Source organism: Suncus etruscus, chromosome 9 (assembly GCF_024139225.1).
Source record: "Suncus etruscus isolate mSunEtr1 chromosome 9, mSunEtr1.pri.cur, whole genome shotgun sequence".
NCBI lineage: Eukaryota > Metazoa > Chordata > Mammalia > Eulipotyphla > Soricidae > Suncus > Suncus etruscus.
Window position 1 is genome coordinate 35,479,333 of NC_064856.1, and position 243,073 is coordinate 35,722,405.

General features: G+C 34.3%; 1 protein-coding gene and 1 non-coding gene across 3 annotated transcripts; one reads left to right on the forward strand and one right to left on the reverse strand.

Moving 5' to 3' along the window:
- Positions 1-929: 929 nt before the first annotated feature.
- On the reverse strand, positions 930-1,062 carry LOC126019323 (small nucleolar RNA SNORA51). The gene has a single exon (XR_007499050.1). It is a non-coding gene; the product is annotated as a small nucleolar RNA SNORA51 (small nucleolar RNA).
- Positions 1,063-51,362: 50,300 nt separating this feature from the next.
- NOX4 (NADPH oxidase 4) lies at positions 51,363-213,108 on the forward strand. 2 transcript variants are annotated; one of them, XM_049781331.1, is made up of 19 exons: positions 51,363-51,419; positions 52,056-52,151; positions 74,521-74,631; positions 76,993-77,077; positions 82,352-82,449; positions 86,819-86,846; positions 97,246-97,318; positions 97,758-97,838; positions 107,430-107,646; positions 109,850-110,014; positions 110,143-110,205; positions 146,415-146,475; positions 163,231-163,312; positions 180,659-180,778; positions 182,813-182,921; positions 201,055-201,123; positions 201,171-201,173; positions 202,764-202,861; positions 212,988-213,108. In XM_049781331.1, the coding sequence occupies exons 1-19, from the start codon at positions 51,363-51,365 to the stop codon at positions 213,106-213,108; spliced, it is 1,737 nt and encodes a 578-aa protein (XP_049637288.1). The 2 variants fall into 2 exon arrangements, with proteins under 2 accessions (XP_049637288.1, XP_049637289.1); XM_049781332.1 differs by lacking the exon at positions 180,659-180,778.
- The last annotated feature ends 29,965 nt before the right edge of the window (positions 213,109-243,073 follow it).

Here is a 243,073-nt window from a genome sequence, read left to right on the forward strand (position 1 = left end):
AGTAATATTTAAGGTACATAGTGTCAATGAATCAGAGCCATTCCCACCACCAGGGTTGTCCTTTCTCAACCCCTTTTCCCAGCATGTGTCCTATATATTCCTCCTTTGCCCTCGAAGTGCTAGTGTAACTGTGCCATCTGTGTATAGCTTGTTGTAGATAGGGTATTGATTTTGTTGTTGACTTTGGGTTTGGTGTTTAAGTCTGATCATTTTTTATTTCCACTCAATGTTCACATGGCTGTTTGGTTCTAGTATTGTTCATTTTTATTTTCCCTCTCAATTCATAAAGCAGAACAAGATGTTTCAAGTTGTGTGGTTCTGCTGGAAGAAGACAAAAAAGAAGAAGAAAAACATAACAAAAGATCCAACAGTTAAAAAAAGACAGTAACTACCAAAAGAAATAAAAAGCATCCAGCAACAAAAAAAAAATCACCAAATAATAACCACAAGAGTGTAAAAGAAAGAAAAAAAAGAAAAAAAGAAGAAAAAAACAGAAAAAGAAAAAAAGAAAAGAACAAAAGAAGGAATGCTGGTGTGGCAAATTTTGTGCCCCCTCCCCTCTTTTTTGCATAGGCATAGTAAGTATTGGGGAAGTAAGAAAGGGAATTCCTTTGGCCTAAGAGATTCAGGGGTTTTCCGCCCCTGAAGCATACTGCCATGGGAACAACTACTGGCTCCGTACACGCTCATTACAACACCCCAAATTTTTTTTTATGGTGCCAGAAAACATTCCTCTCAGTTGTGCATGAAAGTAAGCCTGTGTAGCTAGAGATCAGAGAACAAAGTCTAGGATAGAATCTTTCTTTACAGTTCTAGAAGTTTTGTTCCATCATTGTTGTTGCCTATGATAGAGTCTTCATTATGGTTCCAGAAGTTCTTTTTTTTTATTAAATATATAAATGTAAAAATATTTCCCCCATTTTTATTTTTTTTGTCCCCCAATTCACAATACAGACCAGGCAAAGGGCCTGGGTTGAGGTGTGTATGGGGTGCATTTACTGTACCTCCTCTTTTTGTACAGTTAGTGTAAAGAACACAGCCTGTGATAAGAATTGGGAGGCCTTATTTCTTTTCTTTTTTTTTATTTTTAACATACATTCATATATATCTCTTTCACCAGTGCAACATTTTCATGACCAATATTCCAAGTGTCCTTCCTTCCCACCCCACACTGGTCTGTACTCTAGACAGGCTTTCTATTACTCTCATTCAGTCACATTTTGTTAGGATAGTTCTCAGTGAAATTATTTCTGTGACTGCACTAAATGATCTATTTTATCTCTGAGAATCATTGCACAAATGTTTTTCATTTTTCTCAAAACCCATAGATGAGTGAGACCATTTTGTGTTTATCTCTCTCCCTCTGACTTATTTTACTCAGCATAATAGATTCCACATAACATCCATGTATAAGAAAATTTCATGACTTCATCTCTTCTGATGGCTGCATAATATTCCATTGTGTATATGTACTATAGTTTCTTTAACCAGAATCAGAAGTTCTGCTCAGTCTCAGTTGTCAAAGTCTGACCTCTGTAGTTAGAGACCTTGATTTTTGTACAAGTCCTAGGCTAAAGCCTAGGGTAGGGTTTTTCTTATTGGCCCCAGTATAAATTCTGCCCAGTCATAATTGTCAAAGTCAGTTTTTTGTAATTAGCGCTCTTGGTTTTTGCACAGATCAAAGGACGACATATCTTCTGATTTTATCTTACTGTTAGCTGATGAGATAGGACAACCTGCTCTTAGATCAAGTTGTTGCTGTTTCCTCATTGTCAGGATGTCATATCAAAACTGGCAAAGTTGGTGCCAGAGCAGTATTAGGAATTTCCCAGGGGAGTTTGGTTCCTGGTGTTTTTGCAGAGAACTATATCAGTTCTACGTCTGAAATCTGGGGTTCGGGGTTGGATGATCACTGTCCAATTACATGGAGTCTAAGTTGGGTCCACATGACACTTGATCAGAGTGGGAGGCATCCCTGTATCATAATATGTATGAGTTCTTATCCCTAGAAGATAAGATCTTGTCAGAAATCACTTTTGGTGGTGCTGCAGGGACCATATTAGAAGCCAGAGATTGAACCCTGGTCAGCCTCATGCATGACTGCTTTCCTACTGTCTTTTGGCTCCAGCCCCATAACTAACATCCAAGGTTTTCATAATTAAATGCAAATTTGGTTTAGCACACCAAATAGGATGACTATAAAAAACCCAATTGATACATTACAAAGAAAATCATTTTACAAAACACAATTAAACTAAATATCACAAAGTGACAATAAACAATTTAAATTAATCTTATTTTAATCAGGAAATTAAATGAATAAAGGAAAATTTCTTAAATGGACCTTATTTAATAAACCACTACTAACAGCAAATGAAAGATTGAATACTCTCCAAGTTCAGAATAACTGCAAGATTATCTCTTCTTGCCAATTTTACTTATTTATTTTATACTTGTTTCAGTCCACATCTGGCTATGTTTAGAGTTTATTTCTGTCTCTGTGATTAGGGATCAATTCTGACCAGCTTGGGGGATCAAGGAAAGCACCTTACTTGCTATACTATCTTTCTGGCTCTGTTCTTTCCAATTTTAATAAACATAGAACAGAAGTTTTTTTTTTTAGCTTATAAAGATGCAAGGAAATAAAATAGAAAATAAACCATCAGGAATAAAGCTTATAAAGAAAAATATTTTTATAATAAATTTATTTTTAATTATGAGAACAAAGATGCAAAGAAAGATGGCAAGGTAAAGTTACAGAGGAAGGACAATCACCCTTAAACAGAATTCTCAGAAATCCCCTTGCTGATATCTGAACTTTGAACTTTCAGCCAAAGAACGTTAAGAAAAATAAAACAGAACCCTTGTACAATTACTTTGTCCCACAAGTCCCCAGATTGTAATAAATAATAATTCTTAGCAGTACACAAAGTAATCTAAAGCCATAAAACTTATGTAACTCCTTAAACATTGAAGGCAAAGTACTTTTTTACATTTCCATGCACATGCATATTAGTTTAAGTTAACCTCAAAAGTTTAAGTGGGTTGTTTTTCTTAGGGATTAGAGTCAAAGGAGCACAGTAAGAATGGTGTTAGAGTGGCAATTATTGTTTGCATAGGCCCACTAAAATATAAGGGACATGGAAAGGAAAAGCCTTGGCCTAAACACAAGGAGACCCTATCCCTGAAGTTTCCTGGCATAAGACCAGCTCTAGGCTCCAGGCAAACTAGTTTGTCCAATCCAAGTCATTGGCTGTAGTGCCATTACACTTTTATTTTTCACACAGCCTCTGTTGTTAGTATCATGTTTCTGTATTAAAGATCCTTGAATCTGCATATCCTAAATTGAAGTCAGGATGGTGTAGCATCCTCTAGTTTCACCTCACAATAAAAGGGCAATGCAGAGAGTTCTGTCCTGTAAGCAGGTCGTTATTGTCAAGTCTTCTTAGTGTTGAGGGAAGTCTCTTTTGAGCAGGTCAATGTCAGAGCAGTGGTAGGGTCTTCCCTGGTATAGGATTGCCTCCAGATGGTGTTATAAATGACTTTGGATGTTTTGTAGTTACCTTCCCTGGTTCAGGGGTGAATGGAGAATGCCCATTCTTCTGAGGCCTGTGCCAGGTCATTATGTCAATGTTCAGGGTGTAAGGACCCATTGCTCTACAAGATTTCTGTGTTCCTACCTCTATTAGATAAAAACTTATTTGTATGTATAGTATTTTCCCATTTTAATGTGCCTATGCAAACAAGGAACAATGCCACATGGCATTATAGACCCATATGGGGGCTGCAAAAACAAGTCCAAAAATCCCCATGACATGGTTAAAACATAAGCATTAAACTGAGGGATTCCTACACCGAATATTCCTTATTGAACAGCTCACAGAGAGAAGAAAAGAATAAAATTGGGGAAAATCTTCACTGTATAAGGGAATATTTAGTAAGAGTTATAGCTGTCAAAGAAAATAGACATAAAATAGTCAAAAGCCATACGTGTCCATTTTAAGTCTTTTAAAATAGTTGGGGGTTGTTAAATCCAGTGCAACACTTTGGTGTGTGATTAGGACAGTGCAGTACTGAAGTTAAAAAGGGCAAATGGGGTGTACTGATGGTTGGGGGTGATAGAGTTAAGGAGTTAAAATGAGCTTTACAGCGGTGTGCGAAAGGGCAGAATACCAGATGGATATTCTACATACACAAAACATAATTTAAGGATAGGATATACTATAAATATATACTGTGCATGCGGATTGCCCCAGCGTGGTTTTGAACATGTGGACTGGTAATTGCAAGAGACTGCCTGAGTAAAAATGAGCAGCTCTAAGCACCCTCAATTTGGATCCACCTTTAAAAGGCTGCCTGGGCTGCCACCCCAGGAAGGCCTGGAGGCCAGGGGGCAGGAGAGGGGACGGCTGGGGGCCTACCAAGGCTCCCAGCACGCCCAAGCTAGGGAGAAAGGGGGACCCATGCCAGCTAGATCTAGCCTCCAGATCAGAGAAAGAATTTGGTAGAGAACCAGAAGCCAGGATCTACCCCCCTCCTCCCTTGGCCCTCCCCCCTTCACTGGGGGAAGGGCAGGGAAAGCTTGGGACCCCATCCAGGAGGGACCACCCGACACCCACCTTGTCTGGCCACCTGGGCTGCCACCCTAGGAAGGCCTGGAGGCCAGTGGGCAGGAGAGGGGATGGCTGGGGGCCTACCAAGGCTCCCAGCACGCCCAAGCTAGGGAGAAAGCATTCGATCTAGGGTTTCCCCAGACCCTATGCCCAAAAAAGATTTTTTTAAAGAATGACGTGTATTTATTTAGTGAAATCTAAGGAATCTATATACAAACTATTAGAATTAATACATGAGTGCATACAAAACGTAGTATTAAATATCACTGTATAAAGATATTAATTTGATTCTATAAGCCAGTAATAAAGTCCCTGGAAATAAAATGTGGGAAAAATGACTTCAAAATACATAATAAATATAAAATACTTATATTTTATGAAAAATGTAATATTTGTTCACTGGAAATTTAAGACCTTTCTGAAAGAAATTAAATAAAATCTAAATAAACAGACATTTTAAAGTATATCTTTATTGTCAACACCTTATATTTTCCAGTTTGATTTTCTAATTAATGTGATCTTAATAGAAACATTAGATTGTTATTTTTGCAAAAGTCTATTCCAAAAGTCTCTGTATGATATTAATATCTACAGATAAAATATTCAAATTATGCCAAAGCAAGAAAACGAGTGTGTTTTTCCGGGTCTGGAGGAAGAAAGTCTTGAGGAGTCACTGCAAATAATGTTAATAAAGATGTTTCTTTTTGAATAATTAAAAAGTTCTAAAATTTTAAAAAGTGATTAAGCCTAATTCTACGAATATACTAAAATATTAAATTGTACATTTTAATGTTTGATTTTTTGTTTGTTTGTTTGTTTTTGGGTCACACCCAGCAGTGCTGAAGGATTACTCCTGGCTTTGCATTCAGAAGTTACTTCTGGCAAGGGAAGTCAAGGGACCAAAGAGGATGCTTGGGATTGATCTCATGTCAGCTTCAAGCAAGGCAAAAACTCTGCCCACTTTACTATCATTCTGGTCCAAATGTTTAAATTTTCTAAGACAACTTAATTTTATAATTTTTTGGAGCTAGGGGGAAATAGAGGATTAACTATAATGAACATGAAATAACCTATGAAATGCTATAATATCCATGTTATTATTCTGGATATATTTTGGTTACACTAAGGTTCTATGGATATTTATATAAAATCAAAGCTAGCTTAACTGTACTACTGCCTAAACTATAACAATTTTAATTAAAATATGCATTTTATTTGTAATTTATTTGACTCAGCTGACTTCATTGCAAAAACTGCTTGCTTATGTTTGAAATATTATAAATGAATTCTTTATTGCTGTAGTATGCCATCATTAAATTTTAGTGGTTAAGAAGTATTCATTGTTTTGAATTTTTGTTTTGTTTTTCTTTTCAATCATATTTAAAGCCAACGTTGCCAAGGAGCTCAGTAAATTAAGGAAAAACTCCATTGGAATTCATTCCACGAGTATGCCAATATTATAACTGAGTTTCAAAGAGTTTTACAAATATTCATCCAAGTATTTCAATTAGATGACACATTTATTCAACAGACTTTCAGAGATGAGCGTGTTCTAAATATTCTACAATTATGTTACAATTTTGTCCTAGTTAGGATAGAAACTGACTTGTGTACTTGTATCTTTGGAGCTCATAGGGCAACTGTGGTGAGTGGGAAGAAATCATAGAACAACTGAGAAGCTTACATTTTATGGTCTGTGTGTGCTGTTGCTATTCAACTGTGTTCCTTGTAGTTAGAAGAAAGTTAACTCCAATTTTCTAATCCTTCTTGCTACCCTGTCTCTTAATTGGTATATTTAGACCATTTACCATTGACTGATTATTTTTTTCTTTTTAACTTAAACACTGTGGTTATAAAATTGTTCATGGTTGAGTTTCAGTCAAACAATGTATACTGCCTTTCACCAGTACATGTTTCCTATCATCAGTGTTCCAAATATTCCTCCAACTGCTCCCTTGACTGCCTTGGAGCAGACATTTCATTTCTCTCACTCTTTGTCTCCTATCTTCCTTTTTTCATCCATTTGATACTGTAATTTGCATTATTGTTAATAAAGAGCTATCATGTATATGACTTTATTCATTTTCAACATCCTGTTTTTGTGCAGTGATCAGTCCCAACTATCATTGTCATAGTGAACTGCTCTTTGTCACAACCTTCTTGCCATGGACTGATCCTCCTGGCCATTATCTACATTGAATCTGGATACGATTACCATACTGTCGTTTATGTTTCTTATATCCCACAAATGAATGAGATTATCCTGTTTCTCCCTCTTCCTCTGACTCATTTCACTCATCATAATACTTTCAATATCTATCTATATATAAGCAAACTTTATGACTTCATTTTTACTACCTGCTTCATATTATTCCACATTTCTTTAAAACTTCCTTGGTTCTCAGATCATGGCTTGTTTGCAGATTCTGGCTATTGTAAATAGTGCTATGAGGAAAATAGGAATGTAGAAGGTTTTACTGAATGATGTTTTTGCATTCCTAGGATAGATCACTAAAATGGAATTGCTTAATCAATGGAATCTCAATTTCTTGTTTTTTTTTTGTTTTTTTTTTTTTTTTGTGAGAAATATCCTTATTGCTTTCTAAAATGGATGAATGAGTCTACATTCCCACCAACAATGAATGAGAGTTCATTTCTTGCTGCATCCACGCCAGCACATGTTTTGTTCACGCCAGCACTTGTTGTTTGTGTTCTTTATGATATGTGCCAATCTTTGAGTTGGTATCTCATTGTTGTTGGGTTTTTGTTTTGTTTTGTTTTAGGTTTTTTTTGTTTGTTTTTTTTTTTTGGTTTTGGGGTCACACCCAGCAGTGCTCAGGGGTTACTTCTGGCTCTATGCTCAGAAATCACTCCTGGCAGGCACGGGGGACCACATGGGATGCCAGGACTCAAACCACCGTCTTTCTACATACAAGGCAAATGCCTTACGACTGTGCTATCTCTCTGGCCTCCTCATTGTTGTTTTTATTTGCATTTTCCCAATGGTTAGTGATGTGAAGTATTTCTTCATGTGCCTTTTGGCCAGTTGTATTTATTCTTTGAGAAAATGTTTGTTAAATTCTTCTTCCCATTTTTGGATGGGGTTAGATTCTTTTTTCTTACTAAATTCTATCAATGTCTTAGATATTGATCTTAGATATTGTATCTTAGATATTGACTCCTTACAAGATGAATATCGGGTGAATAGTTTCTTCCACTTTTTGGTATATATATCCTAGTCACTATTTTCTTTGAGATGCAGATTATTCATTTAAAGTTGTCCCATTTGTTTATCTCTGTTTACACTTGCTTGCCAGTGGTGTTTTATCCTTAAAGATGCCTTTAGCTTCAATGTTATGTTTTCCTCAGGCCTGATATTAAGGTTTTTAATCCATTTTCATTTGACTTTTGTGCATGATGTTAATGAGAGGTGTGTGTTCACCATTTTAGATGTAGTTGACCAATTTCCCAACACCTTGCTCCTCTTTATATATTTTCTCCTTTAACAAAGATTAATTTATCATATAATTGGGGTTTAGTTTCAGAATATTTAAGTCTATTCTACTGATTGAAGGTCAGTCTTTATTTCAATACCATACTGTCTTAATGACTACTGCTTTATTTCACAGTTTAAAGTTGGGGAAAGTGATGCCTCCCATCTTCTTTTTCTGAAGACTGCTTTGGCTATTTATGAATGCTTATTGTTCCAAATAGATTTCACTAGTCTATGATCTACTTTTTTGATTAATGTCAATGGCATTCTTACAGGAATTGCATTAAATCTATACAATGCTTTGGGAAGTATTGCCATTTTAATGATGTTGATCTTTCCAATGTCTGAGCAGGGTACATATCTCCATTTTCTTTGTGCCTTCTTTAATTTGTTAAAGTAGTTTTTTGTAGTTTTCTTTATCTAAGACTTTCACCTCTTTAGTTAAGTTGACTTGAAGATATTTGATTTTTGAGGCATAATTGTTAATAGAATTGTTTTGTTAATGTTTTATTTGTATTTCATTATTTGTATATAGAAAAGCCATTGGTTTTTACATATTAATTTTGTAAGCTTGCCACTTTACTATAAAAATCTATTGTTTCTAGGGGCTGGAGAGATAGCATGGAGGTAGGCATTTGCCTTGCATACAGAAGGATGGTAGTTCGAATTCTGGCATCCCATATGGTCCCCCGAGCTTGCCAGTAACAATTTCTGAGTGTAGAGCCAGGAGTAATCCCTGAGCACTGCCAGGTGTGACCCTCCCAAATCTATTTTATAGAGTTTTTAGGATTTTAATGTAGTATCATATCATCTACAAATAATGAGAGCTTGACTTCTTCCATTCCTAAGTGGATGCCCTTGATAACTTTTTCTTGCCTAATTGTTATGGCAAGTGCTTCTAGTACTATACTGAATACTGGGGAGAGGGATAAAACCTGCCTATTGCAAGGTATTAGAGGGAAGGCTTTTAGTTTTCCCCCATTGAGTATAATATTTGCCATAGGCTTGTAGTAAATTACCTTGACTGTATTAGAAATTCCTTTAATTCTAATCTTGTTGAGAATTTATATCATGAACAGTTGCTGGGCCTTGTTAAATGCTTTCTTAGCACTTAGTGATATGAACATATGATATTTTTATTTGGTGTATTACATTGATTGATTTGTATATGTTAAACCATCCTTACATCTCTGGGATGAATCCTTTTTGGTCAATTTGCATAACCGTCTTGATGACTTTCATTTGTTAGTCTTTTGTAGAGGATCTTTCCATCTGTGTTCATGAGGGATATTGCTATGTAGTTCCCTTTATTCATGGTGTCTCTCTCTGCTTTTTTTGTATCAAGGTGATGTTAGCTTCATAGAAGCTATTAGGGAGTGTTTTTATTGCTTCATTTTCCTTGAAGAGCTCTAAAGGACTGATAGTAGATCCTTTTTAAAGATTTGAAGGAATTTAATACTGAACCCATCTGGGCCTGGGCTTTTTTGTTTTTGGGAACTCTATCAATTGACTGTTGTTTCTTCATTGGGCTTTTTTCCCCTGCCTCTCTAGGACATCAATGATTGTTGTTCCTGTTGAATTTATCCCAAAGGTCTATTATTTTCTGTTCACTTATTTTTTCCATCTTCTCTTAGAGCTTTTTATCTAGTTTCTTCTGCAATTGGAGACGTTATACAGCTCATTTTCCAGCTCACTGAAGCTGTGAAGATTCTGTCCTGTGAAGCTGTTACTCAGCTGTTGAGGCTCTCCAGTGAGTTTTGCATTTCGCCTACCAAGTTTTTAATCCTCTTATTGTTGTTTGAAGTTTTCTTATTTCTACTTTCATAACATCTTGAGTCTTTGGGGCTGTGGTTCTGTGCATTCCATGGTTTCTTTGAGTTCTTTGAGTAACCTCCACTTGACCTCTTTAAAAGTCTTTGTCAAAAAGGCTATATAGGTGGCTGGCCTTACAAACTACCATTTTTAATCACTAGACATGATGGTGTTCTATGTTGTTTCCCCATTGTGACCTTCGCAGTTTGGTGGTATTTTCTATGTATTTTGCTGGGCTCATTGATTAAAAAAAGATGCAGCCAACAAGCAGAGCTGTCGAACTCTTCTAATGACATATTGGGCCTGCTTGTTCAGTGGAGTGGTGGCAGAAGGGGATGACTTCCTTGGGGCACTAGCAATGGCTGCAGATGGGCCCAGGCACATCTCCTCACTTGTGGGTGGGTCCATCTGGAGGCAGGTTCCTCTGTAGCAAGAAGTCATGTTTGTTCTGCAGTCTTGTCAGTGACTTCAGGATATTGGCAGCTTCTGTAGCTGGTGGCAGCTTTGGGGCACAATTGGTGGCTGCAGAGGGGCAGTGGACTAGAGGTACTTTTTCACCTATAGGAGAGTTCCATTGAGGGAAGGTCCCTTTGTTATGCTGAAAGTTGCATATTCTTGCCAATGGTAACCAGCAGTGGGCAGCAGTCATTATTATAATAATGTACAGAGCATGTATGGTACGTATACAGAGCATTTTACTTAGACTTATGAAAGATAGTTTTGTAATATACTGCTACATCAATGAATCTGAAGAGTACCATGCTGTGTGAAATCAGTAAGAGGTAGAGGAATAGACACAGAATTATCTCTCTCTTCTTTGGGATATAAAGAAGTTTTGTAGGGAAATATCAAATGCCCAAAGGCAACACAAATGAAGATCCATAGGAAGTTTGTCACTGAGGTCACGTTGAAGATAAGTTAGGGAGAAGAACAGTAGGATCACAATGGAGGGGGAAATACCTGTAAAGTCAGCAGGTAAGCAGAGTGGTAGGAGGAAAACTGGGAACATTGTGGAGTGTGTGATACTGTTAAAAGAAATGATGCTGGAGGGCACTCCAACAGACCCACACACCAACCCAGGCACAGGTAAGGAAGCAACCACCCCTGCCCAGGTGTCCCCTGCCCGCGATCCACCCGCTGCACCAGACAAGTGCAGACAAAGGTGAAGAAGCGATTGCCACCTAGGCACCCCTGCCTGGCTCCCCAGCTGCCCAGCTAGGCCAAGACAGGCTGGGATCTGTGGAACAGAGGGGAGTGTGGGACCACTCCCCTGACCTTTGGGTGGGCTACAGCAGCCTGACCCCCTGAGCCCGGGAGTGGACCTCAAACTCCAGGGGCCGAGGGAAGCTGCCCGGGTTCTGATTGAGGGAATTTCTTTGGCTGAGACCCGGAGGGGGCAGAGATCCGCTGTCTCCCAGCAGGGGAGAAAGTGCAGGGACCTAGGCTCAACAGCACCCTTCACCATTGTGGACAGGAGCGGAACTGCACTGGCTGGCAGGAATAAGCAGAGGGAATTGACTAGGCCCACTGAAGGAAATGGCAGTGCCAACTCTAAGGTAGTGGAGGGGAGGCGAAGGAGCTAGGCTCAACAGCGCCCCCAACAACTGTGGCCAGGAGCGGAACTGCAATAGCTGACATCAAAAGGGAAGAACAACTGATCAGCCCCCACCAGACAACACACGAGGAGCCAAACCTCAGTGACCTCACCCAACAGACCCCTCTAGAACCACGCTCAGGGAGAGGGCCCATCCCCAAGCCACAAGAGGCCAAAACAGGCTGAATTTGGAGGGCACTGCAATCCAAGACAGACCAATAAATGCAAAGAAATATGGGTAAATCAAGGAGAACCCTAACATCTGGAGATACGGAGACAAACCCTGGCAAGTTTTCAAGTCCACCAAAATGCACAGATTCATGGGAAGGAGACCTAAAAACAGCCATGAGGAAGGAAATACAAGAATTGATAAACGAAATGAAAGAAACGCTAGCCACCGAGTCTAAAAAAAATCTATGGATGAATAAATCAGCCAAATTAAAGAAGAAATGTTAAAGAACATGAGAGATTCCATACAAAAGGAATTGAAGGAATTAAAAGACAACGTAACAAGCCTTACGAGCAGAAACACACAGTAGAGAAGTACATTGAAGAACTCGAAGGAAAACTGCAAACAAAAAACGACCAAGAAACCAACAAAGAAATAAAAGGCAAAACACTGGAAGGAAAAGGCCAGTATCTAATGAACAAGGACAAAAGAAATAACCTAAGGATTGTGGGTATACCAGAAGGGGAGGAAATAGGGAAAGGGGAAGAACAAATAATCAGAGAAATAAGAGCAGAGAACTTTCCCACCGTCTGGAAACTTCAGTGCAAATCCAGGAAGTGAAGAGAGTCCCTAATAAAATAGAACCAAATAAACCAACACCAAGACATATAGTAATCCAAATGGCCAAAAAAAAAAAAAAAAAGAAAGAAAGAAAAAACAAGAAAAAAAAAGAAAAAGAAAAGAAAAGAAAAAGAAAAACAAACAAACAAAAAAAGAGAAAGATGATATCCTTAAAGCAATAAGGGAGAAAAAAACACCTCAAGTACAAAGGAAGGGACATAAGAATCAAACCAGAACTCCCATTTGAAATAAGTCAAGAAAGAAGACAGTGGAACAACATATTTAAATGCCTGAATGATAGAAACTTCCAACCTAGGATCCAATATCCAGCAAAACTCTCATTCATATGGGAGGGCAGACTAAAAACATTATCAAACAAAAATGGTCTTGCATTATTTGCACAAACAAAACTGATCCTAAATGACGTACTCAGAGACGAACTACATAATCCAAACCCCTGATTGTAACAACCACCACCCTACACAACACAACTGCACAACAGTCCTCTCTGTCAATAATTTCCCTAAATGTTTAGTTAAAACTCTCCCATTGAGAGGCACACAGTAGAGAACTGGATTAGAAAACATAAACTGGGCTTCGGATGCCTGCAAGAAATACACCAGCAACTACAGGACAAACACAGAGTTAAAATAAAAGGATGGAAATTAATTATTCAGGCTAATAGACAAAAAAGTGCAGGGACAGCCATTTTTATAGCAGACCAAATTCCATTCAACCTCAAAAATGTGATCAGGGACAAAGAGGGACACTACTTACTGATCAGGGGAACACTAGATCAAGTAGTACTAACCCAGGTCAATATTTAGGCACTTAATGTAGAGCCAGCAAACTATGTGAGGCAACTGCTTTCAAACCTGGAGAAACATATGAAGGGAAATGTGATAATTGTAGGAGATCTCAATACTCCTCTTTTTTTGTTTCTTTGTTTCTTTCTTTCTCTTTCTCTCTCTTTCTCTTTCTTTCTCTCTCTCCCTTTCTTTCTTTCTTTCTCTCTCCCCTTTTCTTTCTTTCTTTCTCTCTCTCTCTTTCTCTCTGTCTGTCTTTCTCTCTTTTTCCCTTCCTTCCTTCCTTCCTTCCTTCCTTCCTTCCTTCCTTCCTTTCTTCCTTCCTTCCTTCCTTCCTTCCTTCCTTCCTTCCTTCCTTCCTTCCTTCCTTCCTTCCTTTCTTTCTTTCTTTCTTTCTTTCTTTCTTTCTTTCTTTCTTTCTTTCTTTCTTTCTTTCTTTCTTTCTTTCTTTCTTTCTTTTCTTTCCTTTCTTTCTTTCTTTTTCTTTCTTTCTTTTTCTTTCTTTCTTTCATCTTTCTTTCTGTCTTTCTTCCTTTCTGTCTTTCTCTCTTTTTCCCTTCCTTCCTTCCTTCCTTCCTTCCTTCCTTCCTTTCTTTCTTTCTTTCTTTTCTTTCCTTTCTTTCTTTCTTTTTCTTTCTTTCTTTTTCTTTCTTTCTTTCTTTCTTTCTTTCTTTCTTTCTTTCTTTCTTTCTTTCTTTCTTTCTTTCTTTCTTTCTTTCTTTCTTTCTTCTTTCTTTTTCCTCTCTCTCTCTCTCTCTCTCTCTCTATTTTTTTGGGTCACACCTGGATGCCCTCAGGAGTTACTCCTGGCTCTGTGCTCAGATCGCTCCTGGCATGGGGGAACATATGAGATGTCGGGATTCGAACCATAATCCATCCTATATAGGCTGTGTGCAAGGCAAACACCCTACCACTTTGCTATATCTCTGCCCCCCCTTTTTTATATTTTTGATGTGATCTCATAAATTCCTTTTACATTTTGGAATATTTTGTTTGTTTGTTTTCAGCCACACCTGGTGACGCTCAGGGTTTACTCTTGACTATGTGCTCAGAAATTGCTCCTGGCTTGGGAATATGGGATGCTGGGGGGATTGAACCACGGTCCATCCTAGGCTAGTGCGGGCAGGGCAGATGCCTTACCACTTGCACCACCGCTCCAGCCCTATATTTTGGAATGTTTAATATTAGCCGATCATTATTTGTTTAATGTATAAATTAATTTAGTATTAATTTTTTTCTCACACCTGGCAGTGCTCAGGGGTTATTCCTGTCTCTGCACTCAGAAATTGCTCCTGGCAAGCTCGGCAGACCATATGGGATGCAAGGCATTGAACCTGGGTCTGTCTAGGGTTGTCTGAGTGCTAGGCAAATGCTCTACAACTGTTTTATCACTCCGGCTCCAGATAGCTTTTATTTTGATAGTAGTTTTTTTTGAAGCAAGGTTACTAGTTTAATAAAATTCCATTTGTTTATTTTTGTTTCAATTGCCATTGAAATTAATTTCTAAAAACATCCTTAAGAATAATGACAAGGAATATATTTCTTATGTTTTTTTCTATATATATTTTAGTTCTATTTTTTACATAAAAGTATTCAATCACTTTGGTTATGGTGTTCTACCCATTGTGCTCAGTGCCATGGATTTGGGTATTGCACAGAGAAGGCACACACTCCAGACTTTAGAGCCATTTCCATAGTTCCGAGTTTGAATTAATTCTTGTTTCATATATCAGGCATTGGTCAAGTTTTTCCCTTTGTTGTTCAGTTTTTCCATTATTGAGTAGACTTCATCGATCTATTCTAGTTAGGTTCTTTGTTCTGTTTTGATAAAATAGTTTTTCCTATATGGTGGGCTTTCTATTCTGTTTGAATGATCAATTTGTTTGTTTGTATCATAGTAAGAAGCTGTTTAAATTGTTATCATGTTGTATAATTTAAAGTAATAATTTGTGTTTTATTTTTTTATTATTTTGGTCACACTTAGTGTGCATATGACTTTATCCTGGCATTGTGCTTGAATTCACTTGGGGCTCGACTCAGGATACAGAGGATTTAATCTAGGTTGTTCTCTTGCAAGGAAAGCACTTTCCCTTCTGCACTATGTCTCAGACATTTTCACTGTCGATATTTTCTAAGCTTTGGTTAAATAAGACCCCACCATTTCTGAGGAAGAAAATACCATATTTTTCGGTGTATACAACGACTTTTGAAACAAAAAAAAAAGGTCAATTGAAAATTGGGGGTCATCTTATATGCCGAGTATATCTCGATAAACCTTTCGCTATACCTCTAAACAAAAATTGTCTGGATATTGCCATGAAACAAATTTTCCAACTTGATCCTGCACCAAGCACTGCAAGGCTGCTCAAATTCGCCTCTCTAACTCAGCCAATCCAAGCAGGCTTTTTATGCATGCAAATTATGTGTACCCAAATCTACACTGTAAAAAGCCTACTCAGATTGGCCAGAGTCAGAGAGGAAGTCTATCACAGTATAAACTTTGAACCTTTGCTTTTTGTGATTGGCTCACTGTGGTATGTTCATAAAAAATTTAATTAAAAAAAAAACTGCTGTTGCCTCGGAAGTGGGGGTAGTCTTATACAGTGAATATAGGCCTAAGCCTATGTTTTAACAGTAAAATTATGGGGTCGTTTTATATGTCGGAAAATATGGTAACTTTCTCCACTTCCATTTTGTAGTTTCTAATTCTGTCCATTATAAGGGGTTGTGGATTCTTCCAATACTGACCTACTCAGGTAACCTTTTTGGCTTGTAAAACAGGACAAATCACTGGCATAACAAGTAAAGAAGTAAAGGACTGTCATCATTCATCATGATACAGTGAAATCAAATAAGTTTAGTTGTTTAAAATTGGGAGATATCTACGGTTCATTTCTCCTTCCAACGCCTGAATGACTTTGCCCTCGAGCCAGGAAGCTGATAGCTATAAAAGGCTTCCACTAATTTTTTGTAGCTTTCAAGACTAACTGACATAATCTTACTTCAGATATGTTTAAAATTTAGTTTAAATTTGGTAACAATGTTATAAAAGTCACGAAAGCTCTTTCAAGTGAATTTTTATGAGGTTGCTTTACAATTATTTCTAACTTGCCTATCCCACCTCCTTCTTTTATTGCCAACTAGAGAAAATTAGGTTGTCTCACAAGGTAGAAGCAGTATCATGCAGAAATGATTCTAGACATTTTCTGCTCCTAAAATAACCATTACAAATGGCATTGCTGGCTGAGCAAGACAGGCAGCCAGATGGGCCCCCTGACAATACATGTCTTTGCCCTTTTGTTCCTATGAGTTCAATTTTAATTCTAGAGTGAGACTATTTTCAATTAATTATGCTAGTTAATGTTGAGAGGCAATATATGCTATTTTATTAATCAAGATATATTGTCTTTTAGTACGACCATTATTTTTTGGCTAAATAATTCTATTGGAAATAAAATGCAATTAAGTTTGCTAAGAATGATTTATTTTTACAAATGTATTTTTATTTTGATTATATTATTTCATTTTTAAAGAAACCAAATCTTGGTATTCAAACATGAGTGGGGAATCAAAGGAGATGTCAGGAGGAAGGCAATAAGAGCAAAGGGTAGGAATTTCAGGCAAGTCAGTGGTATTGAGGTGAGATGTATGTATTTATCTAAACCATGGAGCCGTCAACACTGTAAGAAGAAGACCCAAACTACAATAACCAAACATAAAAGTGTTCCTGTGAAGGAGGTGGGGTGGGAGGTAACTTGGGACCTTGATGGAAGAAAATGATACAGTTCGTGGGGAGTTGAACTTTGCATATCTGAAACACTGTTAAGAATTTTCTAAATCACAGAGCCTTACTCAAAAGTACTATTTTTTCATTTAAAAAAATATGCCAGTGTGGATTTGTGGGACTGGAGCATTAGTACAATGGGTAGAGTTGCTTGTCATTCATGCAGTTAACCTGATTCAGTTGATTCCAGGAACCCATCTGGTCTCCTGAGTTACTACCAACAGTGATCCCTGAGTACACAGACAAAGGGATAAGTTCTGAGCACTGCCAGGTATGTCACCCCTGTCCCTAAATTAGAAACAAACTCCAAAAAATACCAGAATAAATATTTCAAGTTATGCTTAAAGTATGCAAAACTTCTTTTCTTCTCTGTTGCCTATATGGAAACTATATTCTAAAATGAATGAAATTTTATGATCTGGGTTTAAATAGCTACTCTTTGTTATGGTGTGAATCTAGAAAAAGTTTTTATAGATCCAGGTTTTCAGTCTGTAAAATGAAGTTTGTAACAGTAATATCAGAAAATGTGAGATTTACATTAAAAAACATTTATAGCTAGTCAGGCACGGGACTTGATTAATTTTTTATAATAATTTTCTTCTTAAGTATCCTCCTTCATTGTCTTTAATCGCAAAATCCTTCTCAAAATAATGTCCCAATTTAGGACTCTGTCCAAGTTTGGAAGCATGGAAATATATGACATATTATTTGTCATATATGTTATTTTAGTGGTTAGAAATTGACCTGCTGAAAGTATGGCATACATTATAATTTTACTTTTTTTGGTTTTGCAAGATGATTAGGGATTATAAGTTTCATTTACTTTTGAATTTTTATATAGTTTTTAAATATAATAGTATTTAGGATATTTTATGTGTGTTTGCCATTCATATAACTGCTTTAACTATTTTCTTGAACAACCTCATTTATCTATAGTTAATAATTGACTTCTTTAATATAACTGTCTTTATAGGTTTTCACTATTTTGAATGAATATTCCTACTAGATATGTTTTTCACATGATTACTCCAAATTTATGGGTGTGAATGGTTATTCCTGGCTAAGCGTTCAAAAATCACTCCTGGCTCTGGGGACTATATGAGATGCTGGTATCAAACCAAGGTCCATCTTGGATCACACACGTACAAGGCAAATGCCCTTTTGCTGTGCTATTGCTCTGGACCCTTTTCAAGAATATTTTTTTAAATAAAAATTGCAATTCAATGATGTCTTATTGATAAGTTCATCCTTTTATACATGTACTTAAGTATCTTTCCCTTCCTTATTTCATTTCTGACATGGATATTCCAATGTCTCAACCTACTTTGTTTAAATAGCATTCTCTATTTAAATGTTTTTAAGTCCTTCTAATAAATCAGTTTCCTATACATATGTGGTTTTATTTTTGTACTGTCTATTCCATTTTATTGCTCTATTATATTACCATACTGCTTCATTAATTAATGATTTATACTAGCTGTAAACAATATATATTTCTTGCTATCTAACATTGTCCTTTATTTGCATACTTGTTTTGATTAATTTATTTGCTTTGGGGCTACACCTAATAGTGTTCAGTATTTACTCCTGTCTCTGTGCTCAGGGATCACTCCTGGCAGCACACTAGTGGTCTTACATAGTACTGGGTATCTTACCTAGGTCATCCTAGTGCAAGGCACACATCTTACTCACTGTATTGTTTTTCAATCCCTGTTGTGATTATTCCTGATCATTTTAAATGTCCATATAAATTTCAAAGCTGTTATTTATGCAAAAGAAAAGGCTTGAGATTGCATTTTGACTACAATTCAACTTGGGAAAAATAAAAAAACTTAAAAACTTTTTTTTCATGCATATGGTTTAGCTATCCATTTATTTATACTATCTATTATTTTATTGTCTTTGGGTATTTTGTTTTGTTTTGTTTTGTTTTGGGTCACACCCAGAAGTGCTCAGAAATCCCTCCTGGTAGGCCTGGGGGACCATATGGAATGTTGGGATTCAAACCACCACCTCTGTCTTGGATCATCTTTGTGCAAGGCAAATGCTCTACTGCTGTGCTATCTCTCCGGGCCCAGATTTGTTTCTTTTAATAACTATTGCGAATTTAAAATTCTTCCATCTTTTAATTGTTTAATTTTTACGTTTTTTTTTTTTTGTCACACTCAGTTATACACTTGGCTCTGTGTTAAGAGTTCACTTCTGGCAGTGCTCAGAGTACCATTAGAATTCCAGCATTGACCCTAGGTAGGCTGCATGCAAAGCAAGTGCCTTACCAGCCTCTTCACTTTTTTAGAGTGAGAGATATTTCATCATCTCTATGTTTCAGTTTGTTGACCCCACTGAAGGATATCCTGGTCGTTTCCATTTTTGGCAATTCTGTATTAGGTTTGTCTATAAATCTTTAATTTGGGGTAACTGTTTAACAGCATAGAAACGAGAGAAGTGGCTATTATATAAGGTCATTATTAATATTATTTTAATAATTATCAATATATCTTCCTCAGTCACCAAACATTTTGTGTACCCACCAGCAATATGTAAGATCCTATAGTTTCAGCTTGTGAACAAACTAGTCAAGAATAGAAAAAGAATGACCATAAAAAATAAGAGGAAACATATTTTGTGCTCTAATCTGACCAGGAAGAGTATCACCATTCAGGCTAGAAATTTTAGAACTATGAGTCCTGGATTATATGTTATTTGGTCTACAAGGCAAAAATTATAATCATTATACAAAAAGGATCACTGTTTTCTATTTAAGTGTAACATATAAAAACTCTAGAATATTTATAAATATATAAACTATTCAACACCGTATAAGGTAAAACAATAATATTTAACATAATATTAAATGAAAAACCTAGTCTGTTCCTGTAAAACTTGTTAACAAAGCTGAAATGAATACTTTTTCAGAAACAAAATCTGAAATAATATATAACTATATTTCAAAAATGATAATGGGGTTTGAACAAAAATATTTATAATAAAACATGGAGTCAACAAAACTTTTGAAAATAAAATGTCTGACAAAAATATAAACAGTTAAGACTAAAAAACTGAATTAATTATTTAAAATCTCTTTTAAAGTATGTTGTATCAGAGTTATTTTAAAATATATGTGTGTAACTGAAGGGACAGGTGGGGGTACTGGTGGACATAAGCATGCTTTCTGGTGGTAGGGTGTGGTTGAAATGACGCTTCCATGAAAAGTTTGAGTATCAGTATTTTAAAGCTCAGTATGTAAATAAAAATGATAAAAATATGCATGTATTTTAATCACTTTAAAATAGGTGCTATTTATTGAAATATCAATATCCCTCCATTGCAGTCCATTAAATCATTCTCCCTTATTGATATCATTGTCAGTGTTTCAGAATCTCTTCTACCAGTGCCCTCCCACTCCCACTTGACTATCCAGCTCAATATTGTGTGTCAATTTTTCTTTCTATTGGGAATTATCCAATCCATTATTTATATTCCCTGTATGAGCAATAATCATCATAGAGGTCTTATTTTCTGTTTCACTATACTTAGATGACACCTTTCAATTTCATCCAAGTCTCAGCGAATTACAAAATTTTATTTTTCTCAAAGTTGAATAGTATTCCATTAGACACATTCAATTTATCTACTCATCTTTTGTCGGGTACATAGGCTGCTTCTAGATCTTAGCTACTGCAAATAGTACTGTGCTTTAGTTCACTTTTCACCACTTCCTGTAAGCACTTACTTTTCCCCATGTTTCTTTTCTTTATTTTTTTTGTTTGTTTTAATGATTTTTCATTGAATCACAAGAGATACACAGTTACAATGTTTTTTCTTTTCCTCTTTGGCACTGTGGTTTTCAGTATTGTTACTACTGCGTATAATTTTATATCTTTTTAGCAACCAAGTTTCACTTTTAAAATTTATATTTAGGCATCATCATGATTTGCAATGCTATTATTAATACATTTTCAAGCATGCTCTGTACAACTCTGTTTCAACTCTTTACAAACCACCATCAGTGTTCCTTCACCAATAACCCAGGGTTCCTTCTCAGCATGTACTCTGATAAAAATAATCAAATTATTTTTTTCAAAATGTTTTGTAGCAATGTTTTAAAGCAATTGTGATGGCTATTAAATCTTTTTGATTCTTTGTATCAATTTGCTGTGGATTCCAATCATATTTTACCCTATTTGTTAGGATTTCTTTTCTTTTTTTTTAAGAGAGTATTATAAGAATTTTCTTTTTGTTTAACCTTATGAAGAAGCATGTTTTAGTTTATCTTTTGTATCATCATTTTGAGTTCTATTTCAAATACATTATTCTAATTTAAATTATTCCTTTCTTATAATGGCTTAGCTCTCTTTTTTCTTCTTTCCCTACCCTTTCTTACCCTTCTTTCTTTCTTTACTTTCCTCCCTCTCCCCTTCCTGCTTTCCTTCCTTTTTTCCTTCTTTTACTTTCCTTTTCTCGCCTTCCTCCCACTTTCCTTCCTTCTTTGTCTCCTTTATTCTTCCTTCTTTTCCTCCCTCTTTTCTTCCTTCTTTGTCTTCTTTCTCCTTTCTCTCCTACCTTCTTTCCCTCCTTTTATCATTTCTTCTTTCTCTTCCTGCTTTTTCTTGCTCTCATTTTCCTTTCTTCTCTACCTTCTTCATTTTTCCTTCCTTTGTTCTCTTTCCTCCTTTCATCTTTTTTTTCCATTCTTCCTTCCTCCATATCTCCTTCCATATTTCCCTCCTTTCTTCCTTCCCTACATTTTCCTCTTCTCTCCTTCCTTATTTTCTTCCCTCTTCCCATCATTTTTGTTTTTTTCTTCCTTCTTTCTCTCCTTTATTCCTTCTATCTCTCACTCCCTTCTTTCTTTCCCTACACCATTCTCTTTTTTCCTCCCTTCTTGTTCCCTCCCATTTCCTTTCTTCTTTCCCTTCTTTTTCTTTTCCTCCCTCCCTGTCTCCCTTTTTCCCTCCTTCCCTCTCTCCCTCCCTTCCTCCCGACCTCTCTCCCTCCCTTCCTTCCTTTATTCCTTCCTTCCTTTCTTATGCCTTTTTATGCTTTCATTCTCTTTTTGCTCTTTTCCTTTATTGTCATTATGTTGGCTCTTTTTCCTGTTTATTTTCCTTGTCCTGACATACACCTTTGTTGCTATGCATTTCTGATATTTCATGTCTTCATTCTCATGTGTTTTAACAAATTACTAGTTATAGCTTTGTCTTTTTTCCACAGATTAGATACCTATTTATTAACATGCCATTTAGTTTCTATATTCTTGAGCTTTATCTGAATTATTGAATATTGATTGATAATATTGTGATATGAATGTCATGTCTTGTGAATATTTGGGATTTGTTTTTTGTTGAGGGTGTGGTGGGAAAGGTACTGTACCTATAAATGCCTATTATGTTTATCTTCTCTAAGACTTTATGTGATATTTTGTTTTCTTGTTGGATTTTCTGTAAGGGGAATATGCCCACTGGTGGTCACAAAATATAAAGTACTCAGTTGGTAATGTTATTGCTTATGTCACTCCTCAACTCTTCTAGTAGTTCCTTTAATTTTATTTTGCTATTTATTACATTTGAGGTGTATGTATATTGATGTTTAAATTGTCTTGATAAATTGATTCCTTAATTGCTAAATAATGGCAAACCTATTTATTGTTTTTATTATTGATTTATTTATTATTTATATTATATTATTTATATATATTATATATTATTATATTTATTTATTATTATTTATTGTTATATTTTTTGTTTGAAGTCTCTTTTGTATGTTGGAGAAATGAATCACTACCTATTACTTTTTTAGGCTTAATTTACACACATGATTATATTTTAATCTTTTACTCTAAGCCTGTTTTTCTTTGTGACTCAAGTATGTCTACTGTGAATAGCAGGAAGTTCAGTTTGTTTTTGATCCATTGCATCACTCAAAGCCTTTGATAATTTTATTTAGGCCACTTACATTTAGTGATATTATTGCCATAAAAGAATTTATTGTATTTTCTTCATTTGTTCTGGATTACTCAAGGAGGCTTCTGTTTTGTACTCTAATTCTTTTCTCTTGTTCTTTGATGGTTGACTTTTTAATGATAATCAGATTCCATTTGTCCTTTCTTTTTTTTAAATATTTTGCCTTGAATTTACAAAGTTTACATATAAAGTCCTAAGCTAATTGCCTAGTTTAAATGGAAAATGAGTAAATATTGAGTTTATTAGAAAAGTCCTTATGACTGTTCTGTTTTTCCAAATATTTGTGTTTGTTTATGTTTATTTTTGTTTGATCTATTTTGCAATTTCTAATTAGTATTTTGTTTCTTTTATAGATGTTGTTTAAGCATTTTTCAAGGATTGGTTTATTGGAGGTGAATTCCTTAAGATACATTTTGTCCTTCAAATCTATGTAATGATGTAGTCTGATAGAATTTTTTTGGAGTTACTTTTTATTCATTACATTATATATACCATTCCATCTTTTCTACCCTGCAGAATTTATCTTGAGAGATCTACTAATTTCTTTACATATGATGTTTTTATTTTTCTTTTGCTGCTTTTAGAATTCTTTATTTATCTTTCTTCATTTTCTCTCTTACTATTTTGCTTGTAGAATATGAACTCTTTATTTTGGTTATGGATATGCATCTTTTTGAGTTTATTTAGTTGGAATTTTTTAAGCTTCTTGGATATGCTGTCAAGATTTTTTTTTTCCAGGTTGAATATTGTCTCTCCTGTTTTTACTTCAAATGTTTATTGTGTCCTATTCCCTCTCTATTTTTTTCTTTTAGGAAAATTTTTGCTAAAAGTAGTTCACTTTAGTGTTTATAGCTTTTATATTACCTTTTTAAAAATATTTTTCATTTATATTTTCTATGGTTTTATATACTTAATACTTACGTTGATTAATTTTATTTTAACTATCTTTCATTTTGAGTCACTAATATATTTTAATCAATTATTCTTCAGTTATATATATTTTATATTTTATATATTTTTATAATTTAGCCTTCTTCATATACCCTCTTATATGTCCTGATAAAATTATTTTCCATTAGTCTATTTCACTAGGTGTCAATACTATTGTAGCTTTGCTATCCTCTTCAGGTTTTTTTTTTTCAGAGATTTGCTTTATTAGAAATTCTTCTTAAGGGGCAGAGCAATAGCACAGTGATAGGGTATTTACCTTGCACATGGCTGACCCAGGATGGACCTGGGTTTGATCCCCGGCGTCCCATTGGTTTCCCAAGCTAGGAGCGATTTCTGAGCACATAGCCAGGAGTAACCCCTGAGCATTACCGGGTGTGGCCAAAAACTGATACAAATTAAAAAAAAAGAATTATTGGGGCTGGAGCAGTGGTACAAGTGATTTGCCTTGCCTGTTCTAGCCTAGGACGGACTGCGGTTGGATTCCCCTGAGTCCCATATGGTCCTCCAAGTCAGGAGTGATTTCTGAACGCATAGCCAGGAGTAACTCCTGAGCGTCACTGGGTGTGGCCCACCCCCTAAAAAGAATCCTTAAGGTGTGAGTTTTTCTGCATCCACATGATATCTGGTGCTCTACCAGATTTATATTCCAGTTAACTTCAGTAATGACATTTTGCCTCTTCTCATGTCTATAGTGATGAGCTCAAGTAGGTCTGAGAGTGACCAGGGATTTCATGGTCCCTAATGTTCAATTCAACAAAAGTGCTTAATGACTAGAAAATTCACATATTATCTGTTGTATTAAATCTAAGTGACATGGGCAGAAACAGAAAATTTCCGTTATAAGTGCCTTATTTTCTGAATTGTGCCATATTTTCTAAATTGAACCATTAATTTCTCTTGGATCTCTTATCTTTGACAACAGGGAGACTATAGCAACTAATGTCTGGCAGCTGCCCCAGTGACACAGGAATAGAATCTGAGCTGAGAGAAGGTTTGGATTTCAACCCTACCTGTTCATCGAGCATGCACTATGAGTGGCAAACAACACAGTCTGGCTATCTGTATAATAGTCACAGAGTGAAGATGATCTGGCAATGCTAATTGAGTTACTGTTGTAAGGTCTGAGGTATTCATGTACCAAATGAGAAAAACAAACAAACAAAACAACAGCAACCAGATGTGAGCACTCACAGGTGCCCCAAACTGCTGTTTACCAACTTCAGAAAGGATTGCGAGATGAGTTTTCTAGGATGTAGTCAATAGACTGCGAAGACATAGCTTCCACTGAATGGAAGCTGGGCAAATTGTGGTGTGTTGTACTTCTGAACAGATTATAATATCATTTTTTTCTGGAAACAAAGTTAATCTATCTATCTATCTATCATCTATGTATCTCTATCTATCATCTGTCTGTCTATCATCATCATCATCTATCTATCATCTATCTATACACTCTGAAAAAGTCTAACTCAGTGTGTCCCTGCAAAGAATTAGAAAGAGATCTGGGTGAAACCTGGGATTTGCTATTTAAGTATCTGGAGCCACTTGTGTGCTTTCTGCACTTTGAGAATTGTCAAGTTGGGTTTTGTCTCTAATGGCGTGACTGGCTAGTTGTTATACTTGGGCTGTCATAGAAGTTTTTCTACTTTTCTTGCCAGGATCAAGAAGTTTTGGTAATTTCTCTGAGTTTCTATGTGCGTACTGTATTTACCAGAAAAATTTACCTGAAGCTAAGGGTGTATTGCTATAAAGATCCAGGGGCCAGATATATCCAGAGATAGCACAGAGAGATAGAGGGTAGGGCGTTTGCCTGCAAGCAGCCAATTTGGATTAGATCCCCAGCATCCCATATGGTCCTCTGAACCTTCCAGGAGTAATTTCTGAGTGCAGAACCAGGAGATACCTTCTGAGCATAGCTGGGTGTGCTCCCACAAAAAAAAAGTGCGATCCAAATTATATCTACCATGACTGGTAGAAGTAACAGTAGTTAGTATGGAGCCTCTTAAGCTTCATTAGTTCTGCAAATAGGTTATTTTCACACCTAGTGTTGTTCAGGATTACTCTGGGCACAGGTTCTGTGTTTCAGGGATCAATACTGAGTAAAGGGGATGGAGCTCAGATCATTTGCAATCAAAGAAAGTGTCTTATTTACTATACTATCCCTTTGGCTCCTATGTTTTGTTGCCTGTGACTTTTTTTTTGTGTGTGGTTTTTGGGTCACACCCGGCAGTGCTCAGGGGTTATTCCTGGCTCTGGGCTCAGAAATTGCTCCTGGCAGGCACGGGGGACCATATGGGATGCCGAGATTCGAACCGATGACCTCCTGCATGAAAGGCAAACGCCTTACCTCCATGTTATCTCTCCGGCCCCAATGCCTGTGACATTTTTATATAAGCATTCTAATTTCTCTTATATCCTAATTATGAGAGAGAGAGCATCCTGTATCTGTCCCTTTCTTTCTAACTGATTTCATTCAGCATGATACCCTCCAGTTACGTACATGAAACAGAATTGTGCATTTTCTTTTATATTCCATTCTGTATACTTAGCCCTGCTTCATGTTCAGCATTTGTTCTTAGGCACAGGTTATTTTCTCATTTTCACTATTGTTAATTGTATCATAATGAACATATGATCACACATATTTAAATAGTATCTTCATAGTTGTTTGTTTTTTGTTTGTTTGTTTGTTTGTTTGTTTGAGTCATACCCTACTGCGCTCAGGATTTACTCCTGGCTCTGTGCCAGGAGTGATTCAGAAATCACTCTGGCAGCCAAGGGGACCATATGATATGCCGGGATTCGAACCACCGTCTATCCTGGATTGGCTGCATTCAAGGCAAACGCCCTACTACTATGTTATCTCTCAAGCCCTCATATCTTCAAAGTTTTGAGATAATATTGAAGCATGGAATTTTGGGGCCTTATGGAAGCTCTATTTTTAATATTTTAAGATATATCTACATTCTTTTGTTGGGGACTGTGACTTGTTTGAGGCCATTTTGCTGTTCTTTCTGCCATAGTCCAACTTTTCACCTAAAAGCTATTTGCAGTGTTGCTGTAAGTTTTTGAGCTATAGAGAAAGGAATGTGCAGCTGCAGGATATAATTAACTCTAGCCCGGAGGAGAGCAAAGCTGCCTGGTACCGTTATCAGAAACTAGGCCTCACTCCTTAAGACCATATTCCGGAGTGAACTAGGCTGTTATCAATAAGTGTATGCTACATTGTCTGTTCAAGATCACTGAGGCAAGCACATCTTGCACCAGCTCCTGATAGTCAAGCAATTAGGAATGCAGCTAGAAGGTCACTAGAAATTTCCATAGAAACAGCACGTTCATCATAACTTGAAGGTCATCCAGCCCCCTAGCCCACTGCCCACTTCCTTATTTAGAGCATGATTTACTTTCTTTGTTCCTTGAAGCCTGAAATATATCCTTGCCTTGTATGGGCCTTCGCGCCAAAAGTATGACTGACATCACCTTTGTACTGCCCCCTTCTCCTTCACTATATAAGAAGGAGCTGTAGTCAAATAAAATTGCCTTTGAGCAGTGAGATATTGCCTTAGGTCTTTATTATTAACCTCTCTCAGATTTTTACAGGTGTGGTTGTTCTTCTACCCAGCAAAATAGGAGTGCGGTTGTCTGAGAAGTCTTCCCAGCTAATTCCTGCTGGCCGGGCCCCCCTGGGGGGCTTCCGGACCCCGCATTTTGGCGCCCAACGTGGGGCTCGAAGACCACCGCCACACCCCGAACGACTACGGGTCGGCGAGTCCGGAGCTGTTTCATAAATCGCAGGAATACCCCATCCGGGTAAGCGTTGAAACGAGTTAGCCTTAATCAAAAATTTAAACTGCAGTTTTTTCAGTCGTTCTGATCACCGCCCCTGATTGGCTCTTGGGGCTTCGCCCGTTGGCTTCACTACCATGGGTGTTTCGTTAAGTACTGAACTTAAATTCATTAAAGATATACAGTCTGAGTTGAAAGCCAGACATATAGAGGTTACCAAAAAGGATATTTGTAATTTTCTTATGTTCATACATGATGTGTGTCCTTGGTTCGTTATAACCTGTCCAGAAATTGTTGCTTCCACTTGGGACAAGATAGGACAAGAAATGAGTGATTACTTTGTTAATAATGAGGATCCACAAAAGGAGAAAATTATGTTCCAATATTGGAGCTTGTTAAGAGATATCATTGTAACTAAAGATGCTAAAACCGCCAAAGACATCATCCATGCCGTTGAGACTCATGTGCAACAAGTCTCCCGTGAGTGTTCCAGGACTCCCTCTCGTTCTAATTCTGTCTCTCATCTCCCTTCTCCCTCTGAGAATCCTTCCCCTTGTCCTCCCTCCACCACTGATTCTTCTACCTTTGTTTCCAAAGTAACTAATGCTCTTAAAGATCTCTCTAATGCTTCTCATTTATATCCCTCCCTTACTTCTGTCCATGCTTCTGCTCCACCTCAAGAACTTGATTCTCTATGCACCCAGACCCCTGCAGAAGAAGCCGCTGCCTGTCACAGCTCATTAGTCACACAGACCACACAAACTCTTCCTCCTCCTTATGACTGTCCTGCTCCTCCGAAATGCACCCTTTCTGATCCTCCTACGCCTACTGCGTTAGATTCTCACCTTATTACTATTACTTCCATGATTTCACAACTCGTAAACGAGTTTCATCAATCTCGTGAACAAAAAACTGCTAACGCTGCTACATTTCCTGTTCTCATTCCTGATGGCGAGGACCTCCCTCCGCCTCCGCCTCAGCGGCCTCTTCCTCCTCATTCTAACCTAACCCTCCCTCCGCCCGCTGATCCCCGCCCCCATGAGAGGGCGCAGCGTGATCGCGAGGCACAAGCCGCTGCGGACACAGCTTCCGTAGCGATCAACTCCAGTCAGCTCGATTCGTATGTGGGAAAAGAAGACACCCAGCCTTACGATGCTAGACCTCCGGAGGGTGAGACTTCTTTACGCTATGTTACTATTAATGAAAGAGATCTTGCTGAGCTGCTTCAAGCAGCAAAACCTTATGGGACACAAGCGTACCCTGCAATCTTACATCCTTCCTCGGGCATCCCTGCCCTGTTGGTCGCTCCACAGCCTCCTCAAGCCTCCCCTGCTTCCTCGTCTGCCTCCTCTCACCCTATGGTCACCCGCTCACAAACTGCAGGGGGCATTCAATCCCTCAGACAACGTTCCTCTCATACCACGGGTGCTGTTCAACGCACTCCCTCCCATCCCTTAGCTCCGGCTTTCTCTGCGAGAGAAGCCGTGGTAGCAGACAACGAAAACATCCCTGCCCTTGAGGCAGCAGATGATGCACCTTTAGCGCCCCCTGCCTCACCTGCACCCTCTCACCACCATGGCCCTGGTTCAGTTTTTCGTGAGGATATAGAAATTCGAGATCTTGATCAGGCCTCCCTTAAGGAGCTTCGCAAAGCTGTTTTGGACTATGGCGTTCAAGCCCCCTATACCCTCTCCTGTTTGGATAGTCTCTCCTATGGTGGTAATCTTTTCCCCATTGAATGGCGAATCACTGTTCGCCGCTGCCTTAAACCTGAACATATTGTCCTATGGGAAGCTGAATTTATTAACAACTGCAGAGAGCTCACTCATGATAACGAGCTTGAATTCCTTCAAGTTTCTGGTTCTAAGCCTTATGACACCATTCAAACGCAGCGCCCTCTCCCTTATCAATTGCTTAATCTCACCTCCCAGGCCGGTCTCAAAGCTTGGAAGGCTATTCCCTCCTCCTCTGCCCCTACTCTTCCTCTCGCTAAGATCCAACAAGCTGACAATGAACCCTATCATGCCTTTCTCGCCTTCTTGAGGCTATTGATCGCACCACTGGCATTACAGACACCTCCAATCCTTTTGTTAAACAACTTGCTTTTGAAAATGCCAATCCCGCCTGCCGTCAAATTTTAAAATCCCCTAAGCCATCACGATCTCTTGAGGAAATGATCTCTCTTTGCAAAAAATGCCCATTCTTTTGCCACCCAAGTGGCCGGCGCCATAGTTGCTTTTCAAGGGCAAAATAAAGGCCGTGTTTGCTTCTCTTGCGGCCAGCCTGGCCATTTTGCCAACAACTGCCCTCAACGCCAAGCCCCTACTATGCAAACAGGCACAACCTCTCCCCGTCCTCCACTTTGCCCGCGCTGTCGTCGCGGCCGCCATTGGATCTTGGAATGCCATGCCACAAAAGACATACATGGCAACACCCTGCCGCCTAACCACCGTTATTCGGCTCAGGGAAACTCCAAACCTTCCAGGAGTAATTTCTGAGTGCAGAACCAGGAGATACCTTCTGAGCATAGCTGGGTGTGCTCCCACAAAAAAAAGTGCGATCCAAATTATATCTACCATGACTGGTAGAAGTAACAGTAGTTAGTATGGAGCCTCTTAAGCTTCATTAGTTCTGCAAATAGGTTATTTTCACACCTAGTGTTGTTCAGGATTACTCTGGGCACAGGTTCTGTGTTTCAGGGATCAATACTGAGTAAAGGGGATGGAGCTCAGATCATTTGCAATCAAAGAAAGTGTCTTATTTACTATACTATCCCTTTGGCTCCTATGTTTTGTTGCCTGTGACTTTTTTTTTGTGTGTGGTTTTTGGGTTACACCCGGCAGTGCTCAGGGGTTATTCCTGGCTCCGGGCTCAGAAATTGCTCCTGGCAGGCACGGGGGACCATATGGGATGCCGAGATTCGAACCGATGACCTCCTGCATGAAAGGCAAACGCCTTACCTCCATGTTATCTCTCCGGCCCCAATGCCTGTGACATTTTTATATAAGCATTCTAATTTCTCTTATATCCTAATTATGAGAGAGAGAGCATCCTGTATCTGTCCCTTTCTTTCTAACTGATTTCATTCAGCATGATACCCTCCAGTTACGTACATGAAACAGAATTGTGCATTTTCTTTTATATTCCATTCTGTATACTTAGCCCTGCTTCATGTTCAGCATTTGTTCTTAGGCACAGGTTATTTTCTCATTTTCACTATTGTTAATTGTATCATAATGAACATATGATCACACACATTTAAATAGTATCTTCATAGTTGTTTGTTTTTTGTTTGTTTGTTTGTTTGTTTGTTTGAGTCATACCCTACTGCGCTCAGGATTTACTCCTGGCTCTGTGCTCAGAAATCACTCTGGCAGCCAAGGGGACCATATGATATGCCGGGATTCGAACCACCGTCTATCCTGGATTGGCTGCATTCAAGGCAAACGCCCTACTACTATGTTATCTCTCAAGCCCTCATATCTTCAAAGTTTTGAGATAATATTGAAGCATGGAATTTTGGGGCCTTATGGAAGCTCTATTTTTAATATTTTAAGATATATCTACATTCTTTTGTTGGGGACTGTGACTTGTTTGAGGCCATTTTGCTGTTCTTTCTGCCATAGTCCAACTTTTCACCTAAAAGCTATTTGCAGTGTTGCTGTAAGTTTTTGAGCTATAGAGAAAGGAATGTGCAGCTGCAGGATATAATTAACTCTAGCCCGGAGGAGAGCAAAGCTGCCTGGTACCGTTATCAGAAACTAGGCCTCACTCCTTAAGACCATATTCCGGAGTGAACTAGGCTGTTATCAATAAGTGTATGCTACATTGTCTGTTCAAGATCACTGAGGCAAGCACATCTTGCACCAGCTCCTGATAGTCAAGCAATTAGGAATGCAGCTAGAAGGTCACTAGAAATTTCCATAGAAACAGCACGTTCATCATAACTTGAAGGTCATCCAGCCCCCTAGCCCACTGCCCACTTCCTTATTTAGAGCATGATTTACTTTCTTTGTTCCTTGAAGCCTGAAATATATCCTTGCCTTGTATGGGCCTTCGCGCCAAAAGTATGACTGACATCACCTTTGTACTGCCCCCTTCTCCTTCACTATATAAGAAGGAGCTGTAGTCAAATAAAATTGCCTTTGAGCAGTGAGATATTGCCTTAGGTCTTTATTATTAACCTCTCTCAGATTTTTACAGGTGTGGTTGTTCTTCTACCCAGCAAAATAGGAGTGCGGTTGTCTGAGAAGTCTTCCCAGCTAATTCCTGCTGGCCGGGCCCCCCTGGGGGGCTTCCGGACCTCGCATTCTTTTACAAAGAGATTGAGGTAGTCAATATTCCAACCATTAATGAGAGGTCTTAACTCTTCTCTTTATTTTTTGATCCAGATATTTGTTTAGTTGTTAAAATTATATGTGGTTTTAGTATATTTTCTATATAACCTTTTATAGTTTAGTGGTGATTAAATATTTTCTTACAAACTGTGGGTATCTCTTTGATTCTAGAAGTAATAATCTTTGTATAGTGGAGATGTTTCTTAATATGTTTCTTAATTTGATATGGTCCCATTTCTTTATTTTTTTTTCTGCTTGATTGTCCAATTGTTGGTTTAATATAAAATATAAAGTCTAAAGTCCACGTGTTGGGTAAGACCTCCCTCGGCACAGAGCCTCTAGCTCCTTCTGTGAGTGGGTCTGAAGAAGGGTAGTAGTAGCGAAATAATTTACAGTCAGTCAAAGTTTCATTGGAGTCAACTTGCTGTGATAGTCTAAGGTCCTACTTGCTTTTATTCCAAGGTCCTATCCGCCATATGCATTTCCTCACATGGCTTCTATGCTGTCTTTTCCAAGCAGTTTCTTTTTGTTGCTTCTTCTCCTGCTCTCTGCCTCTTTCTCTCCACCCTCTCCTCCATCCTCTTCCCCTCACAAACTTCCTTATTCTTTATTCAAAATTACCCTCCATTTCAGGTCTGGGTGGGTCTGACCACGCAGTAGGGATTAACATAAGGCATTGGGGGAAGGGATACCTTATAGTCAATAACATGGCACTTTTTGAATAAATGACTTGCTTAAAAATCCTTGTCAGGGGCCGGAGAGATAGCACAGTGGTGTTTGCCTTGCAAGCAGCTGATCCAGGACCTAAGGTGGTTGGTTCAAATCTGGGCGTCCCATGTGGTCCCCAGTGTCTGCCAGGAGCTATTTCTTTTTGTTGTTGTTGGGTTTTTTTTGTTTGTTTGTTTTTTTAAAAATATGGAACGCTTCACAAAGCCAGGAGTAACCCTTGAGCACCTCCAGGTGTAGCCCAAAAACCAAAAAAAAAAAAAAAAGAAAAAATATCCTTGTCAGAGTCTATTTCTGAGAATTAACCATGAATAAGAGATTTTTCCACAGATCCGTGAATGCTATAATAAAATTACACAAGGAAAGACAGTCTACAGTGGACTACAGTGTTTTGTTTTGTTTTGTTTTTACAAATTCCATTCTCTTAGAACCTGAGGTGGTGGGCCAGAGCAATAGCACAGTGGTAGGACATTTGCCTGGGTTTTATCCCCTGGTGTCCCATATGGTCCCTCAAGCCAGGAGTGATTTTTGAGTGCATAGCCAGGAGTAACCCCTGAGCATCACTGGGTGTGACCCCAAATTAAAAAAAGAAAAGTTTAAATTAAAAAATGTAAAAAATGTAAAAAAAAAAGAAAGAAACTTGGATATTGTCAAAAGCTTATTATGTGTCTATTGATATAAAACTATTATTTTCCTGGTATTAATGTGGTATATTATATTGATTAACTTATGTTTATTAAATCAGTCTTGCATTCCTGAGATAAATCCCATTTGATCACAACTGTCTTCAGGATATTATTGAATTCAGTTTGATTATCTTTGTATTTATGTTCATTATGGATATAGTTATTTTTTTATTTATTTTTTGCTTTGTTTTGCTTTTAGTTTTTGTTTTTCAGCCACATGGGGTGATGCTCAGGGGTTACTTCTGGCTATGTTCTCAGATATCGCTCCTGGCTTGGGGGACCATATGGGATGTGAGGGGATTGAACCACGGTTTGTCCTATGCTAGCATGTGCAAGACAGAGGCCTTATGCCCTGAGCCCCAGATATAGTTATTTTTTAGTGGTATCTCTGCTGATTTGAGTATCAAGATATTGTTTGCATCTTAGAAACATTTTAAGAGAATTACTTTTTCTTTGAATTTCTGGAAGAGCATGAGTGAGGATTGGATATAGGTCTTCTTTTTTATGACCTTGATTTTTTCTATTTGTTCTCTCTTCTCCAAACAATTCGTCTCTCTTCTCCAAAGTGCTAATTTCTCTGATAAAACTCAATTTAGTGTATATTTTCATATCTAGTTACTGCTAAAAGTTGAAACTATTAAATAATTTCTGATATGTCATACTTATTTAACACCAATATCCAATTTAATAGCAATTTTAAAAGTTCCTTACTTCTATATATGTAAAAACAATCAATAAATGCATATTTGTATTATAACAACTTGATTAAAAATAGCCATCTAATCTAGCAGTTCTCCTGCTAACTACAAGAATCTCCAATGAAGCAAAAGTAATTACAACATATCTTTATTTCAACACATTTTATTTCATTACATATGTCATGGTAGTGTTCAAAGTCATCAATATGTGTTGCCAAACTGCTGTGATAGTACAGTTGATAGGGAATTAGGTTATTAATATGTAGCAAACCTGGGTTTAATCTCTTATATGGCCCCTGAACCTCCTTCTAGGATTGATTCCCTGTGCTCAGAGTCAGGAGTAAAACCTGAGTACCAGTGGATGTGGTCATCTCCCTAACCTAAAAACAAAAATATATATTTCCAAGGACAAATATTTGTTTTTAAGATACTAAATGAACTGAGCTTGCATATATCTCCACTCTTGTTTTTTTTTTTTTTTGCCACCCTATCTTTTCCTTTGTGTTCATCAGTACTCACTTGATTTCTTCAGCTTAAATAAGTCAAGAACTCTTTGCAGAGAATTTGTTCCTTTTATTTTCTCTATCTGAGCTTCCCTCTTACACTTATCTGCATGGCTTTTGTCTTTCATTTCTCAATTTATATGTTAATCTTGCCCCTTAGGTATTAGTTTATATGTTAGTATGATTATATCTTAATCAAAGATGATTTTTAGCACTTCAGACAAGTTCTATTTATATTAAAAATTTGAATAGTTTTCATGGTAACATTTTTCACAAAAGCAATGAACCATCTGACATTGTAATTATTAGAATAGTGTCTATCTTTCCACTTAATTAGAAGCTCCAGAAGGATAGGAATTATGTCTATTTTAGTAATTTATCTTCAACATTGATTTATAGAGGTGTATAAGAAATTAAATTAATCTGTTACTAAATGTTGGATTATTTTAAAATATTTTTGATAGTCTGAAATTTATAGACTCAAAAGACTCTAGAACTAGGAAACAGTGGAAACTTATTACATAGACTATTTTATATCATCTTAATAATCTTACAAATTAAAAACATAAATTTAGAAAAATTAAAATAATCACTAGGTTTTTTAAAGTTAAATTTAGTAAAAAATGTTTAAGTAAAATTTAGCAAAACCAGGTTTTATTAGAACCCCAGTCTTTTTACAATAAAATTACTGGGCTCTAATCAGAACACTACCTTTTTAGTAGTATTTTCCATCTCAAGAATGATTTTTTCATTTACTAAGGAAACAATACTAAATCTAGTACTAATGAGTTCAGAGCAGGAAATGTAATTTGATAAACAGGAAAATGAATAGTAGCTTTTCCACCCATTGTATTAGTTGTTACATTCCAGTTTTATTATTTTGGTTTTTCCCCAGACATGTCTAACTCAGATTAGAGACTAACTTAGTGGGTATTTATAGTTATCACAAATAAAACTAGACACTTAAAAAACTGAGTATCCTGGTTTGGAGAGGTTGAGAACTTACCTCTATATGACACTATAATATGGAATTTGCCACTGAAATTTTAACTATTTTCGTAATATATTACTATTGGTATTTGCTTAATCAAGCACTCTGAGATAATCTTTGGTAAAAGAACAGGGGACTTTATTCACCAGTGAACTGAGTCCAGACATCAAAGGGCACAGCCATTTTGTAAGGCATTTCTACAGTCTTCCTTCTGATTCATGCTCACCATTTAGCAGTAGCATTGTGAATGTGCACTTACACCATGATTCCAAGTACAACAATGGACTTGGGGCTATGGTATAGCAAGGATATAAGATTAAGAGTTACAATTATGGTTGCTTAGACGGAAAATGTCAACAAGAATATTGGGGAACATGCACATCATTATATCATAAAAGTGGTTACAGTGTGGTTCATTAATGTCAAAAATTTCTTAGGATGGACAGAACTGGGAAATTTCATCCTAAATTAACAGAGTGGATATCATTTAAAACTTTTCTCCCACACCTACACTGTTTGTTTTTTTTGTTTTTGTTTTTGTTTTGTGCATGTGTGGTGCTTACCATTATTGTTGGAGTCCTCACTGGATAATGGACACTTTTTGTTTTGTTTTGTTTTGTACTGATGGGATGTTTCATTTTCTTTTTTCTCCATCGCCCCCCAAATCGATGATGAGAACCTCTAGAAGGAATCTGCCCACTTCTGGAGTATTAGACTTTTACCCCAGTTTACTACTTTTCTCTTCTTCAGACCAAACCACGCAAACTTAATTATCTAGGCCTACCTCCCAGTTAGAGGGGGAAATTAGGGAGGACACCTAGACCAATCAGATGCAAGACTACTAGGTGGTAGGATAGGTACATAGGGGACCACATATTCTAGCAGCCCTGGGGGTGAAGGAAGTGCATATGGGAGATAGGACAAAAACAGAGGTGAAGGGAAGACAATTTGGTGATGGGAATCCCCCCTGATGTTATGTAAATATTTAACTAAAATATTATTGTCAACATGTAAACCACTATGATCAAAATAAAAAATTATATAAAAAAAAAACTTTTCTCCCACAAGCAAAATCATCTCTACAGAGCACATGCTATAAAACAATTATAAAATTAGAGATACTTATCACAAACTTCTATCATTAACCCATGTAAGTACTCCGTTAACAAGCACATCTCTATAATCACCAAATCTTTTATATATATATATGACTTCTGTTAAGGATTTATTGTTAAGGAACTCCCAGCGGCCATCACAAATGATGCTCAGACAGAAAGGCTGGTGAGAATAGCTCCAATCCCCCAAACCCTGTCCTCGCAGAAGCTAGCTCAGTAGGGGTGGTGGGCAGGGACCCTAAGGTCACCTCGTGAATTCAGGGTGGGCAAATCAGCTCCTCCCTTAGGGCCACGAGAACTCCCAGCCGCCATCACAAAAAGCCCCAAGCTCACACAGAAAATATATAGTTCAAAAACCAGAAGAACAACCCATCAACTAGTGTACAACACTTCTTTTATACTTGGGCAAGCTTGCTTAGCTAGAATAAATAAACCCTCCAACCACCCTTTTTGTTTGTTTGTTTGTTTTGTTTTGTTTTGTTTTGGGGCTACACCCAGCGGCACTCAGGGATTACTCCTGGCTCTGGGCTCAGAAATCACTCCTGGCAGGCTGGAGAACCCTATGGGACATTGGGATCAAACCGGGGTCTGTCCTGTATTGGCCAAGTGCAAGGCAAATCTACTACCGCTGTGCTATCACTCTGGCCCCCTCCAAACACCTTTTACACAATTAAACAAACTACATAAAAAAAAAAAAAAACCGAAACTCCAGCATTCCAACAAACCCAGTGGAAAGAACATTGGGGTAACTAAGGAAGACACCAGCAGTTGGGGATATGGAGAGAAATCCTAGCAAATTTCCAAGTCCTCCAGAGAGGACAAAACCTATAGATGAGAACCCAACAGCAGTATTTAATGTCTTGATAAATTTATTGTTAAAATAAATAACTAGAATTCTTTCAGACAAATACATACAGGCCACTAAGATATTTTTCATTTTAATAGAAGACTATTGATTAAAGAGTTCATTTAAATCTTTTATTTCTAAAGTTATTTTTAAAACAAAACACTTAATTTTATTGATTGACTGATTGATTGGTCTTTGGGCCACACCCAGTGGCACTCAGGGCTTACTCCTGGTTCTGCACTCAGAAATTGCCCCTGGCAGGTTGAGGGACCATATGGATACTGAGAATTGAACCAGGTTCCTCCTGGGTTGGCTGCCTGCAAGGCAAATGCCCTACTGCTGTGCTATGTCTTTGGCTCCTCCATTTTAATATTTTTTAAATTTACAGATCTAGATTAGGGAAACAAGTACAATTAACATATGAAACAGAATTAGTGTTATAAGATTCTTTGGATCATATAACCATTTTTTTACTGTTTCCTTTATGTAAATTATTTGAATAATAAACATATGCATTTATTATTGTCAGGTTGTAGAATAAGTACAAAATTCAAAGATTGAGATTAAGTTCATTAACATAAAATAAAGTAGAAATGTTTAGAGCTTAATATGGTTATGATTATAAAATTCTTCAGGGGTCAGACTTACTACTTCAGGTATGGAGCTTGCCTTACACATGGTCAAACTGAGTTTGATATCTCATATGCAGCACATATGAGAATTGCTAGGAGTCTTGAGTTCAGATGTCGAGAATAAGATGCCAGAGAGATAGTACAGAGGTTAGGACATTTGCCTTGCACATAATTGAGCTGAGTTGGATCTCTGGCATCACTGAATATACCAAGAGTGATTCCTGAATACAGAATCAAGAGGTGGTCCAAACAACAGCAACAACTAGAATAGAGTCACTAATAATCTTTGGGCACCTCCAAATGTGGCCCCAAAACAAAACAAAACAATTCTCCACTATTATACTATTAAATGTGTGCTGCACTTGATAGCTAAAATTCAAATCCAGGATTTCACATATGCAAGGCATGTATACTCTCAAGGAGCTATATCCTTAATCCTTATTCTATATTTTTTTTCAAATTTTTAACACTTTAATCCATCTGCCAACCTGATTCCCCAGCCTGGCCAGCCAGGATCCATCCCCTGAAAGGAGATGTGATCTATATTTTTATTATTAATTTTAATACAGTATATGAATAGGCTACCACAATATTTAAAAAATTCAAAATACTGAAAATTAATCGGTTAGGCATTCCCTCACTCTTTTTTGTTTGTTTGTTTTGTCTTTGGGTCACACTTAGTGATGCTCAGGGGTTACTCCTGGCTATGCACTCCTGACTTTGGGGACCATATGGGACACCTGCAATTGAAACTGTGGTACATATACACAATGGAATACTATGCAGCTGTTAGGAAAAATGAAGTCATGAAATTTGCCTGTTCATGGATGGACATGGAAACTATTATGCTGAGTGAAATGAGTCATAGGGAGAAAGAACGACATAGAATAGCCTCACTGATCTGTGGGAATTAAGAAAAATAAAGGATAGTAAGAATAATAATGATAATAATAATAATAATAATAATAATAATACTCAGAGTCAATAGAGATGAAGATCAGAAGGTCAACCCTATAATATGAAGCTTACACAAAAAGTGGTGAGTTCAGTTAGAGAAATAACTACTCTAAGAACTACCGTAATAATGATGTGTGTGTGTGTGTGTGAGAGAGAGAGAGAGAGAGAGAGAGAGAGAGAGAGAGAGAGAGAGAGAGAGAGAGAGAGAGAGAGAGAGAGAGAGAGAGAGAGAATGCTTATTCTCAAGACAATTTGGAGTAGAAAGGAAGGAAATGGGGGACATTGTTGGCAGGAAAGTTGTACTGGTGAAGTAGGATGTACATTTTATGACTGAAACCTAACTATGAATTTATTTGTAACCACAAAGAAATTATTTTAGAACATTCCAGCCAAATTTTAATTGCCTAATACAAGACTTCTAATAAAAGAAAACTATGCATAATTTAGTCACCTCTCTTTGATATTAAAGTAGGGTGGAAAGCATAGTCTTTTAGTTCTATGCCTAGAATGCTGATGATTTTATTATGAATTGGATTGAAGAAAATGAATATCTATAGATAATTAGCAGTTGTTCATATATTTCTGTTCAAGTTATTTAGGAATCAATGCAACCTCAGTTTGCCCCACAAACAGTCCCAAACCTAATATAAAGGAGCCCATCTAATGACTTATTCATTTAGTTTATATTAATAATATAAAGGTAAAAAATCAAAAGCAGAACTTACTGCATCTTTTTATCAGATGTAAAAGTGCTTTATTATCATCTGATAATTATGTGTTAAATATAAGTGGTTATAATGTGTCTTTCAATGCTACACCAAATGGTAGAATAGAATAGAATAGCTTAAACAGGATATCTGATTAATATATCCTGACGACACAATAAAATACCATTGAATATATAAATAAAATGAAGTGTCCTTCAGACAAAAAGGGCATGCAAATATGTGATGTATATACCATAAATTTATCTTGTTAAGTGGAATAATTCTTGTGGAAAAATCCAATTATTGTATGAATCTACTTATATGAGTATTTGAAATAATCTATGATTAATAGACTAAGAAAATGAAATGGTGTTTAGCAGGAAATTATCATTGATATAGAAACATTTTAATAGTGTGTAATTAAAGTGCAATACCTTAATTTATGAACATTGGTTCTAAGAGCTATGAAAGATCAGAGAAGATGAAGTGATGTTTTCAGTAAAAGTTGTATTCAAAAAAAGATCTCAGATAAAATATTCAATGATATAAAGCAAATCTGGACTCTTAGGATATAAGATAATTGGTTTTATTTAAAAATTTAATCCTTACAAAATATTTTTCTGAGATATTTTTTACTTCTGATGCATCAGTCGATGCAAGTTTTAATATATACTAATGTGTACAGACATGAAATGATTAAAAAATGTTCAGAAATCTAAACTCTTTCATTTAAATACTCAAAATAATCACTGGTCACTAACTGATATTCTTAGTACTTGATGTGACACACACACAAAATCCCCAAATTAGTAAAAACATACTGTTTTATTAATGTACATATTATCACATTTTATTTCATATACAAGATTAATAAATAGGTAAATGTTAATTATCAGGCTATGTAAAGGCCCATTAGTAGAAAGGAGGAAAGGTGAGCTCAAACGGTTGAGAAAGGACTTAACTGTAAATTATCACAATTCATCAAACTTTCCCTGTTCTGATGCTTTCTGACTGTCAAAGTAGTATCAATTCACTTGGAATATTTTGTGACCAAAGCAGCTGTGGTGAGGGTTTATTCCTGGCTTTGTGCTCAGAAAAAACTCTTGGCAGTGCTCAGGGCCCTGAGGATCTAATCAGAACAATGTGGTTTGATCCCAGAAAAAATAATCTTATCCTTTATGTCTTAATAAATCTTAAAATTGTTCAATGTTGAGAAAGTGAAAGTGAGTTCAGGGAAAATGTTCAATATTATTTATTACTTCAGTTTTTCAAGTTTGTTTGAGTTTGTAATCAGAAATATGAACAACATGTTGAAAATATTTTTGATCTCTGTGACATTTCTACTAAAAAGCTTAGGAATAATGAAATGCACAGACATCCAGGAATTTTGCTCATAATGGTTGTATTCAGAAATTGACACACAGTTAAAAGAACAAGTAATATAATCAGTAATGAACAGTCTGTAATAATGTGTACTATCTTGAAAATATGCAGACACTAAACACGTCAGATGATTGGGGAACTGATAGCTACAGCTTGATTTTACAGCTCAGAACACACAGTATCCTAGTTTATCAGCAACAATTAGGTATAAAGAAAGGAGTGTATATATTTTTTAAAATGTATTTAAAGAGCATGTATCACATAATATAGTTGATCATAATACAGTTACTTTTAGATAAATGGGAGCAAAATTATTAAATAAAATTGAAAAGAGAAAAAATAGGAAGAGAAAAAGAAAAAACTCCTGGAAGTGCAGCCACAAGAAAATTTGTGAAAATTATTGTATCTGCAATAAATCGTTAAGTCATTAGCGGAAGGTTTAGTAAGCTCTTGTTATTAGTTGACCATTCTGTTACTTCATTTGTTTCTGAATAGTAGGTGTCTTTAGATACACATTGGCTTTTAAATTGGTGTTTTCCTACAGGGATGACAGTATTAAACAAAAATGCAGTTATTGCTTTGCTACCAATGTGGCTGTACAGTCCAGGAATTCCAAACACTATTGCTGATAGTGTGGCTTTTGTGGGCCATGTTTTTGGCTGTCAGATTTTCCAGAAGTGTGAGAAGGTGGGGAGGAGTTAGTACCTACACCCCATCCATAAAAGTCCTGGAGATATCAGAGTGAATACCAGCATACCTGGAGTTTTGGTCAGATTGGTGTCTTGAAAGAGAGCTAGATAGGAGTGGTAAAATTGAACCATTGGTGAAGCAGTGATGGTGGGTGATGGGTACAGCAGGCATGGCTTATAGCCTTATATCATTGTGATATATGAAGGGGTAAAGAAGAAAGGGGGGGAGGAAGAAAAGCCCACTCTTTCTGTCCCTAGTTGTTAGCTTTCAGCTTCACAGCAGGTGTAATATAATTCTCTCAGCTTGGTTTACATTTCTTTTGAAAACAGAGTGAATCAAAAGACCTTGCCAGGTGCAGACATGAGTTTGTGGGCATGGTTTTGGCTACCAGGGTTCCGGAAGTACAAAGGTATGAAAGGTAGGGGTGAGAGAGGGTGCCCACACACTTCAATTTAGTTTTCTTCTAGAGAGCTATTGTTATTTGAAAAGTGTTGATGTATACTAATTCTAAAAAAAATTAGTATTATTGTTTTGCTAAAAATAAACTTTTAAAGTATTTAGTCTGACATTCTTTTTTTATTTGTTTGTTTTGGTGTTTGGGCCACACCTGCTGACCCTCAGGGGCTACTTCTGGCTATACACTCTGAAACCGCCCCTGGTTTGGGGGACTATATGGGATGCTGGGTATCTAATGAACTCCTCTTGGGTCAGCCACGTGAAAGGCAAACACCCTACTGTGTGCCATCGCTCAGGTCCCTAGTCCGACATCCTTAAATTGAAAGAAGGGTCACATTTTTATTTAAAAGGTAAAGTTTATTTCCTACAAATTATCTGAACTTTAAGGGCATAAGAACCTCTCCAACTTGTTTAGTATTTCTCAAAGAGCTGACTGAGCTGTGTAGATTCATGAAAAACATTCCAAAAGATCTTAATCAGATGATGGCCTTCACTTTTTATTTTTATGGAAATGATAATGAGTCACAGTCTAGAACGGAAACTTAAACATTTTGGTCATTTCTTATGAATTCACACTGGGGCCCACTCTAGCAAATGTTTCCCTATCATTCTGTTCCTTACTCTCTCTTCTTATCCCCACCTTTTCCCCTCCTGCTCTTCATCCTTCCCTTTTTTCTTTCTTTCTTTCTTCTCTTTCTTTCTTTCTTTTCTTTCTTTCTTTTCTTTCTTTCTTTCTTTCTTTCTTTTTCTTTCTTTCTTCTTTCTTTCTTTTCTTTCTTTCTTTCTTTCTTTCTTTCTTCTTTCTTCTTTCTTTCTTTCTTTCTTTCTTTCTTTCTTTTCTTTCTTTCTTTCTTTCTTTCTTTCTTTCTTTCTTTCTTTCTTTTTCTTTCTTCTTTTTCTTTCTTTTTTCTTTCTTTTTTCTTTCTTTTCTTTCTTTCTTCTTTCTTTCTTTCTTTCTTTCTCTTCTTTCTTCTTTCTTTCTTTCTTTCTCTTTCTTTTTCTTTTTCTTTCTTTCTCTTTCTTTCTCTTTCTTTCTTTCTTTCTTTTTCTTCTTCTTTTTCTTTCTTTTTTTTTCTTTCTTTCTTTCTCTTTCTTCTTTCTTTCTTTCTTTCTTTCTCTTTTTCTTCTTTCTTTCTTTCTTTCTTTCTTTCTTTTCTTTTTCTTTCTTTTCTCTTTCTTTTCTTTCTTCCCTTGTTTCTTTCCTTGTTTCTTGTTCTCTTGTTTTTATCTCCCTCTCCCCATTCTTCCCTCCCTCCCTTCATTTTCTTCTTTTCTTCCTTCCATATTTCCTCCATTCCTCCCTTCCATCTTCATTCTTTTCTTTATTCCTCCCTTTCTTCCTTCATCTTCCTCCCTTCCTTTCTTCTTTCCTTTATATTTCCATCACCTTCCTTCCTTCCTTCTATCTATCCTTCCTTCCTTCCTTCTATCCTTCCTTCCTTCTATCCTTCCTTCCTTCTATCCTTCCTTCCTTCCTTCCTTCCTTCCTTCCTTCCTTCCTTCCTTCCTTCCTTCCTTCCTTCCTTCCTTCCTTCCTTCCTTCCTTCCTTCCTTCCTTCCTTCCTTCCATCATTCCTTTCTTCCTTCCTTCCTTTCTTTCTCACACTTTTCTCTTGACTCAATTCTCAAAAATATCTTCTGTGGTGCTAAGGAACCTATGTGGTGTTGAGAATCAAATGCAGGGATTCTGTTTGAGCTATATCTTTGAATACCTGGACCATTTTTTTTCTTAATCATGTAAGAGCTCTTGCATTCAAAAATAAGAAGAAAAATTCTTGGATCTGAAAAGAATGAGAAAAACTCAGTGCTGCTAAGGGGTTACTCTTGTTTCTGCACTCAGAATTGCTCCTGGCAGGACCAGGGGACTATTTGGGATGCCAGGAATTAAATCCAAGTAGGCTGCATGCAAGGCAAATGTCCTACCAGCTGCACTATTGCTCTGGCCCTAACAAAAAATCTTTATCAATTATTTTATGTACTAGAATGAAATTCTCCAACTTTCCATTTTTTGTTTGTTTGATTTTAAGAAAATACAGAAAGGCCCTTTTTATTTGTAGCATAACATTAATAAATCCTTATAATCAGATATAAGATAACAAAAATAATAATCTTAAGTAAAATACAAATTAAAAATTCTTGCTGAATTCAATCAGATATGATCCTTGGTCTATAATTTTTTATTTCTTTGCAAAAATGCCATTAAGTGTATCAATTTTTCCTTAAATTAATTTTACTCAAATTGCTGATATTAGATTGATATATTCAATCAAAGAAAGAATATCAACATTACTTTAAGTTAATTGAGGAAGAACACTTGGCATTTGGTTGAATAATGACCACCAAATTGTTCAGGTTCTAATCTCTGGAATGTGTAAAAGTTTAAAAGAACAAAGAAAGTTTGCTGATACAATACAGTTAGGATTTTGACAAGGAAGATGACCTTAGATTCTTGAGTTCTAAGTCACAGGTTCCCTTATTTAAAAGAGAGGGACTGTGTGTGTGTGTGTGTGTGTGTGTGTGTGTGAGAGAGAGAGAGAGAGAGAGAGAGAGAGAGAGAGAGAGAGAGAGAAAGAGAGAGAGAGGAAGGAAGGAAGGAAGAGTGAGGAAGAGAGAGGAAGAGTGAGGAAGAAAGGAGAGAGGAAGAGAGAGGGAGAGAAGGGGAAAGAAAGAGAAGGAGGGGGAGAAAGAGGAAGAGGGGGAGAAAGGAAAAGAGTGAGAGAAAGGGGGAGAGAGAGGGAGAGGGGGGAAAGAGGGGGAGAGAGAAGGAGAGAGGGGGAGAGATAGGGAGAGGGGGGGATAAAGGGGAGAGAGGGAGAGAGGGGGAGAGAAAGGGAAAGAGAGAGAGAGAGTGTGTGTGTGTGTGTGTGTGAGAGAGAGAGAGAGAGAGAGAGAGAGAGAGAGAGAGAGAGAGAGAGAGAGAGAGAGAGAGAGAGAGAGATCAAGCTGCTGAATAGTCAGAAACTGGTCTCCAGGCTGAGAACTCTGGAAAGTGAGAAGACAGATTCCTTTCCCTGCTGGAAGTGCTAGTAGCCTCCACTAACACAGGACATCCTCTGGCATAGAAAAGGCCCAGTGCCACAACTAAACCTCATTAGTCTGTCAAGCCACCAAATTGTCCCAAATGCATTGCTCCTGAAGTCTGCAGCTTCATTGCCACTGCATCTTCAAATTTCATAGTTTTGACAGCCCAATCAGAGTACTGCCGATTTTATGGGGAAGTTGCCCATAATAATAAACCCATTATGCTCAATGAGCAGAAACAATAATACAGAAGCTTCAGTTAACATCAACCAGCTCAGTATATACTCAGACAATAATTTTAACAGCACTATTGTGAGATATAATAATTATCACAAATTTTCTTTTGTTAATCTGTTAGATGACACCCTGCTTTTACCCAAAACAAAGGCATTTCCCCAATTTCCTCTCTCTTTTCACCTAGCCCATTAACTTATAAAAGTCCACCTGAGTAGGTACTTTGTCTCACTCGACTTTGCCCCTTCTGGTTGAATTTGTACTGGAAAAATAAAGAGGTGTCAGTTTGGCTTGGCAGGCAGAGAGAGACCATGAGGTGAGAAGTCACTGACTCCATGATTCTCTCCTGAATGGATTGGTTTATTAATTCTTCACAGTTACCTGCTTCAGACCCATTCACCCTGGGTTGGAAATATGATCTGGGGAATTGTTTCACATAGATTTATTTTTTTATAATTCTATTTGTCATTTTGTTGTAACAAGCAGTATAAATTAAATGTTTGTGACTGCTAAAGGAACATGCTTAGGGGGTGGGTGGGAAATTGGGGATATTGATGTTGAAGAAGGTTATACTGGTGGTGGGTTTGGTGTGGAACATTTAATTCCCGAAACAACTATTGTATGAACAATGCTGTAAATCATGGTGTTGAAGTAAAAAACAAACAAAATGAAAAAGAGAAGGAATGGACTACTGGAACATGAAAATAGATGTTGGGATGATACAGATACAAGTTATAGTATATCAATAGTCCCAGAACTTGGACTTCTGTTTAGAATCTCAGAAAGAAATAAGTCCCTGGTAACACATTATTTTTAACTCAATAGCCTGATTTCAGGTTTTGTCTTACAGAAATGTGAAATAATACATTTTTGTCAAGTCACTACATTTGCTACAATTCTTTGCCTTCCCAGAACCTTGGGAAATCAATATAGATGTCTATTGTTTTCAAATACATATTTGAAGTGGTCTCTCACCAGTGGTATAGGTGAGATCTATGTTAAAAAGGTATTGCATAATTTTTTCTTTTCCAGTAGTTGCTTAGCAAGCTAAGTATAATTTCTTCTTATATTATTTAAAAGGTACACCTATGAAATAGATTTGAGAAAGGCATGTAAAAAACAATATAGTTAACTATCATTCAATTATTTACTAAACATTCTTCATTTCAGCATTTTGTCAATATTTGTCTTAAATTTTGGAATGAGAGTGCACAAGACGTTATATTTTTCCTGGAAATGTCATTTAAGTGAAGAAATTATAAACACTCACCTTGATATAAATAAATTAATACACATAGAATGCAATAGTTGTCCTGTGCACTGGATAACAACATAATCAGATGTGCCTGTGTTGTGTTGCTGGGGGACTATATTTTGTGATAGAGATGGAGTCAGGTTCAGCTACATTCAAGGCAAGTACCTTAACCCTATACTGTTTCTCAGACCCCAACACTATAAAAGTTATAAGTGTATAGCTGATGATTTGTTACACTTATATATATATACCAATATCTTGAATTTTAGCTAATACTTCATCACCTTACAACTTTTTAAAATTTATTTTACTTAATTTTGTTTGTTTTGTTTTGGAGTCACACTCAACAGTGCTCAGTGATTACTCCTGGCTCTGCACTCTGAAATCACTCCTGAGAGGCTCAGAGGACCATAAGGATGCTGAGATTAAATCCATGTTGGCCTTGTGCAAGGCAAATGTTTTATCATTTTAGCCACATAGCTAGCATTTCTTTATGTGGTAAAACTATTTAAAAGTATTCATAAAATCCTGAGTATCTATGGCATACAGTATTTTATTTCATTATTGCAGGAGGTTAGGTTCCAAAATGTACCCGTTATACAATGGAAAGTTTGACAAACATCAGCTTATTTCTTTACCTTCTCAAAAACTTTTTTTTTTGGGGGGGGATGGGGGTGTAGGGAAGGTACACCCAGTAGTGCTTAGAGCTTAATGTGGGTTTTGTGCTCAGGGCTCATCCCTGGCATGGCCCAGGTGTTGGAATCCAATCAGGGTCAGCCATGTAAAAGACATGCCCCATACCTGCTGTGCTATGTCTCTATCCCCTAAAAAGTTTCTCAATCTCTTCTAGCATTAGTTCCTCATATTAAAAGTGGAGAAAAGTGCATTCTTTTGGAAGCTGATTCTAATAATTAGATGAGATTTTATATTATGTACCAAGAAAAATGACTAATAAAATCTGGATTCATTACTTTTATTTTCAATCACTTCCAGGAATGAGCTAGCATTAAAAACTTGTATTTATTCTACCATTCTTTTTTTTTTTTAATGTTATTAAGTGAGAGAAGTAGAATGCTTGTCTCTCTGATACAGGCAGGGCTTGAGGAAGGCATTGATGGTGGGAATGTTGTACTGGTGAAGGTGTGTGTGTGTTCTTTTTATGACTAAAACCCAATTATAAACATGTTTGTGGGCCCGGAGAGATAGCACAGCAGTGTTTACCTTGCAAGCAGCCGATCCAGGACCAAAGGTGGTTGGTTCAAATCCCTGTGTCCCATATGGTCTCCCGTGCCTGCCAGGAGCTATTTCTGAACAGACAGCCAGGAGTAACCCCTGAGCACCGCCGGGTGTGGCCCAAAAACCAAAAACAAAAACAAAACAAAAAACCAAAAATAAAACATGTTTGTAAGCATGGTGCTTAAATAAAGATATTATTTAAAAATAAAATAAAATACATTTTTATTTTAGTAAAACAATTGTGATCTAGAGAGTCCTTCATAGTTGAATTTCAGATAAAGAGTAAGTCAGGGCCATTCCTCCTACCAGGGTCAACCTCCCTACAACAATGGACCCAGAGTGCATCCTATACCACCACCCTTTGCCCCCTGGCCTGCCAGTATAAAAGACCCATTTAAGTTTGAATTGTTAAAGTTTAGGTCCTCTGATTCTATTGTCATTGACTTTGGCTTGGATACTTAGTATGTCCTTACTCAATGCATTTGAGACCACTTGGCCCATGACCCCCAGCCTTTCTTTATTCCTTTCTTCTTAATTTTATAGAAAAATGCAGGAATATGTGGTAAAACAAAGTAATTCATGTCCCAAGGTCTATGAACTCTATGAAAAAGGCAGGCCCCCTAGATAAAAGATAAGAAATACAAAAAGAAAAGAATAGAAAATAAAGTGTGTGTGTGGCCTTTTTATTTTCCCCTCAAAGGCACACCAAAAGGTAGAGGAAACAACAAAGAAAAACCTTTGGCCTAAAAACAGGGAGACTTTACCCATGAAGCATCTTTGCCAGAAGATCAACTACAGTGCCTGGGCATACTACATTGTCTAACCCTGAAGTCTTTCTCTATGGTCTCAGTAAAGGTTCTTCACAATCACGATGGTCAGGGTCAGGTTTTTGTAGTTAGAGATGCTGATTTTTGTACAGATCCTATGTCAAAGTCAGGGGGACACTTTTAAATGCTTTATTCATTTCAATTCATGACAAGAACAAGTTTTCCAGGCTCTGTTTATCTCCTTTCTATTGAAATAATGGCTCTAGGGGCTGGAGAGATAGCTTGGAGGTAAGGCCTTGGTGGTTCGAATCCCGGCATCCCCTATGATCCCCCTAGCCTGCCAGGAGTGATTTCTCAGCCTGGAGCCAGGGGTGACCCCTGAGCGCTGCCTGGTGTGATCCAAAAGCCAAAACATGGCTCTAGCATAACTTTAATAATTTGAGGAGTACCAAACTCACAGATACCAGCAAAAAACCTATAAATAATATCTTTAATTTCCAAGTGTTGTATTTTGTAAAATTTTCCTTTCTTTACAATCTGCTTTTTATTTCTAATTTTCCAATTATCTCAATTTTCTTCTAATTCACTCCTCTCTGCATTTATTTTCCAATGAATTTTTATCTACACTGTCTCATTTTGTTCATTCCTACCTTATTAAGATTAAACAGAAAACAAAAATCCCACATTTTTCAAAATTAAATTATTTTATGCTCTTATATAGCCACGTGTTTAAATTAATGCATCAACTTTATTCAAGATACTTGGATTATATCAGTGAATAAATCACACAAGTTACCTGACTATGGAAAAATCTGAAATCCATCAAGGTCCATTAAGGTAGTTGGTGGGAATCATTGGTGGAAGCAGATGGGCTAAGGAGTCCAGTTAATCAACCAACCAAAGAAAATAAAATTGGTGTCTGGATATTAAATTTTGAAATTAAGAAAAAAACAGGAATAAAATTGAAATTTGATAGTCAGTAGACATAGTTTACCAGATCATCAAGATTTTTGGAAACAAGTCAGAACAGAATACAGAATCCTGGGAATCTCTTTCGTTGTTGAGTAGGGAGAAAGAAGTTAAGGTTTTAGGACCAGGGATTTAATACAGCAGGTAGAAGCTACTCTTGCGTGCAGCTAACTGAGGTGGCATCACTCATGGTCCCTACTCTCCCACTAGGTGTAATTCTTGAGCTACACTCTTGGAAGTAGTCCAAAAAAAAAAAAATAAGAGACGAGAGAAAGAGAAACAAAAGAATGACGAAAGAAAGCAAACAGATGAAAGAAAAAGAATGGAAGAGAGAAATTTTCAAAAGACCAAGAAGGGAAAAAGAAACACCACCATATACGTGATCGAAGTAATATGAAACACTAGAGGAGGGACAGAGAGCTGTTTAAATAAGTATTGATAACATGAAAAAGATCTAGAAATGTCCTGGGAATGTGAATTGCTCTGATGAAAGTTACTGATTTAGCAGCCCTGTAAATATTTGTTTCGTATCTGACATTTTTCGGTATAAATGAATTCCCCCACTCAAGTATGTTAAGTGTCAGGTAGCCTCCATCAGTCCAGTGTTGAAGTTTGTGATTCTCTTTCTAACCAGCCGCTGGTGAAGCTGGCAGGTCTAAGAAGAATGAATCTGAGCTTCCCTAACCCCCCTGAGAATTACGTCAGTCTGTGTTAACCATTAGCCCCTTGCGCTTTTTGTTTGTTTTGGTTGTTGTTGTTGCTGTTGGTGCTGTTGTTGTTTTGTGTGTTAAACTAAAAAAGTCTTTCATGTTTTTAAATTATTTTTATTGTGACCAACGTGAACCACAAATAATCACACTAATACTTAAGGTACATTGTGACATTGAATCAGAGGTATTCCCACCACCAGTATTGTCCTCCTTCCACCCCTGTTCCCAGCATAAAGTCTTTCAATTTTTATCTCTGCGGCTCGCCTGTAGGTGGGCAGAATACAGGATAGGTAGGTGAGGCCGGATAGGCGGGATGGGGTTGTGACGATGGGCTGGAGACAGGGTTAGACTAAAGGAGATATCTGTCTCCAATTTCCTCCCCAGCTCCTGTAAAAGTTTTTGTTCTTTTTGTTTGTTCATGCGCGGGGGTGGAATCCTTTCTCCAGCCCCATCCCGGGTAGGTGTTTGTGTGTCGGAGCCCCCGTCTCGGATCCATGTGTCTCAGCCGGCTGGCCAGGACATCCGCAGCCGCCACAACAACAGGCTCGTCCCCGGACAAAGGGGCCGCGCGCGGCGCCGCACACTCGCGCGCCCGGGGATGGTGGGGCCTGCACGGCTGGGCGGTGCGCGCTAGGCGCGCGGGGTCGGAGCTGCTGCCTGCCGGGTGGGTGAGTGGGTGGGAAAGCCAGACCCCGCCCGGGCTGGCACGGTGCCCGTTCCCCGGGCGCCGTTTAGGCAGTCTTTGACCCCGAGCTCCCCCTCACTCCGCAGGCTGCTCTGCTGGAACCGCTGGCCGCTGCTGCGGCTCCTTCTCTGGCCGGCGGTGAGCAGCAGCGCGACGGGCCTCGGCATGGCTGTGTCCTGGAGGAGCTGGCTGGCCAACGAGGGGGTTAAGCACCTCTGCCTGGTAGGATGGCGGGCAGGCTCCCTGGCGTCTGTCTCTCTGCAGCGCTTTGATTCATTCTCTGAGCCTGCGCAGGGGGGAACAAACTGGAAGGGACAGTTTCAAGCCTTTAGTTGGAAATCCTCAAGTTTTTAAACAAAAACTTTCCACTGGTCCACGATGAAGACTGCTGCCCCCCACCCACCCACACTCCCCTCTTGGCAAAGACGTGGGCAAGTCGCAACACCTGAATGGGAATGCAGGTGGAAGGCAGAAAGGGCCACTTTTAATGAACTCACTTTTTGTCTTAAGCCTCCAAAGCATCTTACCTTCCCTTTGACTTCCCTTTGCCTTTATCTCCAGATTTGTTTCTGCTGGGTGTTGCTGTTAGATTTTAATAAGACACAAAGTTGGCACACAGGGACTTATGCTACCACTTTCTTAGTCTTTCCTATTGGAAGAATTATCTGCAGATCCTTTATAGGCACTTCAATTTGCTACTTAAATGCTTCATCTCAGGTGCTGGGGCTCAATGAGTAAGCTGAGTATGGGAATGCTATCTGCAACTTTCTATTGAGTCCCATTGACAAAGTTGAGGTTTCCAATCAGCAGGTAATATTTGTTTCGTTAATATTTTTCATTTTCTTTTTTTGTGACTAGTTTATCTGGCTCTCCTTGAATGCCTTCCTTTTCTGGAAAACCTTTTTCCTGTATAAACAAGGACCGGAGTTTTACTACATCTACCAGATGTTGGGGGTAAGTGGGAGTTGGGTGACTTAGTGAATGGTCTTAACATGGAAAGGGGATGCTAAAGGCTTGGGTAGTTCTTCCATTCCTTAAAGAAACAATGATCAATTTAGAAACATATTATCTTCAAAAGTGGTCAAGTTTTCTTGCACTGTCACCTTCAACTTGTTAGATTAAAATAGAAAGTTAAAAACCAAAACCAATAGCTGCTAAAGCAAAAGAATACAATTACTCATGTAGGCAAGTCGTGGGGGAACAGAGTTGCCACATCTTGCTGAGAAGTGTGTTGAAAGATCAGCTTCTTTATGGGGGCCAAGAAATGACAAACTTTTCGTTTTTACTTACTAGTCAAGAAATAAAGAACATTGAGTTTTCTAAGCAACAAGCAAATATAAGACATTGAAAATCCTTAGGGCATCTATAAAACCCTTACTTTCATTTTTTTCATTGAGAAGAAAAAATCATTCTGAATGGAAAATGCTTTGCTTTACTTTTCATGGTTCAATTAGTATTTTAAATGATGACAATTTAACATGCGGTTCGTGAAACTAATCTTCCACTGGCTGTTTTAATTATATTTTAGCTCTTATATATCTTTAAACCTCTTCAGAGTAGTGCTTGACACATGTTACTACTAAATAAATTGAGGTTGAATTATCAGTTGGTGTTATATTTTTGTCAGAGTACTGTTATTTTGATTATACGTGTGTTACAAAGACATCTCATATTTTGAAGATATAATGTTTTTTAAGACTTTAGTTTTTAGTTAAAGATATAGATTCTCCTTGTACCTATTGCCTTACCCTCCTTTCCATCCCAACACATGTATCATGTCTCGATTATCAACACCTCCTACAGGGATGGTATTTTTATTACAATTAACAAAGACTGACACATTATAGTCACTCAAAATCTATTTTTTACTAATTAAATTTCTGATAATGGATGTATGATATTGTAGGATTTCAGGGATTCACCTCATAAGTCTAACAGAATGTCTGTACTCATTGTCATCCAACCACTTGTCTTTTTGCTCAGATACTAAGGCTTATTTCTAAATGTGCCACTTAATAGCAACAACTGCTTATGAATTTTTAAGACACTAAATTGCCTAAATTACTTTGGAATATGTTATTTTCAGCCTCTATTACATTTTTTAATGAAAAGACTTTATAGTCTTACTACTTTCTTTGTAAGGTAATATTTAATTTTCTGGAGCTTAACTTTCCTAACAATTGAATGATTGTAGTACTGTTTTATAGTTTAAGATCTGCAGGCAATGTGAAAAATGTGGAATACTGCTGATTTTATTGTACTGCATGTTTAATAACTATATTATATAATTTATAGTTTGAGCTTTAATTGCCCTTATTTATAGAGAATAGTTCTAGCAAAAAAAGGCTAGAGAAATCCTGAAAACTATATAAGTATTCTTATATTCTATGTTTCTTTTATTTAAATTTTATTGATAAATATCATCATAGTTTTTTGGAGCTGATATGAGTAGGTTCAACCTTGAAGCAAAAAGCACCCAATAACACACAGATAGCAGTATTTTTATTGCCATCCATTTTGATAACAACTTTGTACATGTATTGTGGGAAAGAAGGGTCCACAGGATGGAACTGATTTATAGAACTTACACAAACACTGAGTAGTTAATTCATAGTCATTTAACATTGTTGACATCTATTGAAAATAAATTACTTAACTATGTATAAGCTAATTTAATTCACTTACAGACATTTGATACACAACACTTAACATACAACTTTTTTCACTAGTAAACTATTATTCCCATTTTACAGTTAGAACATATAGTACAAAGAAAGTACAAAAAGAAAACTAATTGACTTTTGTCCTTTGGAAAGCAAATGTCTGAGCCAGTATTTGAATTCAGTCCATTTGGGCTTTTTGCTTTTTGCTTATACTGTGCAAATTTTTTTTTAAACCACAACCTAAAATGGCACATTATATATTATTATTTTTATTATTTTATTTTTGGGTCACACCCATACCTGGCTATGTTCATGACTTACTCCTGGCTCTGAACTCAAGGACACATCCAGGAAAGACTTAGGGACTGTTTGCAGTGCTGAAAATTCAACCCTGTTTGACTGCTTACAAAGCAAAAGTCTACATGTTATATTATCTCTCTGACCCTAGACATTTTATTTTAGGCACATGTGATGTTAATATGCATTTTGTTTAGAAGTATTTCTCAATAAAATATTATATAGGTCTTAAATCATTTTTTTGGTAAGGTTTCTGGAGATAGTTTAGCTGCAAAAATATATGCCTTGTATGCGAGACACTGACCTCTATCCTTGGTACCACATGCAACTCCCAAGTACTGTTGTGTGTAGCCTTGGTAATCCCTAAACAGCCATTGTGGACTTTGAGTCTCACAATGAATGCAGAATCAGACTTTCATAGGCGAAGTCTCCTTCCAGATTTCTTGTAACACCATTGACTACAATAGAAAGTAAGTTTTTTGAGGAAAGCTAAAACAAGGATACAAGCAAATAAACAAAAATAACAAATGAAATGATATCTTTTTTTAACCTCTTTAGTATCCTTTTAACTTTTCTAATGTTATTAACCAAGTAATTTCTTATATAAGTTTTATGCGCAGAGTATCTGCTAAAATTCAAATAAGTTGTGTTTTAATTCAGATTTCCTTTGGACACTTAAATGTGTTCCCTCTAAAATAGAATCTACCAATAGAATTAAAAAATATATCCATAACTGTGTCTGATAAGAGAGTATAGTGGGTAGGGAACTTGCCCTTGCATGCAACAGACCTAGCTTTGATCATTGGCACCCCATATAGTTCCCTAGCCCTCCAGGAGTGATCCCAGGGCACAAAGCCAAAAGTAAGCCCTGAGTATTTTTGGGTATAGCCTCAAACACAACAAACAAAGCTATACTTTATACACAAAGTTACATGTTATTGTAAAATTACATTTCAAGTTAGTTTATGCAGCAGTTCCTCTAATTAAAAGTTTTGTGATAACTATATATTCTATAGCTATAAGAATATCATAAAATATTTTTGAGATGTCATACATTTGGATTTATCAAACTTACGAAGACTAGAGTTCAGAGCAAGCTTTTAAATAATCGAAGTCATTTGTTTCTTAGGTTAAAATTGGTTTTATTAGCACTTTTTAAAGCTTTTTTCTTTTTAGCACTGCAATTTAAACACTGATTAGAAATTGTTCATGATTGAAAATTGGTAACATTTTATTTTAAGAAAAACTACAGTGACTTGCTCTTGAATAGAGGCTTCTAATATAATTAGTTTGAGGCCAGCTTTTAACCATGTGTTTCCTTTTTTTATTCTTTTTAGTGATAAAATATCTCTAGATATTGTCTACGAAATCCTTAGGACCATACTCGTATAATTATTAGTTGTATTTCTGACTTTGAATAATTACTAATATAATTGATTAATGTAAACACTTTAATTTGAGAAGAGAATATGTTTTATAATACCATCACATATAAAAGTACTAAATTTATATCTTCTTGCTACTAAATGGACATTTGTGATAGATTGTTTAATTTCAAACTAGTTATCATGGTTCAATGATTAGAATTTAATTTTTGCTTTGTCTAAAAATTATTTTACTATTTCATGTCTTGAATATTTTTTCCTGTTTTAAGAAAATACTTTAAGATGAATTTGTTAATTGAAACAAAACTGTGAGCCTTTAGAAGTTTTTTTCCTAATATTAAAGTTTTTATTCCTAATATTAAAGTGGTGAATTTTTGGTCAATTTTGATCAGTTAAGTGATTTAGAAACAACTAATTCACTGTGTTAGTTTTCCTGGAAGTTACATCATAAATCATTTTAATCAGAAACCTGAATCATGCAAAATTTTGAGATTAAGATAGTATCTGGAAAATGGAAACAAGATTTAGTATTGATTTTATAGTTGGCTAAAGAATCTTTGCTGAGAAAGATTCTGTGCTTCTTACTAGGTTTAAATAAAGCTTTAATTTTAACTTTTTTCTTTTTGGGTCACAGTCTACTGTAATCAGGGGTTATTCCTGCCTCCACACTCAGTGATCAGTCCTGATGGTGCTCAGGGACCATATAGGAAGCCAGAAATAGAACACTGATAGGTAGCATGCAAAGCAAGCTTTAATATCTTTGTGGTCCTAGCTTATTTTTTTATTGCTCAGAATATTAAAGTTATACATAAAAATGTCTAGGAATGTAGGAATGCACCATGGTTTCAAATTCAGGAAACATTGGTAAGTAAGTGTATTTTTGAAATTTTTTGTAATATTCTTAATTTTCTATTTTCAAACAAATTACTTCTTTCTAATGCTGATTTACATGACCTAGATATAATGACTATATTCTTTTTCATTTTGTTTTGGGACCAATCCTGTGGTTCTCAGGGTTTATTCCTGACTTTGTGTTCAGGGATCATTCCTGGTGGTACTTAGGAGATCATATGTGGTACCAACATTAACACAGTTTGGCTGTATGTAAGGCAAGTGCCTTCCTTGCTCTAAGCTCTCTAGCTCTTCTCATTTCCTATTTCGAGTAAGTGATATTCTACTGTTTGTGTAGATCAATTTAGTAATCCTACTGAAGGAACCTGGTTGCTTCTATTTTGGTCAATTATGTATAAAGTTTCTCTATACAACTATAATGTTTGTGATATGCATGAGGCATGAAGTTCTTTCTTTGGCATCACATACAGCTCCCAAATACTGCTGTGTGTAACTTTGGTCTCCCCAGTCAGTCCTAGTGAAGCACTAAATCATCAGGAATACACTACAGGGCTGAGAATCATAAAGAATGTCTAAATCCCACTTATATGACCTCTAACATGTTACTAAAGAAATAAAATAGATTAAATTTTCTTCTTGCACACTGAAAACTTTAAAAGACCTCAAAATATATATTTGTTTAAAATAACATCAAATTTTAGAATTTTTAACTACTTTAGATGAATACAAAGCAAAGACCCGACTAAATCACATTATAAGACTATACTTAATATTATAAAAATCACCAAGCTATCTTCTTTAGTGGCATAAAAATGTTATATTGTTTTTTGTTCTTGGCATAGGTATTTAGAAATGCAATTGCTAAAAAAAATTGCTGTTCAATTTTAATAAAAATAATATGGAATTGGAAGTTATAATCATATTGAAGAATTCAAATTTGACTTCTTCTATATGATTATTAATAATATTGATAGCAGTTTTAGTAATTGAGGAATTGAAGACTAAGTACTTGATACCAGTTGAGATTTATCATCTCCCATATAACTGAAGATCCTTGTTTCCCATTATTTATTGTTCTTATTTCCTTTCCACCTTGTTTTTATTTCTTCTCTGGCCTTTTCCTCCGTAGGATTCAAGGTCAAGGGTGACCTAGGCATCATCTTTTACTACATTACATTTTCTAATACAATTATTTCATATATCATAGATAAGTGAGATTATCCTATGTTTGTCTTTCTTCTGGCTTTCTTCACTCAACATGATATCTTCTAGCTCCAACCAGGTTGCAGCAAATGGCATGATTTAACTGTTTCTTGAAGCTGCATAGTATTCCACTGTGTATCTGTATCTCTTTTTAATTTTTTTTAAACAAAACAAGACTTTATTCTTGTTTATTCTTATTCATTTACAAGTCCCAAACTGGCTAGTAGGGCAGTCTCCATGAGGAGAAAGCACTGTATCTCATCTTTATAATTTATTCATCTGTCATTAGACACCTAGGTTGATTACATATTAGACTCTGTCCTCATTGTAGGAATGAATTTTTGTGCATATGTCCTTTTGAATGAACGTTTTAAGGCTTAGGGATAGATACCCCAAAATGCAATTGCTGAGTCATATGGCTGTTCTCCATTTTCTGAGGAGTCTACATAACATTTTTCATAAAATTAAACCTACCAGCATTGGATAAGAGTTCTTTGCCAGCACAGATTGTTCCTACTATTTTTTTTTTTAGGTTTTTAGATGTCCTTTATTTGGGCATTTTTTACAGCCCTAATATTTTTTCTTTTGGAATCATTATAATATAAATATAGATTTTAAACATAAATTCATTAATTCCTATTCTTATCTTTAGCCTATTTTCTCTTCACTGTTGATATCAGTGATTTATCATGTTTTCTTCCCAGTTTACTGATTATTTCCCCCATTTTGTTGCTGAGCCTATTCACTGAGTTCTTATTACTTTTATTGTATTTGTGACTTCCCTTTCATAGAACCCACAGTTTAAAAACTTTCTGATGCTTGTCAGCAATTTTGTATGCCCTACATGTGGACACTGGTAGTATATGTGGAGTTGGAAAATTGTCTGCTTGATTCTCTATTATTAACAGTGTTGTAAATCACGATACTTAAATAAAACTCAGAAAAGAATAAAAAAGAGAGGCACCAACTTACTAATCATCATCTCATGCCATAGTCATATTCAAAGAAATTTTTTTATTTCTGAGAGCTTCAAGAGGATATGACCATGTGAACATATAGTAAAATCAAATCATTATATGAAAATTTGATGTCTTCATTTTTATGACAGCTGCATAGTCTTTCCTAGTGTATATGTACCACAGTTTCTTTTTTTATAATAATAATAATTTTTATTTATGAGCAAAGAGTGAATAACAAATCTTTCACAGTAGTATTTAAGGTTCATAGTAACAATGAATCAGGGCCATTCCCAATGTTCCTACTATTTTTGATATGTGCCATTCTCCCTGACTTGAGATTATATCTCATTGTTGTTGTCTTGATATGGATTTCCCTACAGATAAGTGATACTGAGCACTTTTTCACATGTGCATTGGCAATTTGTTTCTTTTCCTCTGAGAAATTCATTTCCTCTTCATTATTACTGATAGGTTTTTTATTTTGTTTTTGTGATCTTTGTTAGTATTTTATTTATCTTGGATATCAAGACCGTATCTAAAGTATTAGATGTGACTATTTTTCCTAGTTCAATTAGCTGCCTTTTAGCATTTGCTGTGGTTAGGATTTGAATGTATGTGTATTTTTTTCTGAAATTTCGCCTATTCTTCATATTGAAAGATTTTCAAATTTACTTTCCTTAAATTGTTCATAGTAGATACTTACACTGCCACTTAGTATTTTTCTTTATTGACACTTTCCTGTACAAATGTAATGTGTCATATGTAGTTAGAAAATTTAGCTTTTAAATAACATTAAAAGTGATAACTCTGAAGTAGAACATATGCGTAGCATATGTCAAACTCTGAGTTAGTATTCCAGCATTGCATGGCCCTCTGGGCTCCACTGGTATATGGCCTTGGTAACATTTGAACAATGCAAGCTGCACAGTTTTACCTGTCAAGCCTACACGAAAAAGAGAATCATTAGGAATGATCCAAGTGCCCCGTGGTTATCCCTCTATAAAAAATAATGAATAAGTATAGATTACAAAATTATTAGGAGTTATTTAGAAAAATATAATGATGTAAGGAACTTGCTGAATATATAGAAAATGGCGTTAAGAGCAGTGGCAATTCTGGATTCTTCACTCAGGCCTAACTCATAGCAGTGCTCAGACCTTATGGGATGCCAGGGATCAAACTTAGGTTTGCTGCATGTAAAGCAAGCACCCTAAACACTACATACCGTATTTGCTGGCATATAAGATGACCCTTCAACCCATGAAAAACTTCCTAAAAGTTGGGAGTCATATTATATGCTGGTATACAGCATGCTGAAACTTGTTCCAGCTTCAGGGACAAGTGATCCGTACCCCTCTTACTTTTAAGAAGTAACTTACTTTTAAGACTTTTAGGAAGTTTTTCATGGATTGAAGGGTCGTCTTACACCAGCAAATACGGTAATTTCTTTGCTCCCTCTTTTGGTTAATTTCTGACGCCTTCTGATCCTTCTGGACCAAGGAAGTCTGTCTGCCATATGCAATTGGAATAAAATTTGTGTTAACTTTATGACTATTGAATGCAATTTTAGCTTGATGGAGAAAGCATTTCATTAAGAAAGCATTTATTGATCTTCATTGAACCTCAAGGTCTTCAAGAGATAAAATAAATGCCTATAAATAAAATTATATGACATTTATGAATAGAAAGTTAGAATAAATATTTATAATAAGAGCCAGAAACAATATTAATTCAAATGCTCTTTATTGGGCCAACCACTGTGTTAAGTTCTTTATATATTTTATGTCCAAAATTTGACTGTTCTATAACATCATTTCTGCATGTAAGATAAAGCTAAATAATTTAAACCATAAATAACTGGCTTATGATTTAAAAATCTAGCATTGAATCAATTAAATAATAAGAAATCAAGAATTCCACCAATCATCTTTTCTTTTCTCCTTATATTCTGAGTCATAAAGCATCCAATAAATATTGCCAGAACTCATCATTCCTTGAAATATTGTATGCCTTAACTACACTATCAATAACTTTGTAAATCATGCTTCTTTAATTCAATAAAATTTTTTAAAAACTTGCCAGAACTATCTTATTTCAGGGTATTATATTGAGAATTAGAGGAATTAGTAGATAAGGTAGTACTTTGAATAATTGTAAGAACTACTTAGGTGAAAAATACTCTATATCATATACTATTGTATCTTCTGTCATTTCTCCCAGCTTTAAAGTCCAGAGCCATGATACTATAGCAACTACTTTCACATTCCTAAAGGGTAGATTGGAGAAAGATGTAAAAGATTTTGTCTTCGGGGCCGGGAACGTGGCGCTAGAGGTAAGGTGTCTGCCTTGCAAGTGCTAGCGTAGGACAGACAGCGGCTCGATCCCTTGGCGTCCCATATGATTCCCCCAAGCCAGGGGCGATTTCTGAGAGCATAGCCAGGAGTAACCCCTGAGTGTCAAACGGGTGTGGCCCAAAAACCAAAAAAAAAAAAAAAGATTTTGTCTTCATGACAAGAGCGTCAGATAATTACTATTGAAGTGAGATTATGATCACCTATTGCCATTAAAAGTGTATTAAAATATTCTTTTCCTATGGGGCCAGAGTGATAGCACAGCAGTAGGGCTCGCCTTGCATGTGGCCAACCCTGGATGGACCTGGGTTTGATCCCCAACATTTCATATGGTCCCCTGAGCCTGCCAGGAGCAATTTCTGAGTGCTGAGCCAAGAGTAATCCCTGAAAAACCAAAAAAAAAATTATTTTAATAACTTAGCTAAGAACAAATCCTTTGTAATAACAGGTAAAACTGACCCTATTTCTTTCTTAGTGTCCATATCCTTCTTTATTTATAATTTTTATTTTGTTACCATACATGGTGGTGCTTAGAGGCTTTGGCTCTGTGCTCAGGTATCATTCCTCTCCATGCTTAGGGGACCATGCACAGTTTGGGCATTGAATAGGGGTTGGCACATTGTAAGGGTTGGCACAAATAAGTGATTTAACCCATATACTATCTCTCTGCCCATGATTGTAACTTATTTTGCAGAGGTGTGTCATGCTCTGCAATGAACCATGAGTGAGCCCACAAGTGTCCATATATTAGTTCATCATTTTTTAACTTGGAGAAAATTCAACAATATATAAAGAGTTAGTAAATAGTGGTAATTAGTTTCTTTTGAGTTCTTTCAATGGAGCAAAAGAACATGATTAAGTAAAAGATGATTTTTTCACAATCAACAGAATTTTTATTTATTTATTTATTTATTTTAAAATAATAATAAATATTTCTTTATTTAAACACCATGATTACAAACATGTTTGTAATTTGGTTTCAGCCATAAAATGCATACCCCTCTTCATCAGTGCAACTTTCCTGCCACCAATGATTCTCATTTCCCTCTTCCTCTACCCCTGCCTATCTTTGAGATAGACATTGCAGTTGTTAGTGTAATTATTTCTCTAACTGCACTCATCACTTTTTGTGGTAAGCTTCACATCATGGGCTGATCCTTTTGGCCATCATCTCTATTGTTTCTGGGTATTATTACTAAACTGTCTTTTATTTTTCTTAAATTCCAAAAATGAGTAAGAGTATTCTGTGTTTATCTCTCTCCCTCTGACTTATTTCACTCAATACAATAATCTCCATATCCATCCACATATAGGAAAAATTTGTGACTTCATTTTTCTAACAGCTGCATAGTATTCTATTGCATACATGTACTGTAGTTTATTTAGCCACTTATCTGTTGTAGGGCATCTGGGGTGTTTCCAGATTTTGGCTATTGTAAAAAGTGCTGCTATGAACATAGGAGTGTAGAAGGCATTATTGCATTGTGCTTTTGTGTTTTTAGGGTTTATCCCTAGGAGTGATATTGCTGGATTATATGGGAGCTCAATGTCCAGTTTTTCAAGGCATAACCATAGTTTTCTCGAAAGACTGGACTAGACAGCCTTCCAGTGAATGAGTTCCTTTCTCATCACATTCATGCCAGCAGTGGTTGTTCTTGTTTTTTTTTTTTTTTTTTTTTTTTTTTTTTGTGATGTGTGCCAGTTTCTGTCGCTTGAGATGACATGCCATTGTTTTGATTTGCATCTCCCTGAGTATTAATGACGGAGCATTTTATCACGTGCATGTTGGTTGTATGTATTTATTCTTTGAGGAAACATCTGTTCATTTCTTCTCCCCATTTTTTGATGGGGTTAGATGATTTTTTTCTTGTTAAGTTCTGCCAGTACCTTGTATATTTTAGATATTAGCCCCTTATCTGATGGGTATTGAGCGAATAGTTTCTCCCATTTCATTGGTGATCTTTTTACCCTAGTAGCTGTTTTTGAAGTGCAGAAGATTCTCAGTTTGATGTAATCCCATTTGTTTATCTCTCCTTCCACTTGCTTGCACAGTAGTGTTTCCTCCTTGAAGGTGCCTTTATTCCCAATGTCCTGGAGAGTTTTGCCTATGTTTTCTTTGATATACCTTATAGTTTCAGATCTGATATCAAAATCTTTAATTCATTTTGATTTGATCTTTGTGTGTAGTGTTAGATAGAGGTCTGAGTTTGCTTTTTTTTTTTTTTTTTTTGCATCTGGCTGGCCACTTGCCCCAGAAACACTTGTTGAAGAGGCTTTTCTTGCTCCATTTTGTGTTTCTTTACCCTTTGCCAAAGATTAACTGACCGTATGTCTGGAAGTCATTCCTGTATACTTGTCTATTACATTGATCTGATGGTTTGTCACTATTCCAGTATAATGTTGTTGTTGTTGTTTTTAACGATTATGCTTTGTAGTACAACTTAAAGTTCAGGAAAGTGTTGCCGCCCATCATTTTATTTCATAAGAGTTGCTCTAGCTATTTATGGGTGTTTATTGTTCCTAATGAATTTCAGGAGTGTGTGGTTCACTTCTTTGAAGAATGTTGTGGCTATTCTTAGAGGGATTGCCTTAAATATGTACAGTGCTTTGGGGAGTTTTGCAATTTTAATTATGTCAGTCTTCCCAATCCATGAACAGGGTATAGATCTCCATTTCCTTGTGTTCTTTGATTTCGGTGATGGGAACCCCCCTGATTTTATGTAAATATGTACCTATAATATTATTGTCAACAATATGTAAACCACTACAATCAAAATAAAAATTATATTATTAAAAAATGATTTCTTAAAGAAGTGCTTTGTAGTTTTCTTTGTATAGATCCTTCACCTCTTTTTTTTTTTTTTTTTTTTTTGTGGTTTTTGGGTCACACCCGGCAGTGCTCAGGGGTTACTCCTGGCTCCATGCTCAGAAATTGCTCCTGGCAGGCACAGGGGACCATATGGGATGCTGGGATTCGAACCGATGACCTCTTGCATGAAAGGCAAACGCTTTACCTCCATGCTATCTCTCCAGCCCCCGATCCTTCACCTCTTTTAGTTAAGTTGACTCCAAACTATTTTAATTTTTGCATTGTTAATAGGATTATTTTTAATGTTTATTTCTTCTCTATCATTATTTTATATAAGGTCATTGATTTTTGTGCATTAATTTGTAGCCTGCCACTTTGCTTTACGGATATATTGTTTCTAGGAGATTTTTGGTAGAGTGTTTAGGTTTTTATAAGTATAGTATCATGACCTATGCAAACATTGAGAACTTGACTTCTTCCTTTTCTATATGGATGTTCTTGACATCTTTTTATAGCCTAATTTCTTTGGCAAGTTCTTCCAGTAGTATGTTGAGTAGAAGTGGCAAGAGGTGTCAGCCTTATGTTGTACCAGATCTTAGGGGAAAGGCTTACAGTTTTTCTCCATGAAGCATAATATTTGCCTTAGGCTTGTGGTAAATGACCTTAACTATATTGAGAAAAGTTACTTTCATTCCCATCTTGTTGAGAGTTTTTTCATGAATGGCTGTGTGTTGGACCTTATCAAATAAAATAGAACTTTTAGATATACTAAGTTGAATTGGACAATAAACTTTTTATATGAATGAGTAAACTTGTGACATGCTTGACATGGTGAAAGTGCAGGTTATAATGGAATTTTTTGTATTTAAAAATTGTTAAAATTTTCCAAAAATATATCAAGAGATTCATTATCTCTAATAATGTGTAAGAGACAAAATGACATATGTATATATTGGTACTTTAAGGCAAAGATAAATTGGAGAAATGTTGTAGAGCAAATTTCTCTCTTCCTGTATTCCATTTGTCTATGAAACAATTATAAAGATTTTTGCAAATTATAAGTAATTTCATTTAATGTCATCTTAGAAAGTTTAGTTTAATAGAAGATAAATAGTGATAAATAGATAAATAGTTCACTGATTTCCTTTGCTATTTTAATTTGTAATTGTTTGCTTTTAAAATTTAAGCAGCATTGCATTATATCATGTACATTTTAGGTTTTCAGATTGCATTATTGAAAATGTCTTCTATAATCATCATTGTCAAGTCTAATTCTTTTTTTTTTTTTTTTGGTTTTTGGGTCTCACCCAGCAGTGCTCAGGGGTTACTCCTGGCTCTATGCTCAGAAGTTGCTCCTGGCAAGCACGGGGGACTATATGGGACAACGGGATTCGAACTGATGACCTTTTGCATGAAAGGCAAATGCCTTACCTCCATGCTATCTCTCCGGCCCCTGTCAAGTCTAATTCTAACTTTCTACATATAATTGATCTTTTTTAACCTTTCCTTCCATATTCTTTTGGGCCCAGGAACTTTAGTTCTCTTCAGATGAAAAACGTGGGAACTAAAACCCATGGTAAAGAACATTGAATTTTGTAAACCAAGGTAAAGAGTATGTTTTTCCTTTCTTTTTCTCAATATCTCAGAATATCTGAAGGGAAACCTAAGCAATATCATTGGTACTCTACACTAATGGTTTCCAACTGGAAAATAATGACTCATACTAAACCACAAAAATGTCAATCTTCAGTGTTGAATATTCTCCCACTTGCATAATGACATTTGATATCGGGCATTGTCTGTGTTGCATTACAATTTTTTATGGGATTTTTCTGTTATGTTGGGACTTGGCCTGTTCTATATAGTACCTAATGTAGAACGGTTTTATTTTTTTTGCTCTTACATATCTGTTTTCAAATGCAAATAAATAATTTTTTAAGTAAATGATTTGAGTAGTTTTGTTTACTGAAGCATAATTGAATTTCAAGGCTTACTTAGTTTTGGTTTGTTTAAAAATACTTGTCCTGATTTTATTTATTAAAAAGTTGAATTAATTTATTACTTTTGGCTTATAGTCCTACTAATAATGATTTTTCATGAACATATTTCCAAAATCACACACATCCATGTTCCTATCTCCCACCTCTCTCCCTCTAATACCCCCTCTTCCATCTCAACTCAATTTTTGTAGATCAGTTTTCCCATTATGCTATGGGATATGCTAATGGATATTCTATGTTATATGTTAAATATGCTATGTATCAATTGATATGATTACATGATTTTTTTCTTTTTTGATATGGCATATTATGTTGATTGACTTCCATATGTTAAAACAACCTCAAACCCCAGGATGAACCCTACATGGTCCTGATGTCTGATCTTTTTTGATGCATTGTTTGATTCTATTTTGCTAGTATTTTGTTGAAGATGTCTGTATCTGTGTTCATCACACATACCAACTTGTAATTTTCTTTCCTGTGTGGTGTCCTTATCTACTTTTGGTATCAGGGTGATGTTAGCTCATAAAAACTGTTTCAAGTGTTTCTGTTTCTGCAGATTCCTGGAAGAGACTGGACATTTTTGGCAGTAGGTCTTTTTAAAGGTCTGAAAGAATAAACTAGCAAACTCATCTGGATCTGGGCTTTTGTTTTTAGGAAGCATTTTCATTACCATTCAATTTTCTCAATAGTGCTAGGTCTGTTGAATATTCTACATCATCTTGGTTCAACTTTGGGAGGTTACAGAAATTCAAGGTTTTATCTATTTCTTCTAGGTTTTGTTGTTTTGTGGCATAAAACAAAACATAAAACATTCTTAAAGTAATCTCTGATTATCCATTGTATTACTGTAGTGTCTCTTGTGTAATCCCTATTTTCATTTCTGATGTGTATTATTCTTTTCGTTTTGAGTTTTCTAAATGTTTATCACTCTTTTGTTTTTTCCAAGAACCAAGTTTTGCTTTTATTGATACTTCCAATTGTTTGTGTTGGGCTTCCATTTTATTAATTTCTGCTCTAAGTTTGATTGTTTTCTTACTCCTGCCTGGTTTTGGCTCCTTTTGTTGGTCATTTTCCAGTTTTTAAGCTGTTCAGTCAAGCTATTTACGTGTGCCCCTTCTTCATTCTGATGAGTGCTTTGGAGCTTTCCTCTTAACATTCTTTTTACTGTGGCCCACAAATTCTGATAACTCCTTTCTTCATTCTCATTTGTTTCTAGGAATGTTTGATTTCTTCTCTGGTTCACTGGTTTTTCATTAGTGAGATTTTTAATTTAAAGGTGTTAGACTTATTTCTCTGTTTCTAATTCACTTCTATTTTTAGTACATCTTGGTCTGAGTATATAGTTGATACAAATTCTATCTTATTGATTTTATGAATGCAATGCTTTGTGGCCCAACTTGAACCCCAAAACTTCTTGATTTATTTAGCTGTAATTGTGCATTTCAATTGTTTCCGTATCTTATCTATTGTACTAAGTGAAACAAGGAGACATTCCCTGTTTGTGTATTGAAAGAATCATTGTTTCTGTTTTTGTTTTTGGGTCACACTGGGCAGTGCCTAGGGGATACTCCTGGTTCTGTGCTCAGAAATCCTTCCTGGCAAGTACAGGGGACCATATGGAATTCCTAAATTTGAACCACCGCCTGTCCTGGATCGGCTGCTTGCAAGGCAAATGCCCTACTGCTGTGCTATCTCTCCGGCCCCTGAAAGAGTCATTGTTTTATTAATATAACTGATCTACACAATGGATTATATAGTTTCAATGTAATACACATTTTAAAATTCTAATGATTTTTTTTCAAAGATATGGGCCAAACTACTCAGTGCTTAGGACTTATTTCTGGCTCTGCATTCAGGTATCATTCCTGGCTAAGTTCAGGAGACCATTTGGGATATCCTATATTGTACCTGGTTCTGCCACATATAAGGCAAGTTCTCTATCCACTGTCTTTGCCCTGCTTTTAAAACTTTAGAGTTCCACTCATAAAGAATAAAATATATTTTGTTCAATGAATTTTTAGTTTTGTGCAATATAGTTTGTTAAAATATTATACAATTTTCATTCTAATTTACATTAAAACGAGTGTCTGCTTTCTTTTTCCTAGGCAGGTAGCACAAATATAGCTTACATTTTATATATAGTGATAGTTATTAAAATTTATGGGTGTCAATGTCAATAATATTATGAAAAGAACATAAATCTTTGGCAGAAGTTGCCAGAAGTTGAGATCTTGAATTTTCCTCTTTATATATTATTTAAGAAATTGAAATATTAAAAAATAATTTTTCTTAGATTTAAGTTAATATATTGAATGTCATGAAATATACATTAGGTAAATATTGTGTTGAAACATTGTATTTATGAAATACTTGTGTTAACAGTATTGTAAAGCATGGTGCCTCAAATAAACTTAAAATTATTTTTAAAATTAATATTTTTCTTATAGACCCTTGCTTATTTCTTTATTTTTTTATCAAGGAGGGTATTATTAAATAAAATATAGAAGATTATTAAAAGTAATATTTTCTTTCTTTCTGATAGGAACCTGTACTAGACAAATTCATGATAATGCAAGCTTTTGGAATTTAGAATGTTCTACATGTAGATTTTGCTAATGACTGTAAAAGAATCCAGTAACTTTTGTACATCCATAGTTTTTTCTCATGCTCTTAAAATGATCTATTTAAGTAAAAAAAAAGTCAGATACATAGTTATGTTGACAGTAGCAACATAAACAAAGCTCATCAAATTTGGAAATAATAGATATTGTCTATATATAGAGACAAGTAAATGCATAGATGAATAGGTTGAAGTGGATTATAAGGAAGATTGATGTAGAAATATCATATCATAATAATGATCCATGTACTACTTAAAAACTGCTCAGTAATTTAGTTGTAGTCAGTAATTAGCAGTAATTTAATTGTATCATCCTAAGAGACCAGTAAGGTTGGAAGGTTGTGAGATGGAATGAGTGGAACTGTTGTTGGTTTGGATTTTAAATTTCTTACATAGTATATTATGTAGGGTTTTCTTTATCATTTTTTAAATTTTTTGTTAAATGTTTTATTTTGTTTACTTTTGAGATCTTGTCAGCAGTGTCATATGCAGCCATGAGACACTTTTGTGATACTCAGTCTGCCTTGGTTGTTTAGCACATTAGCTTGATTGTGGACATGGACTACTTAGGGTACAGCAGTGCTGAGGGCCCCACCAGGTGATTATTTGTGTTGGGGACATGTAATCCTTATTTTTTCAAGAAGGAACCTTTAAATGCAAAATATGTGCTTCAGTATTTTATCTATTTCCTAGCTTGTACATATTTTGAAAACATTTAAGCTGAATAAGCTGTAAGACATAAGATATTGCATTTATATCAGGGGAGCCATAGGACCACAAGTTCATTGATATTTAGTGTTTGTGCCCAATTTAAGTTATAGCAGTATCAAAGAACCATTAGCTTTGTTTTTATGCACTGCCATTTTTTCCATTAATCTTTCTCACTTCTCTGTTAATGTCCCATTGAGACAGTGAAAGAGAGGATGTTAATTTCTGAAAAAAAGAAACAAGAGCATAGAGTAGAAAAATGGAGAAGAGTCATCAATAAATAGTATTGGAGACATGGACATTCAAATGTGAATGCATTAAATGGGACATTTTCACACTATATGCAAAAATATTTTGATATATCATTTTGTTATAATTCCTAAATCTAAAAGATAGAAGGACAACACACATTAGGAGAAGCTCTACAACATTTGTCTTAGAGCTGTCTTTGGGGATTCAAAACCATTATAAGCAAAACAAAGGCAAAAATAAACAAATAGAACTGCACAAAATTTTCTTCCTGCACAATGAGAGAAATTTGGTTCTAAGTATAAGAGACCCTGCTGAATTGGAGAAATGTTTGTTATGATTTTTTGAATTAAAATTTAATATTAGAACATGTAAGAACTTATACAACTCAATAGCAGAAACTACAACAAAATACCCAAATTTAAAATTATTGTAATGGGAAATGCAAGTCAAAATAATAATGGTATGTTATCTCACAGCAGAAAATAACATATATCAAGGATACTATATTGATAGGTATATGGTGAAAAAGAACCTTAATTCACTATTGATGGGTATGCCATCTGATTCAGCTTTTATGGAAAGCAGTTTGATGATTCTTGAAAAAAAAGAAAAGAAGTTATATGACTCAGTGATTCTAGCCTGGGGGTGCTGGGAGGCTTGGCAGGCCCTCAGCCGTCCCCCTCTTTCTCCCCTGAACTCCAGGCCTTCCCTGGGTGCTGGCCCAGCTGGCCAGAAGTGGGTACCAGGTGGACTATATAGGGGGTCCTCAGGCTTCCCCCTTCTCCCTACTCTAGGGGGGAGGGGCATGGGGAGGAGAGCGAGCAGATATCTGGCTTCTGGTTCCCTCTTTGATTCTGGAGGCCAGCTCTTATTAGGTATGGGGTTTGGGGAGGCCCCACTCTGTAGGTCTTCTCCCTAGCCTGGGAGATGCTGGGAGGCTTGGCAGGCCCCCAGCCATCCCCCTCTTTTTCCCCTGGACTCCAGGCCTTCCCTGGGTGCTGGCCCAGGTGGACTATATAGGGGTCCTTAGGCTTTCCCCCTCCCTCTCCCTACTCTATGGGGGGAGGTGCATGGGGCAGAGGGCGGGCCAATGCAGCATGGTTTATGTTAGGACAGTCACTGACAAATTTTTCTCATTGGTCTCCATTTTAAAAACCCTATACAGAATAATTATTTATTCATTAAATCATTAAATGGAGTTCAAAGGATAAAAATATATACTTAAAATTGTATGCTTAGCAGACAAAAGAGGAAATTCTTAATATTGATTATTCTATAATAAGCATATAGGTGTTTTTATGGATATTATCTTTATCATTCTAATTAGGACAGGTGATAACATTCTTAAAAGTATTACAACATTTAAAGAATTTTTCCATATGCTCACATCACTAGTATTCTATTTTCCTTTCTAAATTTTAGGGAATCTGAGCAATTATAAATGGTTTAAAGATGGAATGGTGTGATGTAATGTTTTGGAATGGTTGTTTTTGATGAAGAGTAGTGAGAGGTGACTCAGTAATTATAATCAGATGTGCTAAACTTATGATGTAGGCAAATCAAGGCCAGTCTCAATTTTTCAACCATCCATACTCTGCAAAATTTATTACACTTCTTGGTACTTTTACTAGTACATGCATCATTTCTGTAGGAGGAGGAAATTTTACCAATAACATAAAATTAAATACCTTATAACACTTGAGGGCCCTGATGCTTGGGCTTAAAAAATGTTGAAAATGGGTATGAATATTTACAGAAATGTTATAGGTTAATTAAATTTAATTAAATAATATTGAAAAATAATTGCATCAGTTCAAAGCTCAAATTATTTTAATTGATATCTTCTTACCTATTAGAATAGTGCTATGAGGAAAAATGGAGTTTTCATTAAATTTTGTTAGATTTATCAGTTCTAGGTTTTGGAGACAAGTGACCACAGATGTTAAATGTGATGACAAATTCAAATCTTTTTAATCTGGTGACTTGCTCATTAGACAGCATTGCCTCTAGCAAATATGTTCACATGCAATTCTGAGTCCATAGCCTAGAATAAGTCTTTCCAGCTCTCTTGGCTTTGGGCAGGGGAAAAACAAAAGGTAGATAAAATTTGCCAGAAATATTATAAAATTGTTAACAATGTTGATTTAGTTCTTTACTGAGTAATAGCTATATTTCTTTTTGACTCAATGGATTCCTAAGATCACATTCTTAATGAAAAGTTGAATAATACTTAAGTTTTAGACAAAGTAGAATGAATGAGATAACAAAAATAGATGAGTTTAAAATAAGAAAGGCTGGATATCAAACCAAAATGACTCAATTATTTTGATGTTTCCTTTAGTTTTTTTTAGAAAAAAAATGTTCCTAGTTTTTTAAAAATTGATAGCTTCCTTTAGAGACTTCTTATATAAGATTGCTTATAAATAGCTCATAAGCAGTTCAGAGGTCAATTTGAGTCAAAAATTGTACCACTGTTAAAAGTATTCAGGACATTAGTTGATAGAAATAAGCTAAGATCATTTGGAATGAATTATAATTTATTATGGCATGAAGGGACATTCCTAAACTTTGAATATTCCAGCACTGAGTTGGTATTTTATTTTGGAAATTTAGAGAAATAAGTACTTCAGTTATTACTAACTGCTTTTGGTTGTTCATTGTGCATATTGTGTGTATGTGTTTTTTTTTTCCATAAAAACCCATATCAGAAAGTGAGCTACGTTACACAATTTGAAGTAGCCCTTCATTGAAAAATACCATTAACTTTTTTCTTTCTTTTAAAAATTATATTGGAGGTATTATGATTTACAATATTGTTAATAATATGTTTTCACACATATAGAGTTCTTATACAAGACCTTGTACCAAAGTGTCTACTTTCCTACACTATTGTCTTAGTGTTCCTCATTTAACTTTTTATCCATTTACCATGGCAAGCACAGTTCAGTAGACAAATTTATTAACTTTGGTCATATGTTTTTCTTTTAAATAAATCTTGCTTCCATAGAACATTTAAATTAAATTAATAGATTCGTTTACAATCATAGGAAAAATAAAATGTTCTAGCTTCCTATAATAAAAGTGATAATATGAATCTCCTGTTATTATAAAAATTTGAGTTTTTCTTTGTTCATGTACCTGTCTCAATTATTTGTCTTTGCTTTTATTGCCAGAAACTTAGTTTTTATAATGAATGTTCTTTTGCACTTTTGAAGTCCCCACAATAAGAATCAATTTGGGCTTTTTCACTTAATGCAGTCACCTGCTAGTTTTGTGTACCACAAAAGAGCTAATATGTAAATCAGATGTGATGATAACAAAAGACAGCATTGAGAAACTTTCATATTTTTCAAAATATTTGAATATAGAAAATTTTAGAGATGAAAATGAAGTTAAGGCAGGGAGAAGGACATTTGCTTACCATAACTAAAAATAATCCTTAAACTGAGGAATTGAAGAATAACTGTTAGCTCCTCAGCACAGAAGCAGGAATAAGCCCTGAGTATCACCATGGGTTTTCCCGTGACTTGTGTCTTTTCTCATTCTTTCTTTTTCACCTAGAATTGTTCTCTAATTCTTGCTTACCCAATGAGATACTTTAAGATCTGCCACTGGATCCTATAAGAGCCGGTACAAGTATAAATGTCTGCCTCCTTTTTTTCCTTAAAAACAATAAAATAAAAATGGGGGAGGGAGAAAAAATGGTTTATCATTTGCATATCACAAATTCACCCATTCAAAGCTTATAAGTCACACATGGCTTGATTAGTACTTGATTTGTTCTTTCTACTTTGTTTCCCTTCAGAGAAATCCATGATCTCTGTAGAACACAAATCTCTCTTCCCCTCACATTTTGTAGTACATTTCCTTAAATAAAATATTTTTATTAAGAATTTAATAAGTAAAAATAAAATATTGGAATACAATGGAATTTTGGGTAATTTCTTTGTAACTATGAAATTTATTGCTACTAATGGAATTATTTAAAATGATTATTCTTAAACATTAAAATTACAGATAAATATATCTAAAATACATTGAGCAAAAGTTTTCTTATTATATGTAGATGCCAAGTTGAAAGAGATAAAAATTATGTTATTACATTGGATATTTGAATAACTAAATTCATCACTTTTAAATGATAACAATTCTGCTGATTGAATATAATTTAATATTTAGTATTTTAGTATTACTATTTGTTGTCTTTTTCTGTTATATTTAGTTAAAAGTATCCCAAAAAGTTATAGCCAGGCTGAAAATATTAACTTTTTATGTCAATAAAAAAGATTACTTCCTCAATATTCTTTAGTATTGTATCTTCCCTTCAGAAACTATATTTTATATGCTGACAGTAAACACTATGTAACAGAATTATTATTTTGCCAAGACTTACATGGAAATTACTTGGACCTGGACAAGTTCAAAATAAAAGGAAAATGACTTACAGATATTTCTTGAGTCAGTATCCTCAAAGTAATAGAATGTTAGTTTTAGGAGAAGCACTGGTTCTTGTTTTCTGATGAGGCTCTATTCATATGGAGACTATGAAAAGAGTACCAGATAATAGCTGTTAGTAATCTAGCAAAAGCTCGATTCTAGCAAAGCTAATTAAAAAAATAAAAAGGGGATAAAAAGGGGACTGCGTTATAAAAGATATTCTGTAAAACGTAATTCTGAATGTTACTATATAAGGCACAGCAGAGCAGGATTCTCAATTTTCAGTCAGAGAAAACCTACAAGGAATAGTACTTAAAATGAAACATGAAGAATGAGTAGAATTAGCAAGAGGTTAGTTAGTAATAGGTTGTAGTAGGAAAAGTAAAATTATTTCATTCGAAATTATTAGTTCTTTATTAGTGAATGAAGTTTTCACCATACAACACTGTAGACATGTGGAATATATTGAGGTTCTCTGGGGCTGCATATGTTCAAAATAGTACAGTAAGGAAGTACATGAAACTGGCTATGTAGAGGAATATAATTGGGCAATTATGACAACATTTAATATAAAAGGAGACTAAATTTTATTTAAGTGTAGAGCCGAGAGGCCAGGTTTGCTTGGGAATTTTGATGAGGAGAAAGTGGAGAATTCGATGCTCTAGAGGGAGTTCATGTTTGCCATGTTTCTTCCTAAAAAGAACAAGTTGAGGTCTACTCTAAGATTTAAAGTTGCATTTGAATGTATTGTAATTATTGCCTTTTTTTTGTTGTTGTTCTTCAGCTAGGGTTGTGTCTAAGCAGAGCCTCTGCAGCCATTCTTAATCTCAACTGCAGCTTTATACTTTTCCCTATGTGCCGAACTCTCCTGTCGTACATCCGAGGGTCTCAGAAGGTAAGAAATAAATTCTGATGAGATTCTATCAAAAAGAAAAGAAGGAACTGGAAAAATAGTACAGCATGTAATGGGCTTATCTTCTATGTCATCAATTTAGATTTGATCCCTGGAACCATATTATATGGTCCTTTGAGCACTGCCAGGAGTGAAGCGTGAGCACAGATTTAGGAGTAACCCCTAAGCATAATTACATGTTGTCACTTTCCTCCCCATAATTAAATGTGACAGTGATATGTTAGACTAACTTAAGCATTAGACCTTTAAAGTTATGACTTGCCTTTATACTAGGATGATTTTTTTCAGAGATTATAGTAAAACCATTCTTCCAGTGAAGGTGTTTGGTAATCTATTCTGCAACACCAGATAAGGAGAGAGAATACAGTAAGAGTTACATTCTTTGCCTGGGACTGTACAAAACACTTTTTTAATGCAACTCTTAAGTTTCACATTGCAGTGTTTTGTACAGTCCCAGGAATTTTAGTCAAAGAAACTGCAGCATAGAATTTAAGTATTTAAGTATTTTCATCATGATCGTGAGGCAAAGTGGATGAGTGAAGATTTATTCCATGTCAGTTGTTACCCATTCTTTACTGAAGTCCTGTTCTTTCACTTCCTTAAATCTAAGAGAGCAAACTAATGATCTGAGGTCTTTGTACAATATGTAAAATGACTATTGGCATTGGTGGAGTTTTTTTCCTTCTTAAAACACATTTTTATTTTGTACTGTATAAAATATATCTTGATTAAATAGCAATGTTACTTTTGTTGCTGAATATTATATAATGAAGAAATTAAAAAGCTATAATGTGTTTTGATAGTTAAACTCAAATGAAATTCTCTTTTTTTACAATTATTCTTGTACTATGTGGCATATATGCATACTTATTTCTTTCTTCAATAAGATGATACTGTAGGATACATACTGCTCTTTTGAAAGCTGTTAAGATAAAGTTACTTTGATGTTCTGTGAAGTTAGTATGAGCAGATTTATTTTAGTAAAACTTCTGAACCTTTTTACATAATTATATTTGGAAAATCTCTAACTTTTAATGCAGTAGTTTATAGAGGTAACTGTCCAGGTTGCCCACCTTTGTTAATAGTTAGGTTTTGATCCTTTGTAGTTTATTAATAGCTTGGTAAAAAAGGAAGCAAAGATAAATATCAGGAAATGCAAAGCACCAACCTAAATATCTCAGCATTGAATAAGTCTATACGGATTTTCCCTAGTCTACAATACAGATATTCAAAGATACTTAACATTTTACTGTTCTATAAGATCAAGGAGCTATTGAAAACAGCAGATGAAATTCTTCATTTAAAAATAATCTTGGGGCCGGGCGGTGGCGCAAGAGGTAAGGTGCCTGCCTTGCCTGCGCTAGCCTTGGACGGACCGCGGTTCGATCCCCTGGCGTCCCATATGGTCCCCCAAGCCAAGAGCAACTTCTGAGCGCATAGCCAGGAGTAACCCCTGAGCGTTACCGGGTGTGGCCCAAAAACCAAAAAAAAAAAAAAATAATCTTAACTTTTTACTACAAAGGCAAATAATATGAATACATAGTAAAAATAAAAAATTATAGAAATATAAATACAAGTCTGAATATTTTACTTAATATTTCTCTGCCAGAATAAATGTTATTAGTTTGATTTAAATGCATTTATGTTGACATATAAGATCATTAACCTAAAAATGGATCCTTATATTTTGTTTTGTGAATTTTACATAAAATATATCCCATATCTTAAATAAAATAATATAGACAATCCCTTCAGAACCAGAAAGTTAGTACAGTGAGGAAGCTGCTATCTTTATACATGAATGACCTGAATTCCAATCCCTGACACAGTATATGATCCCCAGGCACCCTCAGAGAATACTTTTTAGCACAGAGCCAAGAATATCCCTAAGAACTGCTGAAATGGTACCAAACCCAAGTCTACAATATCAATGAATAATAGTAAATCATTTAATTATGACTTAAAAATTCAAACTTATTTAATACTTTAAAATAATTTAATAATCAAAATAACTTAATAGTAAATAATTGTAATTAAACAATAGTATAATCATATAATTATATATAATTTATAACTATAATATTTATATAATTAGTAACTACAACATTTATATGATACTTAATATTATACAAATAATAATAAATAATAGTTAATAAATAATAGTAAATAATAATCCATTTTACATATATTATCTATATATCCTACTTAACCTTATTATATCTTAGTTGCTAAATCCTAGTTATATTTCCAAAATTTTGCCATTATAAGTAATACTATAATGAAAATTCTGTACATATATATTGTTTCTGCAACATTTTTACCATGGCAAATTATTTTACTTAGGTTCCAAGTAGAAGAACCAGAAGACTATTAGATAAAAGCAGGACATTCCACATAACTTGTGGTATTACCATCTGTATTTTCTCAGGTGAGGAAACCAAAATATTTAGAAATTTATGCTAAAATTATATATTTTATAAGTGAGTTATTTTTTATTGTTTTATGTGACTTCAATTCACTTGTGATTTCAAAAATGGCCTTTTCTTCTCTTTCATTCAATACCAGTGTCTAGTTCTAGTGGGAACTACAGAAAATGAGTATGCCTCAAGCATTTTATATGTACATGTATTATATGGTAATACCTAGAGGTTAAAAGTAAATAATTTAATTTAGAGAAATTGAAACATGCTGAAAGTGTTTGTATTGTAACAGTAATTATTTGAGTTTAAAATATATGAACATTAGAAAACAAATGTGTTATTCAACCCAAATTTATTTATGAATTTTATTTTACTAAGTAAACAATATTTATTGAATCTTATAACTTATTTTACTTAATTCTAAATTAAAATATAAAGTGAGTGCTTGGAGAGATAAAACAGGGTATAGCCACTTGCATCACTTTCAGTAAAATAAACCCCATCTAAATTCTTGGCACTATATATGGTCCTTAGAACACCAACAGGATTGATCTCTGGAGATAACCAGCAATGACATGAGCACTGTGAAACAAAATCAAATCAAAGAAACTTAATTTAAAGTCAGAATATATTTTAAAAGATTTATTAAATAAAATAACTATATTTCAATAAATTTTATATCTATATATATTTATGCTTAATTTAAAGTCAGAATATATTTTAAAAGATTTATTAAATAAAATAACTATATTTCAATAAATTTTATATCTATATATATTTATGCTGATTGGAATATCTCATTATTTAAGAATTACTTTAGAAATGAATACTAAGAATGTACTATTTACAGATTCAAAACCAAAATGTTTAGGATGTTAATTTCTTGTTTACAATATAACATATTGAATATTTATGAAAATACATATGTATTTACTTTTTGATTTATATTTTGATCTGGATAGCACAGAATCCTTTTTAAATTTATTTAATTAAAGTATATTGCATAGTTGATGATAATACATTTGTTTTCAGATAAGCAAAGTTATAGAAGAAAATAAAAAGAAAATGCAAAAAAAAAAAGAAAAAAGTTGAGTTTCAAACACATTTGTAAAAATTATTTTATCTCCATGAAGCCATTAAATACAGTGACAGAAGGTCTATTAAGCTCTTTTAAGCTATTTTATTAAGTTGGATATTCTTTTAGGTATGACAGCATCAAACAAATGAGGTTATCCAGAAATTCAAAGCACTATTACTGATACTAGGAATTTTAGGGGCATGTATTCGTCTGCCAGGTTTTCTTGAAGAAGGAATATAGGAAGGATGGGGGTGAGGAGTGGAGGGTGCTTGCACTTGCTTCAAAAAGCCCTGGAGATATCAGCCCCCAAACCTGCTTTACTGAAGTTTGGTCAGAATGGTGTCCCCACAGAGAATCATAGAGGGTCAGTGATAAGACAGGTCACACAGGGAAATGGTGATTCTGGATGACAGAGGCAGAAAGTGTGGCTTGGCAGGCATGGGCTTTGCCTACCCTCTTTCCCCTCAGCTTTCTGCTGCATGAGCCAGTAATGCTTCATGGTACATAATCCATTTTTGCTTTTAGTCCAATGACTCAATGAGGTATAGCCCTGTGATTAAACTGGCACTCTGTTCCTTTATTTTTCTATCTGTTCCCTGATAAGAAACTCAGTATAATCCTTACTTTTCCTGGTTTCAATCTTCTCTGTCCCTCATCCCTAGTTGCTATCTTCGAAGCTCTATTATCTTTATTCTTGACGTGACTGTATTGGACCAGAATTCTTATAGTGACTGTCCAAGAAATGGAGATGACTCTTTATGGAAGGTTCTGATACACTTTTAGAATTATTTTAGAATATGTTCCCATAATAATAATACAGTGGTTAGGGAGTTGGTCTTGCATGTGACCAGCCTGGATTTCATTTCTGGAACCACATATGACTCCTTACGCCTGATAGAAGTGATTCTTGAGTACAGAGCCAGGGGTAAGCCTTGAGCACCAAACTGTGTGGACCAAAATTCAAGGATAAAAATGATTATTTTAAAATAATTTTATCTTGAACATTTTATATAGTTTTTCTATATTGTTTTTGATAGTGAGAGTAATGAACATAGTCTTTAGGTTCATGAAGGGTGGAGACAGATTATGTTGAGTCTATCTCCAACTGCCATTTTTCTCATTATGTCACATACTGCTTATTATGTCCCTACTGATTAATAAGTCTTTAGTTTGTTGTTTTAACTATAACATAAATATTCAGGATTGGAGTGATAGTACAACAGATAGGGTGTTTGCTTTGCTTGCAGGTGAACCAGGTTTAATCTCTTGTATCCAATATAGTCCTCAGAACACTGTTAAGATTAATTCCTGAGTGCAGAGCCTAGAGTAAGCTCCAATTATCACTGGATGTGGTAAAATAACACTCCCCCCCCCCCAATTACAGGAATTTGCCATTTTGACTAAAGTGAGAGAACATACAAGTAATTATTAGAGAATAATTGATTGTAACTTTTAATAACAAGTGTAAATTATTTCAGTGACAAAGATCCTGGCATTTTCCACTGGTTTTATAAGAGATAGCTGTTGGATGCTTGGAATATTGGTTTGGGTCTCTATAACATGACCATTTTGAGAATTTTTATATAAATAATGACAACAAATAATTAAAAAATGTCAACTTGAAGAAAATTTTATATGTTATTAAATTTCATATGTTATATGTTATTTATATGTTATTAAAGCAAGCATCCTCGATATTTTTTTTCCTTAAACTGCTTATATTGACTCTTACCTGTGGAATTGAAAGAACTTATAGAATAAGGACTCTAGTATAACTCATGACTGCATCTGGAGAAAAATTCTAGTTTGATAGGAGATTCAAAGGTATATTAAGAATGAGAGGATTATGGAGAAACATGAAATTGGAGGAGAAACATAAAACTGCATGAAAGCAATGTGAAGTGAAACATATAAATGAAGGAGAAACATGAAACTGCACATTTATAGTGATATTTTCTCTTTTGTAGTTGTGTTCAATTATTTCTTGTTCAAGTGATAACTAACTAGAGACTGACCTGGTAGAAAACAGTCATGAATGAGCATATTATCTAAGTGCTTGCACTTACCAATTGCGAATGTTCTTATATTTTATTTATATTTATTAATCTTTATTATCTCCCCCCCCCCCCCGTTTTTGGGCCACACCAAGTGGCACTTAGGGGTTACTTCTGGCTATGTACTCAGAAATCACTCCTGGCTTGTGGGATCATATAGGAAATGGAGGGGGATCGAACCGCAGTCCATCCTGGGTCAGCTATGTGCAAGGCAAACAATGCCTTACCGCTGTGTCATCCCTCCGGTCCGTCTTTATATTCTTATTTGTAAAATTTAGGGTAATTTTTTATATACTTCAATCTTTTGTTGTGAGGAAATTCATTTAAGATACCCAGTTTGGCTTCCTACCTGCTACTTAAATTTAAAAGCCCTGAATTCTTTTGATGGAATGGGCATTTAAATTAAAAATATAAGGTTGGAACTTGATCTCATTCTGACTGGAGTCAGTCATTCGGGAGGAACAGATAAAGAATAAGGTCTTTTAACTGTGTGATATAATAAAAAAAAAGTAAGGGAATAACAGTGGGCCACAGGCAGCAGAACCTGAGAATTGGTTTACAGAACCAAGCTTACCAGGGTGTGGTGGAGGTAAGGTATGGATTGGAGGGACTTGGGGTATTGGTGGAAGATAGGCTCTGGTGGTAGATATGGTTTTAAATATGCAAAATATGCATGAAATTCTATCATTAAAATAAATATTTTTATATATATTTTATATTTTTTGGGGCCACACCTGGTGACATTCAAGGGTTGCTCCTGGATATGCGCTCAGAAATCTCTCCTGGCTTGGGGGACCATATAGGACTCTGGGGATTGAATCGAGGTTCATCTTGGGTTGGCCGCAAGCAAGGCCAATGCCCTATCACTGTGCTATTGCTCCGGCCCATGGGATTATATATTTTTATATTTTTTAGGCCAGACCTTATTTTGAATTTCTCTATTTTATATATCAGTGTAACTACAATGATGTGCTAAATTATTTTGGTAAGCATCTTACTTAATTTCTTATTCCTATCATCATTGTTCTTCAGAAAAATAAACACTGGAAACAGTGTAGACAGGAAAATGAAGTTTTCAGATAATTATCTGTGTTACCTTTGTCACTATAATATAGTTTAATTAATTAATATAATTAATTTAAAACCTATTTGAACTACAATAATTTTGTAAAAAAGAGGAGAGTATTATATTGTTTGGTTGTTCAAGGTCATTTGATCTTTCCTTCTTTAGCCTTCTCCATATAAATTTCCTTTTTCCTGCTCATGGCAAAGTGCATTTCTCTTAAAGTCTTTAGTAATATTGTAACTCCTTTATCTTGTAATTTATAACTGGGTCTATTGCTTATTTTTTCTGTGTTTCTGAAAGTTTATCATGAAGCAATAATGATTATTTTTCTGAGTTTTTAATGCCAAGATGGTATTACCAATACTTTTGATATTGGACTTAGTACGAGATGGTTAGAATTGGTGGACTGTGGAAGTCTTTTTTTTTTTTTTTTTTTTTTTTTTACTAACACATTAACTGTGTTCCTGTGTCCAGCAAGTTTGAATCTATGGGAAAGGTCAAAATGTAGAATAACTGAATATTGAGGAACTGCTTATATAAATGAATATTGAGGAACTGCTTATATGAACAAATACATGTCTAAAAATTATATATGCATGCATTTAAATGAATGTGCATGTCTATGTTCCTATTTTTTTTGTTGTTGTTGTTGAGTTTTTGAGTCACACCCGGTGGTACTCAGGGGTTACTTCTGACTCTGTACTCAAAAATCAGTTCTGGCAGATTTTGGGCACCATATGAGATACAGGGAATCCAACCCAGATTCATCCTGTATTGGCCACATACAAGGCAAACACCCTACCACTGTACTATCTCTTCAGCCCCATGTCTGTGTTTCTAAACTTGATTTACCTGTTACTTTATTTCAACCTCTGAAAATTCAGTTTCTTTAAATGAATTCTAATACTAAAAATCACTATAATCAGGACTTTATATTGTCTTTAACTTTCATTTTAATTTTTAATTGTTTACTTAGCTATTAAAGTTTGACCTTGCATTTTCTTAGGAAGGGATTAACTAACTGCTCTTCACAGATTGACTTCACAGAAAGTCACACTGATTTAAAGCTATTACTACCCTATAGGTGTGCATGTTGCTGCCCATCTGTTAAATGCCTTGAACTTTTCTGTGAACTACAACAAGGAGTTCCCTGAACTGAATGCAGCAACACACCAAGATGAGGTGGGTGGTCTCCATTTTCTCTTTTCTTTCCCTTGTCATGAAATGTCTAATAAAGGTCTATGATTTTCACAGAAATTCTATACCTTGTTACTTGCTCTTCTGAGTGCTTTTTAAAATGCAGTTGTCAAGATGAATTTTATTCCCTTTTCAGTGAAAATATAGATAATTACTATTTCATCATCTTTCCTGCTGAAAATGGGAGTTGGGAGAATGTCTCTTTTTAATTTTTCTATGTACAGTTGACTGTCAGTCACAATTAGATCTGCCTTCTACCTTGTAACAGCTCTAGCCTAGCTTCTGTCACTCTGTGGAGATGATGTGCAGGGTAAAAATCCTTTAACAGCTCAAGATATTTTCTTTGAGTGGGAAAGAAGATTTGATTGCCTGTCATTTTATTTGTCTCTAAAAGATATGTCTCAATATATATATGTGTGTGTATATACATGTATATATTGGTTTTTGGGTCACACCTGGTTATGCTCAGGGGTTACTCCTGGCTCTGCACTCAGGAATCGTTTCTGGCTTGGGGGACCATATGGGATGCCAAAGATCAAACTCAGATCTGTCATGGGTCAGCTGTGTGCAAGGCAAATGCCCTATCGCTGTGCTATTGCTCCCGCCCCTTTATTCTGTATATTCTTATTTGTAGATCTTTGAAAGAAGAAACCTTGACTCCTGGATGTAGGTTAGATTCTATAGTAGGCAAATCCTACTTATTCTCAATATGAAGTCATGCATTAGATAAACCTGAATGCAGTGTGCCAGGTCAGATCCTGATGAACAACACATGCATGAAGTTGACTAGTTTTGTTTGGCACTCAGGAATCGTTCCTGGCTTGGGGGGCCATATGGGATGCCAAAGATCAAACTCAGATCTGTCCTGGGTCAGCTGTGTGCAAGGCTAATGCCCTATCGCTGTGCTATTGCTCCCGCCCCTTTATTCTGTATATTCTTATTTGTAGATCTTTGAAAGAAGAAACCTTGACTCCTGGATGTAGGTTAGATTCTATAGTAGGCAAATCCTACTTATTCTCAATGTGAAGTCATGCAATAGATAAACCTGAATGCAGTGTGCCAGGTCAGATCCTGATGAACAACACATGCATGAAGTTGATTAGTTTTGTTTGGCTAATTCTTTTATCTTCTTCCTCAAACTTCCTTTGTTTCATCAGTACCTAGAATGTATCACAAGCAAACTGCCTTTGTTCTCTTTGAACAGATATCTTCCCTATTCTGTTGAACAAATAAATAGTAACTAATAAAATTGTTTTCTGTCTTTCCTTACCTAATTTTCTCCTCATGTGACTCATCACTCGTGTGCTCACATGCTTCATCTTTCTGCTATCCCCCTAAAAGGAAAAAAGTGATGACAAATAAAGAAACAAATCACAAGACTTAAATAGTATCTTTGATAAAACTCGTGAGTATGCAACTATTTTTAAAGTAACATTGCTTAATTTAATATGCCTTTCGTCTACTGTAGTATTTTGCAATGCTTAATTTATTTTTAAAATTGATTCAATTTTAAAAGGACTATGCTTCACATAAAATAAAAAAGTCCCCAATTAACTGAAGTTAGAAGTCAAGCTTTTCTGAATTAGCCATGATTGATAATTTTGTTTTATTGTTATTTTAATATTTTGTATGACTCATTTCTGAACAATTATTTTCATGATAATGTTACCTCTTTTATACTTGTGTTACCTTTTTGATTTTTGTTTGTTTGTTTGTTTTGGGCCACACCCGTTGATGCTCAGGGGTTACTCCTGGCTATGCACTCCTGGCTTGAGGGCATATATGGGATGCTGGGGAATTGAACCTCAGTCCATCCTAGGCTAGCACCGGCAAAGCAGACACCTTACTGCTCCACACCACTGCTCCGACCCACCTTGTGTTACCTTTTATATAAAAATATAGACCTATCTTATTTTTCCCCTACAGTAGACCTTTATTTTTTGCCTTTCCCACTCTTCATAGATGGTTAGATTGATTCCCAGTTTTTATTGTGTAATATACTCATTACACTTTTCCCTACAGATTTTCTACACATACTTATAGTAATATAAATCTTCTTTCAAAGATATGCCTATTTTTATATTTTTATGAAGTTATTTTTGATAAAGTCAAACTGATTGACTTGATCAAGTTATCTTCCTGAATAATTTTTACCAGTTTATACAGTTCTATTAATTCTCTGTGGATGCCTCTTTTTATATCCAACTCTTTTTTGATTGATGAATAAAAAAATAACTCATTGTTTTATTTGATCTCACTCTATTTTATTTCTTCTTTTACTCTATCTTATGTTTTTTAATTTTGTGTACGTAATATGTACTTGGAAATTCGCTATATTGAAAAATAATTTATATAAAAATTGAATACTAAGCAAACACATTCTTTGAATTGTTTTTGGAAAAGATGGTTTTGTGTCCTTTGTCTTTTGTTCTTGCTTTGTGCTTTCACTTTGCCTTTTCAGACCTCCAGTGAACTACCTTCTGACTAGTGACTATGTGATTTTCTTCATAGTCTGGCTCACTCAATCTAATATTATCCATGAAATCAACTCTTACTCTATCAATCACTTTTTATTCCTTGTGACTATTAACTGTTACCTGTTACATATTTGACTTTCTATAGTTATTTTATGATTCATGTTCCTAAACTATTATTTGGTATTAATATTTATCATTACCACTTTTGTTCAGTCTCATAGTCTTGTTTCTATAGTGATCCATATCCAATTCAAGTGGTAGAAATAATTTGATTTATACAAGATACAAAGCTTATTTATAGACAAGTGGTTTTTATTCAAAGTTCCTGACATTACATAATTTATGTGGCTTCCTACTTTGAATTTAGGCCTACTCTTTTTTTCTATATTAATATCTTTATTTAAACACCTTGATTACAAATATGGTTATAGTTGGGTTTCAGTCATGTAAAGAACATCCCTTCACCGACGCAACATTCCAACCACCAATGTCCCAAATCTCCCTCCTCCCCACCCCAACTCCACCTGTAATCTAGACAGGCTTTCCACTTCCCTTATTCATTCACATGTTATGGTAGTTCTCAGTGTAGTTATTTCTCTAACTGCACTTACCACTTTTTGTGATGAGCTTCATGTCTTGAGCTGGACCTTCCAGCCCTCCTCTCTTTGTCTCTGAGGATTATTGCAAATATGTCTTTTATTTTTCTTAAAACCCATAGATGAGTGAGACTATTTTGTGTTTATCTCTCTCCCTCTGATTTATTTTACTCAGCATAATAGATTCCATGTACATCCATGTATAAGAGAATTTCATGACTTCACCTCTCCTGATGGCTGCATAATAATCCATTGTGTATATGTATTACAATTTCTTTAACCATTCTTACCACAAATTTAATGGTAGAAAAAGAAAATAAATAAAAATTTTTGTTAAGCATCACTAAGACTAGAAATAAAAATTTACTATAAATTGATGTAAGATTTTTAGCAGAAGGAAAGATGAGTACAGCCCATTATATGATGAGATATTCAAAGAAAATATTTCAATAATTTTTATTGCAAAATGAACTTTATCATTTTTGCATAATTGTTTGTTACTAACTAGCTTTTTTTTCTAACTTTACTTTTGAATATAGAAATATATCATTTTTATGTGCCATAGCTAATTTCAATACTACTTGAAACTTTATGTTGTCAGCATTCTTAGTACCAAATTTACAATGTATAGCCCCACCTACATTTTGTTTCTTTGTTTTGTTGGGGTCACATCTAGCTATTTACAGTGCTTACTCCTGCCTCTGAGTTCATAAATTATTTCTGGTGGGCTAGGGAGACCATATGGAATGCCAGAAATTAAACCCTGGTCAGCCATATGGAAGGCAACAGTCTACTCACTATTCACCTACATTTTTTTTTTTTTTTGGTTTGTTTGATTTTGGGCCACACTCGGTGGCACTCAGGCATTATTTCTGGCTCTGTACTGGCAGGCTCAGGGGACCATATGGGATGCCGGAAATAGAACTGGGATCCATCCTGGATTGACTGTGTGCAAGGCAAACATCCTACTGCTGTGCTATCTCTCTATGGCCCCTCACCTACATTTTTAAAAAAAAAATTTGGTGCTCATTTTTTTGAGAGCTTGTATGTATAGTTTGGCTGTTGTGAAAACAGAATATATATTATATTCATGTTACTAAATACAAATATATTGAGTCTCAAAATGATCAAAGGTTACCCATACTACTAATACCAACTTGTAAAGTGTATAAGTTGTTATTAAGATGAAAGTCAGACCCTTCAGACTTATTCAGTACTCTGTAGAATTTTATGTCATGTATGTTTATTTTAAGCTAAAATAATTTTTTTCCTTTTTTTCAGGATCCTAGAAAATTTCTCTTCACAACTGGTAAGTTATTAGATTTTCAAAGACTCAGAATTTGAATTTTTTCTGAAATTAGAAAGATATTAGAAAATAAACACCATCAAACTTAATAGATATAATGTATTAAAATACTATATTTGAAAATTTTACATGTAATAAAATATTTAAAATATGAGCATGAATTTAAAATTAAGTACAAGCTAAACATATGGGATTTAAATGAATGAGAAATAAAATGAATAGCAGTACAAATATATTTAGATTTTCTGAAGTCTTCTGATGAAAACATAGTACCACATAGCCTGAGCGCTTGCTCTGATTTTAGCACAGAGAGTGAGTGGCTAGAAAAGGAAGAGAAGTTAATGAGAAAGGTTCCTGTCCTCAACTTGCTGAAAAGAAACACCAAGCTCTCTGCATGCCAATACAATTAATATATTTAATATATTTGGTTATTTAGTCAAATATTTTGTTTCAAAAAGCCTATAAAGGGGGTTAGAGAGCACAGTGGATAGGGATATTTGCCTTCCAAATGCCTACCTGCATTTGATCTTTGGTACCTCATTCCTTGTGACTATTAATTGAGTCCTGCTAAGTAAGATTGTTTTTTGAGCATAGAGGTAAGAGTAAATCTTAGCACTGCTGGGTGTGGCCCAAACAACAACAAACTATAAAAATAAGAGTAAGTCATTAAAAATCTGTTCTCTTGAAATTTCTGTTTTCATTTTAGCTAATTTTTCTTTATAAGTATATTATCTATAAAATATCTTGACTATTAACTATTAAAATACATTTAAATATTTAAATTTGATCAGTGCTATTAGTATTTTTTTAATAAACTTCTCTTTTTATAACCTTGTATTTGTTATAATAAAAAGAGAAAAGTGTATTTTGGGTAATAATAGCATATACTTCAGAGACAAACGTGATTAGTTAATTAAGATGGTCTCTCTAAAGACTAGAAACTAATTTTAGAGATTAAAATTACTTATGAGCTCTGTGAAATGCAACCTTTTTCTTTTGAATCAATTTTATGATGGAACAAAACAACAGCTAGGGTGTTTTTCCTTCCTGTTTATAAAGCAATTCACAATTTTCTCTTCAGGAACACAATTTAGCTTTTCTTATGCTCAAGGCATTCATGCGTTTATATAAACCTTAAGAATTAGAGACTATACAAGAGAGAAAAGCAGAAAAACAAAACCTTACATAAGAATCATTGTGCTTTTCTTTTTTTGTTTATATGATTTAACTTAAGAACTTTAGTGCTATGTTCTACAACACAAAGTATAATTGAAGCCATGGAACATTTGCAATGCTTAAAATACTTATGTTTGAAAAGACAGAAAGATTTCTTTTCTGATAAAGATATTGTATTTATAAATTTACTATAATATTTCTATATTTGCAGAAAATCTCTTTTAGAGTGAATTTAAATTATCCTATGTACTTTCTCAAAATGATGCGGCATTACATATAAACAACAGTTAAAAATTCAAATTTATTAGCTATGTTTGATAGTCTCTGGGATGGTACCAGACATTGTATTTTATTAGTCTTCCCATGTCATTTACTGATGATTTCATTATACTTGACCGAACATCTCACCAGAGCCTATCTTTCTTACATCCTCTCAGCTTCCTCGACTTTTTTCCCAACTTGTCAACTTCTTTCTGCCCTTTAGTTTTAACTGACATGCCACACCATTAACAAATTTATTCCATTTTGTATACAAAGAGCTAGTGTCCCCTCACCTCCCCTTACTAATGACTCATGGTAAAGGTATGCTATAAAATAATTAATTCAGGTATACTTCCTTTGCCACTTGAAAGTGAATTGCTGTAGAAGTGCAGAATGCCAGTTGTCTTAAAAAATATTTGTCAGAGTTTTTATTGATACAAATATTTTTAACATAATTTTTATTTTGATCATAGTGGCTTACATATTGTTGACAATAATATTTTAGGTACATATTTACATAAAATCAGGGGGGATTCCCATCACCGGTTTGTCTTCCTTACTCCTCCGTTTTTGTCCTACCTTCCATATCCTCTTCCTTCACCCCCAGGGCTGCTAGAATATGTGGTCCCCTCTGTACCTAACCTATTACTTCGTAGTCTTACACCTGCTTGGTCCTGATGCCTCCTTTATTTCCCCCTCTAATTGGGGGGCAGGACTAGCTAGTTCAAGTTATGTGGTTTTGTTTGAAGAGGAGAAAAATAATAAACTGGGGTAAAAGTCTAATACGCCGAGAATAAGCAGAATTCTTTTAGAGGCTCTCGCCATCGGTTTGAGAGACGAAGGAGAAAAAGAAGGTGAAACAGTCCACCCCTACGAAATGAAGTGTCAAATATCTATTAAGAGTTCCAACAATAACGCTAAGCACCCCAAAAACAGAACAAAACAAACAAACAAACAAACAAAAAATGTCGTGGTCTTGAGAAAGGCATCATGGCAGAGCCCATGAAGGGGAAAAAGAAGGGGCCTGAGAGATCACATGGAGGCAAGGCATCTGCCTTTCATGCAGGAGGTCATCGGCTCGAATCTCCGGGCCCCACATGGTCCCTCGTGCCCGCCAGGGGCAATCTCTGAGCCCGGAGCCAGGCATAATCCCTGAGCACTGCCGGGTGCCACCCAGAAATCTGAAAAGAAGAAAAAAAAAGAGAAAAAAAAAGGAGAAAAAAAGGTAAGTGGGGGGCAATAACTTCAATAACCACACTAAAACAAAGAAATCGACCAAAAATAGATAGGTAAATAAAAATAATAATAGTAATACATGAAGATAAAAAGTAATATATGAAAAATAAACAATGTGTTTTTTGTTTTTTTTTTTCCCTCCTGCCCAGGCACAGTAAATATTGGGGTCATTCAAAAAGGGATTCACATGGCCTAAGAGATATGGGATTTCTCCGCCCTTGGAGTATATTGTCATGGGAACAACTATAGACTCTGTTCATGATCCTTTATTCTCCCAGTGGTGCATTTGTGGAGTTTGGGAGGCTTCTGCTCCATCCTGGGTGTTGTAGTGAGACCTCTGTATCTAGAGATCTCAGTATCTGCACAGTTACAGGGGTGGGACTTATGATGAAGTCAGTCTTTGTGGTTCTGTTCCCTCCGTGTCACTCCAGTCAATCTTCTGTGGTTGGTGGTCTTGGTCTTGGCACTAACTCTGGGATGGCACCTAGGATAACGCCTTTCCTTGCGTTTCCAGAAGCCCCATTCCGTTACAGTTGTCTCTGCCAGACCTTTGGAACTGGGGATCATGGTTGTTGTGCAGGTCGTAGCTCAAACCCTAGGCTAGGGCTTTTTTATTGGACCCAAGATATATACAGTCTGGTCATGGTTCTAGCAGCCAGTCCTCTGTAAATTGCGTTTTTGGCTTCTGGACCTACCAGTGGGTGACAAATCTTCTGAATTTTTTTTTATCGGTGGCTGGTAGGGCAGGATAACCTGCTCTTAAATCAAGTTGTTCCCCTTTTCCTCGGTGTCAGGATATCGTATTAGAACTGGCACTTGTTGGTGTTCCAGCAGTAATAAGGTTGTTCCGGATGGGGTTTGTTACCTGCAGCTGTTGTGAAGGACTGTGCCATTTCTGTGACTGGGATCCAGGGTTCAAGGTTGGATGGATGGGATCTAATCTCCTGAGGTCTAAGTTGATTCCTCATGACATATTTTCAAGGTAGGAGTTATCCCTGTATTGTAAACAACTCTGAGTTTCTATCTCTGGTAGATAAAAGCTCTTTTTTTATGTGAAAGCTTTCCCCTTTTTTTAGTGTGCCTTTGCAGAGAGAAATGGTGCTACGTTATATTGCTGGTGCCTTTGGGGGTGGACAGAGAGGAAAACAAAAACAGGTCACATACCCAAAAAAGATTAGAAAAAAATAGGATTAAAAATGTCTGTGCTCACATATGTATATGTGGACAAGAAAGTTAAAAAATGAATTAACGGAGTATTTAAAGGACCAAAGAGGTGCAAAAGACTACCTTACATTTGGGGAAAGGCAGGTAAAGTGGAGGTGTAATACAGGTCTTATGTTTATGTTGGGAGTATAGGTTTTCCCATTGTCTTTTGGGTTTTTCTTGTAGTGTGTGGGTTTCCAGGCACCTTTCCATCACACCCCCTGACCTCCTTCAGGTTGGTGAAAGATTTGCGGCAGGGAGGTCTTGGGAAGAGTTCTTGTATTGGCTCTACTTTTGGAGCTAAGTCCGGTTTCAAGTAACAGTCCTCCTTGGGGGGAGATGGTAGGGAGGGCCTTGATACAAATATTTTAAAAGACCTGGAAATAGCTGTCAGCATCATTTTGGTAACCTATATTTTAATAGTTCCATGAAAGAAATATTTTGGTCAACAGAAGCTGTCTGTTTCCCACATGGTTAACCTGGAACATGACCATCTAAGTATAGTCATAGAACAACTAGAACATACGATTGACCCTGATGAATAATGACAAATGTGAGAACAAATCAGCCTCTTTGAACAGTAATATGATGAGTGAGACTTTTTATACAAGGAAATAATTCAGTTTTATGTTATTAATATGTCGTTGACTACAACTGTTTAATAGTCTAGATTTATAGTACGGGGTGGGGTACTTACCTTGTACACTGCTCTTTCAAGTTCCATCTCAGGCACCATGTGTAATTTGCCTTAGCACAATCAGGAGTGATCCCTGAGTACAGAGCTTTGCATAATCTCAGCTCTGTAAGGTGTAGCCCCTAAGTAAACAAACAATGAATCCTCCATTGCTATTTCATAGCAATCTTTGTCGTAAGAAATCTAGAAAAATTCAGCTTGATGAAAGAATATATGCATGATTTTAAAAAATTTAGTGACCAAGAATATTTTATTAGTTGATTTTAGTTTGTTTAATGTTACCTAAAATGGTCTGTATTTTAAAAACATTTTTATTGTACCTGGTATTAAAACATTAACATATTTTTATATAAAATAAAACTAGTGACACTAATACAAAATGACAACTATAATACATGTATATTTATTTATTTTGGTTTGGTTTGGTTTTGGGGCCACAACTAGCTGTGCTTAGGGTTTATTACTAGCTCCATGCTTAGGGGCCAATCCTAGCTGTGCTCAAAGGACAAAATGTGTCAAGAATTGAATGCATCTGTATAGGCCTTATGCAAAACAAGCACTTTGCCTGCTGTCCTATCACTCTGGCCCTAATAAGTGCATAATTAAAGAGATGTAACTAACTATAGTTATAGATGTAATTATAGTTATTTATACTTACTAAATAATATTTCAAATAATAAAATCAGTATTTATATAAGTAAATTTAAACTTAGAATTAGTCACATATGTATATAACATACATGTGACATCAGTCAGTTGTCTGAGGATTTTACTTAATTTTCTTTTTTTGGTTTTTGGGTCACACTGGCAGTGCTCAGGGGTTACTCCTGGCTCTATGCTCAGAGATCGCTTCCAGTAGGCTCAGAGGACCATATGGATGCCAGGATTTGAACCACCAACCTTCTGCAGGAGAGGGAAACTCCTTACCTCCATGCTATCTCTCTGGCCCGATTTTACTTAATTTTCAATTGAAGTCAGCTATTCTTTACCACCAAACTGATTCTTATATGTTTTCCATTTCTGCTCCAAATGCTGAAAACTAAAATCTGACTGCTTAACTTTAGTACTTCACAGAGTCTTTAAGACACTAATAATCCATGCTCTTCAATAAGGGGTTAAAACATGCATGAGTAATATAAGTTAATGTTTACATAAATTAGTAGTTAAATAATATGCTTTATAATTTATAGATATTTACTAAATATACTAATTTTTTAAGTTGTCTTTCTGATGAAATTCTTTACAGAAATGTCAACCATAAATTTTACATTCTAAAGTTTTATGGGAAGCTATCTATTTTTATTTTGGTAAAGTAAGTTTAAAATTTTTTTGAAGTTTGAATATGAGTTGTTTCCTTTTTCTTCAGATTAATTGAGGTATAGTTGAAGTACAGCATCTTATACTTTTCAAAAGTATATTTTATAATTTTGATATATGTATACTATATGGTATTATGACTGAACTCAGTATGACAAACATATCTCTTATTTTCCCCATTTTCCTCTATTATAAGATGTCCTGCTTTCTATTCCTATTTTTTAATTTAATTTCTTTCACTAAAAATGGTTTAACTTTTCTAAAATATTTTATAATAGATATTGCCTTTTTAGAGAAATATCAGACTCTTACTCAAACTAGTAATTGGAGATTTTATTTATGTAATTTTATATATATATGTATATATCAACAGCTCTTGGTTTTATTTACTTGTAATTAATTATCCAAGAACAACAATACTATCGTTATTTGACTGTTGATCTATTTATGAAGTTTTTACTGTTTTTGTGCTATAACAGCTTAAAATAAATCTGTCATGAATATTTTAAAACAATCCTTTGTGTGGCAACATATTTGTACTTTTTTGGGGTAATACTTGGATAGAGTGGGATATTCGGTTTTTTTTTTTCTTTTCGGCCACACCCGTTTGATGCTCAGGAGTTACTTCTGGCTAAGTGCTCAGAAATTGCCCTTGGCTTGGGGGGACCATATGGGACTCTGGGGGATCGAACCGTGGTCCTTCCTTGGCTAGCGCTTGCAAGGCTTACCTTACCTCTAGCACCACCTCACGGGCCCCAGAGTGGGACATTCTGTAGGCAAGCAATTCTTTTTTGAGAATGGGCCTATAGAAATGGCTCTATAGGGAGGAAGTAAAGAGGGTTGAGTGAAATGTGGTGTGGTTTCTTTTTGTTGTTTTTTGTTTTGAGCCAGAGGTGCTTAGTATTTTCTCCTGGCTCTGTTCAAGGATCACTTCTGGTGGTGTTCAGGAACCATATGCAGTGCTGTGATTGAATCCATGTCAGCTGCATGCAAGGCACTCACTTAGCCTGCTGTGCTATTGTTTTGCTGCATGTTGCCTGTTTTGCTTTGTGATGCCAGGGATCAAATCCAGTGCCTCACCCTTGCATGTATGTGATCCTCTACTGCTGAGTTATATTTCTGACACTGCTATTATTTTAAAGAATAATTAATCTATATTGTTAGCTTTTTAGTGTGAACTATTGTTAGGAGATTGTTATTTTTATTTAATACTTTTTTGTTTGGGAAGGGGATATCTCACTTCCAGTACTCAAGGCTACTTCTAACTCAGTGCTTCTAGCATTTTCTGGGTACCAGGTGGTGCCAGATGGAACTTGGGCCTCCTATTTGCAAAGTATATGCTACTACTCTTGAGTTATATATCTGGCTCCTTTCAACTTGTATTTATCTCTGGCAATGGGAAAGAAGACAGAAAAAAAGTAGCCCTTGACATCAATGAAGGACATATAATTTGGACCAGGCATTTCAGAAAAGGCATTTGAGTTTTGTTTGTCTTTGGAATCTATGTATTATGGAAAGTGAAAGGTGAGGGTACTAAATAAAAATCATATAAAGACTATTTCTAATTACATCTCTTGTGGTCCTTTGTAAGTACAAAGTTGGTTCTATCATGAATAACATTTTTGACGTTTGCAAAGAATATAATTCTTCAGTATAGATATTATATTGTGTCCAGAGTGTCTAGTTTTACAGTCCATAATGTTCTACTTCATAGATGTTTTTTTTTGCAAGAAGAAAAGTGGGGAATGTCTACTTATAAAGATACTTCCTTATTGTTCTTTGATTTATGATGGAATGCTTCATCTGTCAGAATTCCCTACTATGTTTAAGGGTATACATATACACATAAAACTATAGGTATTTTTTTATTTTAAGAAGTAAAAAATAACTTGTTACTTTACCTTTTAATTTATAGCATTACATTTTATAGTTATTCATAGTAAAGTTTTAGACATAAAATGTTTCAGCATCAATCCCACAACCAGTGTCAATGTCTCTCCACTAATATTCCCAGAGTCTATCCTATCCCAATCTACCATCATACTAGGTACCATTTAGGTCTCATGATTTCAGAGTAGTTGACTCTGTGACTTGGATATTTAGTTTTGTTCTTTCTTAATAACACTAATTCCCTCTGCACCCCCCAATTATTTCACTTCTTAATTTCTTCTCCACTTAATTTCTTTCCTTCTCAAAATACTCTGAACCCAAGAGTATTCTAGATAGCCTACATTTAAACCACTCCATTCCTTCATGCACTTATTCTAATACTATGTATACGTGATATCATCCTGTAAATCCTGTATTTATCCTTCTTAGTTTGGATTACTTTATTTAACATATCTTCCAGTTTGAAATAATATATAAGCTGTTCATTTTAAGCATTAATATAGGATGTCATTAATTTAGAAAACAAATGTTTGCATATTTTATTCATTAAATTAATGTATAATGCCATTAGAAAGACTGATTTCAAGATTATTTTCTATATTAAAAGAAAACATTTCTGCAAGTGTATTATTTTTGCAGTTTTCCTTATTTTTAAAATAATTTTTATTTTGATCACAGTGGATTGCAAATCTTTCACAGTAATATTTTAGGAACATAGTGACATTGAATCAGGGGCATTCCCACCACCAATGTTGTTTTCCCTCCACCCCTGTTCCCAGCATGCATCCTTTGCCCCCAGGGCTGCTAGTATAAGTGGTCCCCTCTGTGTCTAGTTTGTTGCAGTTTTCCTTTTATTTAAACCAGGGGTCTCAAACTCGCGGCCTGCGGGCCGTTTGCGCCCCTCAGTACAACATTTTGTGAAATATCGCAGTATTCGCGATTATTCGCTTACCGAATAATTGCAATAAAAACCGCATTAATAAAAAAAAATCGCATTAAACATTCGCATACCCCGAGCAGTTCCGTTTGGGGTATGCAAATGTTTAATGTGATTTTTTGGCGATTTTTTTCTTACTAATGCGATTTTTTTATTGCGAATATTCGGTAAACGAAATCCCTTATGCGGCCCTGCCTCACCCCGACTTTGCCTCCTGCGGCCCCCAGGTAGAGTTTGAGATCACTGATTTAAACAGAATGGATAAAAATTTCATGAATTACAAAGTTCATGGTTACAAAGTTGTTTATGAATGTCAGTCTTACTATATATATATATACACCACCCATCATCCATGAACATTTACTACCACCACTGCCTCCAGTTTCCACATACTCTTCTTGTCTGCCTGTCTCTGGGGGCAGGCAGTTTACTCCCCCCGCCTTTTTTTTTTTCTTTTAGACACTGTGGTTGGCACAATTAATGAAAATTACCCTGCATATCACTTTATCTCTGTTCAGCATCCAATTCTTGTCCAAAGTTATCAGTTCAACGATCATTGTCATGATGGCCTCTTTTATACACTAAGTGCACTGCTCTATTCTTTGTGGCAAGCTTCCTACCAAGGACTGATCCTCTTAGCTCTCATCTTTATTGTTTCTGGATATTATTATCATACTATCTTCTTTTATATATATCCGGCAAATGAGATTATTATATGTCTATTCTTTTTCCTCTGATTCATTTCATTTAGCACAATTCTTTCCATATTCATCTGCAAGTGTTTTTAAAAATAGACTGTTTTATCCTGTAAATCACTATTTTTGTTCTATACTTGAAAGTTATATTTTTTAGAAAGCTTAAGTTATCTATATTCTGTATTTAAGGTTATTCTATTTAATAAAGTTTAAGTCTCTTGAAATTATTGGCAATTTTACAAGTTTCGTGAAGAAAATAGATGGATAAAGTGTTGAATATTTACTCTATGTTGTAGCGTTATTGACATTTTATATACTATGTAACCATAAAAATATGTTCATATTCACCATTCCTTGTAAATAACTTATAAATAAAAATATATTTACTTTGAATATATATTACACTCTCATTTGTATTTTTAAATTGAAATTAATTATTAGAGTATAGGTAACATGTTTATAATAGTGTTAACACTTATGATTTGGAGATTGGAATGGGTAGGTCTCGCACACACCCAACCCAGGTTTGATCCCTGGTAACTCATAACATCCCTTAAGTATTTCCAGGATTACATATATATAATATTTATATTACTTCATTTTTTAATGTAGAATTAATATTTCACAGTATGAAAGCATTGTTATTCATTTTATAATCCCCATTGTTACTGGAAATGAAGTTTAGAGACAAGTGTAATTCCTGAGCATCACTAGGAATGGCCCCCAAAAATACTGAAACCAAAACAAAAAAGTATTGCTTTTTTCCACCACTATCATGCCTAAGACCTTCCATCAGTATTCTTGTTACTTCCAGGCTTTGCCTTAAGTTCATGAAATTATTTGTATGAGATGGAAAATATGCATGGAAATACACAAAATTTTAATGCTTTTCCTACAGAGTCAAAGCCCAATGGTAAGATTCTAAGGTAATACATTTTGTACATTTTTTTCAGTGCGGTTTAAGTTAAAATATACTTGTGTCTATTTTTATAGTTCCTGGTCTGACAGGAGTCTGTATGGTATTAGTGCTCTTCTTAATGGTTACAGCTTCTACATATGCCATGAGGTAAGTATCAGTCATTATTTTGATGTTTGTGATCAGAATCTTTTTCAGATTATTTGATTTTTTATGTGGAGAGTAGTTCTTGAATAATCAAAAGCTTAGATATTGTAATATCTATGTTAATTCAGTATAACATGAATAATTAAGATGAAGTAGAGACAATTGTAAATATAATTTACCTTGCATGCAGAAGGACGGTGGCTCAAATCCCGGTGTCCCATATGGTCCCCCGAGCCTGCCAGGAGCCATCTGAGCATAGAGCCAGGAGTAACCCCTGAGTGCTGCTGGGTGTGACCCAAAACAAACAAAAAATAAAGCCAAAAACAAACAAACAGAAAAAGAAATATTCAGTTACAAATATGTTTGTAACCATGGTGCTTAAATAAAAAATATATAAAACAATATATAAAGAAAATTAAGTTATTTGGTGTTTTTTTTTCAGAGTTTCTAACTATAACATCTTCTGGTATACTCATAATCTCTTCTTTGTCTTCTACATGCTGCTGATACTGCATGTTTCAGGGTAAGTTAAACATATGAGTTAATAATTAAAATGACATGTTAAGAAATGGAAGATGTGAGTGCCTAGAGTAATGAATAAAAATTATATTAGGGCCGGAGTGATAGCACAGTGGTAGGGCATTTGCCTTGCACATGGCTGACCCAGGACGGACTTCAGTTCAATCCCCCTGTGTCCCATATGGTCCCCTAACCTAGGAGCAATGTCTGAGTGCATAGCCAGAAGTGACCTCTGAGTGTCACCAGTTGTGGCCCCAAAAATAAATAAAATGAATAAAAATTATGTAGAAAATAGTGAAAATTGTAAGTGAATGCAAGAATGGATCACATACTTATAATTTTAGCATATTTTGATGAAAAAAATCTTAAAGCATATGTGGAGACAGTATTTCTCACCAAGTGCTGTAATGTTATTTTACTTTTGGGATGCCACACTGGCAAGGTCAGTCCATACTCCTGTGTTTTTGCTCGTGGGTCACTGCTGGAGGTATTTAGGAGACCATATGTATATATTTCCTCATCTAACAAAATGTTGAAGTTATAGAATCTTTCTTAAGTTATACTCTTATATTCTCAGAGATAGTGAGGTCAGAATTTCCTATGCCTTGCAATTACAGAATTTTTAACAGTTATTATGCTTAAAAATATAGTGACAATAATAGTTTCAGATGAAATCAAAGATGTCCATATAATGACCAAAGAAAAATTGTATGAGAACTATGAGATTCACAAAAGAATAAATGAAACTATTCTAATTATTTATAAAGAATATACCCCAAGTAGCTTGAGAAATATTTGGATCCAAGTAGATTACTTTAAATGTATGGTGAGACTGGTGAAGAGATTAGTGTTGAACCATTATATGCCTGAAACTCAATCATGTTTAACTTTGTAACTTTGTAATTCATAGTAGTATTTCAATTAAAAAAGTATGGTGATTAAAATTATTCATTATAGTAGAAGAAAACTATTTCTGTATGCATATTTCTGTGTAATGTACTTTTGTGGTCTTGTGTTGTCTGGTGACTTAATGTGCCATAACATGCCTAGCATTATGTTCTCTTGGTTTAACAGAAGGATATTTGATAGTAAACATATATTTAACAGATTTAGAGTTATGAGTTTCTTCAGTAGAAGCCTCTTTATTTAGAAATTATTTTTTAAAATATAAGATATTTGAGCACCATGATTACAAACATGATTGTAGTGGGTTTCAGTCATAAACAAAACACTTCCCTTCACCACTTTCCACCACCAGTGCCCACTCAGCCTCCTTCTTAACTCTACCTTTATTTGAGACAGGCATTTTAACTCTCTCATTCATTAAGATTGTCATATTAGTTGTTAGTGTATTTATTTCCCTAACTGTACTCACTACTCTTTGTGGTGAGCTTCATATTGTGTAACTATTTTTGTAGTTTTCTGTTTACCATGAAATTATTAAGTTTTTATTTAAATTATTTTAATGAGATAATATTGGATTACAAGAGTGTAAATTTTATATTCTATGGGTACAATGACTAATTTAGTTTTATAGATTTAAAAAATGTTTTTAAAGCAAATGTATCACATATTGACATAGTTGATCATAATACATTTGATAATTCATTGTCCAGATAATTGAAAGTAAATTTAGTACAAATAAAATGGAAATTATAAAATAAAATGAAAGAGAAGGAAAAAGGGAGGAAAGAAATAAAGAAAAAAGAAAAGGTACAGTAGCAAGTGCAATTGTGAAAATTACTGTATCTCCAGTGAAGTCTTTAATACAATGGCAAGAGATTTAACTTCTTGTTGTTAGCTGTCCATTCTGTTAAATTGGGGTGATCCTTTAAGGATATCAGCATCAAACAAATGAAAGTTTTTAAGAAATTGAAAGTACCATTACTGATGCTATTACTTTAAGATGCATGCACTCAGCTGTCAGGCAGACTGAAGATATGGCGGAAGGGTGTTCACACTTGCTTCAAAAAGCCATGGTGATGATATCAGCACCAAAACCTGTATACCTGTATGGTTAGATCAGTGTCCCTGAAAGAAATCTTAGAAGGTCACAGAGGCAGGGAGATCAGAAGTAAGTGATTCTGGGTGATGGAGGCAGCAAGCATGGCTTTGGAAGGGCAGGAGGTTGGTCCACCCTCTCTTCCTGAGATAGCAAGCTTCCTGCTGCATGGGCCAGTGTAGTCATAATCGTTCATGGCTCAGTTTACATCTAGTTTGAGAAAAGAGTGAGTCTATGGAGATGGCCCAGTTCGAACATGGCGACTGCCTGACTAATTTAGTTTTAAGGTGAAAAGACCATATGGATTGATGTAAATGTATATGCTTTGGGGAATTTCATTTTCCAGACTCTCTGAAAGCACATTTTAAATAGCAAGAATACATGCAACTAGGATATTGAATTCTTTGAATTCTAAAATAAGGTGTTGGTTCATTCACAGTCGTCCTTGCCCAGATGCATTCCAACAATAATAAGCAATGTTGGCTGGTAACTGTTGGCATTCCTCTTTTATCTTAAGCCAAAATGTATATAGAAAAAGAATTTTTGGAGTAATGTTTATGTCTGCTTTTTAAAAAAGTGACTTATACTGCATTATCAGAACAGTAGATCATATGAAGGGAGTATAATTTTATTTTAAGATACATTGCGAAACCCTTTTGTTTAGACTAATTTGCAGTTTTCACTGCTTTCTTTTGCTTATTTCTACCCTTATATCACTGCTATCAGAAAAGATGCTTGATATTATTTTAATTTTCACATATTAAGTTTCTTGGTGATATTAATATATAACCTCTCCTTGAATGTGTTTCATATCAATTTGAGAAAATTATATATTCATTTTTTAGAATGTTCCTATTGTTTGCCTTTATTTGTCTTTAAATTTGTCCTATTATTTGTCTTTCCAAGTACTTCATTTATGCTATTATTTCCTTGTTCATTCTTTTTTATATGTCTAATACTGAAAATGGTATTTTTGAGACCCCATATTATTGTATTGCTATCAATAAATTATTTGAATTCTTTTAATCATTGTTTTACATATTTGGTGCCCCATGCTGGGTGCATATATAATCCTTATAACTTCTAGATGGATTGACCCCTTACAAATATGTAATTTTCATTTTATTCTATTCCTACATTTGTTGGTTTTAAGTGTGTTTTATTAGCTAAGGGAATAGCTGTTCCTCACTTTTTCTCTGCATCATTGACTTGGAACACTTTGTTCCAATGGTACATTTGTCTGAAGTCTGTATATATCTGAGGTGAGACTCATATATGCGTAAGTGTAGGTGAATCCTGCTTATTAGTCATTGTGCAACTCTGTGTCATTTGATTAGTAGAGTTAAGATAGAACATTCATAATGTTTTTTTTCATATTTGCGTCATTAGGGTTAGTGACTTTATTTTTGATTTCTGGTTATTTTTCTTTTTTATTTGTTTCTTTGCTTTGTCTTATCAATGATTTTCCTTTCTTTCTTTTCTTTATTTTTACTTCTAAATGTCTGCACACTATGCTTTTATTTTGTAGCTGTCATGGAATTGCTTTAGAGTTAATATGTTTTAAAAAGTCTTTAGTACTCTGGTATTAGCTTTTCTTCTTTCAATGCTGGTTATAATCTTTCATTTTATTAATTGATGCTCTTTCATTGCTGTTATTTTTGCTTCTTTTACTGTCTTTTTGTTTATCTCCTTGCTTAATAGTCTGTGATGCTCTGTTTCAAACTTTTTTCAAGCCTTTTCTTTATTGTTGTTGGGACTATACCCAGTGATGTTAAGGTCTCATTCTTACACTTAAATCTACAATCACAACTAATGAATTTGGGTAATAATAGGGAATGCTAGTGATTAAACACAGGTTGGCTGAATGCATAGCAATCCTATCCACTGTATTTTCTTTTGAGCCCCAACTTTCCACACGATTGTGGTACAGATCTGTTGGAGGTTAATTCTATTAATTTTTGTTTACCTAAGGAAGTCCTAATTTTTCATTCAGTTTGTATGATAATGTTTCAGGATTAAGTATTCTTTTTTTTCTTTCTTTTTTTTTGCTCTTTGGGCCAAACCTGGTGATGCTCAGGGGTTACTCCTGGCTATGCACTCAGAAATCACTCCTGGCTTGGGGACCATCTGGGACCCTGGGGGATTGAACCGGGGTCCATTCTAGGATAGCACATGCAAGGAAAATGCCTTACCACTTGTGACACTGCTCAGACCCCAGGATTAAGTATTCTTTACTGGAATTTTTAATCTTTTATTTATATGAATATTTCATTCCACTTTTCTTATTTATAGGACTACTCCTGGAGAAACCTGTTCTATTTTTGTGTTACATTTTTTCGCTAGTAGCTATAGATGGATAGAAAGATAGATTAGATAGATAGATAGATAGATAGATAGATAGATAGATAGATAGATAGATAGATAGAAGAGTGGATTAATAGGTGGATGGATGGATGAATGGATAAATGTAACCATTGACTTGGTGTAGGTCTTTTGGTTAATATATACATGTTCCTAATTAGTTATAGTTAATATATTTGTTTAACATATTTTTTATTTAAAATATTTAGTGTTTGGGATGTGTGTGTGTGTGTGTGTGTGTGTGTGTGTGTGTGTGTGTGTGTGTGTGTGTGGTGGAGCATAGCTTGAAGTGTTTAGACTTTGCTACTGGTTATGTGCTCTAGATTACTCCTAGTGATCTTCAGAGGACCATCTGTGATGAACCACAGTGTCAACCACATGAAAGGCAAGAACATTATATCCTATAATATCCTTTCAATTTTTTTAAAATAGCATTGTACTTTGATCTGATCTCTGTTCTCTTTTTTTGGTGTTATCTGGCATTCTAGATATTCTGATTTATTTTTCTAATGAGGTCTGATATTTCCAAAAACTTATTTTTTATTTTTCCTTAATCTTTCACTTGATTCTATGCTGTGATTGTATACTCAATTTTCTGACATTCTTTCTCCTGAAAAAATTGAGGAAACTTGCTATTTTTCTACATTAGACTAAATTTCATTCAGTGTGCTCTTTCTTTTTATATATTTTAAAACCTCGTCACTTTAGTGAATAAATCCTTGTTCTTTGGTATGTCTCTTTCTTTTATATCCTATATTTGATTCTTGTGTTTATTTCACATTTTCTAATTTTTATAAACTTTGTTCAGAAAACTCTTCTACATTCTTTGTCTATTACATATATTCTATGTTTTTTAATTTTCTCTTGGAGGTTTGTCATTTATTTTGAGGATTCAACTGAATTTTATAACAATTAAATAATTTTTTTTTCTGCTTAGGCATGTGTGTTAGTTTCTCTAATTTTCCTGCTGTGTCCTCTGTGGAGTTAGTAGTCAAATATTTTGTTGATATGGCTCGGTTCATAAAGGGTAGAGTTAAAGTGAAGATATTTAAAGCTAGAAGACACACAAGGTTATGACTGAATGAAGTTTTTCTTTCTTTGTTTGATTTCGTGTAGCAGAGAGCTTTGTTAGTCAGTATCTATTTTGCCTTAAATATCTTCAGGGTGCATAAGAGGTTTATATTCCCCCTTGTTAGAAGGAAATGTTAACTTGGTTTGGGTGAAATATACTTTTATCATAGTACTAGAAAACAGACTTGGAAAGCATCAAAAATGTCCCCACACAGAACTGGAGATAGAAGAGCAGATAGGAGATAGGAGAGCAGATAGGAGAAAGGAGAGCAGATAGTAGAGCACTTGCAATCTCATGCAGCACATCAGGTTTGATCCTGGTATTTATACACCAACAGGGATAATTCTTGAGAGCAAAGCCAGCAAAACTGGAGCCTCCTTGGGTGTGCCTCAAAACAAAAAAATGGACCCACAACTACCTTTCAAGTAGTTATTTCAGCCACACAGAGAAGAGTCCGTACAAATTCTAAGTTCCACAATTTTTTTCTTTATTTTAGAACAGCAAATTCCTAGTAGCATAAGATATCAAGAAAACATTCATTAGAGAAAAGTATATGTACATTTTATGATTTAAATGCTTGTTTATTCTCTCAGAGCTACTGTCATGACATTAATTATGATTAGGCAGATGTTTAATTTAATGAAATTTATTTAATGTATTTTAAAAATATAATATATGTTGTTTAAATTAACTCCCAATGTATTACATTAAATTGATATAGATTATTGGATAATTGTGTGACCCCAAAACAAACAAACAACAAAGAAAAGTGTTATAATTTTAAACTTTATATTTTTCAAGTGTAAACATTTCATTTGCAAGAATCCTGGTAGAACAAATATTGGAGGATCAAAATGCTCTGGTCCCCTACATGTATTTTGTATGAATTTTTTAATGTCAAAGCTCATAATTATTATAAACAATTTACTATGACTATATCACTGTTAATATTCATTATACTTTACTAATATATATTAAATTCATATTCAATATTTACATATTAATTAAATATTTCCAGTATCCCTGGTAAATATATTCTTGTTGTAGTTATTATTACTATTAATTAAAATGATATTATGGCACTGAAAGATGAAGTAACTTACTTAAAATCATTTCTAATAAGTAAAAAAATTTGAATTTAAGTAGCAGGTTTTGAATCCCTTTTTTTGGGTATTAAAATTAAATTTTGGGGGTCAAAGCAGTTGCACAGCAATAGGGCGTTTGCCTTTCATGGTGCTGATCCAGGGGGGACCTCAATTTTATCCCTGGCAACCCATATGGTCCCCATATTCTGACACATAGTGAGGAGTAACCCCTGAGCATCACCAGGACTGGCCCAAAAACCAAAAAAAAAATCGTAATTGAACTTTGGAACAGCTTTCTTCATTCATTTAGTCTCAGAAGCTAAGCTAAATATGTTATCTGCCATTCGCAAAGTGGCTGTTTCATCTCGCTTCAAATATTGCAAGAAATAACTTAGACCCCAATTATCTCATTCCCTTATTTTTATGATTTATATTATCTTAAATTTTATTTCTGTTATTTGTTTCTTGATTTTTATGAGGTAATATATTTTATGATTAACTGAACTTATTTCATATCAACAAAACTCAAATATTCATTTTTACTCACTAAATGGATTTTTAAATGAATTAATTTTCCTTTCTAAAAGATCAATATAGCATTACATTGCTAGATAACATAATTCATCTTTTTCTTATCTATAAAATAGGACTAATAAAATAATTTTTATATAAGGTTGTCTTAGTTTAAATAACCATATACAGCAATGTGGACATAATCTACACATAATAAATGTTAAAAGATAAATTTATTCTTTAATCACACTAATAAATGAGGCAGAAACTCCATTTTTAATGGTTGAAGACTTTATTTTGTTGTTGAATTCATGACCATTCTGAAGACCCCATATTTTTCTACTAATAAAGTAATCGCATGGCCCTATAATGATTCTACTTAGCAAATTAAAAAATATTCCTGAAAAAGTCATTAATTTGTAATATTCTTAGGTCTCAAAATATCAATTTATTTTGCCAGCAATGGTCTATCTTGGGGTCTAAACAACAAGCTTAATCCTAGGTATTTTTTTATTTAAATTTTTGTCTCTCAGATTGAATCCAAGATATCATACATGCATGTGCCCTACTACTGAATTATATACCCAACTTTTCTTTTTTAATATATCTTTTTAGTAGGGTTCTTTTGTGTGTTCTATGTAAACAGTTTTTAAATTCATAAAATGTTTGAGGGAAAAAGCCTGCACTGCTTACTTTTGTTAGCCATGTATGTAATAGATGGTTCTTTATATCTTTATTTATGAAATTCATCACACAGAGAAATCACAACAATTTTAAATTCATGGTAAAAGGGACACTGTCAGGTAATGCAATTATGAATGTCACAAAAATCTCAGCATAAAGATACCCTATTCTTTAAGAGACGCAGGAGAGGAAATGCATTCTAAGTGATTGTCTTTCAGTTTTATGATAGTAGGCATTTCCACTGGCTCTAACTGAAGGTTGTTATATGAACAGTGACTTTATACTATTTTTATTTACGCAGAAGAAATTATAATATAATCATAAGAAAAATGAGGGATTCTTCTCAGATAAATGGAAATGAGAAGCAATAGTATAATGATTTCTTGTGTCATACCAACTGGAATTCTCTCCCTATATTTTATTATATGCCTATACAAGTCTTTTAACAGAGACAACTGTCATCTGGAGTTTCTTGATAGCAAGAGTTCATCATAGAGTTTTCTGGGTCTGCAAAGTGGGTAGGGCACTTGACTTGCACACAGCTAACCTTTCATCCCATATAGTCTTCTGAGCCTGCCAGAGTAATTCCTGAACACATATAGGAGTAAGCCCTGAACAAAGCCTGTTGTTGTAGCTCCAAAACAACAACAAAACAAACAAAAAACAAAAAAGGAAAAGTTCTCTCCATCCTTGTTTCTAAAAACATTTATTCTTTAAGCAAGGGGAATACTATAGGCAGTTTTTGTCACCATTATTGAATCAAAGGCATTGCAGGCTGCATAGAAATTTTCCTGAATAAAGTGATCAAGGTCAGAGATTATATACATATGTATAATGCATACTTTAAAGACATATATAGTACACTCAAACTTTTGAAATTTATAAGATTTTATTTGTAGCAATGTTTTTTTTGTTATCTATGTCTGCCATGTAATGCCTTCTCCCACAAGATTTATATCAAACTCTTGTGAAAGACAGAACTCAATTGAATGGTTTATGTTAAAATGTCACAATATATTTATTAATCAAAACAATATTTGAGAATTTTAGGTTTTCCTGTGGCTTGAGAGATAGCACAATGGTAGGGTGTTTGCCTTGCATGCAGCAGATCTAGGACGGACGGTGATTCAAATCCCATATGATCCCCCAAGCCTGCCAGAAATGATTTCTGAGCATAGAACCAGGAGTAACACCTGAGCGCTCTTGGGTGTCATCCCTCCCCCCCCCCCAAAAAAAAAATCAGTGTCTTGTCTTAAGTGAACTTTTAGGAGAATAAATTGAAAGTTAATTGGTTTAGGGCCTTAATTGTATGCGCTGATTGTTTCAGACTATAGGTGATGTGTTTTCAGCTTTCGTTATATTTGTTCTTCATTTCTGTCAACCAGTAAATTTCATTTCCTAGAATTAGCCAAATCAACTATAATTATTGTACTTTTCCATTTGTACTTAAAATTTTGTACTATTACTCATCCTTAAGTGTTAGTTAGTAGTTAGTTGAATGGAAAATGTTTGATTGTTATATAGAACTGAGGTAACAACTATTGAAAACCATTCCTGCATTTTCTACAATTACTCAATCTTACAGTATTAGTTGAATGGAAAGTGTTTGTTATATAGAATTGACGTAACAACTATTGAAAGCAGTTACTACATATGTTCTTCCTTATTATGCATTTTTAACATTTATTTTTGGATGTGGATGCTATTTTGGTTTGGATTTATAGAAAGAAATTGGTTGAAAAGTATATGATGTTGCAATTCTAAATGAACAGCACTGTTTGGGTAAGTGTTATGTAAAATTGAAAAAGTAAAACAAGTTATTGTCTTATACTGTGTCACTGATTTCAATTTATTTTTTTATCTTTAATTTAATTTTAGAGGGCTATTGAAATATCAAACTAATTTAGATACCCACTCACCTGGCTGCATCTATCTCAATGGAACTCTTTACCAGAATATTCACTCACTAGATAATATCTCAAAATACATAAATGAACATTTCCCTCAAGGATATTCAAAATCAGACGACCCAACCAACAAAGCATTTAAGAAGATTTGTATGGAGAAACCTATATTTCGAGCTAACTTTCCACAGGTCAGATTTTTTTTTCTATCTTTCAGGATCTCCCCAAACTCCATATTACTCAAATAATTGATCAGTATTATTTGTAAGCATATTTGAAAGTATGTGAGCAACTATTATCGAACAAACTAGGTTGTTTATGTTAGCAATTACAATATAACAAACTACTTAGTTGTTTGTTTTTGTATCAAGTTATTATCTATTGCTCTATCACATTTTACAATTCAAGGAGAATGTCCTATAATATCACAGAATATAGAAAATTCCCAAGTGACAGTTGATTATATACAGTAGCACTGATTCTGGCCAGATAGAGGTAATAGTTTTTCTCATCCACTGAGAAAGAATAGACTAAATAATAAAAACTGTAGTTAAATAACATATTATTAGCAATAATTATTACAGAATGAGGTTCAATATCATGAATAATATAAATTACAAAATCAATTGAAATATTTGCTTTTAGATATTTTATTAAAATATACAAAGTGCATACTTTCTTTACATATTCATAACATCTCTTTGAAGCAAAATTTAGAGAGTTTTTGGACCTAAAATGTTTGGGTTACATACGTCTCTGTTATTGGGAGTCTCTCTCAGTGATACACAGGTGACCATTAGACTTGAACCTGTTTCCTATATGCAAAACATGCACTGTCTCTTTTGAGTTATTATCTATCCTGGAACAATTATTATTCTAAGTGTTTTGATGAGAAAATTGTGGCTCAAAGCATAAAATACCTTGGTAAAATCTACAATCTAATACTTGGTAGAAGTAAAGTGTAAGTCAGTAATTAAAAATGCTTGATTTTAGAATTTTTTTTCCAAAATAGCTAGGGTGCTGCTTATGTGAGAATTATACCCAAAATTGAGTTTATGTTTGTTTATAAGCAGTGGAGGTACATAATAATGACATTGTGTATATGTTTTATAAAAAGAAATGAACTGAAACAGGATTAAATCTGTAGATGAATTTGGAGTGCATGTGTTAGACTTATAAATGACTTATTTATAATTGCCCACACTTTCATTAGAATATTTTAGAAAATTTTTTTGCTTCACTTCATGCTGTTTGTTAGACAGCAGTATTGTGACTCCTATTTTACTTAAATGCAACCAGATGTTCAAAGAAGTAAATGCCTATCCACAAAGTTGCAAGTTCACTAATTGACCTTGCTTCTATCTATGATGAAAACTATAGTGTCTAGAGAAATATGAATAAGTGATAGTACCTGCCTACATGGAAAGATAAAGATCTTAAATACCTTATGTAGATAAGGTATTAAAACATAATCAGCAAAATGAGTTTAGGTTTGGAGACACCAAGTGATAAGGGCAAAATTGTGTAAATTGTAGATCAAGTTTGGATCTCACTTAAAAGAATATGATGATAGCCTGAGATCAAACAATATACTCATAAAGTACGTGTATGAGACTGTCATTTTTCCAAATTCTAAATAATTTTTCTGTTTTATTATGAGCTGTAGAAAATAATTTATTAAGATTAGGCCTAATATGCCCTCTATTTAAAGATGTGTTACATATACACATTTTATATTTTATAGACATTACATTGTTTATACATTGTGTGTACATTAAGCACATTTAAATGACTTTTTTTATTGACATGGGAACTGCTCTCTTATGTGTTTAGGGCTCATTAGTGCCATACCTGACAACTGTTGCAGAGAACCATGCATGTATCGGATCCAGTTCCCATGCAGGGAACCATGCAGTTCTGGCACATGTGTCATGCGTGTGCTCTGTAATTGACTCACATACTTGATCTGCAGTGTTTTGTTTGTTTTTAAAACAAACATTATATTAGTGGATTTCCCCTCTAAAATTTCATTGTTTTATTTGAGCTTTTAAATTTGCTTTCTTCTCTCTATAGAGAAATATATGTACTGTATATATATTCTATATTTACATAAAGATATTAAAACAAGGGTTTGGAGCAGTAGTGCGAGAGGTAAGGCGGCCACCTTGCAAGAGCTAGCCTCGGATAGACCACTGTTTTATCCCCCCGTCGTCCCATATGGTCCCCCAAGCCAGGGACAATTTCTGAACACTTAGTCAGGAGTAACCCCTGAGCATCAATGGGTGTGCCCTCCAAAAAAGATATTAAAACAATATGTACTTATTAATGGTAAATACAGCATGCAGTGTATTGAGGGAAGAACTTGACATAACCATTATCAAATTTCTCCAGTAGACTTGGATTTGGATATCTGGACCTTTGTGCCTGTATTTTGCTGAAAGACTTTACAGGTGTATTCGTAGCAGTAAGCCAGTTACCATCCTTTCGGTCATAAGTCATCCATCAGATGTCATGGAAGTCCGAATGATCAAAGAAAATTTTAAAGCAAGACCTGGCCAGGTAAGTCAATTTTCAACAATAAGTGGCATTTAAAATTTATTTATAAATTTGTTTATATTTTTAAAACTCATAATTGTAATGTTTGAACTTCTTTCTTTGTCAATTAAACATTGTTCATTACCTTTTAGTATATTATTCTACACTGTCCCAGTGTGTCTGCAGTAGAAAATCATCCGTTCACTCTCACAATGGTAAGCAACTGTTCTATTGTTTTACAGTGAAATGCTTCTTTTTATTTCTTTTGTATGCTTCAACTTATTCGAAAATTATTCAAATTTGTAAAACGATCCTTCATGTTTAATTTAAGACATTTCATAAATAAATACATATATCTGTCTATAAAATTTGTGAATATTAGGCTTTACTTTTGAAATTAACTGTACATTAATGGTAACTGTAAATTAATTGTGAATTTAAAACAGGTGTGTCAGTTAAAAGGTAGAATATTTCCTGGATATTTTCACATTTTTTTTGATTAAATATAAAACACATAAAGAGTATTATCATTATCATAGTGATAATATTCACTATGATTTTACTTTTAGAAATTTAGAAAAACAGAATTAAAATGAAAAAAGTAACTTACGTTGATATGGAATCATAAAATGATTAGGAAAGAAAATGTCCTGTGTAATTTGATCTGAATATAACAGATGGGAAAGAAAAAGAAAACAAAAAAAGGATTTGGTGTAGTACTAAGTATATAATTGCATCACCACTTATTTTTAGCTCAACAGTACACTTTCACATTACTTTTTCATTGTAAAGGGAGTGTTAGTTTATTATATAAGTGTAAATAATTTGTGAATACATAAAAGAGACATTTTTATTCATTATTTTCTTTTTAATTTTTTCTCCAAATTTTGACAATTTTTCCAGTTATTTTTCTGTAAACATTGGTCTCTACAAATGTTGGTATTTGATGAATATTTATTTTATACTTTGGTTGTTCCAACCAATAGTATATCATGGTAAGTTTTTCTTTATATTATATTTCTATTACCTCATTTTTAATGTAGACTTAATATTTCACAGTATGAAAGTATTGTGATTAATTTAATAATTGTTAGTGAAGATTAAGATTTTATTTTCTAATCAAGGAAACCAAACACAGCATCCAGATGAATTAATAAATGCCTAAGATAAAAACATAAAATTGACCAAATTATGTGAGCTGGTGTGTAAAAATAACTCCTGTTAAAGTATTGAGATGCAGCATTGAATTTATATATAACCAGTTTTAGTTTCTATGTATTGACCAAGTTGGAGCTGAAACCTTCGCCAAATTACTTTATCTTTTTGTGTATTTATTTCCCAATATAATGGTGAAATTAAAAGCATATCTATAGGGGCCGGCGAGGTGGCGCTAGAGGTAAGGAGTCTGCCTTGCAAGTGCTAACCAAGGAAGGACAGAAGTTTGATCTCCCAGTGTCCCATATGGTTCCCCCAAGCCAGGGGCAATTTCTGAGCACTTAGCCAGGAGTACCCCTGAGCATCAAATGGGTGTGCCCCCAAAATAGCATATCTATATACATTTATATATATACTTGTTTATAGTTTGAATAGTATAAACTTATCAACTCAATAGTTTATAATAGTTCATAATAGTATGCATATACATTCTTCTGATTACAATATTTGTTATTTTCCATGTAAGTTCATCACTTGAGATCATGTATTTGTGATGACAGTTAGACAAGAAAAATCTTAGTTTGGAGCCGAAGTGATAGCACAGCAATAGGTTGTTTGCCTTGCTTGCAGCTGACCTGGGATGGACCCGGGTTGGATCCCTGGATTCTATATGATCCCCTGAGCCTGCCAGGAGTGATTCCTGAGTGCAGAGCCAGGAGTAACCTCTGAGCGCCACCAGATATGGCCTAAAAACAAAAACAAAAACAAAAAACACCCAGAAATAAATAAATAAAAGGGAAAGAAAGAAAAAAGAAAAATCTGTATTTTAGATAAAAACACAAAAATTAAACATCAAAGACAAAGCTGTGGCGTGGAGTGGTAAGCCTTGCCAGTGCTAGCTTAGGACAGACCTCGGTTCTATCTTCTGGCGACCCATGTGGTTCCTTAAGCCAAGAGCGATTTCTGAGTGCATAACCAGGAGTAATCCCTGAGCATCACTGGGTGTGGGCCAAACACTCCCCTAAAAAATTAAACATCAGATTATTAGGTAAACATTATTAGTTTTGTAATAGTATTTCAAAAATTTTTCTTTCATTTGTTACATTTACTTTTTTCTTATTTTCTTGCTGTTTATATATAGAAAATTTATTCAGATTAATGCAGTATAGTTTTACCCCCAGCATAATGATTAATAGCAATTCATTTTACCAAGAAGATGACAGTTGGCTTTTATGAAGGCAAAATTAATTTACAGTTGCTTCTCCAACATTGATGATAGATGGGTGCAGTCTAGATTCATTTTTATCTGTTGCTATGTGGAATATGACTACAGTGGAAGAGTTTTTCTCCCTCTTTTTTTTTTTTGTCTGGAAGTGTGCAAATTTTGTTGCCTTCATGATATACAGAACTTGGTGTCCTTAGGAAACAGTTATCTTCAGGAGCTAACACAGTTCTGTTCTGGAGACATGCAGTAATAGCTTTTACTACTAGCTGTGGATGAATAGGGGTTGCATACACTATATGATATTCTATAGAACTGTTCATGTTAGAGAACAGGGTGGAATAGGTTAGGGGCCTAGGGAATCAAGGAGAAAGAAAAAAACTCATATGAAGACCAGTACCTTTTAAATAATTATATATATATGTGTGTGGGTATATATGTATATAGATACATATATAACAAAGAAGTATATATATATTATACATGTATACATGTTTCTTTGATATACTGTCAATTGCTGACAATCCTACAATTTCTAGGTAAGATTATTTTATTTACAAGATACTTTTGATTTTTAACAAACATTTTGGATCTGCCTGTCCTAAATGTTTCTGAAGAACATCTAAAATTTGCTGCCTAAAAAAGCACATAGTTGTTCAGGGTCAGAGGTAAAATAGAAACACAGATATTCCTGGTTAAGAATTTTATTTTTAATTATTTTGGATTGTCACTAGGATCTTGCTCACTGTAATAATAAGTTTGAGTACTGTAGAACTTAAAAGTAAATTATATCCTCCTGCTATAAAATTTCCCTACTTGGACTGAAAATTTTGTAGAGCAGGTAAGGAACTTGATTTGAATATGATTGACTTGGGTTAGTTACCAAGTGTTGTGCTCTGAGCCCCAGAAGTTGTGATCTGTAAACATAGAGGCAGGTATAATATCTGATCTCAGACAGTTGTGGCCCTAATCCCACACAAAAAAAAAATAATCCCATTATGCCCATTGTGCCTTTGTGATATATTATATTATAAAATAAAAGTTATAACAATAAGGAAAAATTGTAAAACATATGACATTAGTAAATCCACTAGTTTAAATTTGATACTATTTTAATATTTTTTTATGTTTTATGTATTGGGTGCTGTTGAGGATGTAAGTGTTCCTATATTATAGGGATACAAAAATACACATCACAACCACAAACAAGTGACTGTATTCATTGGACCACCTTCAGCTTTTCTACACACTTCACTAGCACTCTGTTAACCCCAACTCATTGATTAGATTTTGAGATTTTTTTGTTTGTTTGTTTTTTTTGGGCCACACCCGGTAACGCTCAGGGGTTACTCCTGGCTATGCGCTCAGAAGCTGCTCCTGGCTTGGGGGACCATATGGGACACCGGGGGATCGAACCGCTGTCCGTCCAAGGCTAGCGCAGGCAAGGCAGGCACCTTACCTTTAGCGCCACCACCCGGCCCCTGATTTTGAGATTTTGTTAAAATTGAAAATTATTTGTTATTTGCTTTGGTAAATGGTAAGATCAATTAATTTCTATTTTTTCTTTCTTCTTTTAACTTATTTTACTAAACATGACTACAGTTCTATCGAAGTTGTTTCAAAAAATAAACTTTTTTTTCTTGTGTAGCATGCAGTTGTATATTCACATCAATCATTTTTGTTGGTCATTTGTCATGTTTACAGATAATTTGTATTATATTTATTTTGTATTATGAATAGTGCTGCAGAGTGCACAATATTTTTTGTGTGTAAATTACATTTTGGGTCTTAGTGTTTTTGTGTCTGGATAGACACCAAGAAGTGGAATTCTGGGTCACATGATAGATAACTTTTTAAATGTTTGAAACTACTTTCCCTAGAGGCCCAATCAATTTGTATTCTTTTCAAGATTATGTTAAGGTTCTGTTTTTTTCACATCCTCACTTATTTTTATGGCATTATACATGAATTATATTATAGTTTGGGTCACAATAGGATATTAATATATATTGTTTTTGTAAGTAAAAGCACTGAAATATACCCAAGACCCTTTTTCACTGTCACCACAATATTATTACCTCTGGCCTAATTCTTCTTTGCCTACCGCCCCCTCCCTCCCCATTTTCTCCATTCTGCTTGATTACAACTAAATTGCAGTAATTCATTCTTACCGGTATGATGTGCTGACTCATTATTATATGGTTTTCCTTTCTTTGGTAATCAATGATGCTGGTTTTCTTGTGTATAACACTTCCAAATTAGTGAATCTGGAACCCTGTCTCACACATGCACAAAGGTTATTTTAAAATACATTTATGAGTTAAATATTGATTTTATGCTTTTTTTTTTTTTTGGTTTTTGGGGCCACACCTGTTTGATGCTCAGGGGTTACTCCAGGCTAAGCGCTCAGAAATTTCCCCTGGTTGGGGGACCATATGGGACGCTGGGGGATAGAACCTCAGTCCTGATCCTTGGCTAGCGCTTGCAAGGCAGACACCTTACCTCTAGCACCACCTCGCCGGCCCCAGTTTTTATGCATTTTTATTTGTAGTTTTGTTTTTGTTTTGGGACCACACTTGACAGTGTTCAGTTGTTACTCCTGGGTCTGCCCTCAAAAATCTCTCCTGGATGACTATATGGGATGCTGGGTTAAATATGCTACCCACTGTGCTAATGACTCTGGCCTCATAAATATGATATTCTGCTTAGTGGATCAAACTAGTGGTAAGACTAGCATGTTGAAATATCTATTACCATGTTTCCATCCATGCGTTTCTCTAGATATGTGAGAAAAAGCCTTATAAACTTTTCTGACTAACATTTGATAAGTATGTGTTGATTAGAGTTAGTACTTCTTGGTCTGTTATTCCTCTGATCAACAAATAATGTTCATCTCCATCTCTAATTACTTTTTTTAGGTTGTTTGTAGTTTGATCTAATCTAAGTATGGCTCCCCCCCCCAGTGGCTTGTATACTTGTTTCCTATCAATTTATTCTGAACCGTGTCTGTTTCCTTTCTTTGTGTATTAATTTTGTAGCCTGCCACTTAATTATACAAATGTATTGTTTTTTAGAGATCTTTTGCAGAGTCTTTAGGATTTTCCAAATATAGTATCATATCAATCACAAATAGGGATTTATTTCTTTCTTTTATTATCTGGACTTACTTGATAACATTTTCTTGCCTAATTGCTATGACAAGTACTTCCAATATTATATTAATTAGAAGTGGTAAAAGTGGCCATAATTGCTTTCTGCCAGAACTTAGAGGAAAGACATTATTTTTTATTCATTGAGTTTAATATTTGCCATCGGTTTGTGACAAATGGCTTTGACTATACTGAGAAAATTTTCTTAAATTTCCATCTGTGGAGATTCTTTGTCATGAATGGGTGCTGGGTATTGTCAAATGCTTCTCTAATTCAATTTATGATTTTATGATTTTTATATTTTCTTTTATTATATAGTGTATTACGCTGATAGAGTTGCATATGTTAAACCATCCTTACATGCTTGGAATTAATATTACTTGACCATGGTATTCGTTTTTGTTTTTTATTTTTACATGATTTTGGATTCCATTTGCTAGTATTTTGCTTAGGACCAATGATTCTGTATTCATCTATACTATAAGCCTATAATTCTCTTTTGTTTTATTTTTGGAGTCACTTTCTGCTTTTGGTATCAAGGTGATATTAGCTTTGTAGAAACTATTTGGGATTATTTCTGTTTCTTCAGTTTCATAAAAGAGCATGAAAAAAATTGCAGTAAGTACCCTTTAAAGGTTTGAAAGAATTTTTAGTGAATTTGTTTGGGCCTGGACTTTTGTTTTTTTAGTAAGACTTGATTTTTACTAGATTCTTATAGGTCTGTTCAGGTATTCCAACTTTTTTTCAGTCTTGGTTGATTATGGGAGTCCAAGAATTCATCCATTTCTTGTAGAATCTCTTGTTTTGTTGAGAAAAGATTCTTAAAGTAATCTCTGATTATCCTTTTAATATCTGTTGTGTCTGTTGTGACATCCACACTGTAATTTCTAGTATAATTTACTAGGATTTTCTCTCTCTTTGTGAATATTGCTAATGGTTTATCAATTTCTTTTGGTTTATCGATTTTTAAAAATTTTTTTTGAAGAACTGGCTTTTGCTTTAATTGATATTTTGGATTTATATTTTAGGTTTTCAATTATTTCTGCTTTTAAAATTATTTCTTTCTTGGAGCTGGAATGACAACACAGCAGTAGGGCATTTGCCTTGCACTCGGCAGATCCAGGGCAGACCTTGGTTCAATCCCTTATGTCCTATATGGTCCGCCAAGCCTGAGCACACAGCCAGGAGTAACCTCTGAGTGTCACCAGGTGTGGCCCAAAAATTCTGAAAAAAAAAAAAAAAAAAAAGACCCGGAGCAATAGCACAGCGGCGTTTGCATTGCAAGCAGCCGATCCAGGACCAAAGGTGGTTGGTTCGAATCCCGGTGTCCCATATCAAAGGTGGTTGGTTCGATCCCGGTGTCCCATATAGTTCCCCGTGCCTGCCAGGAGCTATTTCTGAGCAGACAGCCAGGAGTAACCCCTGAGCACTGCCGGGTGTGGCCCAAAAATAAAAAAAAAAAAACCTCTGAAAAAAAATTAATTAATTAAAATGATTTCTTTCTTTTGGCCGATTTACAGCTAATTTTGTTAGTAATTTTCAAATTTTTAAGACCTATAGTTAAGTTATTTAATTGGATACTTTCTTCCTGATGAATGTTTTTAAGACTATAACTTACTACTAAACACACTAAACACTTATTTTTCTGTGTCCCACAAATTCTGATTATTCACTTCTTTATTCTCATTTGTTTTTAGGAAACTTTTCATTTGCTTTCTCATCCACTGGTTGTCCAGTAATTAACTGTTGTTTTCTTCCATTCTATTTTATTTAATGATTATATTCTTTCTTATTTTTTGGTTACTATATTTTAATTGAAATTAAAATTAAAATTAAAAATTACAAAGATGTTAATGGTTGAGTTTAGTACATTCACTTTTGAGGAAACTATTGGCAGAAAGAGCTGTTGTGCGATTATACTGGGGAGGGTTGTTGCTATTGCAGTAGGGTGTTTGGTTTGTGTAATTGCTCTTTGAGTACTTGATTTAGGTTATCGCAAATATTGAGAGTTCTTTTTTGTCTGAGAATATTTTTAATTCTCCCTCCCATGTAAATGAGAGTTTTTCTGGGTTGTGGACTCTAGGTTGAAAGTTTCTTTCATTCAGTAGTTTGATATGTCATTTTACTCTTTTCTGGCCTGGATTGTTTCAAATGAAAGATCTGGTTTGATTTTTATGTTTTTTTTTTCATTTATACTTGAGGTTTTTCTTCTCCCTTAATGCTTTAAAGAGTCAATTTTTCTAGCCCTTTTTTCCCCATCTGGAATACAAAATGTTGTAGTGTTGTTCCACTGTGGTCTATTTTGTTTGGCACTTTTTACCTCTTGGACTTGTAGAGAAACTTCTTTCCCAATGGTGCGGAAATCCTTTGCTATTTTGTCCCCCACAATTGTTCTCCCCCTTTCTCATTTTCTTCCCCTTTTGGTACACCGATAATTCAGAGATTATTTCTCTTGTCTTTGTTCATTAAGGACCTTACATTTTCTTCCAGTGTTTTTTTTTCTTCTTTCTTTTTTGACTTATTTATTACTGCTGGCTTGTAATTTGTTTTTAAGTTCATCTATTCGATTCTCCATCTGTGTATTACTATGATTATGGCTTGCTAAAATGTGTTTTGCTAAAATGTTTTCAGTTCCATTTGTATGAATTTTCTCATCTTCTGAAAGAGTTCTTCTTTGAATTGGTTAAATTGTTCATCTGAAGAATCTTAATTTTGCAGGCTGGTGACTCCTGATTTCTATTGCTAAACCATTAAGTATTGGTTGTAGGTCCTCATCTATAAGATTCAGATTTTTGGGTGGACTTGGAAATTTGCCAGGGTTTCTCTCTATATCCCCCACAGTAGGTGTCTTCCTTAGCTTCCCCATTTATCTTTGCATTTAGTGGATTGGAATGCTGGAGTATCAAGGTGTTTAAGGAAATGACCTATTGAATTGTTAATATAAAATGTAGCTCAAGATATATCTTCTTTAGAGGTTGTTTTCTGAAACTAACAAGGTTGTCTATGTTTCATAAAAATATATTATACAATTATTATTATCATTATTATTATTATTGAATATCCCTGTTACCCCCCAGAAAGAGGACTGACTGTCCCCAGGGGACATAAGATCACCAATGGCTCTGAGACTCAGAAGAAGGATGAGTCCAAAGAACAGCCTCTTTTGCTTTTGATGGAAGGGTTTAAGATGTGAGGCTCCCTATTTTCTCCCTGACACAAACCTTTCTGGTCCCAAAGGACAGATGGCACTGAACCCAAAGGGAAGCTGACGGAAGACTGGAAAGAAGATCCTGTTCACGCTTGGTGAAGGGAATTAGTGTGGTCACTAGATTTTGGAAGTATATATTATACTAATTTCAAGTAGGCCTAGATTTTAACCCACGGTTCTAGGACATTTGTGTCTGTCAGTTATTTGCATACAAGTCAAATATTCAATGACTGGGGCTGTTATTGATGAACATTGTAGCAGTACTATTTCAAGTCTATGTGGTAACTCTGTGGCTAACTGGATTTATATTGGTAGGTTTGAAGAAAGCTTTTTTTGTCATGGTAGGGGCATACCTGTCTATCCTCATTGGCTTTCCACAGGCTTTGTGCTGAGCATAATGATGAGTTCATAGAAGTGACTTTAGTATTATAGTCAAGTAGGCAGGATCCATGAAGATAAGTTTGAGTGGGTCTGAGCAGTAACAAATAGTTCTTGTTACTAGTTGAATAGACAAGTGGCTAAAGATTACAACTTCTCTGGAGCACATTTTCTAAATATAAATAGGCTTTGTTTACAAGAGTGTTTGATGACACCTATGAGTTAAGATTAAGATATCATGAAAGGTTTCTAAAAGTTCAAGTTTCCAGTACTTACAGTTATTAGGTGATCATGTAGTCCTGGGTATTGTTGGGAGACTGATGCTAGCCTGGCTTTAAGAAAAAGCTGAGGTATAAATCATAAATGTGTCCTTAATGACTAATAGGAGTATTTGGCTTTCTGTGGGTAGGCATATCTTTAGTAGCCATGTGGTCCCCTTTGCTAACTGGATTTGCATTGGGAGGGCTGCAGGATGTTTTATTATGGGAACAAAGTGGGTGGTGGGGTGGTGACACACCTGGTTATTTTCAGGGCTCTTTTTTCTTTTATCATTCCTAGTGGGGCATTTGGGTTCATATATTGTGATTGAGGTGGAACCAAGCTGCCTGTGAGCAAAGCAGGTACTCCACCTATTGTATTTTCTTTCTGATCCCATGCAGGATATTTTGTATTTATATGGTAGTTTCCCTGTTTGTAGTGAGATATGGATTAGAAAATGCCTAGTCATTTTGTTAGAAATATTCTTGCAATTGTCCCTACTATCTTGTTCCACCTTTTGCTGATAGTAGGTAGAGACCTGCATGGAGTTTTTCCTCAGGGATCTGTTTTTATTATTTAATATTACTGTAAGGGCTAATTCTGCACTTAGTGATCACTCCTGACAGTACAGAGGGAGACATATTGTGCCAGGGACTAAAATTGACAGCTGCATGAAAGGAAATTGCTTTACCTGTGGCACAATCCTCTGGCCTAGATTCTTTTATTCAACAGGCAATCCGTCAGTATTGTGTGGTCAAAGTTGCTTGCCATCAAATATAACCCTTTTATTACTTAATGTTTCTTGTCTCATAGTTCAGTACCCCTTTAATTAAACTAAAAATCTAAAATATAAAGTATAGAAATATTGCACAAAGGGAATTAATTGTTTTTACAATTTAAAACAAAGTGAAGCTAAGTTTTGATTTAGTTAATATAATGATTTGGATTAAAATTACTGAAACTGTTTTAGCTTTTTCTGTACTCATATTGTTTTTATACAGAAGGATGACATACTAAGTTGGCGGATTTGCTCAATAATTTTTCAATGTACTTGAATTTTCTTAATGCTTAATTGATTGACTTGTATTTTTAGATAAGATTAATGGATATTAATTAACATTGTGGGATATTAGACCAAGGGGTTTTGAATCTTATAACATAATATGAACCCTGATTCCTCCATTTAACATGTTTACCTTTGCTGTAATTTTTTAGTGTTGGTAATAATAGTAACTTCTGTGGAGTTACTTTGAATTGGAAAAAAATAATTAAATGTTAAGAATGGTAGTGTACTCATAGTATGTTGGAAATGTTTTTTTTTTATTTATTGATAATTTCAGGACTAAACAGCTGGATTTTATTTATTTTTTGCCTTATTCTATTGAATAAAGCTAGTTTTAGGTAGGTTCATACTGTGCTCAAACCTGCGTTTTATTGTGAACTGATGCAAAATCTGCCTTTAAAATAGAAACAATTGAATCTTGCATGACTTGTATTATTATTTGTTTCTCCAAAGTACACATGTGCTTTATTAACATTTGTATCTTAAAACTTGGATAATTTTAATTAACATATTTTCCCCTGAGTCAGGAATAAGTCTAACTGTTAAATTTATTATTGTATATGCTTTTAAAAAACAAGGCTAAACTTGCCTTTTCAAAATATCTCAACCATTCACTTTGGTAAATCTTTCCAGTTTTCATTGAAAACTATGATGATCATGGAGCTCTGAAAGATTGGCGGCATTTATTGGTGATATTTTTATTTATTTAATTTTATGGGTTTTAAGACACCTGAAATATCTATATCAGCTGTTTTAATCTTGGGTTTTACTCACAGAAATTTAATTCTTCAAATTGTTTTACTCCAGGGTTCAAAATATTCTGCTTGAATGATTATGAAATTCATCTGGGATAGATGATAAATTAGCTATGCAACAATGTGTCTAAATCATAGACAAATCACAAAAGTGGAAACTGCCTCCAGAGGTCATTGATAATTATGAAACATAACAGAACGTTTGAAGTGTCTGGAAATTAAACATCATCTAACAGTTCTAGGTTAGTTTTATTTTTTCCAGGGGAAAGTAAAAGTTCCTCAGTGATTAATGAGAGGCCACTTAACAAATATAAATTTGTGTTGGTCAATGAATTCAAACCATTCAGTTCATAAACACTGCTCTGTTTATTTAACTTGAGACATTTAATTTTTATTTCTGGATGTTTACTCTTGTCAAGTTAACAATGAAAAACTTGAAATCTCTTGCTTGGCTCCTAGAAATGACCACATTTAGTTATTCAATTCCTTTCCTCTTACTATTTCTTAAAAACATCAATATTTTACGAGAAAACTCTCATGGACATATCTCAGATCTCCTTGTGCCGGTTTATTATTTACATTGGGTCTGCTGGTCACTTACTAGGAATATAATATTTTTAATTACATTATTTAAGCACTACGGTTACAAAATTGTTCATGATTAAGTTTTAGTCATGCAGTCAATGTACATTTCCCTTCATCAGTGCACATTACCTACTCCAGTGTTTTCAGTTTTCAGTTTTGTTCCCACACCTTTCCTCCCATCCTTGTGCCTGCCTCTTAGGAGGGCATTTATTTCTCTCCCTCTCTTTCTCTCTCTCTTTTCATTCATGACACTGTGTTTTTCACTATTGCTAATGGAATGATAATATGCATATCACCTTATCCCCTTTCAGCATCCATTTTTGTTTGTTTTGTTTTTGGATCACTCCTGGCAGCGCTCTGTGGTTACTCCTGGCTCTATGCTCAGAAATCACTCCTAGCAGGCTCAGTGGACCATATGGGATGCCGGGATTCAAACCACTATCCTTCTGCATGCAAGACAAGTGCCCTACCTCCATGTTATCTCTCCTGCCCCAACATCCAGTTCTTGTTCAGTGTGATCAGTTCTAACTGTTATTGTTAAAGTGGATCGTTCCCTATCCTACCCTAACTGCATTTACCACTATATGTGGCAAGCTTCCTACCATGGACTGGTCCTCCTGATCTTCATCTCTATTATCTCTGGATATTATCACCATACTTTCTTTTTTTCTTCTTATACATCACAAATGAGTGAGCTTATTATATGTCTATCCCTCTCCCTCTCATATTTTACTCAGTATCATAATGTCCATACCCATCCATGTAAAACAGGGGTACTCAAACAATGACATGTGGGTCTAATGAGGCTGGATAAGGACATGTATTCATCCTGCCATGTGTTTTTGCCACCACTGCCAGTCCTTCTTAGCAGCCAACTCACCCAAGGCCGCAAGCAATATGTGGAATGTACACCTCATTCTCTGACTTCCCTCCTTCTCGCTTTCTCTCAGTTAGTCCTCTGATTCCTCCTCTCAATCTCAGGCAGGGGTCTTGAAATTATGGCTCACAGGCCATTATTGTTCACAGTTTTTATTTTTTTAAACTATAGTCTGACTCTCCAGTGGTCTGAGGGACAGTGAACTGGCCCCCTGTTTGAATAGTTTGTGGATCCCTGATGTATATGCATATTTCATGACTTCATTTTTTTTTTTTTTGGTTTTTCGGGCCACACCTGATTGATGCTCAGGGGTCACTCCTGGCTAAGCGCTAAGAAATCGCTCCTGGCTTGGGGGGACTATATGGGATGCCGGGGGATCGAACCATGGTCCTTCCTTGGCTAGCGCTTGCAAGGTAGACACCTTACCTCTAGCGTCACCTCACTGGCCCCTTCATGACTTCATTTTAAGGAATCATTTTATTTCCAGACATTTACAAACCTTTGCTTTATTTTATTTTTGGTTTTAGGGCCACACTCAGTGATGCCCAGGGATTACTCCTGGCTATGCGCTCAGAAATTGCTCTGGCTTGGGGGGATCATGTGGGATGCTGGAGGATCGAACGGCAGTCCATCCTAGGTCAGCCAAGTGCAAGGCAAACACACTACCAATGCATCACTGCTCTGGCGTCTTCTGTATTTTTAATTAAAATTTTTCTTCTAAATTTATGGCAACTTCTATTAATATTTTTTGCAACTGTAAAAATTAGAACACTGAAGTGTCTATTTACTTTAACTGCTTTTGAATCTAAGCCTATTTCTAGTGATTTTTACCCAATATAAGATGCATGCATGTTATCCTTTCCCAACTGAACTATTTGTGGATGGCATAGTCCCCAGGTCTAAATTATAGACTCATATATTCAATTGTTTTTTTTTTGTTTGTTTGGTTTTTTTTTTTGGTTTTTGGGCCACACCCGTTTGATGCTCAGGGATTACTCCTGGCTATGTGCTCAGAAATTGCCCCTGGCTTGGGGGGGACCACATGGGACACCGGGGGATCGAACTGCGGACCGTTCTATGCTAGCGCTTGCAAGGCAGATACCTTACCTTTAGCACCACCTTCCCGGCCCCATATATTCAATTGTTTATCAGAGTTTGCTTTGGATGCCTAAGGGGCAATTTAAGTTAGAATGTCTAAAGTAGAACTCCTAATCTTCACCTCAAATATTCTGCTCACAGCCTTTCCACACTTTAATGAATACAAGCTCTAGTGTCTAAGTTATTGTACTAAAGGCCTCAGTGTTTTTTTCCCCTCAGGATAACATTATTTACAAAAGTTTTCATAATAATGTTCCAACATCAGTTCCACCACCAATGTCCCCTTCTATCAATGTCCCACCCTTATCCAAGACTGGCCCACTGGTATGCATATAGCAGACTTATTAACAATTCTTTCAACACTAGTTAAGGCTATGGATTCTCTTAAATAAGATCGCCAATTCTTCACTAGGCTAATGAAGATGAAAGTAAAACATGGACTTGAGATACAGCTTTGCTTTGTATGTGGATGGTTCCTAGTTAATTTCCTGAGGAGTAACCCTTGACAATTGTCAGTAGTTTTAAATTATTTTATAAATAAGTAGGATTATGTGGTAGATGCACTTCTCCTTCTAACTTATATTATTTATATGATATGTTCCATTTTCATCCAAGCCAGGTGCATTAGTAAATCATCCTTGCAGCTGCATAAAATGATGGCAGAGAAGGATGAAATAAAAAATGGAAATTAGATGATATAGACAGCTAGTTATAGAGCAAAAGTCAGAGGCCTGGGGTGGATTGGTAATGTGTTATATATAAATATATATATATATATATATATATATACATTTATACATATTAACTCCAAAATATCCAACAGCATTTTTAGCATAAGAGCAAAAGTATAATAACCAAACTTAAAAATATTCATGATCTGAAGACATGATGAGGAGCGAAGAGGAATCTGGCAACATTTCTGAAAGGAAATTGGCACTGTTTGTGTTGTAATACTGTATTATTGAAACATAGCTATGAATAAATATGTATAGCATGGTTTCTAAATTTAAAAATTAAAAAGGAAAAAGTACTAAGCAGAAACAAAATAATATGTTTATATCAAAGGATGTAGAAAACATTTTACAAGATAAAAAGAATCAAAAACTATAAATATAGAGAATCTGCCTAAGCATGTCTATAACAAATACACTGATGACATCATACTAAGTACTGAAAAACTGAAAATCTTTCCTATGAGATCAGGCACAAGGAAAAGATGTCTAGATTTATCACTGTTAATTTGCTCTCCATTCTGTTATAAAGTTATTTCAGTATTTTGACTTTACATTCATATGAAAGATTTCATATAAAATAATTAGAGGGTCTGGAGTGGTGGCTCTAGAGGTAAGGCACCTGCCTTGCAAGCGCTAGTTTAGAACAGACTGCGGTTTGATCCCTCGGCGTCCCATATAGTCCCCAAAGCCAAGAGTAATTTCTGAGTGCATACCAAGGAGTAACCCCTGAGCATCAATGGGTGTGGCCCAAAAACAAAACAAACAAAAATAATAAATTAGTAAGAAGCAATAAACCAAGAAATAAAGTCGACAAAATTAATGTTTTAAAATATGCTGCATTTTTTACAAACAATAAAGTAGAAGAAAAATTCAAGAAAGTAACTATTAAATTAAAATTCTATACAAGTTAATTATTAGGTTTACCTTAACAAAAGAGGCAAAGTTTGTATACATTGAGAAATTTTATTTTAAAAAGATAGATAACTCAAGAAAATGGAAATTCTACTCTCACATAAAAGTCTTAACATTTCAAAAGAACTAGATCAAATATATATGTTTTAATTTAGTATCAAAATTTTATTGCAATTATATAAGAAAAGATAAAATTATTATTTACATTTGTATGGAATTGCCAGAATAATCAAAAGTATTCTACGTTAAAGTGTTAGCAAGCATTAAGAAATATTATGTATTACAATCTGAGGACTTGAGGGACAAAGTAATTGTATATGGATTCTGTTTTATTTTCCTTAATGTTCTTTGGCAAGGGGAATTCTGAGAATTCTGTTTATGAGTGATTATCCTTCCATTGTAACTACCTTCTTCTCTTTCTTTGCATCTTTGTTTTCATAATTAAAAATAAAAAATTTTAATAAAAGAAGTGTTAGCGAGCATCAAGTTCCTTGACTAGAAAGCTATAGGAATCAAACCAGTTTTATATTATAGTAAAGGCATAAAAAGGTTAATTGAATTAGAATTGAGAACTTAGAAATAAGCTTTAGAACATATCTTTAATTTGTGAAGAGTATAAAGTAAAGAAAAACAGAGCATGAAAACCGGCTAGACAGAGCATGAAAACCGGCTAAGCTTTGCAAAAGCTGGCTCCCTGTGTGTGACACCAGGCGGGGAAAATCCGCGAAAGTACACTGGCCAAGTGGAGCCCAAATGTGAAAAACTGTGAGTGTGACCTGTCTATGTCTGTCTACTGTCCTCTTGCGTGAAACTCTTGCGAGTGGGGCAAAAAAGGCTCCAGAAACCTCGCTCGCCCAGATGCCATTTTCAGGGAGGGACTACAGAGCATGAAAACCGGCTAAGCTTTGCAAAAGCCGGCTCCATGTGTGTGACACCAGGCGGGGAAAATCCGCGAAAGTACACCGGCCCAGTGGGGCCCAACTGTGAAAAACTATGAGTGTGACCTGTGGGGCCCAACTGTGAAAAACTGTGAGTGTGACCTGTTATGTCTGTCTACTGTCCTCTTGTGTGAAACTCTTCCAAGTGGGGCAAAAAGAGGCTCCAGCGGAGCACAGCCGCTCCGCTTTGCTACGCGGCCGTGCACTCTTTCTAAGGAAAGAACTCCATTGCAACAAGAAGGAAAAATCACACTAAGAACAGCGCTATACCACAGAAGCAAACATTTCTCTCTGGACTGTCTTCTCTGTTGCATGCTCGGGCCTAAGATTTGACCCAGTGTGAGGCTTCATCCACAGAGGACTCCCCTACCTTAGAGGCAAGTCAGCCCATCCAGAGGGAGGAGCCAGAGGAGTGTGCTGCCTGCATCATATAGACAATGAATACCACCACAACACGTAGAAAAACCCACAATACAAGTGTGACAATGGGGAAACAACGCAGGCCAGCATCAGACATAGAGAATGAAGATGACAATTCTGAGGACCAGATAGTGACCAACCAACTAATCAACCTCTCAGATAAGGACTTTAGACTAGCAATATGGAAGATGCTCAACGGACTCCAAGAAACCATGGATCGAGTTGAACAGAACACTAATAAGAACCAAGAAAATATGAAGACAGAAATCACAAAACTCCAAACTGAAATAACATGTCAACTAACAGGACTGAAAAAGTCAGTAAACGAAGTGAATGACAAAATGGATAAGCTCTGGGACAGGGTATCAGAAGCTGAGAATAGACTTGTTGCTGTGGAAGATGAGATACATAACAATTCCATACAGCAGGAGAGATTGGACAAAAAACTTAAAGCAAATGAGCAGACAATGGAAAAATTAGTCAAAGAATGGGAACAGATGAAAATAGAAGTCTATGATAAGATCAACAGAAACAACTTAAGAATCATTGGAGTCCCAGAGACCCAGGAAGAAAATTTCCAGGAAGAATCAATGGTCAAGAACATCATTAAAGAGAAACTTCCAGAGCTAAAGAATATATGTGATCAAATCCTGCATGCCTGAAGAGTACCAACCAAAAGAGACCCCAGAAAAACCACCCCAAGACACATCCTAGTCACAATGACAAATCCCACAGATAGAGACAGAATTCTGAAAACAGCAAGATCAAAAGGGGAAATCATGTTCAAGCAAGCTTCCCTGAGATTTACAGCAGACCTGTCACCAGAAACACTCAATGCCAGAAAGCAGTGGTGGGATATTGTGACAAGACTGAATGAAATGAATGCTTCACCCAGAATACTATACCCAGCAAAACTCACTTTCTGGTTTGACGGAAGAATACATGGCTTCACAGACAAAAAACAGCTCAGAAACTTCACAGACACAAAACCAGTCTTAAGAGAAAAACTGAAAGACCTAATCTAAGACAAGACTACCCAAAAGACACACCAAATTTTGAAATAAAGATGGCGTTAAATCCCAGGACAATTCTTTCTCTCAACATCAATGGACTAAATGCACCAGTTAAGAGACACAGAGTGGCTAAATGGATCAAAAAACTCAATCCAACCTTCTGCTGCCTACAAGAAACGCACCTGAATAGTCAGAACAAACATAGACTCAAAATAAAAGGCTGGAGAAAAATTATCCAAGCAAACAACACCCATAAAAAAGCTGGAGTGGCCATACTAATATCAGATAATGCAAACTTTATACTCAGGAAGGTTGTAAGGGACAAAGACGGACATTTTATATTAATCAAGGGGTACGTAGAGCAGGAAGAATTCACTCTCCTAAACATATATGCACCGAATCAGGGGCCAGCAAAATATTTAATACAACTGTTGACAAATCTGAAAAATAATATCAACAACAACACAATAATTGTGGGGGACCTTAACACGGCTTTGTCAACACTGGATAGGTCAACCAGACTGAAACCCAACAAGAATATACTAGACCTGAGGAGAGAAATGGAAGAAAGAGGCCTAGTGGATATATATAGGACACTCCATCCCCAGAAACCTGGATACACATTCTTCTCCAATGTACATGGGACATTCTCCAGGATAGACTACATGCTGGCACATAAAACATACCTCCATAAGATCAAGAGGATAGAAATTTTGCAGACTACCTTCGCTGACCACAAGGCTCTGAAATTATTTGTAAACTCCAAAGGGACTCAGAAGAAACACTTTAACACCTGGAAGTTAAACAGCCTCATGCTCAATAACCAGTGTGTCCGAGATGAAATCAAGGAGGAAATAAAAAGGTTCCTGGAAACAAATGACAATAAAGACAAACTATCAGAACTTATGGGACACAGCAAAAGCAATACTGAGAGGAAAATTTATAGCTTTGCAAGCACACATCAGGAAGGAAGAAGGAGCTTACCTGAGTAGCTTAATGACACAGCTAATAGAACTAGAAAATGCTCAACAAAAGGACCCAAGAATAGGAAGACAGAAGGAAATAACAAAGCTGAGAGCAGAAATCAACGAAGTGGAAACTCAAAAAACAATCCGAAAGATCAACGAAAGCAGAAGTTGGTTCTTTGAAAAAATAAACAAGATTGATAGACCACTGGCAAACCTAACAAAGAAAGAGAGAGAGAGAAACTTGATAACTCGTATCAGGAATGAAAAAGGAGAGATCACTACTGATATGACAGAGATTCAAAGGGTAATCAGAAACTACTTTGAAAAACTCTACGCCACTAAAAATGAGAACCTGGAAGAAATGGATAAATTCTTGGACTCTTATAATCTTCCACGGTTGAAGGAAGAGGATGTAGCATATCTAAACACCCCCATCACCATTGATGAAATTAAAACAGTAATCAAATGTCTGCCGAAAAACAAAAGCCCAGGTCCAGATGGATTCACTAATGAATTCTATCAAACTTTCCAAGAGGAACTACTGCCAATCTTGGCAAGACTCTTTCATGAAATTGAACAAACAGAAACACTTCCAAATAGCTTTTATGAAGCCAACATCACCTTGATACCTAAACCAGACAGAGACGCTACCAAAAAAGAAAATTACAGACCAATATCACTGATGAATGCAGATGCAAAGATCCTCAACAAAATCCTGGCAAATAGGATTCAATGCCTTGTTAAGAAGATCATCCACTACGATCAAGTAGGTTTCATCCCAGGAATGCAAGGCTGGTTTAACATCCGTAAATCTATCAACATAATACACAACATCAATAACAAGAAAAATAAAAACCACATGATCATATCAATAGATGCAGAGAAAGCATTTGATAAGGTCCAACACCCATTCTTGATCAAAACTCTCAGCAAGATGGGAATGGAGGGAACCTTTCTCAATATAGTGAAGGCCATCTACCACAAGCCAGTGGCAAATATTATCCTCAATGGAGAAAAACTGAAAGCCTTCCCTCTAAATTCTGGCACAAGACAAGGCTGTCCTCTCTCACCACTCCTATTCAACATAGCACCGGAAGTACTTGCTATAGCGATTAGGCAAGAAAAGGATATCAAGGGAATCCAGATAGGAAAGGAAGAAGTCAAGCTCTCACTGTTTGCAGATGACATGATACTCTACTTAGAAAACCCTAAAGACTCTATCAAAAAGCTTCTAGAAACAATACACTCATATAGCAAGGTGGCAGGCTACAAAATTATCACACAAAAATCAATGGCCTTTCTATACACCAATAGTAATATGGATGAAATGGACATTAAGAAAACAACCCCATTCACAATAGTGCCACACAAACTCAAATATCTTGGAATCAACTTGACTAAAAATGTGAAGGACCTATACAAAGAAATCTATAAATCTCTGCTCCAAGAAATAATAGAGGACACGCGGAGATGGAAACGCATACCCTGCTCATGGATTGGCAGGATTAACATCATCAAAATGGCAATACTCCCCAAGGCATTATACAGATTTAATGCCATCCCTCTAAAGATACCCATGACATTCTTCAAAGAAGTGGATCAGACACTTTTGAAATTCATTTGGAACAATAAACACCCTCGAGTAGCTAAAGCAATCATTGGGAAAAAGAATATGGGAGGAATTACTTTCCCCAACTTTAAACTTTACTACAAAGCAACAGTTATCAAAACAGCATGGTATTGGAATAAGGATAGGTCCTCAGATCAGTGGAATAGGCTTGAATACTCAGAAAATGTTCCCCAGACATTCAACCACCTAATTTTTGATAAAGGAGCAGGAAATCCTAAATGGAGCAGGGAAAGCCTCTTCAACAAGTGGTGTTGGCACAATTGGATAGCCACTTGCAAAAAATTGAACTTAGACCCCCAGCTAACATCATGTACGAAGGTAAAATCCAAATGGATTAAAGACCTCGATATCAGCCCCAAAACCATAAGTTATGTGGAACAGCACATAGGCAAAACACTCCAGGACATTACAGGCATCTTCAAGGAGGAAACTGCACTCTCCAAGCAAGTGAAAGCAGAGATTAACAGATGGGAATATATTAAGCTGAGAAGTTTCTGCACCTCAAAGGAAATAGTGCCCAGGATACAAGAGCTACGCACTGAGTGGGAGAAATTATTCACCCAATACCCATCAGATAAGGGGCTAATCTCCAAAATATACAAGGCACTGACAGAACTTTACAAGAAAAAAACATCTAACCCCATCAAAAAATGGGGAGAAGAAATGAACAAACACTTTGACAAAGAAGAAATACACATGGCTAAAAGACACATGAAAAAATGTTCCACATCACTAATCATCAGGGAGATGCAAATCAAAACAACGATGAGATACCACCTCGCACCCCAGAGAATGGCACACATCACAAAGAATGAGAATAAACAGTGTTGGCGGGGATGTGGAGAGAAAGGAACTCTTATCCACTGCTGGTGGGAATGCCGTCTAGTTCAACCTTTATGGAAAGCGATATGGAGATTCCTCCAAAAACTGGAAATCGAGCTCCCATACGATCCAGCTATACCACTCCTAGGAATATACCCTAGGAACACAAATATACAATACAAAAACCCCTTCCTTACACCTATATTCATTGCAGCACTATTTACCATAGCAAGACTCTGGAAACAACCAAGATGCCCTTCAACAGACGAATGGCTAAAGAAACTGTGGTACATATACACAATGGAATATTATGCAGCTGTCAGGAGAGATGAAGTCATGAAATTTTCCTATACATGGATGTACACGGAATCTATTATGCTGAGTGAAATAAGTCAGAGAGAGAGAAAAACGCAGAATGGTCTCACTCATCTATGGGTTTTAAGAAAAATGAAAGACACCCTTGTAATAATAATTTTCAGACACAAAAGAGAAAAGAGCTGGAAGTTCCAGCTCACCTCAGGAAGCTCACCACAAAGAGTGATGAGTTTAGTTATGGAAATAACTACATTTTGAACTCTCCTAATAATGAGAATGTATGAGGAAAATGGAGAGCCTGTCTAGAGTACAGGCGGGGGTCGGGTGGGGCGAAGGGAGACTTGGGACATTGGTGATGGGAATGTTGCACTGGTGATGGGTGGTGTTCTTTACATGACTGAAACCCAAACACAATCATGTATGTAATTAAGGTGTTTAAATAAATTAAAAAAATAAAGTAAAGAAAAATATATTTCTTCATTTCAACAGTATCTTATAAAAATCAGATAGCACATGCAAAATAATTTAATTTGATAATTTCACACCATACTTAGAAATATACTCAAAATGGGTTAAATATTTATGCTTTAGTGCATTAGTTCCAAATCTATCAAATATATTGAGGAAATAGGCAATGCTGTCCATGAAAATTTGCTTCAGTGGTCTTTAGTTATTTACTTTATTTGCAAGAAATAAAGAACCAAAGTAACCAATCAGTATAATACCAAATTACAAAGCTTCTTCATTGCAAAATGAAAAAAAAATTGTCATTAAACAGAAAGGCAAAATATTTAATGATAGAAAATAATTTCACACTATATATCTGACAAATGTATACAAAGACCTCATAAACTCAACTGTAAACTAAACAACTCCATTAGCTAATGTTTCTTCAAAGATGTGTATAATTAATACTTGAAAAATGCTTTTATATCATTTATTGTTAGGGAAATTCATATCAAATAGCATTGGAATATCTCATAACACCAGTGAGAATGGCCTAGCCAGAAATAATTACTGTTGAAAATGTAGAGAAAAGGCAACTCTCTTGTTACTGTTGATGGAAATAAAATTTACTTCAGTCTGTGTGGAAAGCAAATTATTTTTAACTTTTATTAAATATCTTTTAAAGTTAAATCATTGTGATTTACAAAGGTATTTATAGTTAAGTTTTAGATATTCAGTGTTTTTATACCTATCCCATCACCATTGTCAATTTCCCTTCACCAATGTTCTTAAGAGTTCACCCCATACTTTTCCTCCCCTCAGCCTGCCATCAGAGATGGCACCTTTTTAAGTTGGTTGTTAAATTTTGGGTCTTATGCTTTTATTTTAATTGACTCCAAAGTTTGGATATTTAGTTCTATATTTAGTTAACACAACCACTGTACCTGAATCTCCTTGACCCTATATCTGTCATTTTATGTTTGTCTTTCTCTCTTGCACTTTCTCAATATACTCTGGGCCAAGAGTGTTCTAGACAACCTCTAATTCTCTAATGCAATTATTCTTAATACCATCTATAAGTGAAAACATCCTGTATTCATTTTTCTTCTAACTTACTTCATTTAACATATCTTCCATGTTAAAGAAAATTGCATGATTACAGCAGAATAATGATTTTTAGGAGTTAAAGACATCTAATCCAAAGAGTACACACACAGAAAACCACTAATTTGAAGTATATTTATACATCTACCTTAATTATAGCACCATATGCCTCAGCCATAGTATGGAAAGAGCTCATGCCCAAAAGTGAGTGGATAAAGGAGTATGCACATATAATAGGATACTACTCATATTAGGAAAAGGGAATCTTAACTTTTGGTATGATTTTGACAGATCTGGATGGGACACATTAGTCAAAGCAAATCTAAAAGAGAATGATAAATGCAAGATGATCTCATTCATGTGTCTACAGTGAAACGAAGCCAGCAAGCAGAACATTTCTCATAAAACAAACACTTTGACCACAGAATGGAAGTTACCAGGGGTTTGAGAAAATGGATGTGAAGGTTTAAAATAGTTTTCTGGTGACTGTGGTGTGATTCAATGTGCTCTCCTAATATATGTGTGTGTACAATGTATATATAAAATTTCTAGGATTCAATATGAAGAATATGAATAAAATGAATTTTTCTAAGAGTTTCCTACTAGATGAATCCATGATGGACTAGGAAATATTAGTTGATTCATGTTAGTTTAACTGGATTATAGGGGTCAAAGTATTGAAAAAGATTTGATATAGTTATTAGAAAATAAATGATTTTTTTTGTAGGGAGCCTCCAAGTTCCTATCCAATAGGAAATAGTTTGGAACAAACATTCTTTTAGTTAAAAAAAAGTCTTGAACATTGAATAAATGATGCAAGAAAAAATACCTCATCGTTTTTAGATTTGAGATTCATTTCTGCAAAGGATAAGGATTCATATATAGAAATCTTTGTGGAATATAGGTCCCATGTATAGGCATAAAAGATGATTTATGTAGATACATGGAGTTATTTTATATATACATATATATATATTTCATTATATATAAAGTTAAATGGAAATGTATGATGGGTATAGACAATCTTAAAACTAGAACTTGTGAAAAGACCAAAATTAAAATCTTGACAATAATAATGAAAGGTCTTTGTATTTCATAATTTATTTCTTTGGTTAAACACATTGTTACATTGGCTCTGCACTCGGGAATAATTACTATAGTTGCTCAGAAGACTAACTGGGCTGCAAGTGCTTGAACCTGATTGGCTACATGCAAGGCAAGTGCCTTACCCTCTATACTCTCTACCTGGACTCTCAATTAAAATATTAAAGCATTTTTAATTACATAAAGATAAAAAATTTAAAATTAGTTCTTTTTAAATGACTTATCTTTTTGTCTTCTATTATAGTCCTATAAATTTAACATTATAAAGTTATTCTTTTAGGCATATATATGAAGAACATGTATATTTTGTATACATGTATTTTTTCTTAATTAAAATGAATGTTTTTGTTTTGTTTTGGAGCCATAAATGGCTTTGCATTCAGAATTAGCTCCTGGCAGGTTTAGGGGTCCAGAAAATATGGGATCTTGGGGATCAAACTCAGGTTGGCTGTATGCAAAGCAAACTCACTACCCACTATGCTATCATTCTGATGCCTAAAGTATTCTTTCAATATACAGAAAAGCACCTATATGTTATATTTTGATAGAATATAACAATATGTGCTAAAGCCAGGAAGATTGCTCAAGGCTTTGATTTTTGACCCCAGAACTTTATTCCCCTTCTAACCATTTGAGTACTTAGTCACCCTGAGCAAGTTAAAGATAACCAGGTGTCTCTCAGAATCCAGTCAGAAACACTCTTGCATTCCTCAAGCATTTTGAATTCTACTTGGAAGCCCTTTCACTAAAATAAGTCTGTTCATATTACACAGAAGCATATTTACTTGAAATATCAGATAAGTTTTACTTTATAATATTCAAGGAGAAACACGATATACAGATAAATGTTATAATTCTTTTATTTGCTTGTTATTTTTAGTTTTTTTCTTTGTTTTTGGCAACACTTGTCCATGCTCAGGGCTTATTCCTGGCTCTGATCAAGTGATCCTCAGGTACAATGTATGGTGCTGTGGATTGAATTCAGATCACCCACATGCATTGCTTAACTATTGTATTATAGCTTCCCTACTCTCCATGAGTTTTTTACTTCAAGTGCTTTAAACACAAATAAATTAGAATGTTACTTTGCAAAGCCATTTAAATGTGATCTTGAGTTCATCATTGAGTTCATAATTAATTAAAGCCATACTTTATATTATTTTATGCAGTATTTCTTCAAATTTAAGGGTGTTTCTAGGAAAAATGTACTAAAGGATGCTTTTTATTGTTTTTTTATTTATTTTATTTTTTTGCCTTTGGAGGGGGCCACATAGGGCGACGCTCAGGGGTTACTCTGGCTCTGCACTCAGAAATAACTTTTTTTTTTGTTTTTGTTTTTTTTTTTTGGTTTTTGGTTTTTGGGCCACACTGGTGGCGCTCAGGGGTTACTCCTGGTTATCTGCTCAGAAATAGCTCCTGGCAGGCACAGGGGACCATATGGGATGCCGGGATTCAAACCAACCACCTTAGGTCCTGGATCAGCTGCTTGCAAGGCAAATGCCGCTGTGCTATCAGAAATCACTTCTGGCAGGCTCAGGGGACCATATGGGATGCCTGGTATTGAACCTGCATCCATCCTGGGTCAGCCACGTGCAAAGCAAATGCCCTACTGCTGTGCTACCACTCCAGCCCTAAAGGATGCTTTTAAAATGTTTTAAATTTAATTATCAAACTTTGATTTATAGAGTTAATGATAGCTGAGTTTAGCCATTTACTATTTCAACTCTAATCCTTCCACTAGTGTCAAGTCCCATCACCCAGTGTTTCTGTTCCCCATAATCATCCACTCCTACCTGATATCTTGACAAACACATTGCAAAGTTTGGTGGCTGAAGCTTAGATCTCATGTTTTTAGTGTTGTTGTCTTTGCTTTGGATTTATAGCTATACCACTTGTTTACCTTTCTTTTATTTTGTTTTGTTTGTTTGTTTGTTTGTTTTTGGGTCACACCCAGCGGTGCTCAGGGGTTACTCCTGGCTGTCTGCTCAGAAATAGCTCCTGGCAGGCACGGGGGACCATATGGGACACCGGGATTCGAACCAACCACGTTTGGTCCTGGATCGGCTGCTTGCAAGGCAAACGCCGCTGTGCTATCTCTCCGGGCCCTTGTTTACCTTTCTAATATAACTGAAGCCCTAGCCCCTGTTTCCCCATTACTTCCCTATCTCAAATTCTTCCTTCCTGCCTTGATTACTTTTCTTTTCAGTTCACCTCCTTCCTAACTCTATGGTTAATGATGCATACCTATACATTCTTCTTTTACCACATTATAATCACTAATTTATTCTACACATAAGTCTGATCATCCAGCTTTGTCATTTTCTAGCTTACTTCAATGAACTTGGTATCTTCAACTTCCAACCAGGTTGCAGCAAATTGCTTGATTTCATCTTTCCTTTCAGCTGAATAGTATTCCATCATATATATGTATATTATATATACACAATATTTTCATAATTCATATATCTGTCACTGGACACAGGTTATTCCATATCTTAGTTGTTATACTTACTGCAGCAATGAATAATGCTGTGTGTATGTCAGATTGAATGTTTTTAATTCTTAATAATTAATTAATTAATGTTTTTAAGTCCTAAACATATATTCCCAAATGTAAAATTGCTGGATCTTGTGGCAGCTCAAGACTAAATTTAATGAAGAATTAATATTGATTTCTACAGAGTTTTATTGACATTGGCAATATTCCCACAGAATTGGGTTAGAGTTTCATTTTTGCCACATTCTAGCCATCTCACTTTTTTTTTTTTTTTTGGCTTTTGGGTCACACCCGGTGACACTTGGGAGTTATTTCTGGCTCTGCACTCAGAAATAACTTCTGGCAAACTCTGGGGACTATATGGGCTGACGGGGATCCATCCCAGTCCTGGGTTGGCTGCATGCAAGGCAAATGCCTTACCACTGTGCTATCGCTTCAGCCCCACATATTGTTTTTGATGTGTGCTATTCTCACTTTATAATACAGTTTTATATTAGGTAATGCAATACTTTCTCATATTTTCTTTTTCAGTAAGGCTTTAAATATTCCTGGTCTTTTCTGATTTCAAACAAATTTTCTTATTGACTTTTCTATGTCTGTGACGACCTTGTCTGAATTTGAATAGGGATTTATTGAATCTATATAATAGGGATTGTATTAAATCTATATAATAGATTGACTATGACAGTTATTTTTATCAATATTGATTCTTCCAGCCCATGAGTATGGAATATTTTTCTAATTTTTAAGGTCTTCTATATCTATTTCTTAAGTGATTTAAATTTATCATGATATAGTTCTTTCAGATTTTTAAGTTGATTACTTGATACTTGATGTTTTTGAATAGTGTTTTAAAGGGGATAGATTCATTGATATCTTTCTCTTTTTGTTCATTTATTGTCTTTAAGAACAAAACAATTTTTTTGTGTATGGATTTTGTAGCCAGATATTTATTGTTTTTAAAGGAATTTTTGAGAAATTCTTTACTGTTCTTTGTGTATATTATCATGACACTGCAAATAGTGATAATTTGACTTCTTTTTCAATTTGGATGCCTTTGATTTGTTTTTCTTGTCTGATGGCTATAATCAGGACTTCAAATACTATAGTCAACCAAAGTGGACATTCATATCTTGCACATGATCTCAGAAGAAGTGCTTTAAATTTATAGTCATTAAGAATGTACTAGCTATGGATTTGTTATAGATGGTCATCACAATTTTGAGGAAACTTTCATCCACCCCCATTTTGTTTATGAATTTTATTTTTATCATGAGTGGAATTAGATCTTGTCAAAAACTTTCTATACTTTGATTAATATGATCATATGGTTGTTTTTGAAATGTGGTATATTATGTTAATTAGTTTATGTATGGCAAACCAATCTTGCATTCCTGGAATAAATCCTACATGATATGAGTATATCTTTTTGTTTGCGTGTTTGTTTTTATATACTGTTATAGGTAGCTATGATTGTGTTAAGTATTTTTTGCATCAATATCAATCAGGAATATTGGCCTGGATTTTGAAATGTTGACTGACTCTGGATATTGGTGTAATGTTAATTTTATAGTAGGTATTAGCAAGAATTCCTTTATATTCTATATTTTTGAATAACAGTAAAGGCATTAAATTTTCCCTGAAGATTTGAGAGAACTCACTATTGAACCCATTTGGACCAAGCTTCTGTTCTTGGGGAGCTTCTTAATGATTGTTTTGATTTCTGTACTTGTGATTGGTCTATTTGGGGTTTCTTTTTTCTTCTTCATTCATTGGGTGATTACAAGATGCTACCAATTTATGTATTTCCTCTAGTTCCTCCAGTTTAAGAATATAAATTTGTTCATAGTAACTTCACATTGTATGTTTAAATGCTGAGGATATATTATAATTTCTTCCCTTTCATACACACACACATATACATACATACATACATACATAAACAACCCACAATAACCACCTCACCAGTGACTCACATCACCACAAAACCACTGTTCACTGCAGAGATACTGAACCTATCAAAATTCTAGGTATTTGGATTGACATCATAAGAACTTTTTAGGAGTGAGTGCAGAAACCCTACCTCTGCCTTCTCTTACTTATGAATGCCTGACAGCCAAAACTGCCCCACAAATGCAGTTGCTATGTCAGCATTCCACCAATCTGTCGACCTACTCTATTCTCAAATGAGATGTAAACTAAGCAATGAAAGATCCTGGGTACATTGGCTGCATAGCTGGAAACTGGCAATCTTGGGAGAAGAGAGCAGTCACCATCCTGCAAAGCCATACCAGTTGTTCCCACTACCACAATCACCTCCTCACCAGTAACCCAGATTCACCATTTAAACTCTGATCTCTGCAGAGACATCAAAGTCTTGGTGTGCTTATTCGGGGAATAATATCACTAGGATGTTTTGGAGACAGAGTGACCACCATTCTGCCACCTTCTTATACTTTTGGAAGGGCTGGCAGCCAAAACCACACCTCACAAACTGCGATACCACAAAGCTTGTAATTATGGACTGGGCAACCACATATGTGGCCCCATAACAACTCCAAAATTTTTAATACTGTCGTCCAATGAGGGACACAACAATTTTAGATATAAATATATATATTTAAAGTTACCTAACATTATGAAACAAAACAAATAACAAAATGATCAAGCAGCGATAAATATCTTAGTAAACCTTCTGACAATGATTTAATAACCTCATTGCAAGTACAGTAATTTTCACAAATTTTTCTTTTCTTTTTGCTGCATATTTTAACAAAAAATTTCATCACCACTTAGCTGTAAACAGTCAATATAAAATATACTATTATTTTATGCCTACTAAGTGGTTAGTCTTGGGAATAGGTGGGAATTCTAGGAAAATGATGGAGAGAATTTTACATTGATATTAATTGATTAATTGATAATAATTGATATTAATTATTAATTGATTTTGGATTATGACTGACAGAAATAAATGTATTATAAATAATATGTAATATATAGTAATTTAAACAGTAATTTATTAAAAAATAATTGATTATTTGGAGCATTTTTACTGTATTTTCCTCATGTGTCTACTTAAAGATTTATGATCTTGTTCTTTCTTTCTATAAACCAAGTACTGGTTTTAATGATTATTTGAATTGCTTTCTTAGTTTCTACCATGTTGATATCTCTCATTTTTACTATTTTTCTCTTTATAGTAATTATAGTTTATTTTGATTTTGAGTATATGTTTAGCTCATTGATTAGAACTTTTACCTCCTTGCTTAAAGTAGGTCTATATTGCTATTAATTTTCACTATATTGCAACTATGCTGTAGCATATTTATTCCAACAACTTGTTTTCTTTGTCATTAGTTTGAAGGAAACTTTTCATTTATCCCATGATTTCTTTTTTGATTGAATTGCTGTTTAGCAGTGTTTTATTTAGCTTCCATGTATTGGGATATTTTTCTCCATCTTCTTTCTGTGGTTAGTTTATACTGTTATGATATTGTGGTCTTCAAGGTTACTTTGTATAATTTTGATATTTGTATTTTTATGTCTTTTAGTTATTTTGATATTTTATCTGTTCTTGAAAATGTTCCACCTGAACTAGAGAAGAATGTGTATTCTTATTTTTGAAATGAAAAGCTCTGTATGTGTCCAACGATCGTAGTTCTTTTAGTTTTCCATTTAGTGTTTTTGTCTCTTTACTGATATTCCATCTGGTTGATCATCTAATGGTGAAGTGAAGTGTGCTAATCGCTAATTACTATCATTTTACCTCAATGTGTTTCTTTATTATAAATATTGAATTCTTTATCATTCTTTTTCTTTTTTAGGTCAAACAAGAGTTTATTTATATCAGTGTTTTCTTATATTACACATTCGAATTTTGGTTCTAAAAATGTTATTGTTGGGCCATCCTTTCTGAATCTCTCTTCTTTACATTTTTTTTAAGTTTTTATTTTGACCTAAGTAGATTACAAATCTTTTGCAGTAATTTTTTAGGTACATAGTGACATTGAATCAGGGGCATTCCCACCACCAATGTTGTCCTCCCTCCACCTCTGTTCCCAGCAAGCATCCCACATCCCTCTCCTTTACCCGCCGGGTTGCTAGTATAAGTGGTCCCCTCTGTGTCTAGCATGTTGTAGATTGGGTGTCGAGTCTATTGTCGTTGGCTTTGGATTTGATTAAGTCTGATCATTTTTTTTATTTCTACTTAATGTTCATATGATTGTCTGGTCTTGGTACCCTCCATTATTTCCCCCTTAGTTTGTGAGACAGAACAAGATGTTTCAAATTATGTGGTTCTGTTTGAAGGAAAGAAAAACAATAAAATAAAACAGGGCAAAATCAAACAAGCAAAAAATGGGAAGAGTCCTTCTAGAGGCTATAAATATCAATTTAAGAGAAGAAAGGGAAAAAGGAAGAAAAACATAACAATACTAAAAACATTTTTTTTAAAAATCAAATAAAAAACTCGAAAAGCACCACAGCAATAAAGACACCAACCACACAATAACCATGGTCCTGAAATAAAAACAAAGCACACACACACACACACACACAAGAAAACCTATGAAAAAAATACAAGCAACAAACAACAATAACAAAACCCCCCCAAAAAGTTAATTTGTGCTTCTCTCTTTTTTTTTCTTGCATTGGCACAGTAAATATTGGAGAAATTAGAAAGGGAATTCCCTTGGCCTAAGAGATACAGGGTTTCTCTGCCCTTGAAATAGACTGTCATGGGAATAACTACAGGCTCCATACATGTTCTTTTACTTTCCCCTTGGTCCTTTGGTGGTGTCTGGAAACTTTCTGCTCCATCGTGGATAATAAAACCCTGCCTCTGTCGCTAAAGATCTTGGTATTTACACAGATCAAAGGATTGAATTTATGATGGAGTCTTTCTTTACGATTCTAGGAGTTCTGTTCCATCACTGTTGTTTTAATCAATCTTCTGTAGTTGGTGGTCTTGGTTTTTGACCCAATCCTAAAATGAAGCATAGGATAGTCTTTTCTTATGTTTCCAGAGGAACTGCTCGGTTGCAGTTGTCTCAGTCAGACCTCTGAAGTTAGAGATCTTGGTTGTTCTACAGATCATAGGCCACGTCCTAGACTTGGGTCTTTTATTATTGGTCCCAGGAGTTCTGCCAAGTCATGGTTATCACAGTCAGTCTTTGTCTGAAATGTTTATTAAACCTCCCTTAAGTGTAATTAAATCTTCACTATGTAGAGTACTCTAAGCTAGAGTACTTTGTGTATGCCATTTCACTAGCTTGTTAAATATCATATGAAAGATCAGTTGTAGTTCTTACGTTATTTCCCATATATTTGAGGGTAGTTTCTTTTTCTCTCTTGCTTCTGGAATTTTTCTTTTTCTTTTGTTTTTAGCCTATTGGTCACTATCTGTCTTGTTTAAATCTATTTTGTTTGGTAGTCTTGAGACCTCTTAAATCTATGCAGATGCTTCTCTGAAGAGATCAAAAAAGTTCATGATGACTATTTCTTCAGCCAGTCATTCTTCCCCTTTTTCTCTCCCCTTCTATTATAGCTATGATTAAAATTCTTTTTGCTATTATCTATCAGAACTCATACAATATCTTCATTTTTTTATCTCTCTTTTCTTTTGTTACTTCTTATTTATGGCCACTACTTTATCTCCAGTATCATTTATATGGCCCTCCATATGATAAATTCTATTGTTATGGCTTGCTAATGTATTTTTAACTACTTCAATTTCATTTGTATGGGCTTTTTGATACTTTTCATCAGTTCATATTTAGTTGATTGAATTGTTCTTTTAATAATTTATTTATTAATATTTATTATTTCTTTGGTCTTCATTTGGAACATTGATTTAACTTTGTAATATAGAAATTTTGAAGCTTCATTTGAACTTGATGATTTGCCAATACTAGTGTTTCTGTTTATCCGAGCACGTGAATTCCTTTTTATATTCATTGCTCATAAAGATTTGTGAGTGCTGTGATTTGAACTTCATATTTCCGATTTTCTGAGACCAGCACTGTTTCTTTCTGTTTCAGCAAACTGTTCATTTTTATAATCTGTTAATTTTACTTTCTCGTCATAAAATACTAGCATTTTCAGTGTTTATGCAGGTTAATAATGTCTCATAATTCTATTTGCACAAATGGTAATCATGGAAGTATTTGAGTAAAGATCGCAAAATCACCAAAACGTAGTTAGTGATACTGAAGGGGTGAAATCTCATATAGATGCTAACACATCCTCAGTTTTGTGTTTGAGAGTGGGTATGACATAGTCCAAAGGAGGATGGTAGCAGTCATCTATGAGAAAGGGGCAACCGAGCATGAGAAGGATCAAAACTGTTAACATATCTAGATGACTAAAGATACTGGCACCAATAGTTCAGCAGGGTTTAAGTGGAGGGCAGTAGAAAAATTTTTCTTAATTATTAGCTAAGGAAGGATTTTTCAGTTACTTTTCAAGACATTAGTTGCAAGAATTTGAGAGAAACAATATTGAACTGGTTTACATTTTACATACTTTTATCAAATTCCAGAGAAGGAATATATAATTTATAGTAGCATAAAACAGGTCAGTGGTACACTAGAGCAAATGTATTTCTAAAATAGTAAAGGGACATTATGGAGTCATAAGATATCTATTTGGTGAGTTAAAGTAAATAGAGTACATTTTCAAAATTTATTGCAATGTACAATTAAATTTGGTTAAGTTATTATAAATCTTAACTGAATATTTTAAATATATCAAAGAAATTTTATTATTATCTATTCAAAACCAACAGTTCTAAAAGCTACATATGTATTCAACTAACACTTAGAATAGGGAAGTTTATAGATTCCCTACCCAAATTAATATTACATATTAATCATAAATATCTCTACCATTATCTTTACTGCAAAGATAGAATGACTAGGATTAAAAATACTTAAAATAGTATTTCTTCCTTAGAATATATTATAACATAGAACCAAGGCAGATATATACTTCTGCACATCAAAAAAACACAAGATTTTGTAATCTGCATTTTGATATTCTCTTGCCTTAGATCTTTTTTTCAAATCTATGATTTAGTTTACAATGAAGACATATCAAGTAATATGAGAATACAGTTAGTTGAGAGTAATTCTCTTTGGATTCTTTTCATTATTGTTGTTACTGTTTTTTTGTAGCATACTTAAAATCATATTAATATTAATGATTTTGATGTAGAAAGATGCTGCACTTTCTGTCACCACAGAACCCAAGTCTATCACTACTGTTCTCATGTAACTTCACATTTTACTTTCTTTCACCCTCCATCGCCTACTTAAGAATATTGGTTCTGTAATCAGTAGCTTCATTTGATATTGTCTGTTCACTAAATTTTGTATATGCAGCAGATAAATGAGAACATCTGGTATTTGTTTTCCATTTTTATTTAATATGATACCCTATGGTTACATTTAAGTAATATACAGTTTATCTTTCCTTGTGGCTCCAAAATTCCCTTCGTGCATATATATCCCAATTTTAGTGATTCATATGTAATTGGAAATGTGGTTTGTTTCCATATCCTCTACACAGAGCTACAATGAGCACAGGTGTTTATATATCATTTTAATGGATATTTTTGGGTTTGATGAAAATAACATAAAATGCCATCACTGGTTCATGTGGGATATCTGTTCTTTGTCAAGAAATTTCTCTACTCTTTCTGTAGTGAAATTATAATACACTGTACCATGTACTTTCTATATCATTTACAACATATCATTTATAAAATATAAATATATTAATCTATAATTAATGTAATTAACAATATATTCATTAATATATTATAATAATGGTAGATACATTTGAAAAAGTCTTAATTTTTATAGAATTTTTAAATACATACATACACACTATATGTTAAATATATATTTATGGTATATTGTGACTAAATCTTTAATGATTTTATATTTATGTTGAAAGATACTTCTATATAAATTTTAAACAGAAATGTTAGTTGCTATTAATATTCATTAAAATCAGATATTAAAAACTGAACTTTATAGAAATGTTTAATTTTATAATGAGAGATTGGCATTCTTGAAAGTAAAAGATTCTATATTTTTTTACTAAGTAAAAAATTTCTGTTAATGTAAAAATAATAATTTATTTTTTAAACACTTAGGAAATATCTTTCTTTGATAGTAATTTCTTTAAACTTTTTTAACTTTTAACTTTTTTTAGTATCTGGATCACAAACTAATTCTCTCCTCTGTTAGTTTACTCCAGAGTTTTCTGAGAATTAAAGGAAGGAAGAAAATAAAACTCATTTAATATAAAATTTTTTGAGCATGAAAAATTTAGATCATATTAAGAATCTAATTTTTAATTATTTTGAAATTTGGTAAAGTATAATGGTTCCAATAATAATAAAAAAGAAATAGACACTATTATTATTACATTATTTTTGCTTTGGGGTGAAGACTAGTTCATGCAGAGATCATGGCCCATCAATTCTATCTCAATTTCTTGCTTTTTGCAAACAAACAAGGGGGAAATGTTGTGACGCTATTCCTGAACTGCCTGGCTGAACAAAATCTGTTGAGCAACTACTCTGGGGATTCTTTTTGAGACAAAAGTTTCAGAAATACGTTCTAGAGATAGGAAAGAGGGCTCCATCTCCCCATGATCAGAGGTCTCTCTCAGGCTTGACTCTGGGTTACCCATCCTCCCTCACAGAGAGCTCTAATTGAAAAAGATAAAGCTCTTTTTATGATCCACTGTGTTATTCCCAAAACATCCTTAATCTATAAAACATTACTAATGTTTATATTTAACTTTTTCCTGCCATTTCACATCCTTAGCCGCCCATCTCTGATGTCCTGGTGCTCTGTCACCCTGCACATATCCTAGATCCTTTTGTCCTATATAAGCATTGTTAGAATGGAATAACTTTCTCTGTTCATCAGTGTTGGACTTGTTATTTCCTAGTCATAAACTAGAAGAAACATACATAATCCCAAATACATGGCAAGGTCAGCATTTGACCTTTACCACCAAGCAGACCTTATGCAGTGTTTGGGATCAAACTTAGGTCAGATACAGTCAAGGAAAAAGGTATAAACTCTGTATTATCTCTCTCTGGTCCATTCTAGATTTCTTCTTTTGTGTTCAACTGTCTAGTTCTCCTAAATATTTTATTAAAGTATAGTTCATAGAATCAAGTGGTATTCCATTATATCTTAATACATATAGTTTTTTTTAAATATAGTTGTACTTGGAGAAGAGTACTTTTACAGACATGTGGTATAAGTAATTGTAGAAATAATGATTCATTAGAATCTGAGAAACATCTTATAGAACTGGTTTACCAAGGGCAGGGGATAGGAAGCAGTGCTTGGGAGGAGACACTGAAACAAAGGTGAAGAGAAGTGGACATGCTGATTGATGGTGGGTACTGTGTTAGAATATTGTATGCATAAATCTCTTCCTTTAGCAGCATTATAAATCATGGTGCTTAAAAATAAAAAACCTTCAGATTTATAAATGGATACAATATGCTAGTAGTTTTAAACTATATTCCGTTGCTTACATATAAACTTAGATGAAAGATGCATACTATTGTATTGCCGTTTTGTATTTAATATTGCCATTAGTTTTCATACATTATTAGGGACTTTTATAGATTTTTTAATTTATTGGCTTCTATTTATATTGATAGAGGAATTTTGAAAAAATGAAAGTCATATTTGAATAATAGTTTGGTAATACAAAAATTGATTTTAATATTTTTTAGTGTCCTACTGAAACCAAAGCAACCTTTGGGGTCCACTTCAAAATAGTGGGAGACTGGACAGGTATGTAGTACTAAAGCTTTAAGATGAATTATTGAAAAATAATGGACTATACTATAATTTAAGTGTGGTAGTACGGAATCTACATAGTTTACATAAATGTTGTTTATTTTCAGTTTTTGTTTATATTTTTTTTTGGTTTTTGGGCCACACCCGTTTGACGCTCAGGGGTTACTCCTGGCTATGTGCTCAGAAATCGCCCCTGGCTTGGGGGGACCATATGGGACACCGGGGGATCGAACTGCGGTCCGTTCCTTGGTAGCGCTTACAAGGCAGACACCTTATCTCTAGCGCCACCTTCCCGGCCCCTTTTTTTTTTTTTTTTGTTTATATTTTATTGTCATTCTTGTATTATTGTCATTATTGTCTCTTGCCTTTTGGGTTTAAAACACATTTGGATTTCAGTGATTGTTAATAATAGTGCTTTTTATGTATGCAAATCACAGGCTTCTCCCTGTTTTTTAGAAGTAGAAATAATAGTGGGAATTATGGAATGTATTGTTTTAATGCTTTTAGAAGACATAGTTTTAAAATTACATGGTTATTTTTAATCTTAAAATATTGACATTGGGATTATGTCTATAAAATGTACTAATGTTTAGAATATCTTTCATGTGCTATTACATCATGGTATAGAAAATTTACATCTCTTTGGAATAGTGGTTGTTGTTTTGGTTTTTTCCCTCCCCCCGGAATAGTGGTTGTTTTTTAGTAACAGTTATACTGGTCATTATCTGGGTCATGTACTGAATTGAGTTCTGCTTAAGTAAAATAAATAATATTTATCCTCTATTTATTTTATCCTATAGGATGACTCAGGAAATGTTAGCTCACAGATGGTTATTTAAGTTAGTTATTAAAGGTTATGAGTGTAAACATAAAACAAATGTAAACCAAAAATTATTATTTTGTTTTGAGCCATAACTGACTGCTCAGAGATTATTTTTTGTTTATGCTTAGAGATCTGGTGAATTTCAGGATAATTTTATGAGTTACTAGGGATTGTAACTATGTCATCATTTGCAAGGCAAAAGCCTTACTCTCTGTACTATCTCTAGATCCCTTATAAAAAATATTGTTTGACCACATCAAATGGAGTCAAGGGATTTTTTTAAGGTTCTATGTTAAGGGATCACTCCTGGTGGGCATGCAGGACCATATGCCATGCTGTGGATTAACTGCTAGTTCGCATGCAAGGCCTACCTATTGTACTACCCTACCTATTGTACTAGCACTCTAAAACATTCTTAGATACTATTCTTTTTTTTTTAAACTATAGGGAATCAGTAGGATGTTAGAGTTAATTTGATACAGAATTGTAAGAGAAGCATCACAGACAAGATACTCTTTTGTTTTTGATTTAGTACAGATTACATATTTACAAATACTATTGTAATTTTTTGCCTTTGCTGTACTCAACTACCTCATGTGACCCACATCAAAATGCTCAAGATCCTTCATATTCATTTTCACATATTACCTCTAGTCCACTGAAGTAGTTCTCTTTTCTTGTCCCCTGTAATTTGATGTTATTATTTCTATATTCCATTGTCTAGGATTTGTTATCAGTTGATATTATCTATACCCTTATTTTGTGTTTCTACATACCATAAATGAGTAAGGTTATTGCTGTGTATTCATTTCTCTCTTGTTTATCTGGTATATCATGATACCCTTCAGTTCCATTCAAACTACATTGTTTTGCTTTTCTATCATTGGATATTTAAGTTGTTTATTATTATTAGATAAATACAAATCAAAGCAATGAAACATCATATTAAACTAGTTATAGTGACATATATCAAAATTGCTAAAAACGGTGTTGTGTACATGGTAAACAACAATGCTCATTAATTGTCATAGGCTTATTTTCTAGTTAAGCTTCTGTGGAAAATAAAAAAAAATAGTAACGAGTTTCCATATGACCCAGAGATACTATTTATTTCATACACCCCTTAAATATGAAACACACCTGTGAAAAGATATAGCACATCTATGTCCATTGTAGCACTTAAAATAATTGGTAGGAAGCATGCCACAGAAAGGGGAGGTGTAGTGAAGGTAGAGGAGGGACCACTATGGTAATGATAGTTGAAAATGATCACTCTGCACAGTAACTGGATGCTGAATGGAGGTAATTTTATATGCATGGTACTCATTCAGCAACAATTGCAAACCATTGTACCTAAAAGGAGAGAGAGAGAGTGATCAGACAAGAGAGATAGTGAGTGAGAGAGAGAGAGAGAGAGAAGGAGGGAGTAAAAGAGAAAGAGAAGAAATCATAGTGATAGGTTTAGGTGAGGGCAGAATTCAAATTGGAGACATTGATGGTGGTAAATATGCATTGGTGAAGAGATGAGTGTTGGAGAATTGTATATATGACTGAAAAATGGATAACTTTATAACGATGTATCTTATGGCTATTAAATTAAAATCTATTAATTAAAAAGAAAAATGAAATGGCTAGATTGTACTTGTAAAAAAGATACAATTTGAGCTGAATCTCGGAAGTGTCAAATGGTGAAATAAGTGGATGATTGAAATGCAGAGCATTGTCAAAAACTACGGTCAGTCAGCCATATTTGTGAAGGTCCTGATTTTCACAGGCAAAAATTTTGTTCTGGAAGGTTTCATTTAGAATCAGTTTGGTCAAAAATTTGAAAGTCTTTTTTATATATGAAATTACCAAACAGATGTTAGTTAACTTTTGAAGTATTTGGATCATCATGATAAAAAGATGTTAGCAACTTGTTAATTAGGTGAATTACAATCATCTACTGGTACTGGAAGGAAGAGGAATAGAAGTTAGTGGACATATAAGACATAGGATAAAAATTTTTAAACAGATTTATAAGGTATCAATGGGAAAAATAAACTAACTCCTGTGGAAAGTAGTAGAAGACCATTGAATGGGAATAAGTAGAATATTTAGAGGGAAACATTAAAAAGTAGTGTATATAATTTTTTTTTCTCTATAGAATATCTGCTAGCTTACAATTGAAAACTTAAAAGAAAGAACATATGCAAAATTTCACTTAATGGAAAAAAGTGAAATTAATCAAAACAGCTTTGAGCAGTAATAACCTCTGTGTAATCATAATCAAATCAGGCTTATAATATAACATATAATATAAATTTTATAATATAAAACCAAGCTTAAAAATAAGGAAAGTGTGTCACATTTCAGAGGCCATGCCTAAAATATACAAAGCCCTTAGTTTGATACCCACTACTTCATAGACCCCCCTCCAAGAGTTGAAGGAAATTGCTGTAAATCTATGGACATTTGGAAGGACAACTTTTTTTAAATCAGATTTAAATGTATAATATTCATTTGAAGAACCTTAAAAGTGATCATGTGAGCCAGAGTGATAGTACAGTAGGAAGGGTGTTTGCCTTTTACTTAGCAATTCAGATTTGATTCTCTGTATCCCACAAGGTCCCCAAGCACTGCCAGGAGTAATTCGTGAGATTAGAGCAAGGTGTGTCTCTTAGTACTGCTGGTTATGGCCCCAAAACAAAATAAAAAAGTGTTCATGTTACTCAGTTATTATAGTAAAACAATATTTTAATATGAAAATATGATACGAATTATCTTCATAGAACTGGAACTAGTTTAAGTAATCAAAATTGTGTGGCACTATTTATTAAAATTAAGTATAAAGTTATTTACCAATTTACTATTAATACCAGTAATTACTTGTAATTGATATAATTTTATATCAAACAAGCAGAATGATCACCTTAATTTAATTCATCAGAGTTTTAGAAATTTCACTATATTCTACTGTGAGCTTCTTAACAAAGATATTTTCTATTGTTAGCACCTCATTTAAAATTACTAGATTGTGGGGCCGGAGAGATAGCACAGCAGTAAGGCGTTTGCCTTTCATGCAGAAGGAAGGTGGTTCGAATTCCGGCATCCCATATGGTCACCTGTGCCTGCCAGGGGCGATTTCTGAGCATGGTGCCAGGAGTAACCCCTGAGCGCTGCCGGATATGACCCAAAACCTCCCCCCCCCCAAAAAAAAAGTAACTAGATTGTTACTTTAGTCTTCTCTAAAGGAACACATAATAGTTTTGGTTTTTAACATTTCTTTTCTCTTTTATATACTTTGCCTTTGAAATAGAAATCATATCTTTTACTCAGTGATTTTAGTTCCAGTAAGAATATTTTTAGTTAATAGACCTTTGCTGGCTTTAAATATTTGTTGGTTGAAAAGAAAAATCTAAACATTTCTTCAGATATTAAATAATTCTTTTACAGATTTTCACCACAGAATCACTAAGACTTTATGCCAAGAATTTTTTTTTTGTAAAATAGTTTGGTGCAACAATTATGTGAAGTATTTTATATTTTCAGTGTTACATATAATCATTTATTACTAAATTGATGCAAGTTTTGGATGCTTGAAAAATTTATGTATGTTAAAATTGAATAGTATAAAACAACACATATCATATTTTTGTAACCATTTAGCAAACATTTTTCTAGTCTAAAAAGGGTTAGCACATTATATGTTTTGATTTGTGCATTATAATTCAAATAATACTCTTAAAAACTACAGTGTTTGAAGTATGAACTTGCAACATATAAACTTGGTCCAAAGACTGTTCTATCCTAGTTGATTTCACTATCTGAGTTGTAACTGTCATATGAGATATGTTTACCTGTGGATATACCACAGTGGTTCATATGTAGATTCATTTAAATTCAAAATTTTCATTTTATTTAATTTTTGATGGTTTTCGCATTTAATTTTATATAATTCCAACATTTAATTCCAATGTGTATAACAAATTGAAGCTTTGTATTTCCAACAGACCTAAATTGGTCAACACTCATCAATCATTCATTATGAAAATGGCACAAAAATTCTTTAAATGGTTTCTTTGTACTGTATTTTCCGGCGTATAAGATGACTTTTGAAACCAAAAAAAGTCAACTGAAAATGGGGTGGGGGTCGTCTTATACGCCGAGTATATCCCGAAAAATGTTGCAATATGCCGCTAAACGAAAATTGTCTGAATATTGCCACAAAACGAATTTTCCAACTTGATCCTGCACCAATCACTGCAAGGCTGCTCCGACCGCCTCTCTAACTCAGCCAATCCAAGCAGGCTTTTTATGCATGCAAATTAGACAATGTTCTGGACCTGAATCTACACTGTCAAAAGACAGATTGGCCAGAGTCAGAGAGGAAGTCTATTACAGTAGAACCTTTGAACCTTTGCTTGTTGTGATTGGCTCACTGTGGTACATACAGTTGCAGCACAGGAATGTTTTGTTTGATACAGCGAATATAGGCCTAAACCTATGTTTTAACTGCAAAATTAAGGGGTCATCTTATACGCCGGAAAATACAGTACTTATCTGCAATTTACGTGTGCTTAGAATTCTGCACTTATCTTATAAAAACACCTGAGCACTTATTCACCACTTGCAAATACATAGCTTCTCTGTTACTCTTTAAGTGGCATAATAAACCATGTGATGGTTATGATGTGAAAATACATAAACCAGTTATTGAGTTGAAAAAGTTAAAAATTTAAATTTAAAAGGAAAATGGGATGTCATGATTATGCAGTGGTAACTATTATATGGTATTCAGCACTTAAGTTATTTTTTTAAGGCAAATTATAGAGGCCAGTAAGATAATAAAGCAGGCATGGTACTTGTCCTATATGCTCCCAACCAACATCCAATCTTAGTACTCCTGATGGTCCCCTGAGCCAGCCAGAAGTGATCCCCAAGCATAGAACTAAAAGTAAGTTCTGAGCACTGTCAGGTGTTACCCCCCAAAAGAATGCTGGTTTATATTCTGAAAGAACTGATTTAAGTTAGTATTAATAATTATATATATAAGATACACTGGAAGGTATAAAAGTTGTATGCCAGTCTAGTCTTTTGTTTTAACTAGGAATTTAATTATTTTTCCTATTATTACAAAAATATTATTGATTTTAGAGAACTTTCCAAACTTCTAATACTACTAACATTATTTTTAAATAATAGATGGATGTTAATGTGGGGCATGTTTATTAAAGATTGCTCCTTGAATTTATCTGCTCTTTTTATTGTCCTGGTAACTTTCTTATTTTCTTTTTTAAATTATAGTAATATATTAACTACTACATTTACTATTATTCTAAGAATCAAAATAAGGATACAGTATATTATATTGTATTTTTTTTGTTTTGTTTTGTTTTATTTTATTTTATTTTGGGGTCATACCCAGCAGTGCTCAGGGATTACTCCTGGTTCTACACTCAGAAATCACTCCTGGCAGGCTTGAGGAACCATATGGGATGCCGAGATTAGAACCACCATCCTTCTGTATGCAAGGCAAACACCTTAACCTCCATGCTATCTTTCTGGCCCCATATTGTGTTGTTTTAAACTATGTTTATCACAGGAAATATAAGGTATTATTATGCTTTTTAGTGTTGTTCACAACTTTGTTGTTGCTTTTAATCCCAAACTCTTAAGCTGTATGTTTTAGTGTGAGGACCCAGTTACTTCCACAGCTCTTACAACTGATTCTAAAGAGTAGCACTATCCCATCAAAAATAACTGATTTAAGAATTTTGTAAAGATGGAGACGAAACTTAGAATAATGATTTATAATACTGACATTTCAACACATGAAGTTCAGCAACGTAAAAATTAAGAAGTGACCACTAAAATGCAGAGGCCACTGAAATAAGAGAAGTCACATAAGGATAAACATATGATATTCATAATATTTGAATTTCATATTTTTGTACAGTGAAGCTCCATATTTTTAGCCTCATGTGATTCTACATGGAATTATTGAGTACAACTAGGTAACTTGATTGAATTTAACAGGTTATTTGTTATCATAGTTTAATATGACATTTGATATATGACCTGGGAATAATTCCATATTTTGTAGCCTTAGAAATTAAGGAAAGTAATACATTTATACTATAATTTATAACCCCATCTGTTTTTCAGCAAGAAAGTGATTTGTTTTCTCTATGGTTTCTCAGTTTATTAAATGAAATCTAAGCTATCATTTTTAGAGATGACACATCACTTATAGTGCCATAGAAAATATAAAGTCTACAGAATAAATTATAAAAATTCACTGTTCAATTTTCAATAAGGAACTTTTATGATGACTCCTTAAGCATCGTCAAAAATATGAACACAGTAGACTTACCAAGAAAGCATATGTCATTTTACCAACTCAATATACTTAAATAATTGACTTAATTTTGTATCATTACCATTTTCGAGATATCTATCTAAAGTACTCATGATTTGCTGCATTGGAAACTGAATGAATGTACTTCCTGTTCTATATAGAAGTTGTAATTTTAGAGAAAAATATTATTACTTGATGAATAATAATGACTAGGATGTGTTTTTATAAAGTTATCCAAATGAACAGAATCAAGATTTTGGGAATAGTTTTAGTAAAAGTGTTATTGTTCTTATTAGTTTTTGTCCCTGAACAAAAATAAGGATTTCATAAAAAGATTAATAGACTGAAAAATTAAAATTTTATGTTGAATGAAAAAAATTTAATAGCATTTATATTAGTGATAGTGTTCCTATTTTCTAATAAGATTTAGATTTGTAATATGTACCTTTTATTAGGTTTTAGTAACCTCGTTTTGTTGACTGACATTTTATCATAAGCTATTCTTAAATTCTGTCATATGCATTGTCTACTCTATTGATACATGATTTTGTTTATTTATTTATTATTGTTGAGTATTTAATTAATTGAACATCATATGATCTGTTGACCCATTCTTCCATTCTTAGAATAAATCCTACTTTGTCATGATATATGATAATTTTTTTAATTTATTATTGAAGCACTCTGATTTACAAAATTCTGGTTCACTTGTTTTGTACTTGAAAGTAGATTCAATTGATAGCTCATTTTCATTGCTTCTAACTGATATTTGCTTCTACATCAGTATTGAGTGTTATAATATTCAATATATATAAAATAATATATTATAGCATAATAATATGGCTATTTCTTCTTGATTACCTTGTTTATTTGTGTAAATACACTCATGTATGTACTCTTTTATGACTTTTTTTTGTGTTTTTGCACTTTTAAAACATTGTCTCCCATTTCAATTTTATTTGTTGTAATTCTTTATTCATGACTGATGGAACCTCATTTAAATTTTGCCAGTTTTTTCAATGTTCCTTTCTTGTTTCCTTGGTATTTCAATTATATTTAACATTTGTATTGTATTTACATCTGATCTATTTTTTCTACTGATGCTCTGTTTGCATCTTTCTTTTCTATTTTATTTAGATGTAGATTAAATTTCTTTTTTGAGGTATTTGTTATTTCATTATATAGATTTTTATAGCCATAAACATTCCTTTTAGTACCTTTTTGCTGCATCACATGTGCTCTGATTTTTTTCTTGATTTCATTTTTTGTTTGTTTTCAGTATTTATTTTTGTTTGTTTTGTGGGTCTCGCCTAAAAATGCTCAATCTTACTTTAGACTCTACTCAGGAGTCTCTCCTGAAATTGCTCAGAAGAACATATTTGGTGCTAAGTATTTGAGCCAGAGTCAGCCACATTTTGGGCAAGCAGCTTAGCCCCTATATATATATATATATATATATAATACTAGCTCTATTTTAAATATTTTAAAATATATGTCTCTTTATTTCTTCACAGATATACTTGGGAATACTGGTATATTGTTTATTTTTCATATGCTTATATTAATTCATAATACATATTATTACATAGCACTCTGATATGATTAAATCATAACTATTTTAACACATTTTTACCCCAGCATATGGTCTGTTCTCAGAATTTTCCATGTGATCTTGAGAAAATAAACTTATTACTTAACACTTGAGTGCTTTGTAGATGTTTTAATAAGACCATCTAATCTAATTTCTCATCAGATACCTTTTCTTATTATTTTGTTATTTTAAACTAGTTTAATATATTTTCCTTGAATTGCTGTGAGATACACAGTTACAAAGTTCTTTATGATTGAGTCATACAGTGTCCAACGCCCATCCCATCACCAGTGCACATGTCCTGCTAACATGTCCCCAATTTTTTACTGCCCTCCTACCTGCCCTCACCCATGCCTACATCTATGGTGCACATTTCTGTCCCTCTCACCTCTTTCACTCTTCCTTTTTTTTTCCTTTTATGCATCATGGTTTGCAATATTGTTAAAAAGGGAATAAATAAAATAAAAATTTTAAATTACCAGAAATAACTAATGTAAGATTTTTCAATTCAATAAGAAATAAGCTAAATTTAATTTAACCATATATACAGAAAATTAATGTTATGAATATCATTACTGGGATAACTTTAATATTACAGAATTACTGTAGTTTTCTTCTAACTTATCTTTCTGTAAATAAGTATTTTATTTTTGAATTTTACCCATTGTTGATGAGGTTCCAATATACTGAATGACTCCCAAAAAGGAGTTATCCTAGTAAAGTCTTTACTAATACTATAGAATTACTGTAATTTTTCTTTTAACCCAACTGCCTGTTTTATTTTTGGATATTACCCATTGTTAATGAGGTTACAATAAATTCATATTTCTCCCAAAGATATATGGTTAGTTTCTTTTAGAGTATACAATTTATGTCAGAAAGTAATATAGGTATGGTGGATACATTTGAACTGGAACGCAAGCATTAAAGTAGAAACCCAGAGACAGAAATGGCACTTTAAGAATAAATAATTCTAACTTAGTAATAAAGGACAGCAATCATTAGAAAATGATTTGATGTTAATGCAGTTGACCTTAGGTTTCATACAAAGAATTGGAATATCTGGAAAGATATGCAACAATTATTTTTTCAAGGAATATTAAAGTACTAATTCAAGTAAATTGAAATATTTTAACATATTCCACATGAAGTAAAATTTGTAGTTTAGTACTTTATTGTGTCTAATATGAAAATAAAAGCAAAACTCATTGATTAGCATTGTCTGTGAGGACTCTTCAAATAATGGCAAACATCTTGAGCACTATTTAGAGATAAAGCAAGTATGTCTATACTGGCAATGAATGTGGAAAAGAAAGATTAGAATGGTTAAGGAAAGCCCAATTTTGTACATTGAAACATCTTAACAAAGAAAGAAAATCCATGTTTACTTTGTTCCTGTCCAAACGCCTGTTTCATTGGCTTGGTCTGATTAGAATGTCCTTTATTTAAAACATTATAGGCTCACTGCATGGTTACTGTTCATAAGATTTAAGGGATCTGATATTGCTTACCAATATTTTTGTTTTGCACAGGGTTTTATGTGAGACAATAGCAAAAAAAAAAAAAACACACACACACACAATAGAAATCTTTGAAACTTGAAGAAAAAAGTGCCTGTTCTATCTTGAATAATGCACCCAGGGGGAGTATTATAATTTTGAGAAGAAAACTGTGTCTGCATTATTTATCCACCTGTGCCTTGATCACTTTAAGTATTTCTTTTGTTGAACACCAACATTACTAAAGATGTGTATTTGCTGTGACAAACAGAAATATAGTGTTTTTCTTAAAATGTGGACATTGGAAAGCTTAATAGCAATAAAATGTTTATCAAAATTGGCTTTATTATTTCCTTTCACTTTCAATGAATTTCTAGTCTATTTTTCTCTCAATTTTTGTTGTAGTTTGATATCTGTGACAATAGAGGCAATTTAAGTTATATAGAAAAGTTAGTTATAAACATTGATTTATAGATGCATTTAGAAAATAAGAAGTCTATTTGTAATCCCTTCTAAAGCTTCTTTGTATTTTTAAATGACATATTGGCCAGTAAGATTCAAAATATTTTTATAAGACAGACTTTATTACTAATCTTTCTATGAAAATGACATATTAAATAATTTTTCTTGTGAAGTATAGTGTTGCTTGCCTCTAGAATTTATGAAGGATCAAATACCAATATTATATATGACCAGCTGTCTTTTTTGCTTTATGATGTGTAATTCTTAGGAAGGAGGGAAGTAGGCTTTTTTTTTAAGTTGATTACAATTTTCTTCATTTGTTGCATGAATTAAGATATTGTTGTATAGTGGAAAGAACACTGGTTTATTAGGGGCCAAAGTGTTTGCACAGTGATAGGGCTCACTGATGTGGCTGACCAGGGACTGATGAAGTTTCAATCCCTGACATCCCAAATGGTTCCCTGAGCCTACCAGGAGCGATTTCTGAGTGCAGAATCAGGAGTAACTCATGAGCACCACCGGATATGGCCCCAAAACAAAATAACACAAAACAAACAAATAAGAATACATGTTTATTAACTTAGAGTTGAGTGAATTTGTTTTATTTGGGGCCAACCGAGCAGTGCTCAAGGTGTACTCCTAGTTCTGTGCTCAGCATTCTCTTTTAGGCTATGCTCAGGAAAACCTAAGTAGTACCAGGCAATGCACCTAGGTCAACCGCATGCAAAGCAAGTACATTGTTCTACCTTAACCCAAAATTACTTTCTTTTCTTGCTCTCCTGCTCTTCACATGACTTTTGTTCTGTCAGCATTACTGTTTGGTTTTGAATACATTATATTCATGGAATTTTATTTATGTCATTGCTTATATAAAACTAAGGAAATTATTTTAGAGATATTCTAGAATGTTAGGTATTTTAATTATATAAAGTAGGAATTATATGCAGTTAATTTGCCTACAGTTGAGAACATTTCAGGTGCAGAGTTATCAGACAAGTTATAGAACAGGATTTTAATGTTTCTTTTCTATGTTCTTATCTGGTTCTTTTTCATGCATATTGTCATCCTCTGAACTACAAGTGTATGGGCTTGGGCTTGGAAAAACAAATATGAGGTTTTCCTTTTTGTACTAATTTGACATTGGTCTGTTTCTCTGTGAAAAAGGTGATTATATATAGCTAAACCATAAAGCTGACTAGGTTTTATTTAGAATTTCAATGATGCTCCTTTCAATTTTATCAAGATTTGTCTATCTTCCATAGAAAAACATTGCTCTGGAACTAGATTTTCTGATTTATCTAAAATAGTCTCCATTTGAATGTCTTTGTTATTCATTTGAAAGCAATATTTTAAATAGCAACTATTGTTATTTAATATTGTGTTACCATGGTAACAAGGAACATTCACTTGATTTAAGCTTTTCATTTAAGGACATTTTCTTTATGCTCTATATATTCCTAATTACTTGGGTTGTATTACTGAAAATGTGTCTTAATTTCTCATTTGGAGGTAAATCTGTTTTTTAAAATTAGTATATATATTCTATTAATAAGGAAAATAAAAATTAAAATTTGAGAAACTATTAATTTTTTATTTCCAAGAACAGCTCTTTCTTTTCTTTATAATTTTTTTTTAGTTTGTTTTTTGCTTTTTGTTTTTGGACCACACCCTGTGACACTCAGGGTTTACTCTGCTCTGTGCTCAGAAATCGCTCCTGGCTTGGGCTACCATATGGGACACCGGGGATCAAACCAAGGTCCATCCTGGGTCAGCTGTGTGCAAGGCAAACACCCTACCTCTGTGCTATCACTCTGGCCTCATCTTTTCATTATAATTTTCTAATTGAATTCTAAATTACTTTTAATGTGCTGTCAAAGGGTTTAACTTATTTTGTTAATAAGTTGGCAATTTCTTAAGAAAATATTCATTTTTATTTACTTATGACACAAATAATAGGTACTTAATAAAATAGTTGAATTAATAAATTAATAAAATATTTAATCCATAATGTTCTACTCCTTAAAAGGCTAGCCTTACTCTGAATCGAAAATTCTTCACCATAAGAATTATTAATTATATAGGAAACAACTATTTAGCCCTACATATAAAAAGTGCTACTTTTGGTTTGATCATTTCACATATAATTTACAATTCCCATTCCCAGTTTTTTTTATTATCAAGTTGTTCAGAAAAAAGCTGATTATTTTGTTATTCCAGACTTCTCCAGTTTGTAATTATTTATTTGTCCCCCACTTATCTTTTCCTTAATATGTCTTTCTTAATTTAACACTTTTAAGATAGCTTGGCATCTATTCTTTGGTAAAAAAAAAAAAAACTGCTAAAGAAAACTTTATATATCTATCTTTTTCATATATACATATATAGAGTAGCGGTTCCTAAATACTGCAGGTATTTCTTCTTTTAAGAGCAGACATGTATATATACATATATATGCACATGTACACATACAGGTATTTATACACATGCACACATACAAATGTGCAGAGACAAATATAAATTGTGTCTCTGCATCGGTGTCTCTTTATGTTCTTCAGGAGGTTTATAGTTAACAATAAAATCTATATTTTAACTGAAGACATGTTCATGAATATTATAGTATACACATTGGTCTTTTAAACAAATATTATTCTCAGGGCTTGAGTGACAGTGCAGTGGAGAGGGTGTTTGCCTTATACTTAGCAGATCAGGGTTTAATCTCTGGCCTTCTATTCAAGCCTTGCCAGGAGTAATCCCTGAGTGCAGAGCCAGGAGTTAGCTCCAGTATCACTGGCTGTGCTCTGCACAAATAGTAATTTTCTTACTCTGGTGTATTTCTTTATTATTTTTTTTTATTAGCAGTGCTCAGGTGCTTAGGGCACACTCCTAGTAGTGTTTGGCCTGGGAAGGTGACCTAATGAAAAATTCTAAATCCACAATGTGCTTCTTTTCCACCTAAGTGCTTGGCTACCACCAGAATCATATTCACTAGTGATTACGAGACCAAGGATTGAATTTGAGCCTCATGGTACATGCCAGACAATGGTTCCTATACTTTTGTACTGTTTCCATGACCCAGAAAGTTAATTTTTTTTTAGTAGTTTGATATAGTTAGCCCTTACTTTTTTTGAAAAGCCTTTTCAAAAGGCTTATAGATTTTCTAGATATGTTTTATACAAAATGATTTAACACCATAGAGATCTTGGAATGTGTATGTAATTATGTATAAAACTTTTATCTTCTGAGTTTAATTTACATAGAAATTTCTTTCATTTAAACTTTGAAAATTATATATATTTTTTACTTTAGGCCCTGTGTTTTAAAATAGTTAATAGTGTTATATCTAATAGAATCCAGCACAGCATTCTTCCCCTTGAGTGTTGACTTCCATGCATCATTGTCTCAAGGTCCTCCACCCCTATATTCTACCATTTCCTGCTCCTCTGTAATAAGCTTCCTAGTGAAGACATATTCTCAATTGTTGTTTTCTTTCAACATTTTTTTATTTCCCCACTGTTTCCTTATTTCCCACATAATGAGAAAGATCATTGCACAATTTAATCTTAATAAGATTTTTGGACACTGGGTTGTTTCCAGATTTGCTATTGTGAATTGTGCTGCAATGAACATAGGAGTGTGTAAAAATAAAAATATCCATTCGTGAGTGACTGTCCCAGGTAACATGTTACTAATCCCTTCAGTAATGGGTCTGATGAAGCAAAGTAGCAGTGGAAAATAATACCAAGCCAGTGAGGACAAAATTTATCGGAATCAGCTTGCTTTTCACCTTAAGGCCTCTCTCTCCCTTCTAAAGAGCCAGAAATGCTTTTTCTTTTATTCTCCAGGACCAAATCTACCTGGGTGGGAGAAGGTCCTGTAATTAGGGTTGATTTTACATATCCAAGGAAAAGGTTACATGGAAGAGGAAGTCAGGGGAACACCTTTGTTTAGAATTTTGGCTAGGTTCACCTTACTGGAGTACAATAGTCATTTTTGAGTAGAGTTTTAGGGATACTGGGTTGTTTCCAGATTTGATATTGTGAATAGTGCTGCAAAGAACATTGGATTGCAGTAGTCATTTCTGAGTAGAGTTTTAGGATCTTTAGGGTAGATATGAGGAAGTGGTACTGCTGAGTCATATATGAGTCTGATTCTTAGTTTATTGAGTACTGTCCACATTGTTTCCAAAAGGTTAGAACTAATTAGTATTTGTACCAGCAGCAAATGAGGGTAATTTTCCATGAGTATTGGTTATTTTTTTTGATGGTTTCTATCTCAATGGTGTGAGATGATATATATTTGTTGTTCTGATTTTCATTTCCCTGATGATATATAATATGAAGCATTACTCATATACATTTTAGCCATCTATATGTCTTCTTTGAAGAACTCTGTTTACGTCTTCTCCCTTAATTTGTTGAGGTCAATTTTTTCTTGTAAAGTTCTACTGATGCTTTATATATTTTATATATTAATATATTGTCACATAGCTAGTGGGAAAAATATCCCAATAGTTTAAATGTCTATATTCTAGTCACTTATTTGTTGTTGTTTGTTTGTTTGTTTTTTGTTTGGGGGGGCACACCGGATGATGCGCAGGGGTTACTCCTGACTATGAGCTCAGAAATCGCTCCTGGTTTGTAGGACCATATGGGATGATGGGGAATCAAACAGTGGCCCGTCTTAGGATAGTGCGGGAAAGGCAGACACCTTACTGCTCCAAGCCACCTCTCCGGTCCCAATTCTGGTCACTTAATTTTTAATGGCGTAGAAGTTTCTTAGTTTGATATAGCCCCATTTGTTTATCTTTACTTCTATTTGCTTGGCCAATACCATTGAATCATTGAAGATTCTTCCAATGTCAATGTCATGCCATCTTTCATATTTGTTTTCTTCAGTCAAATGTATAGCTAATGTTATAGTAAGAAATTTAATCCAAATTGATTTTTCTTTTGTGTATGGTGTTATAAATAGTTTAAATTATTATATTTTGTTGTATGAGACCTGTCTTTACAATTCAATTTGTTAAAGAGCCTTTCCTTGCTGTAATAATCTAACTTCTTGCTCCTTATCATATATTAACTAAGCATATACTTGAAGATCTGTCTCTGGACTCTCAATTCTATTATTTCCTCTAATATAACCATTCTATTTAATGATGTATATCAATCCTTATTTTACTGATGTGCATTTGTGTCTAGCATAATATGTGTAAGCAATCTATTGTTTAGTTTTTCATTCAGTAAAATTAACAGTAATATATGTAATCTGCAGACTTTATCAGCTCAATTTTTCATTTGCTAAATTTTTATTTGTAGATAATTCATTAAAATCACTTTAATTAGTAGTCCATTGTGTGGATATATTGGAATTAAAATTAGTTCATTTTACTATTTGGTGAGAAATTAAGTTCTTGTATCTTTCTATAAATAATGTTCCTATGCACATTATTTTAAATGCTAACTCAGACATTTCTGAAAGTTTTTTTAAATCATATGACTGAAAATGGAGAAACATATTCATTGTATGTATAAAAGTTAAGCTTCAGAAGTGATGTAACTTTTTCTTAAATTACTATGGAATCTTGTATTTCCACATACATATTTAAGAGCTGATGTTCCAAATTCTCCTTGACACTCGATCTTTGATATTAATTTCTGGCAGTTGAACTCCACATTTGAATGCTTTCTAGTGATGGTTTTTACACATTTTTTGCATTGCCCACATCATTGATGAAATTGTGTATCTTTTGTAAATATATGTGTTTCTATTTTGAACTATAAGTTTTTATTGCTCTATAAGTTTATACTAAGATTTCTATTCTTAGAAATATTAATGACATATTAATGATATTATGAAAGTTGCATTAATGACATATATTTAAATATCCCACTGAAATAAAATCATAAATTATAAAATAACATTTCTAATAAAAAGATAAGTAGTCAAAGTAGTTAAAAGAAATATGAAACAGTTTTAGTTTGAAATATTTTTTTATAATTTTCTAACAGCACTTTGTTCATTTTATTTCTGACAGAGCAATTTCGAGATTTGCTACTCCCTCCATCTAGTCAAGACTCTGAGAGTCTGCCCTTTATTCAGTCTACAAAGTATCCCAAGTAAGTGATATTCAATGTGTTTTAGAAAGAGAAAGGTATCAGGATTGAAGTTATTTGGTATGGCATCTCTGCAGAAACAGTGGTTAAGTGATGAAGATGGGCTGTTTACCAGATGGTGATAGTGGATAGTGGGTGCATCTGGTGTGGCTTCCATAGGGCAGAGACTTGGCACTTTTATTTTGATATTGCCAGTTTTCAGCTGTTCAGCAGGTGTATTTATGATTTTTATGTCTTGGTTTACATCTTTCAAGAATAAAGTGAGTATATGGAACTAACTGAATATGATGACTACATTTGTCCAGGGAGTTTTTTCTGATATTAATTTGTTTTTCTCTGTAATGGAGATAATATGTGAAGTTTCTTTACTGATGATTCACTCTTTGAGTAGCTGTTGTTTGGGAATATATGGATTAAAAGTTACTAGCAATACAACACATGCATATTATGCAAATGAGTGTGTTGGCTTCCAGCAGAGTGTATCATCACCTGAATATGTCTTAGGGAGACCTATTTGCATTTTAATTTAACCTGTTTGAAAGGAGGCAGATAAGAATGCAGCACTCTTTTATCAGGATATTTTTATTAAGATGTTCTTATTAATACTTATATAATATTATTTAGTAATACTTATTTAAATTTTTCAAACTCTTCACATATGCTAATGTGAAGAATTGCTCTGATGAGCATTTTTATTTTCCGGGGCATTAAATGAAAGGTTACTTGTTAATGGCTTCTGAGTCATAATAACACTTTTTATAATTCTAAATAAAGTTAGTTTATTAAATGTATAATAAAGTTTGTTTATTAAATGTATTTATTTTCTTTATTTAATTTGGAGAATATTAAGTACATGTGTCTTATAGTAGTCCACTTAATTTTTAGGGTTGGAAGCAAAATTTAGATAGAGAAGATACAATAAAAATATGTTTGTGCTGTGCTTACAGAATATTGAACTAGTCCACAAAAAGTCAAGGATGAAATTCTTTTAAATTTTTTAAAATGCATAATAAATAGTATTATAAGGAAAAGAAAAAATTTTGGTAATAGACAAGTCAGTGAACTTGAATGGCAAGGGATTTGCATGTGTTCAATCCCAATTAAAATATGTCATCTGGGGGGCCGGGCGGTGGCACTAGAGATAAGGTGCCTGCCTTGCCTGCGCTAGCCTAGGACAGACCGGGGTTCGATCCCCCGGCGTCCCATATGGTCCCCCAAGCCAGGAGCGACTTCTGAACGCATAGCCAGGAGTAACCCCTGAGCGTCACTGGGTGTGGCCCAAAAAAATATGTCATCTGGACTGGAGAAATAGCACAGCTGTACAGTAAGGCATTTGCCGTGCATGTGGCTGACCCAGCAAGGACAGCACTTTGATCCCCTGACATCCCATATGGTCCTCCAAGCCAGGAACGATTTCTGAGCACATAGCCAGGAGTAACCCCTGAGCATCATCGGGTGTGATTCTAAATAGTTGGTTATTTTTTAGTTTTTCAAATATACTATCATTTACTCATTATTGGATATTATTAAATAATCTCAGACTACAATTGCTGAAAAAATTTTATGAAAGCTGAAAATTCAGTTTGCTATCTACTATTTATTGAATTGATTCACAAGATATGGGATTTTGAAATTGAGATTGTTTTTTTGTTTTATTTTTGTTTTTTTTTTGCTTTTTTTACTTTTTTTCCCAGTTGTTTTAGTGACTCTCAGATATTGAGTCTGTTTTTAAGAGATTCTATTCAGATGCAGGAATGAAGGTAAAAGATACAGAAACTTAACTTTTGTTGCTTATTCTTTATCTGGTGTCAATATTACTGACTTAAGAAGGATATGGGTTTATAACTTATATAGATTAGAGTATAACTATAAATATTCTTATCCTCATAGATGCAGCTTAAAGATATAAACTGATTGTGGATATTTGGTATAATTTACTCACAAATTACTTGCAACCACTTCATCAATTTGGATAGCAAAACATGATCCACTGTTTCTTACATGTTTGATTGTAATATCTATAAACTATTTTAAAGTACAAAATAATATTGCATAAGTCTATGTTTTCTGGTAAATAAAAGTTTTTATGGCTGCTTAATGTAAGAAGAGGAAATTATTTATGGCAAAAATCAGAACTGTTCCTCTTTGACTTGATTTGCTATCAAAGAAGGATAATAAACGTAATGCCTCACTCAAGACCATTGCCAGTGTGCTACATATAATAATTTTAAATAGTTCTATTGGGTCATAATCTTACACTGCAAAGCCTTAAATGACTTTTTCAGATTCAATCTATTCTCTGGCCTATTTTTTTATATACTTGAAGCTAGTTTGGAGATCTTCTAAAGATCTTTATTATCTCTCTTAAAATTTTCTTGTCTACATATTTTAATATACTTGTCTCTGAGCTATATAATTCTCATCTGTAATAATAAAATAACATTAAATTTAAGGAATATGTAGGCAAGAATTATGGAATATTTCATACGTATGATTTTTATTTAAATTTTGCTATTTTTGTATGAATTTAATATATTATTTCCCCACTTTTGTAGATTATAGGTAAAAATTAATGCATAAAACTCACTTAGAAAAGCTTGTGCCAGAGCAGTGGCACAAGCAGTAGGGTGTTTGCTTTGCATGTGCTAACCTAGGACAGACCTCGGTTTGATCCCCTGGCATCCCATATGGTCCCCCAAGTCAGAAGCGACTTCTGAACACATAGCCAGGAGTAACCCCTGAGTGTCGCATAGTGTGGCCCAGAAAGAAAAAAATGTTCATTCTTATAATGTAGTCTATTCACCTCCTGGTTCTGCCTAATTGTCTTACATACTCATTTAATCATCTTTCCATTCTTCCACTTATATATTCTTTAGAACATCAAATAATGATTGTTAACCAGAAGAGTCATAATTGCTAGAAATATAAATATATGAAGGTATAATATAAGGCTTTAAGGGACCTAAAGTTTAGTAATAGAAAGCAAAATAAGATTTTTTAATGATAAAGTAATTCTAGCAATGTGATAAGATCTTTCTAATACAAATAAATCTACTAAATTAAAATTGAGAAAAGGAAAAGTAATGCCTTTCTAGCTCATTAATTCAAATTCAATTCAATTTTGTCTTTTAGTAAAAGCTTGGCATCATGTGGTTTTTAAAGGGAATAAAAACCTAATAAAATATACAACATTGGAAGTGGGTAGGTCATTGATCTGTTAACTTTGGTGATCTAGTCTAGAAAATGTGTGCATTTGTGTAAATAGATATATATTGTCTATATTATTATTGTACATGATACACAGTCAAAGAGTAAAGATAAAGGGTGGAAGGAGAGCTTGTGTCACTTTTAAAGTATCTAAACTGCAATTTATATTGTATTTCATTGTGAAGATAATGGAGAACAATAAAGTTTAAACAGAGGAGCAAAGTAATTCTATTTGAATTTGTATTGGTTTATCTGGGAGTCAGTAAAGATTATAAGGTCTTATAGCTAGCTGACTAGATAGTTGAGGATTGAGGACAGTGTCACATTCAGGAGGAAGGCAATAAAGCATCACTGCTCTAGCATAAATAGCAGGAAAGAGCAAATAAATGATAATGAAGGTAGGAAGCAATCAGCAGGGTTATTTGGACTCTTGTTTAATAGACAGTTTAAGGAAGGGAGGGTGATAAAAAGCTAAGGAAATGAGAGGGAAAATAAAGAAACTCAAAATTTTACTGTGTCACAGCTTGAGTGCAGTTAAGTGGCATGTTCCCTGAGCAAGGATTTTTTTTCTATATTTTAAATGGATAGACCTTTATCCACACATAAAATACTTTAACATATATGAGAGTTCCCCCCACAATTACCAGTTCTTCAATACCAGCTGGATGTCCTGAAATTCAGTTAATTTTTAATGCTACCCAGAGTTAGTGCATACTGTACAGGTTAGTCAGGACTCAGTTCCATAATACTATCTGCCTATCCATATAGCTTTTTGATGTAGCTATAAAACAGAATTTCCTTGGATTCAAGCATTTGCAAGAAAAATTTCACAAAATTTAGAAAAACACTAATTTTACAGTGCTTCATATAATAAAATGACATCAAGTATTCTTTCCATATGTAAGGTATGATAAGGAATACAAATGACTGTTGTAGAAAATAAACAGTAAGGTCTGCAATGATCCTTTAAGGAAGAAATTCTGTTTCTATAATACCTTCTGAAATTATGATGCATTCAACAACAATGCAGCTGTACTCTTGGGGTTTTATGGAGGATTCATCGCTTATGCAAAACTTTGGACTTCTTTACAAGCCTCATTTTAATTATTCCAGAAAATAGAAGATAGACCTTAAATGAGCCAAGCCTCTTATCATGAATTGGTCCTTTTGGTGACCTGTTTCACAATTTCATCATCAAGGCTATCCTAAGAAATTTAAGTCTGACATATGTTTTCATTTTAAGATTTTGCCATCATGAAATTACAAGATTTTTAGATCCAACACTTTTGAAATATGCATTCTCATTATTGTCTTCCTACAGAACTCTTTTACTTTACTTTATGGCAGAGGGAAGGTTTCTAATAAAAACTCTTCTTTAGTATCTTTACTCCAGTCTAGATACTGCCAGCAGAACATGTTCTTCATGATAAAGGTAGCTCTGATGATGGAATATATATAAAAATTAATTATGAGAACATAATTATAATTAATTAATTAATTATGAATAGTATATGTTTGCTTTATAAATTATAGGGTATATTATAGTAGTTATAAAATTATAGTTGTTATAATACTCTTACTAATATATATGTTGCATTAATATTAGCATTGCCATTTTATTGAAGGATTACTCTTCTTTACATCATATGCATAAAAATTAATTGATTAAGAATCTCAGATTAAAAACAGATTAAGAACCTCTAGTTGGGACCAATATTCATAAAATACATTGAGGAAAACATAGGTAGAGCTCTTCTGTATATGTGTCTCAAATATTTTCAGTGATTCAACTTTATTGAGCAAAGATAAAAGAAGCAAAATAAATATCACACTAATATTTGCATACTAAAATAAATGGGAAAAATTTAAAAAACTCTATTGAATGGAAGAAAATGTTTTCATATCACAGATCTTATATTTGAGTACTTTCCAAATCATATAAAGTATGCACAAAGTTTAGCAACAAAATTAATAATAACCCCATCAAAAATAGGAAGAATAGATCATTTAGAACTTCTCCAAAAAAGGCTTACTAGTGGACACATGAAAAGGTGATCATAGTTACTTCTTTATTATAAAAATCCAATCGAAATGATCATTATGAATGATATACATTAAACAGACTGGAAACAACCTGTGATGTTAGGTATGTATTATATCAGGGAACCCTTGGGGTTGACAAGGAAGTACCTTGCATAAAACAGACACCAGTTTAATCCAGAGTACATGTATGATCCTCAGAACACTGCCAGGAGTGAATCCCAAATACTAAGCCAATAACCAAGTGTGACTTCAAACAAAGCACATACACATTTACATACATGCATAAAAACAAAAGAAAAAATAACCCTCTTCTACTGTTGATGGGAGTGTCCTTTAGGTCAGACTTTATGCAAACAGTAGGAAAACTTCTCAAAAAGAACAAAACTTTCATATGACTCAGTTATTCTAATTCTTGGCATATTTATCAAGAAAACAAAATTATTAACTAAGAAACTATTAACTGTGCTCACTAAATTCCTAACTAAAACAGCCAGGATAGGGGCTGGAGCAATAGCGCAGCAGTAGGGCATTTGTCTTGCATGCGGCTGACCCAAGACAGACCTGGGTTAGATCCCCAGCGTCCCTTATGGTCCCCAAGCCAGGAGCAATTTCTGAGTGCATAGCCAGGAGTAACTCCTGAGTGTCACCGGTGTGCCCAAAAACCCCAAACAAACAAACAAAAACACCCAGGATATAGAATAAAAACCCATGTTCAATGACAAGTGAGTAGATAAAATTGAGGTTTAAATACATAACAGGTTTTTTATGCAACTAGGAGAAAATATGACATCTTGCAGTTTACTGCAACTTAAACCTACCTAACTTACCTTGGAAATTCCATTTTGTGCAAGGTTCCATAATTCATGCAGCAGTGCTGCTGGCCTCTATTGATATACCTAATAGTTCTCACTACATTTAAATGAGGGTCAACTGCATACTTGGCAAGTTCTAAACCTGTGTAATATTCTCCTGGCCCCTGGACTTTATCCTAAAAGGGATTTTTTATTTCTGTATCTTCTTTTTGTATATAAAAATGAAACAATTGTTTGTATATTGATTTTGAATGAAGAAAATACAAAAACTATACATATGTATAAATATGCAGAGCCCAAAGACTCATAAAGTAATAGATCCTAGGGGCTGGAGCAATAGCACAGTGGTAGGGCATTTGCCTTGCATGGGGCTGATCCAGGATGGATCTGGGTTCAATACCCAGAGTCCTATATGGTCCCTTGAGCCAGGAGCAATTTCTAAGTGCAGAGCCATGAGTAACCCATGAACATCACCAAAAATAAAATCCAAAAAGATCCCAAACCAAACAAATAACCTTAGAAACAACAATCCAATGAAACAAAGTATCAGGCTACAAAATGTTATTATGTTGTATGTAATATATAAATACATTATTATATATATTTTTCTTTTATGCTTTTTGGCTATGCATTCAGAAATTGCTCCTGGCTCAGAAGACCATATGGGACACCATGGGATTGAACCAAGGTCTGTCCTAGAAGGCAAATGACTTACCACTGTGCTATTGCTCCAGCCCAACATTATTATATATTTAATGTATAATTATATTATATACATATTGCATAATATTATGTTACATACATATTATATAATATATGTTAATATATGTATTTAATACAATATATTTAATAATATATACAATATAATAGTACAACATACACATTATATTGTATATAATTAATGACATGTATGTGATCATGTCATCTGCATATAGTAATAGTCTAACTTCTTTTTGCCAATTTGGAACATTTTCTATCTTGTTTGCCTGTTTGCTGTGCCTAGTTCTTCCAATAGTATATTGAGTAATAGTGAAAGCATTAGGCATCTTTGCCTTGAGCCTAAGCTCAGATTGCAGGATTTCAGTTTTTTATTCTTGAATATCACGATAACTTTAGTATATTCCTTCTATTCCTATTTTATTGAGTTGTTTTTTAAATCATGAATGAACATTAAATCTTGTTAAAAGCCTTTTATTTATTAATATAACTGCATTTCCCCATTGCCACATATATTATTATATTAATTAATTGCACATATTGGAACTATTATTGTTTCCCAGTTTATTTCTAATTCAGGAATAGGCATAGAACTGAATCTTTGGAGTCACATTGATAGTACTGGGATAAAGTACATGCCACGCAGCTGATCTTGCTTCAATCCTGGTATCACATGGTCCCCTAACTATCATAAGATATGTCTGAGCATTGAAGAGGTGACCTGATCATTCAGTTCTTGGCACCAAGAGGCTTACACAGAATTACATACACAAACCTTTGCATTGAACTGCTAGAATGACCAGGATGCACCCCAAGCCTCTGCATCACTTGGGAGCCAAAATATTCTAGCCTTAAAATCCGAATCTCTGGGGATTCTTTGTACTCAATGTATTAGATTAGTGATTCAGTCTGGTGAGATCATTTTGGAAATTTTTTTAAAATTTTTTGCTAGCTAGAAGCTTGCATGTGGCCAACCATGTTTGACATGGTTAGGCGGAGCTGAAACTGAAACCCTGTTTGCAAGAATGACTGTGCCCAGCCCAACCCCTGTATGACTGTGCCCTTTGCTGGGATCATTGAGTTCTAAAATAATTCTGTTTTGTGTGCAGTGTTTTATTTGTATTTTGGCCTCACCTCTCTGTGCTTATGGCTTACTCTTGGCTATGTAATCAAGGGTTACTACTCTTGGTGGGGTGGAGGAAACCATATGTGGTGCCAGTGGAAGGACCTAAGATGACTGTCTGCAAGGCAGTTGCCTTCATTGCATTACTATCTCTTGCCCTATCACCCTTTTTCTTAAGACTTACTTTATGTTTCATTGAATTTTTGCTTTTCATTTGTACCTGTCAGTACTGACAACTTGTTTTGCTATGCTGAGGGATCATGTGTCACTTCTAGGAAAGGCAGAGTATCTTATCCACTGTACTGTTCTCACACACATACTCTTTAAATCTTATTTTCCTGAAACCTTCCAAACTACTGGCTGGTTGGTGAAACTGGTAGAAAATAAGATTAAAAAAAAATTAACACTGGTGCTGCCCAAGTTTTAGATTAATCTGAACAGCCCTCCCTGGAATCAGAGATAATCCACTTATAAAATTGATTACCAGTCTCTCACCTTACCTACCAGCAGGCAACTATTGTTTAAGCTGATAGATAACATATTATAGACAGTAAGCTCATCATTCAATAGGTTTATAAAGAACAGGGAATGGGCTAATGAGTCACAGTAAAATCATAAAAATTTTCTTTTAATATTTTTTTTGGTTTTTGGGCCACACCCAGTGAGGCTCAGGGGTTCCTGGCTCTGTGCTGAGAAATTGCTACTGGCTTGGGGGACCATATGGGACGCTGGGGGATCAAACCGCAGTCTAGCCTACATACCTTACCACTTGCACCACCATCCAGCTCCTCCTATTCTTTTTTTTAAAACTATATTGCCTCCATATTTAAAAGACCCTAAACTCTTATTCTCTGCACCAATTTGTCATCTCTTCTAGTCTTCTGGAATGCACATTTGCACTTCATTATATTCTAAGAACTGTATACTATTTTGCTTCAGGTACTCTCCCAGCCTTGTGGATTATTTGCTGTAATATCTCTACAACCCCCAAGACACTATTAAAGCTAGCAAGTGATGTTCCAAATGAAATTTCTTTTTTAAGTTAAAAGCTAAATTTTCTGAAAAACAAAACAAAACAAAAATCTCTTGCATTTAGCACCTTCCCATTTCAGGTTGCTGTTTCAGGGCTAAGTTTGCCAGTTTTTTTGTTTTCTTTTCTTTTTTTTTATTATATGTTTCTCACTTCACTCAACCCAACCCAACCCAACCCAACCCAAGTGAAACACTTTATCTCTCAACTGGTCCATAGATCTTTGCTCTGTAGCACTTAATCTTTGAAGTGATGTGTGTTCTCCAGTTGATTATCATAGTTAGACAACGTCTAGGACGCTGTCCTTTTATTCAGTTTGCATTTATTTTTTAAGCTGCTTTAGAAGTGACCTTAAAGTAATTCATCTTGCTCTGCCACATTATTTTCAAATATTTTACAAGAAAAATGTATTTTATTTATGCTATGAATGCTTTAGGTAATAATTGCATACTTATTCCTATTCAGATAATATGGCTTGGAATACCATTTACACTTTAGGTACCATATCCACCATCACAATCTCTGCCACCATCTCAAGATTTCATTTCTTGTATGTTCCCAGTTTTCCTCATGTACCCTCTTTGTAAACATGTCAGTGTCTAAAGGTTTGCTTTTATTTTTTTATTATTATCTACTTCCTCTTATCATTTTATTTAATACATTCATAGAGTGAGATCATCCAGTATTTGTCTTATACCTTCAGACTTCTTTAACATAACATGTCCCCAGTTATAGAAAATAATCATTTCTAATAAATGAGTAGTAATGTATTTTTACATACACATTGTACATATATCACTGCCTTATGCATTTTCTATTTTTGGAAACTTATATTGTTTCCAGATCTTGACTATTGAATTGTCCTAATAACTGCCTTGATACCATGTTTGTTATAAACACCTGAGCCATTAATTCCATATACTTTCTAACGGTTCTACTTAAACAACAGTATCTTATAGGATATTTCTTGTAACACAAATGTTCAACAGTTATTTAACTAGATAGTTGAAGTCGAACTAGCCTTCTCTCCTTCTTTGTTAATTACTTTATTTAAGCACCATGGTTACAAGGTTGTTCATAATAAAGTTATTTTCACAGTTACAGAGTGGTTCATGATAGAGTTTCAGTCATAAAAATGGACATCCTTCAACAGTGCATATATCCAACCATCAATGTTCCCAGTTTTCCTCCCGCCCTTCAGTTTTTCCTCTTCCCTGCCTGCCTCTTGGCAATTTTCTTCTTTCTCTTCCCCACCCCCACCTGTTTTCACTTTAGACAACACGGTTTGCGATATTGTTAGTGAAGGGGTATTAAGCCTATCACTTTTTCTCCTTTCAGTACCCACTTTTTGTCCAGACTATTTCCAACTTTTATTGTCATAGTGGTTCCTTCACTGCCATAACTGCACTACCTAAATGTTTGTAGCAAGCTTTTTACCATAGACTGGCCCTCCTGCCTTTTTTCTATTGTCTTCAGATTTATTATCATAATAATTTTTATATCCCATAATGAGTGTGATTATGCTATGTCTATCCCTTTCCCTCTGACTCATTTCACTCAGCATAATACTCTCCATATTCACCCATGTGCAAGCCTTTTGTGTTTTAAAAAGTCTCCCAAAGAAGTTCTGGTGCTCAACATTTGGAGACAATTAAAGAAATACTTTGAAAGCTGTCTCAGACATTTTAAATCCATCCCCCTTCTTGTTTTTGTGTAATTCTCACTTGGGGACAGAATAGTCTAAAACTACAATTTAATTCTCTTGAGAAAAACAGTTCATGATGTTAATCATTTTTCCAGATGAAAAAAGATTTTTTTAAATTTATAATGGCCCTGAAAATTCAAGTCAACAAATATGAATTTTTTCAAGAAACTTCTGTCATTTTAAGATTTTTTGAAATTTTTATTACTTTTATTCTTAATCATAACAATAAGTGTATGTATAAATTTATATGTGCTTATCACAAATAAATTTGGTGTTAGTGATCTTGTATAATCTATCTGGCTTCTACCAAGATCATTTGTAATAAAAGGAGGAAAATACTTTATTTTTACTCAAGTAAATACATGACTAAAATACCACCCCAAAACTGGAAGTGAAGAAAATAGAGTAGATATTGATCTTTGATGCAGATGTATTCTCATTGAATCCTTACAACAATGTGAGATAAGTTTTATTTGTATTATCTTCTATTTATAAATGATATAAGTGAGAGACAGACAATTCTCTCAAGATTCTATAGCTATTGGCTATAAATCCATGATTTAAAGCTATTCTGAGAGCCTATACTTTAATTGTAATGTTTAATTTTAATTTAATTTTAATGCTTACTTTTAATTTTAATGTTTGTTTTAAATTTAATGTTTAACTTTAATTTAATTTTAATGTTGGTATTTATTGAAAGTATAGTTCTGTTTGATTTCTTTAATTTCCTTTAGTAGCACTTCTAAATTTTCTTTTTTCCTACTTGATATTTAAAAAGACAATTTTTTGCTGACAAGTTTTTATTCTATTTTGTCTTTCTTATAGCCCTTTTAGCATGTTTGTTCAGTGACTACTATTTTCCTTCAACTAGAGATAAAAGTAGAATTAAACTTTGTTGATGTGCTGTACTGATTTTCTTAAATTTTTATTTGTTTGGTTGATTTTGGTTTATTTTGGTTACACCCAGCTATGCTCAGAATTTACATTTAACTCTCTTCTCAGGTATTACTCTTGAGGAACTAAGGGTGCTAGGATGCATTCCTGGCTTGGCTTCATGAAAGACAACCAAGCACCTTATCCCCCAATACTATCTCTCTGAATATTTCTTGGATTTCTAAGTTAGTAGTATATTTATGCCTAAGTTGTATATAACCAAGTTATATACAAGGTTATAACCAAGGTTGGTTACATTTTTGTAATTATTTACAAACACTCATATTTTGTCTGAATCATTCTTTTCCTCTCTTAGATTTACTTATTAATGTCATATTGATCACTCATATGGTGCTTTTTTCTATTAATTTACTAATAAGAGAAGCTAAGATGAAATAGATTTATAATAATAAAGTGTTTATATCTGAAAATCCATTTTAGGGGCTATGGATGTAATTTAGTGATAGGCATGTATTTTGTATATATGAGGATATAGATTCTATTAATAAAATTATACAAACTTAAATTAATAATATAGAGTTTATAAATTTTTGTTATACCAAAATCCAATATTTTGAATTACTTTTGTTACAGAATTACCTATATATGAGAAAAATGTATGGAAATGTAAATATATACAAAATTAAAATCTGAATATTCACATATGTAGTAATATTTAATTCTCAAAGACTAAATTGATCGATTGAGTTAACAAAATTCTGTTTCTCCTAGTGATGCTAAAGGAATGGATTAATGGTAACTTTTTTAATATTCTTTTTGGTTGTAAATTTTGGGTAAGACCCAAATTCCAGAGGGCCAGAGTGATAGCATAGTGGGTAGGGCATTTGCCAGTGACCCAGGTTCAATTCCCAGCATCCTATGGTCCCTGACCCTGCAAGGAGTGATTTCTGAGTGAGGAGCCAGGAGTAACAACTGAATACCACTAGGTGCCCCCAAAACAACAAAACAAAAAATACACATTAAAGTCACAGACATTATCCTGCAGACCTAAAAATTACTTAAACATTATTTGTTGTAAAACAGAAAAGAGTATCACTATAATAGAAAAATGTAGGGGATGGAGAGACAGCGGGAGGGCGTTTGCCTTGCAAGTGGCTGACCCAGGACCAAAGGTGGTTTGAATCCCGGCATCCCATGTGGTCCCCAGTGCCTGCTAGGAGCTATTTCTGAGCACAGAGCCAGGAGTAACCCCTGAGCATCGCTGGGTGTGGCCCAAAAAACCGAAAAAAAGAAAAAAGAAAGAAAAATATAGCATGACATCTGTCTTTGATGAACATCTGAATCATGTGATTATCTTATAAAACAAAAAAATTTTATTCAACAAATCTAATATTGGGGTTAAGATTCTAAACTCATTATGAGATATAAAAAATAATACAATAATACCCCAAAATAATAGAAATGAGGGAAAAAAGTGTAGAGAATGGACTACTGTGACGATGATAGTTGGAAGTGATCACTCTGGACAAGAACAGGGTTCTGAAAGAAGGTAAAGTGATCTGCATGATACACTTTCAGTAACAGTATTGCATGTCCTGGTGCATAAAAGGTAAAAAAGAAAATAGTGAGAAAGATAAAGAGAGAAGAAACTTGTCTACCATAGAAGCAGGGTAGGGGAATGGGTATCAGAGGGAAATGGGAAATTGGTGACAGGAAATACTCACTGATAAAGTGATGGGTATTGGAAAATGTTCAGTCTGACTGAAACCCAACCAGTCAACAACTTTTTAAGTCTGTATCATATGGTGATTCAATAAAAAAATTTTATGAAAGATTCTTCTTTTAAAGAAGTTCTTAGACACTATGTGAATGGTTCAAAAACTAGCTTCAGATAGAAACAGCCCACACAATAATAGTTAATGAACACAGAAGAGTTTTATATTCACTTCAGGGTTGATACTCATGTCTCATCCGAGAAAAGAGATGTACTTAGGGCACTAAGCAGAAAAAACGGTAGAGTAAAAAAAAAAAATGGAGTCAACTATGAATGATTTTAATGGGAAATGCAAATCATATTGAATTAACAGTGATTAGTAACAAAATATCATCAGCCATATTTTCTTCTTGATATTAAATCTGAAATGGCAGCTTTATTTTTGTTTGTATATTTTGTTTTTGTTGTTTTCTTGTCTTGTTTTGTTTTGTTTTGTTTTGGGATTACACCTAGTGGTACTCAGGATTATTTCAAGAAGACTCTATAGGAGTCTTAAAATTGAACGTGGGTTGGCCTCATGAAAGGCAAGCACTCAACCACTATACACTTGTTCCAGCTCCCTATATTTTATTTTAGGTCCCATCATTCACAATATTGTTAGTGCATTTTATGTATAGAGCATTTTATCAGCATACTCTCCACCAAAATGTCCACTGCCCTCTACCATACCTCAACCCAATCCCCTTAATCCTTTATCAGGGGTCTCAAACTCAATTTACCTGGGGGCCGCAGGAGGCAAAGTCGGGGTGATCCTTGAGTGAAAAGTCAGTTATAAGCCTTGAACATTGGGGGTGTGTGTGACCCAAACAACTAAAACAAAACAAAACAAAACAAAAAGATTCCTCTAGGGCAGGGCCACAAAATATTGTATGGAGTGCCGCAAACGGCCCTCAGGCCACGAGTTTGAGACCCCTGCTCATTATACTTCACCATGATAAACTTCCTACCAAAGACTAGTTCTGTTTCTGTTGCCTTTAGGTCTTTGCTAGTCCTCCTCCTATATTTCTTTATATCCTACATATAAAAATGTTTATTTTATATCAGTCTTTTTCCTTCTGACTATATGTAATTTTTCTGAGTAATGCAATATATGGCTAGATTTCACTTATTTCAATATTAATATACTTATAATTATTTGCAAGAAATAATTATAGAAAATATTAAATGAAAAATTAGTAAGTTTTTCTAGAGTTAAGATTTCCACATATACATTCTAATAAGTAATACTAAATAAACGTTTGAGAGATTTGAAATTTGTTACAATATTATTTTCCCTCTTCTTCCTATTATATTTTTCATAGTAAATATTTTAGTAAATAATAATTCTATTTTTGTCATTTAAAATCCAAAGCCAACTACAACAGAATCAATACCCAATCTACAACAAGCTAGACACAGAAGGGACCATTTATACTAGCAACCCAAGGGGGGAAAAAGGAAGGGTGATATGGGATGCATGCTGGAAACAGGGGTGGAGGGAGGACAGCATTGGTGGTGGGAATGCCCCTGATTCAATGTCTATGTGCCTAAAATATTACTGTGAAAGATTTGTCCACTTTGGTCAAAATAAAAATTATTAATGAAAATTCATCAAATATAAATAAAAGTAAAAAATTGGTTTTCATACTGTGGTATGATATGATCACAACTTTAATTGCTATGTTTACTTCTTGTTGTTATTGTTTTTGTTTGGGGGCCACACTTGGTGCTACTCAGGGAATCTCCTGGCTCTGCACTCAGCAATTACTTCTGGCAAGCATAACCAGATGTTATGCCAGGGATCGGACCTGCAATAACTTTGTGCAAGGCAAACACCCTACTCACTGTGCTATTTCTCTGGCTCCCCATATTTTATTTTAAATAGTCATGAAATAAAGTTATTCATTATTAAGTTTCAGGTGTACTATGCTCCAATAGCTATTTCTTCACCAGTATTCACTTACCTCTATCAATATCCTCAGCTTTCCTCTCATCCCAAGTCTGCCTCTAAAAGAGACTTTTCCTCTTCATCATTGTCTCAGTGTTCCCTTCTCTAATTTATCCTCCTCAACCCTCACCTCTAATCCAGTGTCAAGCTTTCTACTAAAACAACAGTTCTACTTTTCTTTTCCTTCCTTGCCTTTTTAGTGTTGTTACACTCTTAATAATTTTCTTTATATTCCAAAGGATATATGAAACAGATGAAAGAGATCATTTTGTGTCTGTCCCTCTTCCCTGACTATCTTTGCATAACATGATAATTTGAAGGTATATCCACATAGAAAATAATTGCATGACTTTGTCTTTTCTTACTACTAAGTAGTATTTCATTGAGTAAATGTGCCATGATATCTTGGGTTGTTTCCAAATTTTGCTATTGTGACTAGTATTGAAATTGAAAATAGAAATGCAGATTCCTTTTCTGGATTGTGCTTTTGGACCCTTGGTGTATATTCGAAGGAGTGTGATTGCTGAGAGACATATGGAAGCTCAATTGCTAGTTCTTTGAGTAATGACCATATTGTCTTCAAAATGTTTGAATCAGTTGACATTCCCCCCAAAGAGTAAATGAGGGTCCCATTTTCCTTATATCCTCAGTAACACCAGCTGTTCTTTTGAGAAGTGACAATATCTCTGGTATGAAATGGTAGCTCATTGTTGTTTTGATTTGCTTTTCCCTTGTAGTTAATGTTATAGAGAGTGTTTTCATTTGCATTTTGGCTGTTTGTACTTCTTCTTTGGAGAAGATTCGGTTTATCTCTCCTTTATTGATGAAATTAGATGCTTTTTGTTTTGTTTTGTTTTGTTTTGTTTTTGTATAGTACATTTAGAGTATAACCCTTGTTGCATAAGTAGTGGGATTTTTTTTTCCAGATTGAGGGTTCTTTGTATTCTGGTGTGATTTCTTTTGAGATGCGGAAACTTCTTAATTTATTGTATTCCCATTTGTTATTCATTGCTTCTACTTGCTTGGTCAGTGGTACATATCCTTAAAGATCCTTTGTCTTTGGTGTTATGGAGAGTTCTATCAATATTTTCCATTATATTCCTAATGAATAATGTTCTGGTATAAGATATTGAGTTATTTAAAGTATTTGACTTGACTTTTGTGCATTACATTAGAAAACAATCTTAGTTCATTTTTTTGCATGTGGCTGATTAATATTTCCAACACTAGCTGTTAAAGATCTTTTGCTCTTTTATTGAAGGTTAACTGACTATATACTTGTGAATCTGTCTCTGGATTTTTCAACTCTATTTCACTGATCTGATGGCCAATTCCAATTCCAGTACCACACTATTTTAATTACTGCTGTCTTTTTGTACAGAAGTGGGAAAACTGATACCTCTCATCTTTTTTTTTTCCAAGCATCATTTTTTATGTCTATTGAGAGGTAGATGTTTTGTAGGACTTTGACCTATTTATATTTATACTCCTATATATATAATTTTTGTTTTGTTTTGTTTTGTTTTGGGGCCACACCCAGTGATGCTCAGGGGTCACTCCTGGCTATGCGCTCAGAAGTCGCTCTTGGCTTGGGGGACCATATGGGATGCCGGGGGATCAAACCGTGGTCTGTTCTAGGCTAGCGCTGGCAAGGTAGACACCTTACCTCTAGCGCCACCATGCTGGCCCCACCTATATATATATTTTTTTATATATGCTTTTAATCAATACTTCTTTAAAATCTAATGATTAGAAACCATGTACTTGTTTTGAATTGACATCTCATGTTTATATTTTTAAACTTATCATTATGAAAATCAATCAAATAAGACAGGGCCATTACAAAACTTAAATGATTCAGCATGGGGCCAAAGTGATAACACAGTAGTAGGGTTTTTGCTTTGCACTCAGCTAATCCAGGATGGAGATGGACCTGGGTTTGATTTTGGGCATCCCATATGGTCCCCCAAGCCAGGATTGATTTATTAGTGCATAGCCAGGAGTAACCCCTGAACTGTCATTGGGTGTAGCCAAACCAAAAATCAATAAATGAATGATTCAGCATATTTGTTACATTCTATTTTTATTCTCCCTACATTTTTCTGTCTTCTGCACAGGCTCTATGTTGATGGTCCATTTGGAAGTCCCTTTGAGGAATCGCTTAACTATGAGGTTAGCCTCTGCGTGGCTGGAGGCATTGGAGTGACTCCATTTGCATCAATACTCAACACCTTGCTGTAAGTCATTTTAATCTATTTCATTAGTTGAAATATAGCCATGTCAATAGTGTAGCCATCTGCCTTTTAGTATGAAAGAATTCCTTATTGAATTCTTCTCTTCAACGAACTCCCATTTACGTATTGCTAAGGGAAATAATTAAATGGTTTTCAATATTTGGCTTATGGCTTTTTTTTTTTTTTTTTTTTTTTGGTTTTTGGTTTTTGGTTTTTGGGCCACACCCGGCGTTGCTCAGGGGTTACTCCTGGCTGTCTGCTCAGAAATAGCTCCTGGCAGGCATGGGGAACCATATGGGATACCAGGATTTGAACCAATAACCTTTGGTCCTGAATCGGCTGCTTGCAAGACAAATGCCACTGTGCTATCTCTTCGGGTGGCTCATGGCTCTTAATGTGCTCTCAAAAAGCACGTCAGTGTCACAATTGCTTATCCACTTTTATTCTAATCTACATTTTACCAATAGTGAAACTACTTAATTAAATCAATACTTTGTAATGCCTATATTCCAACCCTCTGTAGGTACTAGAAGTGATATATTTTATACCCTTCAGATTTTTATAGTTTTTTGAAACATAAAAATAAACTAATGAAACTCATGAAAAGATTATTTCAAAATTTATTATATATACATATGTATGATGAAGACAAAAATTAGCTGTATAGGGAAATAAAGGTTATTGTTATAATAGAAGTTTGTCCAGGGAAGTCATTTCTAAGACAAAAACAAGCACTTCTTTCTTTGTACTATTACATGGAAATTTATAACAGATTTACAAAACAAATTTTCAAAGGTAAGTTAACAAGGAAGTGTTTTTAATTAATTTAATTTAGAATATATAATGTACACTATAAATTATATTAATTAGTAATATCAAAACAATTAAATATAATAAAGCTATATAATATAATATAATACAAATTTATTCCATATAGTTTTGGAGTAGAATAGGGCTCTTCCACGTGATGATTAGGAGGCTTTCAAGAAATTTCTGATACTCAAACAAGTAGGCCAAAGCAGTTGAATGCTTGGGCAGCAACAGGTGATGCTATTTAGACTTAATAGACTTATTTAGACTTGAGTGCTGTTATTACCAAGATCATTCCAAAGGTGTTCAGGGGTTGTATATACTCAGCAGTGTATGCAGGCCATATGTATTCAAACTCAGGTCTCAAATCATGCAAAGCATATATTCCAAGCCTCTGCATTATTTCCATGGCTCCCTATTTTTAAGGAAGTAACTATTTGCTCTAAAGTTCATTTTTAGTGCAGTAAATAATAAGGATCTAATAAAATACATTTGAAAGAAATTTTATTTTTATCACTATTTTTAAACATTTTGAAATTCATAAAAAAATCTATTTTCAAGGTACAAAATGTTTCCAAAACCATAATAAGTGACTTGGATATTTTACCTTACAAGTGATTTAGACCAAAAGTGAAGACTATTTTCATAGCCTCAAGTCTACCTCATAAGTACAAATGGGAATTCAGATTTAGAATTATGAGTTCATGGAAAACATTACATGCTAGGTGGTTGTGAAATCTCATTCCTTAATATTTTTAAGTAGAAGATAAATAACCAACTTTCTGAAATGGTTTGGGGAATTTTTGCCTACTGACCAGGGTAAGACTGATTACAACCAGAAAATTACTGATATAACTTGGTTGATATTTTGCCAAGTTTTTCATCAAACTTTATCTACAAAAATTCTATCAAATTTTCAATTAAATTGAAAATAGATAACATTTTTCTGAGATTCAGGGATGATTTTGTTTTGTTTTAAAAGCTTAGGTTCAACTAGATCTGGTATATGAGACTTACACATATACATACTTAAATTAATGGATTATGTCATGTGTTTGAGTTAATAGATTGCATTTTAAATTTCTAAAAATGCATTTAGTACCATATCACATGCTGCATAAATTACTTGTTTCATTATTAATTTACTAGTAAAATATAACAATTCAGATTCTAATATATTCTTATTATTTTTGCTATTATAATGATTATTTTGTTTTAATTTTAAAGGGATGACTGGAAACAATACAAGCTCAGAAGATTATATTTTATTTGGGTGTGCAGAGATATTCAATCCTTCCTTTGGTTTGCAGACTTACTCTGCATATTGCATAACAAGGTAACTTTAAAACGTTACTTTCTCAGTTTAAAAAAATGTTTTAAATACACGTTAATCAAAATTACAAAAATAATGATAGCTTGCTGTTAAGCAAACCAGATATTATAAAAGTAAACTGTAAGGAATAAAAACTTAAACCTAAAAAGACAGATAGATGGTATACTTTAATAATGTCATGCAAATCAATAGCGATATTAATAGCTGTGAGTATCTGAGATATCTAAACAGTTTCTAACTGTATTTTCTAATTTATGTGCTCTAAAGTAGAATGTTTAACAGAAATATGTGTGGATTGATCATGATCTATGTATATGGGGTGAATATATGTGCTTCTAGAGTTTACTGCAGTTATTAAATGGTGCTTGTCTTTATTGTTGTAGTGCTCAACACTTTTTTTTTGATATTTCCTTTTCTATTGCTGTGGTGTTTTACTTTCTTTTTCCCTTTCTGCTCTCAGACAGAGGTTGAGAGCCTCTAGAAGGACTCCATCCATATTCTGCTTATTTGATTTTTACCCCATTTTATTGCTCTTCTTTTCTTCAAACAAAACCACATAACTTGAACTACCTAGTTTCACCTCTCAAATCGAGAGGGAAATAATGGAGAGTACCAAGACCAAACAGTTGTATGATCACTAAGTAGTAAGCTAGACACAGAGGATTAGCCCTGGGGGTGAAGTTGGGGAAATGGAATGCAAGATGGAAACAGGGGTGAAGGGAGGACAACTTTGGTGATGGGAATGCCCTGATTTAATGTTAATATGTACTAAAATATTACTGTGAAAGATATGTAAGCCACTTTGGTCAAAATAAAATTATAAAAAAAACTAGATGGAAGTAAATATAAGTAGTTCATTGTTAATATGTCTTCCACAGTGGTTTTACTCTGATAGCTCTTGTCCCTTTGTGTTTATGAATATGAGCCATTACTAGACTTTTGTCAAATTATATAGAATGTAAAATTCTTGTTGTGGGGAAAAGATAAACATAAAAGATCTTCAACCTCTCTATATGCTACTGCTTATCTTTATTGTAAAATTTTTTTTTTTTGGTTTTTGGGCCACACCCGGCAGTGCTCAGGGGTCACTCCTGGCTGTCTGCTCAGAAATAGCTCCTGGCAGGCACGGGGGACCATATGGGACACTGGGATTCGAACCAACCACCTTAGGTCCTGGATCGGCTGTTTGCAAGGCAAACACCGCTGTGCTATCTCTCCGGGCCCTATTGTAAAATGTTTAAATAACAAAAAAATGCTTGTCACTACTTTCCCCCACCAACCTACATAAAAATAGTTTACTTATAAATATTCCTAAAATTGTATCGTTATTTTTATTTGTATATAAATTATGATTTTAAGCTTATTACTGTCTTGAAAGTTGAGTTGTATATAGAATTACTTCATTTTTATTGCTAATGGTTTTTTGTACTATGAATAGCCTGTTAATATAACTCTTCTTGAATAATTAATATTGGTGTTCATTTTTAAAGAGTACCACAATATATATAAGATTTTATGATCAATTCTTCATTTATCTTTTATTTGATAATGGTGGGCAGTTGGGCCACATCTGGCAGTGCTAAGACGACCATATGCAATGCAGGTGATAGAACTGGGGTCAGTCACATGAAAGACAAACACCTTAACCACTGTGTTATCTCCCAGCTCTCTTACTCAATAATTTATTAAATATTTACCAAATGCCTAGTATGAATCATATATTGCTGTAGGATTTGGTCCTACAAAAAGGCACAGAATAAAACCAAGTTTCTGATTTCTATGATTTATATTTTACATAGGTAAAATAAATAAAATATAAATAAATATAATTTGTGATTTTTATTAGGACAAGAAGCAAAGCGATGTGGGGAAGAGCAACAGAGAAAATTAATTGGGAAGATATGAGAGACAAAGTTATCAGAATATGTGCATTTGTGTTTGGTTGTGGTTAGGGAAAAGGTGAATTATATAAGATAATTAGACTTTATACAATAATTTATTGGTGCTTGTGGCAATTAAAGATAATTGAAATAGGAATTTGAACAATATTTTGTATATTTTAATAAAATATTATTTACTATACTAAAAATAGTGAATATCCATGATGGATAATCAGTAAAAGAAAATAATATATATGCACATAATGAAACATTAGTCTGTATCAGTTTTAAAATAATAAAATTATGACAAATTTTTGATTTGAAATAAATTTAAAATAGTATGGTATGTGAAATAAGCTAGGTACAGAATAAAAAATTGCATACTATTATACATAAATGAGGTATAACTGTAGGCATAGGGGAGTAAAACAAAGCTGAGTATCTGGTACCAAGTGTTTTAAAATCTAAGTGAAAGATCCAACAATAAACAATTATTTTTTGGATATGTTTCTGATGAAGAAAAAAAAGAAGTAGAGACTACTTCATAGAATCTGAAAGTTGAATGGCAATTGACAGAGAATGTCAGGTATTGAGTAAAGAGTTATTAATTAATGTGCATAGATTTTTATTTTGGGAAGATGAAAAAATTCTGGATTTGAATGGTGATATTGCACAGCATATGAATGTATTTAATATCACCAAGTAAACCTTTGAAAACTGGAAACTAGCATAGAAATCATGACAAAGGATGTGCAATTTTGATCCCCTTCACTAGCTGTTCCCTAAGCACTGCGTGTTGGTCTTTATGGTCCCTGAGCACTTCCAGAGTGGCCCTAGTTGTCCCCAACATATGTAGGCCTTAAACTTTACCACATATTTTAGTATTTTAGTTCTCTTTCCCAATTAGTTGAATATCATTAATCAGGACTTCAAAACACTTGGTATCTACCATCTCCCCACTTGCAGAAAAAAATCAAGTTCTTAAAAGATTTGAGCCCTATGATTTGAATGATCTGACCAGAGATTGTTTTTGATATTTTGTGCGAAAAATGTACATGATCCTGAGATCATTTCTAATAGAGAAGATGGAGAATAATCAAAGAATATATTGATCAGAGTGGCTAACGAGACAATAGAAAATAGAGAGGGTTATTATTCTTAAGAATATGGAAGAAAATGTTTCACAAAGAATGAATACACTCCTCTATATGTGACAATATTGTTTCTAACTTGATTCTTCACATTGAACTTTCTGAGTTAGAGTTTATGAGGAAATTGTAAATTAATTTTAGTGAATATAAACTGACAAAATATATCTGAAAGAAATATATATGTTTTTAATCTGTGAACCTGGATGTATTCAATAACACTATATCAGCAATATTTTAAAATGTTACTAATTTCTTCTTTTTTGTGAATTTTTGGGCTAAGTTCGATTGTGCTCAGGGAATACTCCTGGCTCTGTGCTCAGAAATCACTCCTGTTAGGCTCAGAAGACCATATGGAATGATGGGGATCAAATCAGTGTTGGCTGCATGCATTGCAAACACCATTCCTACTGTATTATTGCTCTGGCCCCTAAAATATTACTACTTTCTAAAAGAATTGAATTGTACTATGTTTTTCTCTGAATACCAGGGAGATTGAAATTGCCAATATTATGGACAATGGACAACTTTCTTTGCTTCCTGTTTCTAATTTCAACTTTGCCATGTTACTAATACTTTAAGAATTTATTCTTGTACTAATATCTAGATACATTACATTTTTAAAATCAAATTATATTTATTTACTTATTTTACTATGCTCTTATAAGTAAAGTTTAATATAGCATTACATGCCTATTATTTCTTTGTCTGAATACACCTACATCAATATTCCAATGCCATTTTGCTTTAAAACTGTCTATCAGAGTCTCCTTCCCTCTTCCTTCTTGCTTCTAGCAAGCAACATATTTTTCATAGCTTAATGTTTTATTTGAATTTTAACATGTTTGCTTTTATTATTCTATGACACTCATGAATGAAAGCATCTTGGCTTTAACTATATCTTTTTGACTAACAATCACAGCATGTTCCAGTCACGTTGTTAAAAAAAGGAAAAAAAAACTTTATTTATTTTTAGTGTCTTAGTTTATTCCATCAGTATAAATCACAACATTTTATCCAATTATCTGTTGATGCACATTTAGGTTGAACCAAGTTTTGGATGCATAAATAAAAATGATATGAACATAAGGATCCAAATAGTTTTGGGGATTAGATTTTAATTTCTTTGGACAAATGCTTATGCACAATAGGTCATATATATTTCCCTTCAGTAAACTAAAGTTTTGTTTTGTTTTGTTTTGTTTTTCCCATTTTAAATTGGTCTCAGACAGGGTCTGATGATCAAGGAACCATCTATTGTGAACTTTTTTTGTTTGTTTGTTTTTGGTTTTTGGGCCACACCCAGTGATGCTCAGGGGTTACTTCCTGGCTATGCACACAGAAATCGCTCCTGGCTTGGGATGCCTGAGGATAGAACCTCAGTTTGTCCTAGAATAGTGTGTGCAACCTGTTGTGTCACCGCTCCAGTCCTCTATTGCGAATTTTAAAAAAGAATTTAAATTATTTTTTATTTAAACAAGATTATTACATACATGATTGTGTTTGAGTTTCAGTCATGTAAAGAACACCACCCATCACCAGTGCAACATTCCCATCACCAATATCCCAAATCTCCCTCCTCCCCACCCAACCCCCGCCTGTACTCTAGACAGGCTTTTTATTTCCCTCATACATTCTCATTATTAGGATAGTTCAAGACGTAATTATTTCTCTAACTAAACTCATCCCTGTTTGTGGTGAGCTTCAAGAGGTGAGCTGGAACTTCCAGCTCTTTTCTCTTTTGTGTCTGAAAGTTATTATTGCAAGAATGTCTTTCATTTTTCTTAAAACCCATAGATGAGTGAGACCATTCTGCGTCTTTCTCTCAGACTTCTTTCACTCAGCATGATATATTCCATGACCATCCATGTTTAGGAAAGTTTCATGACTTCATCTCTCCTGACAGCTGCATAATATTCCATTGTGTATATGTACCACAGTTTCTATAGCCATTCATCTGTTGAAGGGTATTGTGGCTATTTCCAGAGTCTTGCTATGGTAAATAGTGCTGCAATTAATATAAGTGTAAGGAAGAGATTTTTGTATTGTATTTTTGTGTTCCTAGGGTATATTCCTAGGAGTGGTATAGCTGGGTAGTATGGGAGCTCGATTTCCATTTTTTGGAGGAATCTCCATATTGCTTTCCATAAAGGTTGAACTAGACAGCATCCCCACCAGCAGTGGGTAAGAGTTCCTTTCTCCCCACATCCCCGCCAACACTGCTCATTCTCATTCTTTGTGATGTGTGCCAATCTCTGGGGTGTGAGGTGCTATCTCATAGTTGTTTTGATATGCATCTCCCTGATGATTAGTGATGTGGAGCATTTTTTCATGTGTCTTTTGGCCATTTGTATTTCTTCTTTGTCTAAGTGTCTGTCCATTTCTTCTCCCCTTTTTTTGATGGGATTAGACTTTTTCTTGTAAATTTCTGTCAGTGCCTTGTATATTTTGGAGATTAGCCCCTTGTCTGATGGGTATTGGGTGAATAGTTTTTCCCACTCAGTGGGGGGCTCTTGTATCCTGGGTGCTATTTCTTTTGAGGTGCAGAAGCTTCTCAGTTTAATATATTCCCATCAGTTAATCTCTGCTTTCACTTGCTTGGAGAGTGCAGTTTCCTCTTTGAAGATGCCTTTAGTCTCAGTGTCCTGGAGTGTTTTATCTATGTGTTGTTCTGTATATCTTATGTTTCGGTCTGATATCGAGGTCTTTCATCCATTTGGATTTAACCTTCGTACATGATGTTATCTGGGGGTCTAAGTTCAATTTTTTGCAAATGACTAGCCAGTTGTGCCAACACCACTTGTTGAAGAGGCTTTCTTTGCTCCATTTAGGATTTCTTGCTCCTTTATCAAAAATTAGGTGATTGTATGTCTGGGGAACATTCTCTAAGTATTCAAGCCTATTCCACTGATCTGAGGACCTATCCTTATTCCAATACCATGCTGTTTTGATAACTGTTGCTTTGTAGTACAGTTTAAAGTAGGGGAAAGTAATACCTCCCATATTCTTTTTCCCAATGATTGCTTTAGCTATTCTAGGGTGTTTATTGTTCCAAATGAATTTCAAAAGTGCCTGATCCACGTCTTTGAAGAATGTCATGGGTATCTTTTGAGGGATCACATTAAATCTGTACAATGCTTTGGGGAGTATTGCCATTTTAATGATGTTAATCCTGCCAAACCATGAGCAGGGTATGGGCTTCCATTTTCATGTGTCCTCTCTTATTTCTTGGAGCAGAGATTTATAGTTTTCTTTGTATAGGTCCTTCACATTTTTAGTCAAGTTGATTCCAAGATATTTGAGTTTGTGTGGCACTGTTGTGAATGGGGTTGTTTTCTTAATGTCCATTTCTTCCTTATTACTATTGGTGTATAGAAAGGCCATTGATTGTTGTGTGTCAATTTTGTAGCTTGCCACCTTGCTATATGAGTCTATTGTTTCTAGAAGCTTTTTTGTAGAGACTTAGGGTTTTCTAGGTAGAGTAACATGTCATCTGCAAAAAGCGAGAGCTTGACTTCTTTCTTTCCTATCTGGATTCTCTTGATATCTTTTTCTTGCCTAATCGCTATAGCAAGTATTCCAGTGCTATGTTGAATAGGAGTGGTGAGAGAGTCAGCCTTGTCTTGTGCCAGAATTTAGAGGGAAGGCTCTTAATTTTTCTCCATTGAGGACAATATTTGACTCTGGCTTGTGGTAGATGGCCTTAACTATATTGAGAAAGTTTCCTTCCATTCCCATCTTGCTGAGAGTTTTGATCAAGAATGGGAGTTGAACCTTATCAAATGCTTTCTCTGCATCTATTGATATGATCATGTGGTTTTTATTTTTCTTGTTGTTGATGTTGTGTATTATGTTGATAGATTTATGGATGTTAAACCATTCTTGCATTCCTGGGATGAAACCTACTTGATCATAGTGGATGATCTTCTTAATGAGGCATTGAATCCATTTGACAGGATTTTGTTGAGGATCTTTGCATCTGTATTCATCAGTGATATTGGTCTGTAATTTTCTTTTTTTGTAGCATCTCTGTCTGGTTTAGGTATCAAGGTGATTTTGGATTCATAAAAGCTATTTGGAAGTGTTCCTGTTTTTTAGATTTCATGAAAGAGTCTTGCCATGATTGGTAGAAGTTCCTCTTGAAATGTTTGAAAGAATTCAGTAGTAAATCCATCTGGGCCTGGACTTTTTTTTGGGGCAGACATTAAGACATGTTTTAATTTCCTCAATAGTCATGGGTGTGTTTAGATACACTATATCCTCTTCATTCAACCATGAAGTTTATAAGAGTCCAAAAATTTACCCATTTTTTCCAGGTTTTCATTTTTAGTGGCATAGAGTTTCTCAAAGAAGTTTCTGATTACCCTTTGGATCTCTGCCATATCAGTAGTGACCTCTCCTTTTTCATTCCTAATAGTAGTTATCAAGTTTCTCTGTCTCTCTTTGTTAGTTTTGCCAGTGGTCTATCAATATTGTTTATTTTTTCAAAGAACCAACTTCTGCTTTTGTTGATATTTTGGATATTTTTTCAGGTTTCCACTTTATTGATTTCTGCTCTCAGCTTTGTTATTTCCTTTCGTCTCCCTATTTTTGGGTCCTTTTGTTGAGTACTTTCTAATTCTATGAGCTGCATCATTAAGCTATTTAGGTATGCCCCTTCTTCTTTCCTGATGTGTGCTTGCAAAGCTATATATTTTTCTCTCAGTACACTTTTGCTGTGTCCCATAGGTTCTGATAGTTTGTGCCTCCATTGTCATTTGTTTCTAGGAAGGTTTTGATTTCCTCTTTGATTTCATCTCGGACCCACTGGTTATTCAGTATTAGGCTGTTTAACTTCAAAGCATTAAAGTTTTTCTTCTGTGTCCCTTTGTAGTTCACATATAATTTCAGGGCTTTGTGGTCAGTGAAGGTAGCCTGCAAAATTTCTATCCTCTTGATATTATGGAGGTATGTTTTATGTGCTAGCATGTAGTCTATCCTGGAGAATGACCCATGTACATTAGAGAAGAATGTGTATCCAGGCTTCTGGGGGTGGAGTGTACTGTATATATCTACTAGGCCTCTTTCTTCCATTTCTCTTTTCAGGTCTAATATATTCTTGTTGGGTTTCAGTCTGGTTGACCTGACAAGTGTTGAAAATGCCATGTTGAGGTCTCCCACAATTATTGTGTTGTTATTGATATTATTTTTCAGATTTGTCAACAATTGTATTAAATATTTTGCTGGCTCCTCATTCGGTGCATATATGTTTAGGAGAGTGATTTCTTCCTGCTGTATGTATCCCTTGATTAATACAAAATGTCCATCTTTGTCCCTTACAACTTTCCTAAGTATAAAGTTTGCATCATCTGATATTAGTATGGCCACTCCAGCTTTTTATGGGTGTTGTTTGCTTGGATGATTTTCCTTCCGCCTTTTATTTTGAGTCTATGTTTGTTCTGACTATTCAGGTGCATTTCTTGTAGGCAGTTGAAGGTTGAATTGAGTTTTTGATCCATTTAGCCACACTTCTGTCTCTTAACTGGTGCATTTAGTCCATTGACACTGAGATAAAGAATTGTCCTGGGGTTAGTGCCATCTTTATATCGAAGTTTGGTGTGTCTGTTGGTCAGTCTTGTCTTAAAGTAGGCCGTTCAGTTTTTCTTTTAAGAATGGTTTTGAGTCTGTAAAGTTTCTGAGCTGTTGTTTGTCTGAGAAAGCATGTATTGTTCCTTTAAATCTGAAAGTGAGTTTTGCTGGGTGCAGTATTCTACGTGAAGTATTTATTTAATTGAGTTTTGTCACTATGTTCCACCACTACCTTCTGGCCTTGAGTGTTTCCGGTGACAGGTCTGCAGTAAATCTCAAGGATGTTCCCTTGAATGTAATTTCTCTTTTTGATCTTGCTGCTTTCAGAATTCTGTCTCTGTCTGTGGGATTCATCGTTGTGACTAGGATGTGTCTTGGGGTGTTTTTTAGGGGTCTCTTTTAATTGGTACTCGTTGGGCATCCAGGATTTGATCGCATGTATTCATTAGCTCTGGTAGTTTCTCTTTAATGATGTTCTTGACCATTGATTCTTCCTGGAGATTTTCTTCCTGGGTCTCTGGGACTCCAATGATTCTTAAGTTGTTTCTGTTGAGCTTATCATAGACTTCTATTTTCATCTGTTCCCATTCTTTGAGTAATTTTTCCATTGTTTGATCATTTGCTTTAAGGCTTTTTTTTTTTCCAATTTCTTCTTCTGTATGGAATTGTTATTCATCTCATCTTCCAGTGTACTAATTCTATCCTCAGCTGCTGTTAACCCGTGGGAAAGCTCAACCATGTTTTTCTTCAATTCATCTACTGAGATTTTCAGACCTGTTATTTGACCTGAAATTTCAGTTTCGAGTTTTCTGATTTCTATCTTCATAATCTCTTGATTCTTATTAGTGTTCTCTTCTATACTTTCTTTGAGTTCTTTGAACATCTTCCATATTGCGACTCTACACTCCTTATCTGAGGGACTGACTAATTGTTTGGTCATGTTCAAATCATCAATGTTGCCATCGTCATTCTCTATGTCTGGCAGTGGCCTGCGTTGTTTCCCCATTGTCACACTTGTATTATGGAGTTTTCTATGTGTTGTGGTTGTATTCATTGGCTAAATGATATACACGGCCGGGAAGCGAAGCTAAGCAGCCATGCTCCTCTGGCTCCACCCTTTCTGGGCTTGTAAACTCAACTCCATGGAAGGCTCCAGGGAAGATGAGCCGTCCTCAGATGAGCCACATACAGGATGAAATCAGGCCTAAAATGGACCACAGCACAGAAGACAGGCAGATAGGGGTACTGGCATCTGACTTCCAGCAGAGTTCAGTGGTTTCCTCTTTCTGGGCCTGTAAGCTCACCTCCAGGGAAGGCTTCAGGGAAGGCGAGCTGTCCACAGATGAGCCACACACAGGATGAAATCAGGCTGAAAATGGATCACAGCACAGGAGACAGGCAGATAGGGGTGCTGGCATCTGAGTTCCAGCAGAGTTCAGGGACTTCCCATTTCTGGACTTGTAACCTCACCTCCAGGGAATGCTCCAGGGAAGGCAAGCTATCCACAGATGAGCCACACACAGGATGAAATCAGGCTGAAAATGGAGCACAGCACAGAAGACAGGCAGATAGTGGTGCTGGCATCTGAATTCCAGCAGAGTTCAGCGGCTTCCCCTTTCTGGGCGTGTAAGCTCACCTACAGGGAAGGCTCCAGGGAAGGCAAGCTGTCTGTAGATGAGCCACACACAGGATGAAATCAGGCCCGAAAATGGAGCACAGCACAGAAGACAGGCAGATAGGGGTGCTGGCATCTGAGTTCCAGCGGAGTTCAGCAGCTTTTCTTTCTGGGCTTGTAAAGTCAGCCATTTCTTACTCACTCACTCACTCACTCACTCACTGGTTAGCTTCAGAATGCAGTTTTTGGAGGGTTCACTTCCCAGGGCTCTGAGGAGAGCTTCAAGGATTAAGAAAAGACAGAGAAGCACAGGACAGGGCTCCCTTCAGATTCTCAGTTTCCTCAGAACAAGCACAGCAGGGCGGAGACTCTGCAGGTGAAGCAATCAGCACTTCACCTGGCAGTCTCCACAGTCAGCATTTTTTACTCCAGAATTTAAATTCTTTAAAAATAATTTTTATTTGTGGTTTTGTATATTTTGCTTATCAACACCTTGTCAAATGATATGATATGAAAATTATTTTTCAACAATAAGATACTTTATTATTTTTGGTTCTTTTGGGGGGCAGATTTTTTGGATCACACCTGGTGACACTCAAGCATTACTCCTGGATCTGCACTCAGAAATCTCTCCTGACTTGAGAGACTATATGGGATTCCAGGGGATCAAACCCTGCTTTTTCCTGGGTCAGCCATGTGCAAAGCAATGACCTACTGCTGTACCATCGTTTCAGCCCCCAGTTCTATTTTCTTTTGTAATGTACAAGCTTTTATGTCCAAGAGTTTATCCAAGTTATATCTAACTAGTTTAATTTTGCTTTTGTTTCACTTTCTTTAGAATTTAAAATTCAAATATGTTTCTGAGATCTCAGTCTCAGAGTGTGCCTTCAATGTGTTTTGTTTCATGTATTTTGATTTTGGAGTGTTTATATGTATGACCTTAATAGATTTTATATAACTTTTTTGGGGATTTGGGCTACATCCTGTGATGTTCAGGGTTTACTCCTGGCTGTGCTCAGAAATTTTCCCACCTTGGGGGACCACATGGAACAATGGGAGATCAAACAGTTCTGGCACCAGATTTTATATAATTTTTATACTGCTTTGGGGCACTGCGATTAACAATTATATTAATGATTCCTATATAGGCAGATTGTTCCAGCGTAATGTCTAACCCTCTAGGGTGCCCACTTTCCAACACTAATGTACTAAAGGTTACTCACTTCCATTTTCCCATCTCTGCTTCGCACCCATTCTCATAAACTCAGTTCCAGTGTAATGTCTAACCCTCTAGGGTGCCCACTTTCCAACAATAATGTACTAAAGGTTACTCACTTCCATTTTCCCATCTCTGCTTCGCACCCATTCTCATAAACTCAGTTCAGTGTACCAACTTTTCAGTTTTGTTGTCTTTGATTTGTGGCTCCATTACTGTGGTATTTTTTGTACTGCACATATGAGAATTATTATTTTGTATCTTTCTTTTTGTTTCTGATTGTCTTAGCTCTGCACATGATGAAAATTGCATGATTTTACTCTTTTATTATCTCTATTAAAATAAATTTAAATAAATTTCTATGAAATACAGTAACAAATTATTCATGATTGAGCCGTTACTTTACCAGTGCACATTTCCGAATCTGAATGTCCCCAGTTTCCTAGCATCTCTCTTTATCTGTGTGTGTTGTTATGTGTGTGTTCATATGTACATTTCTTTTTTTCCTGTAAGATACTGTAGTTTGCAATTGTTACTGAAGGGGTAACACGTATATCACTTTACCACATTTCAGCACCCAGTTCTTGCCCAGTGTAATAATTTCTAATATAATGGTCTCTTCTAGGCCCTAACTGTACTCCCCCACTTTTTGTGGCAAGCATCTTATTCATTTTTATGTGTATATATTACTAAAATTTCTCACAAGTTTAAAATAATAAAGACATCATCTCAATCTAGTTTAACACTATAAATTCAGATCCTAGCCTAAGCTTAGGCCTTAATGATTGCTGATTATGTCATCTTGTGTGTGTGTTGGTGTGTAAGTGATTTAAGTTTTTTCATAGTTACAGAGTTGTTCATAATTGAGTTTCAGTCATACAATGTCCAACACCCATTCCTTTACTCTGCACATTTCCCACACCAGTGTACCTTACATCCTCCTACCTTTCTTTGCCTATATCTGTGGCATATATTTTCTTCTTTCTCTGTCTCTCGCTCTCTGCCTCTCTCTCTCTCTCTTCCTAGTTTTCTTCTTTAGACATATATTTTACCAAAGGGTATGATACATATCACTTTATCTCCTTTCATCCTTCTTTCTTGTCCAGGATGATCATTTCCAACTATAATTGTCATAATGGTCCCTTCTCTTCCTTAACTACACTCCCACCCTGTTTGTGAAAACTTCCTACCATGGCCTGGTTCTCCTGGTCCTCATTTCTATTGTCTATGGATATGATTACCAGTCTATCTTTTATTATCTCTCATAAATGAGTGTAATCAGTCTAGGTATGTCCTTCTCCTCACTCATTTCACTCAGCATAATATTCTCCATATCCATCCATGTATAAGCAAAATTCATGACTTTATTTTTCCTAAAAGCTGCATAGTTTACATTGTGCAGGTATACCACTGATTTTTTATTTTTTATACACTCATCTGTTCTCATACACTTGGAGAATCTCCAAGTTTCTAGATACTGACTATTGTGAATACTGCTACAATGAACAGGGGAGTGTAGAGGGCTTTTTTGTATTTGGCGGGGAGTCCTAGTGTATATCTCTAGGAGTAGTATTACTGATTGATATGAAAGCTTAATTTCTAATTTTTTGAGCAATGTCCAAAAATAAGAGACCAGTCAACATTCCCATCATCAGTGAATGAGAGGTATTTTCTCCCCAAATCTGCATTAGCCCTTGTTGATCTTGTTCTTTATGATGTTTGCCAGTTTCTGTGGTGTGTGGTGGTATTCATTGTTATTTTAATTTGCATCTCCCTGATGATTAGTGAGGAAAGCAACTTTTTCATGTATCTTTGACCATCTGTATTTCTTCTTTGAGAAAATGATTCCACACTTTCTTATAGCTGCAGTTTTCTCTTGTGCAATTATACCATAACTTCTAGATCCATTCATCAGTATTTGAATATTTGAGTGATTTCCATATCTTGGCTACTGTACTGTATGATACAGTGAACATAGATGTGCATAAATAACTTTAAATTAATGAAGATGAATAGAAGTGGTACTATGGAATCATATATGCATTCTGGTCTTACATTGTTGGTAAAATCCCCATATGCCTTTCATATAGGACGAATCACCCAACATTTCTACCAATAGTATGAGAGTTCCTTTTCCACCTCATCCTTTAAACAATGGTTTTATCCAGACTTTGGTATATTCCTTTTTCACTGGTGTGACATGCTTGCTGGTATTTATAATTTTAATTCCCCTGTAATAAATAATGATTATTAAATTTTAATATGCCTACTATAACCAGTATATTATCTTTGAGGAAATATATGATTATTGCTCCTCGTTTTTTTCTTTTTTATCTATTTATCGATTTTTTTGACTTCTCTGTTTTGCTTCTCATTTTTGAATTAGGGTATTAATCGTTTTTTCAGTCAGTACTTTATGGGCCCAGTGTCAGTGCTATATAAAGTTTTTACATTATGGACCAGTGATATAAGATAGAACAGCAGGTGAGGTACTTACCTTACATGTCTGGCACTGGTTGTTTCCTGGCACGCATACATGGTTCCCTGAGCCCCACTAGACATGATCCCTGAATACAGGGCCAGCTTTATCTTTGAGAGTCAGAGTGTAGTCCAAAATCCAAAAAATAAAACCCTTTATCTGATTTATTTTATTCAAATAATTTCTAATTCAGCAGAGAGCTGAATATTTTAGTGTGAATTTCTTGTTATGCAAAAACTTTATACAATATAGTCCCTTCTTTTTTCATTTGTTTTGTTCTGTTTTGTGTTTGTTGTCACTTCCTCTGCTCTCAGCTCATTGAAGAAACCTTTGAGCTTCATTTCCTGAAAAGCTATGCCTGTTTACTATATTTTATGAATTATGATTATCTTTAATGAATTTTGAATTAATATTTTTGAATGTGTTATATGGTTGTAACTTCAATTTCTTTATACAAATGATAATCCAGTTTTCACACCACAGTTTACTGAGGCTTTATTTTCTTATCTTTATTATATTCTTCTTTCTCCTATAGATTATTGACTCATAAATCTGATGTTTTTCTTAACTCACAAGTATGTTCCTATACATATGAAATCTATATTCCAGTACCATGACATATTGATTATTACATTTTTTGAGGCCACACCCATCCCTACTCTACACGCTGACACCCCACCTACTATACTATCACTTTGGCCCCTGATTATTTATACTTTAAAAATACAATACTTTCCATCTCCTTTTACAAAATATAGGTTGTTTTCGTGAATCCAGTATTTTCTCTTTTTAAGAAGTTCTTACTCATCATAAATACAGACAGCATGGTTCTCCAAGAAGCTGACTACAGAAGCAAGGTCAACAAAAACCAAAACAGGACAAAACAAATGAGAGAAATAAGTGAGATAATATTCAAAAAATGTCCTTTTAAGTACTTTTCTGAAACATTCATATTTTTCTTTTAATTCTTATTAAGACACTGTGATTTACAAAGTTGTTCAATAGAGTTGTAGGAGACATACAGTATTTCAACTACAATCCCACCATAATTGTTCTCCAGCAAGATCCCCAGGTTTCCCTTCTATCAACTAACCTGCTTGCATATAACAAATTTGTTTCAGATTGCTTGATTTAACAAAACTTAAAGGAAGAGCAAGTGGAATTAACAAGGAAGCAAATCTAAAGTCAATTTGTGATGACTGATTGCTAAGTTATTTTAATCAACAAATTGAACAGTATAAAATCCTGTGACAAGCTAGGAGTAAACATATCTTTCTTAGTATAATAGAAAGGGCAAATATATGCATGGTTAGTGAGTACCAATCTCAATGCCAAGTTTTGGAAAGTACTGTCCTTTACAAAAGCTCTTTAACATTTCTTTTAAAACTAATTTTAAGGCTATAAATTCCCTATGTTGCTGCATGTGTCCTTTCAAATCTGAGTGATAATCTAGTTGGATAGAGTTTTCTTTGTGAGGTGTTAATTTCATTGAGTTTTTATGCTATATCCCTCTATACTACTCTGGTTCACATACTCTGGTTCACAGCATTTCATCTGATAGCTCTACTGTACTTAAGGCTTTACTTTGTATGTAAATTCCTTCCGTTTTTCCTTTCTTTCTTTCTTTTTTTTTTTTTTTATATTCTTGTGCTTTGCTGGCTTCTTTTGCTATCATGTCATTGAACTCATTGAAAATCCTAATCAAAGTTTTGGTAAAGATACTTCTGAAGTTGTACTGATGATGTTTATGCCTTTGGTGATACTGTTTTTCTTCTTTGAGCTTGGTTAGTTTCTGCCTGTTTTCCCTATTGATTTTCTAGTGTTCTTGCTGTGCTAGGAATAAATCTTTGTATATTCTCTGAACGATCCTAAGGAATTAGGCTGGGGTTATTCTCTTTCTTCTCTCCCTGTTTTCACTAAATGTCAAGAATAACTGCACAGTGTTTAACATGTTGAATATATGGTTGCACACTTACAAATTGTGCTGTGGGCCCATTTATATGGTTACATGTAAAGGCTGCTATGAGCTAGCTGGAAGGGACTCTAGCTCTTCTAAAGTTTTTCATATGATCAGTTGGAGGCAGACATCAACTGGAATAGCAGAATAGTAAACAGATGGTCAAAAGCTGTGGTGTGGGCTCATTGATATGGTACATGTTGGTTGTGAAGGTTACTAGAGAATCATACTTAGTTAAATAAGTTAGAGAAAGGAGGACAAAATGATGAGATGATATTAATCATATTGTATGTAAATAAATAAAACAAAGAAAGAGATATTTTCAAATGATACCAAATCCTTGAACCTGGATTGCAGAATTAAGAACACAGAATAAACTGAGAGTCAATGTGGAGGGTTAATGATCTACCTGTAAGTTTTAGTACACATTGCTGAAGGGTATTGTATCCTGTAGTGGTGATGGTGAGGTAATTCTGTATATCAGAATCATAACCATTAAAACTATTTTAAACATGATACTGACACTCTGATGGTACCAATGATGTATTATCAACATTCCAAAAGCATGAAACAGAAATACTATAGTGAAATTTTAAACTTCTTAGTCATAAAATGTGAGAACCAGGTCTTGTATCTTAGCTACATTTCGTAACTCAGTACAATATTTTCTTCAAAGACATTCAACCTTATAGATGAGCCTGAAAAATTATAATGATGGGTAATTGGAGTACTTCAGAATGGAAAATTCTTCATCATGCTGTAGAATTGAAATCTTGATAGTTCACTATAACTTCACAAATGTTATTTATTCATACTTTTAAATAGTAAAGCAATAAAACATAATGTGAGATTTAGTTTTTATATCTAAATTAAGTAACTTTAAAAATGATTAGTATAATTAGTATGATTTCTATTAATGTTAGGATGTTAGTACATCCTCCATGATTCTTATCATATTAGTTTTACTTGTGAAATACATCAAGTGAAAGACAATATACATAAAAAGAAAAACATTTTGATTTATGCTTAATCTATTTGTGATACTGTTTTGATTCATCCAATTTTAATGGTGTCCTTTACTTGCATAAAATTGTCATTTTAATAAAAACTATTGCTTGTAACACAAGTTACAATGAAGGAAATAAAATAATCAAAAACTGTATTTAAGAGGCCGGCACGGTGGCGCTAGAGGTAAGGTGTCTGTCTGCCTTGCCAGCGCTAGCCTAGGATGACCGCGGTTCGATCCCCTAGTGTCCCATGTGGTCCCCCAAGCCAGGAGCAACTTCTGAGTGCATAGTCAGGAGTAACCCCTGAGCGTCACCGGGTGTGACCCCCCAAAAAATCTGTATTTAAATTATGTTTTTAGCTTTGTGTATCCTAGGCACAAGACAGGTTAGAAATGCAGGAGTTATTGATCTAGTTTCAGAGTGACATCTTTTGATTCAGGAATCAATGCAAACCATGCATTTTTTGAAGTATTATTTATTACTATAACCAGGAACTAATTCCTTTTTTCAAAATTAAAATTTATAAACCTAATTCAATTTAGAAAGGAACATAAAATAAATGTGTTTGAATATAGCTTTAATTTTGGGTTTTATTATTATTATTTTTTTAAAAAATTGAGAGATCATTTATTTTTTCTTTTTAAAGTTAAATATATTTTATTATCATTTCATCTTTTAGAATAAGGAGATTTTGGAGCCCTTTATTACAGAGAGTAGGCCATTTGCCTTGCAAGCTGCTGACTCAGGTTTGACCCGAAATACCCCATATGAACATCTAGCCTGACAGGATGAATTCCTAAGCACAGAGCCAGAAGTCATCCTGAAGCAAAGAGGTGGCCCCAAAACCAAAAATAAAAGCTAAATCACAAAATTTTAAGCGTGTTGAATATCTTTCACATTTGTCATCTACTTGACAAAGAAATAAGGAAGTCTCAAGGCTACATATAATAGTAGATACAAGTCTGTCACTCTCCCCCAGGTGCCCTTGTCATTCCTTTTAATTGATTATTTTTTACTGCTACCACCAGCATCATACATAATTTTACAGGTAGGTTATTAATATCAAAATGTGGCATGTTCATGCCACATTATCTATGAATTATATATATAGATATGTGTATATGTATTTTAATGCTTGTAGAGTTGCTTCTGATAAATCAAGATACACCATAAAATTCTAGACTCACAAATCTTAGATAATGACACACTGTATAATCATATATAGGAATAATTTTAATAAGTATATTAATTTTTATATTCTTTCAGTTTTGGCAAGAAAACAGACCTGATTATATGAACATCCAGCTGTACCTCAGTCGAACAGATGGAATACAGGTATATGATTAGATGTCATTGTAAAGTAAGAAAACATTTGATAATAGAAGGTTTATAACAAGGGCTAAGCTAAAAGTTTCCTACAGGATATTTGTGGGAATGTATTCAGAGAGGTTATGGGTTTTATTTTAAACAAGTCACATATGATTTTCATTTGTAAAACAGTCCATCTCTTGTTGTTCTTGATACTGCCTCAAGCTCCTTACCTCTAGATATCTTAACCTCAATCAACAATCAGCAACTGTTGATTGAGTAGAGCATTTATGTGTATTTTCATCCATAGGAAATTATAAATGTAGGTTTTCCTAGTATGCTAGCTTGTATTCAGAACATTACACGTGCATAAGTTTATGTAATTTCAACAGTTGCAAAAGCTAGGCATTATTGCTAGATATTGTTATCTCCAAATCAAAGGTGACAGATGTTTGAAAAGTTGAAAATATTAAATCTGGACATGAGTGATTTTACATATTTTTATTGTAGCATATTTATCATATATTTTCTGTAATACTTTGACTGCAAAGAAAAATACTTTTCAGCTTACTAAGAACTGATTAATCCTAATTTTCTGGTCAGAATTTTAACTATTTTGTATGTATTTATTTCATATTTAAGGCAGTATAGTTCTTCATCATAATTAGGGAAAGAACATAAATTATATTTTATTGTAAAACTATTGTGCTTGGGATTTCCTGTCTGAGTAAAAAGGTCATTTTTAATTCTGACTCATATTGCACTTCATATTGAATATTCTTTTAATCTCAAACACCAAGAAAAAGAAATGATTTATATCCCAATGAATTTTTGAATTATTCTGTCTTGGGTTTTCTGCCATAGATTCATCTCTCCAAATTTATAATAAAAATTGTGGTATTATACCAATGTAAGAGTAAAATATGAAAACTTTATAGTAAAATATTTTAATTAGGGACAGGAGGAAATTTTTTGTTTCATGCAGCCAATCCAGTTTGATCCCCAGCTTGAAATATTGTCCCCTAAGCATTTCTTGCACATCACTTTTATCAGTGCTGAGTCAGAAATAATCCTAAGCATTGCCAGTTTGATTTTTAAATATATATTTTTGTATATATATATGTATGTATCTATCATTTATCTATCTAATTTATCTGTTTATCTATTTATATTGATTTATGAGCCACATCTGGCAGTGCTCAGAAGTTACTCCTAACTCTCTGCTCAAAGATCACTCCTGGCAAGGTTGGGGGAACATATGGGATGCCAGGGATTGAACCTAGGTCTGTTATGGGTTGGCTGCATGCAAGGGAAAAGTCTACCACTGTGCTAAATTCCAGACCCTTAAATAAATTTTAATTAGTTGTTTGTATAATGCATCTGCTCTCTATGCACCATTTAGAGTATATTCTTTTTTCTTAACATTCAGTTTTTATAAAACTGATTATTTAAATAAGGAAGCCAGTCTTTATAATAATTCAATTAAAATATGGTTTTTAAATGAAAAAAAGGTACGAGTGCTGCTAAATGGCTGTACTTTGTAGGTTACCACTTGATACATGTATGCTTTAGCTATTTTGGTAAAGAATTAAACAAGACATATGTTAGAAAAAATGTTATTTGTGTTAGTATTATATAAAACATAGTTTCCTTTTTTTTAAACTAAGATAATTGGAGATAAATATCAGGCACTGAATTCAAGACTTTGTATTGGACGTCCTCCATGGCAATTTCTTTTTGCTCAAATAGCAAAATGTAACAGAGGGTAAGTACTTTTCTTCTAAAAATTTGCATGTTGCTAATTATCAAACTATAATATTCATAAGTCATTTAATATAGCTTTAAAAGATAAGATAAATAAGGTATTTTCAAAAAAAAATCAGAAACATCACTATCAAAGGAGGAAGTATGAGGGCCGGAGAGATAGCATGGAGATAAGGAGTTTGCCTTGCATGCAGAAGGACAGTGGTTCAAATCCTGGCATCTCATATGGTCCACGAGCCTACCAGGAGCAATTTCTGAGTGTAGAGCCAGGAGTAACCCCTGAGCGCTGCCAAAACAAACAACACAAACAAAAAAACACAAAAAGAAAAACAAAAAACAAAGAAGGAAATATGAAAGTTAACAATTTCAACTATCTAGTCAAAATAAAATTTAATTTAAAAATAAAATTTGAGCAAGAAATTATCCTCCCTGCATTTAAATCTTTATAGAATAATTTTTAAATTGGTATTTATTTCCATTATTTCATAATTATGAGTAATTAAAATTGTGTGTACAAATAATGTACTGTACAATAATTTTATTTTTTAATAATATCTTTATTTAAGCACCATGATTACAAGCATCATTGTAGTTCAGTTCCAGTAATAAAGAGAACACCCCTCTTTACCAGTGCAATGTAAATAACTTTCTAAATTAGTTTTATCTCTTTAAAATAATGAATATGAATTTTTAAAATATATGGTTGTAGTTGAAGTATGTGGTGGTTTGTTAGAAATTTAATGAAAATATTTAAGCTTAGAAATTCATAAATGAATTTAATTAAACTTCAACATGTGTCATGGTTATTTGGTTATAACTTTTTTTTTTTATTTTGGCAATTATAGTGTGAGTCCCAGTAGTAAGACTTAAAAAAAGAATGAGCTGTACTACAAATTGTTAATAAAGCATTCATGTCTGATTTTTAAATATAGTATTTCTTTCCCTTGGAGGAAAGTATATATTGTACATCTATAGTATGATATTCTAAATCCATTTTGATTATATTTTTCTTTTCTTCTTTTCCTGTTATCATTTATCTTAAATCTGATAATATTGTTACACTTAGTTAGATCTTGTTTTGCCCCCAAAACTCATTCTTTCTTTACTATTTACTGATTACCTTTCATTGATTAATTCTCATAGTATAGTGTTGAAAACTTTATTATTTTTTCTTTGTTTTTGTTAAATTTGGAAGCAAAATTCCAAACACGCTGTGGGAGAAAGTATGTAATGGACTCTGGGAATATTGTTCAAGGAAGGTTGATACAGGTAGGAGTTTGGTGCTGGAACATAGCATGTCTAAAATTCAACTACAAATAACTTTTTAAATCACTGTAATTTAAATAAAATTTTAATATATAAGTATTGATTTCCTTTATTAGTTCTTAAGAATCCTCACCATGATGTTAATGATTTAGAGAAATTTTGTATGTTTATATTGTCAATTGTTCATTTTCTTTTAAAGTTCGTGTGTATTTTTTCTATTGCACATGAATAACAAAGATTAATATTGATTCTAATATTGAGTATAATATTGGACCAAAGAGATAGTACAAGGATTAACTCATTTGCCTTGTATGCAGCTAATCCTGCTTCAATCCCCAGCACCACAGCATATAATGCCCTCAGTATCAGAAGGAATAATAACTAAGCAAAGAGCCAGGACTATATATAATGTTTTCCAGAATAGCATTATTATATAATCTATTCTATTCATGCTTTTCTTGGGAAAATCATATTTATGGTACATTTTGGAAAAAAAATTTGTATATTAAAGTATTAAACTAAAATATTTTAAATGTTTTTATTACTTTCAAATTTACTTTAAAGTAATATTTTAAATTTTATCTAACTCATCTAGTATTTAGTAAGCTGTCAGAACATTATTTTATACCAAATTTAAATAATATATAGAAACATAGAGCTTTTACTTTCATGTGGCCTTTAAATTCTCTATGACGTGATACTCAGAAAACCCTAAAATCTCTATGGAAAAGCTTCTAGAAACAATAGACTCATATAGCAAGGTGGCAGGCTACAAAATTAGCACACAAAAATTAATGTCCTTTCTATACACCAATAGTAATAAAAAAGAAATGGACATTAAGAAAACAACCCCATTCACAATAGTGACACACAAACTCAAATATCTTGGAATCAACTTGACTAAAAATGTGAAGGACCTATACAAAGAAAACTATAAAACTCTGCTCCAAGAAATAAGAGAGGACATGCAGAAATGGAAGCACATAACCTGCTCATGGATTGGCAGGATTAACATCATTAAAATAGCAATATTCCCCAAAGCATTGTACAGATTTAATGTGATCCCTTTAAAGATACCCATGACATTCTTCAAAGAAATGGATTAGGCACTTTTGAAATTCATTTGGAACAATAAATACCCTAGAATAGCTAAAGCAATCATTGGGAAAAAGAATATGGGAGGAATCACTTTCCCCAACTTTAAACTGTACTACAAAGCAATAGTTATCAAAACAGCATGGTATTGGAATAAAGACAGGCCCTCAGATCAGTGGAATAGGCTTGAATACTTAGAGAATGTTCCCCAGACATACAATCACCTAATTTTTGATAAAGGAGCAAGAAATCCTAAATGGAGCAAAGAAAGCCTCTTCAACAAGTGGTGTTGGCACAACTGGCTAGCCACTTGCAAAAAATTGAACTTAGACTCCCAGCTAACATCATGTATGAAGGTTGAATCCAAATGGATGAAAGACCTCAATATCAGACCTGAAACCATAATATATATAGAACAACACATAGGTAAAACACTCCAGGACACTGAGACTAAAGGCATCTTCAAAGAGGAAACTGCGCTCTCCAAGCAAGTGAAAGCAGAGATTAACTGATGGGAATATATTAAACTGAGAAGCTTCTGCACCTCAAAAGAAATAGCACCCAGGATACAAGAGCCCCCCATTGAGTGGGAGAAACTATTCACCCAATACCCATCAGACAAGGGGTTAATCTCCAAAATAAACAAGGCACTGACAGAACTTTACAAGAAAAAAAAACATCTAATCCCATCAAAAACTGGGGAGAAGAAATGGATAGACATTTTGACAAAGAAGAAATACAAATGGCCAAAAGACACATGAAAAAATGCTCCACATCACTAATCATCAGGGAGATGCAAATCAAAACAACTATGAGGTACCACCTCACACCCCAGAGATTGGCACACATCACTAAGAATGAGAACAAGCAGTGTTGGCGGGGATGTGGAGAGAAAGGAACTCTTATCCACTGCTGTGGGAATGCCGTCTAGTTCAACCTTTATGGAAAGCAAAATGGAGATTCCTCCAAAAACTGGAAATCGAGCTCCCATATGACCCAGCTATACCACTCCTGGAAATATAACCTAGGAACACAAAAATACAATACAAAAATCCCTTCCTTTTACCTATATTCATTTCAGCACTATTTACCATAGCAAGACTCTGGAAACAGCTAAGATACCCTTCATCAGATGAATGGCTAACGAAACTGTGGTACATATACACAATGGAATATTATGCAGCTGTCAGGAGAAATTAAGTCATGAAACTTTCCTATACATGGATGTACATGGAATCTATTATGCTGAGTGAAAGAAGTCAGAGAGAGAGAAAGACGCAGAATGGTCTCACTCATCTATGGGTTTTAAGAAAAATGAGACATTCTTGCAATAATAACTTTCAGACACAAAAGAGAAAAGAGCTGGAAGTTACAGTTCACCTCATGAAGCTCACCACAAACAGGGATGAGTTTAGCTAGAGAAATAACTACGTTTTGAAGTATCCTAATAATGAGAATGTACGAGGGAAATAGAAAGCCTGTCTAGAGTACAGGCAGGGGTCCAGTGAGGAGGAAGGAGATTTGGGACATTGGTGATTGGAATGTTGCACTGGTGATAGGTGGTGTTCTTTACATGACTGAAATCCAAACACAATCATGTATGTAATAAACTTGTTTAAATAAAAAATGTATCAAAAAATTTTTTCATTAGAACCCACAAACTGTAATTTATAGTAAATAAAGTAAGTCAGTGGTCCTCAAAATATTGCCCGCGGGCCACATATTGTATTTGTATCTGTTTTGTTTCTTCATTGCAAAATAAGATATGCAGTGTGCATAAGAATTCGTTCATAAGTTTTGTTTTTACTATAGTCAGATCCTCCAATGATCTGAGGGACAGTGAACTGGCCCCCTGTTTAAAAAGTTTGAGGACCCCTGAAGTAATCATTGTGCTTAAAAAAATTCTTTACTCTGAGATTAGATTGAAAATGTTTGAAATCATACCAATATTTCACTGCCTCATGGTGTTTTAAAACAATGTAATTCAGAACTCCCTTTTGTGGTTTCTCACATTTATTCCTTTAGTAAGGTTAGCCTAATCTTTTTGGTAGTGATCAAAGAGAAATGTATCAGGAATATAATAATTATCATTATGTGATGTCTAACTTTAATAATATTTACAAAAAATGATCTTGGTATAATAAGAACTTTCACATATTATTGAATATTTATGGAATTAGTTCCTAACTTATTACTCTAAATATTTTAGCTTAAACTGTTTAGCAACCTATGGGGCCAGAGAGATAGCATAGAGGTAAGCCAGAAAGTTTTTTATGTAGAAGGTTGGTGGTTCGAATCCTGGCATCCCATATGGTCCCCTGAGCCTGCCAGGAGTGATTTCTGAGCATAGAGCCAGCAGTAACCCCTGAGCACGGCCAGGTGTGACCCAAAAACCAAAAAAAAAAGTTTAGCAACCTAAACTATTTTATAGATATATCTCAAGATATCATCAAAATATAGAAAGCTATATTCTTATTGCACATGAATCACAAAGATTAATATTCATTATAAAATGTGTATAATATGGGGTCAAAAAGATAATACAGGATTTAAGTTATTTGCCTAGTTTGCAGCTGATCTTTGTTCACTACACAGCACCACAGCATATGGTATCCTGAGTATCAGCTTGAATGACAAAGCAAAGAGCCAGAACTATATCCTAAGCACCACCTGTGTACCCCAAGTTCCCACCCTACACATAAAAAGGATAGTTCTAATTAGGTTAGTAAAAACAACATTGGGAGATTTTTCAAATCACACAAATATCTCTTAGATGTATTTGATTAAAAACTGAAACAGCATAAAATTGTGAAATGAAAAATAAAAATAATTATATAAATGATTTAAATATAATTACTTTTAACAATATGTAAGAACAATCTTTAGGAATTTTTTTTACAATTGAAAAGCTAATATATGTCCAATAAAAATAATAAAAATGGTGTCCTAGTGCATTGTTGTCAGAAAGTGTATAAATAAGCAAAATGACTTATTTTGCTCTAATTTCAATAAAAACTGTAATGGAACCTTAATATTTCAAAGTATTTCTAAAACATTTATAAATACTCAGAACAGTTTAAGCAATTCTAATAAAAGAAAATGACAGGCATTGTCTTCCTGCCAGACTTTAAGCTTTACTGCAAAGATGTAAGAATGAAAACTGTACTATTAAAACCAAGACCAACACTCATCAACAAAGTATAACTGAGCTTTCAGTTATATACTCAGTTATACTCAGATGTAAACCCTTCAATGTATGTACAATGTATGATGAACTTGACTAATGCACAAATTGGATCTTCCACAAATTGTACAAGAAAAATTTTATAGCACATGTGAAAAGATAAAAGAAAAATGACATCCCTTTGTAACACTGAAACAAAGATTAATTAAAAATGGATTCAAGACATCAGTAATATGTCCTTCTATAAAATACACAGAGAAAAATTAGGAAGGATTTACCAAGGTCTTAATCTAAGAGGAGTTTTCAATGATGTAAACCTACTGGCAAATAAAACAAGAGTAGAAATAAACAAATGAGGCTACATCAAACAAAAAGTTCCTGTACGATTAAGGAAATAGAGTCTATATAAAATGACACTGTAATAATTGGGAGAAAATATTAGTATATCAGATATCAGAAAAAGGAAAACATGAAACATTTGTAAAGTTCTCTTAATGTTCAAAAAGAAACGATCAATCTTCTGTCAATAAATGAGAGAAGAGACATTTCTTCAAAGAGATATTTCCTCAAAGATAATGATAGACATTGCTTCAAAGATGTTAAGGCCAATAGATATATAAAAAATTATTCTCCAGTGATTTTCAGGTAAAAGCAAACCAAAATGAGAGTGAGGTATCAACTTACACTATTCAGCACCCAAAAATCTAGAAAAAGTGAATGCGGTGGAAATGTGACAAAAATTAAAAAATCAAAAATAACTCAACTCTTAGTGGACTGTTAAGCCTTTTTGGAAAATGTTGTGGAGAGTACTTAGAAAATTAAAAGCAGTTTCCATTTGACTCTACAATTCTACTCCTGGACACATCAAGAGCAGATAAACATTAATCCAAAAGGGCATATGCACAGTTATATTCATCACATCATTATTTACATTATTAGCATATGGAAATAATTCAAATGATAAAGAGATGAGTAGACAATGAAACTGTGGTTGTGCATACATAACAATACTATTAAGTCATTAAATAAGATGTAAGCAGTTTGAAGCAACTTGGATAGAATTGGTAGAAATCAAGTTAAGTGAAAAGTCAGAAAGTAAAGGACAAACACCAGATGATCTCACTCATTTGTGAGGTATAAAGAAAGAAAACAGGTAATACAATTACAATATAGTAATATAGTATAATTACAATATAGTAATCATGAGATAAGCTAATTAGTATTGTGATCTGAGAATATGAGGGATCTGAGGATATTGAGATATAAATAAGGGATCCTGATAATCTGGTACTAGACATAATACAGTAGTAGTTTTAGTATGAAACACTAATTAATTACTATGAAATTATTATTATACCTTCATATTGTTTTAAAATGGATTTAGGTAATAAAATACATTTCAACAGATCAATAAACTCGATTTAAGATTTTAAATTAATATACTTATTGTTTTAATAATAATCTAACTTTTATTAAGTATAAAATGGTTTATGTTCATGTATATATTTCTACTTGTTTTGAGTTCAAGAAGTTATGCTATATCTTAAGGTTAAAATCTTCAATCATAGTTTGTGGACAGCTATTCTTTTCTATTTAAATCTTTAATATTATTAACCTCAGACTATATGTCAATTTAGCTATCTCCCAGAATTTCTCATGTTTTAATTTTTAATTTTATTTTGTTTTAATTTTATTTATTTTTCAGAGAGTTTTAGAGTTTATATGTTCTTGTCCTTGTTCAGTTGGTTTTACTTAGAAAATGTACGTCATGGAACTACTTATTGTAGCCTTTTATTTTGGCTGCGCTTGGTGAATATTATATGTGCATTCCTAAATAATTTATAACCTATTTTTGTCTAGTAGCACTCTGTATAGTCAGTTGGTTTCAACTGATAGTCTTCAACATATTACTATTTTTCTGTTAATATTATAGTAAAAAATCGAATAATATTGAATTCTTTAATGATAATTCTGGATTTTTCTGTTTTGACAGATGTACACATTTTGTTTTACATATATTGTCATTTTTAGTTGTAGTATTTAGATAATGATATTTTAGTTATGTTTTATTTACTATTTATATAATTTATTAAGTTCTGTATATAGATTACCCAAAATAGAAATATTTTCACCTATTGAGATACAATTTACATCTATTATATAAGTTTTAAGGTATATGATATAATGATTTGATATATGTATTCATTATGCAATGATCATTAAATTTGTCACCACAATTTGTGTATATGTGATGAGCACATTTAAGATCTGTTCTTTTTGTGACTTTAAAATATATATAATACAGTATTGAGAATTTTAATGTCCATTCCTTATAATGCTGCAACTTACACCTTTTGAATTCACTCATATTTTAAATTAAAGTTTCAACACTTTGTCAACTATGCACCAGGTCACACCTAATCTACCACAACAATCAATCTGCCCATTTCTTTCAATGAGTTTTGTAAGTAGACCAAACAGAATTTATATCTTAACATAGTTTAATATCTTGAAATATTTTTGATGTTTGGAAAATGGCAAAGTCTGTATTATAATTGAATATTACTCATTATTAATATATGTTTTAGCATATGTTCTATACTCATATTCTCTTTTCTAAAGGGACATTCACAACATTCCTGGCTCTGCCCTTGGGTGGTTCTTGGTGAGGATCCAGGAACCATATGTGGTACAAGGGATCCAATCATGCACGAGAGATGTGTCTTTAAATTATCTCTTTAGCTTCTTAGAAAAAAATTCTAATTTTTTTCCACTGATATATTGTATTCTTCTCATTTTGACTTTTGGGATATTTCCAACTTGTCTTCAATGCTGGTTAATGTTTGTCTTGGTAGTTATTTATCAAGGCATACACATTTTGCTTTAACATGTGAGTATATCAGTACTCAGCCAAAAACTTGAAGATAGTCTTCTATTGATCTGCATTTCTGTTCCCTCTTCCTCTGCATTATTTGCTCCACAAATCATAGGACCTTCAAATTCCAGGAACTCCAGTCCTTTTTGGCTCAACCCTATAAAACCACTAACCTTCATAGACTTAGCCCTACTTTGAAGAACAGCAGGCCAACTTTTAGTAATAAGCAAAATAAAGGACTTTGTTCCTCTTCACCCACACTTCTCAGGGATCACACATAGACCTTTACTGCCTACTGCTCAGTATATTGAGAATATTAATTTCATATATTTTCCCCATAGGTTGATTGGGTTTTTTGTTTGTTTGTTTGTTTTTGTTTTTTGGGGGGCCACACTCGGTGACGCTCAGAGGTTACTCCTGGCTGTGTGCTCATAAATCACTCCTGGCTTGGGGGACCATATGGGACTCCGGAGGATCGAACCGTGGTCTGTCCTGGGTTAGCACTGGCGAGGCAGATTCCTTACTGCTCCGTGTCACTACTTCGGGCCCATATTTTCCCCCATAAGTTTTTAAAAGGTTACATAAAATCGCACATTATTATCAATAACTGGAGATGAAAGTTCCATTTTGTACTTCTGTTTTCATTTCAATTTCTTTTTACTATCCCAACTTTCTCCCCTGCACCTCTAATTTTGGTGGAATGGCATCACATGGAGTTCTAGGTGCCTATTCATATGATTTTTGCTAATTAGATCAGCACCGCAATGCTCTGTTGAAAAAGCAGTACTGCTTGGGCTATATAGTGCTGATTCTCCAGCGTTGCAACGTTCTGGGGTTTATATGGTACCAAAGATCAAACTGGGGTTGGCCAGTTGATGCAACATACATACTCTACTCTTTTTCAAAATTTGTCATAAAGATTTGGTACCCATTAAGTACTAATTATTCCATTTTTATCACCAATTATTTTCACTTATGCAAGCATACACTATTTGTATGACATAAATTACAAATCACTTCTATATTCTAGAAAGAATTTAATGAAAATAAACAAGCTCTGGTGTGTGGGATCTAACAGGAAAGGAGATCAATGGGAAATATTAGTTCGTGATTTATTTAATTTATTTGTTAAGCATATGTATAATTTATATGCCAAAATTTTGTTAGAAAATAATACTTATTTGACATTTGTTATTATTAATTTATAAATAGAAATGAAAATGTATTTAAATTTATATATATTTGCTCTCCATATAGAATTAGTTAAAATTATTCTTTAATTTTGATAAATAAAGCTTATATTTCTTTTATTCATTGCAATGTAAATCAATTTAAAATTAAGGAAAATGTGTGTAAATCTTTTAGTATACAAAAATTGTCATTATCATAGAAAATGCCATATATCAATAGCTACTTTTAATTTGGTTAATAACTTGATTTGTTAATAACATCATGTGATAATAAAACAAAGGTCAATGTCTAAGAAGCATAGGAAGCGGATATGGCCTTATAGTTACATTATTTGAGTTATAATCTAAATTCTTAGGTAACTAAAAGCTTTTCTGATGGTTATTTTTTCTGTAAATAATTGAAAAATATTTTAATATGTAAAGTAGCAAGGGATTTATTTTTACATCCCCATAAGGCACATTTTTTGTTATTTGTTGGCTAATTATCATTAACTATCCATTTTCTGTCTCTTCCTAGGAAAACAGTCGGTGTTTTTTGCTGTGGACCCAGATCCATTTCTAAGATTCTTCATAAATTGAGTAATCATAACAACTCATATGGGACAAAATTTGAATACAATAAAGAATCTTTCAGTTGAAAACAGTTGAGATGAACTCTAAAGAAGAAATAAGTGCAATTTTTAAGACCAAAGCTCAGCCAAATCACACAGTTGTGTCATGCCAAAGAGTAACAAACTTTTCTTAATTAAGATTATTTAAACTGAGAATGTGGCAAAATGACAGGCCACATTGCACCTTTAATCTGAAAACCAAAGAGACCCCTGAAGAATAGCTGATATGATGATTCACTTTTGAATGCTCAAACTGAAAAGTAACTATTAAATGCACATTGCTGATTTCCATTACAGATGCAAAAAAGAAGTGAGATCTGCCCTTGCTCACTGTAAGACTGATAGCTTTCTTCCTCTTTAAAAATTGTTTTTGGCTGAACAAATTCAGGACTAGATCAAATTAAAAATTCAGTGGAATTCCAGATTACATTTTTTTCATGCATCTAGAGTAAAGTTGATCTGGGTAAATTCCAAGATAATATAGTAAATGTTTAAAAATAATTCATAAAACTCTGTATTGATACGGGTAAACTTTGTGTCAATATCTGATCTTCCTCACTACTGATGTCAGTACATTTATTTGTCATCTGTAGACCTTATGCTTAATTAACTTTCAAATATTGATATAGTATCTATTTATATTTTTTTATTTTATTCCATCTAGGGAATTCTGCCCTTTTTTGACTTCTATTAGGCACATTTCATTTTCCTATTCATTTCTGATTTATTCTACTATTATTGCATAATAATGAGGAAATACCATTATTATGATTTATAGATGAAGTTATAATCTAATATTGTTTTTCTTGTACAACTTTTATCTTTATGCTTTTTGCCACTGGCATAGTTTCCATTTTAAACTCTTGGTATTTTGTTTTATTTATACTTTTAGACCAAAGAATATATATATATATATACTTATATGTCATATATATATATACTTATATGTCATATATATATATATATATAAAATCGGTGTCAAAGAAGTTTCATCTCTCCCTCCTTCTTCATACAAGAATCACTAAAAGTATAACCATTCTCTATATTAAGCATGCATTTTGTTATCACTACAAGAGTATAAGTAATCCATTAGTTATTCAAAATTATGTTTGGATTCAATAGTATATTGTTACAGTCTTGATGTTTTGAGTATCAATAGGAAAATTGATTTAAAGACACTGTTGAGTCTGTTCATTCTTACAGATTACGTACTTAGGTCAGAGAGAAATACATTTTACTACATTATGACTTAAGACATTCTTACACTTTAGTGTTACTGCTTTATAGACACCTATCAATTGCTATCAAATATTGCTATTTTTCTATAATCAATAGCATAATTTATATTTTCTTTGTTAAAATCTTATATGTGGTATCTGCTATAGTCTTTTTGCTCTGATTCACCAAAAACACTCAAGCATATTAATCTATTAGCATCAAATAACTTAAAGAAAATTATAAATGTATCTATTTCCTCCTCACTCTGTTTTTATTTCTTTGAATTCTTCCTTCATTGGAAAGAAGAAGATAAGTCAGGAAAATATATGGGAAATGTGCAATGTCCTTGCAGGTTTAATTCTGATATTATGCTTGATAATCAGTACAATTGAAAATGGCTTATAAATTAAAAAGAAATTTCATAAAACACCTCTTATAAAGAACTTATAAAAATATTTTATTTTACAGGTTTGATGTGCAATACTGACTTTATTTGTGCAGCAATATATATATTGTGCAATACTTCTCACAATTTATATGACTGCATAACACTCTTAATTTCAATAAAACAAATAATTCCTTATAAAATAAGAATGATCTGAATAATTTTGTTTTTCTAAATGAGTCATTTTTCTTATTTTATATTTATGTTGATGTTCAAATAAAAGTGCTAAAACGGGAATTTTGTTATATGTACAAGTGAAATAAAGGCTATGCAATATTTGTTTCAGAGCTTTTTTTTACTTTTGATGAAGTCTTTGGGGTGAACTCTTGTCAATCAGCTCTTAAAACTTAGTAACAACATATTAAATGTTAAATTGTATCTTTGAAATCTTTATAAGAATTTTAAGCTCCAAGGAAAGATTTCTTCACAAGATTATGCAAGCTTAAAAATCATGACTTATTTGAGTGCACAGTAACTAACATGTGTAGTCTTAGAAATTTCAACACTAAAGTTATTAGTGTTATCAACAGGTGAATTATGGGGCCGAAGAGATAGCATGGAGGTAGTGCATTTGCCTTGCATGCAGAAGGTTGGTAGTTCGATTCCCGGCATCCCATATGGTCCCCGAGTCTGCCAGGAGCGATTTCTGGGCATAAAGCCAGGACTAACCCCTGATCGCTGCTGGGTGTGACCCAAAAAGCAAACAAAAAACAGGTGAATTATTCTCACTTTGTGATTAATATTTTTATTTTGACTAGATCAATAGTTATCTGTCTTAAGAGTTGAATTAATTTAATGACATATATACTAAATATCACATGTAATTTTTGGACCTATATCTCATAAAGCACAGACCATATCTAGGAAATTGTGAACTTAATATCCTTATTATTATTTGGTTTATAGAATAAGTTATGTTTCCTGTAGGATTTTACAAAAATAATTTTCAATATGAGCAAGAAAATAAAATTATTTTTATATTTTACCTTTCTGATTTTATTGTTATTTCATTTTTTAATATAATTTTTATTTTGATCATAGTGGCTTACATATTGTTGACAATAGTATTTTAGGTACATATTTACATAAAATCAGGGGGGATTCCCATCACCGATTTGTCCTCCCTACACCTCTGTTTTCGTCCTACCTCACATATCCTCCTTCCTCACCCCCGGGGCTGCTAGAATATGTGGTCCCCTCTGTACCTAGTTTACTTAGTAGTCTTACACCTGTTTGGTCTTGGTGCCTCCCTTATTTCCCCCTCTAACTGGGAGGCAGGACTAGTTAGTTCAAGTTATGTGGTTTTGTTTGAAGAAGAGAAAAGTAATAAACTGGGGTAAAAGTCTAATGTGCCAAAAATGGGCGGAATTCTTCTAGAGGCTCTCATCATCGGTTTGAGAGATGAAGGAAAAAAAGAAGGTGAAACACCCTAGCAGTACAAAAAGAAGTGTCAGATATTCAGTGAGGACTCCAACAATAACGATAAGCATCACAAAAAAAAAAAAAAAAAAAACGCCCCAGAGACTCCTGAGTGCTGGCTGGGGAGGCGTGAGTGAGTCTCCCTCCTTTTGCTTGGCGTTTGGGCCTGCCACTCCTCCCAGAGACTCCTGAGTGCCGGCTGGGGAGGCGTGAGCTCCTCTAGAAAAACATTCAGGAAGGAGACCAAAGCAGGCCGAAATTAGAAGCCACAGCACTCCAAAACACACCATTAAATACAAAGAATTATGCATAAATCAAGGAGATCTCTTATAACTGAAGACACCATGACAAGCCCTATCAAGTTTCCAAGTCCACCAAAACGCACAGATCCAGGGGAAGAAGACCTAAAAGCGGTCATGAGGAAGGAAATGCAAGAATTACTAAAACAAATGAAAGAAACCCTAGCAACCGAGTATAAGAAATTCATGGACTAACGACTCAGCCAAATTAAAGAAGAAATGTTAAAGAACATGAGAGATTCCATACAAAAAGAAGTGAAGGATTTAAAAAAAACATGGTCCTGAGATAAGAAACATGGCAGAGCACATAAAGAAAGAAAAGAAGAGAAAAAAAAATAAGTATAAATGGGGAGAGCAACTTCAATAACCACACCAAAACAAAGAAATCGACAAAAAGTAGATAGGTAAATAAAAATAAAAATGATAATAATAAATGAAGATAAAAATTAATATATAAAAAATAAAAAATGTTTTGTGCTTTTTGCTTTTTTTTCCCTCCTACACTGGCACAGTAAATATTGGGGTCATTCGAAAAGGAGTTCACTTGGCCTAAGAGATATGGGGTTTCTCCACCCTTGGAGTATACTGTCATGGGATTAATTATAGACTCCGTTCAGGTTCATTTACTCTCCTGGTGGTGCTTTCATGGTGTTTGGAAGACTTCTGCTCCATCCTGGATGGACCTCTGTATCTAGAGATCTCAGTATTTGCACAGGTCCTGGAGTGGGACTTATGATGAAGTCTTTCTTTGTGGTTCTAGACGTTCTGATCTCTCAGTGTCATTTTAATTCATCTTCTGTGATTGGTGGTCTTGGTCTTTGCACTGATCCTAGGATGGCACATAGTATAGTATCTTTCATTGTGTTTCCAGAAGCCCCATTCCGTTGCAATTGTCTCTGCCAGACCTTTGGAACTGGGGATCATGGTTGTTGTGCAGGTCGTAGTTCAAACCCTATACTAGGGCTTTTTTATTGGTCCCAAGATATATATAGTCTGGTCATGGTTCTAGCAGCTAGTCATCTGTAAATCGTGATCTTGGCTTTTGAACCTACCAAAGGGTGACAAGTCTTCTGATTTTGTCTTATTGTTAGCTGGTAAGGTAGGATAATCTGCTCTTAGGTCAAATTGTTCCCATTTTCTCGTTGTCGGGATATCATATTAGAGCTGGCACTTGTTGGTGACCCAGCAGTATTAAGGCTGTCTTGGATGGGATTTGTTTCCTGTAGCTGTTGTGAAGAACTGTGTCATTTCTATGTCTGGGATCCAGGGTTCATGCTGGATGGATGGTGTCTAATCACCTGAGGTCTAAGTTGGGTCCGCATGACATATTTTCAAGGTAGGAGATATCCCTGTATTGTAAACAAGTATGAGTTCCTATTCCTAGTAGATAAGAGCTCTTTTTTTTTATATGTAAGATTTCCCCCTTTTTTTTAGTGTGCCTTTGCAAGGAGAAATGGTGCTATATTATATTGTCAGTGCATTTGGACGTGGACAGAGAAGAAAACAGAAACAGGTCACACACCCAAAAAAGATAAAAATAGGAATAAAAATATATGTGCTCACATATGTATATGTAGAACAAACATTTTTTTAAAAAAAAGAATTAACAAAGTATTTAAAGGAACAAAGTGATGCAAATGACTACCTTACTTTTGGGGAAAAGCAGGTAAAGAGGTCGTGTAATATAGGTCTTATACTTACGTTAGAAGTACAGGTTTTCCCATTGTCTTTTGGGTTTTTCTTGTAGTGTGTGGGTTTCCAGGCACCTTTCCATCACACCCCTTGACCTTCTTGAGATTGGCAAAAACTTTGTGGCAGGGAGGTCTTGGAAGAGTTCTTGCATTGGGGATACTTTTGAAGCTAAGTCCGGTTTTCAAGTAAGAGTCCACATTAGGGGGAGTTGGTAGGGAGGGCCGCGCAGCATGAGTTCCCAGGGGAGTTAGCTGCCTTTTCTTGCAGGGGAAGAGGTGTGGGTTTGACTGGGTGTCCCTTCGCTTGGGTGCTGGGTACTGACTCGTTGGGGTAGGAGGTCAGTCTTAATGCCTAATTGATTAAGGACTGAGGGTGAAGAGTTTTAATATGGTGGGAGGTCTGGGTGGGATTGAGGGGTGAAGGGATAGTTGGATTTCCAAACGGGGGAAAGAGGGTAGGAAGGAAGAAAAGAGAAAATATATAAGAAAGAAAGGAAGAGAAAAGAAAAGTAAAAAAGAAAGTAGTGAGAAGAGAGGAGAAAATAGCAAGGGAATGCTAGTTTGCTTGAATGTGTTCGATGAGTAGGGCCTGTAGTTTAAGTCTGTAAGTCACAGTTGCTGCTTTGGTGGTCTGACTGGTCACATGCTTCAATTCCTAAAAGAAGGTATAACCTAGAGATAAATTGTATGTTAAAGAGATTTCTTGGGACGATTTCGTAGTGCAAGCTGGGTATGGTTTCTCGTGTGACTGAGCCCCGGGCTGCCATCTTAGTTTGTTCACCTTTTGTATCCAAGAACGCCTGTGGACAGAAAAGCTGAGAGGTTATTTTAAATATAGTAAGATAAAGGCATTAAAATATAGTCTCTCTGATGATGAGTGAAGGTGAGCATGTTTTCATGTGTTTGTTGGCCATCCTTCTGTCTTCCTCAGAGAAGTGTCTATTCATTTCATCTCCCCATTTTTTATGGCTTTATTTGGTTTTGGGGACTCAGCTTTCTGAGTGCTTTTTATGTTCTAGATATCAGCCCTTTATCTGATATGTCGAGTGAAAGATTTTTTCCCATTCTGTTAACTGTCTTCTTGCGTTAAGTAAGGTTTCTTTTGCCATGCAGAAGCTTTTTAGTTTGATGGACTACATCAAACTACATCAAACCATTTGTTTATGTTTGATGCTAAAGTTTTTGCCATTGGTGTTCCATCCTCAAAGACCTTTTTGATATATAGGTCTTTGAGTGTTCTGCCTAGTTTATTCTCGATAAACTTTATAGATTCGGGTCTGATTTCAAGGTCTTTGATCCATTTTGAGTTGACTTTTGTATAAGGAGTGAGGTATGGGTTAATTTTCACTTTCATACATGTGGTTTTCCAGTTGTACCAACACCATTTGTTGAATTTTATTGTCATTTCTTATGGTTTATGAAAGGGATATCTATCATTATATATCATTAATACTAAAATTTCAGAATAATCCTCATATGCATACAGACTGCATATAAATTTGGTACTTAGTTAACTTTCTTTTTAAAATTAGGTACCTTTCACCTATTTTTAATTAAAATTTAAGAATTTTTTGTATAATTTTATTTAGTGAATTAAAATTCCAATCTAATCTACCTTAATACATAAAAACAGAAACAAAGCAATGAAGAAAAATCATAGGTTGAAATGATTGAATATGTATCTATGTTATTATAAACTACATTATTATAAACTGTCAGTGTTTCCTGTAGGATTCACAGCAGGTACTAGATTCAGAATATAAGATCTGTAATTATAAGATTGCTGGAGGCAGAAAGGCCACTGTTATGTTATCTATAAAGTATGCTAGTACTCTAAGATATTATATTAAAAAGAAAATATTTAATTTTTCTCCAACAATGGTTAATTCAAGTAAATTGTGAATTTTTAAAAAAAATTTGAGACACATTTCATTGTTTTTTTGAGGGGGGGGCACACCCTGCAGTGCTCATGGGTTACTCCTGGCTCTGTACTCAGAAATTGCTCCTGGCTCGGGGGACCATATGGGATGCTGGGGATCGAATCCACATCCCTCCTGGGTCAGCCATGCACAAGGCAAACTCCCTACCACTGTGCTACTGCTCTGGCCTTAATGAGACACATTTTAAAGTGCTACTAGTGACAAGACAGTTCTTAGTCATATACTACTTTCTTAAGTAAAAAATATATAAACATATATGTAAATATATATAAAATAATATATAAGCATAAATTATTAGGAGTACCTTTGTAACAGAAAAGACAGATACAAGAATAAAAGTTGTTATACTTGGATTCTATTTTTCTCCTAAAACTGAAATTGGAACTCTGCTTTCTAAATGTCTGTTAAAAAAAGGTTTTTTCCACCTCCCAGTAATATCAACATCTAATAAGACATCTAGTAGTAATATTCCAAATCTCTCTATAAACCCTAGACTAGTTGAAAAATAATTTAATGAGCGTTGATTCTAAAATTCTGATATAGAAAAATGGCACGCTTCTTTATTTTATTATGATTTTGAATGGTAGTTTATTTTGGCTGTTATAACCTATTTACAAAGTGGTCTTAAAATATAACGAATCCTATCAATGGTATTTATTGGACAAATATAGATCAGTAGAGTTTCTAGGAAATTCTAATATTTTCATTATAAAATTTAGATTAATAATCAAAAAACATAATTCACCAGCTTTCTAGCCACTCAAATATAAAAAAAATTGATTTTCCCTACTCAACCATAACAATATCTTGCTCAGAAGGAAAGAACCTGATTTTTACAAAAAAAAAATGAGTTTCAGATACATGAAATCAAGCAAAATGAGATTGTTCATCATTTCATCTACCACAGTTGTTTTTGTTTTTCTATTTAATATCCCCTCCTACCTTCCTGCTTCTTTGTTCTGTTCTCTAGTGTTTTCAAAGGACAGCATGTCAAAAGCTAGCTGGCTATAAAAAGAAGTCCAAGAGTTGGCTAAGAAAGATGCATTAAAATAAAAGAAAAAAGTTTCTATTCATCGTTTAAATTTGGCAGAAATACAAACTTTGCTTCAGAACAAAGAATGATAATTTTTAACTGAATATATAGAGATATTTATATTGTATGTTCTTGAAAATAAAATTTGGAAATACATATCTTCACATTTTAACAAAGTGAACTAATGCAGAGCATAAAGCTACAATTTAGATATTGCTAAGGGCAAAATATCTTGTTGACAAAACTAGAAGAGTTTGGAGGGAGGGAGAATTCAAAGAAAGAAAAATCATTTAACATTTTGTAACATGGTTCTTTGCCAACTCAAATGAATGTGCAAATGTGTGGTGACAATATTACTTAGTTTAGTATAATGTACTAAGAATATGTTTATATTACTTTAGAAAATCCTTTCACGTTTTATTGCTATTAAAAGTTTATTGAAATTTTTCATTTGATCAGCATTTTATCTTGCATCTATGTGAGTTAGGCAGAAGAGCTGTTTGTTGATCTAGAGTTCTAGACCAAGGGTCGGCAACCTTTAAGACATAAAGAGCCACTTGGACTCATTTCTGAAAGAAAAGAAAAAACAAAACGGGGAGCCGCAAAACCATTACCACATTTAAAACAAATATATCACTGCATACATTGCTTCTTATCTTAATGCTATATACAGGATCATGCAGTAAGCTTTCAATCTGATAAAAAAAAGAACTTTTTCACGTAACAATGTAAAATATATTTGTGCAAATTAATAGCCAATTAAAATATTTAATTTGGGTTGGAGCAGTGGCACAAGGGGTAAGGTCTTGCCCGTGCTAGCCTAGGACTGACCATGGTTTGAATCCCCGGTGTCCCATATGGTCCCCCAAGCCAGAAGCGATTTCTGAGCGCATAGCCAGGAATAACACCTGAGGGTCACTAGGCGTGGCCCCCAAACCAATATATATATATATATATATATATATATATATATATATATATATATATATTTTAATTACTTGTTTAATGAGATTTTTGCCACACAGAGCGTCCGGAGGTGGAGAAGGTAAATGATACCGCTCCCTGACCCCAGCTCTCGGCCCTGCTGTCAGAGTCACGGCAAAGCTTCAAAAGAGCTGCATTTGGCAGGTTGCCAACCCCTAGATTTTAGAATCTAGACTGACATTGTTTAGCTAAGAACTAGGATTTTAGTGCATGTAGCAATAAAAAGATGAGCCTGTCATGCATGCCTTTCTGTGCATGCATCGCACAAACATTGGGGCATTGTCACAGCATAGTTCTCAGCTTGGATTGCCTCTACCCAAGTTATGAAATCTTATCAGATGCAAACACTGAGGAATAGACAGCATTTTCTTCTATATTAGAGCAATGCATTTGTTCAACCTTATGAGCACATGGATTTGAAACTTGTTATCTTTGACAGAATTATATAATTGATGATAATGGTGAAAAATTCCACAAAACATAAAAATGAAACATGCCAATCATTATACTGTCTCAGGAGAAGGCAACTAAATTTTCTAGGATTCCTTCCCCAGTCAATACTTGAAGAAATGTATATGTTACATAACCATATATGTTATATATGTTGCATTGTGTTTTCTGTGATTAGATGTGATGCATAGTTTGTTCTAAACTCCCAGAGACTATATACTTTGGAAAATACTAGTTCCTGGGTAACTTATCTTCCTTAACTACATACTTGGATTTTCACTGGGTATAATTACTTTCTAAATAAAAAAGGCAATTGTATGTTCATGAAATAACATTAATATGAAACGATTCTATTCTCTCTATCTTCTCTCTATCTCCCTCTCTCTCCCTCTCTCCTCTCTCTCTCTTTTGTTTCTTTGGGCCACACCCAGTGATGCTCAGGGGCTACTCTTGGCTATGTGCTCAGAAATTGCCCCTGGCTTGGGGTACCATATGGGACATCCAAGGATTGAACCCAGGTCCTTCTTGGGTCAGCTATGCCAGGCAAATGCCCTAAGGCTGTGCCACCCTATTCTATTCTCTTTTTATTTTTTTTATTTAAATAAAATGTAGTAGAGATCACTTAAAAACGGGAAACACTGAATGCTATATGCTTCTGTGAAAGTGCTGCTATCATTGTATCACTCATTTCAAGAGAATGGCATAAACAGGCATAAACCTGTCTTAGAACTCAAAAGACTTATAACCTCTACTCATGAAAAATATTAGTTCATTTACACAATAATAGAAATAATATTTCCTTTTTTAACTTACAATTGTCTGGTGGGGCAAGAAAACATATTTTATATGTTTTAAATCATAATTATACAGGGCATATAATAAAGAATTAGAGAGTTCTAACTTCTAAAATAATGTCTGGGTTTGGAATTTGTGTATTTTGATTGAATTGTTTACTTGTTTGTAATTTCATCTAATCTCAGGACTGTGCCTATTTAAATATTGAATTCTTTATATGTTTAATATATCAAATTATATTTTTCTGAAAAATATATAATATGTGTATTAAGAAGTCAAAATGTTGAACTTTTTATTTGATTATTGAATATTTTAATTTTAACTGACCATGGAATATATTGTAAATCTGTCATTCATATTTAACTTCCCATTAAAGAATTTTATTTGTTTTCAACATTTCAATTCCTCTTTGAGTAATCTTTGAATTGCACAAAATAAAGCATAGTAGTAGAGTAAATCAAATAATGACTTATACTAGCTAGGTGAAAATGTGAGCAGTTGTTAAAAATTGGCTGTCTTAGTGACCAATGTGCTCCAGTGCTCTAAGAAACTAGCTGTGCTCCCCCAAACATATCAAAATAACACAGACCATAATTCTTCTTAATATTTATTCTATTTCATGTATTTCTTGTAAACTGAATTTTATTCTTGACAGTATGAGTGAAGTTGTTTCAGAATATATGGTTCACAGGATATTGTGTTCACAATTAGGTTTCAAGATAAGCCTAAAACTGCATTAGATAACCACTTCTTATTAACCACTGATATTGGCAATAGCTAGCATATTCACCTCATCATAAGATCTTGTCTTAAAAAATTACTTTAGGAATTATACCAGAAATGGCCTCATTGAGTGGCTGACTTGACATTTCTACCTGGGAGAATATTAATAGTTCTTAGTATATAGGTGAGTAATTTAACTGCAGAGGTCTGAGAGAAAACAGCAAGGTTAATGTCAGACCTTCATGGTTCCAAAGTAGGACCAGGTACTAAAATTTTCAATTGCCAGTCTACTGAACTCTTTTGGTTGTTAAACCAGCCCAAACTTGAAGAAGTGTGCAGACTGTAGTCCCAGATGTGTTAGTCCACCTTGGTATTTATAGAGGCTTTTAGATATTAACAAAGTGGTGGCAGCTACCACATAGATATATGCCTATCATCCCATAGCCAGTGGAAGAAAACTTCCCCTGGATACTAAAGCTATATCTCTGTATCAATGGTAGAGATCTGGGCTAACTCGATTAAATCAGGGGTAGAGCTAACTATGATTGTTTTAGCTAAAAAAGGATCTTTTGCATTGGAAATCATCTTTAAGTAATGGTTTCTTTGGAATATGCATTTATATATATATTTTATTAAAACACCTTGATTACATACATGATTATGTTTGGGTTTCAGTCATGTAAAGAACACCACCCATCACCAGTGCAACATTCCTATCACCAATGTCCCAAATCTCCCTCCTCCCTACTCGACCCCTGCCTGTACTCTAGACAGGCTTTCCATTTCCCTCACACATTCTCATTATTAGGACAGTTCAAAATGTATTTATTTCTCTAACTAAACTCATCACTCTTTGTGGTGAGCTTCCTGAGGTGAGCTTTCAGCTCTTTTCTCTTTTGTGTCTGAAAGTTATTATTGCAAGAATGTCTTTCATTTTTTCTTAAAACCCATAGATGAGTGAGACCATTCTGCATTTTTCTCTCTCTCTGACTTATTTCACTCAGCATAATAGATTCCATGTACATCCATGTATAGGAAAATTTCATGACTTCATCTCTCCTGACAGCTGCATAATATTCCATTGTGTATATGTACCACAGTTTCTTTAGCCATTCGTCTGTTGAAGGGCATCTTGGTTGTTTCCAGAGTCTTGCTATGGTAAATAGTGCTGCAATGAATATAGGTGTAAGGAAGGGATTTTTGTATTGTATTTTTGTGTTCCTAGGGTATATTCCTAGGAGTGGTATAGCTGGGTAGTATGGGAGCTCGATTTTCAGTTTTTGGAGGAATCTCCATATTGCTTTCCATAAAGGTTGAACTAGACGGCATTCCCACCAGCAGAATGAGAATAAACAGTGTTAGTGGGGATGTGGAGAGAAAGGAATATGCATTTTTAAAGAAACTGCAGTATTAACAAAGGAAAGGATATTAATAAATGTAGTATATTTGAAAATATTTCAAACTCATCTGAGTTTTGGTAAAATTTGGAGAAAAAAGCATTCCATTTAGGCCTTTCTTGGGGAAAAATATTTTTCTTGGACTAAAAGTGGACATTGGGTACTTATTTGGGTTTTTACAAATTTGATCCTGTTTACAGATAGTCAACATCTCCAACCCCCAAGGAACTGAAGAGTCCAAATTGGCTTGGATATTTCTAATGTTTGACTAGTGAGATCATCTGACTATGATGATGTGACTTTGGGTGGACATCAGGTCCCTAAGAACTTTCCTGATACCATTAACAAAAATATTGAGACTAACCTCACATCCTTGAAGCTGTCTAGTCTAAATGGATTATTGTATCAGTGGGCCATATGAATCTTGTCATTAAAAAGAAAAAAAATCAAACTAAGATTCAGTTGTAATAGTGTCCAGAAAAAAGATGCCCTTTAAGTTTTGAACTTAGAAGACTGCTAACATGGCATAACCAAGTGTCAAGAATACCATGAATTATAGGGAGAGTGGAATGAATGTCTCAATGGTTTGGCCAAAGTTAAAGATTTAATTTGGTCTCCTAACAGGAAGAATGAGTTATTACAGGAAACTGGCAGGGTAATAGTATGCTTTGACTAATTGACTAATAAATTGACTAATTGACTAATAAATATATATATAACTAAATATAGCTTAATTCTTCTTTTGAGATATTGAATCATAGATAGTTAATGCTTGCTGAATTCTAAGGAGTCTGACATGGAGCAATGATTGGAATTAATTCATGGCTGGAATTATTTCAGGGTTCACCTCAGGAAAGACAGGAGTTTGGCTCAAATAGATCCATTAAATAGTCAAGCACCAGTTGTTCAAAATAGCATTTCTCTTAGTGTCCCGAGAAGCCATGACTCAGAATGACGAGATCTTATTCCAATAGGGGCATGGGATATTTGGGAGATAAAGAAGTGCAATAGTAATTTGCCAGGCTCCCAGTTGACAAGGTATAGCTAGCCGTAGAGTGGAGATCTAGGAGTTCAACCTAATAACAACAATAGTCTTGGCCCTAATGGAGCTTAGTAAGAATTGCAATTAAGGAAGATAACATTTGTGTTCAACATAAAATTTATCTCCCAAACTTCTAATACTATTTGGTCTACAGGATCACAAAGAATGTCTATGGACATGTAACCAGTGCATCTTCACTCCTAGTGCTTCATGGTCATAAATTGGGCATCTACCCTCTCTTAGTTTTAGGGGTAGTCTTTCTTCCACTGTCCTTATTACACTAGGTACACTGTCTTGCAGCTTTTTCAGACTGCATGGTCTTCTTATCTTTTCCCAAAGGCTCCAGTGGAAAAGACTACAAAGCCAGTATTCTTACCTTCTGATTAATTATAATTAGTCTTCCTCTCCAGTTGCCTGCTTTTTGTTTGGTTTTAGGTTGGGCTTTTATTACTCTCATGATTCTTCTTCCCTGCTCTATTTAAAAATACTCTCCAGGGGCCGGGAAGGTGGCGCTAGAGGTAAGGTGTCTGCCTTGCAAGCGCTAGCCAAGGATCAAGACCGCGGTTCGATCCCCTGGCGTCCCATATGGTCCCCCAAGCCAGGGGCGATTTCTGAGCGCATGGCCAGGAGTAACCCCTGAGCGTCAAATGGGTGTGGCCCAAAAAACAAAAAACAAAAAAAACAACAAAAAAAAAAATACTCTCCAACCTCCACCACAATGAAGCCATGAATTTGTGGCCTAATCTTCAGTGTTTAGAGGTCCTTTTGAATATCAGGGCAGCCTGAAGTAGAAGAATGAGGTGAGGGCCTGGAGAGATAGCACAGCGGCGTTTGCCTTGCAAGCAGCCAATCCAGGACCAAAGGTGGTTGGTTCGAATCCCGGTGTTCCATATGGTCCCCCGTGCCTGCCAGGAGCTATTTCTGAGCAGACAGCCAGGAGTAACCCCTGAGCACCGCTAGGTGTGGCCCAAAAGCCAAAAAAAAAAAAAAAAAAAAAAGAAGAATAAGGTGAAATAGAAGTACTTTTATTCCCCAGTATCTCCAAATATTGAGGGTAAAGTTCTTGATAGCTTTGTCAAGTCTCCCCAGGAATAGGGTTAGTTTTTCATATGTCTGCTGTCTGCTTTATATTATAGTCTAAATGAACTATGCTCTCTGCTGGGCTTGATTCAATATACAAGTTCCCGTTTTACTACACAAACTTTATTGAATGGTCATCTTCTAAATTAAGTTAAGATAAATAGCTTCTCAAAAGTGACCTTAAATTTAGAGTAAATTAATTAATTAGTAAATTAATTAGTAAATTAGTAATTAATTAATAAACTTAGAGTAGTTTTATAAATAGGGTCTCAACATTATACACTGCCAACCATGAGTAAACTGACATCCATGGGTTTGATAACCTCACCCATGCTAGGAAATTCAGAAAGAGACACAATAGGAATTTTGTAGTTCTTTTCTCTGTCTCCCATTGTATGCCCTGATCTAAGTTCTAAGCAAAGGGATATAAATGGTGTGAGTAATTTCTGATTTTCTCCCTTGACATGCTGAGTACTTGAGACCTGCAAAATTTATGAAGAGAGCAAAGAGTCTATAAATGGAATTCTAGTCATTATTGCCAAGATTTTTAGTAGCATACCTAGAGTACCAGTAGGGCTAGTGGTGCACTAACACACTCCCAAAGACCTATTTTTTTGGATCAAAAGATTTGTGTCATCTCTCTATGGCCCATGTGTCATTAAAATTATCAGATTTGTTCATTAGTGTGAGAGAGAAGACAACAGAGGATAAATTAACTCAGAGGGAACTTTTCATCACAGAGTTTCACACCAAGATAGTCTTTCTCCAATAATAGCACTGCTATTATTCTCTAGAGTTAGCATTTTCTCAATAGGTGTTTGTCACTAAAGACATAGAAACACTGTATAAGTGAAGTTCAGATATTATAGAATCTAAAGGGTGTCTTGAGGCTCAGACAGAGAAAAAAATAAGTGCCCTATATGCTTCTCTGTTTTTACACAAATAGAAGGTCTCTAAACAGCAGGATCCTGGAATAAAAGGAGAGTGGGGGAAGAAAAGACAGGAAAACAGATTCCAGAGTGCAACCTCATATCTTAACACATAAAGGGACTTTAAGACACGGGTCCTGCAGACTTGAGAATTTTCTAATTACAGATTCTCCAGTTCTATGGGATTTCCCCCATGCAGCTTATTCAGAAAATAGAGCTAGTAATGTGACCCAAAAGTCAACATGTTCTACCTTACTAAGCTTGGCAGTTACTGAAGAAACAGTTTCATACCTGAGTTGATCCTTATACAGCATATGAAATATTTATATGCAAACCTCCAGATGTTTCTGAAATGGTATTCAACAGTTTTTGGATGTCAGTTTTGAATCCTTCAGTGCTCTAGGCAATGTCTTCAGTTTCCATAAATTTTTCTCTTATGCATGCTATTCCTCAAATTCCACCACTGGTATCTTTCTGATCTGTCTCTAATGATCTGGGGCTGCACATGCTCAAGGCCATTGCCTTATTGCAATGTTCCCTTGGTTTTCTTTAGTTATATTGCCATTGTTGAGATCATCTGTATCCTACAGCTTTGATATAAGAGAGGTGGCAAAAACAAGTTACCTTCTCCATACATGTAAAGTCATAAAGGCAATACTTAACTAAGTGACCTTGTTTTTAATCCCTATTTCCCACTCCTACTCATTATCTATTTTAATGAGTCAAGATGACTTTTAATTGATGAAACATACTTAGAGAACATAAAAAAAGATAAAAAGATGAAATATATGTTTAAGAGAGAACACAGACTATTCCAGAATGGGAATCAAAACCCTCAATATTTATTTTGACTAGGTATTTTTCTGTCACCACAAGAGGTAGCCCAATGGAACCTTATAAATATCAAATAATTAAAGAGTTTTGATTTGGGAAAAAGAGACTCAAAAATGATTAAGACAATGGTTGTAGAAGGAGTAAAGGAGAGCTCTTGTGCTAGAGAAAGAGAGAGAAAGGTAAGGGGAGATAAAAAATTATTGATTTAGATGTTGAAGAAATTTATCTGATTTCAATGGCTCTGATAAGTTACCAAGATATACAGAGTATTCTCCATATTGGTCATCTGTTTGTCTTATTTTTTATTAATTTATTTTACTTAAAGTAAATTTGTTAATAATTTAAGTAAATTTATTAATTTACTTTATTTATTAATTTACTTTATTTAAAAACTATGTCACATAGTTGACATAGCTGATCAAAATACATTTGTTTCCAGAAAAGGTAGAACAAAATTATTTTTAAATCAATAGAAAAATAAAAGAAGAAAGAAGAGAAAAAATAAATGCAACAAGAAAATTTGTGAAAATTATTGTTATCTCAAATGGTGTTATTGCCAGAAAGTTTAGTAAGCTCTTGTTGCTAGCTGCCCATTTTGTTATTTCCTTTGTTTTTGAACATTAAGTGACTTCAGCTACACAGTGGCATCTAAATTAGTGTGTTCCTATGGGGATGACAGTGTTAAACAAAAATGAAGTAGTCACAGGCAGAAATTCAAAGCACTGTTACTGATATTGTGGCTTTTGTGGGGCATCTTTTGGCTGTCAGATCTTCTAGAAGTAAGAGAAGGCAGGGGTAAGGTGCCCTCACTTATTCCAAAAAAGTCCTGCTAATATCAGTTCAAATACTGGAATATTTGAAATATGGTCAAATTGGTGTCTATGCAGAGAGCCCTATAATCATAAAGGAGTACAGGGACATAAGCAAAGCATCAAAAATGGATGATAGAAGCAGTAGCCATGGCTTCATCAAGGTAGTGTATAAGTCTGCTTTCTCTTCCCAAGATTATTATGTTTCAACTGTAAGGTTATTGTACACATAATTTGTATTGGCATGGCTTATATCTCTTTCAAGAATAGAATGCGTCTAATGAAGTGGCCTGGTGCAGATATAATAGCAGCATGTGTGCTGTATTATCTAATAAAGTCTATTAGGGGTAAGAGAGATATTCTAGCAGGCAGAGTTTAATAGGGAGTTTAATCCCTATCACTTCTTATGATCCCAGTGATTGCTGAGTTGAGTGCAAGAGGTAAGTGATGAGCACCACTGAAATGAAAAGAAGGAAAAAACCCCAAAATGTAAAAAAGCATCAAAATAGAAAATAACTTTCTTAAAACAATTATTTTTCAAAAAATAGATATTTTAAAAAATTAAGATACTTTGAATTAACATGATTTACAAGTTATTGATAGTGTTTTAGGCATATTTTAACACCAATCCTATAAACAGTGTCAACCTGCACAACCAGTATCCACATATTCCTTATGCCCACCCCCACCCAATCCACCCTCAACCACTAGACCCAAGTGGGGGGGGCACATTAAAAAGTGATTATCAGTTTAGACCTCATGGCATCAGTTCTGTTGAGTCTGTGCTTTGGACATATAAACTTTCCACTCTAACATCTCATCACTATAAACATAGTCCTAAAACTGTTCCCCCAATTGCCTTTATTTTCTTCCTTTCCTTAATTTCTTTCCTTCTATATTCTTGTCATCCCTAACCATTGGTGTCAAGAGTGATCTAGGCATATCCTCTTTAGTATACTACATTACCACTTCATTTACTATATATACTCCAGACAGTGAGATCACCTTGTGTTTTCTTTCTTCTTCTGGCTTATTTCACTCGACATGGTATCATCAGTTACAACCAGGTTGCAACAAGTTGTGTGATTTCATTATTGCAGCATAGTATTCTATTGTGTTATATGCCACATGATCTTTATCCATTCAGCTGTCATTGAACAAGCAGATTGATTTTATATATTAGCTTTTGTACTAATTATAACAATGAATAAAGGGAGTGAGTATATCCTTTTTTTTTTTTTTTTTTGGTTTTTGGGCCACACCCTGTGACGCTCAGGGGTTACTCCTGGCTATGCGCTCAGAAGTTGCTCCTGGCTTCTTGGGGGACCATATGGGACGCCGGGGGATCGAACCGCGGTCCGTCCTAGGCTAGCGCAGGCAAGGCAGGCACCTTACCTCCAGCGCCACCGCCCGGCCTGAGTATATCCTTTTGAATTAGTTATGTCCTGGTGTTAGATACCAAAAATCAGGATTTCTGAGTCATATGGTAACTAAATTCTAATTTACTAAGGACTCTCCATATTATTGTCTACAGATGTTAAACCAGGCATATTCCCACAAATAGTGGATGATAATTTCTGATCACCACATCCCTGCTAGCACAGAATGTTTCTACAATTTTTGATATGTGATATGTTTCATTCTTATTGATGTCAGATGATGTCTCACTGTTGTCTTGATTTAGATTTTTCTAATGATAAGTGAAGCTGAGAACTCTTTCACATGCTTATTGGTGAACTAATTGTTTTTCTCTGAGAAGTGTCTATTCATTTTCTTTCCCCATTTATTGATAGTCTCTTCAAATTTATTTCTTGTTGATCTTAGTGAGTACTTTATATATCCTGGATATTAGGACTTCTTTTGAGGAACCAATTCCTTGTTTCATTGATTATTTGAAATGGTTTCTTGTTTCTGTGTTACTAATTTCTGCTTTCTTTTTACCATATTGCTCCCAACTACAGTTTGATTGCCTTTGCTGTTTCTTCTCCAGATATTTGAGATGCATCAGATTGTTGATTGGGGCTTTTTATTCTTTCTGAATGGAGGCCTGCATTGCTATGAATTTTTTGCATAGTATATCTTTTGTTGTACTCTACAAATTCAGATAATTTGTATTTTTATTGTCATTTTTTCAAATAATTCTTTTTTATTTATTTCTTGGTTTCCTTTTTGTTTCACCTGATGTTTAGCAGTGTTTTATTCTGATTCCATTTATTGGAAAATGTATCTCTGGTTAATTTCTAAGTTCATGACATTACCTGAGAACAAACTTGTAAAATTTCTATAAAATTTTTATCTATGTATATTTCAATTATGCCCTAACATGTACTCTATCATGGATAAGGTTTTATGTGCAGTAAAGAAGAATGTGTATTCTTGTTTGTGGAGATGTAGAGCACTGTATCACTTCTATAGAGTTTCCACCAATATATTTTATTAGGTTTGTAAGCAGAAGTTTTATGAACTGAGCTGAGCATTTATTTATTTGGTTTATAAATGTTGATTGTAGTTAATGTTTCTTGATCTACTGTTTTCTTAACAAATAAGCAGTACCTATAATTATTTCTAATTACCTTTTTATGTTGAATGCTCTTTGTTATTATATAATTATGATTGACCAAGCTTTTTTTCTGTCATTTATTTGTATGTGTTTTTTCATCCTTTCACTCAGAAGTCGTATTTATCCAGTGAATATAGTTGAATCTCTTTAAATAGCTGATGGATGAATTTCCTTTTCTGATATATCCAGCTGTTCTATGCCTTTTTTATAAAGTAATTTAGTTCATTAAATTGAAAGAGATTAATGATACACAGTTGCTGGGTTTCACCTTATTATTGTATATGCATTTTAAATCTAGTTTTTACAAGAGTCCATTTATTATAAGGGTCTTATAGTAACCCTTGCATGATTAGTTTAGCTGTCACAAATGCTGCAAATTCTTCTTTGTCTGCAACTGATCTTATTCCTCCCTCAATTCTAAATTATAACTTTGCCAGGTAATAGACCCTATACAAGAATATATTTTTATTCAATACTTTGAATATAACATTCCTAGGTTTCTTGGCTTATAAGATATTATGAGAAGTTTGTTGTGATTCTTATGTTGTTTTAATTATATGTGAGGGTTTCTTCTTTCTTCCTACATAAATAGTCTGTACCTACATAAATAGTCTGTCCTTGATTTTAGTTTTTACTATTTGACTACTATGCAACTATGCATTATTTTGTTTGAGTCTACTTTGTTTGGCATATTTTGGATATCTTGAATCTGTGCAGATTTCTCTCTGAAGAGATAAGGTAGTTTCTTTGTATTTTTTTCTCCCAGTAACAATTCTTCCTTTTTCCCTCTCCTCATACATAATATTAAAATATTATTCCTCATTCATACATTCATATTATTCATACATTTCATATATTCATATTATTCTCTTTCAAACATTTTTCTTTGCTTTTGTCACTTTATTCTTGTAATAATTACTACTTTGTCTTCAACATGATTTATATAATTCTCCAAATTTTTCATTCTGCTGCTGTGTCTTGCTAGCACATTTTTAACTCCTTACTTCTATTTGTATGAACTCTTTAATTCATAGAATCAGTTCATGTTTCAATTGGTTACATTTTTGCCTTATTTCCAAGGCCATTGCATATAGTATAGATATAATTTCCTTATTGATGAGGCTTGAGGCTTTATATAAGCTTGATTATTTTCCCAGACTAGTGTCCCTATCATCCAGCCCATGTGAATTTTATTCCATTCTAATTCTTTGATCTTTTGTGGCCACTGTTATTTGGTTTATATTTTCAATTGTTTGAGATCGTAGCTTTCTTTATAGTTCAGCAAACTGTTATAGCTTATAATCTGATAATATAACAATCACCGTGTCCCTAAAATGCAATATTTGTATCCTTGTAGATAAATAGCTAATAATTCAATTTGTATAAATGGTAATTTCAGAAGTAGTTGAGGTAAGATATAGAAACCAGAAACAGATCTAGCTAAGTCAAAGGAGGCAAAATTGTCATGTAGACATGTTTGGGTTAGAGAGTTACATAAGAAGCAGTGTTGGGGCTTCCATGGTCCAGGGACTAGTCACACATTGTGCAGTGACAAGTGAGTGAGAAGAGGGTGAGAGATCTTGGCTCATCTAGAGGACAAAAAAAGACCAGTTTCAGAATTAAGGGTCTATTGTGGTACATCCTGTGGCTTGAAGCACTAGCAGAAGCATATGGGTTCCTTGGTCCAGGGGACTCTAGAAAAAGTCACACATATGTTCATGTTTAAAAAACATGAAAATTTAAATTTTATCTGTATTTTTGTTTTTTTCCATGATAGCCTGTGGTGCTGGTAGAATCTTCCTGTACTTGTGGAAACCATTCCAGAAAGGCTTAGGGTAATATGTGATAATGTATCAAATCCATGACTCTAACGTGTAAAGCTTTCCCTCAGTTCTTAAGCTTTCTATAGCCTTAAAAATGAGATATTAAGTGATATAGTATTAAATATACTACATAGTGGCAATAATTGAAGTGGTAATATACAAGGAAAAACATAAGTAACCCAGGAAGATCCAAATGATTGAGACTTTTACAACACTAAACTCAGAATTGAGCTGCCATATGACCTAGCAATTCCACTTTTGGTTATCTTTCCTTGAGAAGGAAAAACATTCATTCAAAAGGATAAATGCACACCATATTTATGACAGAATTCAGTATAATAGTTAAGATAATCAACCTAGATGTCCCAAAACAGATAAGTGAATTATGAAGATATGGTCCATATATAAAATGAATATTACATAGATGTATGGAACAGTATAATCATGTAATTCACTACATCATGAATGGAACAGGAAGTTATTACATTAAATGAAGTTATCCAGAAGAAAGATAGAGAATAATATTACTTATACATAATATTTAAAATAACAACATGAAAAAATACAATGATTATAAGGGGGGTTGTCTGGAACATATTGGCCACATAGTACAAGGAAAAGGAAAGAAATTGAATGGGGGAGGAGAAAGACGTGAAATAATGGGATCTGAGGTATATTGGTGACATTAAGAAAGAACAGAACTAAATACCTAAGCCAAGAAGTAAACATCAATAAAATAATGAGATCCAAACTTTAGCAACAAAACTTAAAATCACGACTTTTATGATGGCATGCTGGGGCAGGAGGTGGTGGCATTGGATAGACTCAGAACACTGGTAGAGATAGAGATATTGATCCTACCTATGGAAAAGGCAGAACATTCCTTGTAAAGACCTGTAACTTCCGAGTTTGAGTCAGCCCCAAGCCAGGTGTATTGAGCCGTTTTGAGAAACATAACCCTTGATCTGAGCAAATAGTTTAGGCTCATTCTTTCCAAAAACTTATATACTACTTGACATGGATAAATTGAACAAAATTAAAAAAAAAACAAAACAAAAAACTTTAGGGGCCCGGAGAGATAGCACAGCGGTGTTTGCCCTGTAAGCAGCGGATTCAGGACCAAAGGGGGTTGGTTCGAATCCTGATGTCCCATATGGTCCCCCGTGCCTGCCAGGAGCTATTTCTGAGCAGACAGCCAGGAGTAACCCCTGAACAACACCGGGTGTGGCCCAAAAACCAAAAAAAAAAAAAAAACAAAAACAAACAAAAAAACCCAAACAACAACAACAACAACAAAAAAACCAAAAAACTTTAGAAGTTCATTTCAGCACACATTTCTTCATAATGCAGGTCTAATATGTTCAAGTGGGGATTGTGTTCCCACCCACAAATCTGTGTTCCTGGAGTCAAAAATAGTTGGATCCTGAGGTGATGCTGAAGGACACGGGTGATGAAGTGAAAGATAATTACTAGATTGCTTCACTAATATGATGAAGCAATCTAGTTAAAGCAAATATGCTGAGAAAATACAATAAAAAACTCAGTTTCAGTTAAAAACTATGATAGTTTCCCAGGAGGGAAGATAAAAAAATGAATGGGAGAACAGATAGAGGAGAGATAATATTATTGTGATAGCATAGATACACTGCTTTTAGGTACTGCAAAATGAATACAAATGTAGAGAAGTGAAACTGTACTCTTGAAATTTTATTGTCGTATAAACTGAAGATAAATCAATAAAATCTTACAACAAGCTGTACAAATGGGGAACAGTTCCACTAGCATTATGGGGATAAAGGAGGGAGATATGGGATGCATGCTGGGAACTGGGGTGGAGGGAAGACAACAATGGTGGTAGGAATGCCCCTCATTCATTGTCACTATGTGCCCTAAATATTTCTGGTGAAATATTTGTAATTCATTTTGACAACAATAAAAATTTAAAAAAATCAGACATCCTAAGAAGTTAGACAATAAGAATTTACCTATTAAAGAAATAAGTCTAAAGAAATATTTGAAAGATATATATATATATATATATAAAGTGTGTGTGTGTGTGTGTGTGTGTGTGTGTGTGTGTGTGTGTGTGTGTCCCATTAAGTCTTTTGAAATAGTCTAGTTCAGGGGGATAAAATCTGGAGCACAGCTTCAGCCTGTGACATGGTCTTGTAGAGTCTGAAAAATGGCTCCCAGCAGTCACATCAAGAAGTGTCTTCTAGCTGGGGGCTTCTTAGAAACCTAATTTGGTAGCAAGCAATAGTTTATAGTAAAGAGAGGTGGAGAAAAGAGGGTCATTGAGAGCAAATCAGCAGCAGCAGCAGCAGTGGCAGTTATTTCTCGGGCTGGAAATCTTGTTTGGTTTTTTTTTTTTTTTTTTTTTGCTTTGGGAGCTGGTTGGCAGCTGGCTTAGGTGAGGGAAACATTCCGGTTCCTGAGGAGTTAAGAACTGAGTGTCAAAAATGGTTAAATGGGTGTAATAACATATCTGGAGGTGAGACAATGAAGGGCTAGAAAAGGATTTGTAAAGTGGTAAGCAGAGGAGGGAGGAGGAGTTATATATTACAGGAGGAAGGACAATAGACAGACAGACCGGATGTATGTTACATACAGACTTCAGATAGACATTGAGGTGGCCAACACATGCACACACAAAGACAGACACTGAGGATAGATTCATGGGTTACAGTTGAAAAGCTGACTCAGGTGGAATGGGTCAGAATGCTTAAAAAATATACAGCCAGAAAGTCAGATGAAAAGGTTTTTCATTTTCTAGCCCAATCATCATTGGTGAGGTAAAATTTAAGCCATAAGGTGCCAATATAAACAAACAAAAATCTGCCCCACATACCTTTTTTTATTGAATTTTTTTGATCTCTTATTTTTTAGATTGAGGCACCTGCCTTTTTCATAAACACAGATTGGGACACAGATTACTTTATTTTACCACAATTCCCTCATTTTTCTATAAAACTAAGAAGAAAGGATAAAAGAAAGTCTGGGGGCCAGGCGCCAAGTGGTCTCGGATGCATTGGTAGGGAAATAAATAAAGACAGAGCTAAATATCCAAGCCAAAGCCAATAATAACAGAATCAAGGGACCCAAAATTGAACCACCTAAATATAAAGGGGCCTGTTATACTGACAGGCTAGGGGGTAAATGGTAGTGGTATCTAAGATACACTCTGGAGCCATTGGTGGACGGAGGTTGACAGTGGTACTGTGAAGGGCACCTACTCTTTATATATCTCAAATTCAACTATGAAGGACTCTGTTGATCAAAGTTTTTCCATAAAATAAAATTTCAAAAAATGTCAGAAGTATATTATCAGGAATCTAAAATAGAATTTGATAAATCTAAAGCTATAAGAAAATAAATTTATGTTACTATTAAGAAAAATAGAAAAATTACTTTAAACATAAAGTGGGGGTTTTAATTTTTTATTTAAAAGAAAATATATTATTTCTATATAAGTCTAAAAGCTAATGCCTTCTAAATTCTCCAGAGCTTCCCATTGCGATTTTATATTTATTATGTTTTACTAACTGACAAAAAGACTTTGTAATGCAAAGTTTGAAAAAATAGTTATTTTTGCTTCCATTTCAGGAGCTTTCAGTAGTCTAATCAGAGGGTGAGTGGAACTTTGTTCTACTGACATGCCCTCTAAAATAGCACAGGCTCACAATAGGAGGCCCAGTGAAGCCTTTTTCACAATGACAAAGAAAACTGCTTCTGTAATTCAAAGCCCATATAAACAATGAAAAGGCTATTTAAAAACATCAATGCCAGTTGTCAATCTATCAGAGACCCTGCTTGAAATGACTTGTACCCATCATATTTTTTTTCCTAAAGAAAGAAAATTATATAGCTGGCTAACTAAAAAGATTGGGTACTAAAAATAGTCTTTTTAAGAAATAAAATACAATAAAGAGGAACAAAGATTGGCAGTTGTTTCCATATCAAAAATGTGATATATTATAGAAATGAAAGTGATAAGACAAAAATAAAGTGATATATAAAAATCATCTATAAAATTTCTACATAATATAATGCCAAATGTCATTTAATAACATAACAAGTATCTCAAAATTTTAACATAAAAAGTTACAAATGCATTAAAAGCTGATAATTTTGTGATACAAATTGTTTAATTTATAAGGTACATAACATTTACACAATTTATTATGTAATTTTCTTGATGAAGAAATGTAATCAATGTGGTGGTAATTTTATCGCAAATGTAACAGAAGTAGATAACTTGAACTTAAAGTTGAATCAAACAAGATTTCATACTGATGTATGAAAAAATGACTAGTAATGGCAGAATTTGTATAATAAAAGTCCATTGGGTAGATATTTATGATTCCTCATAAAAACTATTATAAAATAGCGACTGGAGCAGTGGCGCAAGCCATACGGCATTTGCCTTGCATGTGGCTAACCTAGGATGGACTGTGTTTCGATCCTCTGGTGTCCCATATGGTCCCTCAAGCCAGGAGCAATTTTTGAGCACATAGTCAGGAGTAACCCCTGAGTGTCACCAGATATGCTCCAAAAAAAAAAAAACTATTAGCAAATAACACCTTGAATAAAACTTTTTTCTCAAACATCTAGTGAAGTAATTGTCCAATATATCCCTACTTCTTTAGAGGAAACATTCACACAACTTAGCTATAAGGTCAGACTAGTAGCAACCAGAAGTAGTGCTATTGTTTTTCCAGAATATTTTGTAAATTATTATTTAAATTTATTTTTTCTTTGTGAAAATTTTATTACAATTCTAGTTTAGGTTATAGTGTTCAATAGAGTTCAACTTATCAGTTTTAATGTACATAGTTACTGTATATTCCTGCCACTTAAATGCTCATGACTCTCCCTTCATCCCTTATGTCTAGTCTAATCTGGTTATATTTTTTTTGCATTGCTGGGGCTCAGAGAGAGAGAGAGAGAGAGAGAGAGAGAGAGAGAGAGAGAGAGAGAGAGAGAATAGTAACTATTTTGCCATTATTGCTAGACATCATACATCTCCTGATAGCTGGGGGATCAGGGTTTGAGAGAAAAAGAGATCACCGACTAGAGGGAGGAGGTCTGTAGCACTGGACTTTAAGAGAGGTAGAGAGAAAGAGAGACAGGCAGAAAAAATTGCATTTTGCTGATGCTGTGTATCAAACATGGACAGGCCAGGGGCGGGGAGCTTGGGCCTTAGGCTCTGCTACAGTATTAACCTGGGTCCCCTCTCCCTTCCCTAACTGCCAGGCTTTATCTTATTACCTTATTACCAATAAGATTTCAAACATAAAGTATGTTCACAAACTAAGTTTGTTTATTTAATTTCTTGGAGTTAATGGCATTATTTTATGTCATTTTATGTTTTGGGGTCACACTCTACCATGCTCAGGGGTTACTTTTAAATCTGCACTCTGGAATTATTTTTAAATCTGCACTTTGGTTCTCAAGAACCAATTACATTATTTTTGTATTAATGTGAATTGTTATTTATTCTAGAGAAAAATCTGTTAACGTTTTTAAAAATGAATAAGGAGAATTATTTTTTGCTTATTTAAAAATTCAAAGTCGGGGCCAAAGTGGTGGCTCAGCAGTAGGGCTTACACGCAGCTCACCTAGGATGGACCGCAGTTTGATCCCCGGCATCCCATATGGTCCCCCAAGCCAAGAGTGATTTTTTTTTTTGATTTTTGGATTTTGGGTCACACCCGGCAGAGCTCAGGGGTTACTCCTGGCTCTACGCTCAGAAATAGCTCCTGGCAGGCTCGAGGGACCATATGGGATGCTGGGATTTGAACCACCATCCTACTGCATGCAAGGCAAACACCCTACCTCCATGTCATCTTTCCAGCCCCCCCAAGAGTGATTTCTAAGCGCAGAGCCAGGAGTAATCCCTGAGCATAACTGGGTGTGACCCAAAACCCAAAAACTACAAATAAAAATTCAAAGTGGATATAAGTAAAATATAACTATTTAAAATTATGTGGTCAAACTTTTGTAACTGAGGGCAATTTTAAGAGCTGAATTATTTGTTAATTTATTTTAAAATACTTTTTATCATCTGAAAACTATTCTTCAGACCTTCTGTAAATGGAATATTTTACTTGAATGACATCATACATGAAATGGTGCTATTCTTAAGAACTTTCCTTGAAATCTAGAGGCTTAAATGTGAGAAGCAGGCAGGTTTCTAAGAATCTGGATGAGAAATATATATATATATATATATATATATATATATATCATGTAATATCAAAATAAATGTATATTTTTTCTTTTGTTTTGTTTTATTTTTGTTTGTTTTTCAGAGAGGAAGCCATGTGTAAGTCAAATGCCCTACCACAGTATTACCATTCTGGCTACTAGTTTATATTTTCTACCAAGTGCTTTCAAACAATGTTCCAATTTGGCCACATTACCTTTTATTCCAGTCTCATCATTGAACATTTGTTGAACAGTCGATTACATGGTGTGAAGACAATCTTGTCCAAGGACACTGAATCTCTTGTTATAGTACCTACCTTGCCATACTGAGTGCACAGATTCCATATTGGACCCAACCGTCATGTTGAGAATGATTTTAGCAGCAGTACTGTATTCTGATATGCCAGCACTGAAACACACAGTACTTGATTTCTGATTTCTTGATTTCTGCAGCTAAGTTTGTTAGCACCATTGCCAAGTATGCAATCTCTAGCTGGGCACCACACTGTGCTCGAAGTTTATATTAACAATAGAACTGGAGAAAGGAAATAGATTTAAAAATACATAAAAATACATAAATAGGATTTAAAATGCATATGTTTTCTTTATAATATCTTTATTTAAGAAGCATTATTACAAACATGTTTGTAGTTGGGTTTCAGTCATATAATGTACAACTCCTTGGAACCGGAGCAGTGGCACAAGTGGTAGGTAGGTAGGGTGCTTGATTTGCAAGCGCTAACTTAGGACGGAGCTCGGTTTGATCCCTTGGAAAAAAACTACACCTCCTTCACTGGTGCAACTTTCTGACACCAAAGACAACCAACCATCTTCCTACTCGTTTCAATCCTGCTGGTCTTCGAGACAGGCATTCTAGTTCTCTCATTCACTACCATTGTCATGATAGCTGCTAGAGTAGTTATCTCTTTAACTGCACTCACTACTCTTTGTGGTAAGCTTCATATCATGGGCTGGTTCTTCGAGCCCTCATCTCTATTGATTCTGAGTATTATTACCATACGATCTTCTGGGCAGGGTTTGTTTGAGCACCAGCAGCTTTGGGTGTGGATGGCAGCCGCATTTAAAATTGCAAGCTGTAGGGCCAAGAGCCATAGCACCGCAGTAGAGTGTTCGCCTTGCACACAGCGGAATCAGGATGGACCTGAGTTCAATAACTGCATACCATATTGTCCCCCAAATCTGCCAGAAATAATCCCTGGCAGGACAGACCCCGGTTTGATCCCCAGCATTCCTTATAGTCCCCCAGGTGTCAGAGTGATTTCTGAGTGCAGAGCCAGCCCTGAGCATTGCAGGGTGTGGCCCCTAAACAAAAGAAAAAACAAAAAAAATATAATAAATATAATGGTACTAAAGAGACTGAATACTAGGGGGATATAAATAATCCTGAATGAAAATTGTGAAATTTGAGATGTAATGAAAAACTACGAAATACTACAATGACGTTTTTACAGACCATATAAATTATTTAAATATAACTATTGACATGATACTTGAATTTTATTTACAGAATCAAGTAAAATTAGCTATTAATTTCACTGGGAAAATTTTCTTGATACTATATTCCAAGAATATGTATTTTGATTTTTGGATATTTTAAAATAAGTATAACTGTGGTCATAATAACTAAGTTTTATTTTTAAATTTTAAGACGAATGAACTATCTATTCTTTTTTTAGACAATTCTAGTGATATTTTATTTTTCAAGGATGTGCATTTTGGTTTTGGAAACCTCTGATTAATAGATCATATTTCTTTTTATTTGACCACAATGGGGCTGATATAACTTTTACCCATTGATCTTTTTTTATAATACACATAGCTATAATAAAATATACTCTCAATTATTTTTAAGTAAAATAGTTTTTGAGAAGGGAGAAAGACTGTATTAAACAGAGAACAAGAACTTCTCTAGAAAGAGAAACTTAAATTGCACTATATTTAGAAAACAATGAACTCCAAATTTCAAGTTATAGTATTATTTTGACATTCTAATTTAAAGTCTTAATAGTGAAGAAATGCAAGAATGTGATTTTACTAAAAGTGTAGACAGGCTGATATTCAATAATTATTCTCAACTTTTTCTAGCATTTTTAAATTATTTTAGTAAAACATTTTTCTTAGTGGGTAAATAGTCTTATTATCCTCATAATATATTATCAGCATACATTATGCATGTATCATAAATCTTTTAACTCTAATTAGTCTAATTAGTCAGGTTTTTAGGAGAGAGGAATTTTGGTTTTAGTAAACTTCAAATTTGTAATCAGTACTGTAACAGGAAAGAGCTGAAATC

Excerpts from the sequence above, each read along its gene's own strand:
- NOX4 (XM_049781331.1), top strand. The coding sequence starts at position 51,363 with ATGGCTGTGTCCTGGAGGAGCTGGCTGGCCAACGAGGGGGTTAAGCAC. Across the intron at positions 74,632-76,992 it reads ACATCCGAGGGTCTCAGAAG|GTTCCAAGTAGAAGAACCAG; the intron begins GTAAGAAATAAA and ends TATTTTACTTAG. Across the intron at positions 182,922-201,054 it reads TCTGCATATTGCATAACAAG|TTTTGGCAAGAAAACAGACC; the intron begins GTAACTTTAAAA and ends ATATTCTTTCAG.